Raw genomic sequence first — 288,358 nt, 5'->3', positions numbered from 1 at the left:
ATAATTCATTTTTATTAATTTGCTGGGACCCCAAACATAAAAAAACAGTAGTTTCAAGTTACAGAACATGAAGGTTAAGAAGTTGTCTGTCCTGAGGGGCCATGTTTCTGTCACTTCCTCTCATTCTGGCGTCAAAGAATTGAAATATTGGTGTTCTTTGACTGTAGAGGTTTCTGGGCATGTTTAGAAACAAAGAACACAGAGTTTTTCATGCCTTTTGATCTCCTCAGCACCTGTGGTCTCCCAACCACCTACACAAAACACACACAGTCCAAAGGAACCCGGCATGTTTCTCTGTTTGCCAACTCAGAAAAAAAAAAAAGGTTGATGAGCGCAACCTGCTTCTGTCTTAAAAGTACATGTTGCCCGTTAGTGCATGTCACAGTCGTGGCGAAGTATGCGTGAGTGATGCCCCCCCACCCATGTCTTTCATCTGCTGAGTCATGGAGCTTGTGTGTTTTTTGTTTGCTCAGGCTTTAGGGGCACAAGGAGGGAGGTACCCTTCCCTGTCATGCTGGACCTGTGTTTATCCACTGTGGCTTTTTCAAATCTGTAATGGCTTTTAAATTTATGTTTGGGAAAGGAAAAGTTACTGGAATATTGGAAAGAAAGAAAGAAAGAAAGAAAGAAAGAAAAAAAAGAAAGAAAGAAAGAAAGAAAGAAAGAAAGAAAGAATAAAAAAGAAAGAAAGAAAGAAAGAAAGAAAGAAAGAAAGAAAGAAAGAAAGAAAGAAAGAAAGAAAGAAAGAAAGAAAGAAAGAAAGAAACAAGTTTCAACAGTAATATAAGGGCAGGCCCATTACTTCTCACTACAGATAAACATTCACTGCAAAAGCAAGAGAAAGTTTGTCTGCCCTCACAGGCGATCCAGCAGATGTCAATGATAACTTTCAAGGCTTGCGTGAGTGTGTGTGTTCCTGCAGCAGGAAGCTAAACGATCCACCTCACAGACAAATTAAACTGAAAGGAACCTAGAGATTATAGGCCACCAGCACAGAAACCACAGTTTAAATGAAAAGACTACGGCGCACAGTTTTAACACGCTTAAACACGACAAGTAGTTATTCTTCAAATCACTTCCAGTAAAGTCTTACAGTGCTTTCACATGCAAAAGAATGTTCATGTAGTTTACCAATTATGTCATGCCAACAAGGTCAATTGCTAAGCCATTCGGATTGCTTATCTCAAGAGTTTTTTCACAGCTTCTCTCATTTTATAACCTTGTGCGTAGACTGATAGGTGCTACAGGATGCTGAGATATTGTGGCTGTACGTCTGTGGTTGTGGTTGTGCAGAGGTTTTATCATACCACCACATATCGCATCCCTGTTTTATCAGATAGTGGCTTCTGGTGCAGTCTTTGTCATCGGGCTGTTTGAATGTGCATGCTGTCCCTGCTCATGAGGCATTTCTATGAGTCAGATTGATATGAACATTCTTTGATATAGAATTTATATAAATGAAGATCTTAGCTTATCATCGGCCTCGTCCTGTTCTTGTTTTGAAAAGTTGATAAATAATACTGGTGTGGAGAATCAGGTACATCATGCACTGATCTTTTGAGTCAAGATAACATCTCAGTATTTCATTATTGATTGGCTATGTAAGATATTTTAATCTCGGGATAGAGTTTCAATTTGTGTGCAAGGGGACCTAGCTTCAAATCCTAATCTTGTATATAATATTCTTAATAAACCATGCAAAATTGCAACTGAACTGGAAAATAACATCTTTGACAAGTTTTTTTTTTTTTTACTAACTGTAAACATTTTTCCCACAATAAAAAAGCCAAATTGGTTTTGAGTGGTAGATGGCAAAATATTCAGTTTAATGTGAATTATATGCCAAAATGTGGCTTGATTTGCTTAGTCAAATTTAGAAATGAACATCTTTAAATACATAATCATAATCTAAATTATCATATTGAACAGCATAAAGACTTTGAACACTGACAGTGTGTTTATATATTTATTTATTTATTTTTATTGATGTCAATCTCTGCTTTAAGGTCCAGTTTCACAGACAGGACATAGACTAAGCCAGGATTAGGCACACTCAGATCAATAAGGCCATTTAAGTAGCTTTTATAAATGTGCCTTAGAAAAACTTACACATTACTGGTGTGCATCTTGAGAGACAAAACAATGACACTGACATATTTTAAGATATGTCAGTGCACGTTTCTTTCAGCAGCTCAAACATTAATTTTAATTTATGTTAAGTTAATGGGGTCCATCATCTGTCTGGTTACCATCATTTTTCAAAATATCTTCCTTGATCTTCTGTGAAACCAGTCCAACTACACATATAATACAAATGTTTCATCAAACACTTCTTTAACATAAAATTGTGTTAGTGTGTTTAGTGGGTATATTTCTTGTGATCATTACATAGATGATGCATGAATTAACTAAACAGTTGCAAAATGAGTTAATTCATGCCAGCGTTAAAGCAGACCATTCCCCCACAGACACGGCTTTCCTTCCTGTTCTCTTGTCATCAGACAAGGGAAGCTTTGGATCTGCCGGTGGTTGTCTCTCTGTGGTTGGATTTTCATACAGGCTTGTTGTGAAACAACCAGCATGTTCGTAAAGGTCAATGGGTACAGAGGCATTACTGCTAGTGCAGAGATTGTGGTGATCATCTCCATTAGCTTCATCTATAAGTCCTGAAGAGAGAGAAAGAGGAAAAATCCTGTTGTATTCCAGACGTGCTTTGTTCTCTGAGAGAAATATTGGTAACACTTTACAATATGCTTGTATATGTTAACATTAGTTAAATGCATTAGTTAACATAATAAGCAAAAAGAAGTGTACCATAAGAAGCTATATATTTCTAGTTGTATTTTGACCCTTTAAAGGGATAGTTCACTCAAAAATCCTCACCCATCACAGGATTAAATTACATTTTAAAATATATTATCATAGAAAACAGATCTTTTAAATTAAAATAATGTTTTGGAATATACCTGTTTTTACTTTAATTTTTATCAAATAAATGCAGCCTTGTTGAGCATTAGAGACTTTTTTTTTTACAAAATCCAAACTTTTGGCCATTATATTTGCAGAATATGCAGGAAAAAGAGAGACAGGGGGGGAGAGAGAGAGCATCCACCCCCCATCTGTGATATTTTCTCTCTGCTGGTCATGCCCTCTGCAGTTGCATTAACCACAAATGGTGATGTCAGCATGTCTCAGGTGTTATCAGAGACTCAGACAGACAGAGAGGAAGATGGGCAAGAGAGAAAGCCAAAGGATCAGAAGTCTGACTCTCACACCACAGCAGATCGTATCATTCGACACACACACGCGACGACGCTCAATCTACTCATATCGGTGAAATTTTTTTCATGATGTAGCAGACTTAGGTTTTACATTTTCAGTATCTACAAACTGACATTTCTGCAGATTTAAATGATCAAAGATAGATGTGAAAGCACTTGAGAAAAATACTCCAGCTTTAGGCCTGAGATCAGTACTTGATTCATCTCAAGCTAAAGCATTTGCTGTAGTTTATCAAAGCTAATTCCACACAAGGCATTAAATGCGCTTTATAAGACTGAAGCTCATCAACCTATGATGTTTTTAATCTGCGACTAGTCTGTGAAAAAAAGCAATCGTGCACTTGTAGGAACACTTTAAAGGTGCATTGCGTAACATTTCATGTTAAAAATACATGTTTTTATAACCTATGCTTAAACAATTGCCTGATGTGCTGAATGGGCCCTTTTCTGATCACTGCGATTGCCTCTATAATCCTGTACAGTAAAGTAAATAAGAGGGATTTGGGCTCGAATTTGAGACTGGGCGTGACGTCATACCTGGCTATGCCTGGCAGGTTTGTGTATTCGCCGCCATTCTCCATATCAGCGAAGACAACTCGAGCGACGAAACTTTAGTCAGCTTTCGTGTAAAGTAGATGATGGATTCAAAGAGGCCGGCTTGAAGTTCATTCCAAACCCCAACGCAAACTCCACGTAAGACAAAGAAAATAAAAATTTGTCTAGTGCAAGGCGTCGGAATAAGGCGATAGTCAACATCGGGAAGGCTTTCAACAAATGGAGAGATCTCCGGTCTGCTCTAAGGCTCAAACGGGATCCTATACAAAGCAATAACTCATATTGTTCATGAACGTGTTTCCATAATAATACAATCATAAGTGGATACAGTAAGCACATAAAACAGTTCAACGTGGAGATAGATGGAAACAAAAACACATAAGTGTGTCATTTACACAAATGCCTTTCCTTTCATATATTTAAAATGATTTATAACTTTATTATAAAGTTGCGTGTGGTCCATGAGCATGCACACCTCTGGTTGCAGTTTCGCTTGTCGCCAGAGGGGGCATAGTCCTGCAAAAACTCAGAGACTTGCGCAATGCACCTTTAACAGAACAAAGATACTTCCTTTACACAATAACAGCTGTGTTGGTTGCTTATTTCGATGCAGGTCAGGTCAAAGGGTGCATTCGTCTGCACCTAAAACATGATCAATAACAGCAGTTCGGTCAATAGAAACAGTGAGCAGAAAGGAAGGAAGATATCTCTGTGTTCAGGGAGTGCAGAAAGAGAGAAAGATAAAAGAAAGAGAAGCTCATTCGGTGCAATCAATATTGTAGTCAGAATCCCCTATAATGATCTGTATCTAGACACTTTTTTCACCTTGTGTTTGCATTCATCGCATATGTGTTCCTTTCTCTTTTTAGTAAATGTAGGTCTAATTTTCTCCTTCCTACCCACTATCAACAACTCTCTCTCTTTCTGTAGCATGACGTATGACCTCAGTGCACCATGGGAGGCTGTAACAAGTGAGAGGTTATTTTGCACTTAATTGCCGTGATGACAAGTGCTGCTGAAGGCTCGTCTTTAAGATTCTGCTGGAACATCATAGGTCAGTGACATGGCATTTATTGTCTCCTAAAGCTGTCATATTACCACTGCAGGCTGCTTAAGACTCCAAACCACAATTCCTACCCATCCTCAGGAGGGAAGACAGGATGGTTTGGTAGGATCAGATGCTTTACTGAGATATTCAAACATTATTTTGTGCTTTTTGGTTCACACATATTCAGTTCTGCTCTCTTTTATTGGAGCTAACAATTTGTTTGCTGTTAAGCTTAAAGCACTGGGGAATGTAGTTCTATTTAGCAAGGAACATTTATTTGCACTTTCAAAACAACCTCTAGATTATGATTTATAATGGTGTGTTATAATGAACACCACATACACCCCAAGAGTATTGTGTTACTTTTGCCTTGTTACGAGTTTGCCTTCTGACCACACACAGAATATGTGTTATGGAGGCTAACTGCTAGCAGACACATACACAAAAAGGTTTTACTCACCCAAAAAGCAGCCTTCACCCTTGTGTTGTTTCAAATATGACTTTCTTTCTTTTGTAAAACACAACCGCTTTTGACTGCCTTGTTTTAGGAGAACTGTTCATTTAATACAACAAAATAAAATCAAAACATCTATTCAGTTAAGTAAGATGTAGAAGTAGAGGCTTATACTTTCTGCTGTAAAAGCTTAAATTTCGATTCACCTTGAAATCCCAGGAATGACAACTCATTACAGAAAGGCTCAGACTCTCGGTAATGGTTCAGTTCAACTTCTGTGCTTTATTCAGTCGAAAAACAGCTGTTTTCACTGCTAGACTCTTGTATTAAAACTCAGATGAATTATGTGCATGCCTTAGAGCCAACTGATCCGTGCTGTGCCTCTAATTGGACTGAATTTCACTGAGAGGTTATCAATAGAGGTATTTCATGCACATTTGTTAGCAGCTCGGTGAGAGTCTGAGAATTAATGCTTTATACTTTGCAGGAAGTATGTCTGAAGTTGAAAGTTTATTTTATTTTTATTTTTGTAAAGTAATTGGTTTGTTATGATTTGATCCGACTCTAACATTATTATCACAAAATACTATCGCAGACAGATTTCATTTCTCTTAATGAATTGTTCTGGAATTTGTTAAAAATATGCTTATGCACAAAGTTTACAAGTCAAAAGGTTATAATTATATACAGGAAAATGCAGAACTTGTTGGCAGGTCTTCAGCGTTTGCAGGTTGAGATGGAGAGAGTTGATTATGTAAAGGAAACCTGATCTCATTAGGATTCATAATTGTTCACACATTCAATTTTGTATGTTTGGATTTACACTGAAACATGCAATATGGGCTTAACAACAGCATAGAAAGTGTGTATGTACATCTATATAGACTATTATAGACATCTTTAGAGATAAAAATATTTATGAATGCTTGTAGCCTATATTACAAATCTATTTGAATATTTTTGTATTATTATTAAAAATGAAATGATAAAATAATTCATTTTAACGCTCAAAGGTTTAGGTGAATACAGAAGTGAAAATTACACAGAACACAAGTAAACTGTTATAAAGTCAAATTAGGTAAGTGCATTAAATGAATGTGATGACATTGAACACATTGTATAGCCTAATTGTATTAAAATCATTGATTTGATGCATTACAATATCTATTAATTCAATAACTTCAATATTCAATAAGCCTAAAAGGATTTTGCATAATCATGCGTAAAATTCTTCCATTTTAGATCCTGTCAATGTTAATTTAAGTGTCAGTGTCTATGCAAGCATACAAACAAATGTGTGTACTATAAATGTTGTGACTCTAAGATATTTTTCAGTCCTTAAGGGAATTTAAACCCCGTCGAGTCGAACAGGTTTTAAAACGACATGATGGTAACTAAATGATGACAGATTTTTTTTGTGTGTGTGAACTGTCTCGTAATAGCCATTCCCTTTGTGACTATAAAATTCTTGACTAATGACTCTTCCCAGAAGTAAATCAGCTAATGTGATATATGCAAGTAGATCTCATGCACAGTTACTTCACAAGTACAACCTCAGATGTCACAGAGTAGAATAAAAGCACTCCAGACAAATGCTAAGAGAGAGACATTGGGAGAGAACTGTGGATTGAAGGAAATGGAAAGACATAAAGGCTAAAGGGAGGAAGTGGAAGAACTCTGGGTTTGATTCTGCTTCAGAGGGGAATGTGGTGCCACTGACTGGCAGGCTGGCGATTAATGAGAGTTTGATTTAAGGGCTGTTCTGAGAGCAGCCGTCCCCGGCGCAGACTCTGGCTTTGGTGTGGTTGCTCTTGCAGACATGTTAATCATGGCTACAGATGATTCTACCATACACTTCCAGCAGGGCTGCAGTCTGCACGTTGTTCGGCCCATTAATAACCTCAGAAGGCACGGCTGCCTAGCTCTATGCTGGCGCAGGAGTCGACTGATGCCCTGTGAGTGAGTGAAGTGAGTGAGTGAGCGAGCGGGCTGGGCGCCTCGCATGAACAGTTGCTGTTCCTGCCTCCACAGATGAGATTTTTAAATCAGATTTTCTCAAGGTTTCATTTCAGCAGCTGTTTTCATTTTGAATTTGGTTTTCAAGTATTTTAAAAGATGGGTTATTGTAATATACAGTACAGACAAAAGTGAAAATGCTTCTGCTTTGCTTTTTTTTTTAAATATAAATGTATTTTCATTTTAAATGATAACACCAGTTTAACAAACTGATTGAAAAGTTTAATTAAAAAAAACATAATGTAGTCTTAATGTCTCAGTATATTTGGTTTGACCCTCTTTTGCTTGAATTTTGAATTTTTGAAGTCCAAAATCTTTTACTTTTTATTTCCTGGTTTAAATTGATTTGAAATGTGCTCATTTTTGCAGCAATACTGAAGCTTTGGAAAATGACGCTGGCAGATATTTCTTTTTTGGTACAGTATCTCTCAACAAAGGTATTGTTAAACTATAAACACAATTTTGAAATAGATATATGCATCAAACAATATATTATGCTCTGAAAATTTCACCCTGAAGAAACATACTTTTGTGACTGAAACTCAATATAGAGTCAGTGAGTCACTCATTGAGATGAATGTTAGAAGGTGGTTGTCCAATCAGATGTTCCTCGATGTTCCAAGATCCAGGTTAAAAAATAAAGATGACCGGGCCTTCTCAGTGGCTGCTCCTAACCTCTGAAATAGTCCAACTGTTCTTAAAGAAGCTCGGATTGCTGACATTTTCAAGTCATTGCTTAAGACCCACTTGTATTCTTTAGTTTTTATTTTGAGGTGAGTTTTAATACTGTGGAGTTTGTTTTGTTTATTTGTTTGTGTATCCTGACACTGTTATGCACTTCAGTTTTAAAATGTGCTATATAAATAAATTTGAACTTTGAACTTTTATTTTGACGGTTTGCCATGAAGACCTTTGAGTTTCTGTGTATTTCTGATGTTTTTTTTTTTTTTTCTCAGATGAACTGGTAAAATACTAATGAAATAACTCTCAGAGCGGCTCTGGGGATGAAGTTCAGCAGTAGTATGACGGTGGAGGAGAGAGAACGAGTAAAAGAGAGATCTGAACTGAAGAAAGACTGCAGAAATAGAGATGAGACACAATACAAAAGAGAAAAGCTCAGAAGAAATCACTGGAAAATAAAGGGTTATGAGCTTTAGGACCCATGTTAATATTAGAAACGCTGCCCAGCGCTGGAGAGAGATAAGCTGTGAATTCTTTTTTCACGCTGCAACTGCATCATCTGAGCTCTCTCATCTCCTCCGTATTCTCACTCGATGGATTCAGAGGTAAGTGTTTAAATAGTTGAACTTTGTCAATTTGATGACTTTTTTATATGATTACACATTAGCATTGGTTGTAGGTTCTGTTGTCATGTTTTTGTAACTGGAGCAGACTCAAGTCCATGGGCCGGTTTCACAAAGATAGACTTTGACTATGGCTTGGATGTAGTAGATAGTCATACTTCACATTGACATCTAAATCAGATTGTTGCACAAAGCACTTAAGACTCTGACTGTCTTAAGTAGGACTACACTGCAATACATTCTGGGAAAAATAAGACATTTATCAAAACAAAAAAACATGGCGGATCGAGTAAGCGCATTCAACTACTCAGTGCAGTTTACCCCAGAGGAAAATGTGTGTTTGTTCGAGGACTATAACACGTACAAGGACATTTTAATTGGGAAATTTAGCAGAGAATGTAGTAACAAGAAGAAATGTTTAATTTGGAAAAAGATTGCTACGACAGTTAACAACGTAAATCTGATGTTGAGCGGAGCATTAGAGACCTACAGAAAAGACACAAATACATGGTTATTTAAGAGGAAATATCCAAAAACGGGAGGAGGAACCCAAGGGAAACTTAAAGACATCACTGAAATGGTGATGAATAGTTGACAGTCGCCTATGTTTTCTTTCGGCTGTTTGTAATGTAACTCATTGTTGCTGCTGGTTGCCAAGGTAACATTAATTTTACTGTATTAAGTTAGTAACTTTGAGACACTTAGCTTCTCTTTTCCCACAGCATTTTTTATGGTGTCCACAGGAAATAAAGTTATATGGTAAGCTGTGGCCTTAAAGTGATTGTTTAACCCAAAATGAAAATTCTATCAGTATTACTCACCCTCATATTGTTCCAACATCGTAAGACATTCATTCATCTTAAAAACACAAATTAAGATATTTTTGATTAAATCTGAGAACTGGATCATTCCTCCATAGGCTTCTAAAGGATTGACACTTGCCGGCTCAGAAATTTAAAAAGAAATAGTGGGTCAAGTTTATCAAGCAACAAGACTACTTTTTGTGCGGAAAAAATATACAAAAATAAAGAATTTATTCAACTATTCATTTCCTTCTCTGTGGGCCTTGAGATAGTTCACGTAGTTTAACTGTGCAGCGTTTCTAGGTGTTACACGCATTGCACACATGACCAGTGTTCGCCAATAGTGAGCCTACGAGTGACGTACAATCCATAAGTGCTGCGCAGTGTCACTACGTGATTAGAAAATGAGATAACTTAAGGCTACTGTAGGCCATCTTTCCCAAATAAGGCAGAGTAGCATAAAATTATTCCAAACAAAGAGGGCTCAGGCAGAACAACACGCATTATATCAGCTTAATAGGATGGGATCAAGTTACACTTAGGCATTCAATTTAGTAATTTGTTAGATAAGAGGTGATCTAGTGCTGAAATGTTTGGTCACATGACTTTGAACCTCTCTCATTGTACGCTGTAAGACCACTGTTTAGGAGCAATGGCAACAGAAATCACCATGATTGAACATCTTTCATCTGGGACAGCCCACAATCGTACAATGTGTACCAGGCATATGGTCTAAGATCAGTGCACAACGATTGACAGTCCAGCCCTCTCTATTTACTCGTACCTCAGTTTAAGGACAATAAATGTTTGGCAAGATCTTTTGAGTGCCTTGAGACACTCTATTTCCCAAAAGGCCAATGATATAATCTGCTGGGCTCTGTATACAGTTTGTGATATCCGTTTTAACCTGAGCCTTTATAAATTGCTCACTTACTTATTAGCAGGGGACACTCAGATGGCTTCCCTCCAGTGGAACAAATGAAATATACCTTGTGAAGGCTGTTGTGATCTGTCTGTCTGCACACCAGGCTAAGTATACCAGAAGGCCAGGCCTGAAAGCCTAGACTGCAACACCCACAGCTCTGTCATCATGAGAAAACATACATCGCCTTCTTTGGCTCGACTGTTTAAGTGTTCGCACAAACAACGTAAGACCCAAAAAGCAGTCTCAAGGGCATCGGGGGAGTCCTGCATTACCCTTTGCGTTTTCTTTAGCGAGAATGCAGGTCGTGTAACAGCTCATCAGCGCTGGCATGCAGTCCGAGAAAGAGAGTCTTAACAGAGCAAAACACACAGAGGGGAGAAATCAGCCAAGGTCAGACAGGGCCAAACGCCTGCTTCCTGAACGCCTCCCACCCCACCACCCGACACCCTTCCTCCCTGCTCGCCTGCCTAACATTACGATCAGCTCACTGATGGCTGACCTCATCAGAGAGAGCAAGGGTTCGGAGGGGTCATCCGCCCAGCCACAGACAGCCCAGTGTGAGTCCTTCAGCCCAGGGGTCCATGCTCTCTGGCCATAGTCGGCAACAGCACAAACAGCTCAGTGTTGTCACTTTTCAAATCACTTCCAAGCACATAATGTAGGGCACATTCACTGATGAATGCAGTGAGGTGGTATGGGTTCAGATGAGGCAGAGTCTGCTTGTCCGATGTGATCTACTGCTCTGTTCCCAGGGGAAATCTCTCCCCACAGGATGATCAGCACCCCATGCAAACCACCTTTCTCAAAACAAATGGGCTTGTTTGTTGAAGGAGAGTGGGGCGTCTCTCTCTGGCCCAAACATCCTGGAGTACTTCGCCCTCTAATCCCAGACTGTTTGAATGTTTTTTTATGAGCTGTTTATACTTGATTTATCATTATGCTTGGTAGTTCACTTAATTATTTATCAAATCCTTTCAGCTCACTGTAGAATAACAGTGTTTGTGCTGTTAAAATCAGCCCTGTGTTTTATTCAACCTAACTCCAAACATGTACCTATTATACACACACACTGCAGTTCCCAGCTAAAAATAATGAGTAATTAAGACATATTTTTGCTCAGTTCCACGCACAATACTATGTTATGAGCTCAAAACACTTTTACTATAGTGCATACATTTTGACTATATGTTTGGCTCGAAGTAAACATGTTCGATAGTTGACCTAAAGCATTGCAAGCATTGCAAGTGCTCGGGTACAAATCCTGTGAGTCATGATAAAAGAGCTTAAAGACTTGAAGAAGCAAGCTGAAATGGCATGGTTGCTTCAGCAAATGTATTTTTAAATCAAATTTGCTTTTGTTAACACTATCGGTTAGGTTTAGTTTTGGGTTTAGTGTAGGTGGTGCGTTATCTTTAAACGTGATAGAGCATTAATCTTTGAGTGGAAATTTCTTTTCTGAGCTGCTGCAATACATACAACCATCACAATAAAATGTTGTCAAAGTCACGTTCATGTGTTTATGAGAAAATTGAACACTCACTGGACATTTCACTTTTTAACTGCTGTGAAACATGTAAGAAGTAACATTGTAATTTGATTTTCCAATGAACCTGGGTTGGTTTTATTTCAAGGATTAAAAAACCTTTTAGTGAGAGAGATGCATGGTGTTAATGAATTTTCCCATGTCACGAACACGGATCACTTCGATTTTTGAGACGTTTTAGCAGGTTCTATGAAGCCCGTTTCTGGCAAGCGCTTAATGGGGAATTAATCCCCATTTTCTAGAGTCTCATTAATATAGTGCTGACAGCTGAGGGGAAGCCCAAACACACACTTTTTAGTGCGCATTATAAATGAGGATCTGAAAAGGAAGGTCTTCGTTTTTGAGTAAACACTGTTTTCTGCATTTAGAGTTTGCCATATTTCCTATCCTTTGAAAACTAGAGCCCATCTGCTACCCAGTGCAGAAAGATCTCGGTCATTAGCTGTACTTAAGCTTTTGGGGAGAGAGGGAAAAAAGGTCCGGCAGGAAAATTTAACATCTCCCATATGCTTTCTAAAATCAGCCATTTGCGCTCTGAGCCAAATGGTGGGTTGCAGTATTTGTTCATGTGCTTAGCCTCTGCTGCTGGAGTCATTTTTCCAATCTGTGTTGAGCGTCTCCTGCTGAACTTCTCTTCACACAATAATGTAGCAGTGCAGAGACTGCTGAAGTGAGCTGGAAAGCCCCACCCTAACCTCTGGAGCTAATGAAAGGGTAGAAAAAGCACTCTGTCAACCCCAAACTAGCATTAAGCTAACAACTGATGATATGAATGTTCATGTTTCCTGTTTATGACACAAAATTGTAAAAAGCAAAACACGTTTTGAATGGTATACTTAAAGAAGCCGTCTTCACCTCAGAGTAAAAAAAAAAATATTATAGTTCCAATTATGAGGAATAAAATAGCAATGACCAAAAAATAAATGTTTTTTATTTTAGATATTAAGTTGCAATTTTGAGATATAAAGCTGCACGTACCTTTTTGTTGTGCTTTATTGCCCAAATTTCAGTTCTATTTGAGAATTGGTACATAACAGCTTGTTTGGTCTGCAATGCACGCTGGTTTCTGAATTGCATTCATGTAGGAAGCACACAGTTAAAATAGACTTTTATTTGCTCAATCAAGCAGGGAAATTGAAATGGTTGACACGTTTTAACTGCGGGGCTGATTGCTGTATATTTTGATCTTCTTTTACAGTTTACTTTGTGAATTGCTCTCACCCTCCCTTCGCTCCTCGCTAATTGAAAGTGAGTGATTACCATGGACTGCTGGATGTGATGACATCCCCCTTTTCAGACTAGGAAAGTAGCCTTCTGCTTTGCATATGTTAAATTGATAAATTATTCAAATCTCAATGGCGAGGAACCAATCAGGAAGGAATTCTGAAAGCTCTTATTTCATCAGTGCACAAAACAAAACAAGATTAAATCAGAAGTACTCTGAATGATGCCCAGAGGCCTCTGAGCTCAACGTTACATTATATTTTGTGAGAACAACTCCGATAACTCATTTTTGTTGTAATTCTGGTGCTTGCAAATGTTGCCATTATTTACTCAGCCTCACATTATTCCAAATCCATATGACTTTACTTCTAGGATCAAACACAAAAGGTGATTTTATTATAGAACATCCTAAGACTTGAAGTATAGTACACAACTGAAAGCTTCAGTCCCCATTTATTGTAATTGCTCGGACAAGTAGGCTACATTAAAATTTCTGTATTTGTGTCGTTGTATATATATTTGTATAGTATTTTATTTCAGCTTTACAAAGTTAACAAAATGTAGTTTTAAGTACAGGCTGGCTTATACTAAAAGTATTTAGTTGTGAAGAGATGGGGAAAAAATAGTCAGTGGTGCAGACTGAAGGTGGACTTGAATAATTCATCAGTCTGGCTGTGTTCCTGCTCTTCCCTGTGTGATAATGAAAGGGACCCTCTGGGACCTCGGTATCTGCCGGTCAGTGATTCACATAACACCCGGCAGACAGATAACCTGCACACAGAGGCAGGCCTTTGATTGTTTCTACAGTTTTATATTTTCTGCACTCTATTAAATATTTATCGCAGGCAGTTGCTTGAAATTATCAGTTGTGCCCATTGCCGGCTCTCGCTTCTGCCCGTGGCATTCGGAAAAAGGTTACATTTGTAGCTTCTTGCTCCAAGAAAGTGTTGTTAAGGTTTTTTTCCCCCTCATTTTGCCGCAAGTCTGGTTTTGATGCTTGCGTTTTGATGTCGGCGTTGGCTCTGACTGTTAGGTGTCTCGTGTCAGAGCACTAGGTAATTCCTTCCTCTCATGCCCTGTGGCACTTCAATCACCAACATGGTGGTCAATCTGCACTCGAGAGATGAGTCTGCAACAGCTTCCAGATATGGAGTGCAGATTTTTCTCCTTCTCCTTTTCCCAATATAAATACTGTGAGCCTTGTATGAAGTGAACTTGAGGTATGTGGGGTTGTTTTGGTCGTTTTCCATGCTGACTTGTTTGGCAGTCTCGCCTTCTCTGTTAGTGGAGCTCAGTGGGCCTTTGCCCCCTCCTCTTCTTTTTCTGTGTGAATGTAAACGCCACACAGTCCTGTCTGTGGTAATTAAACCTCTTGGGCAGCAGGAGGTGAAGTAAGGCTCAAATCCACACAGTGTGTCCGCCAATGACCCCCTGCAATCTTCGGTAATTCAACCACCCCCTCTGGCTGTGAGAGTCCTGTTTGGTTACACACCACCGGTTGGATAAACAAAAGTGTGCATGAAGATGAGAAAAGAGGAGTGGTGGAAACATGAGGGATGCAGTCTTATTAAGAAGGCACCAAAATGTGGCTTCAGCAAACATGTTGTGAAATTCTTGTGCACATCAGTAAAACATCTAAAACGTGTGCATATCACTGTTTAATGTGGTTATCAGACAGTGCAAACAAACTCAGGAACTCTTAATTGAATGAAGGCAGTTGGTATGTTTGCCTTATGGCTCGACTGCTTGCTCACTTCCTGTGAGAGACCCAGGCTCACTTCAAACACCACAATGCTTAACTACAATAATTTCATTGATTATCCAAAAAGGTTTAATTTTATAGGCTCTTGGTTTTTTACGTTTAAATTTGAAAGGAAATATGTTTTACCCTTCAAGCATTTAGCAATGAATGGACTACACTGCCATTCAAAAGTTTGATGTTAGAAAGATTTATATCAGCAAGGATACATTAAATAGACATATGGTATTACAAACAAATTCTATTTTAAATATACTATTCTTTTAAACTTTCTTTTCATCAAAGAAATTATGAAAAAAATGTACCACTGATGTACCACAAAACAGATTTTGTGAGAATAAGAGACTACAATGTTGAAGAGAGTGTATCTAAGAATAAAATTTAGTTTTATCTCTCAAACTAAAGCTACTAAAGCTACAACAGGTTTTTGTGTAGTCGAGTGACAGTATACATGATTCACAAATAATCAAATATTTTATAGAATGAATAAATGTTATGACACTTCTGTCTTTCCGAGAAAGCAGACAGAGGCAAGTCCATTGAAGTCCTATTGACATACCACTACCACATAATAGGTGAGCATTATCTCTGTCTATTTGTCTGACTTTGCAAAATTGGATTTCAGTCAGACATTAGCATTTACATTTCAAAATTGTTTCTTTAGTGCGACTAAAATCAAACATTTAAAGTGGACTTAAATACAGGAGAGAGGAAGAGAAATGAAAGCGTAAGCTTAAGTTCTATCAGAAAGACTCCACTGCCATGTCATTAATTTATAATTTCGTGCAGCCAATCACAGCTTGACATCAAATATAAAAAGACTGATCTTACCTTCCTATTTTGTTGACTGTACATGTCGTAACGAAGTTCCCCTCCATCCTCCCCACCAACAACAGGATGGGTCCCGTCCACTCTTTCGGTGGCAGGCTCCGCTCCCACCTCTTTCATAGGGCAGAACCTACCAGTTAACTTCCAAACATGGACGGCGTATGGGGCCTACACCAAAGAACTTTGAGACGGAGCTCATTGAGGGTTTACTTTTATTTTTATTGTCTGTAAAATCATTTTTAAAAATAAAATCAATTTCATACAATAATCCGCCATAGTCTTTTTGGTAGAACAACACTGTCTCAACAATAGTGCTTGCCGTTAAGGCTTATGGCCAATTTTGTAGTGGACACACTCTGGAATCGTTCATCCTCACCATTCAACACTCCAACGTTCAAAAAAATGTCCTGTGCTGTAAATTTTTACGTATTGTATATCTTAAAAATTACTGTCTTGTTTTTAAACGTTGCTGTTCCTGTTTCCTCTCCACCTGCATTTGTCAGGGAAATGAATAGGTCACACTGGCTAACCCTACAATTGTCCCAGGATGTTAACAGTAAAACTTAACGGTTAACACACTCCACGTTGTCTTGTGTGTTACAGCCACAATCCTTTTTTAGAAGCATTTTTGTAAAAGCAGGCTGCTCCTAATCTCCATCATTTAACTATAACCCCTGTTATCTCTCTTTTTGTTTCAAACAAGCAACAAAATCTGTGAACTGCCTAATTTAAGCAGCTCTTTAATGGGTGCATTGTTTATGTCATGCTTGTGTGTTGTTATTTTCTATAACTATAAAGACTTGCATTACATTTTTCCTGAAGCAAGTTGACAAAAGATGTTTTGCAGGTTAAGCTAGATAGTTAATTTTTCATTTTTTCAGATCTTTTATGTTGCATTTTATTAGGATAGGACCGTGATTTATTAATCAAGGACCGTGACGTCATACGGTATGGTGCAGCTGGGGCCCCACCCTGGAGCCAGGCCCAGGGTTGGGGCTCGTATGTCTCTCAGCCCGAAAGAGCGACGTGGGGCTGCCTTCCCATGGGGGGAACCGTAACAGGAGGAACTGTAAGGGGTCAGTGCTGAGAGCACCAGGTGCCTCAAAAACCCGATCCCTAGACAGGAAAACTAGCTCTAGGGATGTGGAACGTCACCTCACTCACGGGGAAGGGGCCTGAGATTGTATGTGAGGTTGAGAGTTTCTGACTAGAGATAGTCGGGATCACCTCAACGCACAGCTTGGGCTCTGGAACCACATTTCTTGGGAGAGGATGGACTCTTCACCACTCTGGAGTTGCCCATGATGAGAAGCTGCGGTCTGGTGTGGGTTTGCTTAAAGCCCCCCAGCTCAGTTGCCATGTGTTGGAGTTTACCCTGGTGAACGAGAGGGTCATTTCCCTCTGCCTACGGGTCAAGGATAGGTCTCTCACCGTCGTGTGTGCCTACGGGCCAAACGGCAGTGCAGAGTGCACACCCTTCTTGGGGTCTCTGGGACCGGCGCTAGAAAGTGCTCTGACATTCTACTGGGGGACTGCAACGCACACGTGGGCAGTGAGACCTGGAGGGGCATGATTGGGAGGAACAGCCCCCCGACCTGAACCCGAGCGGTGTTCAGTTATTGGACTTCTGTTCTGGTTACAGTTTGTCCATAACGAAGACCATGTTTAAGCATAAGGGTGTCCATCAGTACACTAGGACACCCTAGGCCGTAGGTCGGTGATCGACTTTGTGGTCCACTGTTCTCCACCTACATTGTCGAAGTGGCCGCTCAGAGTTGTGGCCGTAAGGTCTCCGCTGTCTGTCGAGGCGGCAATCCCCTAACCTGGTGGTGTACACCGGAAGTAAAGGATGCCGTCAAGCTGAAGAAGGAGTCCTATCGGGCCTGGTTGGCTTGTGGGACTCCTGAGGCAGCTGATGGGTACCGGCAGGCCAAGCAGACTGCAGCCCGGATGGTTGTGGAGGGAAAAACTCAGGCCTGGGAGGAATTCGGTGAGGCCAAGGACTATCGGCAGGCCTCGAAGAGATTCTGGCAAACTGTCCAGCACCTCAGGAGAGGGAAACAGTGCCATACCAACGCAGTTTACAGGGGAGGTGGGCAGCTGTTGACCTCAACTGGGGATGTCTTTGGATGGTGGAAGCAATACTTCGAGGATCTCCTCAATCCCACCATCACGTCCCATTGGGAGGAGACCCCGGGGAAGACCTAGGACACGCTGGAGGGAGAGTGTCTCCCGGCTGGCCTGGGAACGCCTCGTCCCTGGAAGAGCTGGAGGAAGTGTCTTGACACAGGGAGAGGGAAGTCTGGGCATCTCTGCTTAGACTGCTGCCCCACGACCCTGCCCCGGATAAGCAGAAGATGATATGATGATGTTATTCCACTTTCCTGATGCCAAATTCCAATTGTTCCCACATGCCAGTCTTCTTCTTTCCTCCTGTGGGCATAGCTTCAAATATCACATGGATAAAAGATGCATGTTCAGTCTCTTCTCCAATAAAAGATTTAAATTGAGAATCCTCTATTCTTTATTTCTTGTTTTTTCCTTCTCACACTTCACTCATGCCCATAGATATAGCTCTCAAATTACAGGATGGAAACATTTGTGAAAGTCTCCGAGGGCCTCATCACATCTCTCTCTCTCTTTGTCTCCACACTGAATCTCAACTCTAATCAATATTCTGCTGCCATGGTCCTAGGGCTGGAATGAATACCCTGAGATCATTTCTTATGAGAGACCACAGGTGTCAGTTAAGCTAGTTCAGTCTCTTTCTCTGTTTTTCATATCTCAGCAGATGGCTTGTGCTATTTACCTGTAACTCCTTATTTGCACATGAACTGAAATTTTAAAGCAACAGGCTGTGGTCTGTTTGCTTCATATCTCATTGCATTTTAATCCCTTTCTTTGCGCCTCATATATCCCCTTCACTTCAGATCATATTTCTAAAGTAGTCCGCTTATTAAATGCTACTTTTAAAGTGGGATCCAAATCAACAAATGGAGATTTCTCTTTCTCATGAGCATTTTGATTCAGATCACATTGACTTGCTAATGTGGGCGTGAGGAACAGCATCAGGCACGGCACAGCAGATGGAAGACGGTGGCAGCAAGGGCCCCACTGGGCCACAGAAACACAGGCACAAGGGGCATGGGGCCATGGAGGACGGGATACAAGGGATGTAGGAGGACTCAGAGCGACCCCAGGTTCAGGGTTCCTGCTGGCAGTCACTGCTTAAGACCGCAGGGGGTTAAGGTGGGAGTAGGACTCTGCCCTATCCTGAAGATGAGTGTGATATTGCTACCACCAGATCAATAGAAACCATGTTGAGAGAGAGGGAGGGTGTCTGTCTACAGATGTGGCCTCAGGGTTTTGTTATTCAGGAGGGCCTATTGGAGTTGTATAATATAATTGAGAAAAAGGAATGGCGTTCTCACAGTCTGTTGAAAATGAATTAGTGGAAGGTGTCTGGAGCATTTTTTTTCTCTCTGAACATATACATTTATTATTTATGTACACTGAGCATACACATTTTTATTAAGCTCTGATAATTCAGCATTTTTGCTTCAGTAAGACCAAAATGCAAAAGTTAAAATATAGTAAATGGTTTCATTTGCTACAGAAAACATTCTGAGATAGTGAGATACTTCAAGGGATCAACAAATTGCGCTTGTAAACACACATCTTTTCTCCTGGAGGCCAGATTTGGAGGACAAGCAAATTCAGACAGCTTTACGGCTCAATTTGTGATAGGTTATTGCCTAATAAATATGTTTTACAGCATTGTTTGTGACTTTTATATGTTGTGTAGCTTATTAATCTGATACTTCTGATTCAAAGTGACAAGCCTTGTTGTAGTGGGATAATGATATTAAAACGACAACGCCTTCACATAAAAAGGCCACACATAAAACGTCTCTTATCCACTAACCATGCATACGACGTCAACCTGTGTGTAAATGTTTTCACAAATAAGTAGTGATTCATCAAGTAAATATTTCCAATCGTTTTATTTTATTTCAATGAGTTGAAATTACTTTCAACTGATCAAACTTCATAGTAAAGACTTTTAAATCATTGTAAAAATTGCTGTTCTTAAGAAAAAAAAAATCATAGTTTCCTAAAAAGTATTAAGTAGCACCGCTGTTTTTAACATTAAAGATAAGAATAAATATTTGTTTTTTAGCATCAAATTTGCATATTTGAATGATTTCTGAAAATGATTTTTGAAAATGTCTAGGGTTACTAACCCTCATTCCCTGAGTAGGGAATGAGACGCTGCGACGATACTCGACACTTTGGAGAATGCCCCCGGCATGACGCGTCTGAAGTCTGTAATGGGTACCTGTAATGGGTCTGTAATGGGAAGGCTACCTTAAAGATACAAATTTCTCAGACACCCTATCCAATGGTTCGAAGGGTGCCAGAGATAACCCTTTAAGGAACACAGCCAATATGCTCTCTACAGGCCTCCTTAGAGGCAGCGAATTATTATTAAACTAAATTATTTGCAGTGAAATTCAAACTAAAGCACATTTGAAAAGAATAAACTCACTAGGTAATCTGAAAGTATGGAGATGCTAAGAGAAGAAAGACATGGAAAGGGCCTGTTGAAATGAATTTGCTAGTCTTGAATGGAAAAGCTAAGGGAGCTTTTGTTTCAAATTGTCCATATTTTAGTCCCCCTTCCTCAATGTCTTGCCCAACTTTGATAAAATACAGGCCTTATTCACTAAACAATAGATGGAGAAAAATGGCTTGCTCTTAATTCCCCCTTCCACAATCTATCAACCCCTAGATGTAGTTTGATTCCTGTGCCTCCACCTGCAACCAACTCGCTGAACAAATACATTGCTGTGCATCAAAGCAAAACCTTAAATGCATCCCCTATGTCTCTGAAGACCCCAACCAAATTTTCTTCCCACCTGCCCTTTCTGCTTTGAACTGCTCCGCAGTCATATCAGCAGTTGTTCTCCTATTTTACAGTAGATTAGCCATCAATAAAGTCAGAGACCATATATTGTTTAATTGACCCTGTCTTTAATAGGCCTTGGCTATGGCTTTTATTGCTTTATAATGGAAAGTCTTGTAGCATTGTTATAATGGCTCTAGTGACCATAAGTCACACAGAAAACAGCACTATCATAAAGGCCACACAGGATAGAGGCTAAAACCTTGCAAATTGAACATCATTTTTCTCCAAACAAACCCTATTTTAAGTTGCAGGCTTGTCAATAATCTTGTGACAGCTATTAAAATTTGTTGACCTTCCGAATCGGTGAGCCAGCCATAATTTATTTGCATTACAGTGCTGGTGACTGTCGGGATGCCGCTCGTGTTTGATCTGGCTGCCACACTGTAAAGAATGGGTCATTCACATACAAGGCTGTTGTGATTCCTGTGGGCCATAAGGTAAAAAAAGGTGTGTGGGGGTGAAAAACCAGGGAAAGGCTATACATTGTCAGCACGACAGCTTAGTTTGTATGAACTTGGCATTGATTAATCAAAATCTCCTGAGGCTACACAATAACTCAGGGATCCAGTTGTGCAGAGAGGATAAAGCTGTTTCACGGACCATCGTGGTTCCTCGTCCTCCTCAACAGCTGCATCTTTGTCCAAAAATGCAACTCTGTAATGGCACTTCAGGCAGGATTTTGTGTTCATGGAAAACTGTGCAATGTTTTATAGATATTTATTTGGGGGTTTGGCTTTATGATCAAATAATTCATTTGAAAAACAACAAAGACTTGAATAAAACACAATTATATTTATACACATTAATAATATTACTAAAATTGTTTCTCAATGTCTGGACTGGATGAATAATCATTCCCTGTTTTGTTGCATTCATTATTAACCCATTAAAAAAACACATCTTTGACTGTTTAAAAATGAGCTGGCACCAACTGTTGAGGCTCATATAAAAATCCTTTCCACCCAAAAGGTGTCCTGCCTTACAGCAAAACAACCAAGGCTATTTTTGTTTGATTGTTTTGGGGAGGGGAACATCACAATATTTATCCAGCAGTACACATCTATCCACTTCAGGAAACTTATCCAGATAACTTAACAGTCAAGACTGATCTAGACCATAGGAATATTTGTCTCCATTGGCCTGGTGTGCATGGCTGATGAACAGGCCATCCTGTCTGTAATTAGAGTCACCCCATCCTGCTCCATTTCTGTCTGTCTGCTGGGTCAGAGGTCAGTGCTTATAATTATATAGTCTAGAGGTCAGGGGCCAATATAGGCCGAGGTTTTGACTAGATCCCTCTATATCTCCCAGCATTGTCTGTAATGTGTCACGGGCTTGGTTGAAGCAGGATCAGAGTCACAGCAGTGTTTATTAAATAAACTAGATATCCAAGAACAGGTAGAACAAGAACAACCACACATAAAGTAACAACAACAGACAAGGAACAGACTGAAACACATGACTTAAATACACAGGGAACAGATCAGGGAAACAAGACATAGCTGGGGCAAATGAACTGATAATGACAAAAAGACAGGTTAAAAAACTAAATGCTAATGAAGGTGGGAAAACTAGGACACAGTTCTAAACCGATTGCACAAAGAGGGGGAAACACAGGGCATAAATGTGACAGATGCCCATAATAGACATACATTCGTAAAATATTGTCAAAGTCGTGTTTAAACATTTTATAACAATAGAATCTGAATGTTCTTTATCAAATGCAGTCATTTTGATGCTATTGATTACATCTAATATGGGTCATGTTGTAATTGGAAGGTGAGAAGACGAGGCTGATTTGCCCCACATGTTTCTTATCATATCTCCCACAATAGAACTTGGCACTATGAAATAATAGAGATCCTGTTGCTGGTTCTACAAACAGCTTTCTTTGGTTGTTCTTTGTGTATGCAGCTGGGTCTTAACTGCCAGATCACTGTGATTATCATCATTAACCCTTATCCTCAACCCAGAACCATGTGCTTCACTATGACAGCATGTTCTTCAGATATCCTTATACCCAGACAAGTTGCTCCAGACATTTGGCCTTTGGATGTTCCTTTGGTAACAGTTATTTCTCTTTCAGATAAGCATGCAACATCGAGATTAAAGGGATACTCCACTTTTTTTTGGAAATAGGCTCATTTCACCACTCCCCAGAGTTGAACAGTTGGATTTTACCGTTTTCGAATCCATTCAGCCGATTTTTGGATATTTAGAAGAATATCAGTAACCAGACAGTTTCTGGTCTCATTGACTTCCATAGTATATTTTTTTCCTACTATGGAAGTCAATGAGACCAGAAACATATTTGTTTAATGATATTCTTCTAAATATCCGAAAATCGGCTGAATGGATTTGAAAACGGTAAAACCCAACTGTTTAACTCTGGGGGAGTGGTAAAATGAGCATATTTCCAAAAAAAAAGTGGAATATCCCTTTAAGAATGTTACTGCTAGCAGGTTAAATATCTATATCTAGTACCAATAAATATCCAGGGCACTCTGACATTGAGATTGACCTACTCATTTATGTGCAGTAATGTTTCCCGCTTTTCACGTCATGTGGTTTGCAATGTATAGAGTACATGTGATACTAATAGGAATAAAAAATGTTTCCTAGATACAGCTCAAAGCAAATGTATTTGATTACAATATCATTAACTGTAAACAATCTGTGAAATTTACAATAAAAGTTGGGGGATGTCTGCATTTTGTTAAAATTATGATTTTTTTTTTATCTTAAACCTAAAGCCAGAAATTTTCTGAGAAAAAAAAAAAACATTAAAATGTGCTCTGGACAGGCATAGGCTAATAAACCACCACCAGAGAATGATGCAAATTGCACTGATGGCATATACCTGTCTTGAAGGTACTGTATGACCCAAATTTACTGAAATGCTTTTAAGTGATTATCTGCTTATTTACGCTGGGCTATTTACATGTTTGCTGTTTTTCATACATTAAAAGGCTATTTACAGTGTGAATCTAGTCACATGTTTATACTTAGAATGTGGGTCACATGATGCAGGTCACATGACAATGGGCTCAAAATGTTTTGCAAAAGCCCATGTTATAGCTGTATGTGTGGAAACGATCACCATGAAGACTAAGGCCTAATGACAGAGAGAGAAAAAAAAACTAGTGATAGAACAAAACATAAACTGCTGTCTGAGAGTGAAATTAAGTGTGTGTCTGGTTCTATTTGTAACAGCATATAAATGAATCGCTCTCACTTACTGATGAGTATCCTGCATGGTTGTCTTTTCGTCATTCCCTACTACAATCAACGCTAAGGATCCTTGGCAGGCAGACTGACAACTTGACTGATTACAATACTTGGACAGCCAAGAGAACGCTGAAGGTAGGCAACATTTGTCTTTTCTGTTTTGCTTATAGACTACAAAAATTTGACCTTTCTTATTTTTTTCATGGAATATTGCAGTGCTTATTATAAATGATTATATCCATGCACAGTGTTCTTTTTTATTCATGTGCCCTCATAATCTCTAATCAAAATAACTTCCCCTACCCCTTGCAATCTCTTCCCTTCTTTGATGACTTGATTACCGGCGTAAAGGCATCTGACAACCTGTCACTCACATGAGATCCCAGCAATAATAAATGACAGCATTTTAGTGATTTCTTTTTGTTTTTTTGTTTTGTTTAAGAAGCCGCTTTACTCAGATATACAGTAGTTTACAATAGGGAAGAAAAAACTATCGTCACTTCTGTTTAATGCCGACTTTAAAGCATTTTTTTTTCTGTTTCTCTACCGACAACTACAACCAAGCCATTAGTATGATGAGTGTATACATTCTGGCTCTGTGGTGCTTCACATCCAGCTCCTCCTCTCTGGAAGTAATGGGTGGAGCTTGAAGGTCCAGCCACGCCCTATTTGGGCCATGTCCGAATCCACTTTTGCTAATTTATCAACGGGAAAAATTGTCAAAGCATCCGGCGCATGGTCTAAAAGGGTTGCTCCTAATCTCATAAAATGGGTGTGTTTTTGGCATACATTAAACCAATCAGTAAATCATCACTGAACTTGTGTGCATTAAACCAATCAGAGTTTCATTTCCTATACGCTTTAAAAGCCGGTTGCACTCACGCCATGGCATTTACATGGAGGAATTTGCAACAGTAGAGCAGACCATCTACGGGACAAAGTGTACACGCGTTGTCGACCCGCCTATAGGCACACATTACTAATGCGCTTTTTTTAATAACAAAAAAATATCGCACCATTGACTTTAAACCAGGTATCATTTGGTCAATGGTGCAGTCTATTTCAGTTGCCTCAAAACACCAAAGAATCAACAATGCGCCTGAACACAGCTCATTTTCAGACCAGCACGCCCATGGGTGCACTAATGGGTGTAAATGCATTTGCTATTTAAATAATGTGGCAGGGTGTGAAAATGATAACTGCATCGGGCTGAAATAAGCAAAAAATTTGCATCACGCCTTGATTTTTCTTGTCATTACCTCCACAGCAGTCACAGTTTTCCTCTCAATAATATTCACTTTTAAATCTTAACATTTAACACCCCTCTTCAGTCAAGTCACCTCTCATTTAGCATGGGTCTGTTATGAACTCTTAAAGTTTTTGTGATGTCATGAGAAATGAAAATGTCTTGATGGATGAGACCCTGGACTTGTTGCTAAGGAACAGCTAAGTCTTTGATTAGTAGAGCTCCTGCAAGTCTTTGGTGACAAGACCTTCCATTAATTGACAGCTTCCTGCCCTCTGGGTCTCAGTACATCACCCAGAACTCTCCTGGTAAAAGTAGCTGCCAGGTTAGGAAAGAATAAGAGGGCATGTGTGTGTGTGCTCTGTTAAGCTGGCTGTAAACTTATTTGTGACAGAAATATATGGTTTTAATATATATCTTATCGGTCTCCCCCTGTGGACCACCCCTATCACTGTTACCCACATCTAAACATCACTAGCCATCTAAACATCTTTCACCACCTAATAAGAGTGTTTGGACACTTTTGAATGTCATTGGAAGATGCAACTAGCAATCGGAATCATGAAAGAATTTAAAGATTCTGGTAGCTTAAAGGGTTCACATTTAAAAATGAAAATTCGGTCATTATTGAGTCACCCTCATATCGTTCCAAACACATAAGACATGTCAGTAACAGCTCTGATTTAAGACCCATAGCTTGCTGTAATCTGTAATCTGTGTTTGATTAACTCAAAATAACAGATTTATTTGAGTCTTTTGTTCAGGAATTGTACTACGGGTTGTGCTACTGTATATGTTATTGATTCACTAAAAAGAACAGCCTCATAAGAATCATTCTTTCAGGAACGTACTGCACTGGTTGCGCTGTGTGTTTTTTTTTATTAGTCAAGTCATGTCAAGTCACATTTATTTACTTAGCTTTTTACAATCTAGATTGTTTCAAAGCAGCTATACAGAGACAACAGGAAAATAATGTTTGCAGAAAAAAATAGCATCACAGTCCAGCTGGACTCAAGTTCAATGTAAGTTCAATAATGTTTCATTTTTGTTGTATAAAAAAGTTATTAATTTAGTTAATTTATACATGTAGCTGCTCTGGACAAAGCCGTGATGTCATCATTCAGCTCAGTTCAGTTCTCATATAATGGTGTCAATGCAGACAGATCAATATTATTGTTGAATATTAAATTAAATGTTAAATTTAATGTCCCCAACTAAGCAAGCCAAAAGCCAATGGCAACAAATGTATCAAATACAGCACTAAGATTGAGCAACACTAATAGAGAGATACAACCAAGATCGGATTATAAGAGCAAATCTTTTTTAACTCTAATGAGAGCAGTCTCAGTAGTACTATGGTACGGATTAGCAAAAAAGAACCATTCCTTTGGATAGACTACACTGGTCGTGCTGTTTATGTTTGATTCACTAAAAAGAACTGACTCATTATAGTTATTCGTTCAAGATTTAGACTGCACTGAATGTGCTGTGCTTCTGTACCGGCGTTGTGGCATTGCTGAATAAGCAAGAAGGAAGTAAAGGAAGCTCCATGCTCCATTAGTTGTTTTTTTTTTTTTATGCATTAATGGAAGAAAGCCCATTAACAGAACTGAACAGTCATTCAGTTTAATTTTTTTTTCTTTTTTTTCTTCTTTTTTTATGGAAATGGTTCAAAATAAAAACCCATCTTTGTGGTATGACCTATCAACTGCAAATCATTATGGGTAGATACAGGGGTTTCATTCAGTGAAGATCATTGTTAGAGGGCAGCCCAGTAGGACTACAGGAGTGAGATATGATATGGGCCTAGCAAGTGATTTCAAACAGGGCAGCAGGGCAAATGGTCCCTATGTCTGCTGCTTTTGAGGAGCAATTTTTCATTTGACCCACATAAGAAAGCAATTTGTTCCAATACTATCAAACGCATACAGCATTCTTTTGATGGCCTATATTAAATAACCTGTCCATCTGTGTTTGATATGTTGGTCTGTGCTTTGCTTCCTCTGTGGGATTGTGTGAAGTCATATCAAATCAATTTCATCCTCAAAGTAAGTAGCCTGTGTTTTATGCATATTCTGTGCTTGTTAATTGGGATAATGGGTGTGATTAAATAGCTTTTTCCAAAAATAAACAAACCATTTTATTGGAAATGTGTAGTAGATTATATTTTGAATAGACTCTGAAGGCTCACAAGAAGATGCAAGCATAGACCTTAACAAAAATGCTTTTGAAATGATTTGAGTGTAAGCGACCCCATTTAAAAATGTTGTCACATTTTGAGTCTGAATGAAATTACATTTCTGTGTATGGCTGCGATAAAACCATGACATTTCCAAGTAATTATCTCCACATTACAGCCGAATGTTTGCTAAAAGGATTATTTTCACCTTCTGAGCTGCCCTAAGCCGAAGCGTGTTCTCTCTCTCTCTCTCTCTCTCTCTCTCTCTCGGTTAGTCATTTCCAGTGTGTTGTCACCGAATTTGACATTGTCATGCACCTGGCACTTGTCCTGCATACAAATACATCCTGCTGCTCTCCCCATCGCAATAGCCTAGGTCATTTAAAATGGTAATGCTTCATTTCCTGTCAGTGAAGATTGGTTCTTGTTAAATGAGGAGGGTGTGATTGGAAGAAAACCATATACAGATGACTGCCTCCAACCCTCACCTCTCTTTTTCAAGCTCTAATTAGAATTGGAGAAGTGGCCACTTACTCCCATTGAATACTTTATCAGTGACATGATTCAAAATCAAGGACAACGGGTATAAAGGACTTTATAAAGGACTCATTTGCACTGTAATTAATTGGGCTAGTGGACACCCTGTGTGAAATTAAAAGCAATTAGGCTCTGACCGCCCTCAATAACCTATTTAAAAGCTTCTGTATCCACTTACTCAGCAGGTAGAAAATCAGTGTATCTCATTGTTCTTTTGCTTAGCATGCCCTTCTGTGAGATCTTCACTGGAAGATAACCACACACCTGCCTAAAACACAATCCGTTTTCGGATTTTTTTACGGGCAAAAAAAAAGAAAGAAAATGCTTGTCTGTGTGAATAATGATCATGCATGAAGTAGAAAGATAGACCACAAAACAGAATAGCCTAGCATTTCAGCTTATGAAAAGGGTTTTTTTTTTCATCTTTTGTCTTTTGTTTTAAGCTAAATTTCAATTGTCATAATGTAGCAAAAAAAAATAAAAAATACAACATATTATATTGTGTTTTATATATGGGCCCGTATGTTATTATTAGAATAATATAATCTAATAATAATAATTATTATTATATATATGTAGACTATTATTATTATTGCAAGATTATATTATTATAATATAAAATATGAATTTTTACGTGTACTAAATTTGTAAATTATTACTATTTTTTTTTTACTACACAGCTAAATGTTGTAGGATTATTGTCTTGTAATAAATTCAGTTAATTATTTAATAATAAATAAAATATATATATTTTAATTTCCACCCCCATAAGTACATTTTTGGCACTCCAACACACCCCAGACGTTCAAATTCAGTCGAGAATTCGGTCGCCCGATGGAGAAAATCACATTGGTCTGTTTCGAGGACTGGTCATCATTGGCTGCTTTTGTTGCACATACCTGACAACTCTGACACACACCCTTGACCAATATGATACAATATTTGTCTCTGTTATTTTTTTAAATCTTATAATAATATAATACTTAATAAAGAATTTAAGCCTCTGTATCATGCATATGTATGCTACTGTATATGTAAACCAGAAATAATAATAATAACAATAATAATATTTTAATAACTTGTATTTTTAAAGTTTCCATTTAGTATCAATACAGTATATTATAACTTTTTAACGCTATCAATATAACTCTTGGAAAATTTAGAGCAAAATCTTGGGCAATTTAGAGCAACAGAATGAACTGTTGTAGTCTGTACTGTATAATTATTAATGATTAAAATGAGCTGAAGGACATGAAAACGAATTGGTCACACTTTCCCTTTTTTATAAAAGTGAGAAAATGATAACCTATTTACCAGCAAAAAAAAAAAAAGTCTTTCCTTTCCTCCACAAATATGTTTGCCCCTACATTAGCAAGTCTGTGGACTGTGTGTGTCTCTTGGCTAAGATGAAATGACATGGAAGCAGTGCAGTCCTCATTCAGTGTGGAGGTGATTCATGGGCCTGGCGTCTAGGAGCAGCACATGTGATTTTCTGCCCAGGTGCACCAGATCTGTCTCATCCAAAGAAACTCTCTCTCCCCATCATCCATAACCCAGGTCTCCACCTCACTGATGCATTACTTGTTAGCGTTAGCTTGCTGTCTGATTAATTATCGTGCCATAGAGAGCTATCTGTATCTGCCTCTGTGTGAACATCTCTGCATTCTCCAAGCCCACACCACTCTCTCAATGCCCCGGAGAGGCTTCCTTCTCACTGGCCTGTTGCACTGTCTGTTTGTACTGAGAAGTTGCAGAAGGGTTCAGTTGTGATATGATACAATGGCTGTGGGTTAAACATTAAATCATGTCTAAAGAGAGCATAAATGAGGTATGTTTTATTGCAGCAGAAACAAACATAAGCTGGACAAAAGAGGATGTCTGTTCTTGAAAAGTTGAGCAGTACCATATGTTAAAAGCCTGTCAGACAGATAGCATTTTCCAATAATGTTATTATGAAGAAAATATTGCTTTACATCTGATAAACATCCATCATATTATGTTTGATGTTTTCCAGAACACATTTCTGGAGTGACATCGCTGTTCATCTTACTTTGCATCCATCTTTGAGCAGCCAGCATGAAGATCTGTGAAACTGCATTCAGGATCTATTGGGATGAATCCAGGAATCCAGGTAGGTCTATCCACGCTGATCTTAACGCACCAGCAGTTTGTTAGTTCAGCTTTCTGACAAGCAAGCACTGGTTTTCCCATTGCTTTGATCTTGAGAAGTGAATCTGCTTTAAGCTCATACCAGAAAGCAGATCTGTCTGGCTCAAGAGCATGGGCAAGGCCTGGGGTGGAAATGAACATCACACACACACACCCACACAGGAGAGAGTGCGAGAGGGAAAAAGAGAAGGAGAGCATGGCCGTAGGGGCTTTGATCTCAAGTGGCAAATGCTGATGGAAAGGCCCAATGCATCAGCTAACTTTCATTTCTTTTTTCTCTTTCTTTTTTTCATTTTTTATGCAGACCTCTTCACTGAAATGGTGCCTGGCTGAAAAGAGGGAGTGTTTGGTTGTGTACGTGGGAGGGGAAAAAGGGCACAGCAATAATCTGATATACCTACATACATATCTCTCTCCTACTCTTTTTCAGTTTCTTTCTTATTCCTCTTTTATTTCACTTGCTTTATTGGGATGACCATTTGTTTCAGTTTTTCCAAAGCATGTAGGCAAAAAGAACTGAAAATGTTATTTAACAGGAACAATCTTAAACTGGGGTTAATTGTTTTTTTTTTTATTATTATTATTTTTCATTAAATTATCTTTGCATTCAGAAATAACAATGAAGCAAAATTGGAAAGAAGGTACTTTTCCAGATATCAATTTTAGACGGAATATATATATATATATATATATATATATATATATATATATATTCGGTTGTTAAGTCTGACGTCACGCGTGACGTTTAGCCTCTTCCGGGTCCAAGCGCTCCGCTCGTCCATATCTAATTAACGTTACAACCCATAACGTTAGACTAAGCCCTTTTCTTAAAGGACTGGCTTCGCTTCAGCGCCAGTGGGTGTTAGGGATAAAGGAAAGAATTGTAACTTACCTTATCAACTGCAGCCATTTTCTCTTTTCTTTCTCCTCACAGGGAAAGCGGTAGAATGACAGTTGAATGTCACTTGTTTTTTTTAACTCCGATCTATTTAAACAACATGGGACACAGCACTGCGGCATGTTAAAACTCGGGCAAAAGCGGTAAGCAGATAGAGAGGACCCAGCATTTGGACCCGGAAACAGTATTATCAGAGCGTGATTACGTCACGACTTAACAACCGAATATATATATATATATATATATATATATATATATATATATATATATATATATATATATTCATTTTCATTTTTTTATTTGTATTATTTATTTATTATATTATATTATTATTCATTATTTATTTAAATAATAATCAAGTCGTGTTTATTTTAATAATCAAGTCATGTAATTTTAAATGAAGGCACAGACCAAGTATTAAGCAACGTGGATGGACAAATGATCTGAACAAAACACATGAGGGCTTAAATACACAGGGAAACAACAAAATGAATGACAGGTGCAATGACTCAAAAAATAAATGAAAAATCAACGAAACTGAAAACAAGGTAACACAACTAAAACACACGAAAAACCCAAAACTGAAACAAAAACATGATAACTCGTATCAGAAATATAGCACAAACAGACAATTCAAGAAAAAAAAAAAAAACGACAAATAAGCACATTGTAGGCTACTGTTGTTGTTGTTTTGTCTACCCTGTTCTTCAATATTTCAGACATTTTAACAGTGTTTGATGTTTCAATTTTTTTTTTTTTTTTAAATATATCAGTACCCGAATGAGATTGTCATTGACAGGCACACAAACATTTTCTGTTTATAGATACAATTTGGTGTTTGGCTTTTGCTGTTTTTAGATTAATACTGTAAAAGGGATCAGTTGACTTATGTTAAAAAAAAAAGTGAGGAAACCCATTGCTTTAAAACTATTAAGTATATAAACATCATGTAATTGAAAATGTGAACTTGACAATTCCACATAGCTTAAGTTTAGGCTATTTTACACAATAATTTTAAGGCAACGGGTTTCCTTACTTGTTTAAGTTAAGTCAAGTGATCCCTTTTTGATGGTCCTTGTCTTCATTTAAATTAGATGTCATGATGAACATGTTTAGATTTAGATGACCATATCTAGATCTACTCCATATTGTAATGTGTGGCAGTAATGGCTTTATTATCTGTATTTTTTGGATAGACATTGAAGGACAGCATTCCTAAACGCACGACTCCACTCAACACTTAACGCTTGTATAAAGTAAACTTATGAATTCCTGGTCAGAATTTTACGATCTGTCTCTGCTGTTCCACTTAACTCTGTCTGTTCACACAATCCAGAAGGATAAAGTTGTCTCTCCACACAGGCGTGCACCTGTCGTCTGGTGTAGAGGCTTTGCTGTTTCCGTCTCCTGTCTCACTTGGGACCGTTTAGTGCATCATAACATTTCATCCCTGTAGAATAAAGTACATGTAAAAGACTGCACCTGTCTTCCAGTGCTGAAGACTTTTGTACCATTACAGATCTAGTCTCAACATTAACAAGCTGCAGGTGCTCAGAGAGACCGAGTACAGGGAGCGAGGAGAGCTGCTAATATGGCATATAGAGTTACAGGGCCATCTGGGGAAGTGGCACCATTACATCAGCTTTGGGCACGGACCTGCCGTACTGCAAGTGTGTTCTCTGGCAGAGATGGGCAGCAGCTCATCACTGATTTTTGGCAGAAGCGTCTCTCTCCGGTTGAGATGGGCTGTTCGAGCAGCATCGGGTTTAGCGGCGGGAAGTTCTGTATGTCCCTGTTATTCAACCATCTTGGGGAAAAGCCTCGCCTAGGGCAATTGGTATCCACTCAGTTACATTTGCTCAGGATAAGTTAATATCACAGAAAGAAATGGCTTTAGGGGACGCAGACTTGCAGCAAATAATGTGGAAACTTTGTGTTATTGGAAAGGGGAAAAGATGTGATTTGTTTTTTTTAATTTGCACACAAAATAAATTTCATTAGAGAAAGTAAAAGAGCAAGTTTTTAATTGTTATAATTATTTTTTTAGGGGTCTCTAAAGCGCTTTCCCACAAATCGAAATTAAGAGACAATATTTTTAAAATTCATTAGTTCATTAGTAAAAGTACTTACATTTTTATGTGGAAAAACAAAACACAAACATAGAAATGAATTGATTGCAATAAAAAAATCTAATTTTTTTATATAAAAAAGTAAAGAGGTAGACCATTCCAAAGTGATGGGATGGTTTTAGATATATTAGTTAATAAAGTCTTCACTTTCTCTATCTTCTCTTAGCACCAGCTTTATTTCAGAGGGAGGATAGAGGGGTTTCCTCCTGAGACTGCAGAGGAACAGATTGTGGAATTACTATTGGGCTACAGGAGTACCGGACCTGCAGGCTTCTGGCACATGAAGAATCACTGGAGCATATGTCGCCAGCATGATTCATTCATTTAAATTTATGGAGTGGAAGTGGGCCAGGTAGTGCACTGTGGTGACTGTCAACAGCACCTCCATCTTCACACACTTCACATACACCCGTCCCACCATACCATATGTCCCGCGAAACACCATTTCTAATGGACAAGGACAGCTGTATCAGGTCAGTCCAGCTTTGTGCAGGCACACAATGGGAACCTTTGGTGTGGAAATTAATTAGGCAGGTGCAAACACCCACTAGCTTCGCTCTGATTGGCTGGGCCTCTCAGACAGACTTTCTGCTCTTTCATTTTCTGTTATGCCTGCTGGTTCTATTTATATTTAGGATTTAGCATCTTAAACTTCATTGTAAAGGTCTGAGCTATCGTATAACAAAGTCTGAAGGAAAAATCCTGGCATTTTAAATGACCTGTAAGTTGGCATGAGAGGGGAAAAGAACAGCTTTTGATGTAAGTTATATTTATTAATTTATCATTCTGTCGTTTTTAAAAGGACAAATTAACCGTCCTTGTTGTTTAATACAGTTCTTTTTTTATAGAACAACATTATCGTTCTGTCCTTTCTGCTTTTGACTATTTCAACATTTAAATGTAATGTCCATGTATTTTGAAAGTGACATGGTTTCCAAGCATGAGAGACTGTATAAAACAGTATATATTTTATAATAATTAAATTTAAAATAAACATTTTATGTTAAAATGTAGGAATCATTCCTACCGCTTGCCCCACTAAAGTTATGACCCTGCAGACACGATGGGTCAGAGTTTTATTTCAGCAGGTTGTCACTCAGGTATGTCTAGCACATTGAGCAGTGCCTGGGCATGTTTCCAGGAATAAGCCATTTGTGAGCACTATTTGATATTCCCTCACTGTTTGGGCTACAACCTCGACCCAACAGCAACACTTCAGCATAAATCCATTATTCTTTTATAACTTAATGGACCTGAACTTAACTATGGACAGCTCCTGAAATGAAATATTACACATTAACTTAAGAGGCTTTATTGATTACTCGGTCACAGATAAAACAGCTCAAGGCATAATACCACTGGGCAGTTGTTTGTTTGAAAACTTCTGTTGGTGGTGAATCATTTTAATTCTAAATTAATTTTAAACTCTTACCATACTTCATTATAAATTGTCTCTGATGGGCAGACCATATGTCTTATCTGTCTGGTGTAAGCTTTGGGCTTTTGGAGTGTTTTAGCTTAAAGGTCCCTTGACATGAAATATTCACTTTCGTTTTTTTAACATTAATATGGAGCGAATTATGTGCCAAAATTAAACAAACAAATCCAGAATTTTGCAAACGAACTCAATCTGCTTTGTAAAGGAAAACTCGCCTCGCAAAACAACAGTAAACAATTTGCAAAAAGCAGAACACATTTCTGTAGTAACCAATTTTGTGTTTTACACATGTAAATAAATGATCCTTGATAATTTCTACCATCTTTGGAATTCGAAAATGTCTGTTTTTAAATAATAAAAGTACTTTTAAATCATAAATTATAGGCTACGTTTACTGCAGACATATTGGGACGTCATGTTTCTACCTTAGCTGACAGCGAACAAACAGCGCTACAGAGCGCATTTCGTCACTACCTTGAAACCAACTTTTCCACTACCTTGAGTTGTGACACCCTTGTCAGTGGTGTAAAATATATAGTTGGATTGTTTCATGTAACTCGTGTAAACCGTAAAACAGCATGTTGTGCTCAAAATCAAACAATGCTTGCTTTCAGATCATACACACATGAGTCAATATAAACAATATTCACAACATACAGTAGAACAAAGAATCCAAAGCATGCAGTTACAGAATAGTAGTAATCACAACTTACAGTAGAAAGGGGAATAAATTGTATACTGTATGCACTGCAAGTATATTATTGTACTGAATATTGTATAGGCCTATTGAATGTCTGTACAGCACTTGCATACTGTAAAAATACAGTGACCCAACTCTAACTGCAAAAGTAAAAACACTAAATGACTCTAAACTCTAAATGAAAAGCCTATTACAGTACACTCAGAAGAGTTGTGCAACTGCAAAATCAAGGTCAATGAGAGATTCATTCTGCCTCAGCACATCTTCATACTGGGTCCTGCCTGAGGACTTTGTTCACATCACAGACAGTGTTGTCTCTTGCCAGGCAAAGGGGGAAAACCCTCTGGTGGGCCGGATCTAGCCTTGGCAACATTCTCCACACCTTGCTCTTTCTCGTCCTCATCCTCTTCCTCCTTGTTCACCACCTCTTACAAGTACTCTTCCTTCTCTTACACATACTCGTCCTCCTCTCCCTCTTAGATTGCTTACATCCATTGTTGGTATCAGTGTAACATTTTGAGTCAATTTTGGCACTCTAAACTGACTTGCATTATGTATTATGTCATTGCGTGTAAAGGATGAAAACTGTGTTGTAGTTGTGTTTAACGTTTGCCTGCCTGCATTTTAAAACATTAAAAGCATCACAGTGCAACATGTGTTTAGAGATTTGCAAAAAGAGTGCATGAGATTTGCAAACAGTGTCTTCTTGACTACCTGAACTTGTTTAATGTTTTACAGAAAGAGTGATATATTCAACAAATTGGTTAAGGATATTAAGATTTTGGTTCCAGGAATGGGATGTCAGTGACATTCATTTGAATTCATTTTCAACAAGTGACTTACAGCGTGAATAAGTCTTTTGAATCACTCACTCAACCAATAAGCGTCTCATTTGACGCTTATGTGCGTTGGATGTCTACACTTTGGCAAAAGTGTCGTATATGACGCCTTGGAATGAGAATGCTTTGGTCATTCACGACCGAAAAGTCTTTATTTACTAAAATATGCACAAAGCGAGATACACTGCAGTTGATCAAACGGATCTAGTAGTATTTCTTCACAATTCGTTCACTTAAAAGATTTGTTCTTAAAAGATGAGATGCAAACATGTTATCATGGCATATTTTACTTTACATTACTCTTAACACATTTGGATTTCTGATGCGCTCGCAGATTAAAAGAGATAATGTGAAATACGGATTTGAACTTCAAATTGATTCATTTGATCATCTTGGCTGCACAGACTCCCCTCTGCGTTGTAATTGTATATGTTTTATGTAAAAATGTTAAACTGCCACTTTATTCTTGTGTTTGTTGAATTCATAAAGAATGTTTTTTGGTGTTATCCGGTAGAATTCATAATTCTTTTTATTTGTGCCTTTCCGTAGGAGGATATTCGGTTTCTCTAATCAACTTCCACTGTGCACCATCCTTCCCCTGAGCATTACATCATTCTGAGGGACTGAAGAGCCAATCAGCAGACTGCCAGGATTACACAGCAGACTGTCATGGGAGGACTAAACATGGGTATGTTCAGAGGAAAAATGTGGCATTTATGTGTACATCAGAATGGTTAAAACACAGATCTGCTCCTTGAGATTTCTCCTGTGAGTGAGAGAAAAGTTGTTCACACCATAGCAGGCTGGATCACTGCCATGGAGAGGTGTTATTCTCAGTTGAGTTGACTTGGTAGGCTCTCGTTTAAGTCAGACCATATATCACGTTTGTGCTATGTTTCTTCAAACTCAAAGTTTCCACTGAATTTGTGACACGTAATCAACATTTGACTTGTACAGCACAAATGGTAATTTGATATGCGTATGTTGGAGATAGAGGGGCTATAGTTCTCACACTGGCAAGATATCACTGTTGTCACATGTTGTAATTTTATACAATTTAATCATTTCAAATTCTTTTAGCCAAAACGATATTATATACAAATTTAAAATGTTTGTTGTTTTATGATTTTGTGTGTGTGTTTTGTTTTACTGTTGCTGAAAAGGCTATTCAATGGCACAAAGCTTAAATAGGCTTTTCTGCAGCCAAAACTATATCTGTTTATATACACATAATATACCCTGAGACATATTTATATAACTGTGCGTTCACTGAGAAATATTAGCTGGAGTATGTATGACTACTAACCACAATCTCCCCTCTTTCATGGATTTTTATTTGATTAAATCCAGTGTATGTTGAAGAATGCCTTTAATAATAATGCAAACCTATCAAAATTTACCAGGGACCTTCTTATCAGACTTTTACTTGCCCTGCCAAAATAAAATAAAATAAAATAAAATAAAAACAATATTTAAAGAAAGACTCATGCAACCTTCTATTTTAATAATACAAATGTTGTGAAGGTTGATATTTCACAAAACTTGAATCTAATTTAAATACCACATGCAAAAACTACTATAACAAATTTAAAGTTCAAACATTATTAAAGACAAGTGAACCATAATAAATGTAACATAAGTGTTACAATGAGTAACATAATATTAACATTCTAGTAACAGTCACCACTATTACGTAACTAACAAGAAACTGATAAATTAATTAGTAAGAAATAGCGCTCAGTTAAATGAAGTAGTTCACGATTAGCTAATCAGCTTTTTTTTTCTCTCCCAGAGGACTACTAGCCGATTCATAATTAATGAGAATAATGCACACAATGTATAATTAATTCTAAACTAAAGATCAGGGTAACCCACTAGTAATGACTCAAATATTAGCCTACCAAATCCTTCAGAGGAATGATTAATTATTTGTAACAGCGAAATAATACTTATTTTAAAAGGAAAAAAAATACTTATTTTTATTAAATACTTATTTTTATTTCTAACTTTATTACTAGGATTACTACTGTAATTACTAATCTCCACTGAGTCCCGTTTGGCCAGTATTCGAAAGTGAAGATCATGTTAACCTACTAGTAATGACTCAAGTGTTACCAGCCTACTTCCTTCTAAAGGAATTACTAATTATTTGGATGAGTACTCTAAAATGAATCATGGTAACCCACTAGTAATGACTCAAGTGTTACTAAATCCATCAGAAGCCACTATCTCTAAAACCTTACAAAAGTATTTGCTCTGGCATGGATCCCTTTAGAAGGAAGCAGATACAAGAGTGATGCAGCGCACTGCTCTGAATCATTTGATTAGTTAGCAGAAAATGACGTCTGATCATCCCTGCAGTCCCCATCATCTATCCCACTCTGGCATGCAAACGGCTCTGATCCGCTGCGTTACCAGCCGGTGCCGTTTGGACAGAGATCACAGGACTCAGTGACGGTCTGCTCTGAAAACAGTGCACCAAAACTGAAATCTGTGGAAATGAGGCTTGCAAATAAAGCCCCGTTTATAATTTATAGGTAATTTTATTCTAGTAGAGCTTTAATGATAGGGTGCTCAACTCCTCTCCAGCCTGCAGCAATAAGAATCAGAGCAGATAGTGGTCTAATATTCAGCATACACTGTAATAGGGTGTTTTCGCAGCAATTCCATAGAACCATTTTGAGCTCCCCAAAGAACATTTCAGTGAACAGTTAAAAAGAACTGTGAATAATATTTTAATCTAAAGAACCTTTGCCTGCTATAAAGAATATTTTGCGGTGGAAAAGTTCCTTGGATGTTAAAGGTCATCCACAGATGCCAAAAAAGAAACTTTATTTTTGAGAGTGAATGTGCTATATAGACAGATTCAGTTCAAATCTAGATGGTGAACTGTGTGGCCATCAGAATATGCTTTGTTAGATTTCTCTAAAAGCTGTTTCTGGATTCCACAGCCTGTCAAGGTCCTCAAGGCAGACACCCACACACAATTTTGCATACAAATGCACCACAGACACACTGTTGAGAAAGCCAGACAGACTTTGTTCTCATAAAGTTTGATGGCAAATGGTGGTCACACCTGATACTGACTGGTTTATATGGCCAACCTGTGCAATAATCATGCTGTCTAATCAGCATCTTGATATGTCAGACCTATGAGGTGGATGGATTACCTCGGCAAAGGAGAAGTGCTCACTAACACAGATTTAGACAGATTTGTGAACAATATTTGAGAGAAATAGGCCTTTTGTGAACATAGAATAAGTCTTAGATCTTTGAGTTCAGCTCATTAAAAATGCGGGCAAAAACAAAAGTGTTGCGTTAATAATTTTGTTCAATGTATATATATATATATATATAGATGTAATGCTGTGTATGGTTTGTGTGTCACTGATTAACTCATTTTTTTATTTTTTTATTATTAATTTCTGTGAAGAGGTTCTCTCCCCTTTTCCCCCGTTTCATTAAGCACAATAATTATTTACAGACCCACATGCAGTCTCTTCAGGGTTTGTTCATCCAATAATTAACATTTTGTTTTTAATAACCTTCGTTGTTCCAAAATCTGCACTGACTTATTGAAAGAAAGAGAAAGAGAGCTATCAAGGTCCAAAAATGACCGAAAAAGCACCATAGAAGTCAAGTCAAGTCACCTTTATTTATATAGTGCTTTTTACAATACAGATTGTATCAAAGCAGCTTCACAGTGATAACATGATAGTAATACAACACAGATCAATACTATTGTTGAATATTAAATGTCCCCATGAAGTAATTCAAACAACTTTATATTTCAAGTGTTCCGAACTTGTATGATAAATTATTTATATATATATTTCTTTTTTTTTTTTTTTTAATTGAAATTGAAAAAGAAACAGCACGAGGGAGATTTGAAAATGATTTTCTTTTCTTTTTTTATAAAGTGAACTATCCCTCAAAAGTCTTATAAATGTTTCGGAGAGGCGTTATTCATCTATGCTACTTGTCTGTGCAATAATGTTAAAGTAAATTGGAACTTTTTCTGTCTGTGCATGCGCTTGTGCCCTCAAACCATCATGGAGAAAGTTATCAAACTGAGCTGAACTTGAAAGCTGTGGCAGAATTACATAATTGCAGACAAATGTGGTACAAGCAAGAAAGCTGGAGAGCAGAACGTGTTTAAATATTTAAGCCTCATCAGTGAGAGCCTAAAGGCTTTGATAGACTCTCCAGAGCTCTGAACTATGAGAAGAAAACAGCTTTTCTTGCTTTTCAAATGCAGTTTTGTGCCTTGTCAGATAGAGAAATGAGAACCACAGATCTCCTTTTAAACATCCTGAGACATTACATTACATTAAAGAGAACTGTAAAATATCAAAACGTGAAAGTGTTGAACAAATCTGTGAATTGTACGAGCTAATCACATTTGACAGTATTCCACACAATAATCCCTTCATGCTGATTCACTCAGCGGTTTGTCCTATTTCATCCTCCATCTTTCCTGTGGCGAGACATCGAGAGGGCCACAGGTATTTATAGCTTGTTAAGCTAACGGGGAGGAGAAATAGGTCAAAAGTAGCTCATTTAACTTGTTGTCACTAAACCTCTGGTGGCAGCATGACCCTGGGCCTCCTACGCATCATCACTCAGTGACAGCCGCCCACCATGCCCAGCCAGCTAGAAAATCAGAAGGAGCGAAATCTCTCCAGAGCGCGAGATATGACATCGTGCCTACCCACCCTCCCTTAGACAGAGCTAAATAATGAACAAGCTTAACACGTGCAAACCTGGTGGCCCAGGGTCCAAAGAAGTGCTATTACAGTGCCCTTGTTTAGTGCATTAAGCTTGCTTGCCATTTGCGAAATGGTTTTTGATTAGGTTATCACTCTCACGGACATATCCAGTCCTGCGCTGTTCTGCCAATTGACCCTTCTTCGCAGGGAGTTTGATTGACAGGCGATATGACCATGTGCTACTTCATTTTTGGAAGTTCTTTTCAATATAAAAATGAGGTGGTGCATACATGATGTTTCTGTGCTAATACTTCATGCTAAATCATCATGATGCATTTTAAATCAAACAAATGGACATGATGTCTTTTTTTCTCTCCATAGACATAATAAAATTGACATTTCTCTCTCTCTCTCTCTCTCTGGTCGGTTGCTTTAGCCCTCAGGATTGTCCATCTGAGTAATTCGATGAGAGCAGCCATTTAAAGCAGTTTGGGCTTCTTATGTAGCCTTTGCAGAAGCACCACAGGGACTATGAGTATCGATCCAGAGCCATAAGTAGGTCAGAGAAATAGCGACTAAGAAACATGGTTTCCTCTCAACCTCCGTCTCTGAGACTGTGAGCCCATTTGCGTTCATCCATCTCAATGATTCTTCACAGGCCATCGCAGTCAAGAAGGCACATTCTCTCGCCCCGAGTCGACTTAGGTACAGTACATCTTGTTTAGAGCATCGGGCATCAGTCTGCTCCCACTGGCAATTCCATGTTCCACTTCAGGAAACCCTGCAGTGAAAAGGTCAATGGGTTTACAGCATTTTTCTCCCTCTTTTTTTTTTTTTTTACATCCTTACAGAGGACACAGCATAAATTAGTCCTGTTTGTCTAACGGATCAAAGACATGATCATCTTTGCAACTCAACCTCCAAACCTCAGTGCAGCACACAAATGCTAATCATAAATATACTGACATTAAAGATCCAAGGACTTGACTGACCCCAGGTTAGTTTAAAAAAACCCACTGTGGTCATTTATGCTGACCTTAAGTCTTGGAAAATGAAAGAGTTCCAGCACTTTGAGTGATTAGAAATGACTAATCAGCCATCCCTAATGACAGGACTTTAATTATAGTGCTCTGTGAGTGCAAGCTTTGCTTTCGGCCCTTATCTGCCATCACAGGCAGTTTGCATATTTGCAGTGTACCTGAAAGAGTCCGGCAGGAGCTTTTCCTTATCGCGGACTGCCTGTGAAAGCAGCTCTCTGTTTGCAAAAGAGATGGGCTGGTGTTTGTGCTTGCGTGGATGTTTATGTGAATGCTATTCACATCATAATGTGCTGGTTGTCCATGATTCCATACGTGCAGAATACATCTCGAGTCATAATATTGACCTGTTTCAGGCCTCCAGCAAAGTTGAATAAAACCCAGTAACTTGTCATTAGATAATTACATTATAGACATACATTAACTCATTATATTCCTATTCAAACAAGCTCTGGAGGTGAGTTAATGTTTCACTAAATAAGCGAAACCTTCCCTGAACTGTAATGTGATACATTGAGTATCTTGCACATAAACTGTTGCCACAGTTATCATTAACCACCGTTACACTTATTATTTTTCATAAGTTACCATTGAAAAGCCCTAGGCCATTGGATCATTGGCGGACTGTGTCCGACCAATGGGCTGTGACTCATATAATTTATTCAGATCAAAATCAACCAGCATTATCTTCAGGGTAAAAAATGTTTTTGAGAAAGGCTGGGAATAATTACTTGAATATTAAATGTGCACTTTGATGAAAGATTTGTATATCTGATTTAGATATTCCTTATTTAAGGACTATGAAAACCATATTATGGGAAGGAACACTGTGATAGTTCCAGAGATTTCCTCTGATCTCTCAGATATGATTGTTCTTGCTCAGACAAACCTCTAGTGGAGGACAAAGTCAAAGAGATTTATCTATTTGCATTGGACATTCCTCCAATTGGTTCCTGCTGTATTAGTAGCCAATGAGCTCGCTGCTCAACCTTCAAATACTTGGTCAGCATTTGCTGTAGCAGTGCAGCTCGTTTACTTCAGGCAACCCCGTCTGTCCTCTTAAATTTTCCCAATTACTCTCTCTGTCTGCCATCACTTGTTGAAAACAAATAGCACCACCCCAAACTCGCACTATTGGTTTAGCCAATGTTTTGTTTAATTGATTTGTTTGTTGTTGGTTTTATATTATAGAAAATATAGCTCATTTTCAGAAACCCTCCACCTTCCCCAGTTGTACAAATCTGCTAAGCGTAATTCATGTATGCTATTTTGTACAGCCGCAGCATGTCTTACTTGCTTGTGTGGCATGTGCGTATTGGCAATGACAAGTCCAGTACTTGCAGTAGCAGCGTATAGCTAAACCAATATATCAACATATCAACACTTCGAGAGTTGTCATGACAGAAATTCTGTCATCATTTACTGATTCGTATGTCATTTCAATCTTCATTTTTTTCACATAAGGAGATGTTCACACTGTTTCCCATATGATAGCATTGGCAAATTACTGTCACATTCTTCTTAAGTCATACACGAGTTTTGTATGAGTAAATTTAAGTGATTGATCCCTAAAACATATCCCATTATCAAGATGGTCATCATGGTGCATGAAAAGACTGTTTGATGTCAATCATGTCATCTAAAATTGGTTCTTGTGCGTTTAGTAACCAGTTATGATGTGCCAAATCTGAAAATCCATATTATTAATTTGACAGGTTTAAAGGGATAGTTCACTTTGAAATTATTTTTTGATTTTTTCAATTTTGACATTTTTTGGTCAAACCGTTGTCATATACTGACATGTGCCATGTTCGTCACTCATTGTTTATACAGAGATTTCAGAAGTTTTACCTTTCACTAAACATATTTAGATATATCGAAAACATCTTCCATTGCGATTTCCTGTACATCTAAATATGTTTAGATCTTCACAGTGAAAGGTAAAACTTCCGAAATCTCTGTGTAAACAATGAGTGACGTACACACGCAAGCGATCACTTCCGGCGGAACGTTGGACATGGTTCAGTTGGACATTGGACAACTGATTCAGATCAGTTGGACATGGCTGTGGGTACACGAGGTAAAAACTATATAAATACTGTTCGTTTTCTCACACAAACCGCTCGTTTCGTGTCTTAGGCCATCAATGTGTACTTACATTTACGAGTCATTAAATCATGTTTAATTTTGTCTTGGATGCCCTTGAGGTAAGCTAAAACATATCAAAAATTAATTTCAAAGTGAACTATCCCTTTAACAATGTAAAAGTGTTTACTGTCATTTTTAATCCATTTAATGCATCATTAATAAACATAAATATACATTTTTGACCCCAAAAGATTTGAACGGTAAAATGAATATAAAGTGTCTGGATGCTTTATGACCAAGTGAATGAGGACATGTTGAATAGCAGTATGACGCACTGTACTGTACCATATGACAATGACACATACTTTATCAGAAGCTGACACATACAGTATTGAAAAATCAGGCCACTGATTGTGTTTGCATCCATGTAAGATGATTGACTCGTGTTTAAATGAGATTGCCTGCTAACTTGCTTAACAACCTTTTTTTATGATACTGTGTGACATCATTGTTTATGAATCCATTCTCCCACACTGCTCTTGTAGCAGTGGATGATGGTCAGCAAGATGCTCAGATGAAAGTGATGAAATGAGTGCAATACTGGGATCCTGAACAAGAACTCAGTCAGTACATTGATGACATCTCTGTCAATAGTACTGAGTACAAGCGCCCACCTTTGGGTACAGCTCTGTCTGTCTGCTCTAGCATGCTGTGAGAGTTAGTGTGAGTATAATCTGTTCTGTTCATCAGTACATCATCTCCTCTCCTCAGTACAACAGTCAATGGTGAAATGCTGTGTGGGTGTCTGAAGAAACAGTAATGGGTCAATCGCTCATAGAATAAGATTTTTTCTTCTGACTGAGCACTAAGGAGCCCTATTCTTATAAAGTTGTGAAGGTAATGATACACTCTGCTCTTCAATGATGGTACTGGGTTACATAATGATACAATAATGATGATGATGACTATTCAGAAGCTCAAAGAAACCAGGTTGAATAGAGAAACAGTAAACTTAAAAAGCCAGGGCTGAATGGAGACCTTATTTTAAAGGAAGGATGGTTATATCATAATAGCACACAGCTCTTTTCAGAAAAAAATAAGACTCTGGCACAAAAGGTGACTGTTGTTTCGGAGTAATCTTCCACCGATCAAGTTGTAAAAGGTGCAGACACAAACTTGCAATAATACAAGCTGTGTTATCATTGTTATATATCACTCTGTTGGCACGATTTTCTTGATTTATATAACATGCATACCACTTATGAGCTCTGTGATTCATACTTTTGTTGATTCAGAGTTTTTGCTATCCTCACAGAACATTATTTGGGGGCTGGTGTTTCACATGTTCAGAACAGTGTCTGTATTATGTTTATTTATTTATTTATTTTTTGGAGCTGACAGAGATAGAGCATGAATCATGTTCTGCCTACTCTCAGACAGCAGTGATAATATCGGCGTGCTGATGCAAAGTGACCGGCGAGCACATAGCACTTTCACACCATCAGTCATGTTCCCGTAGCAACATGATAACGCAGGAATAACATTGAACAAACAATGTTGGAAGTGTGTGTTGGTGTGGGAGGGCAGGGGCTAAAAAAGTCCCCACGAGAGAGCTGTTGATAATGCATGGAAATGCGTGGGAAATCAGTCAAGTCGTGTAATGACTGTACTGTAAATGAATATTAATTCGTTTATTTGAAATGTGCCATTGTTTCAGTTGCAGTGACCACATAATGTACCAGATTAGTACCTGTTTATCGTGGTCATATCATTACAGGCATCTTAGAAGTATTTACTATACAGTATACTTGGAGGTAATGCTTAAAATGAAAAGTGTGATGTCAGGAGAGGCAACATATATCTCAGCGGGACCGTTCAAGTAGTGCGAGGACACAAAGTTCAAATGTAAACAAGGATTTTTTTACAGTTCTTGGGAATGAGCATCATTCCAAACTCAAAAGTGTAACTAAGGATCAGGTTGATCTTCAACAGTCAAAACTTCGATGATGCTTCTTCTTGTGGCGAAATCATAATCCTGTTTCCCTCAGGAAAGTAAACAGTCTTTTTCAATCTTACTTCAATCTGTGCTGCAGCCACCTCTGGTACATTTAATGCCCCTCCAGAATATAGCCTCTCGTGACATCACTTTAGCTATTAAAATGATTATCATTGATGATGTATCATTTGTGATTTAATTTAATTAATATAATATATTGGTAGCCTTTACATACTGTTCAAAAGTTTGGGGTCAGAAAGATTTTTACTTTTTAAATTAATACCTTTATTGTTGGGCTATGCAAAGATTAATTGTGATTAATCGCATCCAAAATAAAAGTTACAAAAAAAAAAAAAACATTGAACAGTAGTGTATGTAAGTTTAACATGGGAACTTTAACTATATATTTTTTCAAAGTTTGCATAGTTTATTTTTTTGTAATGCAGATGCCTATTTAAGTTTTTTAGAACAAAAAATAATTGGCGGACCCCCTGCAGTACCACAGCAGACCCCCTGTTGAAGACCCCTGATGTAGTAGATATGAATATCGTAATCATTTTGCACCAACATATAAATCAAAGATCAAATACCACAGCAGTGCTATTGTAAAGGGTTATTTGTTTGTTTTAACCAATGTGATTTAGTCACAATAGCAGTGTCAGCTTGATCAATACAGTTTAGATAACTGAGTGTGTCTGTTTGGAGCCTGTGCTTGTGGGAGGTGGAAGTGAGCGCTGAATCAGGTCCTTGTGGCGCCTGTGGCTGGGGAAATAGGAGAAGTAGGTTACTCTCCAGACATTTGAACTTGAAACACTTGGCCCACTGCCTGTGGAGCATGTGATCCCTATGCACATGTACTGGATTACTTTACTGCCACCTGCTGGTTGTGACTATTTACAGATTACGTTGCATTTAATTGTTATGAAGCTCATTATGAAGCTCATCCTCGTTGATTAAGCTCATTCATGCAGTAGCAATCGCACACGGGGCCATTTACTGTAGTGTTCTGTTCTCTCATTGATATGCATGGCAAGATCCGTGGGCCGAAGGTGGTGTTGTTTGTGTTTTACTATAGGAAATTCCTTCTGCTTTGATGGTCTGCTTTATCATGGGCTGACAGAAGACAGCACCCTGGTGTTACTGCACACAGACTACCCACCGCCCCTCATTTCTCTCTTATTCATATTTTTTCCTTTAGTTAAAGGTGAAGTGTGTAATTTCTGGGCCACGTGCAGCGCTCTGACATATCGGGTAGTAGTACTTCAGGGAACCTATAGTCTCTCCTCAAAACTGTCCTGACTAAAAAAAAACATTAAAAAAGTCACAAAAATGCCTAAAGTGTTATTTTAAATAAAGTAACCTCTGTCGGCCATTATTTTTTGAAAACTGATAGCCCTGCCCTGCCCCAAACACCTTTTTTTCAGTGTTCACACTTTTCAAAGAAATCAAACTAGTATACAAAAGTCATAATATACATTTGTAAATATTAAATATAGTTTTAGAGGATGTACTTCTTAAGTTCTTGTTTCGCAGTAAAAAAAAATATTAAAACAAGACAAAATAACTAGAGAAGCAATACTCCACATGAGATATTAAGACTGTTTTTTACAGATTGCATCTTGACTATTTTGTCTTAAAAGGATACTTAAAAGGATGTTTCCCCCTCCCTCCCCCCCCCCAAAAAAGTGGAGTATCCATTTAAATATTTTTATATATAAAACAAGTGAGAAAATCTGCCAAATCAGCCAGTGCAGTAAGACAAGATATTGTCATATTAAAGATACATTGTCTGAAAAACAAGTCTCAATATCTGTTGCTGCTTCTAAAGTCTTGGATTTTTAAAAATTTAACTGAATAACCAAACTAAAGTACTCAAAAAATAAATATTTTCTTAACTTACAGTAGTTTTTTGTACAAAAAACAGTTTGTATTTTGTTTTCCAGTACAAATATCTAAACATTAAGAAAATTATTAATTTTAATTATTTCAGCCCGTTCTCATCCCAAGGCGTCATATAAGACGCTTTTGCCAAAGCGCAGACATCCAACGCACGTGGCACCCTTTAGCGTCAATATGAGATGCAGATATACATATGGGGCAGAAGGCGCCTCCTAGTGGTCTAACCCTAACCCCACCCCAGACCTAAACCTACCCATACTTTGTGCATGTTATATTGACACTAAAGTGTGCCATGTGCGTTGGATGTCTACGCTTTGGCAAAAGCATCATATATGACGCGTTGAGATGAGAATGCGTTATATATTTACATGGGAAGCAAAATTACTTCAGATATTATTTTATAAAAAAAAAATCTGCCAGTATGGTAAGAAAAATAAACTTAATTCAAAGGAAAAGCCCATTGGCAGATACTTTTTCTTGTTTAAAGCATTAAGTAGTTATTTTGATAATGTTTCAGACAACAAAACTTTATATCTCATGTCATTTTGCTTGTCAAATAAATGTATCTTAAAGAATATTTAAATACTCGAAAACAAGACAAAAATACTAATACTAAAACATTTTTTGCAGCTAAAGAATTTTAAAGTGGAATATAACTGAAAAGTTAATACTAGCTTGTACTGCGGCTAATAGCTTTATGTCACACTGAAATCATTATAGAGCTTTAGAATGAAATGATCTAGAAATGAAAACATTGATGATCTTGTATGTGTTTGTGTACTTTCTGTACAAGAGGTGCCATTCAATTCTTCTTGAAACTCTTCCCTGTTGTGTCTATCAGAGAGCTATATGGTGGTTTATCGCACTCCTACAGACCTCTGCTTTTTCCTCTCTAGCTGTCACTCTCTGCAGCCTCCCCTTGTAGTCGCACCCCTAGTCCAAACAGTAGTCCCTATTATCTGAGTGCCTGTGTTGCCTGGTACTGCAGGAGCTTGGATGCTCCTCCACCCTCTCTGAACAGAGCAGATCCCCAGTGTTTAGCCTCCTTTGGCTGGCTTATCTCCTTACCTTTTTGTCCCAAAAGACCCTTGCCTAATCTACATCCTCTCCTTCTGGTTCAGCAACATTGTCACTCTGGAAATGAAGCATGCAAAAAACATTCCCAGAACCGATATTTACAATTATTGAAGATACAGCCTCAGAGTCTGTTTATTCCCTAGTATATGATCTAGATAAAGCAAAGCACAAATCACTTGAATGAGATTTAAGTGATCAGTTGACTTAAAGAAAAATGAGGAAACCTGTTGCCTTAAAATTATTAAGGGAATAATAATAACAATAGTAATAATAATTCATTACATTTAAATAGTGCTTTTCTTACTCTTTCGAAAGACATCCTGGGAGTGGCCTCGGTTTACCGTCTTATTCGAAGGACGGGGATAAACTTCATGCTTAATCAAAACAATTAGGTAATGTGGAATTGTCAAGTTCACATAACTTAATTAGTTCAATTAAGCATAAAGTTTATTTAGGCTACTTAATAATTTTGACGCAACGGGTTTACTCTTTACCCTACACTTTTAGCAGAATGAAGTGCCTTCTCATCGCCCGACATATATTTAATATGAGAGAATGAGTGAGAGGTTTGAACATCCTTGGAGAGTAGATGAGGAAATGACCTCATGCAGCCTGTGCGGAGGCTCTCCCTAATCAGTGGCTCATTTCTGCTCTCTGCCCTCAGGCAGCTCCTCTTTAAACTGGATATTCTAAATATCTCTTCATGTTTGTGAAGGGCCAAGCGCTGAAGGGTCACAAAAGGTGCACAGCCCCTATTGTTTTTCTGTAAATGAAATGCTACCTCTGCTAGTCTATGCCAACCCAGTGGTGAAATATTTCCCAGTCAAACCCTCTAGCCATCATCTCAAAATAGGACATATTCTACTGATTATAACCTTTAAACTGTTTGGCGTAGAAAACCGTTCCTTCCTCGTCTGCTTTCACTAATAATCCTGAGTTGTTGTTTTCATTTGAAATTGCACTCCTCCAACTTCTTGTCCATATTTGACTTATATGATGTTCAGACCATGTCTCACAAAAGTTATTGAATTGATTTTTAAGTTTTGCCACGTTACTGAAATAACAGTCAAAGTGGGGGGAAAAAACGAAGTCAGGCTGTATCCCTGCAACGCTCTGTCCTAAGACAAACCTTCGCCATGATTGCAATTAAATATAATGTAATCTGCAACATCACTTATTGATCAGAAAATCTTAATATGTTTGTAATTTGCTATAGTTTGGATTTTTTTTAATTTAATGTAAATTGTCTTCCTATCACTTCAGTGTATCGCACTTACTGAGGTTAAATAACTATCAATTTAAAATGATTTAACCATTTAAAAAGTCATTCTGAAACTGTCAGAGATCCTTTCCACAAGAAATAATTAAAAGCACAGTACCAGTGTCTTTGTAATAGGCACGACCTGTGCATCAGCATTACACAATTTCAAATTAGCAGTGTGTTAATGGTTTGGTCCCAGCTGCAGATGCCTGTAAAATGCACTTAGATAATGGATCTGGGTCTGTAACCAAGCTATCATTAGCATGTCCAGCGCTCATTAAGACACATACATTAATGCAGATTGAATGAGGCCCTATGCGTTTCACAAATGACTAGACAGCTGTTCCATGAGACTGAGACATAACCTTTTAACACACTATGCCACTGTGTAACCTGTGCTGTGATTAAGGAGATGCTGCCCGAGAGCTGGACTGAAAAATTCACCTAATGCAATTCCCCTTCGGGGGACTTGGCCCCTTATTCCCAATGATTTCATGTGTGTAATCTATGAATACAAGGTCCACATTAACAGACATTGTCTTTTAGGTTTATGGGCTTTATAGGATTAATAAATAAGCTGTCTGCTCAGTGCTTCCATTCCCTCTGTCTTGACTCTGTGGTTTGTCTGAATTTGTGTCTGTGTGTGGTTCGGGTATGCCTTCCATTATGAGAACAAAATGTGTGTGTGTGTGAGACGTGTGTGCGTGCGCGCTAAATAAACTCATGGGAGTTGTCATCCAAGTTCTCGGCTAGTTTGGGTTTATTTAATGAAAACAAGAGGCATGGGTGAAAATCAGACTGGCTAAATATTTGGCTGTGTGCAATGCCCTACTGTCGCCTGTGTTAAAATGATCCCTCATGGTCTATCATCACTTTGTAAGTCATGTTCATTATTCTGCTATAAAAGTTTATTGCATTATGAATCATAAAACAAATTGGGCAATAACAAAAACAGCTCCCATCACATTGTGGCCTAAGTTACTCCATCATAACCATGCTGCTACTTTATGACTAATGCTCTGTGTGCCAGCATGTATTCTTTGCAATAAATAAATACATGAAAAATGAGTCTCGTTTTCTCATTGTAATTCCTATTTCCAGATCACTCAAAACATACAGCCTATGCTCTGAGTTAGCAGCTGAGCTTTTGCAGCTTCTCTACTTTTCCATTGTTTATCTATGTAAACATGCGCTAGCCGGACATCTTTAACTGTTGCACTCATGTCTTTTACGTTTCTAAAAACGCGGCACTCAAGTTAAAATAAGCACGTCTCAAGACCTTGCATTTTTTTCTAATTCTCTGGTCACGTTTTTAAATATCTAAATGCATTATTTGTGAAGTTTTGCATTCCAGTGTGCTGCTTTTGTATTGTTTTAATCTAAACATGATCCAGACATGTGTTTGAGCGTCTTTTGTACAATTGGTTGTTAAAATAAGTTGAACTTTTAAAATAACTGTTTTTCTAGATTTTTTTTTTTTAAAACAATGAGCGCCTGCTTCATGAAATATTCACATGCTTTTGACAGTCACAGAAACTTTCATCCATTGTATTTTGTTTCAGCGGGAGAATCACGTTAATTTGAAAGTCACTTCTATGAGCCAAACTGATGCGCAAGAGGGAGTCAAGCCATCATTTAAACAGATAACATACTGTGTTCATTCATTAAATTATATTGACATCGCAAAGATGCAAATAACGGTTTACGAATGTGAAACCTTGAAAACATTGAATGCAGGATTCATTTATGAGTTTAAATGTGTGATTCATTGTGTTACACTTTTGATAGTCACTATTTTTATTTTATGTCACAATTTATTTTGTTGTTTTGTCAAGGCAAGATTTAATACCCAATGGAACCTGCTTATTAAATGTTAAATCTGGTTGAGGATCATAATAAATAATAGCAACAAAAAATAGTCATCAGAAAGGTTTAGATTACTGTGAATGTTGGTTTTTATATAAAGAGGAAAAATCCATAATCTCATTAGTAGTATGACTGTGTATGTGGACACCAACACACTGCATTGAGGACATCTGCTGAACCAATTACTCGACATTAAATATTCCCACTCCAATGTATCACATATGTCAGCATGCTGGATGCCTTTTCCTCATTAACACAACTGTGCAGAAATAAGCAACCTTAAGATGGATGTGACCGCTCTCATTAATGCCTTTAAGCACATGGCACCCTCCCCTTGCATATCTTGGATTTCGGTGACAAATTGCTTCAAATTGTCTCTGCGCTGTATTAAATGAGTGGCTCAAAAAAGCACTTGGAGTGTCTGGTAGTGAGATGCGCATGAGCTGCAGGCCTCCCACTGCGAGATTATTAAAGTCAGTCTGTAGCTATTCATCACCCCCAATAGAGACCTGCAGGCATCAAATGAGTGTACAGTCGCCCAATGACTTATTGTAATATGCCAGCAGACCACTGGCCACACGTATTGCCCCCTAATGACTTTGCTCTGGGTCAGTCTTCAGTGAGATTATACAAAAAAACAATCCTGATATTTCTCATGAAGTAATTTTTTGAGTGTATGCGATGTGTTCATCTATTTAAATTCATGCCGTCAGAGGCGGAGGAGGAAGTAGAATGAGGTATCAGCTCATGTGAATTCTCCTCAGTATTATTTATTTGTGGGTATCAGACGTGTTCATTATGTCTGTGGATATGTATGAGTTCCTCACAGTCAGCAAGCACAGTCACTGTGATGCATGTCCTATGAATCTCTAGAGCACATCAGTTAAAGAATCAGTGAGAGAATAACAATGACAATGTATTCAAAATTCAGTTTTGCACATCTTGCTGTTTTTTATAGACCATTTTGCAAGATGTAAACAACACTGGTCCAGAAACACTTCCTGTTTCAGTTTGTAACTGTTTTCTTTATTTCACATGTAAAGAAAACATCGTAAAGATGTTTGTTTAACTTTTTGATTCAGATTTATATGTTCTGTCGGTTGTATTTTATCCCAGCTTTTATGTAGTGTTAAAAAACTGAAACAGGAAGTGCTTCTGGACCAGTGTTGTTTACATCTTGCAAAATGGTCTATAGAAAACAGCACTGTATCGTCGCTCTAATCAGCCGCCATGTACTGTATTAATGGCCATGCCAGTGTCATATATGTCATTATCGTATTATTACTAAAACAGTTGACATGCCTTTTGAGTTGTAACTGAGCTCAGTCTGTGCTTCTTTAAAGCCATGGCTGGTCTTTCTGTATGTGAAATTGTGAACTGTGTTCTCTGGTTTCTCTGATCAATATATAAGCACACAATTTCCCGAAACCAGGCCTCTACTTTCCTCTCAACATACAAAATGACTCAATAATCATGATTTTTTTATTGTGGGAGGTTGCTTGTAGTTGTTTTAGTTTCTTAGTTACTTTTTTCAATTATGTGCTGGATATAGTAACATTGTGAAATAATACTAACATTTTAAAATAACTTTTTAATTTTAATATATTTTAATATGTAATTTTCTCAAAACTGAATTTTCAGCAGCCATCACATGATCCCTCTGAAATCATTCTAATGATTTGGTGCTAATACTTTTCTCTTTTTTTTTTTTTCAAGATTCTGATCATGCACCCTTGGCAGATTAATATTTTATGCATCCTTGATAAATTCATTTCTTTAAAAAAAAAATCTGACTGACCACAAATATATATAAAATTTAAGAGCATGAAAAATGTAAGTGATTTTTGAAGCTCCATATGATGTTGATGTGTGCCAGCTACGAACATGAGACAGGCACATCCAAAAACATATTCAAACATATTCTAATGTATTCTCAGGTCCATAAATCTTACTGACCACAAATATATATAATATTTAAGAGCATGAAAAATGTAAGTGATTTTTGAAGCTCCATATGATGTTGATGTGTGCCAGCTACGAACATGAGACAGGCACATCCAAAAACATGTTCAAACATATTCTAATGTATTCCCAGGTCCATAGTTATGTTCCCAGAAATCCATCTTACCTTATGTTGTTTACATCAATTCCTCGAGTGTATCTAGAGCAGAAACCAAAGTGCACCTTAGTGAAGACATATAAATGTAGAACATGAATATTTAATCATGAAATGCATCTAATGGTATATAAGTTTGCATTACTGTACTCACTGTTTTTAGAACAGATATTATTTGACATGCTCTATATAAAGTTCTAGCAATTAAGCTAATGCACACCTAATGTCATCTGTCCATCTGATGAGTTCTGCATTAATGATTCTGCTCTGAGGCAAACATAGAATTTCATATGCAGGCCATAGGGCTCGTTTTTTTTTTACTGAACTCTAAAGTGTGGATGAGCCAATGTGGGGTAACGGGGACCACAGCTCCTCTTCAGGCACGCAGCGTCTGTCTCACTTGCTGTAGTAATCTTGTGCGACGTCGTGAAACCACTGGCCTGAATGACTGTAGTCATGAAGCGAGAGAGAATGTATGGGTACCGTGTGTGTGTGTGCACTAGCTTACCTGAGGGCATAGAGGAGGAGTGTGTGGTTCAGTGCTTAATGGCGCTTACCTCCGCTGTGGGCATGGACACGGGGGAACCACACTGACAGGGTCACGCAACAACCGTGCCCCAGGTCACATCTCTTACACGCAAGCCTCCGGTGGATAATGTAGGGTAACTGTCACATATGGTAACATAAAGCTTGATTCTCTCCTCTCTGACATTATAGGTGCAGGGATTTGTATGAGTGCATGTCAGCGAGGTCAGTTGCGGTTAATGTTAGTATGGGCTCGGTTTGGGGCTAAATCACTCTGATATTCCGATCAGTGGAAGAAGTCTTGCTGAAGAACCTGCAGTTTCATTTCTTGCCCCCTAGCCAACATACCAAAACAGCACTCTGGTCTGGCATTTTTTAAACTCATTTTCTATTATATTACTTTTCCTAAGGCTAAACTTTAAAATGTTTAAATGATTGAAGATGTTGTCATCATAGGATGCTCATTTATGTCACATAATAAAAAAATTAAATCATTTGGAAAATCATAATCAGCATGGCCTAATTTATGAGATACCAAGTCATAATATGCCAAGTGTAATCATGACAGTCTAAATTATGACATACTAAGTTATTATTATGAGATAAAGTCTAAACTGACATACTAAGTTATAATTATATGACGTAAAAAGTCGTAATTACGGTAAATGGTAATAATTTTCAACTTTGACTTTTTGACATAATTTCATTCTTTTAATGCTATAATTATGACTTATGTGTTTGTCAGTTTATGCTTTATCTCATAATGACTTAGTATGTCATTATTTTGACTTTTTATCCCGTAATTATGGCCAGTTTATTTCCTAAATGACATTTTATCTAATACTTATACCAAAATTGTGACTTGCAATCTCATTTAGATGTTTTTATAATTATGCATTCTTTTTTTCCTATGTGACAGAAATGAGCTTTCAAGCTTGTGTACTAATGTACTTTGCTCTATTTAGCGTTGTGGTATTGTACGTATTGCTGGATTTTGTTTGATAACTTGCTTGTGATGTTTTTCATTTGTGAGTTGATTATGACATTCAGGCTCCTAATGTAAAATACCTAATGTGAATTTAAATACAATTAACACTCAAAACTCACATTCACTTAAATATTCAAGGCAAGTTTGATAATGTTATTGTAAAATTATATTGGTTTTGATTAGACGGGTCAAAGTTTGGTTGGATCTTTCTGAATGAGATTGCCATGAAAGAGGGGAATAAGAGAATAACAATTTTACTTCTTTTTTCGCACTATCATGTGCTTTCAGAGCACTTTTTTGGTACCATTTTTAAATATATATTATTGTCAGGGTTCAGTCACTTCTGTCTGGGTTATATTCTGGTTGGTAACAGAGTTCTGACATTCCCAGTTTGTCCTTTGTTTAGTCTGGATCATTTTGAGCACATGGTTCGTCTTATATTCCTTGTGCCATGTGCTCTCCTGTCAATTGTCTAGCCCCTCCCATCTTGTTACCTGATAAATGATTAACCACCCCCCTCCCCCTCTTGCTTTGTTTCTTACCCTCTTTTATTTGCTCCCTATTTAGTCCTGTGCAGTGTTGTGTGTAACGCGTTTGATGTGACGTGACTTTGTCAGGTAAAAAAGTAGTGTAACGTGCTACTACTGAAAATTTGGTAACGAAACCTATCCTTTTTCAATTTGGCGCAACGTTACTTGTCCAGGGGTTGACGTGACGTGACTACTTTTTTGGGGTAAAAAAGTAGTTTAACGCACTACTACTGAAAATTTGGTAACGAAACGTAGTTCCTTTTTCAATTCGGCGCAACGTTACTTGTCCAGCAGGGGTTGACGTGACGTAACGTGACATGACGTGACTACTTTTTTGGGGTAAAAAAGTAGTGTAACGCGCTACTACTGAAAATTTGGTAATGAAACGTCGTTCCTTTTTTCAATTCGGCGCAACGTTACTTGTCCAGGGACATATTTGACAGCGATCTCCATCATTTACCAGCGTATTTTTGATCTAATAAATACAGTCTTCGTAAAGACTTCTTTAAAAAGCTTTACAAACTTTAGTGACCACAAACTTATGAATTGTGTTATACACTATTTAGGTTATGCAGGATTTGACTCAGCCTTCGGTTTAACCTTGCGTTTAATTTATGATTCGGAGCCCAAACCCCTATACACTGACTCAAATGCTGTTGATAGAGTACAGTATGCCATTTCTTTTTCAGTCCTTTTTGTCTCTTCCACATTTGTATCATGTTGCTGAGTTGAATGGGCCAAGCCCTGGAGTGACTACTTTGTATAGAGGGAGATCGAGCAAGACAGAGGAGGGAGTTGAAGGTGAGCTCCACTCCCTTCACACACTCCTCAGTCTCAGAAACAGGATCTCGCCCAGCCCCAGTGTAGCTTTGAAGAGATGACTGCCGTTGTAAATGGCAGCAGTGGCCAGGGGCTGTGCGTGAATAATTGAATAGAAGAAACTCCACAATGCCACATTTCCGTTTCTTAAGAGCTCAGTGGGGCTGTCTCAGTTACCGTTTATGCGCAGAGAAAATGGAGCTCCTTTGAGTCGATGCCTTGGTTTTTTTGCAGCGCTGAGGGCTACGGGTGAGGTGACAAAGACAGGGAGGCTGCCTCGAGATAAAGTTTGGCCAGCCATTATGTGTGTTTTTTCCAGGCTTTTAGCCTAAGCCTCGGGCTAGACTGTGCACAAGCCTTTGTGTGAGACTGATGACATCGATCTCAGAGACGTGTTTCAGCATTCCTCACTCTCCTTCTCATTACCTGACTCATCCGCTTCCTGATGCCTCTGACCATGAGCCAGACCGCAGACACACACACATACACACAAACACACGACTAGCCTGTCACTAGTCTTGATGACCTTCAAGATTTGTGATAATAGTAGGCATGAGGAGTAAAGATATAATGACCCATAGGAAGGGTTTTGTTTCATTAGGACCTCCTGAGACCACAATAAAAATCTGAGATTGGAAATCTTATTTATACCTTGAAATGAACAGGAAGCCAGTTTCTCCCTCCATGTTTATAAAATAAAAAGGTAATAGTGAAATCATTTATCAAAATAATGACTTTGTCTTATATTGCCAATTTATTTTTCACTATGGTGACGTTATAGCCTAGATGATTTTTTTTCTCTCTTTAATGATTAACTTTTTTACTTTCAACCACAACATGGATCATCAGGTTTTGTACAAACTTGTGGGATAATGTCAGCAAAAGTGGGACAAACCAAATACTAATAAATATTTGGTTAATTATGCTGGTTAATATACAGTATAAACATTGTTATAATTTTTATATACACTACATTTCAAAAAATGTGTTTTTCCAGCAGGATGCAGTGGTCAAAAGTGTCAGTAAAGACATTTATTATGACAAACAGAAGATTTCTATTTCAAATAAATTTATTTCAAATACTTCTTGTGAACGTCCTATCAAAGAATCCTGAAAAAAAAAAAACACTTTACAAAATTAATCAACAGCTCAACTGTTTTAAACTTTAAAATTGTAATAATATTTTACAATATTACAGTGTTTAAAAGTGTTTTATTAGATCATTAGAACAAGAAATGGAATGAAATGTGTTATAATTTCATGTGGCTTTCTTATAGTTTTTTTGTGTTATAGTATTATAGTTTCATGTGGCAGAGTCTTTTGAGTTTTAGAAGCTGTAGGTTTGTCAGAAATCTCCACGAAAGTGACGGATGCGTGCAATGAACTTGTCATATGCAGGAAGCTTATAACATTTTGACTGGCAGATCTTTCAAAGTCCTTGTAACAGTTCAGTGGTCATGTGGTCTTTATGTAATGTGGGAGAACAGAGACAAAAGCTCAGCTGTATCAACTCAGACACTAGAGAAGGATTAAGATCTATATGCAGAACGTTGATGGGGAAAGAAGACAATAGCAAAAATCCTAAATCAGGCTGTCAAAGTCTGTCTAAAACAGACAAAGCTGCAACTTATCCTAATAACAATCAGCTTGCCATTCATTTTAAAACTTGTTTAAAACTAAATAGGTTATATGTCATTTTCAAGATATGAGAAATCAGTAAGTAGCCTTAGTTATTTCTCTTTTGACTCTGCAGGGAAATGCAATTGTGTTACATTTACATTTAGAAGACGCTTTATCCAAAATCCCATATATTGCATTGAAGGTATGCATTCTATCATTACATGCATTCCCTGGGAATCAAACTGATGGCCTTGGCGTTGTTTGTGAAATGCTCTACTGGTTAAGCTTGTCTTCTTCCTTGGATGCTTTAAGATTTACACTGGATTGAATATCCTCAGCACGTCATTGTGTCTTGTTTAGAGTTTCATCAGGGTTGCCATGGCCTTCATTGACTTTTCGAAGAGCAATACACTGGTATTGCAAAAAAATGGGGGATAAGTCAATGAATTGTAAGTGTTTTTAATATTGTTTATTCTGTTTGTTTTATTTTGTGTATTATTTTTGGCTGCCGATCTCAATAATCAAAAATGAAATAGCCAACATAAAAAAATGTAGTGATGAAGGACTGAGCAGAAGGTTGTTGTGGGGAGGTGGTGCTGCAGTCCCAGATATTAGTAATCAGCAATTACGTAAGTTAAAGGAAAGCGCTTTAAGAGACCAATATTTTTCTACATTGATTAGTATTGTTTTGATATCTTTCATAAAGAATTAAAGGCATTCATATTCCTGCTACATATTTAATTAATTTATCTATCCATTCTCCCACTCAAAGCATACAGAAAGGATAGAGAGGCCCAACATGACCTGTTAGCATCCACATCCCCATCTATTCACAAAGTGGTCCGAGAGTCTGCGATGCGAAGCAAAGCGACAATGGGATCAGTCCGCATTTGCATTATGAGCACACAATGCATGACACAAGCTTGCCCAGAGAGATATTTCTGCTCAGAAAATATCTGGCTTCAGAAGGATCTGTCTGCAGTGCTCAGCGTCACTCCACTGACTCTGTCTTTTGCTTATTAACAAACCAGCCTGTCACTTTATAAACCCTGCTTCCTTCCTTCAAGTGTACACACACATACACACTGTGAAATACACTCTATGACAACATTACAGACAATGCAAACACACCTGATTGTCCATTCAGTTTATGGAGGTAAAAAATAGTTGAATTTGAGTAATATATTGATTATTTGATAGTGTCATTTAGAAATTGTGGGACTTTTATATTAGAAATTGTGGGACTTTTATTATATCAAACTAAATAAAAAAAGAAATTACAAATGTGCCATGAATAATTTAGGGCACCTAATCAACAGTAGGACAGTAATATTCACTGTAATGACAAAACATGAGAATGACACCTACTCTGAACATTACACATACAGTAAAATGAAATGATCTATGCAGGGATCTGGATTCAGCTCCATGAGTCGCCTAAACTGAAGTCTGAGCATTATTTAATTATTTATTTCACATAGACAGTATTTCTTCTTCCTCTGGGGACAATGATATCATTTTCCCAGTCTGATACTAAAGCCGTAAAGAGTACCTGAAGACCATACTTGAGTAAAAATACAGATACAGTGAAAATGAATCCATTACAATTTACAAGTCACCAATTCCAATACCACTTGATCTTTTATGGTGGCTGATGATTCAGCCTCAATTATCGCCCTTCAAGTACTGTTGAAGCCACTGTTCAACCTGAAGAGGGCAGCACTCAGATGTTTTTACGCCATATATTGTAGAATATACACTAATAATCCTAATAATATTATCACTTAATAATAGGTGAGTGTATATCGAATGTATACATGGCTACAGGTTCCCATGTTTTGTCTGCTTGAACCAGTCAAGTACTTTAAGTTATCTGGTCATCGTACTATACGCTTAGCTTGGCGAGTTTGGTATTTCGTTCCCACTGTGTCTTAGCACAGCTTTGAGTAAACCTATGAAAGAGAACATAGATTCGCGCGAACTCGACAATCGACTACTGTGGACTTCGACCGAAAACAGGAAGTAAATACAGGTATGTGAGCTAGCTGAATTAAAATCATTTTTATTAATATCTTTCACATCTACTGCAGTCAGATTGACCGTGGTCACTCTTAATAACACCACTCACATGGCTGTGCACTTGTAATGACAATTCAAGGATGTTAAGAGGCTAAAAGTGGGTTTAGAACATGCCCCATTGAAGTCAACAGGGTGCGAATTTTAAGAAGAGGATAAAACGGTGTAGGCAACACCGATTTTTGACGTTTTTGTCAGACTGACAGACAGACAAAAATGAACAAAAAAAATGAGCTCAATGTTAAAATTAACTCAGAGTTCTCCTTTAAGTACAGCAACTAATTCCCGTCAAATACTTTACATCGTTCAATACCTGAAACGAACCTGATTAATTGGGCCAGTATATATTTATATTCAAATAAATAAACTGAAACTAAAAACTCTGTAACACTTTACAATAAGCCTTATCATTATCCTTATCATATTCATTAACATTTAACGCATTAACTAACACAAACTAACAATGAGCAATAGATTTGTATAGCATTTAACTTTGTTAATGTTAAAAATGTTCATGCTTCACAAGTGCATTAAGAACAGATACAATGTTAGATCTTAAAAAATGTATTAGTAAATTTTGAGATTAACATAAGATTGATAAATGCAGCAGAAAAAAAATGTATTTAATGTTAACGAATGTAGTTCACTACTGTTAACATATGAAACCTTATTGTAAAGTGTTACCAAATCAAATACATTTCACCCTTTATTTCTTCAATTCATTTAATAGTCTCTGTGTGTATTGTGTAAACCACTCGTCTTCAAGTCTTGGACGTTTTCTGATAGGTCCAGATTCTGATATTTAAAAGGACCTCCTGGGCCCTCAGGAGCTAATGTAGGACTCTTACACAACCCCTCTAGTCTGCAGGGGGAACAAGGCATTAGCCTTACAGCTGCTAATGGAATCACTTCCACCTGAAGTGATGGACACAGTCCGGTTGGTTTCCGCTGGGAGAAGAACTGCAGCTGGGCCGTGGAAAGAAGCGTTACGGCTTGTAACAAATCCACACACACGGGCCTTCTAATTCTCTCCCCTGATGTCTGTCACCGGCCCTGTTCATCTAGTAAATAACAAGGTTGCTCCTGGTTATGTCATTAATTATTCCAGGAAATAGAGGTCTGGGGCTCTGGGTATACAATGGCAAGGAAAACCACAGCCAGCTGAGTGAAGTCATACAACTGCTTGAGTTCGAATGAAACAACAACAATGGTGAGGTAATGTCACCTAGTTTAATCAAAGTCCACCAGGACAGAAATAAGTAGGATGATAGGAGGGGAACTATAGTGGAATCATCTGGACGTTGTCGGACTGACAACAGTGCCCCTACTGTCACCCTTGACCCAAGGGGTTCATTAGTTCAGACCAGGTGGAGAAAGAAGGGAGGGAGAGATGTATGGTTATAGTGCAGGAAAGAGGAAAGGGACACTGGGATTGAATGGCCTGCAGTGGTCCGATGTCAGGCTGGGTGATGGATAGCAGATCCAAGCTGCTGGTCTCATGCAGTCCTGTAATCACGACTTTTAAGATGAAAAGAGACTCCTCGTGTTGAATTTGGCAGAGCGGTTCACCCTCAGGTCCTCTGCCTATTTGGATCAGTTGAAAAGTTTCACAAATACTGTATGTGTGATCAAAAATCAGTTCTTATCTTCTCTAATGACCGTAACATTAAGAGGTCACATGGCTTTGCACTCTTTCCAGTAATTCAATTAGTGTCAAAAGGGTTCATTGGACTGCACAGAGAATGGCCCTGTGCACACAACCCCAGAGGTTAAAGTAGGAGCAGAGAAGACAGCTAGATGGATCAGTGCCTCCGGTTAGCTCAAGCATGAAGATTTAATCAAGATTTTAAAAAGATGTATTGGCTGCATGTAATGAAATTGTAATGGGCATGGTGTGCCTAACAAAACAAAGGGGTCAGCAGGTAAATGACATGGATGTTCTGCATCCTTATCTAACCCTCTTCCATCTTCTTTGAGAGAACGATAGCAGAGCCAGGAGGACTAAGGAATCCAGCCAGTGATGAACATAGGTATGAATGTATGAGATATTTTACATCATATTTAGAAGGACAGATATATATGAGGGATATGTTTAGTCTGCCAGTAATTATTGCAAAATAAACCAAGACAGGGGGATCAGGTCCCACCTTATTACACCGCTACTCACCAAAAAAAAAAAAAAAAAAGTTGAAATATGGCATGAAATACATAAAGTTCTGTCGTGAAACTCTAGATGGCGCAGGCTGATAGGTTCTTACCTCAATCTGCTTGCGATCGCATCATTCTGTGTTGGGCAAAGCTGATTGGTTCCTGCTGTATCACTTGCCATTGAGCTCGCCGATCAACCTTTAAATACTTGGTCAGCATTTGCTGTATCGCATTTTCAGAAATCCTCCATCTCCCCCAGTTCCACCTGTACAGATCTTCTATGGGTAATTCTTGTATGCTATATTGTTCAGCAGAAGCATGCTAGCTCACAGCAGTCATGTATGTATTGGCTATTGCAAGTGCAGTACTTGTGTAGCAGATCTATTCCGCCAATATCAACATTGTCATATCCAATAGTTAGTGATGGCCAAATGAAACGTTTCGAAGCATTATTGCTTTCTGATACTTATTGTGTCAAAAATGGTTCATTACTCAAAGCTTTATTCAGATACAAATTGCAGCACCATCTCCTGGTGAAGTAAATGTAATCCCAGATAGCAAACTGACATTGAATCAACGTGGAAACGACGTCTCTCATGACATTGAAACAACGTTGATTTGCTCATCGAATTAACGTTGAACCAACGTCAGACGCGGCATTTTTCAAAGCTAAATGAAATCGAAAATTGGTTTGCTTTCATAACGTTGAAACAATGCGTTGATTTCAAGTTGATTTTCCGTTAGTTTTGAAAGAATGACGCATCTGACGTTGGTTCAACGTTAATTCGATGAGCAAAACAATGTCAGATCAACGTTGTTTCGATGTCATATTTCCACGTTGATTCAATGTCAGTTTGCTATCTGGGATGCAACAAAGCCGACAACTATAAAATGCTTAAATGTTAACGTCCCGTTTATTTTGTGTTTACCGAGGCGATCAAAGCTGAAACAGTGTTAGTCGTGAAACTCACAGACTGCATGGATGGGCAGGGAGTTCTCACCCAGAACGGAAAAATACCGCCAATACAAACTGTATGCTATTGTCAATCATATTTGAAGATAGTGGTCCTATTGCAATGACTGAAATTCTAGAACCACTTCAGTTCACCGTAGTCTTTCTCACTTGCTTTTTTTGTAAGGTGATTTCTGTTGTAAATAGCCTGTGCTTTTCATAGCTTTATCACACACTATAACATTTGCAGGCAGGATAAAAGCTGACAGATCAAAGTAGAGAATTTATCTCAAAGTCATACTGGAGCCAAAGAGGGAAAATGCAAATAGTTCTAAAAATATGACTTGGACTAACAATTTCAAACAAAATCCCATCGTCTTCTCATGACATAAAGCATGGCAGCTTTTGTTGTACTAAAGCCAATACTAAAGCAAATCCACAGATTTGCAACAAATGACCACAGAAACCCACTGCAGGAACCAGGTCGATATGTGACTGTTTTCTTTAGTCAGACAGATTGCAGTATCTGAATGAGCAGCACAAAACTGTCACCTTCAACAAGGCACACCATCCATTTGGAATTCCGAACTGCAATTATCCCCTTCCTGGTGCAAGGAAGTTGCCATAGTGACTTGCCCTGGGCTACATTGAGTGCAAAGGTAAACACCAAAACCAAAAGGCAATATCTGACCTGCTGTGCTCCTCGACATTTTTTCACCAAGAAAGCTGATGCTTGATATTTTCAGTCTCTCCTAGCAGCTCTTTTTTCTTCCACTGCTCAATATAAATGTACTTATACTAGCACTGAATTTGCCTTAGACATGGTGAGTGTTTTTCTATTATATATTGAATGAATGATATGTTAGGCTGTATACACATTTTTTACACATGTCCCTTGTATACACATGTGTAACAAATATGTTTTTCTACTGCTTTAAAGTGAACTAGATCTGTAGATCTTGTCTGTGTGATAGAAACAGAGCCATTATGCCATACGTATTTTTAGTATATCCAGTTGAACATTCTAACACGACATTATCAATTAGTTTGCATCAAAATGTAAGGAATTAATAAGTGTAGGCTAACAGTTTTCGGTCTTCTGCACAATGCTGTAACGTTAGGTTACATGCTTAGGACATCATTTCCAAACATCAGATTTCCATGTAGATTATTATGCAGAACTCCAAAACATAATACGTTGTAACATGTCCTGGCATGTTCTGCGGTCTAGACAAGTGCACTGTTTTCATGGCAGAATGAATTACATTTTTTGTGACGTTGCCACTGTGGAAGCTTGTAAGTCTCACACTGACATCTAGTGGGAGTCAATGGTAATAATGACACAACAAAATATGGAAATCTCTCAGATTGCATAGTTTTATTACGTACATATCCACACTGTAAATATTTAAATTGTTTGTTTTGGTTTGATCATCATTATAGCTTTAATCATGTATGAATTAAATTAAATGTATTTTATTTTTACATTCATAGTAAGATAATGTCTCACGACATTCTAGAATTTAGAGTCCATAGCTGAAGACAAATATACAGATACAACTATATGTTGTAGGCCTATTTACACATTGTATTTATTTTTATTAATACATAATTGTTATTATGTATTTATATATTTATTTCAGTTTACAATTAATTTATTTTTAAGTTCACAACAAATTTTGGGGTTGGTATAATAAGTGTGCACAAAAGAACGAGAAAAACATGTTGTTGTTGTTGTTTTATTCTAACACAAAATGATTTTGTCCCATAATTATATTCTGTCAAAGCGATTTCAATGTGACCCAAACTAGAACTTTAATTTACATTAACTGCATGAATTTTGCGTTTTGGTGCTGTTATAATGTGTCGTGCACAGGTCAAATTAGGATAGCTCTATGCACGATGATGCTCACGATGAAAACCAGCAGATGGCACTTTACGCGTGTCTGACGTACACCTACATCATTATTCGCGTCGAGTCAGCAGAGGGCGCCCGTGAGCACGGATCTTTCAACAACACATTGGTCGCGTCTCAGCCGCGCGCCTCTAGGCGCAGTCAAATGGCGCTTCTCCAGAGAGCCACGGCGCCCAGTCCGACCAGCTGATGGTAATTAGCGTGTAAACCGCTTTCCCCGACATATTACTGTCTTTATTTCTTATTATTCTGGAAGCTATTATTTCTTATATTATATGCGACAAATGTGGACGCATAGGAAGATATTGCGCTTGGTTGTGCGTGAAGCTGTTATTCCTATAACGGACTGACAACTGAAAGATCCATCCTAAGGTAAGCAATGCATGGGGACATGTAGTGGTAACGTTACTTTAAATCATTCTGTTTTTACAGCAGTGATTTGTTTTGCTTGCATGCAGCATTGTATGTTTTATTTAAAAATGTAGATGTTGTTCACGTTTGCAACATAACATGCTGCAGATATTTTGTAAGTTAGGCTACACAAGCGTTTGGGAAATCTCAGCATGCGGTCAGGCTGATCCGATTCACATAATCAAGGGAAACTCATTATTTCTTATACGAGCCGGTCTAAACAAGGCTTCCCTATAGGGCTTTCCCTTTAACTATGACCAGTAGCCTAGCATTAATGGTGGGATAAATAGTGACATCTAAATGTATGGGTTTAAATCACTTCAGAAATGTAGACTAGCTACTTTTAGGAAACAAAGTGTTGTTTACTAACGGCTAGACTACTCCGAAAACAGATGAGATCATGTGTTCCCTTTTCCCAGGACTAGCTCAGTCAAAACATGACCTTTCACTGTTTGTGGGAGTTGTTCTTAATAATTTGTTATATAATGCCGACAGTCTACTGTTGATTCATTGGGTGAATATTCTTCCCACATTTGTTGATGCAGGGTGTTTAATGAAAATCGGTTTGATAATAATAATAAACTTTATTACAGACTCACCGGTCCAGATAAAAACAAACAGACAGACAAGACAGTACACACAATATAATACAATATAATAAAAAAATAAATACAACTTCAAAGGAGACAACTTGGACTTATACCGTGTAGTGCTAAACTTGATATTGGTCAATGCCACAATTATACAATTACAAATCAATGTGAAATAACCATTTTTAACAAACCAGCTTTCAGTAAAATATGTGTTTTTAGAGAGAGTGTGACAGAGACAGTAATCAATTTAATAATGATTGTTATTTCTTGGTTTTCTGTTTAGGACATCAACTAAAAAGTCAAAATAGTGATCTGTGTAGGCTACCTGGTTGTAACCAGTGTTATTTTAGTAGCCTATTATTTATAGGCTATACGTTTATAAATATTTTAAATGAGATTTTAATTTTATAGGCTATGTTCAGTTTTCATTTTAATTTAGGTATGTATTTCAGTTATTTCAACAAAAAAGTTTAAAAAAAAATTCATCCAAGATATTTTATTAGTTTTAGTTCACGTTAATAACTGACTGTAACATTAGAGGGGCGAGGTTCACATCCAGCCAGAGCCGATATCAGCCCTATACGCACACTGCAAATTACTTGTCAAAGCGCGTCAATCAAAGTTTACAACATCAGTGAGATGTTGTAAGGACTCCTGCTCACGAAAAGAGAGAAAGAAAGTGAATTGCGGGAACCACAATCAGGTGTGTTCTCTCCTCTCCAAATTTGATGTCAGCAAAGATGATGTGTATCTCTTTCTAGTCTGTCTGTCTAACCCAGCTGGGCAGCTGCAGTGCATCTTTGGTCTTTCTGTGTCTGTTGCTAATTCCGGCACTTCCTGGGCTGTGTTCTGTGACTTTGTGCCTGACAAAAAAGTAAGAGTGATGAAATACAACTGTTTATTACGTTTGATAAACGACAAAGGGCAACGGTGTTTGTTTACAAACTGTATGGCCGCGTTGCGCGTTAACATGCGTTCATATCTCATGGTTCATATGCGCGCGCACTTTCCAGCAATAAGGGCGTGATGTCACTCCTATAGGCGCACATACTTTTAAAAAAAGACGATGTTTTCATTGTGTCTAGTGTACAAGTCAAGGTTTAGTTACAACTCTGCAATACTGCAATATGGAAAGCAATGTATATTGACTATTGATTTATAGGCTATATTGCATTTAAAATGTTAATTTGCTGGAGAGACAATCAATATGGATGCACATAAATAATAACCATCAGTACTGCTTTTATCATTTAAAACACAAAGACGTGCTATGGCAAGCCATTTTAGCTTTCATTCATTCACAGGATGCATTTTTAATATCAATAACTAAATTTGTACTAACCCTTCTTGATATTAAGAATGTGCTTTTTCCAGTAATAATGTATTTTTCTTAAATCAGGAATTGCATTTTCATTACTACCATCTAAGGGAGGGAGAATAGTAGTGGGAGCAGTCGGGTGTCATGTGTGACTGTGGCAATGGCAAATGTTTTGTTACATGGCTCAGGGGTCAGGTTGGAGGGTCCCTTAACAGAATTTTGCTTAAGGCCCCAGGGAGGTCTGGATCGGCGCTGCATCCAGCCAACACAAATACTTTTTTTTTTTTAAGATATTAAGAAATAAGTCGTATAAGTCTGACAATGGGTTATATTTTCTTCTGGTCATAGAAGAGTGGCCGAGCTGTGTATGTGCCCTATTTATGCATAGACTCCTTTAAAGCCTCTCTCAGTTTATTTAGACTCGACTAGCGGTCACAGCCATTGGTATTTGTTGCTGTGGCCAGTCTGGGGGTGACCCAGACATTAGTGTTTTAAGTATACTCTCGATGTAGAGTAGTGCCTGCCCTATTGCCAGCCAGTTAGGAGTTACTCCCCCAGCAACAAAGATGTCTAAGCCAGAAATAAATTTAAAAGAAATGTGGGAAATATTCAAATGTATTCAAAAGTTATAGAAGTTGCCTAGTGTGTAAAACTATCCCAAAGGAATTTTTGAGACCTGTTTTGAACTTCACCTTAAAGAAAAACTTGCACATTGGTTTGGTGGTTTATGTGAAGGTTTAAGCCTTTAACCTAAAGTGGAATGTTCAGGCATAAAGATAATGAGAGGGGAAGTTAATTGGGCCAAGTGTGACGTCACAGAAGTGGGCAGAGCATGAAAGAGGGGCATTAGTGTCTGCTGTAGTACAGCTGCGGTTGTAGCTCTGAATGTCCCTTTCATGAAATGCACAGGGACTTCCCATGTCCGGAACAAACTGTGAATGCCAGCTCTTAGTGTTCCTGCTCTATAGCCTAAGCACACACAGGCAATTTAAATATTACGTCAAGGTTTTGTTTGTCTCAGCACAGGTTGACGAATTGCTAATGAGGCCATATTAGCCTATTAATGTGTCCTTTATGAATGATTTTGTTTTCTATGATCAGGGAAATGTTTAGCATCTTTTCAGTCTAGTGAGGACAAGAGGCTGTGGTGACTAACTGCATGCTGATCACCAGTTTTACAGAAGGTGTATTTATGTTTGGTGGAGTATAATATCAGCCTACAGGGGTGTCAGACAACTTAAAGGAGAACTCCGGCGCAAAATGAACCTTTGTTCTAATAAAACATCGCCGGTGCCTAGTCAACCGTTTTGAGATTTGTTTTCATGATCATTGAATGTAAAGAGTTTTATCTCTAAAAACTGTTTAGCGTATAACGCTGGTAATGGGGGCATTAACTAAGTAAAAATAAATCGCTAGTTTATACCACTAACAAGGCTCAAAATAGCCCCACACTAACACCGTAACATAATGAGGGTTCATACATGCAAAACAAAGCATTGAGAACTTTGTATTGCAAGTGTACAGACCGTTTAATAAGAAGATACTTTATAAAGACAGTTCACTTTGTGTATACAGACAGGAGCCATCTCGGAAAACAGTCACGACAAGTCAAACCATGAACGTCGTGCTGAGTGAGCTGAACTGTATGAACGGCATTCGGTGATCGACTTATCGAAACTATTTAACAACACTCACATATTTGTGGTTCTCTGATTTACTGTTCCTACGTATTTGGTATCATAAGTTCACTGTGAGGTCATGTCAGAATTATGGCTTTTTTCTGTCAGCTAAACTGTAATAACAACTCCCGACATCAAAAGAACAATGAATGGCAATGGATCTGAACTGAAAAGATCAGTAGAAGGAATCGCAAACGAAGTAGGTTAATCTCCGTACTAATGAGGTCACAGGCTATTGACTTCAAAACGGAGATTAAATTCACCAATAAGTAAAACAGCGGCCTACTTTCAGAACCTTTGGATACATATCAAGTATTGATTTCTCAAACCTCAAATGCTTATGAGTACATGGACAACTCTCCTACATATTTCTCTGTATTCCTCAGTATTTGTTGAATGAAAGATGATGGGTGTGCGTTTTGAACTGCTACAAATCCTTTGATCCCAGCTATTCAAGTAATCTGTTAAATCTTCTTTAGATCATGTTGTCTACACTGACCTGGAACAAGCTCTCTAGACATTTATCTCCTGAGCTTTTCCTATTGCTTTCTGGTGCACACTGTGACGCGTCACTCAATTAAACACTTAGTAATGATCTCAAATCCTTGTTTGTGAGATGATATCTCACATGATCTTATTAATTGTTACTTAAATCTTCTTAAGTGATTAAATGATATTGTGGTATAAGCCAAAGTATAATTAATTAATTAAATTAGGCATAGCAGTTGGTGTCTGACATATTTTGTGTATTAGAACAACCATGACATTTCTTTACCTACAGTAAGGAATCGTATCATGAGGATTGATTTTCCTTAATCTTTTGTGAAAACATCAAAAACATCTCACTCTGAATTTCTGTACATGATGCAGATGAACCAAAAAAAAAATACTAAGTAATAATTTAAAAATGGGTAATTTTGCTTATTTGTGGTGTATAAAATCCTAACTTTTTTGTGTGTGTTATGTTACACCATTACAGTAGGTCTTGCAGAGCATAGGTCTGTGCTCCATAGTCATGCATATGCTGGCATGCGTATGGCAAAAACAGGAAGTGTTGCTGTTTCCTTGGGCAGAGCTCACATCCTGTGCTTGGCTGGAACACTCTCAGCTCCCTCAGACCTGCACAATGCCTTGCAGATATTATTTAAAACCACTCCGTTCTAAATGAGGAGACATGCTAGTTTTGTTTTTTGCCTTCATTGTTGTCCATTCCTATTTGTTCTGAAGGAGTCATTGGCGTTTGATTTGTCCGCATATATTAACATTGAATGTGTAGTTTACCAAAAGGGGTTCTATTATACCCTTTTATGAAGTCTTGATTTTGTTTTTTAATTGTGCTAGAATATGTTTTCATGGTTGGAAAAAAAAAACACATCGTTAGTTACTGTTTCGATGAAGCCCCTCCATCCGAAATTCAAAATGTGCTGTGATTGGTTGGCTGGCCCAGTGTGTTGTGATTGGCAGCTAAGGAGCGGTAAACCGTCTTACATAAACGAGAGCTTACAAAAGCAACAGAAAACAAGCTGTTCTCCATAAAATGTGCAGCACACAGATAAACGTTGGGGTTATAATGTTCAGCAACCGTGTTTAAAGTAAACACTCTGCCCCCCTTTTTTCCATATTCCATTGATGGGGATTATTTAAATGAGTGACATTGTGATTTCATAAGATCCGGAAAAAATCGCATTGTACAAACATGTTTGTTGTCTCCTGTCGATTGTGTCGGCTCCCATCTTGTTTCCTGATTATTAGTTATTTTGTCCCACCTGTCCTCCCTCGTTACCTGCTCCCTATTTATTCTCCTTGTCCTGTGCTGATTCGTAGATTTTGTTTGCATTTTTTTGATTTTATTATTAAAATAAAGCCCAACAGCTCTGCACCTGAGAGCTGAGCCCCCACTGAAAGCGACCGTTTATTTTTTAAAAGCCTCCTGGAGGACTTTAGGAAGCTGTCATTGAGGACCAGGCAGGACTTAAAATTCCAAATTCACAAACGAGTGTATGAAGCAAAATGTCTGGAGTTTGAACACAATGAATAATGCTTGTGGACCTCCTCAGGAAGTTGTGCAGGACAAAGGTAGCCACGTTGGTAGGGCAGATCTCAATGACTACAGTCTGTACATCCACTGAGCTCAGAGAATACGAGAAAACCAAAGGTATTCTCAACCATCAGCCTTGCCTGTGACGGCCTGCTGTTGAAAACTCTGTGCCTGCCGGAGAGATTGTGTCCTGGTAAAGGCTGCATGAGGTCTCGGAGTGGAAAGGCTTTATCTGCCAGAAACACATGTGGCTATGCAAGTTGAATGAATTAGAATATTACCAATATATTTTATTTTTGTCAGGAACTAGGTTCCATGTCCATAGTTCATGAAAGTTACTTTGAATGCAAAATATCTCTTTCTCTCTCTGTCTTTCTCTTAGCAACATTAAAAAAAAAAACACTCCACCCAAAAATGAAAATTTTCATCATTTACTCACCCTCAAGTTGTTGCAACCAGTGTTTCCCAACCCTGTTCCTGGCGGCACACCAACACTGCGTTTATTCTTTGTCTCCCTTATCAAACACACCTGATTCAACCCATCAGTTCATAATCAGGTGGGTTAATGAACTGATGGGTTGAATCGGGTGTGTTTGATTAGGGAGACAAAGAAAACACGCAGTGTTGGTGTGCCGCCAGGAACAGGGTTGGGAAACACTGGTTGCAACTCTGTATAAGTGTCTGTCTTCTGCTGAACGCAAAAGGAAGATCTTTTGAAAAACGATTTGAACCAGACAGTTGTAGCCAGGCACCAGGCACTCTGCCCACAACATTTTTTGGTCGGGAAGTTCAGTCTGGACTCGATCCATTGAGGAGTAATTATGATCAGGCAAAAGACGTTCGGGCCAATCAAATTTCCAGGGCGGGCTTTATACAATGATGGACAGGTGATCTGCAAGGACGTAATCGTCACATTATCAAAGAGCGCTTAACTGGTTTCCCTCAAAGATGACTGCAGCTGGAGAATTGAGATGTATAGATTCCGCTGTCGCGTCTGTTGTGAAATAAATCGACAGCGCATTAATTTTAATAGACAAACAGAAAACTGCAATCAAGGCATTTGTCGATCGGAAAGATATTTTTGCCGTCCTCCCTTCATGATTCGGCACAAGTGTAACTTATCAGGTGGCTCTGACGGTCGCTAAGAAGATGGGACATAATGAAAAGCATGTGGTCGTTGTAGTTTCTCCTTTGGTCGCGCTCATGGAGGAGTAAGTAAAAGAAGCAACACTCGTTATTTAACTTCTAAAATAAGTAAAGTTGGGCTACGTTCTGTAGTTGACAACTGTATGCAAAGTAGCTGACTTACTGCGTTGCTCTGATTGGTTGTAGGTTTACTGACTATCCAATTGAGTGCAGAGAATTTTTTTTCCTGGTTCGGTTAAGACACGCCTCATAATCAAAGCCCTACGGAGCAGTTTCAGACTCTTTCTGACAAGAATATGAGTATGACGAAGTCAGGCTAGCACCATTGACTTCCATAGTACAAAAAAATACCATGGAAGTCAATGGTGCCCCACAACTGTTTGGTTCCAAATTATCGTTCTTCAAAAGATCTTCCTTTTGTGTTCAGCAGAAGAAAGAAACTTATTCAGGTTTGCAACAACTTGAGGGTGAGTGAATGATGACAATTTAAATTTTTGGATGGAGTATCCCTTTAAGGTCTGACTAGCAGTTATATGCTTAGGCCTATGTATTCACATACTCCTCCTTTATGTAATCCAATTAAGCAATTAGGTTGTTCAGGGATTTTCATTGTTGCTGACACAAATCCGAAGACGTACCAAAGACATTTCTGTATGTTTGTTCTGAGCACATTTAGACTAATTTAAAATGCTGCTGTAAATGGTTTTGAACACTTTTTAAAAGTTTGCAAAAGCAGATATGAAGAGGGAACAGTGAGTTAGTGTAAAGATGTGCTTTTGAATACTAATACTTTGAATATGGAATATTGTTTCCACCAAAGGTCTTGAGTTGACAATAGCCAATAACTGTTTCTTGACCAGTCATAAGAGACAGTTAGAGCGACAATGGAGTGAACAGCTGAATTTGTCCTCAACCTAGAGATAGATTAAAAATGGATATTATGCAAGACCTTTATCAGTTATATAATTTTACTCGTACTTGCACTTGTTACAAGCATACAAGCTCAGTTGTTAAGTTGTCTTGGCTCGAATGCTTTTTGCAAAACTGAGCAAAGCCAGTTTTTTTTTAATATAGTGATCTGTGAGCACTTTGAAATGTGCATACACAACAAGAAAATGTGCTTTAGAGCTAGATATTAGTGCTATTTACCTTCATCAGCAGATGGAGAGAAGTTCAATTACATTGCCAGGCTGTTGGACACTCTCCATCTTCATCTTGGACCCTTTGAGGGATTCATTGTGCCAGACTGATGTGTGTGACCCAACTTTATAGGATATTTCCTTTCCTGGCCCATTTCCATAGAGGAAAAGCTTAAGATGTGGTTAGTTGTTGTCTAGTTGAATGAACAATGGAGAGCCTGCTTTCATGCCTGGGATTTCCCCTTTAATTTTGGAAAAACTCTGGGAGCGGTGGACATCTTTAGTAATTTATTCCTTTTCAAAATTACCTTGTTCTAGTTTTGTATTTGAGTCTATTTTTGAACTACAGTAGATGGCTTTCTCAGAGGCCTATTGTTTATTATATTATAGTATTTTATTATATATTTTTGCATTATTTGCAAAAATGACCCTTTTTAATCTGGTTGCATGGACAACTTGTCTACCATCGGTTCGAAAGACTAAATGAAAAAGAATAGGTGTACTATACTGACTCATTTTGGCAATTGATATTGTGTGGGATTCGTGGGAACAGGAAATTTTGACTGACTCTTCGTTATTGTGATGTGTATATATTCGATTCATCAAATTTGAAGAATAGAATCAAATGAAATTGTTTTGGTAAAACTGTTTTATATGAGTAACAGGTTGCTGGAGAAGAGGGATTGAAACTTGTCTGGCCATTGGAAACTTATATAATAGTGTTCCTGATGACATGTGATGTATTATGCCTATACTGTTTGACTGTGGCCATGATTTTAATGTTTGAGACAAATTTTTGTAATCTTGAATGATTTAGTTTGTTGTAGGCATACTCTGCAGGCTTTTATCACACCAACAGGGTTCGATGAATCAGAAATGTTGGGTTGCAGTCCTACAGAGTGATGAAGAACAACTTAACTGGTGATGTTTGATGATACAGTGTGTTTGTCAGAGTAAGAGAAGTCTTGAATTCCCTTCACATTCTCAATATTGCCTCCTTTGAACTAAAGAAAAAGCAGTCCATGATAGATTTCAGACACTGCACAACATTATTTTCTTCATTTGTACAGAACTATTTCAATTTGAGGATTTCATATTATGGTGTCATTGTTCTCATAAGATGTACATCATACAGTGTCACTGCCTTGACTTCTACTCAAGATCTCAAGGCAGGCGACCTGAAAAGCAATGATCATAAAGGACAGAATAATCACCGTGTACACGTGGCTTTACACATGAAATGACTGAGAGTTAGTGTCTGGTTAAGGCTGTGTGGGTGTGCTGACGGAGGTGAGAGGCCCAAACGGAGAGACGCACAGCCTGCTGAGAGCCGTTTGTTTGGGCTGTCGACTACTCCCGCCACCACGAACACAATGAGATCCTGCAGGCGTAAGCCCATGATTCTCCATCTGTCTCCACCTACACAGATATCTGCTGTAGGGAAGCGCACTAACTAGTCCATCTGAATGTTCTTCAGTTAATTATTTCAGCTCATGTTGGCATGTAGTGCTCAGTGAGGTACAGTGAACCTCATTACATAGTTTTTAGTAATTTCAGGTGCAAAATGTTTTGCTGTGCCATATTGGGAAGTAGCGTTTGAAAGTTTACACATACAGTAGCCTTATAAATATGTGTGTTATGCGGAGGTCTGTTTGTTTTTAGTAGCTACCGTGTTAGTCATACTCTCTGGGGGAGTCTGTTCTATAGGGATCTCCAGTGGAGACAGTCATTAGTTTTCTTTGGGTTGCCTGGTAGCAGTACTGAGGGATGTTGACATACTTGCCATTGACTGATTGGACAAGCTCTCAGCAAACAGCAGAAGCTCTCGGGAGGAAAACTCTGTGGCTGACAGACCAAGTATTTTAATGGATAATAATGAGATCCCCTAAATCTTTGATTCTATGGTCCAAGGTACCTTTTTACCCATTAAGTTTAAAATATCATCGGTAGGCCTATCAGTATCATATCACCTTTTGGCCTACATTTGAGAGCGATATTGTGTATTTAGTTGTGCCTGCTAATTTCCAATATTTATTTTTACATTTAGATTACCATTGTTGTCATCTGTTGCTCACTTACAGTTAATCTTTGAAAGCACTGCTACAAGTAATCTTTAGCTTATACATTTTTCTTACTGTACATTATAACGTTTTGATCATTGTTATTGTTAACTGAAACTAAAACCATTTTAATTGCCTTTGGTTAGTGAAATGAAGCTAAAATAAAATGTAATTGTTAAATGTTAACTTAATTAACTGAATTTTCTTGCTTTGGCAACTAGCTGAAGTAAGTTTAGGTGAAACTAAACTAAATAAATTAAATAGAAATAAAAATAGTAATATAAACAAACTAAAATATTAAAAATGCACATTAGTAACTCTAAAGTTAAAATATAAAAATAAAAGCTAATTCTATGAATAAATACTGTAATAGTATATAAATTTTACTAAAATCATATTATACTAGTTAAACTCACTAGTTAAAAAAATAACAATGGTTGTGATGCCTAAATTAACTTGTTGCATTTAAATCAATTATAATTTGTAGTTTTTTTTGGTTTTTAATCTTTAGATAAAATATGGCATTTATTAACTGCTTTATCTGTTTTTCAGACATGTTTTCTCTCTGTCTTTTAGTGTCCCAGGTTGGCGCACCATGAGCAGCTCTTGCTACGAACCCAGCTGGGACGTGGACCTGGCGCCACTTCTGTCCTGTAAACTGTGCCTGGGAGAGTTTCCCCTGGAACAGATGACCACCATTTCCCAGTGCCAGTGCATATTTTGCAGTCTGGTAAGGACTGTGGCTTCAGTGGCCACTCCTGTGTGTTTTTCAGCAATGTGCCAACTAGTGTTCCAAAACATACTGTATTGTAGTGCAGTCTCTTTACATGTGAGAATACAGCAGTAATGTAACTGCATTAAGCTGGTGCTGGAAACAAGTTGTTTTTTGCCATGCTAATAAAGATTTTTGAAGCTTGATATGTTCTCTTGAAGCAGCTCTTGAATGTTGTCTCAGCAGAATGCTGTGATGATGGTCTGATGTTGGCTTGACTTACAATGAACAGAGTGTTTGTGGGTGGAAACATAACTACAGGCAGCAGTTGTCTCATCATTTTTTTTTCAAATATGAAAAATAAAGAAATTTGTCTCTTACAGTGTTTGAAGCAATATGTTGAACTGCTCATTAAAGAGGGTCTCGAATCGGCTATTAGCTGTCCTGACTCTGCCTGCCCGAAACGGGGACATTTGCTAGAAAATGAGGTAAGCTCTCTTAATATTTGTCATTTTTGGCAGAGACTAGAAAGACTATTGAAGTTTTAAAGTATTAGACAGTCTCTCTTCCTCTGTCATTTCCTACCATTGCTTATATGCTCTGTTTCTCTGCTGTAGATTGAATGTATGGTGGCTGCAGAGGTCATGCAACGTTATAAGAGACTCCAGTTTGAGCGAGGTGAGTTTCCCGGACCCTGAGAGATGCATAATGAAATAAATAAATAAATTATTGACGTTGAGTCGATAATTCTAACTTACTTGTTTTCTTCGCAGCACAGCTTAAATGTCAGACAGCCTTGAGTAATTGTCCTTTAAATGCTGTTTATTGCGGCCGGGAGTTCTTGAGCAGTTCTCCAGAGAATCTCCCAAAAAGAATCAATAAGCATGGCCGGTGTATCTCAGACCAATCCCATTGAGAATCCCACCAACAGATACAACAGTTTTTATAGAAAAGGAGAATGGGCGAAAATGACATTTCCCTACAATTTGATTGGTTCTTTATTACTTCATGATCACAAGGTTTCAAACCTAGACTGTCTAGTTTAATTTCCCAAACTATGTTATTTATACACTTGACAGGGGTGTGGCAACATACATTAGGCCTACAACATTCAAAAACACAGAACCAATGATTTTAGTACATGGTGTTTCAAAGTGTTAAATAAGGTTAGATGTTAGAAACATGGTTGGTTTAATATACAGTCTAAAATTTCCACGACAAGCATTCTGTTTGTTTTTTCCTTACAGAGGTGCTTCTGGATCCTTGTCGGACCTGGTGCCCGTCGTCCTCATGCCAAACGGTGTGCCAGCTGAATGAAGCAGAGGTGCAGTTGCCGCAGCCGGTGCAATGCCCTCAGTGCAGCCTGCGTTTCTGCTCTGCCTGCAGGGCGGACTGCCACACCGGCCAGCCATGTCAGGAGAGCCTGCCGATTACCACCTTCCTGCCTGGGGAAAACGGGTAAAACCTCAGCATCAAATCATGTAGCATTCACAGCAGAGATATTGCATCTGTGGGTGTACCCCATCCCCATTATATACAGATAATAATAATTATCTTAGATTGCCCCTTATTTAAGTTTCTTGACCTGTCTCCTTTTGTTTTGCAACACTTCATCTGGTATTCATTTTAGCAACAATTCTGTTTTGACTTGATTAGAGTCCATTTGATTTCAACAAAAACACTGTAGAAACAATAATAAAAAAGATTTTTTATAAAATCAAAAGATGAGAACCAACTAAATGCATCAGAATTGGCTGTAAATACTAAATATTTATTTTTCAAATAATGCTGTTCTTTTGAACTTTCTACTCAAAGAACTCTCCAAGAACGAATCCTAAAAAAATGTAATGCTGCACAACTTTTTTCACAATTGATAAGAAGAAATGTCATTTGGACATCAAATCAGCATTTTAAAATGATTTCTGAAGGATCATGTGACACTGAAGATGCTTGGAATCATTCTTGGAATGATGACATGCTTGGAATGATGCTGACAATTCAGCTTTGCCATCACAGGAATAAATTATATTTTTATTTGTATTAAAATAATAAACACAGTCCCTTTTAATTGTAATAATATTTCACTATTACATTTTTTTTACTATTTCATATTTCTATCTACTTTTCACTATTACATATTATTTTTGACTTTATTTTGATCAAATAAATGCAGCCTTGGTGAGCATAAGAGACTGCTGTTGTATACTCCGAAAACTGTAGTGTTTATTTATAACCTTGAAGCATGTTAGCAAGTTTTTTTTTTATTTATTTATAATCAGACTTCATAACATTAGCAATATGTGTCTCTCCAGCCCTAAACAGAACATGACACTCAACATCTGTTCTGTTCCATGTTCATCTCCCCTCTTCAGTTTCAACATCAAGAGCTTGGAGGACGAGGCCCCGATCAAACGCTGTCCTAAATGTAAAGTGTACATTGAGAGAGATGAAGGCTGTGCCCAGATGATGTGTAAGAACTGCAAGCATGCCTTCTGCTGGTACTGCCTGGAGTCATTGGATGTAAGTTATGCATATGACATGTGTAACTTATTATTAGACAATTATTATTATTATTTAAAAGAGGCCAAAAAATGTCTAAACTGATTATGTACCATAAAGGTAGAACTCCCATAGGAATGTCTTATTAAATGTGTTCTTGCTCCACTAGAGTCATGCTTGGTTAGACCAATATATTGTGGGAGTTTTAAAATGCTGCTTCTCCATGTAACTCATATTTATCTTTGACACTAACATCTTTACTTTACTTCCTCAGGATGACTTCTTACTGATCCACTATGATAAAGGTCCGTGCCAGAACAAACTGGGACATTCCCGAGCCTCCGTCATCTGGCATCGGACGCAGGTATGTACCACATGAGTGCATCCCTCCAGACTGCAGATCTGAAGTGCTAAAGACAAGCTGGCTTACACAGTTCGCCTTAAATATCCCTCCAAGTTCGCCTTAAATATCCCTCCAAGTTCACCTTAAATATCCCTCCAAGTTCACCTTAAATAACCCTCCAATTTTGTAGTAATGGAGCATGATCTATCAGTCTGTAGTAGGATGTTATTTGTTAATTTTTTTTTAAAGAGTGGCTTATGTCTTTACTGTGCAAGGAGAGATTAGAGATGCTTTGTTGTATTTGAAATGGAGAGTGAGAGGTGGCCTGTCCTCAAAAGCACAACAGGAGGCAGCAATGCCTTTTTAAATCTGCCTACAGGTAAATGTGTGTATGCATATGATGCATCTCTTTTTCTAGCGTAGATATTTAAAAGGGACTCCCCTAATGCTGTATGTTAATATTTCAGACATTTGATGTAGAGGGAACCACATTGTCTCTTAATACTTTGTCAACTCAACAAATCATCAGTTTGATAATTCAGCACTTATCTCAAAACTAATGGGCTATTCCATGAATTAAAAATAGGTACAGTTTAGAATTAGGTCATTGTTTTATATATACATTGTATACTGATCAAATGTTTGGGGTCAGTTAGAATTGTTTTTTATGAAAGAAGTATTTATGCTCACTAAGACTTATTTATTTGATTAAAATACTGTACAAAATAATATTTTATTATTATTATTATTATTATTTAAAATAAGTTTTCAATTTAATACATTATATATTTTCAATGTAATTAATTCCTGTGATGGCAAAACTGAATTTTCAGCCTCATTTCTTCAGTCTTTAGTGTCACATGATCCTTCGCAAATCATTCTAATATGTTGATTTGGTTTCCTTAAGAAAAATGTATTATTATTATCAATATTAAAAACAGTTAAAATATTTTCACTTTTCAGGATTCTTTGATTGATAAAATGTATAGCAGTTTTTAAAAAAAAAAATAAAAGATATGAAAAGAGACTTATGATCATATTATTCACATTATTAATGCCCCATGGTCATTTCCAATCAATCATAAAACATCCTTGCTTTTTTTGTTGTTGTTTTGTTTGAGGACACAAAATCAATACTTTTTTGCATGTTTGCTTGTTGATATTACATTTTATTTAGACAATTTTTTTTAACATTTTCAGAACTGGAACGTTTTTACTTTCTTGATGCTCCCAAAATTGTATAGAAGCATTTTTCAGGAAAAAATTAGATTAGTACCAGTAGCATAGAATAAACCTAACCCTAACACCAAGATATGATTTCCAAGAGCCATTACTGCCCCCCCCCCCCCCCCCGCCTTCTGGTTTGACATGTAAGAGCATCACCAATATCTGTTTCAGTTTATAATCAACAGGGATGTATACACATTATTATTATTATTAATTATTAAATTATTATTATTTTTTTTATTTTATTTTTTCCTCTCTTTTATTTTTCATTGTGATCTTCTCTCTTCTCTGATCAGGTTGTTGGCATCTTTGCCGGCTTCGGTCTGCTCTTGCTAGTGGCCTCCCCTTTCCTTTTGCTGGCTACTCCCTTCGTCCTCTGCTGCAAATGCAAGTGTAAACGTGGCGACGACGACCCTCTTCCTACCTAGAGCTCAGTTTCGGCTTCAGGAGGCGACTTGTATCTCGTTTGGATCAGCTGTGATCCCATCTCACCTGATTCTCCTGAGCACACTTTGCAGGAGCATTGGTGAAAGACTCGTCTGTCCGTGAGACTGCACATCTCAGTTGCATTCAAATGCTGATTTGCATTGCAAGGTGTTATGGAGGAGCAGAGAAGGTGATCGAATAAGCCATCAGAGTTAAACACATCTGTAATGTTTGGAAGCAAGCACTTTTTTGTTGTGTTTGTCTTGTACTCTATCTTTTCTAATCTTCACTGTTTCTTCACTTTATGTTGTATTATGGTTAACTAAGCTTTTTTTATGATGTTGTTTAACCCAGGATATAACAAAAGACAAATTCTGTTGATTAGACTTGACAGTAATACACTTCTTAGCACTACTTTCATTCTTATAGCATAGTCACACAACCTCCATTTCTGCCAGTTTTCTGGTCTATTTGCAAATGCATGCTGGAGACAGAGGATGCTACTTCCTGCAGAAGCTCTAATGAGCCTGCCACTTGCTTCTGTCTACTTCCTGTACACCCTTTCTTAGGACAGCAAAACCTCGTTCTTCCATTTGAGTTTACTCTGATACTGCACACACACCCCAGACGTAGCAGACATGCCACCTGATGCCTTCTCAAAGCTTGTAGGCTTGGGTGTTGCTGAAATATTTCTTACCCTCCTGATATCGGAGAGTTGGTCACATATCAATCACTGTTTATAACCGAGTTATCACAACGTATCATTAAAGCAAGCCATTGTTATTATGTCATCTACATGAATTTTGTTGATTATAAACACACGTTTGCTTAACCCAGAAGGGTCTTGTCCACAACCTGTTGAAGATCCAAGTACAACCTGCATTACCATGTGCCTGCCAATTTAGGTCAAAATAATCAGGCCAGTGAGGCTTAACTTCTTACTTTTCAGGTCACTCTAGAGTTGCATATTTAATTAATTCATTTTCTGGAGTGATATTATTGGGAACAATTTGCCAAATGTGATGTGTAAGCCCATGTGTTCACTGTCTAGCACATTAATTGGTTGATTACTAGGGAACACCTACTGTAGTTTTTGTTCTTATTCAGTTAAATATGCCTTTAATTTTTTTCTCTGTTTTGTAAACTTTTTGTGTTAAAACATTTTTTGTAGCTAACTTGTATATATTGTGTTTTTCATGTTTAAATATATGCTGCATTGCACTTGGTTGGCTTTTCTTTCACAATAGAACAGTTAAACTTACATTTAGATAGAACAAAATAAAGTAGTTACATTTTCAATGATGTACTTAAAAAAAATCTCATTTAATACCCAACAAACTTGTAACTAATTTGTCACAAATTATGTTAAAGTCCCCCTGCTTTTTTTTAGTTCAATACATGAAGGTACCATAAACTGAATAGTTAAATATTCTGTCATAATTGTACATTATCTGCTACTAAAGCCATGTTAGACAGTTCTTTCTTCCAATTATGCGTGTAATTTAATTGTAATTTTTTCGCCCCTCTCCATACTGCAATATTAGTTAAGTGAGAACAATAGTAGTTAACCGATTCGTCAAACACATTTGTGGTGGTGGAATCCATATGTAGCACACTTTTTTCTTTTTTCTTTTTTTTTGTTTTTTTTTTTAGTTTGAGGAATGAGCATGGCTTTTCAAAGTTACATTTTTATGTTTTGAGAGCTTTTCAAAATTTTAAAAGCCCAAATAACACTGGGTTATTCTAAACCACAGCTAAAATGGAATCCTGTTATCTTGTTTCATATTTCTCACTGCTCATACTTTATATGGGGTTAACATTTAATTTGTATTTTTGCATTGTCATTGATTGGACAAATGCAAAAAGTGGACTAGAGTCTCTAGCATTACTCATTCTCGATTTATATTATATTGCCACTCTTTAAAACTACAAAAGTAATAAAATACAGTTCAGTCATAAGCAAGTTTTCCATCACCATTTGCAAAATTTCCCCCTTTTTTATTAAAATATTAATGTTAGCCTTACTGTTATCTATAAGCTAGTGTGCTCCAAAACAATGGCAGAATTCATATTTAATCTGTCACTTTTGCCAATATGGATCAATGAGTTTGATGTCTTGCTGCACGTCAGCTTCTGTCCAATCAAATGCTCTCTAGAATCTTCCTGCCCCTCAGTTCTTCACACATTTACTATTTTCTACATGGTGAATGGCACATAGTGCACGATATAGGGGATGGGGAATGATTCAGACAGTGTAAACATGCTTTCCATTGTTATGAATAAAGTCTGGTTTCACGCTAGTGTCACACAAACTGCAGCAGTGCACAGTGTCTGCTCCGGTCCAGAGACACGATAGACAGAGCAGATAATATGCGCAAGTCGGCGCAGACCATAAAACATGTCTGACCCATTTGAATTCTACACAAAATGCTATATTTTAAAGCGATATTAAAGAGATTAGTTGGAAACTGCGGCTTTACCGAGCTCAACGGTCCTGGCCGAGCTGTGATTTAACTAAACTATTTTTTTTTTTAAGGGGGAGGAGCTTTTCGATATGTCCCGCCCGGTCTTCTCGTTTTTTTAATAATATTGAAGTGTTATAATAATAATATTGAAGTGAAATTTTAACATAAATCCATGGTTTTACTTTTACATGATCTTAAATAATCTATTAAACATGTGGACGTCAATCTTTTGAAAAGCGTGAGAGGTTTAGCTGGGGTTCTTTTGCAGCATCTGGTGGGAAGCCGAAGGGCCGTGGCTGACCGGGCAGAGGGGCTCTCGCGGGGCCAGTGGGCATCTGCCTCGACCCGCTACACTTCACCCTCCAGCATCATATATTCATGCGCTGCTTCCCCCCACACCATCTGTGTCCATGCAAGCTTTGGTGACACGCAGAACGGGCAGAGCAGGGAAAGGGCATCGCCACGCTAGAGCAGACTGTGGTGCGCAACGCTGTGCCAACACGAATGAAAGAGAGAGACATGAGCACAGCTGTCTTCCTGTCACTACATGCACGTGGATGTTAAATTTGAGTTGCGTGCATGTGTTCGGTATGCTATAGTTTATAAGTTTCAAGTTAATCACGCTTCTTGTGCTTTTTTCAGCTGCACTACGTGTATTTAGCCACAAGATGGTGGGATTGACTCACATTTTTTTTTACCAGGTTCTTCCTGAAGTTTTCAGTCAAGAGCCACGGCACACACTTATAATAATGCAAAACAGCGTGCAAGTCTTGGTTTTCTGCATGTGACCCAGTGCTTTTACAATATCTGACCAGAGCTCGATTTCCTCCGTCGCGTGCCCCATCCGAGCAGATGAGGCCCAGCGGCCCGCTGGCAGGTGTTGGTCCTCCTGTCGGCCGCAGCTAAGGGAACTTCACTGGGCCTTTGTGCCCACTTCAGCCTGGCTCTACCGTCCCGCTGGCAGATGGCATCAAGCTGCGGGCGCCTCTCCCAACTATAATTACCAGCTTCAGCTACAGATGGAGACAAGCAGGCGCGATGGTCCCTGTATCCTCTATGGCCTTCACCAACCTCCGCAGTCTGCCCTGAAAAGCCTAAACAGGCCTGCTGCTAGGACAAACCACCATACACTTCACCAACTGCTAAAGTGTCTGTGAGCTTCCTGCGGATTAAAACTGTGTAGATTTAATAGTAGAATCCATAATAATATCAGCTGACAGGGCTCTCTGTAGCCTAGGTTTACAGCATTAGGTGAGATTTTCTTACTTGAGTCAAATCAACATCTACTGTACCTAATATGTATCCAAATTGTATCAATATCGGAATAAAACCACAAGACTTCAATTGAAATTGTACAATTTGTATCAAACAATAATACAAGCAGCCTATTAGGCTTTTTCACCATGCTACCAAATGTTTTGACAATCACAATGGCCTATACACTTATTGTCATGCAAGGTTGTTGTTGTTGTTTTTACATCCCAAAATGCAATTAGCTAATCAATACATGGCAGTTGCTTCAATGCATTTAGGGGTGTGTTTATGGGGACAATCTCCTGAACTCAGTCACTGGGATTTTCATGCACACCCATTTCTAAGGTTTACTTAGGATTACTATGTGTAGTTAAAGTTATCATTGTAATTAACCCTTTGCTGGGAGTTTGATTGTCAGGCGATCTGACAAATCATAATCCGCCATCCGTCAAATCTGCCATTTTTGTCTGACAAAGGAGTCAGGAGAGTTAGTAGATTAACGTCAGTAGATTTCTTCAAAAAATGACCAAAGTTGAGACTTTGTTTCATATCAAAAGTAACCAGGTCTGTCCTGTCTGTCAGTGTGTTGTTGTCAGTATCCTCTCTGCTCTGTGATGTTTTTCACTGAGAACATGGTGTGTGGATGAGAGCGGCGTGGCTTGTCAGGCCGGGTCTTTGCGAATGATTGTTCTTGGCTAACTGTTTTCTACATTTCACACGTGAATTGTTCACATACTTTTTCTTGGGGTCTCAGCTTCTGTTCTTGTTTCTGTTCAGAAATGGAGCCAATGAAAAGGCACCTACGAACTACATTCTACTAATTATTTACAAACCATGTACCAACCATACACCCCAGCTGGGCAACAGCGATCATCTAATCCTGGTAAGAGCAGCGTTTTCTTTCCTCCACATTAAAGACTATTAGTAGTCATGCTTGTTAACCAAATCTGAGGTTCTTTCTGATTATTTCCAACTAGAGCTAAGGACTTTTTTTTATATCATCAGCAGCAAAATTATCTAAACCCTTTTTAAGGTTGTTATGTTAGTAAAAGCTGTCCGAGATGCATCTGCTTGTATGTGAAAGTGTTTTAAAGTGTGCCTAGACTAGTGGGAGTTGGGTTAGTTCTCATGCCCAGCTGGTCCTTCTCTGAATCAGACATGGCTCTGCAGTAACAGATGGGTACTCTGGGGAGAATTAGAGAGAAACAAGCCTCACATATCAGACACTCTCTGCTCTAGATCCACACTACTCTCAAGATTGCCCTTCAGTCCTTGTGGGAAATGGCTATTCACCATTACTCCATTAACTCTTTTAATATATTAAGTATGACATTACTAACTGGAGAGTTGCATCAGCACTTTCGGGAGATTGCAGGGACAGTGACTGTTCTATTGGGTTGCTGAATGCGGTTGTGCATCCACAAACACAATCACTGAGTAGTGTTAATCTTGCCAACAGAATTACTAAAAAATGTTTGTTAATTAAGGTTTTTTTTATATTTCATCAACCATAATGACATAAAAAATGCAACAATAAAAAACATGACTATTTTAATTCAAACATTTTGTTGACGAAAGGGCCGAGGAAAATAACACAGCAAGATGTAGAGTAGACGGATTTCAGAAAAATGGCCTTCTAAGAAGTGAGGAGCATTTATGGGTACAAGTCAGGAACCGGCCTACCTTACATATTTCAAGGGTGCTGAGTCAAAAAAAAAAAAAAAAAATGGTTCCCAAGCGAAATTGAGTTTTTTACCTTCTAATTTGCAAATCAAAATGGCCACCAAATTGCATATCTTGCTCAGTCGTTGGACCATTTCCCCCTCGTTTTTTTGTAAGTAGGCAATCAAGATGAGGAAATTAAGTTTCTAGACAGATAGTCAAGGGTAAGAGCAAAGATATATTGGAGGCTCACTGCCTTTTTTATGTATATATATTTGCAAAATGGCAACTTTTAAGGCGAGACACTAGGTGAATAGGTTAAAATTTTCAATAATAGATATCACAATGAAACTTCCTCAGTTGATTACTTACACAAGTATATAAAAAATGTATTATAAGTTTTTGAAATTTGTATTTCGAAAAAATAATTTTTTAAGGGCATGGACCGTATATTTAGATTTACTAGGTAGTGAAAGCATATATCCTGAAATACCTCTGAACTGTGTGTTTAACAAAATGAAAATAAAAATTGCAAATGCCTTTATCATATGTTTAGATCTATCTATTGAAAATATATGCAAAATTGTGTATATTTAATGAGATGATGCCTAATTTGCATAATTAAACACAAATTTCAAAAACTTATAATACATTTTTTTATATACTTGTGTAAGTAATCAACTGAGGAAGTTTCATGGTGATATCTATTATTTAAAAATGTTACCCTATTCACCTAGTGTCTTGCCTTAAAAGTTGGTATTTTGCAAATATAGTTACATAAAAAGGCAGTGAGCCTCCAATATATCTTTGCTCTGACCGTTGACTATCTATCTAGAAACATAATTTCCGGATCTTGATTGCCTACTTACAAAAAAACTAGGAGAAAATGGTCCAGCGACTGAGCAAGATGGGCAATTTGGTGACCATTTTGATATGCAAATTAAAAGGTAAAAAAACTCAAAAGATTTTTTGGACTCAGCACCCTTGAAATACAATATGTATAGGCCGGTTCCTGACTTGTACCCATAAATGCTCCTCTCTTTCACTTTTTGGGTACATCCCATCTAAACTAATGCTCTAATGTTGTTTTTTTTGTTTTTAAATGGAAAATACATTTTAAACTATAATCACACTCTGGAATTGAGCTGCACAAGTGAATAAAGACCAGTAAAATGAAGCGCTTCACTAGCGGGTTAATTAACTCACCCAAGCACATCCTATACTGACTTTAGACATAAATAATCACAACATAGCTCAAGGGCACCTCACCTGGTAACACCTTTGTTCCTGACTCTGTAACCTAGGCCACGACTGCCCATTAGCAACGAATCTGTGAGTTTAATTACTTCAAAATAGCAATGTAACCCCTTCTTTGCTGAGAAATAAAATGTAGCGAATCAGTAGCGAAGCTATTTTAATACTAAAAGTCATGGGCCAGCGTTGATGATAAGTCTCTGTGCTCCTCAATGTTTCTGTGTGCGCAGCATGATCTCCCACTCTGTGTGAAAGTGATGCATGTGTGTTTATGTGCGCTTAAAAGAAAACAGCGCATTCATATAGAACAGTGATTAAACTGGCTTGGAACTAACTCTGCATTATTGCACACCTTCCAGCCAATCAGAATCAAGGATTCAGACAGACCATCGGTACAATAACAAACGCCCAACTCGTGTTTTTCAGCTGCACTTAAAGACAGAATGTGAGCCTCGTAAATATGGTCTTCCTGTAAGCGCTCTAAAACACTGAATGAATAACTAAAGCATTTACAAAATTCTATTATAATAATGTACTCAAATGTTATTTCAAGGACAGTTTTATACATTTAAAATCAAATATTGAATGGTTGATTTCATTTAGAATTTTTCCGTAAAAGTTAATCACAGTAGAAATGACTAGAAAATGAATGAATAGGAAAAATATTGACAAGACATTTTCATAGAAAGACAGAATCTATTACCAAATCAAAATAAAAACGGTGAAAAGCCATTTCAACAATGACCCTGAGGGAGTTTTCCCATCCATCCTGTCTGTCACACTTGCTGCTCGGTGAGGCAACAGTGCTGAGACGGCCATGGCTAATGGGCGCTGCAGCAGGTCAGGTCAGTTTGGAGAAGAGAACGGGGGGGGGGGGGGGAGAGGTAGAGGTGACCTTCTTACTGTACCATTTTAGCCTGTCCAGGCCAGTGCGGTAGAAGGGATGTGTCCGTGGGGAAAGTCAGACAGATGCTGTTTCTCTCACTCCCTCTCTTTTCCGCCCTGTGGGTGAGACAGAGTGCAGTCTGGCCCGTGCAGCTGCCACCCGCACCATCAGGAGCCTCTTCTGCATGCTTCTCCTCCATGACCTACACACTAAACTTCACTTTTGAAGGAACCACACCAGCTCAGGCGGGATAATCTTTAGGAATGTGTCCAGAAGTTCAAATAAGTTTGTTTATAAATGTATTGACCGACTGTGTATTGACATCCGTGTGTGGCGATGATGAGTGAATGAACGTGTGGGTGAAGGGGGTTGAGAGAAAGAGCCAAAAGCGAGGGGAGGCTTCATACCAGCTGCTAAACATGACATTTCCTGGCTGGGCCTTCGGTCCCCAGCAGGGGCGACATCTGTGTGCCTGCCTTTCATCCCCCTCTGCTCCTCAGGCAAGATGGCTGAACTACCTGCAACAGGGCACAGGCCCCCGAGACAGCCAGCACTCTCTACTCCAGCCAGCCAAAGCCTCTCCCAGCTGGGCTCCTGTTGCCTGGGGCCTGAAGCCTGAAGTCCAGGCACCCAGCTGCAGTGTCTACCCTTCCCTTGGCCCTGTTTGATCCTCCGCCCACAGTCCCTCTGTACACACACCAGTCACCTTCAGCCCTCGGAGGAAAGATCATGCTGGCTTCACACCTCTGAGCTGTTCTCGCTGGAATTAGAGTTTTTTTGGTCTCGAGGGAGCTATATTTGTACAGAGCATGGTTTCTTCATTGCTAAATAACTATAATGGCACTATATTTTCAGTAAGTTGCTCAAAAAGTTTGGTTCCTACCAACAAGCAGCTTTGTAGAGAGACTATATTATATCCCTTTGTAGCAGACTCCGTTATTAAATGCTATGATATGAAAAAAAGAACTCTTTACGCTGATAAATATAAAAGTCTGATTCATTTCAGTGAATTCAGAAATATAACATATCAAAAAGAGTTCAGCTTCTTGACTGTCTGAGTCCTTAATATTTTTTGTTTTTGAAATAAGACTCTTATGTTGCAATTATTTGATCAATAATACAGTTAAACAAACAGTAATATTGTGAAATATTATTATAATTTAAAATAACTGTTTTTTTTTTTATTTTATTATATTTTAGGATGTAATTCATTGATGTGATTGCAAAGCTGCATTATCAGCATCATTACTTTGTCTTCAGTGCCACATGATCCAGAATTCAGCATATGCTGATTGGATGCTCAAGAAACATGTCTTATTATTAAAGATATCAAAGATAAAGGGATACAGTTGTGATGCTTATTTTTTTTTGTGGAAACCAAACTTTTTTCAGGATTCTTTGATGAATTGTTATCTTGTAGTTAACTGTATAGCTACTGTATAGCTTAGCAAGCCACAATTTCCTAACAGTTTCCTAACTCAAAACTGGTTAAGGCACATTAAATATATCTCATATAATTCCAGAACTGTTTGACCACCTCCTGTGGAACACAAAAATATTTTTTGTCCAATGTTGTTTTGGACACCACTGACAATAACTTCAAAATAACGTTTGTGTTCCTCAGAAAAAAAAGAAAAAAAAAACTTATGCCGGTCAATATGAAGATGAATAAATTGAAACAGAATTTTCATTTTTGGGTGATCTATCCCTTTAAGTCAATGCCGAAGTTGCTGGTTACCGGAAAGTGCAGCATATCTTGTTCCTGTAACTGTGTACTTTCAAAGTCAGCTTGGTCTTGGTTTCATGAGGAGATTTGATTATTTGAAGCCCAGTTAAAAATTGGAAAAGTTTTTTCACCTCAGTTCATTGATTCTTAGTTTCTCACGTAAAATATTGGCCATGCAGAATTTCCTCACAGATCCCAAAACTCCAGTTTAGATTGCAAAACTCCAGGAGCCACAGACTTATCAAAGCCACATGTTGAGGCGAAGACTCTGGTTTGCCACAGTGAACGCCTGGACAGTGTGGTTTTGGACAGGTCTAGTTACAGTTCTAGTTACATGTATGCTGCAAAGTTTCTTCATGGAAAAAGAGGCAAATGTATTCCGAGAAGGATGGCAGTGTTGTATTGTACGTCTTTTTGTAAGCAGCATATACAGAGGGTGTATATATACATAAGTTAAGAGAATGTTAGTAATTGTTGAGTAAATCATAGCTGGCAATTTAAAAAGTCACCATAATAGTTATGATACTGTGAGCATATTTAACATAGTCAGCATTTTAAAACTCTAACTACAACACTCCCTTATGACTTTTAAATGATTCCCAAAATGATTTCAAACTATCAAAGAAGGAACTTTGAATCAAAGATAGCAGATTTATTTCTTGCCATTTGCATTTCTACTCATTAGCCAGTCCTATACTGTCACCATTTTCAGAGAAATATTCAAGCGCATCTGCTTTGAGTTCTTCAGCAACAGCCAAAATCTTCCTCTCTTCTACTTTATTGACTGTGTAAGTTATCAGCAAATTTCCTAATGGAGCTGTTCGGATGTCTTTTCCTTGGGTTAATGATTTCCTTTTTTTTTTACCAGGCCATTTATTCATAAGAGAATTTGGTCCTGCCCTTCACTAAGAGACAATCACTTCTCTGTGAAAGCGATGGGGCAGTTTGGCAAGCAATGGATTTCCTCATGTCATCTCTCAAGGAAAAAGTGTGCTTGGCTCAGAATAACAAAATATAACACTGTCACAACGTAAGGCAAATCCACAGCCTGTGAAGAGCAGGCACCTAGCCAAGCACTTTTATGAGAGTGGAGGACATATTTATGCAGTACTTACACTAATGGAAGCACATTTAAGAGGTAGAGGCAGGGAGGGACATGTATGCATTTTGTTTTCTCCTTAAAGTAGTCTCTAAGAAAAGTTGAAAAGTGCCCAAACTCTTATTTAAAAATGACAATTCCTCTTGAAATGGAGCACTTGGCCTTTAGCACCATGTTGTCAAAGAAAGCCTGTACAAATTATTGCAAATAATCCCCTTTGCAAGTAAACACACCTTGGCATAAAACAGTTAAATTCAGGTACACTCTATTGTTTCAACCCAAATTTGGGTCAAACATGGACAAACCCAATTGTTGGGTTAAAAATGTACAGTTCAAAGTGAAAGTTGATGTTGGGTTAAAACTTTAAATAAGATTTTTAACCTAACATTTGGGTTTGTCCATATCTGACCCAAATTTGGGGCAAAACAACCCAGCATTTTTTAGAGTGTATCAACAATGGATTTCCATTAAATGTGTATAAAATTCAAAAGGAAATAATTGAATTAATATTCTGTTGGGTAAATTCAAAAAAGTGATGCAGTTTTCCACCACTTACTCGGCTGGAGTGTGAAGTGCTGTGTGTGATAGGATAGTGTCTACCTCGATTTTACTGTTTTTAATGGCTAAACAAAAGTTTGGTTTTCACCAAAACTGAAAGAAACACTTAGCCGTGCAATAACACTTAGCCAGCCAAAATAACCAGCTATGCATGTTTAAACTCTTGGGTACTTTATTAAGTGTTAAAATGAGTCCTGATCTACCCAAATGGAAATTAAATTATCTCCTTTTGTGTTACAGAAAGAAAAAAAATCACAGAAAGATTTGATTCATTGTTTTATATAGCTATTTACTGATGAGTAAATTCCGAAAATGTTTCTGTTTTTCTCACCACCTTAAAATGAGCATTGTACCACACCATGCAGCTATAGGCAAAGAAGCTCAAACTTTTACCTGTGCTGCTCAACAATAGAAGCTCACAAATAATCCTGGGCGGTTTGCATGTTATCCTCTATCTGCCCTTTCAGCCAGCCTGCCGGGCTCACTCTATCGGCAGATTGCACGCTCACATGCAAAATACTATTGGGGGTTCATCGTGCAGCTGTACTGCTCTGGGCATTCGCGTACGCATATGCATACGAAGAAACACGCATGCTGTGAAATATTCAAATGCTGGGATTGGTGTGTTGTCTGTGGCACAGTGCATTACTGTTAAGTGCTACAAAGAGTTATTCTTATGTTTCAGACTCAACAGACACGTCCCACCCCACCCCACCTCGCTCAATAACAGGCTAGTGCATAACTGTTTGTCTTGCAAATGACATAAGCTCTATGGGCATCAACTTCATTGTAGAATTGGCTAAAGATTAGCTACTTAAAGTGGTAGTTCCCTCCGAAAAGAAAATTTGGTTGTTGTATAAACTTGTAATGAAACTTGTAAGAATTATACAGCCGTTGCTGTTGTTGTGTAAACGTACCCTGAAACTATCAAGCTTCAAAAATGACAAAAAGTAACATAAAAGTATCCAAAAGTAGTGCATAACATTTCAGCTCTATTCCAATTCTACTGCAGTCATGCAATTAAAGTCAGTGAAGTTTAATGTTTTGTTTCTAATTGATTGAGCAAATGATTCTGATTCATTCATTTTGTGAATTTGATCACCCAATCATACAATTCCTTGACAAATTGACTACTTCTCTCATGCACAGCAAAGACAGGTAGGTGTGAATAATGGCTTAAATTGCGATGACAATGTAATTGTGTGGAGCGTGCGCTACCTTTCATAGTGCTTTTGTGTCCTTTGTGAAGCCTGAAAGCCTCATTCTCTATTCATTTTAACTGTATGGAAAAGAGCAAGCATAATTCTGCTTTGTGTTTTACAGAATAAATCAGTGATATATGTTTGGAACAACATGAAGGTGAGTAAACGATGACAGAATTTTTATTTTTTGGCTAAAGGGTACCTTTAACCAGAATGTATCCGACTTAATACAGGCATGCACAGAGGAAACTCTGAGAGCTTTAAAGATACGTGTGGTCAGGCTTGTCAGGCCTCATTTCGACACTGTTGGAAAATCTGAGGCTGATTCCTGTGGTACACCACAATGAGCTGTAAACTTTCAGAGATGGATGATAACCAGAATCCTTGAGGGACAACAAGAGGCTGTCTATCGAGAGCTTCTGAAGCACAACACCCTGGCATTCAGCAGACAGTGAGTCTGAATTCTTTCAGTGTTCTCTTGTTATGTTGTTGTCAATTGTTTTGCCACATTTTCTGCAGGCTTGCCTTCCATAATTTGTGATAATTAGGGGAAGTATGCTTGACTTTTTTCCAAAACGTGACCCATAATACACTGGTAATTTGATACTACTAATGAGCATTTGTATGGCGTGCATTATCTGTAGAAATAACTGTGAAAGCAGTTCAAAAACATCTTGCGCATCAAAAGCATGTGTGCCGCCATAACTGAAATGTTTGTTGATAAATGTTTAAATGTGAATAAAAACCCTAAATCTGGTCTTCATATAAAGCAAAAATTGGACTAAACTGCTAAATTCATATGGATTTGTTGTTTAATCTCTTTATGAACTTTTTAAAAGCATCAAAGTGGTAGTTGCATAGACTGTCAATGGAGGGAGAGAAATCTCACAGATTTCATTAAAAGTATCTTCCTTTCCTTTCTGAAGATGAACAAAAGTCTTGAGTTTGGAATGACATGAGAGTGAGTAAATTACTGAATATTTATTTTTAGGTGAACTATCCCTTTAAACTACAGATTTCAACCAGATTAATTTTTCTGACAGTAAAATCCAAAAACACAGTGATAAATGGACTCTTATATTTTTCTCAGATCATTATTCATTGTGTAGATGCCAATGGAAACCTTTGTATCTCTTGCTTTTGTTAATTGGAACAGTTAGAAGGGGAAGTGAAAAGGCAATTTTCACTGTGATGGATCAGGGACCGTTAGGTGACCTGACTTCACTGGTGCTGGAGGTGGTCCATTACTTTTTGCCGAAATACAGAGCTGAAGCACCTCTTCTGCTCGGGATGAAACTGCTGATGGCAGCACTTGATGTGCCAGCTATCAGATTAGAAAACTGAAGCCACAAAATGCTTAGCAGCATAATGCAATTCAGATACGTGTATGTTTTACAAATGGTTTCAAACCAAATGCATCCCACAATAAAATTTTATTTCATACGTATAAACCGCTATAAGTAAGATATTTATAGATTGATTCCCACCAAATAAACATTGTGGCTCTGTGCTCTTAAATCATCATTCTGTTTGTTTGATTGATTGTTCTGTTTGTTGCATCCCAACCACTGTAACCAGCCTGAGACTGAGACACTGGTTAACCATTAGTGTGAGTTTGGGGTAGAACTATTTGTTTACCCAACTAAATGGTAGTGTTATTTTAATGTTATTACTATTATAGTATTTATTAACATTTTGCCATACTTGTATTTATTATATTTTCTCATTTTATAATATATATATATATATATATATATATATATATATATATATGTGTGTGTATATATACAGTATAGTATAGTACTTCAACTTAATTTATTTCAGTTAGTTGCTAGGACTACATTTCACATTCTGGGCTTAAGGCTAATTTTTTTCGTCTGATATTTATATTTTATTTTATTTCACATTTATTTCAATTCACAAAGTATTAGTTTTAGTTAACAAAAACAAATAAAGACATTGATGGCATATATATAACTTTTTACATCCAGGAAAAAAAATTATCTCAACAATAGTTGTTTCAGTTGCTGTGACAAGAATATTTATTCACAAACTATGACAATCAAAATTGCATGAACGAACAAATTAAAACAATTATTCCTGAGAAGAAATCAAAAAGAATTGTTGAGACAACTCAAAAGTCATACTGCATCAAGTTGGCTTATATTTTTACGTTTTCGCAACTATTTATTTTTTACATTATCTTGACAGAATATGCTAATCAATGACTAGAAGACAACTACACATTGCCTAAGCTACATAAATTCATCAACTAACCATTCGGAAATGGCCTGTTCTACACTTCTTCTTGATTCTCTCCATCATTGTCTGACTTCGGTTGGAAATTTTCATTGTGGTTTCGGACGCAGCCCATGTATGTTTTAAGGAGGTTATCGAAGCTCCGCCCTCTTTGCCGGGAGTAGCAGCTCATTTGCATTTAAAGGGACAGACACAAAAACGGTGTGTTTTTGCTCACCCTCAAAAAGTGACAATTTTAAAATCCTATAAAAAAATCTGTTGGTTTTTTTTTTGAGCTGAAACTTTACATACATACTCTGGGGACATCAAATAGTTATTTTACAGCTGATTGGCGCAAACTAAACTGAAACACACCTGTCAAGCCACCTACATAGACAGGGCCACATCTGACCCAAAAACAGTACCAAAACTATAACCTCAACAATTTGAAGAAGAACAATTTAAAGGCACCCTAAAACCTTAGCATTACAGGAAGACTAATCCTAACCAGCCATTTCCTCACTTTGTTCACTTCCCTTCAGCCACAGATAACAGCCACATGTACTCTAACACGTGCAGTTCATCGACATGCACCATAGTTGTGCTAAATCTCAGGAATGTGAGAGACAGTCTGTGGATAATAAGCAGACAGAAGATTACGAGGTCTGAGGGAGGAAAAATAGTGGACGGGGTCTGTTTTCAAGACCCCTGAGCAAACAGAGAAGTGAGAAGGTGCGATTGTTTTCTGTTAAAGGGATAGTTCACCCAAAAATGAAAATTCTGTCATCATTTACTCACACTACATCAGTTAAGAAGATATTTTTAAGAATGTCGGTAACCAAACTGTTGACAGGCACCATTCACTTGGGCTCCATTAACTTGGTTGGGTTACCCATATTATTCAAAATATCTTGTGTTAAGCGGAAGAAAGAAATTCATACAGGTTTGGTGCAATTTAAGGGTGAGTAAATGATGTGGGGAAAAAAAATCATTTTTGGGTGAACTATCCTAAAAAATAAATTCGAATATCTGTCACTTACATCATCCATGGTTTAAACACTGTAAAGCAAGAGTATGGCAGAACTATAACAACACCCTATGATGGGAACCTCCCTCCTTGCACTCGGTGGCAGATTAGATTATCTGTCTCAATGCCTTCTGCACACACATTAGCGGATGTCCTTACCCAGGGAAATGAACGCACCATTCCAGGGTGGAGACCAATCATCCTGGAAATAAAAACAGATCTGAGATAAGCACTCTGTCCATCTTTTGAGTCAGCTGGACTGTGTTACAGTAAGTACATGCTGAACTGCATTTTAAAATTACCTCACCCTAAAGACGGTTAATTAGAAGTGATTTTCATCAGGACCTAAGATATCTTAGATCCATGATGCCTCAAAATGATCATCTGCAGCGCATAGAGATGATTACTGCTTTGTCATGAACCTAACATTGAGGGCAACACAGAAATCTGAGCTGTTGTCTCATGATTCAGTGTCTCCCCTGCAAGGTCTCGCCCACAAATCTCGCTCCTTAAGTCCACAGTTTTTGAAGCAACCTCCGCTTTCTACCCTAGATATATCTTGCAACCACAATGTTTCATTTGTTAGACTTTTACGCAGACAAGGCTTAAGCTAGTCCCAGACAAAAATGCATGTTTGAGCTGTTTTGACTGAAAGCAACTTGCACTGATATATCTTACAATACTGTATGTCAGTGCCATTGTTTTGTCTCAAGATGAACACCAGTAATGTATTTTTTTTTCTTCTAATGAACATTTATAAAAGCTACTAAAATGCCCTAACTGAACTAAGGGCTAATCCTGGCTTAGTCTAAGTCCTGTCTGTAAAACTGGGCCTTTAATATTTTTAAACTTCACTTTAGATCCATATTTTTATTCCAGCTACTTAAAGGGTTAGTTCACCCAAAAATGAAAATTAAGTCATTAATTACTCACCCCCATGCTGTACCAACCCCGTAAGATCTTCGTTCGTCTTCGGAACACAAATGAAGATATTTTTGAGTAAATTTGAGAGCTGTATAACTACCACATTGGCTCCTAAGGGACTGCCTCTTGACGGCCCAGAAAGTCAATGAAGAAAATGTTTAAATATCCCAAGTGACTACCATGGCTCAACTATATGTTTATCAAGCGACGAGAATACTTTTTGTGCATTGACTTTCTGGGCCGTCAAGAGGCAGTGCCTTAGGAGCCTATGTGGTAGTTATACAGCTCTCAAATTTAATCAAAAATATCTTCATTTGTGTTCCGAAGACGAACGAAGGTCTTGCGGGGTTGGTACAGCATGGGGGTGAGTAATTAATGACTTAATTTTCATTTTTGGGTGAACCAACCCTTTAATGTGATTGTAAAGGTTTGAGATATAGGTAAAAAAACACACACACACAAACACCAATAATTTGAGTTAAAGCTCAATGAAATCGTTTTGCACCTCTAAATTTATAGATGTTTATAACTACCCCTTTTCAGCCATGATCATGTACGATGGCTTTTTGTAGTTTATATGTGGCACTTACATTTTTATTCTGTGTAAGCATAGCGCATTGCCTTTGATATCATCTGGCAGTGATGATGCTGTAGAAGTGGATTTCAGACAGTGCTATGTTTTTTGAAGAGCAATGACAGACGCTCAATGGCAGAGGAACCTCACAGATGGCTTCTAATGGCACTTACTCAGGAAGCGAGAAGCTTCTGCTTTCACCATCATCGCAAGACCATTAACAAATTATGACAATGGTGAATCACAGGTGCAGAATATGACCTCTTGTCAGTGTAAATCTCTAAAATGGCACTACACCAACCAAAAATGGTGGAAAATAATAGAAAATATAATGGCTGTATGAAGCTTTATAATAATGCTCAGAACAAAGCTTACTTTTTAGGGATGAGACTGTTGACTGCAACATTATAATTCTGTGTGTTTAATGACTTAAGTGATAGTGCAAAGACAAAGAAAATACTACAAAAAATATGCAGTGTATACCATTTAAGTTTGTTTTAATGGATTATGACATCCACAGAAATCATCTTTGTTTTGTTTTCCATCAGATGAACAGAGAGCTACAAACTGACTCATTCAGTGAGCCAAGTTGGTGCATGGTTGGACTGTGCGATTATTAGTTTTTCTTTCCAGCTGCATAAATGATGACTGCATGACGGAGAAACATATCTGGGAGAGTTTAACATTAACATCATCGCCCAGCAATCATCTCAGTTTATAAACTTTCAGCGGCCCATACAGCAACTCCTGCCATTTTTATTCATTAACACCCAGCTGAAGAGCTGTTGCTGTAGAATGAGTAATGCTGCTGCATTTCATTCCTCCTTGTTCATACACAACATTGTTAGATGTGAAATCTGGAACGTTGTATTGGAACTGAGTGCTGGTGTGTGAATAGAGCTTGTCCTGGAATAGTGTGACAGTGACATCAGTGAGAACGCTTCAGAATCATGCACACCGCAAGAGTTACAATTCAAGGTTGGTGCCCATCTGTTAGATGACCTCTACTGTAAATGCTGGAGGAGAATAAAGGTGTGTGTGTGTGTGTGTGTGTGTGTAAGAGGAGACGGTATAGTTGTGGCCCAGAGAACAATATATCGTTGCAGGCTCTAATGTCATATGTTTAGCCTGTAGTTGACCCTGTACTGTTATCAGGTGTGAGGACAGCAATAAAGTTGACCTTTATCTGCCAGCTCAATTCCACAGAAGCCACCTAGATCAAAACCAGCACTGTCTGACTTTCAAAGCCAGGTAATAAGTAATGTTCAGTGACATATTTAGAAAATCTTTTCTTAGTTCCTGTTGAATGTTTGAAATTAACTTTTGTGTTTTTGAATAGATAGCAGTCAGTTTCCAGAAGTACTTGCTTCATGGTTTTCCTCAGTAGCTATAACCATACAAAGTATACAGTCTTGTACATTTTGTGTTTTTATTTTTTGCTTTGAATCAAAGATTGTAATGTTATGATTCACCTCGTATCTGGTTGGTTTGGTTCATGGCGTATAACTTTTTATTTAAAAATCGCCATGGGAAAATGAATAGGAAAAATACTTCCAGAACCAAGGCCACTGAAACAGTGGGCAGACACTGTGCACTCTATTGGAATTCAGTAAATTCCAAAATTTCAATTCAAATTCAACTTCAACTTCCTGTGTGGTGTGGCTACATCAATTAAAATGCTATACCTTATACTTAAAGGGAGCAGATTTGTAAAATTTCCCCTAATCCTGTAACAGTATGTGTGGATTTAATGTCAGTTCTTCCATTAAAATGTTAAGCAATGTTCACCTCAACAAAGGACAAAGCAGGTGATCCTACAGTATGCAGAACTTAAGACTAATGAAAGGCATAGAGTCACAGTGGACATACTGGTGAGCTGAAGACAGGACAGATAAATTAGGTCAAGCCTTTGTGGTGAGCAGCCAGCAAGAGTGACAGCTCCATTACCCAGAGGTGGGCAGATGCCCGCAGCATGCAGCTGGGGCAGGTGGGGGAGGGGGCGAGAGCGGGGAAGGGTAAGCAGGTGTTCTCCCTGTGGGCAACACCCTCCCCATCCTCAACAACCACCAGCAGCCCCCCAGCTAGGCACACTTCCCATGACACCCACATATGGGCTCCCCACCTGGACACTCAACCTACCACACTCAGCTGAGCTTCACAACCAAGGCAAGCGCACCTAGAAAAAGACAAGCACTGTTTTAGGAGGTTGTGATATAACCATGGAGACAACTGGAAGGATGACAATTATGAGGCAGTTTCCTAAAGTTTTGTATTGTCTAGTTAAAAGTTGCTTCAGTTGGTTTTAGGGATGTTGTTGATGACATAAGTGGGGAAGCCCAAATAGCCTAAGGTGTAACTGGCACGTGATTTAAACACCTGCAGAGTTTGTTTGTGTGCTGGGAGTATCTAAGTGTTTTCTGTAGCACGATAGTAGCTGTTTTCAAAATAATGTCGTTTTTCCAGCTACGACCTAATTTTCAGAAGATTCACGTTGCCACATTGATTTTTTTTTTAAAGCGCTCTCCTAAACTGATTCTCTCTGAAGAGAATGTTGAAATTTGATGAAAAGTCTGATTCATTCTAGTGAGTGTGTTTGTATTAAAAGGATCTCCTTAGCATTGTACAGTCAGTTCATTCCAGTGAAATGGTTCGTTCTAAATCTGGTGAACTGGACAAAGTAACAGAGTTGAAAAGTCTGAATCATTCCAGAGAATCGGTTCATTTAGATGGTCTGTTCACTCTTGCATGTATTATTGGATTCATTCTTTTCCATTACAGAGAACTGCTTCATTCAGATGAGCAGATTACAAAAAGATTCACCAATTCAAGTGTCTGTACTGTTTCTGTAAAAAAAATATTTTAACATTTTTAACATTACATTTAACATTACACACATTTAAAAAAAAAATTCTTTTGTCAACTCAACTTTATTTTATGTAGTACAGATAACATAATATTTTGAGTTTCTGGTGATTAAATTAATCTTCTTCATTGTATTAACTCAATTTTTACATTTCAATGAACTTAAAATTTTAAGGCAAGCAGGTTACTTCTTTTTTTAAGTTAAACCAACAATATATTTTTACAGTGCAGTTCTTGTTGTTTTTTATTCAATATTTCAATTTGATACTATCCCACTGATTGATGGATTGTTCATTTGTTTAAAATCCCTAAATGTGCACAAAACTATGGATTTGATGACATGCATAATATCATTGCATAGTTGCATTTTTTTTTAGTTATAAAAAGACATTTCCCCCTTAAGTAAGTTCAATGTAGTTTACCATTGGTGTGTGTGTACACGTATTTATTCGCTGTCATTTGGAGGTCAGCACTAATTCCTGGTGTAGAAAGAGACTGTAGCCACAAGCTCGATCCATCATCTGTGATGAAAGCTACAACTACATTAGCTTCTTTTTGCATTCTTTACTAACAGTCAGGTGTGACCTCTCCCCTGAAGTGTGAAAGGGAAGGGTTTTCTCAAAAAGACTCATGTGGAAATACACTGTCTTTCTTCACATGGCATCTATGTGTTTTAAGCACATGGCTACCTGAAACAGGTCTGAGGTCAATTCAGATGTAGTATCTAAACCTCTTCTTCAACGATCCTTCTGATTCCCATCTTTGATGTTTCAGCACAGATCTGGGGCAGCAGGGCAAACAGCACCTGTCCTGTGAAGTCATGCCGAAGGCATCTATCTCTCAGGCTCAAACTATAAAAGAGCATGTAAACGACGACTGCACCTGAGGCCATCACCATTGGCTGGATCTGATGTGGTAAATGTAGAAACATGCAACTGCTGCTTTTAGAAGTCTCTGCTGTGGCACTTTATAAGCAAATGCATGTTGATATGGGTTCAGGCACAATACAAAGTAGCACATCCTGTTAAATTTATGTTAAAGGAATAGTTCACCCCAAAATTTTGTCATTTACTCAACCTCATTTTTCAAAACCTTATTATGGATGTCAATAGGTGCCGTTAACTGTCTGGCTATACCAACATTGTTCAAAATATCTTCTTTTGAGTTCAACAGAAGAGAGAAACTCATACAGGTTTAGAAAATAGACTGTAAAAAAACATAGAAGACACACCTTCACTCTCTTCCATTGTAGAAAAGTGAAGCCACCAATGTCCCAATATGGCGCTGACATACAGTTGAAAGGTTATGGGAATGGAAAATTTAAAGTTAAAGCTCCAATCTCCTCCCGAAAAAACTCAGAAATTTTGAGATTCTCTGATCTTCTTGAAACTCTGTATACTGATAAGAGGACCATGAGACTTAGACCTGAGTGCAAAAATTGAGACTCTAGACCCTTCCAGAGCTGAGATATTGAGATCCCACGTAGCATTTATCCCACTATTTTTATAATGGCATAAATGCTACATGAGATCTCAATATCTCAGCTCTGGAAAGGTCTAGAGCCTCCATTTTTGCACTCAGGTCTAAGTCTCGTGGCCCTCTATCAGAATCCAGAGTTTCAAGAAGATCGGAGCAACTCAAAATTTCGACCCGAAAAAAATTTCGACCCCTTTCGTTTTTTTTTTTTTTTTTGGCGAAAAAATTAGTTTCTCCAATCTTCTTGAAAGTCTGGATTCTGATAGAGGGCCATGGGACATAGACCTGAGTGCAAAAATGGAGGCTCTAGACCCTTCCACAGCTGATATATTGAGATATTTATAATGGCATAAATGCTACGTGGGATATCAATATCTCAGCTCTGGAAGTGTCTAGAGCCTCCATTTTTGCACTCAGGTCTAAATCCCATGGCCCTCTATCAGAATCCAGAGTTTCAAGAAGATCAGAGCATCTCAGAGCATTTTGTTTTTTTCGGGCAAAAAATTAAGTTTCTCCAATCTTCTCAAAACTCTGGATTCTAAAAGAGGGCCATGAGACTTAAACCTGAGTGCAAAAATGGAGGCTCTAGACCCTTCCAGAGCTGAGATATCGAAACTCAAAAATTCGACCCCAATAAAAAAACGACAGTGGTACCCCTTTCGTTTTTTTTTCGGTCGAAAAATTAAGTTTCTCCAATCTTCTCAAAACTCTGGATTCTGATAGAGTGCCATGAGACTTAGACTTGAGTGCAAAAATAGAGGCTTTAGACCATTCCAAAGCTGAGATATCAAATCTCAAAATTTCGACCCGAAAAAAAAAACGACAGTGGTACCCCTTTCGTTTTTTTGTTTTTTTTTTCGGGCGAAAAATGAAGTTTCTCCAATCTTCTCAAAACTCTGGATTCTGATAGAGGGCCATGAGACTTAAACCTGAGTGCAAAAATGGAGGCTCTAGACCCTTCCAGAGCTGAGATATCGAAACTCAAAAAATCGACCCCCCCAAAAAAACGACAGTGGTACCCCTTTCGTTTTTTTGTTTTTTTTTTCGGGCGAAAAATGAAGTTTCTCCAATCTTCTCAAAACTCTGGATTCTGATAGAGGGCCATGAGACTTAAACCTGAGTGCAAAAATGGAGGCTCTAGACCCTTCCAGAGCTGAGATATCGAAACTCAAAAATTCGACCCAAAAAAAAAAACCACAGCGGTACCCCTTTCGTTTTTTTTTTTCGGGCAAAAAATTACGTTTCTCCAATCTTTTCAAAACTCTGGATTATGATAGAGGGCTGTGAGACTTTGACCTGAGTGCAAAAATGGAGGCTCTAGACACTTCCAGAGCTGAGATATCAAAGTTCAAAATTTCGACCCGAAAAAAAAACGACAGTGTTACCCCTTTCGTTTTTTTTCATTTTCGGGTGAAAAATTACGTTTCTCCATTCTTCTCAAAACTCTGGATTATGATAGAGGGCTGTGAGACTTTGACCTGAGTGCAAAAATGGAGGCTCTAGACACTTCCAGAGCTGAGATATCAAAGTTCAAAATTTTGACCCGAAAAAAAAACGACAGTGTTACCCCTTTCGTTTTTTTTCATTTTCGGGCGAAAAATTAAGTTTCTCCAATCTTCTCAAAACTCTGGATTATGATAGAGGGCTGTGAGACTTTGACCTGAGTGCAAAAATGGAGGCTCTAGACACTTCCAGAGCTGAGATATCAAAGTTCAAAATTTCGACCCGAAAAAAAACGACAGTGTTACCCCTTTCGTTTTTTTCCGTTTTTGGGCGAAAAATTAAGTTTCTCCAATCTTCTCAAAACTCTGGATTATGATAGAGGGCTGTGAGACTTTGACCTGAGTGCAAAAATGGAGGCTCTAGACACTTCCAGAGCTGAGATATCAAAGTTCAAAATTTCGACCCGAAAAAAAAACGACAGTGTTACCCCTTTGGTTTTTTTCCGTTTTTGGGCGAAAAATTAAGTTTCTCCAATCTTCTCAAAACTCTGGATTATGACAGAGGGCTGTGAGACTTTGACCTGAGTGCAAAAATGGAGGCTCTAGACCCTTCCAGAGCTGAGATATCAAAGTTCAAAATTTCGACCCAAAAAAAAAAACGACAGTGTACCTTACCCCTTTCGTTTTTTTTTCATTTTCGGGCGAAAAATTAAGTTTCTCCAATCTTCTCAAAACTCTGGATTATGATAGAGGGCCACGAGACTTTGACCTGAGTGCAAAAATGGAGGCTCTAGACCCTTCCAGAGCTGAGATATCAAAATTAAAAATTTCGACCCGAAAAAAAACGACAGTGTGACCCCTTTTGTTTTTTTTCGGGCGAAAAATTAAGTTTCTCCAATCTTCTCAAAACTCTGGATTATGATAGAGGGCTGTGAGACTTTGACCTGAGTGCAAAAATGGAGGCTCTAGACCCTTCCAGAGCTGAGATATCAAAGTTCAAAATTTCGACCCGAAAAAAAAACGACAGTGTTACCCCTTTCGTTTTTTTCCGTTTTTGGGCGAAAAATTAAGTTTCTCCAATCTTCTCAAAACTCTGGATTATGATAGAGGGCTGTGAGACTTTCACCTGAGTGCAAAAATGGAGGCTCTAGACCCTTCCAGAGCTGAGATATCAAAATTCAAAATTTCGACCCGAAAAAAAAAAAACGACAGTGTTACCCCTTTCGTTTTTTTTCATTTTCGGGCGAAAAATTAAGTTTCTCCAATCTTCTCAAAACTCTGGATTATTATAGAGGGCCACGAGACTTTGACCTGAGTGCAAAAATGGAGGCTCTAGACCCTTCCAGAGCTGAGATATCAAAATTCAAAATTTCGACCCGAAAAAAAAACGACAGTGTTACCCCTTTCGTTTTTTTTCATTTTTGGGCGAAAAATTAAGTTTCTCCAATCTTCTCAAAACTCTGGATTATGATAGAGGGCTGTGAGACTTTGACCTGAGTGCAAAAATGGAGGCTCTAGACCCTTCCAGAGCTGAGATATCAAAGTTCAAAATTTCGACCCGAAAAAAAAAACGACAGTGTTACCCCTTTCGTTTTTTTCCGTTTTTGGGCGAAAAATTAAGTTTCTCCAATCTTCTCAAAACTCTGGATTATGATAGAGGGCTTTGAGACTTTGACCTGAGTGCAAAAATGGAGGCTCTAGACCCTTCCAGATCTGAGATATCAAAATTCAAAATTTCGACCCGAAAAAAAACGACAGTGTTACCCCTTTCGTTTATTTTCATTTTTGGGCGAAAAATTAAGTTTCTCCAATCTTCTCAAAACTCTGGATTATGATAGAGGGCCACGAGACTTTGACCTGAGTGCAAAAATGGAGGCTCTAGACCCTTCTAGAGCTGAGATATCAAAGTTCAAAATTTTGACCCGAAAAAAAAACGACAGTGTTACCCCTTTCGTTTTTTTTCATTTTCGGGCGAAAAATTAAGTTTCTCCAATCTTCTCAAAACTCTGGATTATGATAGAGGGCTGTGAGACTTTGACCTGAGTGCAAAAATGGAGGCTCTAGACACTTCCAGAGCTGAGATATCAAAGTTCAAAATTTCAACCCGAAAAAAAACGACAGTGTTACCCCTTTCGTTTTTTTCCGTTTTTGGGCGAAAAATTAAGTTTCTCCAATCTTCTCAAAACTCTGGATTATGATAGAGGGCTGTGAGACTTTGACCTGAGTGCAAAAATGGAGGCTCTAGACCCTTCCAGAGCTGAGATATCAAAGTTCAAAATTTCGACCCGAAAAAAAAAACGACAGTGTTACCCCTTTCGTTTTTTTCCATTTTTGGGCGAAAAATTAAGTTTCTCCAATCTTCTCAAAACTCTGGATTATGATAGAGGGCTGTGAGACTTTCACCTGAGTGCAAAAATGGAGGCTCTAGACCCTTCCAGATCTGAGATATCAAAATTCAAAATTTCGACCCGAAAAAAAACGACAGTGTTACCCCTTTAGTTTTTTTCCGTTTTTGGGCGAAAAATTAAGTTTCTCCATCTTCTCAAAACTCTGGATTATGACAGAGGGCTGTGAGACTTTGACCTGAGTGCAAAAATGGAGGCTCTAGACCCTTCCAGAGCTGAGATATCAAAATTCAAAATTTCGACCCGAAAAAAAAAACGACAGTGTTACCCCTTTCGTTTTTTTTCATTTTCGGGCGAAAAATTAAGTTTCTCCAATCTTCTCAAAACTCTGGATTATGATAGAGGGCCACGAGACTTTGACCTGAGTGCAAAAATGGAGGCTCTAGACCCTTTCAGAGCTGAGATATCAAAATTCAAAATTTCGACCCGAAAAAAAACGACAGTGTTACCCCTTTTGTTTTTTTTTCATTTTCGGGCGAAAAATTAAGTTTCTCCAATCTTCTCAAAACTCTGGATTATGATAGAGGGCTGTGAGACTTTGACCTGAGTGCAAAATCGGAGGCTCTAGACCCTTCCAGAGCTGAGATATCAAAGTTCAAAATTTCGACCCGAAAAAAAAACGACAGTGTTACCCCTTTCGTTTTTTTTCCGTTTTTGGGCGAAAAATTAAGTTTCTCCTATCTTCTCAAAACTCTGGATTATGATAGAGGGCTGTGAGACTTTCACCTGAGTGCAAAAATGGAGGCTCTAGACCCTTCCAGAGCTGAGATATCAAAATTCAAAATTTCGACCCGAAAAAAAAACGACAGTGTTACCCCTTTTTTCATTTTCGGGCGAAAAATTAAGTTTCTCCAATCTTCTCAAAACTCTGGATTATGATAGAGGGCCACGAAACTTTTACCTGAGTGCAAAAATGGAGGCTCTAGACCCTTCCAGAGCTGAGATATCAAAGTTCAAAATTTTGACCCGAAAAAAAAACGACAGTGTTACTTACCCCTTTCGTTTTTTTTCATTTTCGGGTGAAAAATTAAGTTTCTCCAATCTTCTCAAAACTCTGGATTATGATAGAGGGCTGTGAGACTTTGACCTGAGTGCAAAAATGGAGGCTCTAGACCCTTCCAGAGCTGAGATATCAAAATTCAAAATTTCGACCCGAAAAAAAAAACGACAGTGTTACCCCTTTCGTTTTTTTTCATTTTCGGGCGAAAAATTAAGTTTCTCCAATCTTCTCAAAACTCTGGATTATGATAGAGGGCTGTGAGACTTTGACCTGAGTGCAAAATGGAGGCTCTAGACCCTTCCAGAGCTGAGATATCAAAATTCAAAATTTCGACCCGAAAAAAAAAACGACAGTGTTACCCCTTTCGTTTTTTTTCATTTTCGGGCGAAAAATTAAGTTTCTCCAATCTTCTCAAAACTCTGGATTATGATAGAGGGCTGTGAGACTTTGACCTGAGTGCAAAAATGGAGGCTCTAGACCCTTCAAGAGCTGAGATATCAAAGTTCAAAATTTCGACCCGAAAAAAAAACGACAGTGTTACCCCTTTCGTTTTTTTTCCGTTTTTGGGCGAAAAATTAAGTTTCTCCTATCTTCTCAAAACTCTGGATTATGATAGAGGGCTGTGAGACTTTCACCTGAGTGCAAAAATGGAGGCTCTAGACCCTTCCAGAGCTGAGATATCAAAATTCAAAATTTCGACCCGAAAAAAAAAACGACAGTGTTACCCCTTTTTTCATTTTCGGGCGAAAAATTAAGTTTCTCCAATCTTCTCAAAACTCTGGATTATGATAGAGGGCTGTGAGACTTTGACCTGAGTGCAAAAATGGAGGCTCTAGACACTTCCAGAGCTGAGATATCAAAGTTCAAAATTTCGACCCGAAAAAAAAACGACAGTGTTACCCCTTTCGTTTTTTTCCGTTTTTGGGCGAAAAATTAAGTTTCTCCTATCTTCTCAAAACTCTGGATTATGATAGAGGGCTGTGAGACTTTCACCTGAGTGCAAAAATGGAGGCTCTAGACCCTTCCAGAGCTGAGATATCAAAATTCAAAATTTCGACCCGAAAAAAAAACGACAGTGTTACCCCTTTTTTCATTTTCGGGCGAAAAATTAAGTTTCTCCAATCTTCTCAAAACTCTGGATTATGATAGAGGGCTGTGAGACTTTGACCTGAGTGCAAAAATGGAGGCTCTAGACACTTCCAGAGCTGAGATATCAAAGTTCAAAATTTCAACCCGAAAAAAAACGACAGTGTTACCCCTTTCGTTTTTTTCCGTTTTTGGGCGAAAAATTAAGTTTCTCCAGTCTTCTCAAAACTCTGGATTATGATAGAGGGCTGTGAGACTTTGACCTGAGTGCAAAAATGGAGGCTCTAGACCCTTCCAGAGCTGAGATATCAAAATTCAAAATTTCGACCCGAAAAAAAAAACGACAGTGTTACCCCTTTCGTTTTTTTTTCATTTTTGGGCGAAAAATTTAGTTTCTCCAATCTTCTCAAAACTCTGGATTATGATAGAGGGCTGTGAGACTTTGACCTGAGTGCAAAAATGGAGGCTCTAGACGCTTCCAGAGCTGAGATATCAAAGTTCAAAATTTCGACCCGAAAAAAAAAACGACAGTGTTACCCCTTTCGTTTTTTTCCGTTTTTGGGCGAAAAATTAAGTTTCTCCAATCTTCTCAAAACTCTGGATTATGATAGAGGGCTGTGAGACTTTCACCTGAGTGCAAAAATGGAGGCTCTAGACCCTTCCAGATCTGAGATATCAAAATTCAAAATTTCGACCCGAAAAAAAACGACAGTGTTACCCCTTTCGTTTTTTTCCGTTTTTGGGCGAAAAATTAAGTTTCTCCAATCTTCTCAAAACTCTGGATTATGACAGAGGGCTGTGAGACTTTGACCTGAGTGCAAAAATGGAGGCTCTAGACCCTTCCAGAGCTGAGATATCAAAATTCAAAATTTCGACCCGAAAAAAAAAACGACAGTGTTACCCCTTTCGTTTTTTTTCATTTTCGGGCGAAAAATTAAGTTTCTCCAATCTTCTCAAAACTCTGGATTATGATAGAGGGCCACGAGACTTTGACCTGAGTGCAAAAATGGAGGCTCTAGACCCTTTCAGAGCTGAGATATCAAAATTCAAAATTTCGACCCGAAAAAAAACGACAGTGTTACCCCTTTTGTTTTTTTTTCATTTTCGGGCGAAAAATTAAGTTTCTCCAATCTTCTCAAAACTCTGGATTATGATAGAGGGCTGTGAGACTTTGACCTGAGTGCAAAATCGGAGGCTCTAGACCCTTCCAGAGCTGAGATATCAAAGTTCAAAATTTCGACCCGAAAAAAAAACGACAGTGTTACCCCTTTCGTTTTTTTCCGTTTTTGGGCGAAAAATTAAGTTTCTCCTATCTTCTCAAAACTCTGGATTATGATAGAGGGCTGTGAGACTTTCACCTGAGTGCAAAAATGGAGGCTCTAGACCCTTCCAGAGCTGAGATATCAAAATTCAAAATTTCGACCCGAAAAAAAAACGACAGTGTTACCCCTTTTTTCATTTTCGGGCGAAAAATTAAGTTTCTCCAATCTTCTCAAAACTCTGGATTATGATAGAGGGCCACGAAACTTTTACCTGAGTGCAAAAATGGAGGCTCTAGACCCTTCCAGAGCTGAGATATCAAAGTTCAAAATTTTGACCCGAAAAAAAAACGACAGTGTTACCCCTTTCGTTTTTTTTCATTTTCGGGTGAAAAATTAAGTTTCTCCAATCTTCTCAAAACTCTGGATTATGATAGAGGGCTGTGAGACTTTGACCTGAGTGCAAAAATGGAGGCTCTAGACCCTTCCAGAGCTGAGATATCAAAATTCAAAATTTCGACCCGAAAAAAAAAACGACAGTGTTACCCCTTTCGTTTTTTTTCATTTTCGGGCGAAAAATTAAGTTTCTCCAATCTTCTCAAAACTCTGGATTATGATAGAGGGCTGTGAGACTTTGACCTGAGTGCAAAATGGAGGCTCTAGACCCTTCCAGAGCTGAGATATCAAAATTCAAAATTTCGACCCGAAAAAAAAAACGACAGTGTTACCCCTTTCGTTTTTTTTCATTTTCGGGCGAAAAATTAAGTTTCTCCAATCTTCTCAAAACTCTGGATTATGATAGAGGGCTGTGAGACTTTGACCTGAGTGCAAAAATGGAGGCTCTAGACCCTTCCAGAGCTGAGATATCAAAGTTCAAAATTTCGACCCGAAAAAAAAACGACAGTGTTACCCCTTTCGTTTTTTTCCGTTTTTGGGCGAAAAATTAAGTTTCTCCTATCTTCTCAAAACTCTGGATTATGATAGAGGGCTGTGAGACTTTCACCTGAGTGCAAAAATGGAGGCTCTAGACCCTTCCAGAGCTGAGATATCAAAATTCAAAATTTCGACCCGAAAAAAAAAACGACAGTGTTACCCCTTTTTTCATTTTCGGGCGAAAAATTAAGTTTCTCCAATCTTCTCAAAACTCTGGATTATGATAGAGGGCCACGAAACTTTGACCTGAGTGCAAAAATGGAGGCTCTAGACCCTTCCAGAGCTGAGATATCAAAGTTCAAAATTTTGACCCGAAAAAAAAACGACAGTGTTACCCCTTTCGTTTTTTTTCATTTTCGGGTGAAAAATTAAGTTTCTCCAATCTTCTCAAAACTCTGGATTATGATAGAGGGCTGTGAGACTTTGACCTGAGTGCAAAAATGGAGGCTCTAGACCCTTCCAGAGCTGAGATATCAAAATTCAAAATTTCGACCCGAAAAAAAAAACGACAGTGTTACCCCTTTCGTTTTTTTTTCATTTTCGGGCGAAAAATTAAGTTTCTCCAATCTTCTCAAAACTCTGGATTATGATAGAGAGCTGTGAGACTTTGACCTGAGTGCAAAAATGGAGGCTCTAGACCCTTCCAGAGCTGAGATATCAAAGTTCAAAATTTCGACCCGAAAAAAAAAAACGACAGTGTTACCCCTTTCGTTTTTTTCCGTTTTTGGGCGAAAAATTAAGTTTCTCCTATCTTCTCAAAACTCTGGATTATGATAGAGGGCTGTGAGACTTTCACCTGAGTGCAAAAATGGAGGCTCTAGACCCTTCCAGAGCTGAGATATCAAAATTCAAAATTTCGACCCGAAAAAAAAACGACAGTGTTACCCCTTTTTTCATTTTCGGGCGAAAAATTAAGTTTCTCCAATCTTCTCAAAACTCTGGATTATGATAGAGGGCTGTGAGACTTTGACCGGAGTGCAAAAATGGAGGCTCTACACACTTCCAGAGCTGAGATATCAAAGTTCAAAATTTCGACCCGAAAAAAAAACGACAGTGTTACCCCTTTAGTTTTTTTCCGTTTTTGGGCGAAAAATTAAGTTTCTCCAATCTTCTCAAAACTCTGGATTATGATAGAGGGCCACGAGACTTTGACCTGAGTGCAAAAATGGAGGCTCTAGACCCTTCTAGAGCTGAGATATCAAAGTTCAAAATTTTGACCCGAAAAAAAAACGACAGTGTTACCCCTTTCGTTTTTTTCCGTTTTTGGGCGAAAAATTAAGTTTCTCCAATCTTCTCAAAACTCTGGATTATGATAGAGGGCTGTGAGACTTTGACCTGAGTGCAAAAATGGAGGCTCTAGACCCTTCCAGAGCTGAGATATCAAAATTCAAAATTTCGACCCGAAAAAAAAAACGACAGTGTTACCACTTTCGTTTTTTTTCATTTTTGGGCGAAAAATTAAGTTTCTCCAATCTTCTCAAAACTCTGGATTATGATAGAGGGCCACGAGACTTTGACCTGAGTGCAAAAATGGAGGCTCTAGACCCTTGCAGAGCTGAGATATCAAAATTTAAAATTTCGACCCGAAAAAAAAACGACAGTGTTACCCCTTTTGGTTTTTTTTCATTTTCGGGCGAAAAATTAAGTTTCTCCAATCTTCTCAAAACTCTGGATTATGATAGAGGGCTGTGAGACTTTGACCTGAGTGCAAAAATGGAGGCTCTAGACACTTCCAGAGCTGAGATATCAAAGTTCAAAATTTCGACCCGAAAAAAAAAACGACAGTGTTACCCCTTTCGTTTTTTTCCGTTTTTGGGCGAAAAATTAAGTTTCTCCAATTTTCTCAAAACTCTGGATTATGATAGAGGGCTGTGAGACTTTCACCTGAGTGCAAAAATGGAGGCTCTAGTCTAGACCCTTCCAGAGCTGAGATATCAAAATTCAAAATTTCGACCCGAAAAAAAAAAACGACAGTGTTACCCCTTTCGTTTTTTTTCATTTTCGGGCGAAAAATTAAGTTTCTCCAATCTTCTCAAAACTCTGGATTATGACAGAGGGCTGTGAGACTTTGACCTGAGTGCAAAAATGGAGGCTCTAGACCCTTCCAGAGCTGAGATATCAAAATTCAAAATTTCGACCTGAAAAAAAAACGACAGTGTTACCCCTTTCGTTTTTTTTCATTTTCGGGCGAAAAATTAAGTTTCTCCAATCTTCTCAAAACTCTGGATTATGATAGAGGGCCACGAGACTTTGACCTGAGTGCAAAAATGGAGGCTCTAGACCCTTCCAGAGCTGAGATATCAAAATTCAAAATTTCGACCCGAAAAAAAACGACAGTGTTACCCCTTTTGTTTTTTTTCATTTTCGGGCGAAAAATGAAGTTTCTCCAATCTTCTCAAAACTCTGGATTATGATAGAGGGCTGTGAGACTTTGACCTGAGTGCAAAAATGGAGGCTCTAGACACTTCCAGAGCTGAGATATCAAAGTTCAAAATTTCGACCCGAAAAAAAAAACGACAGTGTTACCCCTTTCGTTTTTTTTCCGTTTTTGGGCGAAAAATTAAGTTTCTCCAATCTTCTCAAAACTCTGGATTATGATAGAGGGCTGTGAGACTTTCACCTGAGTGCAAAAATGGAGGCTCTAGACCCTTTCAGAGCTGAGATATCAAAATTCAAAATTTCGACCCGAAAAAAAAAAAACGACAGTGTTACCCCTTTCGTTTTTTTTCATTTTCGGGCGAAAAATTAAGTTTCTCCAATCTTCTCAAAACTCTGGATTATGATAGAGGGCCTCGAGACTTTGACCTGAGTGCAAAAATGGAGGCTCTAGACCCTTCCAGAGCTGAGATATCAAAGTTCAAAATTTTGACCCGAAAAAAAAACGACAGTGTTACCTCTTTCGTTTTTTTTTCATTTTCGGGCGAAAAATTAAGTTTCTCCAATCTTCTCAAAACTCTGGATTATGATAGAGGGCTGTGAGACTTTGACCTGAGTGCAAAAATGGAGGCTCTAGACACTTCCAGAGCTGAGATATCAAAGTTCAAAATTTCGACCCGAAAAAAAAACGACAGTGTTACCCCTTTCGTTTTTTTCCGTTTTTGGGCGAAAAATTAAGTTTCTCCAATCTTCTCAAAACTCTGGATTATGATAGAGGGCTGTGAGACTTTGACCTGAGTGCAAAAATGGAGGCTCTAGACACTTCCAGAGCTGAGATATCAAAGTTTAAAATTTCGACCCGAAAAAAAAACGACAGTGTTACCCCTTTCGTTTTTTTCCGTTTTTGGGCGAAAAATTAAGTTTCTCCAATCTTCTCAAAACTCTGGATTATGATAGAGGGCTGTGAGACTTTGACCTGAGTGCAAAAATGGAGGCTCTAGACACTTCCAGAGCTGAGATATCAAAGTTCAAAATTTCGACCCGAAAAAAAAACGACAGTGTTACCCCTTTCGTTTTTTTCCGTTTTTGGGCGAAAAATTAAGTTTCTCCAATTTTCTCAAAACTCTGGATTATGATAGAGGGCTGTGAGACTTTCACCTGAGTGCAAAAATGGAGGCTCTAGTCTAGACCCTTCCAGAGCTGAGATATCAAAATTCAAAATTTCGACCCGAAAAAAAAAACGACAGTGTTACCCCTTTCGTTTTTTTTTCATTTTCGGGCGAAAAATTAAGTTTCTCCAATCTTTTCAAAACTCTGGATTATGATAGAGGGCCACGAGACTTTGACCTGAGTGCAAAAATGGAGGCTCTAGACCCTTCCAGAGCTGAGATATCAAAGTTCAAAATTTTGACCCGAAAAAAAAAACGACAGTGTTACCCCTTTCGTTTTTTTTCATTTTCGGGCGAAAAATTAAGTTTCTCCAATCTTCTCAAAACTCTGGATTATGACAGAGGGCTGTGAGACTTTGACCTGAGTGCAAAAATGGAGGCTCTAGACCCTTCCAGAGCTGAGATATCAAAATTCAAAATTTCGACCTGAAAAAAAAAACGACAGTGTTACCCCTTTCGTTTTTTTTTCATTTTCGGGCGAAAAATTAAGTTTCTCCAATCTTCTCAAAACTCTGGATTATGATAGAGGGCTGTGAGACTTTGACCTGAGTGCAAAAATGGAGGCTCTAGACCCTTCCAGAGCTGAGATATCAAAATTCAAAATTTCGACCCGAAAAAAAACGACAGTGTTACCCCTTTTGTTTTTTTTCATTTTCGGGCGAAAAATTAAGTTTCTCCAATCTTCTCAAAACTCTGGATTATGATAGAGGGCTGTGAGACTTTGACCTGAGTGCAAAAATGGAGGCTCTAGACACTTCCAGAGCTGATATATCAAAGTTCAAAATTTCGACCCGAAAAAAAAACGACAGTGTTACCCCTTTCGTTTTTTTCCGTTTTTGGGCGAAAAATTAAGTTTCTCCAATCTTCTCAAAACTCTGGATTATGATAGAGGGCTGTGAGACTTTCACCTGAGTGCAAAAATGGAGGCTCTAGACCCTTCCAGAGCTGAGATATCAAAATTCAAAATTTCGACCCGAAAAAAAAAAAAACGACAGTGTTACCCCTTTCGTTTTTTTTCATTTTCGGGCGAAAAATTAAGTTTCTCCAATCTTCTCAAAACTCTGGATTATGATAGAGGGCCACGAGACTTTGACCTGAGTGCAAAAATGGAGGCTCTAAACCCTTCCAGAGCCGAGATATCAAAATTCAAAATTTCGACCCGAAAAAAAACGACAGTGTTACCCCTTTCGTTTTTTTCCGTTTTTGGGCGAAAAATTAAGTTTCTCCAATCTTCTCAAAACTCTGGATTATGATAGAGGGCTGTGAGACTTTGACCTGAGTGCAAAAATGGAGGCTCTAGACCCTTCCAGAGCTGAGATATCAAAATTCAAAATTTCGACCCGAAAAAAAAACGACAGTGTTACCCCTTTCGTTTTTTTTTTTAATTTTTGGGCGAAAAATTAAGTTTCTCCAATCTTCTCAAAACTCTGGATTATGATAGAGGGCCACGAGACTTTGACCTGAGTGCAAAAATGGAGGCTCTAGACCCTTCTAGAGCTGAGATATCAAAGTTCAAAATTTTGACCCGAAAAAAAAACGACAGTGTTACCCCTTTCGTTTTTTTTCATTTTCGGGCGAAAAATTAAGTTTCTCCAATCTTCTCAAAACTCTGGATTATGATAGAGGGCTGTGAGACTTTGACCTGAGTGCAAAAATGGAGGCTCTAGACACTTCCAGAGCTGAGATATCAAAGTTCAAAATTTCGACCCGAAAAAAAAACGACAGTGTTACCCCTTTCGTTTTTTTCCGTTTTTGGGCGAAAAATTAAGTTTCTCCAATCTTCTCAAAACTCTGGATTATGACAGAGGGCTGTGAGACTTTGACCTGAGTGCAAAAATGGAGGCTCTAGACACTTCCAGAGCTGAGATATCAAAGTTCAAAATTTCGACCCGAAAAAAAAACGACAGTGTTACCCCTTTCGTTTTTTTCCGTTTTTGGGCGAAAAATTAAGTTTCTCCAATCTTCTCAAAACTCTGGATTATTATAGAGGGCCACGAGACTTTGACCTGAGTGCAAAAATGGAGGCTCTAGACCCTTCCAGAGCTGAGATATCAAAATTCAAAATTTCGACCCGAAAAAAAAACGACAGTGTTACCCCTTTCGTTTTTTTTCATTTTTGGGCGAAAAATTAAGTTTCTCCAATCTTCTCAAAACTCTGGATTATGATAGAGGGCTGTGAGACTTTCACCTGAGTGCAAAAATGGAGGCTCTAGACCCTTCCAGAGCTGAGATATCAAAGTTCAAAATTTCGACCCGAAAAAAAAAACGACAGTGTTACCCCTTTCGTTTTTTTCCGTTTTTGGGCGAAAAATTAAGTTTCTCCAATCTTCTCAAAACTCTGGATTATGATAGAGGGCTTTGAGACTTTGACCTGAGTGCAAAAATGGAGGCTCTAGACACTTCCAGAGCTGAGATATCAAAGTTCAAAATTTCAACCCGAAAAAAAACGACAGTGTTACCCCTTTCGTTTTTTTCCGTTTTTGGGCGAAAAATTAAGTTTCTCCAATCTTCTCAAAACTCTGGATTATGATAGAGGGCTGTGAGACTTTGACCTGAGTGCAAAAATGGAGGCTCTAGACCCTTCCAGAGCTGAGATATCAAAGTTCAAAATTTCGACCCGAAAAAAAAAACGACAGTGTTACCCCTTTCGTTTTTTTCCGTTTTTGGGCGAAAAATTAAGTTTCTCCAATCTTCTCAAAACTCTGGATTATGATAGAGGGCTGTGAGACTTTCACCTGAGTGCAAAAATGGAGGCTCTAGACCCTTCCAGATCTGAGATATCAAAATTCAAAATTTCGACCCGAAAAAAAACGACAGTGTTACCCCTTTCGTTTTTTTCCGTTTTTGGGCGAAAAATTAAGTTTCTCCATCTTCTCAAAACTCTGGATTATGACAGAGGGCTGTGAGACTTTGACCTGAGTGCAAAAATGGAGGCTCTAGACCCTTCCAGAGCTGAGATATCAAAATTCAAAATTTCGACCCGAAAAAAAAAATGACAGTGTTACCCCTTTCGTTTTTTTTCATTTTCGGGCGAAAAATTAAGTTTCTCCAATCTTCTCAAAACTCTGGATTATGATAGAGGGCCACGAGACTTTGACCTGAGTGCAAAAATGGAGGCTCTAGACCCTTTCAGAGCTGAGATATCAAAATTCAAAATTTCGACCCGAAAAAAAACGACAGTGTTACCCCTTTTGTTTTTTTTTTCATTTTCGGGCGAAAAATTAAGTTTCTCCAATCTTCTCAAAACTCTGGATTATGATAGAGGGCTGTGAGACTTTGACCTGAGTGCAAAATCGGAGGCTCTAGACCCTTCCAGAGCTGAGATATCAAAGTTCAAAATTTCGACCCGAAAAAAAAACGACAGTGTTACCCCTTTCGTTTTTTTTCCGTTTTTGGGCGAAAAATTAAGTTTCTCCTATCTTCTCAAAACTCTGGATTATGATAGAGGGCTGTGAGACTTTCACCTGAGTGCAAAAATGGAGGCTCTAGACCCTTCCAGAGCTGAGATATCAAAGTTCAAAATTTCGACCCGAAAAAAAAACGACAGTGTTACCCCTTTCGTTTTTTTTCCGTTTTTGGGCGAAAAATTAAGTTTCTCCAATCTTCTCAAAACTCTGGATTATGATAGAGGGCCACGAAACTTTTACCTGAGTGCAAAAATGGAGGCTCTAGACCCTTCCAGAGCTGAGATATCAAAGTTCAAAATTTTGACCCGAAAAAAAAACGACAGTGTTACTTACCCCTTTCGTTTTTTTTCATTTTCGGGTGAAAAATTAAGTTTCTCCAATCTTCTCAAAACTCTGGATTATGATAGAGGGCTGTGAGACTTTGACCTGAGTGCAAAAATGGAGGCTCTAGACCCTTCCAGAGCTGAGATATCAAAATTCAAAATTTCGACCCGAAAAAAAAAACGACAGTGTTACCCCTTTCGTTTTTTTTCATTTTCGGGCGAAAAATTAAGTTTCTCCAATCTTCTCAAAACTCTGGATTATGATAGAGGGCTGTGAGACTTTGACCTGAGTGCAAAATGGAGGCTCTAGACCCTTCCAGAGCTGAGATATCAAAATTCAAAATTTCGACCCGAAAAAAAAAACGACAGTGTTACCCCTTTCGTTTTTTTTCATTTTCGGGCGAAAAATTAAGTTTCTCCAATCTTCTCAAAACTCTGGATTATGATAGAGGGCTGTGAGACTTTGACCTGAGTGCAAAAATGGAGGCTCTAGACCCTTCAAGAGCTGAGATATCAAAGTTCAAAATTTCGACCCGAAAAAAAAACGACAGTGTTACCCCTTTCGTTTTTTTTCCGTTTTTGGGCGAAAAATTAAGTTTCTCCTATCTTCTCAAAACTCTGGATTATGATAGAGGGCTGTGAGACTTTCACCTGAGTGCAAAAATGGAGGCTCTAGACCCTTCCAGAGCTGAGATATCAAAATTCAAAATTTCGACCCGAAAAAAAAACGACAGTGTTACCCCTTTTTTCATTTTCGGGCGAAAAATTAAGTTTCTCCAATCTTCTCAAAACTCTGGATTATGATAGAGGGCTGTGAGACTTTGACCTGAGTGCAAAAATGGAGGCTCTAGACACTTCCAGAGCTGAGATATCAAAGTTCAAAATTTCGACCCGAAAAAAAACGACAGTGTTACCCCTTTCGTTTTTTTCCGTTTTTGGGCGAAAAATTAAGTTTCTCCTATCTTCTCAAAACTCTGGATTATGATAGAGGGCTGTGAGACTTTCACCTGAGTGCAAAAATGGAGGCTCTAGACCCTTCCAGAGCTGAGATATCAAAATTCAAAATTTCGACCCGAAAAAAAAACGACAGTGTTACCCCTTTTTTCATTTTCGGGCGAAAAATTAAGTTTCTCCAATCTTCTCAAAACTCTGGATTATGATAGAGGGCTGTGAGACTTTGACCTGAGTGCAAAAATGGAGGCTCTAGACACTTCCAGAGCTGAGATATCAAAGTTCAAAATTTCAACCCGAAAAAAAACGACAGTGTTACCCCTTTCGTTTTTTTCCGTTTTTGGGCGAAAAATTAAGTTTCTCCAGTCTTCTCAAAACTCTGGATTATGATAGAGGGCTGTGAGACTTTGACCTGAGTGCAAAAATGGAGGCTCTAGACCCTTCCAGAGCTGAGATATCAAAATTCAAAATTTCGACCCGAAAAAAAAAACGACAGTGTTACCCCTTTCGTTTTTTTTTCATTTTTGGGCGAAAAATTAAGTTTCTCCAATCTTCTCAAAACTCTGGATTATGATAGAGGGCTGTGAGACTTTGACCTGAGTGCAAAAATGGAGGCTCTAGACGCTTCCAGAGCTGAGATATCAAAGTTCAAAATTTCGACCCGAAAAAAAAAACGACAGTGTTACCCCTTTCGTTTTTTTCCGTTTTTGGGCGAAAAATTAAGTTTCTCCAATCTTCTCAAAACTCTGGATTATGATAGAGGGCTGTGAGACTTTCACCTGAGTGCAAAAATGGAGGCTCTAGACCCTTCCAGATCTGAGATATCAAAATTCAAAATTTCGACCCGAAAAAAAACGACAGTGTTACCCCTTTCGTTTTTTTCCGTTTTTGGGCGAAAAATTAAGTTTCTCCAATCTTCTCAAAACTCTGGATTATGACAGAGGGCTGTGAGACTTTGACCTGAGTGCAAAAATGGAGGCTCTAGACCCTTCCAGAGCTGAGATATCAAAATTCAAAATTTCGACCCGAAAAAAAAAACGACAGTGTTACCCCTTTCGTTTTTTTTCATTTTCGGGCGAAAAATTAAGTTTCTCCAATCTTCTCAAAACTCTGGATTATGATAGAGGGCCACGAGACTTTGACCTGAGTGCAAAAATGGAGGCTCTAGACCCTTTCAGAGCTGAGATATCAAAATTCAAAATTTCGACCCGAAAAAAAACGACAGTGTTACCCCTTTTGTTTTTTTTTCATTTTCGGGCGAAAAATTAAGTTTCTCCAATCTTCTCAAAACTCTGGATTATGATAGAGGGCTGTGAGACTTTGACCTGAGTGCAAAATCGGAGGCTCTAGACCCTTCCAGAGCTGAGATATCAAAGTTCAAAATTTCGACCCGAAAAAAAAACGACAGTGTTACCCCTTTCGTTTTTTTTCCGTTTTTGGGCGAAAAATTAAGTTTCTCCTATCTTCTCAAAACTCTGGATTATGATAGAGGGCTGTGAGACTTTCACCTGAGTGCAAAAATGGAGGCTCTAGACCCTTCCAGAGCTGAGATATCAAAATTCAAAATTTCGACCCGAAAAAAAAACGACAGTGTTACCCCTTTTTTCATTTTCGGGCGAAAAATTAAGTTTCTCCAATCTTCTCAAAACTCTGGATTATGATAGAGGGCCACGAAACTTTTACCTGAGTGCAAAAATGGAGGCTCTAGACCCTTCCAGAGCTGAGATATCAAAGTTCAAAATTTTGACCCGAAAAAAAAACGACAGTGTTACTTACCCCTTTCGTTTTTTTTCATTTTCGGGTGAAAAATTAAGTTTCTCCAATCTTCTCAAAACTCTGGATTATGATAGAGGGCTGTGAGACTTTGACCTGAGTGCAAAAATGGAGGCTCTAGACCCTTCCAGAGCTGAGATATCAAAATTCAAAATTTCGACCCGAAAAAAAAAACGACAGTGTTACCCCTTTCGTTTTTTTTCATTTTCGGGCGAAAAATTAAGTTTCTCCAATCTTCTCAAAACTCTGGATTATGATAGAGGGCTGTGAGACTTTGACCTGAGTGCAAAATGGAGGCTCTAGACCCTTCCAGAGCTGAGATATCAAAATTCAAAATTTCGACCCGAAAAAAAAAACAACAGTGTTACCCCTTTCGTTTTTTTTCATTTTCGGGCGAAAAATTAAGTTTCTCCAATCTTCTCAAAACTCTGGATTATGATAGAGGGCTGTGAGACTTTGACCTGAGTGCAAAAATGGAGGCTCTAGACCCTTCAAGAGCTGAGATATCAAAGTTCAAAATTTCGACCCGAAAAAAAAACGACAGTGTTACCCCTTTCGTTTTTTTTCCGTTTTTGGGCGAAAAATTAAGTTTCTCCTATCTTCTCAAAACTCTGGATTATGATAGAGGGCTGTGAGACTTTCACCTGAGTGCAAAAATGGAGGCTCTAGACCCTTCCAGAGCTGAGATATCAAAATTCAAAATTTCGACCCGAAAAAAAAACGACAGTGTTACCCCTTTTTTCATTTTCGGGCGAAAAATTAAGTTTCTCCAATCTTCTCAAAACTCTGGATTATGATAGAGGGCTGTGAGACTTTGACCTGAGTGCAAAAATGGAGGCTCTAGACACTTCCAGAGCTGAGATATCAAAGTTCAAAATTTCGACCCGAAAAAAAACGACAGTGTTACCCCTTTCGTTTTTTTCCGTTTTTGGGCGAAAAATTAAGTTTCTCCTATCTTCTCAAAACTCTGGATTATGATAGAGGGCTGTGAGACTTTCACCTGAGTGCAAAAATGGAGGCTCTAGACCCTTCCAGAGCTGAGATATCAAAATTCAAAATTTCGACCCGAAAAAAAAACGACAGTGTTACCCCTTTTTTCATTTTCGGGCAAAAAATTAAGTTTCTCCAATCTTCTCAAAACTCTGGATTATGATAGAGGGCTGTGAGACTTTGACCTGAGTGCAAAAATGGAGGCTCTAGACACTTCCAGAGCTGAGATATCAAAGTTCAAAATTTCAACCCGAAAAAAAACGACAGTGTTACCCCTTTCGTTTTTTTCCGTTTTTGGGCGAAAAATTAAGTTTCTCCAGTCTTCTCAAAACTCTGGATTATGATAGAGGGCTGTGAGACTTTGACCTGAGTGCAAAAATGGAGGCTCTAGACCCTTCCAGAGCTGAGATATCAAAATTCAAAATTTCGACCCGAAAAAAAAAACGACAGTGTTACCCCTTTCGTTTTTTTTTCATTTTTGGGCGAAAAATTAAGTTTCTCCAATCTTCTCAAAACTCTGGATTATGATAGAGGGCTGTGAGACTTTGACCTGAGTGCAAAAATGGAGGCTCTAGACGCTTCCAGAGCTGAGATATCAAAGTTCAAAATTTCGACCCGAAAAAAAAAACGACAGTGTTACCCCTTTCGTTTTTTTCCGTTTTTGGGCGAAAAATTAAGTTTCTCCAATCTTCTCAAAACTCTGGATTATGATAGAGGGCTGTGAGACTTTCACCTGAGTGCAAAAATGGAGGCTCTAGACCCTTCCAGATCTGAGATATCAAAATTCAAAATTTCGACCCGAAAAAAAACGACAGTGTTACCCCTTTCGTTTTTTTCCGTTTTTGGGCGAAAAATTAAGTTTCTCCAATCTTCTCAAAACTCTGGATTATGACAGAGGGCTGTGAGACTTTGACCTGAGTGCAAAAATGGAGGCTCTAGACCCTTCCAGAGCTGAGATATCAAAATTCAAAATTTCGACCCGAAAAAAAAAACGACAGTGTTACCCCTTTCGTTTTTTTTCATTTTCGGGCGAAAAATTAAGTTTCTCCAATCTTCTCAAAACTCTGGATTATGATAGAGGGCCACGAGACTTTGACCTGAGTGCAAAAATGGAGGCTCTAGACCCTTTCAGAGCTGAGATATCAAAATTCAAAATTTCGACCCGAAAAAAAACGACAGTGTTACCCCTTTTGTTTTTTTTTCATTTTCGGGCGAAAAATTAAGTTTCTCCAATCTTCTCAAAACTCTGGATTATGATAGAGGGCTGTGAGACTTTGACCTGAGTGCAAAATCGGAGGCTCTAGACCCTTCCAGAGCTGAGATATCAAAGTTCAAAATTTCGACCCGAAAAAAAAACGACAGTGTTACCCCTTTCGTTTTTTTCCGTTTTTGGGCGAAAAATTAAGTTTCTCCTATCTTCTCAAAACTCTGGATTATGATAGAGGGCTGTGAGACTTTCACCTGAGTGCAAAAATGGAGGCTCTAGACCCTTCCAGAGCTGAGATATCAAAATTCAAAATTTCGACCCGAAAAAAAAACGACAGTGTTACCCCTTTTTTCATTTTCGGGCGAAAAATTAAGTTTCTCCAATCTTCTCAAAACTCTGGATTATGATAGAGGGCCACGAAACTTTTACCTGAGTGCAAAAATGGAGGCTCTAGACCCTTCCAGAGCTGAGATATCAAAGTTCAAAATTTTGACCCGAAAAAAAAACGACAGTGTTACCCCTTTCGTTTTTTTTCATTTTCGGGTGAAAAATTAAGTTTCTCCAATCTTCTCAAAACTCTGGATTATGATAGAGGGCTGTGAGACTTTGACCTGAGTGCAAAAATGGAGGCTCTAGACCCTTCCAGAGCTGAGATATCAAAATTCAAAATTTCGACCCGAAAAAAAAAACGACAGTGTTACCCCTTTCGTTTTTTTTCATTTTCGGGCGAAAAATTAAGTTTCTCCAATCTTCTCAAAACTCTGGATTATGATAGAGGGCTGTGAGACTTTGACCTGAGTGCAAAATGGAGGCTCTAGACCCTTCCAGAGCTGAGATATCAAAATTCAAAATTTCGACCCGAAAAAAAAAACGACAGTGTTACCCCTTTCGTTTTTTTTCATTTTCGGGCGAAAAATTAAGTTTCTCCAATCTTCTCAAAACTCTGGATTATGATAGAGGGCTGTGAGACTTTGACCTGAGTGCAAAAATGGAGGCTCTAGACCCTTCCAGAGCTGAGATATCAAAGTTCAAAATTTCGACCCGAAAAAAAAACGACAGTGTTACCCCTTTCGTTTTTTTCCGTTTTTGGGCGAAAAATTAAGTTTCTCCTATCTTCTCAAAACTCTGGATTATGATAGAGGGCTGTGAGACTTTCACCTGAGTGCAAAAATGGAGGCTCTAGACCCTTCCAGAGCTGAGATATCAAAATTCAAAATTTCGACCCGAAAAAAAAAACGACAGTGTTACCCCTTTTTTCATTTTCGGGCGAAAAATTAAGTTTCTCCAATCTTCTCAAAACTCTGGATTATGATAGAGGGCTGTGAGACTTTGACCTGAGTGCAAAAATGGAGGCTCTAGACCCTTCCAGAGCTGAGATATCAAAATTCAAAATTTCGACCCGAAAAAAAAAACGACAGTGTTACCCCTTTCGTTTTTTTTTCATTTTCGGGCGAAAAATTAAGTTTCTCCAATCTTCTCAAAACTCTGGATTATGATAGAGAGCTGTGAGACTTTGACCTGAGTGCAAAAATGGAGGCTCTAGACCCTTCCAGAGCTGAGATATCAAAGTTCAAAATTTCGACCCGAAAAAAAAAACGACAGTGTTACCCCTTTCGTTTTTTTCCGTTTTTGGGCGAAAAATTAAGTTTCTCCTATCTTCTCAAAACTCTGGATTATGATAGAGGGCTGTGAGACTTTCACCTGAGTGCAAAAATGGAGGCTCTAGACCCTTCCAGAGCTGAGATATCAAAATTCAAAATTTCGACCCGAAAAAAAAACGACAGTGTTACCCCTTTTTTCATTTTCGGGCGAAAAATTAAGTTTCTCCAATCTTCTCAAAACTCTGGATTATGATAGAGGGCTGTGAGACTTTGACCGGAGTGCAAAAATGGAGGCTCTACACACTTCCAGAGCTGAGATATCAAAGTTCAAAATTTCGACCCGAAAAAAAAACGACAGTGTTACCCCTTTAGTTTTTTTCCGTTTTTGGGCGAAAAATTAAGTTTCTCCAATCTTCTCAAAACTCTGGATTATGATAGAGGGCCACGAGACTTTGACCTGAGTGCAAAAATGGAGGCTCTAGACCCTTCTAGAGCTGAGATATCAAAGTTCAAAATTTTGACCCGAAAAAAAAACGACAGTGTTACCCCTTTCGTTTTTTTCCGTTTTTGGGCGAAAAATTAAGTTTCTCCAATCTTCTCAAAACTCTGGATTATGATAGAGGGCTGTGAGACTTTGACCTGAGTGCAAAAATGGAGGCTCTAGACCCTTCCAGAGCTGAGATATCAAAATTCAAAATTTCGACCCGAAAAAAAAAACGACAGTGTTACCACTTTCGTTTTTTTTCATTTTTGGGCGAAAAATTAAGTTTCTCCAATCTTCTCAAAACTCTGGATTATGATAGAGGGCCACGAGACTTTGACCTGAGTGCAAAAATGGAGGCTCTAGACCCTTGCAGAGCTGAGATATCAAAATTTAAAATTTCGACCCGAAAAAAAAACGACAGTGTTACCCCTTTTGGTTTTTTTTCATTTTCGGGCGAAAAATTAAGTTTCTCCAATCTTCTCAAAACTCTGGATTATGATAGAGGGCTGTGAGACTTTGACCTGAGTGCAAAAATGGAGGCTCTAGACACTTCCAGAGCTGAGATATCAAAGTTCAAAATTTCGACCCGAAAAAAAAAACGACAGTGTTACCCCTTTCGTTTTTTTCCGTTTTTGGGCGAAAAATTAAGTTTCTCCAATTTTCTCAAAACTCTGGATTATGATAGAGGGCTGTGAGACTTTCACCTGAGTGCAAAAATGGAGGCTCTAGTCTAGACCCTTCCAGAGCTGAGATATCAAAATTCAAAATTTCGACCCGAAAAAAAAAACGACAGTGTTACCCCTTTCGTTTTTTTTCATTTTCGGGCGAAAAATTAAGTTTCTCCAATCTTTTCAAAACTCTGGATTATGATAGAGGGCCACGAGACTTTGACCTGAGTGCAAAAATGGAGGCTCTAGACCCTTCCAGAGCTGAGATATCAAAGTTCAAAATTTTGACCCGAAAAAAAAAACGACAGTGTTACCCCTTTCGTTTTTTTTCATTTTCGGGCGAAAAATTAAGTTTCTCCAATCTTCTCAAAACTCTGGATTATGACAGAGGGCTGTGAGACTTTGACCTGAGTGCAAAAATGGAGGCTCTAGACCCTTCCAGAGCTGAGATATCAAAATTCAAAATTTCGACCTGAAAAAAAAACGACAGTGTTACCCCTTTCGTTTTTTTTCATTTTCGGGCGAAAAATTAAGTTTCTCCAATCTTCTCAAAACTCTGGATTATGATAGAGGGCCACGAGACTTTGACCTGAGTGCAAAAATGGAGGCTCTAGACCCTTCCAGAGCTGAGATATCAAAATTCAAAATTTCGACCCGAAAAAAAACGACAGTGTTACCCCTTTTGTTTTTTTTCATTTTCGGGCGAAAAATGAAGTTTCTCCAATCTTCTCAAAACTCTGGATTATGATAGAGGGCTGTGAGACTTTGACCTGAGTGCAAAAATGGAGGCTCTAGACACTTCCAGAGCTGAGATATCAAAGTTCAAAATTTCGACCCGAAAAAAAAAACGACAGTGTTACCCCTTTCGTTTTTTTTCCGTTTTTGGGCGAAAAATTAAGTTTCTCCAATCTTCTCAAAACTCTGGATTATGATAGAGGGCTGTGAGACTTTCACCTGAGTGCAAAAATGGAGGCTCTAGACCCTTTCAGAGCTGAGATATCAAAATTCAAAATTTCGACCCGAAAAAAAAAAAACGACAGTGTTACCCCTTTCGTTTTTTTTCATTTTCGGGCGAAAAATTAAGTTTCTCCAATCTTCTCAAAACTCTGGATTATGATAGAGGGCCTCGAGACTTTGACCTGAGTGCAAAAATGGAGGCTCTAGACCCTTCCAGAGCTGAGATATCAAAGTTCAAAATTTTGACCCGAAAAAAAAACGACAGTGTTACCTCTTTCGTTTTTTTTTCATTTTCGGGCGAAAAATTAAGTTTCTCCAATCTTCTCAAAACTCTGGATTATGATAGAGGGCTGTGAGACTTTGACCTGAGTGCAAAAATGGAGGCTCTAGACACTTCCAGAGCTGAGATATCAAAGTTCAAAATTTCGACCCGAAAAAAAAACGACAGTGTTACCCCTTTCGTTTTTTTCCGTTTTTGGGCGAAAAATTAAGTTTCTCCAATCTTCTCAAAACTCTGGATTATGATAGAGGGCTGTGAGACTTTGACCTGAGTGCAAAAATGGAGGCTCTAGACACTTCCAGAGCTGAGATATCAAAGTTTAAAATTTCGACCCGAAAAAAAAACGACAGTGTTACCCCTTTCGTTTTTTTCCGTTTTTGGGCGAAAAATTAAGTTTCTCCAATCTTCTCAAAACTCTGGATTATGATAGAGGGCTGTGAGACTTTGACCTGAGTGCAAAAATGGAGGCTCTAGACACTTCCAGAGCTGAGATATCAAAGTTCAAAATTTCGACCCGAAAAAAAAACGACAGTGTTACCCCTTTCGTTTTTTTCCGTTTTTGGGCGAAAAATTAAGTTTCTCCAATTTTCTCAAAACTCTGGATTATGATAGAGGGCTGTGAGACTTTCACCTGAGTGCAAAAATGGAGGCTCTAGTCTAGACCCTTCCAGAGCTGAGATATCAAAATTCAAAATTTCGACCCGAAAAAAAAAACGACAGTGTTACCCCTTTCGTTTTTTTTTCATTTTCGGGCGAAAAATTAAGTTTCTCCAATCTTTTCAAAACTCTGGATTATGATAGAGGGCCACGAGACTTTGACCTGAGTGCAAAAATGGAGGCTCTAGACCCTTCCAGAGCTGAGATATCAAAGTTCAAAATTTTGACCCGAAAAAAAAAACGACAGTGTTACCCCTTTCGTTTTTTTTCATTTTCGGGCGAAAAATTAAGTTTCTCCAATCTTCTCAAAACTCTGGATTATGACAGAGGGCTGTGAGACTTTGACCTGAGTGCAAAAATGGAGGCTCTAGACCCTTCCAGAGCTGAGATATCAAAATTCAAAATTTCGACCTGAAAAAAAAAACGACAGTGTTACCCCTTTCGTTTTTTTTTCATTTTCGGGCGAAAAATTAAGTTTCTCCAATCTTCTCAAAACTCTGGATTATGATAGAGGGCTGTGAGACTTTGACCTGAGTGCAAAAATGGAGGCTCTAGACCCTTCCAGAGCTGAGATATCAAAATTCAAAATTTCGACCCGAAAAAAAACGACAGTGTTACCCCTTTTGTTTTTTTTCATTTTCGGGCGAAAAATTAAGTTTCTCCAATCTTCTCAAAACTCTGGATTATGATAGAGGGCTGTGAGACTTTGACCTGAGTGCAAAAATGGAGGCTCTAGACACTTCCAGAGCTGATATATCAAAGTTCAAAATTTCGACCCGAAAAAAAAACGACAGTGTTACCCCTTTCGTTTTTTTCCGTTTTTGGGCGAAAAATTAAGTTTCTCCAATCTTCTCAAAACTCTGGATTATGATAGAGGGCTGTGAGACTTTCACCTGAGTGCAAAAATGGAGGCTCTAGACCCTTCCAGAGCTGAGATATCAAAATTCAAAATTTCGACCCGAAAAAAAAAAAAACGACAGTGTTACCCCTTTCGTTTTTTTTCATTTTCGGGCGAAAAATTAAGTTTCTCCAATCTTCTCAAAACTCTGGATTATGATAGAGGGCCACGAGACTTTGACCTGAGTGCAAAAATGGAGGCTCTAAACCCTTCCAGAGCCGAGATATCAAAATTCAAAATTTCGACCCGAAAAAAAACGACAGTGTTACCCCTTTCGTTTTTTTCCGTTTTTGGGCGAAAAATTAAGTTTCTCCAATCTTCTCAAAACTCTGGATTATGATAGAGGGCTGTGAGACTTTGACCTGAGTGCAAAAATGGAGGCTCTAGACCCTTCCAGAGCTGAGATATCAAAATTCAAAATTTCGACCCGAAAAAAAAACGACAGTGTTACCCCTTTCGTTTTTTTTTTTAATTTTTGGGCGAAAAATTAAGTTTCTCCAATCTTCTCAAAACTCTGGATTATGATAGAGGGCCACGAGACTTTGACCTGAGTGCAAAAATGGAGGCTCTAGACCCTTCTAGAGCTGAGATATCAAAGTTCAAAATTTTGACCCGAAAAAAAAACGACAGTGTTACCCCTTTCGTTTTTTTTCATTTTCGGGCGAAAAATTAAGTTTCTCCAATCTTCTCAAAACTCTGGATTATGATAGAGGGCTGTGAGACTTTGACCTGAGTGCAAAAATGGAGGCTCTAGACACTTCCAGAGCTGAGATATCAAAGTTCAAAATTTCGACCCGAAAAAAAAACGACAGTGTTACCCCTTTCGTTTTTTTCCGTTTTTGGGCGAAAAATTAAGTTTCTCCAATCTTCTCAAAACTCTGGATTATGACAGAGGGCTGTGAGACTTTGACCTGAGTGCAAAAATGGAGGCTCTAGACACTTCCAGAGCTGAGATATCAAAGTTCAAAATTTCGACCCGAAAAAAAAACGACAGTGTTACCCCTTTCGTTTTTTTCCGTTTTTGGGCGAAAAATTAAGTTTCTCCAATCTTCTCAAAACTCTGGATTAAGATAGAGGGCCACGAGACTTTGACCTGAGTGCAAAAATGGAGGCTCTAGACCCTTCCAGAGCTGAGATATCAAAATTCAAAATTTCGACCCGAAAAAAAAACGACAGTGTTACCCCTTTCGTTTTTTTCCGTTTTTGGGCGAAAAATTAAGTTTCTCCAATCTTCTCAAAACTCTGGATTATGATAGAGGGCTGTGAGACTTTGACCTGAGTGCAAAAATGGAGGCTCTAGACCCTTCCAGAGCTGAGATATCAAAATTCAAAATTTCGACCCGAAAAAAAAACGACAGTGTTACCCCTTTCGTTTTTTTTCATTTTTGGGCGAAAAATTAAGTTTCTCCAATCTTCTCAAAACTCTGGATTATGATAGAGGGCCACGAGACTTTGACCTGAGTGCAAAAATGGAGGCTCTAGACCCTTCCAGAGCTGAGATATCAAAGTTCAAAATTTCGACCCGAAAAAAAAACGACAGTGTTACCCCTTTCCTTTTTTTACGTTTTTGGGTGAAAAATTAAGTTTCTCCAATCTTCTCAAAACTCTGGATTATGATAGAGGGCTGTGAGACTTTGACCTGAGTGCAAAAATGGAGGCTCTAGACCCTTCCAGAGCTGAGATATCAAAATTCAAAATTTCGACCCGAAAAAAAAAACGACAGTGTTACCCCTTTCGTTTTTTTTCATTTTTGGGCGAAAAATTAAGTTTCTCCAATCTTCTCAAAACTCTGGATTATGATAGAGGGCTGTGAGACTTTGACCTGAGTGCAAAAATGGAGGCTCTAGACCCTTCCAGAGCTGAGATATCAAAATTCAAAATTTCGACCCGAAAAAAAAACGACAGTGTTACCCCTTTCGTTTTTTTTTTCATTTTTGGGCGAAAAATTAAGTTTCTCCAATCTTCTCAAAACTCTGGATTATGATAGAGGGCAGCGAGACTTTGACCTGAGTGCAAAAATGGAGGCTCTAGACCCTTCTAGAGCTGAGATATCAAAGTTCAAAATTTTGACCCGAAAAAAAAACGACAGTGTTACCCCTTTCGTTTTTTTTCATTTTCGGGCGAAAAATTAAGTTTCTCCAATCTTCTCAAAACTCTGGATTATGATAGAGGGCTGTGAGACTTTGACCTGAGTGCAAAAATGGAGGCTCTAGACACTTCCAGAGCTGAGATATCAAAGTTCAAAATTTCGACCCGAAAAAAAAACGACAGTGTTACCCCTTTCGTTTTTTTCCGTTTTTGGGCGAAAAATTAAGTTTCTCCAATCTTCTCAAAACTCTGGATTATGACAGAGGGCTGTGAGACTTTGACCTGAGTGCAAAAATGGAGGCTCTAGACACTTCCAGAGCTGAGATATCAAAGTTCAAAATTTCGACCCGAAAAAAAAACGACAGTGTTACCCCTTTCGTTTTTTTCCGTTTTTGGGCGAAAAATTAAGTTTCTCCAATCTTCTCAAAACTCTGGATTATGATAGAGGGCCACGAGACTTTGACCTGAGTGCAAAAATGGAGGCTCTAGACCCTTCTAGAGCTGAGATATCAAAGTTCAAAATTTTGACCCGAAAAAAAAACGACAGTGTTACCCCTTTCGTTTTTTTCCGTTTTTGGGCGAAAAATTAAGTTTCTCCAATCTTCTCAAAACTCTGGATTATGATAGAGGGCTGTGAGACTTTGACCTGAGTGCAAAAATGGAGGCTCTAGACCCTTCCAGAGCTGAGATATCAAAATTCAAAATTTCGACCCGAAAAAAAAAAACGACAGTGTTACCACTTTCGTTTTTTTTCATTTTTGGGCGAAAAATTAAGTTTCTCCAATCTTCTCAAAACTCTGGATTATGATAGAGGGCCACGAGACTTTGACCTGAGTGCAAAAATGGAGGCTCTAGACCCTTGCAGAGCTGAGATATCAAAATTTAAAATTTCGACCCGAAAAAAAAACGACAGTGTTACCCCTTTTGGTTTTTTTCATTTTCGGGCGAAAAATTAAGTTTCTCCAATCTTCTCAAAACTCTGGATTATGATAGAGGGCTGTGAGACTTTGACCTGAGTGCAAAAATGGAGGCTCTAGACACTTCCAGAGCTGAGATATTAAAGTTCAAAATTTCGACCCGAAAAAAAAAACGACAGTGTTACCCCTTTCGTTTTTTTCCGTTTTTGGGCGAAAAATTAAGTTTCTCCAATTTTCTCAAAACTCTGGATTATGATAGAGGGCTGTGAGACTTTCACCTGAGTGCAAAAATGGAGGCTCTAGTCTAGACCCTTCCAGAGCTGAGATATCAAAATTCAAAATTTCGACCCGAAAAAAAAAAACGACAGTGTTACCCCTTTCGTTTTTTTTCATTTTCGGGCGAAAAATTAAGTTTCTCCAATCTTTTCAAAACTCTGGATTATGATAGAGGGCCACGAGACTTTGACCTGAGTGCAAAAATGGAGGCTCTAGACCCTTCCAGAGCTGAGATATCAAAGTTCAAAATTTTGACCCGAAAAAAAAAACGACAGTGTTACCCCTTTCGTTTTTTTTCATTTTCGGGCGAAAAATTAAGTTTCTCCAATCTTCTCAAAACTCTGGATTATGACAGAGGGCTGTGAGACTTTGACCTGAGTGCAAAAATGGAGGCTCTAGACACTTCCAGAGCTGAGATATCAAAGTTCAAAATTTCGACCCGAAAAAAAACGACAGTGTTACCCCTTTCGTTTTTTTCCGTTTTTGGGCGAAAAATTAAGTTTCTCCAATCTTCTCAAAACTCTGGATTATGACAGAGGGCTGTGAGACTTTGACCTGAGTGCAAAAATGGAGGCTCTAGACCCTTCCAGAGCTGAGATATCAAAATTCAAAATTTCGACCTGAAAAAAAAAACGACAGTGTTACCCCTTTCGTTTTTTTTCATTTTCGGGCGAAAAATTAAGTTTCTCCAATCTTCTCAAAACTCTGGATTATGATAGAGGGCCACGAGACTTTGACCTGAGTGCAAAAATGGAGGCTCTAGACCCTTCCAGAGCTGAGATATCAAAATTCAAAATTTCGACCCGAAAAAAAACGACAGTGTTACCCCTTTTGTTTTTTTTTCATTTTCGGGCGAAAAATGAAGTTTCTCCAATCTTCTCAAAACTCTGGATTATGATAGAGGGCTGTGAGACTTTGACCTGAGTGCAAAAATGGAGGCTCTAGACACTTCCAGAGCTGAGATATCAAAGTTCAAAATTTCGACCCGAAAAAAAAAAACGACAGCGTTACCCCTTTCGTTTTTTTCCGTTTTTGGGCGAAAAATTAAGTTTCTCCAATCTTCTCAAAACTCTGTATTATGATAGAGGGCTGTGAGACTTTCACCTGAGTGCAAAAATGGAGGCTCTAGACCCTTCCAGAGCTGAGATATCAAAATTCAAAATTTCGACCCGAAAAAAAAAAACGACAGTGTTACCCCTTTCGTTTTTTTTCATTTTCGGGCGAAAAATTAAGTTTCTCCAATCTTCTCAAAACTCTGGATTATGATAGAGGGCCTCGAGACTTTGACCTGAGTGCAAAAATGGAGGCTCTAGACCCTTCCAGAGCTGAGATATCAAAGTTCAAAATTTTGACCCGAAAAAAAAACGACAGTGTTACCCCTTTCGTTTTTTTTTCATTTTCGGGCGAAAAATTAAGTTTCTCCAATCTTATCAAAACTCTGGATTATGATAGAGGGCTGTGAGACTTTGACCTGAGTGCAAAAATGGAGGCTCTAGACACTTCCAGAGCTGAGATATCAAAGTTCAAAATTTCGACCCGAAAAAAAAACGACAGTGTTACCCCTTTCGTTTTTTTCCATTTTTGGGCGAAAAATTAAGTTTCTCCAATCTTCTCAAAACTCTGGATTATGATAGAGGGCTGTGAGACTTTCACCCGAGTGCAAAAATGGAGGCTCTAGACCCTTCCAGAGCTGAGATATCAAAATTCAAAATTTCGACCCGAAAAAAAAAAAACGACAGTGTTACCCCTTTCGTTTTTTTTCATTTTCGGGCGAAAAATTAAGTTTCTCCAATCTTCTCAAAACTCTGGATAATGATAGAGGGCCTCGAGACTTTGACCTGAGTGCAAAAATGGAGGCTCTAGACCCTTCCAGAGCTGAGATATCAAAGTTCAAAATTTTGACCCGAAAAAAAAAACGACAGTGTTACCCCTTTCGTTTTTTTTCATTTTCGGGCGAAAAATTAAGTTTCTCCAATCTTCTCAAAACTCTGGATTATGATAGAGGGCTGTGAGACTTTGACCTGAGTGCAAAAATGGAGGCTCTAGACACTTCCAGAGCTGAGATATCAAAGTTCAAAATTTCGACCCGAAAAAAAAACGACAGTGTTACCCCTTTCGTTTTTTTCTGTTTTTGGGCGAAAAATTAAGTTTCTCCAATCTTCTCAAAACTCTGGATTATGATAGAGGGCTGTGAGACTTTGACCTGAGTGCAAAAATGGAGGCTCTAGACACTTCCAGAGCTGAGATATCAAAGTTCAAAATTTCGACCCGAAAAAAAAACGACAGTGTTACCCCTTTCGTTTTTTTCCATTTTTGGGCGAAAAATTAAGTTTCTCCAATCTTCTCAAAACTCTGGATTATGACAGAGGGCTGTGAGACTTTGACCTGAGTGCAAAAATGGAGGCTCTAGACCCTTCCAGAGCTGAGATATCAAAATTCAAAATTTCGACCCGAAAAAAAAAACGACAGTGTTACCCCTTTTGTTTTTTTTCATTTTCGGGCGAAAAATTAAGTTTCTCCAATCTTCTCAAAACTCTGGATTATGATAGACGGCCACGAGACTTTGACCTGAGTGCAAAAATGGAGGCTCTAGACCCTTCCAGAGCTGAGATATCAAAATTCAAAATTTCGACCCGAAAAAAAACGACAGTGTTACCCCTTTTGTTTTTTTTCATTTTCGGGCGAAAAATTAAGTTTCTCCAATCTTCTCAAAACTCTGGATTATGATAGAGGGCTGTGAGACTTTGACCTGAGTGCAAAAATGGAGGCTCTAGACACTTCCAGAGCTGAGATATCAAAGTTCAAAATTTCGACCCGAAAAAAAAACGACAGTGTTACCCCTTTCGTTTTTTTCCGTTTTTGGGCGAAAAATTAAGTTTCTCCAATCTTCTCAAAACTCTGGATTATGATAGAGGGCTGTGAGACTTTGACCTGAGTGCAAAAATGGAGGCTCTAGACACTTTCAGAGCTGAGATATCAAAGTTCAAAATTTCGACCCGAAAAAAAAAACGACAGTGTTACCCCTTTCGTTTTTTTCCATTTTTGGGCGAAAAATTAAGTTTCTCCAATCTTCTCAAAACTCTGGATTATGATAGAGGGCTGTGAGACTTTCACCCGAGTGCAAAAATGGAGGCTCTAGACCCTTCCAGAGCTGAGATATCAAAATTCAAAATTTCGACCCGAAAAAAAAAAACGACAGTGTTACCCCTTTCGTTTTTTTTCATTTTCGGGCGAAAAATTAAGTTTCTCCAATCTTCTCAAAACTCTGGATAATGATAGAGGGCCTCGAGACTTTGACCTGAGTGCAAAAATGGAGGCTCTAGACCCTTCCAGAGCTGAGATATCAAAGTTCAAAATTTTGACCCGAAAAAAAAACGACAGTGTTACCCCTTTCGTTTTTTTTCATTTTCGGGCGAAAAATTAAGTTTCTCCAATCTTCTCAAAACTCTGGATTATGATAGAGGGCTGTGAGACTTTGACCTGAGTGCAAAAATGGAGGCTCTAGACACTTCCAGAGCTGAGATATCAAAGTTCAAAATTTCGACCCGAAAAAAAAACGACAGTGTTACCCCTTTCGTTTTTTTCCATTTTTGGGCGAAAAATTAAGTTTCTCCAATCTTCTCAAAACTCTGGATTATGACAGAGGGCTGTGAGACTTTGACCTGAGTGCAAAAATGGAGGCTCTAGACCCTTCCAGAGATGAGATATCAAAATTCAAAATTTCGACCCGAAAAAAAAAACGACAGTGTTACCCCTTTTGTTTTTTTTCATTTTCGGGCGAAAAATTAAGTTTCTCCAATCTTCTCAAAACTCTGGATTATGATAGACGGCCACGAGACTTTGACCTGAGTGCAAAAATGGAGGCTCTAGACCCTTCCAGAGCTAAGATATCAAAATTCAAAATTTCGACCCGAAAAAAAACGACAGTGTTACCCCTTTTGTTTTTTTTCATTTTCGGGCGAAAAATTAAGTTTCTCCAATCTTCTCAAAACTCTGGATTATGATAGAGGGCTGTGAGACTTTGACCTGAGTGCAAAAATGGAGGCTCTAGACACTTTCAGAGCTGAGATATCAAAGTTCAAAATTTCGACCCGAAAAAAAAAACGACAGTGTTACCCCTTTCGTTTTTTTCCATTTTTGGGCGAAAAATTAAGTTTCTCCAATCTTCTCAAAACTCTGGATTATGATAGAGGGCTGTGAGACTTTCACCCGAGTGCAAAAATGGAGGCTCTAGACCCTTCCAGAGCTGAGATATCAAAATTCAAAATTTCGACCCGAAAAAAAAAAACGACAGTGTTACCCCTTTCGTTTTTTTTCATTTTCGGGCGAAAAATTAAGTTTCTCCAATCTTCTCAAAACTCTGGATAATGATAGAGGGCCTCGAGACTTTGACCTGAGTGCAAAAATGGAGGCTCTAGACCCTTCCAGAGCTGAGATATCAAAGTTCAAAATTTTGACCCGAAAAAAAAACGACAGTGTTACCCCTTTCGTTTTTTTTCATTTTCGGGCGAAAAATTAAGTTTCTCCAATCTTCTCAAAACTCTGGATTATGATAGAGGGCTGTAAAACTTTGACCTGAGTGCAAAAATGGAGGCTCTAGACACTTCCAGAGCTGAGATATCAAAGTTCAAAATTTCGACCCGAAAAAAAAACGACAGTGTTACCCCTTTCGTTTTTTTCCATTTTTGGGCGAAAAATTAAGTTTCTCCAATCTTCTCAAAACTCTGGATTATGACAGAGGGCTGTGAGACTTTGACCTGAGTGCAAAAATGGAGGCTCTAGACCCTTCCAGAGATGAGATATCAAAATTCAAAATTTCGACCCGAAAAAAAAAAACGACAGTGTTACCCCTTTTGTTTTTTTTCATTTTCGGGCGAAAAATTAAGTTTCTCCAATCTTCTCAAAACTCTGGATTATGATAGACGGCCACGAGACTTTGACCTGAGTGCAAAAATGGAGGCTCTAGACCCTTCCAGAGCTAAGATATCAAAATTCAAAATTTCGACCCGAAAAAAAACGACAGTGTTACCCCTTTTGTTTTTTTTCATTTTCGGGCGAAAAATTAAGTTTCTCCAATCTTCTCAAAACTCTGGATTATGATAGAGGGCTGTGAGACTTTGACCTGAGTGCAAAAATGGAGGCTCTAGACACTTCCAGAGCTGAGATATCAAAGTTCAAAATTTCGACCCGAAAAAAAAACGACAGTGTTACCCCTTTCGTTTTTTTCCGTTTTTGGGCGAAAAATTAAGTTTCTCCAATCTTCTCAAAACTCTGGATTATGATAGAGGGCTGTGAGACTTTGACCTGAGTGCAAAAATGGAGGCTCTAGACACTTTCAGAGCTGAGATATCAAAGTTCAAAATTTCGACCCGAAAAAAAAAACGACAGTGTTACCCCTTTCGTTTTTTTCTGTTTTTGGGCGAAAAATTAAGTTTCTCCAATCTTCTCAAAACTCTGGATTATGATAGAGGGCTGTGAGACTTTGACCTGAGTGCAAAAATGGAGGCTCTAGACACTTCCAGAGCTGAGATATCAAAGTTCAAAATTTCGACCCGAAAAAAAAACGACAGTGTTACCCCTTTCGTTTTTTTCCATTTTTGGGCGAAAAATTAAGTTTCTCCAATCTTCTCAAAACTCTGGATTATGACAGAGGGCTGTGAGACTTTGACCTGAGTGCAAAAATGGAGGCTCTAGACCCTTCCAGAGATGAGATATCAAAATTCAAAATTTCGACCCGAAAAAAAAACGACAGTGTTACCCCTTTCGTTTTTTTTTTCATTTTTGGGCGAAAAATTAAGTTTCTCCAATCTTCTCAAAACTCTGGATTATGATAGAGGGCAGCGAGACTTTGACCTGAGTGCAAAAATGGAGGCTCTAGACCCTTCTAGAGCTGAGATATCAAAGTTCAAAATTTTGACCCGAAAAAAAAACGACAGTGTTACCCCTTTCGTTTTTTTTCATTTTCGGGCGAAAAATTAAGTTTCTCCAATCTTCTCAAAACTCTGGATTATGATAGAGGGCTGTGAGACTTTGACCTGAGTGCAAAAATGGAGGCTCTAGACACTTCCAGAGCTGAGATATCAAAGTTCAAAATTTCGACCCGAAAAAAAAACGACAGTGTTACCCCTTTCGTTTTTTTCCGTTTTTGGGCGAAAAATTAAGTTTCTCCAATCTTCTCAAAACTCTGGATTATGACAGAGGGCTGTGAGACTTTGACCTGAGTGCAAAAATGGAGGCTCTAGACACTTCCAGAGCTGAGATATCAAAGTTCAAAATTTCGACCCGAAAAAAAAACGACAGTGTTACCCCTTTCGTTTTTTTCCGTTTTTGGGCGAAAAATTAAGTTTCTCCAATCTTCTCAAAACTCTGGATTATGATAGAGGGCCACGAGACTTTGACCTGAGTGCAAAAATGGAGGCTCTAGACCCTTCTAGAGCTGAGATATCAAAGTTCAAAATTTTGACCCGAAAAAAAAACGACAGTGTTACCCCTTTCGTTTTTTTCCGTTTTTGGGCGAAAAATTAAGTTTCTCCAATCTTCTCAAAACTCTGGATTATGATAGAGGGCTGTGAGACTTTGACCTGAGTGCAAAAATGGAGGCTCTAGACCCTTCCAGAGCTGAGATATCAAAATTCAAAATTTCGACCCGAAAAAAAAAAACGACAGTGTTACCACTTTCGTTTTTTTTCATTTTTGGGCGAAAAATTAAGTTTCTCCAATCTTCTCAAAACTCTGGATTATGATAGAGGGCCACGAGACTTTGACCTGAGTGCAAAAATGGAGGCTCTAGACCCTTGCAGAGCTGAGATATCAAAATTTAAAATTTCGACCCGAAAAAAAAACGACAGTGTTACCCCTTTTGGTTTTTTTCATTTTCGGGCGAAAAATTAAGTTTCTCCAATCTTCTCAAAACTCTGGATTATGATAGAGGGCTGTGAGACTTTGACCTGAGTGCAAAAATGGAGGCTCTAGACACTTCCAGAGCTGAGATATTAAAGTTCAAAATTTCGACCCGAAAAAAAAAACGACAGTGTTACCCCTTTCGTTTTTTTCCGTTTTTGGGCGAAAAATTAAGTTTCTCCAATTTTCTCAAAACTCTGGATTATGATAGAGGGCTGTGAGACTTTCACCTGAGTGCAAAAATGGAGGCTCTAGTCTAGACCCTTCCAGAGCTGAGATATCAAAATTCAAAATTTCGACCCGAAAAAAAAAAACGACAGTGTTACCCCTTTCGTTTTTTTTCATTTTCGGGCGAAAAATTAAGTTTCTCCAATCTTTTCAAAACTCTGGATTATGATAGAGGGCCACGAGACTTTGACCTGAGTGCAAAAATGGAGGCTCTAGACCCTTCCAGAGCTGAGATATCAAAGTTCAAAATTTTGACCCGAAAAAAAAAACGACAGTGTTACCCCTTTCGTTTTTTTTCATTTTCGGGCGAAAAATTAAGTTTCTCCAATCTTCTCAAAACTCTGGATTATGACAGAGGGCTGTGAGACTTTGACCTGAGTGCAAAAATGGAGGCTCTAGACACTTCCAGAGCTGAGATATCAAAGTTCAAAATTTCGACCCGAAAAAAAACGACAGTGTTACCCCTTTCGTTTTTTTCCGTTTTTGGGCGAAAAATTAAGTTTCTCCAATCTTCTCAAAACTCTGGATTATGACAGAGGGCTGTGAGACTTTGACCTGAGTGCAAAAATGGAGGCTCTAGACCCTTCCAGAGCTGAGATATCAAAATTCAAAATTTCGACCCGAAAAAAAAAACGACAGTGTTACCCCTTTTGTTTTTTTTCATTTTCGGGCGAAAAATTAAGTTTCTCCAATCTTCTCAAAACTCTGGATTATGATAGACGGCCACGAGACTTTGACCTGAGTGCAAAAATGGAGGCTCTAGACCCTTCCAGAGCTGAGATATCAAAATTCAAAATTTCGACCCGAAAAAAAACGACAGTGTTACCCCTTTTGTTTTTTTTCATTTTCGGGCGAAAAATTAAGTTTCTCCAATCTTCTCAAAACTCTGGATTATGATAGAGGGCTGTGAGACTTTGACCTGAGTGCAAAAATGGAGGCTCTAGACACTTCCAGAGCTGAGATATCAAAGTTCAAAATTTCGACCCGAAAAAAAAAACGACAGTGTTACCCCTTTCGTTTTTTTTCATTTTCGGGCGAAAAATTAAGTTTCTCCAATCTTCTCAAAACTCTGGATTATGATAGAGGGCCACGAGACTTTGACCTGAGTGCAAAAATGGAGGCTCTAGACCCTTCCAGAGCTGAGATATCAAAATTCAAAATTTCGACCCGAAAAAAAACGACAGTGTTACCCCTTTTGTTTTTTTTTCATTTTCGGGCGAAAAATGAAGTTTCTCCAATCTTCTCAAAACTCTGGATTATGATAGAGGGCTGTGAGACTTTGACCTGAGTGCAAAAATGGAGGCTCTAGACACTTCCAGAGCTGAGATATCAAAGTTCAAAATTTCGACCCGAAAAAAAAAAACGACAGCGTTACCCCTTTCGTTTTTTTCCGTTTTTGGGCGAAAAATTAAGTTTCTCCAATCTTCTCAAAACTCTGTATTATGATAGAGGGCTGTGAGACTTTCACCTGAGTGCAAAAATGGAGGCTCTAGACCCTTCCAGAGCTGAGATATCAAAATTCAAAATTTCGACCCGAAAAAAAAAAACGACAGTGTTACCCCTTTCGTTTTTTTTCATTTTCGGGCGAAAAATTAAGTTTCTCCAATCTTCTCAAAACTCTGGATTATGATAGAGGGCCTCGAGACTTTGACCTGAGTGCAAAAATGGAGGCTCTAGACCCTTCCAGAGCTGAGATATCAAAGTTCAAAATTTTGACCCGAAAAAAAAACGACAGTGTTACCCCTTTCGTTTTTTTTTCATTTTCGGGCGAAAAATTAAGTTTCTCCAATCTTATCAAAACTCTGGATTATGATAGAGGGCTGTGAGACTTTGACCTGAGTGCAAAAATGGAGGCTCTAGACACTTCCAGAGCTGAGATATCAAAGTTCAAAATTTCGACCCGAAAAAAAAACGACAGTGTTACCCCTTTCGTTTTTTTCCATTTTTGGGCGAAAAATTAAGTTTCTCCAATCTTCTCAAAACTCTGGATTATGATAGAGGGCTGTGAGACTTTCACCCGAGTGCAAAAATGGAGGCTCTAGACCCTTCCAGAGCTGAGATATCAAAATTCAAAATTTCGACCCGAAAAAAAAAAAACGACAGTGTTACCCCTTTCGTTTTTTTTCATTTTCGGGCGAAAAATTAAGTTTCTCCAATCTTCTCAAAACTCTGGATAATGATAGAGGGCCTCGAGACTTTGACCTGAGTGCAAAAATGGAGGCTCTAGACCCTTCCAGAGCTGAGATATCAAAGTTCAAAATTTTGACCCGAAAAAAAAAACGACAGTGTTACCCCTTTCGTTTTTTTTCATTTTCGGGCGAAAAATTAAGTTTCTCCAATCTTCTCAAAACTCTGGATTATGATAGAGGGCTGTGAGACTTTGACCTGAGTGCAAAAATGGAGGCTCTAGACACTTCCAGAGCTGAGATATCAAAGTTCAAAATTTCGACCCGAAAAAAAAACGACAGTGTTACCCCTTTCGTTTTTTTCTGTTTTTGGGCGAAAAATTAAGTTTCTCCAATCTTCTCAAAACTCTGGATTATGATAGAGGGCTGTGAGACTTTGACCTGAGTGCAAAAATGGAGGCTCTAGACACTTCCAGAGCTGAGATATCAAAGTTCAAAATTTCGACCCGAAAAAAAAACGACAGTGTTACCCCTTTCGTTTTTTTCCATTTTTGGGCGAAAAATTAAGTTTCTCCAATCTTCTCAAAACTCTGGATTATGACAGAGGGCTGTGAGACTTTGACCTGAGTGCAAAAATGGAGGCTCTAGACCCTTCCAGAGCTGAGATATCAAAATTCAAAATTTCGACCCGAAAAAAAAAACGACAGTGTTACCCCTTTTGTTTTTTTTCATTTTCGGGCGAAAAATTAAGTTTCTCCAATCTTCTCAAAACTCTGGATTATGATAGACGGCCACGAGACTTTGACCTGAGTGCAAAAATGGAGGCTCTAGACCCTTCCAGAGCTGAGATATCAAAATTCAAAATTTCGACCCGAAAAAAAACGACAGTGTTACCCCTTTTGTTTTTTTTCATTTTCGGGCGAAAAATTAAGTTTCTCCAATCTTCTCAAAACTCTGGATTATGATAGAGGGCTGTGAGACTTTGACCTGAGTGCAAAAATGGAGGCTCTAGACACTTCCAGAGCTGAGATATCAAAGTTCAAAATTTCGACCCGAAAAAAAAACGACAGTGTTACCCCTTTCGTTTTTTTCCGTTTTTGGGCGAAAAATTAAGTTTCTCCAATCTTCTCAAAACTCTGGATTATGATAGAGGGCTGTGAGACTTTGACCTGAGTGCAAAAATGGAGGCTCTAGACACTTTCAGAGCTGAGATATCAAAGTTCAAAATTTCGACCCGAAAAAAAAAACGACAGTGTTACCCCTTTCGTTTTTTTCCATTTTTGGGCGAAAAATTAAGTTTCTCCAATCTTCTCAAAACTCTGGATTATGATAGAGGGCTGTGAGACTTTCACCCGAGTGCAAAAATGGAGGCTCTAGACCCTTCCAGAGCTGAGATATCAAAATTCAAAATTTCGACCCGAAAAAAAAAAACGACAGTGTTACCCCTTTCGTTTTTTTTCATTTTCGGGCGAAAAATTAAGTTTCTCCAATCTTCTCAAAACTCTGGATAATGATAGAGGGCCTCGAGACTTTGACCTGAGTGCAAAAATGGAGGCTCTAGACCCTTCCAGAGCTGAGATATCAAAGTTCAAAATTTTGACCCGAAAAAAAAACGACAGTGTTACCCCTTTCGTTTTTTTTCATTTTCGGGCGAAAAATTAAGTTTCTCCAATCTTCTCAAAACTCTGGATTATGATAGAGGGCTGTGAGACTTTGACCTGAGTGCAAAAATGGAGGCTCTAGACACTTCCAGAGCTGAGATATCAAAGTTCAAAATTTCGACCCGAAAAAAAAACGACAGTGTTACCCCTTTCGTTTTTTTCCATTTTTGGGCGAAAAATTAAGTTTCTCCAATCTTCTCAAAACTCTGGATTATGACAGAGGGCTGTGAGACTTTGACCTGAGTGCAAAAATGGAGGCTCTAGACCCTTCCAGAGATGAGATATCAAAATTCAAAATTTCGACCCGAAAAAAAAAAACGACAGTGTTACCCCTTTTGTTTTTTTTCATTTTCGGGCGAAAAATTAAGTTTCTCCAATCTTCTCAAAACTCTGGATTATGATAGACGGCCACGAGACTTTGACCTGAGTGCAAAAATGGAGGCTCTAGACCCTTCCAGAGCTAAGATATCAAAATTCAAAATTTCGACCCGAAAAAAAACGACAGTGTTACCCCTTTTGTTTTTTTTCATTTTCGGGCGAAAAATTAAGTTTCTCCAATCTTCTCAAAACTCTGGATTATGATAGAGGGCTGTGAGACTTTGACCTGAGTGCAAAAATGGAGGCTCTAGACACTTTCAGAGCTGAGATATCAAAGTTCAAAATTTCGACCCGAAAAAAAAAACGACAGTGTTACCCCTTTCGTTTTTTTCCATTTTTGGGCGAAAAATTAAGTTTCTCCAATCTTCTCAAAACTCTGGATTATGATAGAGGGCTGTGAGACTTTCACCCGAGTGCAAAAATGGAGGCTCTAGACCCTTCCAGAGCTGAGATATCAAAATTCAAAATTTCGACCCGAAAAAAAAAAACGACAGTGTTACCCCTTTCGTTTTTTTTCATTTTCGGGCGAAAAATTAAGTTTCTCCAATCTTCTCAAAACTCTGGATAATGATAGAGGGCCTCGAGACTTTGACCTGAGTGCAAAAATGGAGGCTCTAGACCCTTCCAGAGCTGAGATATCAAAGTTCAAAATTTTGACCCGAAAAAAAAACGACAGTGTTACCCCTTTCGTTTTTTTTCATTTTCGGGCGAAAAATTAAGTTTCTCCAATCTTCTCAAAACTCTGGATTATGATAGAGGGCTGTGAGACTTTGACCTGAGTGCAAAAATGGAGGCTCTAGACACTTCCAGAGCTGAGATATCAAAGTTCAAAATTTCGACCCGAAAAAAAAACGACAGTGTTACCCCTTTCGTTTTTTTCTGTTTTTGGGCGAAAAATTAAGTTTCTCCAATCTTCTCAAAACTCTGGATTATGATAGAGGGCTGTGAGACTTTGACCTGAGTGCAAAAATGGAGGCTCTAGACACTTCCAGAGCTGAGATATCAAAGTTCAAAATTTCGACCCGAAAAAAAAACGACAGTGTTACCCCTTTCGTTTTTTTCCATTTTTGGGCGAAAAATTAAGTTTCTCCAATCTTCTCAAAACTCTGGATTATGACAGAGGGCTGTGAGACTTTGACCTGAGTGCAAAAATGGAGGCTCTAGACCCTTCCAGAGCTGAGATATCAAAATTCAAAATTTCGACCCGAAAAAAAAAACGACAGTGTTACCCCTTTTGTTTTTTTTCATTTTCGGGCGAAAAATTAAGTTTCTCCAATCTTCTCAAAACTCTGGATTATGATAGACGGCCACGAGACTTTGACCTGAGTGCAAAAATGGAGGCTCTAGACCCTTCCAGAGCTGAGATATCAAAATTCAAAATTTCGACCCGAAAAAAAACGACAGTGTTACCCCTTTTGTTTTTTTTCATTTTCGGGCGAAAAATTAAGTTTCTCCAATCTTCTCAAAACTCTGGATTATGATAGAGGGCTGTGAGACTTTGACCTGAGTGCAAAAATGGAGGCTCTAGACACTTCCAGAGCTGAGATATCAAAGTTCAAAATTTCGACCCGAAAAAAAAACGACAGTGTTACCCCTTTCGTTTTTTTCCGTTTTTGGGCGAAAAATTAAGTTTCTCCAATCTTCTCAAAACTCTGGATTATGATAGAGGGCTGTGAGACTTTGACCTGAGTGCAAAAATGGAGGCTCTAGACACTTTCAGAGCTGAGATATCAAAGTTCAAAATTTCGACCCGAAAAAAAAAACGACAGTGTTACCCCTTTCGTTTTTTTCCATTTTTGGGCGAAAAATTAAGTTTCTCCAATCTTCTCAAAACTCTGGATTATGATAGAGGGCTGTGAGACTTTCACCCGAGTGCAAAAATGGAGGCTCTAGACCCTTCCAGAGCTGAGATATCAAAATTCAAAATTTCGACCCGAAAAAAAAAAACGACAGTGTTACCCCTTTCGTTTTTTTTCATTTTCGGGCGAAAAATTAAGTTTCTCCAATCTTCTCAAAACTCTGGATAATGATAGAGGGCCTCGAGACTTTGACCTGAGTGCAAAAATGGAGGCTCTAGACCCTTCCAGAGCTGAGATATCAAAGTTCAAAATTTTGACCCGAAAAAAAAACGACAGTGTTACCCCTTTCGTTTTTTTTCATTTTCGGGCGAAAAATTAAGTTTCTCCAATCTTCTCAAAACTCTGGATTATGATAGAGGGCTGTGAGACTTTGACCTGAGTGCAAAAATGGAGGCTCTAGACACTTCCAGAGCTGAGATATCAAAGTTCAAAATTTCGACCCGAAAAAAAAACGACAGTGTTACCCCTTTCGTTTTTTTCCATTTTTGGGCGAAAAATTAAGTTTCTCCAATCTTCTCAAAACTCTGGATTATGACAGAGGGCTGTGAGACTTTGACCTGAGTGCAAAAATGGAGGCTCTAGACCCTTCCAGAGATGAGATATCAAAATTCAAAATTTCGACCCGAAAAAAAAAAACGACAGTGTTACCCCTTTTGTTTTTTTTCATTTTCGGGCGAAAAATTAAGTTTCTCCAATCTTCTCAAAACTCTGGATTATGATAGACGGCCACGAGACTTTGACCTGAGTGCAAAAATGGAGGCTCTAGACCCTTCCAGAGCTAAGATATCAAAATTCAAAATTTCGACCCGAAAAAAAACGACAGTGTTACCCCTTTTGTTTTTTTTCATTTTCGGGCGAAAAATTAAGTTTCTCCAATCTTCTCAAAACTCTGGATTATGATAGAGGGCTGTGAGACTTTGACCTGAGTGCAAAAATGGAGGCTCTAGACACTTCCAGAGCTGAGATATCAAAGTTCAAAATTTCGACCCGAAAAAAAAACGACAGTGTTACCCCTTTCGTTTTTTTCCGTTTTTGGGCGAAAAATTAAGTTTCTCCAATCTTCTCAAAACTCTGGATTATGATAGAGGGCTGTGAGACTTTGACCTGAGTGCAAAAATGGAGGCTCTAGACACTTTCAGAGCTGAGATATCAAAGTTCAAAATTTCGACCCGAAAAAAAAAACGACAGTGTTACCCCTTTCGTTTTTTTCTGTTTTTGGGCGAAAAATTAAGTTTCTCCAATCTTCTCAAAACTCTGGATTATGATAGAGGGCTGTGAGACTTTGACCTGAGTGCAAAAATGGAGGCTCTAGACACTTCCAGAGCTGAGATATCAAAGTTCAAAATTTCGACCCGAAAAAAAAACGACAGTGTTACCCCTTTCGTTTTTTTCCATTTTTGGGCGAAAAATTAAGTTTCTCCAATCTTCTCAAAACTCTGGATTATGACAGAGGGCTGTGAGACTTTGACCTGAGTGCAAAAATGGAGGCTCTAGACCCTTCCAGAGATGAGATATCAAAATTCAAAATTTCGACCCGAAAAAAAAAAACGACAGTGTTACCCCTTTTGTTTTTTTTCATTTTCGGGCGAAAAATTAAGTTTCTCCAATCTTCTCAAAACTCTGGATTATGATAGACGGCCACGAGACTTTGACCTGAGTGCAAAAATGGAGGCTCTAGACCCTTCCAGAGCTGAGATATCAAAATTCAAAATTTCGACCCGAAAAAAAACGACAGTGTTACCCCTTTTGTTTTTTTTCATTTTCGGGCGAAAAATTAAGTTTCTCCAATCTTCTCAAAACTCTGGATTATGATAGAGGGCTGTGAGACTTTGACCTGAGTGCAAAAATGGAGGCTCTAGACCCTTCCAGAGCTGAGATATCAAAGTTCAAAATTTCGACCCGAAAAAAAAACGACAGTGTTACCCCTTTAGTTTTTTTCCGTTTTTGGGCGAAAAATTAAGTTTCTCCAATCTTCTCAAAACTCTTGATTATGATAGAGGGCTGTGAGACTTTGACCTGAGTGCAAAAATGGAGGCTCTAGACCCTTCCAGAGCTGAGATATCAAAGTTCAAAATTTTGACCCGAAAAAAAAACGACAGTGTTACCCCTTTCGTTTTTTTTTCATTTTCGGGCGAAAAATTAAGTTTCTCCAATCTTCTCAAAACTCTGGATTATGATAGAGGGCAATGAGACTTAAACCTGAGTGCAAAAATGGAGGCTCTAGACCCTTCCAGAGCTGAGATATCGAAACTCAAAATTTCGACCCAAAAAAAAAAACGACAGTGGTAGACCTGAGTGCAAAAATGGAGACTGTAGACCCTTCCATAGTTGACATATTGAGATCCCACGTAGCATTTATCCCACTGGCTGCGTTCGGAATCGCAGACTCAATGAGTAGGTACTTAATTTCAATAAGTACTTACTCAACGAGCGCTAAAAGAGGTACTTTATAGCCAAATCTCGTTGAGTATGCATGCGAACCGGACATCTGCCATGTTGACGTTATCATGTGACCTACGACGCGTTATCACAAGCGCAACGCCTTAAAATATATGAACGATACGTTTAATTCATCTATCTATAAATATCTTGATACTGATGAAACTTGCTCATTTTGTTGTGGTATTGTTGAAGAAACAGCCGCTCATTTATTTTGTGAATAGCCTACATTTAGGGTTGATTTAAGTTGTTATATTTTAAAATCTACTAATGTGTCCAACAGTGTTATTCTTTTAACAATTTTTTTTTTTATTAAGAAACCCCCCAAAATTTTCTCCATTAAGTTTTCCTCTTTTTCTTGATGAATTTACCTTGTTTCATCCCTCAGATGTAGCCTATAACAACAACAAAAAAACAAACATTTTTTATGTATTATGAACTATTATGAAGATATTTAGCCTTGTTATTGTTGTTTTTTCCTGTGTATAAATATAATTTTATGATGTCATATTATGATATACACAAACCAATGATCTTTATATGTTCTGTTTTGTCATGATTGTTACATGGTATCTTTCCATGATGTTGTATGTAATAAGTTTAAATGATATGATCAGAGCAACAGGTGCACTAACACTTCTTAACATCAGTAACTCGACAGCACAACCTAGAGCAGTTTTTCTCTGCGTTTCGCAATGCCTGTACAAAGGAGACGGGCAGCTGGTCGAAGACCTCTTTTGGAGAAAACTGTTGATTTTATACTCGAAATAATGTATCATTCCTTAAAAAAATTAATATTACCTTAGAATGAATTGCATTGTTAGCCCACCCCAAAACTTAAAGAAAATAATAATATTAAATACTGACCAATACTTAACTATCTAACTTTCATATACTAAAAATATAATTTAATAAAACAAACAAAATGGAATTTGGTTTGTCATATGACAGTTATGCATGAATACATTTATATTGCTAAATGCAGTGAAACATCTCAATTGTCGGTCAATCAATGAATTAATGCATACATTAGTTAAATAATTATATTTTATATACTGACAGCAATAAGAAACATGAATAAATGAGTAAAAGAACAAATAAAAGTAATCATCACAAAAAAATGCATATACAAGTCAACAACACATACTGTAAAACAAAGCTTTATTCAAACTACAAGCATGTATTTTCAGGCGCTGAACACCACATCCTGCTGCAAGCGCTTCACAATCTGAGGCAATAAGGGCAGATGGAGCGATAGAGGTTCTCGTAAGGGCAGGTGGAGAGATGGAGGGTCTCATCCATGGCACCACTTCCAGGATTCAGCTCTGGGCTCCTCATCCTCAGTGCTCACACCAGTCTGCAGACATTTCAGATCCTACAAAAATGGACAAACATTACACAAAAGCAGTCATTTTAATAGCACAATGTCATTTGATTTATGTATTAAAAATAACCTTACTTTATATTTGAGTAAAATCCCTAAAACCTTTTTTTCCCCCAACAAATGCTGCCATCATCTTTCCTTGCAGGTCCTGCTCCACCACAAAAGCTCTGCAGCAAATCCACAGAAATCAGGAATCAGAAAAGTGTTGTATTTTCTCCATTTGAAATTACAATCATTCAAATAAACTACTATTTAAGATTTAATAGATTGTGTTATCCATTTCTGTAGTACACTCACTCAAATCCTTTGATGACAGCATTCAGCATCATGAGCCTCTCTCCACCGAATAAACACACGTGTTGTCCTGTCCCTGTAACATACAGACAAGATTCACATTACGAGCTCAACACTGCATTTACATGCTGAGGTTGATATGTTAACTCACTTTTTATCCAACTTAAATGTTCCTTAATATATCAACACTAATAAGGGACACATTAAATATCATGTTTAGTTACTTTATAGATTTGTTTATTTGCCTTATTTATAGCACATTTGTCTAATGTAAACAGTGTTGACAACAGTGCATTATCCTACATAATAGCACAGCACACATAACCTTACACTCAAGATGAATTTTTCATGTTGTGATGTGCTCATCTCCAATACTTATACAATATGTTCCTTCCTGATGTAAAAGACATTTTAAATAAAGGTGTACTGTTATGTAAATCCACTTTAGAAACGTAACATTACGTGTACTTACTGGAGCTCCCCTGTTAACTAGCTATATAATAAAATGTGTTTACAGCAAAATCACAACTATATTGTCTAACTCCTTTACACATTCAACAGTTAGAATGTTTACTCTATATAGTAGTTTAACACATACGAGTTAAAAAGAAATGCAAAAAGAAAAAAGAAAGTTTCTCTGATCTTCTAGAAACTCTGGATTCTGATAGATGGTCATGAGACTTAGACCTGAGTGCAAAAATGGAGACTCTAGACCGTTCCAGAGACTCTAGACCCTTCCAGAGCTGAGATATCGAAACTCAAAAATTCGACCCCCAAAAAATCGACAGTGTTACCCCTTTCGTTTTTTTTTTTGGGAGAAAAATGAAGTTTCTCCAATCTTCTCAAAAATCTGGATTCTGATAGAGGGCCATGAGACTTAAACCTGAGTGCAAAAATGGAGGCTCTAGACCCTTCCAGAGCTGAGATATCGAAACTCAAAATTTCGACCCGAAAAAAAAAACGACAGTGGTACCCCTTTCGTTTTTTTTTTTCGGGCGAAAAATGAAGTTGCTCCAATCTTCTCAAAACTCTGGATTCTGATAGAGTGCCATAAGACTTAGACTTGAGTGCAAAAATGGAGGCTCTAGACCCTTCCAGAGCTGAGATATCGAAACTCAAAATTTCGACCCGAAAAAAAAAACGACACTGGTACCCCTTTCGTTTTTTTTTTTGGGGCGAAAAACTAAGTTTCTCCAATCTTCTCAAAACTCTGGATTCTGATAGAGGGCCATGAGACTTAAACCTGAGTGCAAAAATGGAGGCTCTAGACCCTTCCAGAGCTGAGATATCGAAACTCAAAAATTCGACCCAAAAAAAAAACGACAGTGGTACCCCTTTCGTTTTTTTGGGGGGGGGGCGAAAAATTAAGTTTCTCCAATCTTCTCAAAACTCTGGATTCTGATAGAGGGCCATGAGACTTAAACCTGAGTGCAAAAATGGAGGCTCTACACCCTTCCAGAGCTGAGATATCGAAACTCAAAAATTCGACCCCAAAAAAAAAAAACGACAGTGGTACCCCTTTCGTTTTTTTGGGGGGGCGAAAAATTAAGTTTCTCCAATCTTCTCAAAACTCTGGATTCTGATAGAGGGCCATGAGACTTAAACCTGAGTGCAAAAATGGAGGCTCTAGACCCTTCCAGAGCTGAGATATCGAAACTCAAAAATTCGACCCAAAAAAAAAACGACAGTGGTACCCCTTTCGTTTTTTTTTTGGGCGAAAAATTAAGTTTCTCCAATCTTCTCAAGACTCTTGATTCTGATAGAGGGCCATGAAACTTAAACCTGAGTGCAAAAATGGAGGCTCTAGACCCTTCCAGAGCTGAGATATCGAAACTCAAAATTTCGACCCGAAAAAAAAACCACAGTGGTACCCCTTTCGGTTTTTTTTTTCGGGCAAAAAATTAAGTTTCTCCAATCTTCTCAAAACTCTGGATTCTGATAGAGTGCCATGAGACTTAGACTTGAGTGCAAAAATGGAGGCTCTAGACCCTTCCAAAGCTGAGATATCAAATCTCAAAATTTCGACCCGAAAAAAAAACGACAGTGGTACCCCTTTCGTTTTTTTTTTGTTTTATTTCAGGCGAAAAATGAAGTTTCTCCAATCTTCTCAAAACTCTGGATTCTGATAGATGGCCATGAGACTTAAACCTGAGTGCAAAAATGGAGGCTCTAGACCCTTCCAGAGCTGAGATATCAAAACTCAAAAATTCAACCCAAAAAAAAAACGACAGTGATACCCCTTTCGTTTTTTTTTTTTTGGGCGAAAAATTAAGTTTCTCCAATCTTCTCAAAACTCTGGATTCTGATAGAGTGCCATGAGACTTAGACTTGAGTGCAAAAATGGAGGCTCTAGACCCTTCCAAAGCTGAGATATCGAATCTCAAAATTTCGACCTGAAAAAAAAACGACAGTGGTACCCCTTTCGTTTTTTTGTTTTTTTTTTCGGGCGAAAAATGAAGTTTCTCCAATCTTCTCAAAACTCTGGATTCTGATAGATGGCCATGAGACTTAAACCTGAGTGCAAAAATGGAGGCTCTAGACCCTTCCAGAGCTAAGATATCGAAACTCAAAATTTCGACCCAAAAAAAAAAACGACACTGGTACCCCTTTCGGGGTTTTTTTGGGGCGAAAAATTAAGTTTCTCCAATCTTCTCAAAACTCTGGATTCTTATAGAGGGCCATGAGACTTAAACCTGAGTGCAAAAATGGAGGCTCTAGACCCTTCCAGAGCTGAGATATCGAAACTCAAAAATTCGACCCAAAAAAAAAACGACAGTGGTACCCCTTTCGTTTTTTTGGGGGGGCGAAAAATTAAGTTTCTCCAATCTTCTCAAAACTCTGGATTCTGATAGATGGCCATGAGACTTAAACCTGAGTGCAAAAATCGAGGCTCTAGACCCTTCCAGAGCTGAGATATCGAAACTCAAAAATTCGACCCAAAAAAAAAAACGACAGTGGTACCCCTTTCGTTTTTTTGTTGTTGTTTTTTCGGGCGAAAAATGAAGTTTCTCCAATCTTCTCAAAACTCTGGATTCTGATAGATGGCCATGAGACTTAAACCTGAGTGCAAAAATGGAGGCTCTAGACCCTTCCAGAGCTGAGATATCAAAACTCAAAAATTCAACCCCAAAAAAAAACGACAGTGGTACCCCTTTCGTTTTTTTTTTTTGGGCGAAAAATTAAGTTTCTCCAATCTTCTCAAAACTCTGGATTCTGATAGAGTGCCATGAGACTTAGACTTGAGTGCAAAAATGGAGGCTCTAGACCCTTCCAAAGCTGAGATATCGAATCTCAAAATTTCGACCTGAAAAAAAAACGACAGTGGTACCCCTTTCGTTTTTTTGGGGTTTTTTTCGGGCGAAAAATGAAGTTTCTCCAATCTTCTCAAAACTCTGGATTCTGATAGATGGCCATGAGACTTAAACCTGAGTGCAAAAATGGAGGCTCTAGACCCTTCCAGAGCTAAGATATCGAAACTCAAAATTTCGACCCAAAAAAAAAAACGACACTGGTACCACTTTCGGGGTTTTTTTGGGGCGAAAAATTAAGTTTCTCCAATCTTCTCAAAACTCTGGATTCTGATAGAGGGCCATGAGACTTAAACCTGAGTGCAAAAATGGAGGCTCTAGACCCTTCCAGAGCTGAGATATCGAAACTCAAAAATTCGACCCAAAAAAAAAAACGACATTGGTACCCCTTTCGTTTTTTTGTTGTTGTTTTTTCGGGCGAAAAATGAAGTTTCTCCAATCTTCTCAAAACTCTGGATTCTGATAGATGGCCATGAGACTTAAACCTGAGTGCAAAAATGGAGGCTCTACACCCTTCCAGAGCTGAGATATCGAAACTCAAAAATTCGACCCCAAAAAAAAAAAACGACAAGTGGTACCCCTTTCGTTTTTTTGGGGGGGCGAAAAATTAAGTTTCTCCAATCTTCTCAAAACTCTGGATTCTGATAGAGGGCCATGAGACTTAAACCTGAGTGCAAAAATCGAGGCTCTAGACCCTTCCAGAGCTGAGATATCGAAACTCAAAAATTCGACCCAAAAAAAAAAACGACATTGGTACCCCTTTCGTTTTTTTGTTGTTGTTTTTTCGGGCGAAAAATGAAGTTTCTCCAATCTTCTCAAAACTCTGGATTCTGATAGATGGCCATGAGACTTAAACCTGAGTGCAAAAATGGAGGCTCTACACCCTTCCAGAGCTGAGATATCGAAACTCAAAAATTCGACCCCAAAAAAAAAAAACGACAAGTGGTACCCCTTTCGTTTTTTTGGGGGGGCGAAAAATTAAGTTTCTCCAATCTTCTCAAAACTCTGGATTCTGATAGAGGGCCATGAGACTTAAACCTGAGTGCAAAAATGGAGGCTCTAGACCCTTCCAGAGCTAAGATATCGAAACTCAAAAATTCGACCCAAAAAAAAAACGACAGTGGTACCCCTTTCGTTTTTTTTTTTGGGCGAAAAATTAAGTTTCTCCAATCTTCTCAAAACTCTGGATTCTGATAGAGTGCCATGAGACTTAGACTTGAGTGCAAAAATGGAGGCTCTAGACCCTTCCAAAGCTGAGATATCGAATCTCAAAATTTCGACCCGAAAAAAAAACGACAGTGGTACCCCTTTCGTTTTTTTTGTTTTTTTTTTCAGGCGAAAAATGAAGTTTCTCCAATCTTCTCAAAACTCTGGATTCTGATAGATGGCCATGAGACTTAAACCTGAGTGCAAAAATGGAGGCTCTAGACCCTTCCAGAGCTGAGATATCAAAACTCAAAAATTCAACCCAAAAAAAAAAACGACAGTGGTACCCCTTTCGTTTTTTTGTTTTTTTTTTCGGGCGAAAAATGAAGTTTCTCCAATCTTCTCAAAACTCTGGATTCTGATAGATGGCCATGAGACTTAAACCTGAGTGCAAAAATGGAGGCTCTAGACCCTTCCAGAGCTGAGATATCGAAACTCAAAATTTCGACCCAAAAAAAAAACGACACTGGTACCCCTTTCGGGGTTTTTTTGGGGCGAAAAATTAAGTTTCTCCAATCTTCTCAAAACTCTGGATTCTGATAGAGGGCCATGAGACTTAAACCTGAGTGCAAAAATGGAGGCTCTAGACCCTTCCAGAGCTGAGATATCGAAACTCAAAAATTCGACCCAAAAAAAAACGACAGTGGTACCCCTTTCGTTTTTTTGGGGGGGCGAAAAATTAAGTTTCTCCAATCTTCTCAAAACTCTGGATTCTGATAGAGGGCCATGAGACTTAAACCTGAGTGCAAAAATGGAGGCTCTAGACCCTTCCAGAGCTGAGATATCGAAACTCAAAAATTCGACCCAAAAAAAAACGACAGTGGTACCCCTTTCGTTTTTTTTGGGGGGGCGAAAAATTAAGTTTCTCCAATCTTCTCAAACTTCTGAATTTTGATAGAGGGCCATGAGACTTAAACCTGAGTGCAAAAATGGAGGCTCTAGACCCCTCCAGAGCTGAGATATCGAAACTCAAAAATTCGACCCAAAAAAAAAACCGACAGTGGTACCCCTTTCGTTTTTTTTTTTTGGGCGAAAAATTAAGTTTCTCCAATCTTATCAAAACTCTGGATTCTGATAGAGGGCCATGAGACTTAAACCTGAGTGCAAAAATGGAGGCTCTAGACCCTTCCAGAGCTGAGATATCGAAACTCAAAATTTCGACCCGAAAAAAAAAACGACAGTGGTACCCCTTTCGTTTTTTTTGGGGGGGCGAAAAATTAAGTTTCTCCAATCTTCTCAAACCTCTGGATTCTGATAGAGGGCCATGAGACTTAAACCTGAGTGCAAAAATGGAGGCTCTAGACCCTTCCAGAGCTGAGATATCGAAACTCAAAAATTCGACCCAAAAAAAAAAACGACAGTGGTACCCCTTTCGTTTTTTTTTTTTTTGGGCGAAAAATTAAGTTTCTCCAATCTTATCAAAACTCTGGATTCTGATAGAGGGCCATGAGACTTAAACCTGAGTGCAAAAATGGAGGCTCTAGACCCTTCCAGAGCTGAGATATCGAAACTCAAAATTTCGACCCGAAAAAAAAAAACGACAGTGGTACCCCTTTCGTTTTTTTGGGTTTTTTTTCGGGCGAAAAATGAAGTTTCTCCAATCTTCTCAAAACTCTGGATTCTGATAGATGGCCATGAGACTTAAACCTGAGTGCAAAAATGGAGGCTCTACACCCTTCCAGAGCTGAGATATCGAAACTCAAAAATTCGACCCAAAAAAAACGACAGTTGTACCCCTTTCGTTTTTTTTGGGGGCGAAAAATTAAGTTTCTCCAATCTTCTCAAAACTCTGGATTCTGATAGAGGGCCATGAGACTTAAACCTGAGTGCAAAAATGGAGGCTCTAGACCCTTCCAGAGCTGAGATATCGAAACTCAAAATTTCGACCCGAAAAAAAAAACGACAGTGGTACCCCTTTCGTTTTTTTGGGTTTTTTTTCGGGCGAAAAATGAAGTTTCTCCAATCTTCTCAAAACTCTGGATTCTGATAGATGGCCATGAGACTTAAACCTGAGTGCAAAAATGGAGGCTCTACACCCTTCCAGAGCTGAGATATCGAAACTCAAAAATTCGACCCAAAAAAAACGACAGTTGTACCCCTTTCGTTTTTTTTGGGGGCGAAAAATTAAGTTTCTCCAATCTTCTCAAAACTCTGGATTCTGATAGAGGGCCATGAGACTTAAACCTGAGTGCAAAAATGGAGGCTCTAGACCCTTCCAGAGCTGAGATATCGAAACTCAAAATTTCGACCCGAAAAAAAAAAACGACAGTGGTACCCCTTTCGTTTTTTTGGGTTTTTTTTCGGGCGAAAAATGAAGTTTCTCCAATCTTCTCAAAACTCTGGATTCTGATAGATGGCCATGAGACTTAAACCTGAGTGCAAAAATGGAGGCTCTACACCCTTCCAGAGCTGAGATATCGAAACTCAAAAATTCGACCAAAAAAAAACGACAGTTGTACCCCTTTCGTTTTTTTGGGGGGCGAAAAATTAAGTTTCTCCAATCTTCTCAAAACTCTGGATTCTGATAGAGGGCCATGAGACTTAAACCTGAGTGCAAAAATGGAGGCTCTAGACCCTTCCAGAGCTGAGATATCGAAACTCAAAAATTCGACCCAAAAAAACCCCGACAGTGGTACGTACCCCTTTCATTATTTTTTTTTTTCGGGAGAAAAATTAAGTTTCTCCAATCTTCTCAAAACTCAGGATTCTGATAGAGGGCCATGAGACTTAGACTTGAGTGCAAAAATGGAGGCTCTAGACCCTTCCAAAGCTGAGATATCGAATCTCAAAATTTCGACCCAAAAAAAAAAAACGACAGTGGTACCCCTTTCGGTTTTTTTGGGGCTAAAAATTAAGTTTCTCCAATCTTCTCAAAACTCTGGATTCTGATAGAGTGCCATGAGACTTAGACTTGAGTGCAAAAATGGAGGCTCTAGACCCTTCCAAAGCTGAGATATCGAATCTCAAAATTTCGACCCGAAAAAAAAAACGACAGTGGTACCCCTTTCGTTTTTTGGGGGGTTTTTTTCGGGCGAAAAATGAAGTTTCTCCAATCTTCTCAAAACTCTGGATTCTGATAGATGGCCATGAGACTTAAACCTGAGTGCAAAAATGGAGGCTCTAGACCCTTCCAGAGCTGAGATATTGAAACTCAAAAATTCGACCCAAAAAAAAAACGACAGTGGTACCCCTTTCGTTTTTTTTTTTGGGCGAAAAATTAAGTTTCTCCAATCTTCTCAAAACTCTGGATTCTGATAGAGGGCCATGAGACTTAAACCTGAGTGCAAAAATGGAGGCTCTAGACCCTTCCAGAGCTGAAATATCGAAACTCAAAATTTCGATCCGAAAAGAAAAAACGACAGTGGTACCCCTTTCGGGTTTTTTTTTCGGGCAAAAAATTAAAATTCTCCAATCTTCTCAAAACTCTGGATTCTGATAGAGTGCCATGAGACTTAGACTTGAGTGATAAAAATGGAGGCTCTAGACCCTTCCAAAGCTGAGATATCGAATCTCAAAATTTCGACCCGAAAAAAAAAACGACAGTGGTACCCCTTTCGTTTTTTGGTTTTTTTTTTCGGGCGAAAAATGAAGTTTCTCCAATCTTCTCAAAACTCTGGATTCTGATAGATGGCCATGAGACTTAAACCTGAGTGCAAAAATGGAGGCTCTAGACCCTTCCAGAGCTGAGATATTGAAACTCAAAAATTCGACCCAAAAAAAAAACGACAGTGGTACCCCTTTCGTTTTTTTTTTTGGGCGAAAAATTAAGTTTCTCCAATCTTCTCAAAACTCTGGATTCTGATAGAGGGCCATGAGATTTAAACCTGAGTGCAAAAATGGAGGCTCTAGACCCTTCCAAAGCTGAGATATCGAAACTCAAAAATTCGACCCCCAAAAAAAAATGACAGTGGTACCCCTTTCGTTTTTTTTTTTTGGGCGAAAAATTAAGTTTCTCCAATCTTCTCAAAACTCTGGATTCTGATAGAGTGCCATGAGACTTAGACTTGAGTGCAAAAATGGAGGCTCTAGACCCTTCCAAAGCTGAGATATCGAATCTCAAAATTTCGACCCAAAAAAAAAACGACAGTGGTACCCCTTTCGTTTTTTTTGGGGCTAAAAATTAAGTTTCTCCAATCTTCTCAAAACTCTGGATTCTGATAGAGTGCCATGAGACTTAGACTTGAGTGCAAAAATAGAGGCTCTAGACCCTTCCAAAGCTGAGATATCGAATCTCAAAATTTCGACCCGAAAAAAAAATGACAGTGGTACCCCTTTCGTTTTTTTGTTTTTTTTCGGGCGAAAAATGAAGTTTCTCCAATCTTCTAAAAACTCTGGATTCTGATAGAGTGCCATGAGACTTAGACTTGAGTGCAAAAATGGAGGCTCTAGACCCTTCCAAAGCTGAGATATCGAATCTCAAAATTTCGACCCGAAAAAAAAAACGACAGTGGTACCCCTTTCGTTTTTTGGGGTTTTTTTTCGGGCGAAAAATGAAGTTTCTCCAATCTTCTCAAAACTCTGGATTCTGATAGATGGCCATGAGACTTAAACCTGAGTGCAAAAATGGAGGCTCTAGACCCTTCCAGAGCTGAGATATTGAAACTCAAAAATTCGACCCAAAAAAAAAACGACAGTGGTACCCCTTTCGTTTTTTTTTTTGGGCGAAAAATTAAGTTTCTCCAATCTTCTCAAAACTCTGGATTCTGATAGAGGGCCATGAGATTTAAACCTGAGTGCAAAAATGGAGGCTCTAGACCCTTCCAAAGCTGAGATATCGAAACTCAAAAATTCGACCCCCCAAAAAAAATGACAGTGGTACCCCTTTCGTTTTTTTTTTTTGGGCGAAAAATTAAGTTTCTCCAATCTTCTCAAAACTCTGGATTCTGATAGAGTGCCATGAGACTTAGACTTGAGTGCAAAAATGGAGGCTCTAGACCCTTCCAAAGCTGAGATATCGAATCTCAAAATTTCGACCCAAAAAAAAAACGACAGTGGTACCCCTTTCGTTTTTTTTGGGGCTAAAAATTAAGTTTCTCCAATCTTCTCAAAACTCTGGATTCTGATAGAGTGCCATGAGACTTAGACTTTAGTGCAAAAATGGAGGCTCTAGACCCTTCCAGAGCTGAGATATCGAAACTCAAAAATTCGACCCAAAAAAAAAAACGACATTGGTACCCCTTTCGTTTTTTTGTTGTTGTTTTTTCGGGCGAAAAATGAAGTTTCTCCAATCTTCTCAAAACTCTGGATTCTGATAGATGGCCATGAGACTTAAACCTGAGTGCAAAAATGGAGGCTCTACACCCTTCCAGAGCTGAGATATCGAAACTCAAAAATTCGACCCCAAAAAAAAAAACGACAAGTGGTACCCCTTTCGTTTTTTTGGGGGGGCGAAAAATTAAGTTTCTCCAATCTTCTCAAAACTCTGGATTCTGATAGAGGGCCATGAGACTTAAACCTGAGTGCAAAAATGGAGGCTCTAGACCCTTCCAGAGCTAAGATATCGAAACTCAAAAATTCGACCCGAAAAAAAAAACGACAGTGGTACCCCTTTCGTTTTTTTTTTCGGGCAAAAAATTAAGTTTCTCCAATCTTCTCAAAACTCTGGATTCTGATAGAGTGCCATGAGACTTAGACTTGAGTGCAAAAATTGAGGCTCTAGACCCTTCCAAAGCTGAGATATCGAATCTCAAAATTTCGACCCGAAAAAAAAACGACAGTGGTACCCCTTTCGTTTTTTTTTTTCGGGCGAAAAATGAAGTTTCTCCAATCTTCTCAAAACTCTGGATTCTGATAGAGGGCCATGAGACTTAAACCTGAGTGCAAAAATGGAGGCTCTAGACCCTTCCAGAGCTGAGATATCGAAACTCAAAAATTCGACCCAAAAAAAAAAAACGACAGTGGTACCCCTTTCGTTTTTTTTTTTTTGGGCGAAAAATTAAGTTTCTCCAATCTTCTCAAAACTCTGGATTCTGATAGAGGGCCATGAGACTTAAACCTGAGTGCAAAAATGGAGGCTCTAGACCCTTCCAGAGCTGAGATATCGAAACTCAAAATTTTGACCCGAAAAAAAAACGACAGTGGTACCCCTTTCGTTTTTTTTTTTTGGGCGAAAAATTAAGTTTCTCCAATCTTCTCAAAACTCTGGATTCTGATAGAGGGCCATGAGACTTAAACCTGAGTGCAAAAATGGAGGCTCTAGACCTTTCCAGAGCTGAGATATCGAAACTCAAAAATTCGACCCAAAAAAAAAACGACAGTGGTACCCCTTTCGTTTTTTTTTTTTTGGGCGAAAAATTAAGTTTCTCCAATCTTCTCAAAACTCTGGATTCTGATAGAGGGCCATGAGACTTAAACCTGAGTGCAAAAATGGAGGCTCTAGACCCTTCCAGAGCTGAGATATCGAAACTCAAAATTTCGACCCGAAAAAAAAAAACGACAGTGGTACCCCTTTCGTATTTTTTTTTGGGGCGAAAAAATAAGTTTCTCCAATCTTCTTGAAACTCTGAGTTCTGATAGAGGGCAATTGGACTTAGACCTGAGTGCAAAAATGGAGGCTCTAGACCCTTCCAGAGCTATTGGAGAAATTAAGTTTCTCCAATCTTCTCAAAACTCTGGATTCTGATAGAGGGCCATGAGACTTAAACCTGAGTGCAAAAATGGAGGCTCTAGACCCTTCCAGAGCTGAGATATCGAAACTCAAAATTTTGACCCGAAAAAAAAACGACAGTGGTACCCCTTTCCTTTTTTTTGGGGGGGCGAAAAATTAAGTTTCTCCAATCTTCTCAAAACTCTGGATTCTGATAGAGGGCCATGAGACTTAAACCTGAGTGCAAAAACGGAGGCTCTAGACCTTTCCAGAGCTGAGATATCGAAACTCAAAAATTCGACCCAAAAAAAAAACGACAGTGGTACCCCTTTCGTTTTTTTTTTTTTTGGGCGAAAAATTAAGTTTCTCCAATCTTCTCAAAACTCTGGATTCTGATAGAGGGCCATGAGACTTAAACCTGAGTGCAAAAATGGAGGCTCTAGACCCTTCCAGAGCTGAGATATCGAAACTCAAAATTTTGACCCGAAAAAAAAACGACAGTGGTACCCCTTTCGTTTTTTTTTTTGGGCGAAAAATTAAGTTTCTCCAATGTTCTCAAAACTCTGGATTCTGATAGAGGGCCATGAGACTTAAACCTGAGTGCAAAAATGGAGGCTCTAGACCTTTCCAGAGCTGAGATATCGAAACTCAAAAATTCGACCCAAAAAAAACGACAGTGGTACCCCTTTCGTATTTTTTTGGGGGGCGAAAAAATAAGTTTCTCCAATCTTCTTGAAACTCTGAGTTCTGATAGAGGGCAATTGGACTTAGACCTGAGTGCAAAAATGGAGGCTCTAGACCCTTCCAGAGCTATTGGAGAAATTAAGTTTCTCCAATCTTCTCAAAACTCTGGATTCTGATAGAGGGCCATGAGACTTAAACCTGAGTGCAAAAATGGAGGCTCTAGACCCTTCCAGAGCTGAGATATCGAAACTCAAAATTTTGACCCGAAAAAAAAAACGACAGTGGTACCCCTTTCGTTTTTTTTTTTTTTTTGGGCGAAAAATTAAGTTTCTCCAATCTTCTCAAAACTCTGGATTCTGATAGAGGGCCATGAGACTTAAACCTGAGTGCAAAAATGGAGGCTCTAGACCCTTCCAGAGCTGAGATATCGAAACTCAAAATTTCGACCCGAAAAAAAAAAACGACAGTGGTACCCCTTTCGTATTTTTTTTTTGGGCGAAAAAATAAGTTTCTCCAATCTTCTTGAAACTCTGAGTTCTGATAGAGGGCAATTGGACTTAGACCTGAGTGCAAAAATGGAGGCTCTAGACCCTTCCAGAGCTAAGATATTGAGATCCTATGTAGCATATATGCCATTATAAATATCTCAATATGTCAGCTCTGGAAGGGTCTAGATGCTCCATTTTTGCACTCAGGTCTAAGTCCAATGGCCCTCTATCAGAATCCAGAGTTTCAAGAAGGTCGGAGCAACTCAAAATTTCGACCCGAAAAAAACGACAGTGGTACAACTTTCGGTTTTTTTTTTATGCGAAAAAATAAGTTTATCCAATCTTCTTGAAACTCTGGTATCTGATAGATGGCCATGGGACTTAGACCTGAGTGCAAAAAGGGAGGCTCTAGACCCTTCCACAGCTGAGATATTGAGATCCCACGTAGCATTTATCCCACTATTTTTATAATGGGATAAATGCTATGTGGGATGTCCATATCTCAGCTCTGGAAGGGTCTAGAGCCTCCATTTTGTACTCAGGTCTAAGTCTCATGGCCCTCTATCAGTATCCAGAGTTTCGAGAAAATTGGAGAAACTCACAATTTCGCCTCGAAAAAATCTGTGCAATCGGTGACTTTTTCGGTGCAAAAAAAAGTTTCTCTGATCTTCTCGAAACTCTTGATTCTGATAGAGGGCCATGAGACTTAGACCTGAGTGCACAAATGGAGACTCGAGATTCAAGAAGATCAGAGAAACTCAAAATTTCGACCTGAGAAAACCGACAGGGATAGGGTACAGAGCCAAAATGTGGGGCCATAAATTGATACTGGAAATGACTGTTTCTCAGAACACACACTCTGAAAATTGGCATGACTTCAGGAGCACTCTGGATTGAGAAAACATGTTCTTCTGCTCACATTTCCCTGAAACAGCTGAGAAAAGAACATTATCCTGAAACTCTATTCTTTTTGGCTTGTTCAGTAATGGGCACAGGGAGAGCCAGAAAGGCTAGCTCTTAGTTCTGTGTGATGCTCCAAGGGATGCCATTCATTCATGTAAAGTTAGACACATTCCTTTGTGTTTGCACCACTGATAGTCTCTGGAGGAAAAGGTCAAAAAACACTCACCGCTGTGTAATTGTACATCATGATGGCTCACAGACTCTTCCTTTGCATAAAATCAGAAAACATTTCCCATTCTACTACTACAGGAATATTTTACATTTTTAAACATTTGCCAGTTAGGTCACTCTGACGTAAGGAAATATTCTATCATATGAATAACATGAAATGTATCAAGTCAGATTGGTTTTAAATGAACCATGCTCAGAATGGTTATGAAATATGTAAGCTTAATGAAACATGTTATGCTAAAACTGCTTAGGTTCACTCTCAGGTAGGGGTGACCCAGACTAAGCAACTGTTGATCGACCTGCTTTATTAGGGGCCAAGCACCGAAGGTGCGGAGGCACCTATTGTATCTGTGCCGGTTCTTATTATTAGGGGCCAAGCACCGAAGGTGCGGAGGCACCTATTGTATCTGTTCCGTTTCTTTTTATTATTATTCTTCTTCCGTTTCCGACTTGGCGTCTATGGCAGCCCATAGACCGGTTTGCGGGAAAGTTGTTTTGGTTTGACATTCTGATAGAGGACAGTCCCAACTTTAAATACACCAATTTTGGTGTCTCTAACGCATTCCCTCTAGCGCCACCAACTGTCCAAAGTTTCACTTTTATTATGCTAATAACTTTTGAACCGTAAGGCCTATCAACAAAATTCTTTTTTCCTCTTGTTCCTGAGCTCATGCCGATTCGATCGCACCCTATGACGTCATTTTCCGTCATAAAAAAACGGCCGCCATTTTGAATTTTCCAAAAAACCTACTTTTGCGAACTCGTCCTAGACGGTTTGTCCGATTTTCACCAAAATCGCACCGGATCATCTCCAGGCAGTGCTGACAAAAAGTTATGGAATTCAAGATTATTCGAATAACCGTTTTCGATAAGCGCGCAAACTAATTTTACGTAGCGCTTGCAAAAACAGACGTGAGGTTGTATCTCCGCAACGCTTCATCCTATTCAGACCAAACTTGGTACATGTCATCACAAGCATGACCTGAGGCTACATGCAGCGTTTCGGCGCAGCGCCACCTAGTGGTCCGGAGATATGAAAAATGGCTATTTTTGCTCGTAACTTCTGAACGGTTTGTCCAAAAATCATAAACTTCATCTCGTTAGATTCAGGGCATCATGCCGAGTCGACTGATATCCAATTTTCCCAGATCGGCCATTTTGGCTGTCGGCCATTTTGAATTATGTGCTAAAATGCTGTATTTTTTGAACGCATGAACGAATTGTTACGAAACTCGGTATGGGTCATCAGTACGATGCCCTGAAGAAGCCTGAGAAGTTTCGAAACAGCGCCACCTAGTGGTGAATTTTTTTTTTCAAACGCTTATAACTTTGGGTGTGGTACACTTATTTTCACGGGAGTCATTTTTTGAGTTCCTGAATCGTTGCCGAGTCCAACGATACTAAACATGCTGGGTTTCGTGTTACGGTTGGTGTAGCGTAGCGATTTAGCGCGAAAAAAACACTTGGCGATATCTTCAAAACCGCTGTTCCGATCGAGACGAAACCACCGCCAGAAACACGGAATCATAGCTTGTTAACTATATGCTAATGCCCAAATGCGAAAATATTGATAGTAAGGGGTAGTAAAATTCAAACAAAGTCATGTGTCAGTCATTTTTTACGTGTTTTTTCATATAAATGTTTATAACTCGGAAGTGAATTGAGATATTTGCACCAAAATTGACACACATATGTATGGGGTCACTCTGAGGACACATAAAAAAAAATTGTGGGACTGAGCCTCTTGGTGGCGCTATAATAGAACAAAACGTGAATTTCCCATTGACTTCAATACAGTTTTGTGAAATCCAATGCTATACTAAACAAATGCTTTGGTCTAACATAACGAAACTCAGTGTGTGCCATAAGCAGCATGCCCTGAAGGTACTCAAAAGATTTTGAGACAGCGCCACCTGTTGGTCAAAAGTTATAATTAATTTCTGAGAACGCTAATAACTTTTGAACAAATTTGCCTATTGCAATGAAACTGATCTTAATAGATTCCTTGGGTTATGCCGAAAACATAGATGTCAGGTTTTGCATAATCAGCTAAACTTCCTGTCCACCATCTTTATTTCTTTGAGAAACCTTCTTTTTCGAACTCCTCCTAGACCGTTTGTCCGATTTTCACGAAAATTGAATCGTATCATCTCCAGACGGTGCCGAATAAAAGATATGGATTGCGTGACGATAGACAAAACCGTTTTCGTATACCACAGCATCAAATTTGAGGCATGCTGCCAAAATGACTATTTAGGCTTTATCTCTGCAATGCCTTCACATTTTGACACCAAACTTTGTATGTGTCATTGTCACCTCACTCTGACCACATCACATCTATTTCGTAACTGCGCCACCTATTGTTCGAAAGTGATAACCCATTAAATCATATTATAAGTTAATGTTTATGTGATTTTCTTAGCCATTTGCCCAAAGTTCTCTCAAAATGCCCTTAATTGCTCCTTGCTGCAGTTGGTCTGCCACTCCTTGCCATTTTGGCATATGTTGCCGCTTCTTGCGCTTGGCCCCGGTAATGGCTGCTTGCAGCTATATTTAGGGGCCAAGCACCGAAGGTGCGGAGGCACCTATTGTATCTGTTCCGTTTCTTTTTATTATTATTCTTCTTCCGTTTCCGACTTGGCGTCTATGGCAGCCCATAGACCGGTTTGCGGGAAAGTTGTTTTGGTTTGACATTCTGATAGAGGACAGTCCCAACTTTAAATACACCAATTTTGGTGTCTCTAACGCATTCCCTCTAGCGCCACCAACTGTCCAAAATTTCACTTTTATTATGCTAATAACTTTTGAACCGTAAGGCCTATCAACACAATTCTTTTTTCCTCTTGTTCCTGAGCTCATGCCGATTCGATCGCACCCTATGACGTCATTTTCCGTCATAAAAAAACGGCCGCCATTTTGAATTTTCCAAAAAACCTACTTTTGCGAACTCGTCCTAGACGGTTTGTCCGATTTTCACCAAAATCGCACCGGATCATCTTCAGGCAGTGCTGACAAAAAGTTATGGAATTCAAGATGATTCGAATAACCGTTTTCGATAAACGCGTAAACAAAATTTACGTAGCGCTTGCGAAAACAGACGTGAGGTTGTATCTCCGCAACGCTTCGTCCTATTCAGACCAAACTTGGTACGTGTCATTACAAGCATGACCTGAGGCTACATGCAGCGTTTCGGCGCAGCGCCACCTAGTGGTCCGGAGATATGAAAAATGGCTATTTTTGCTCGTAACTTCTGAACGGTTTGTCCAAAAATCATAACCTTCATCTCGTTAGATTCAGGGCGTCATGCCGAGTCGACTGATATCCAATTTTACCAGATCGGCCATTTTGGCTGTCGGCCATTTTGAATTATGTGCTAAAATGCTGTATTTTTTGAACGCATGAACGAATTGTTACGAAACTCAGTATGGGTCATCAGTACGATGCCCTGAAGGAGCCTGAGAAGTTTCGAAACAGCGCCTCCTAGTGGTGAATTTTTTTTTTCAAATGCTTATAACTTTGGGTGTGGTACACTTATTTTCACGGGAGTCATCTTTTTGAGTTCCTGAATCGTTGCCCAGTCCAACGATACTAAACATGCTGGGTTTCGTGTTACGGTTGGTGTAGCGTAGCGATTTAGTGCGAAAAAAACACTTGGCGATATCTTCAAAACCGCTGTTCCGATCGAGACGAAACCACCGCCAGAAACACGGAATCATAGCTTGTTAACTATATGCTAATGCCCAAATGCGAAAATATTGATAGTAAGGGGTAGTAAAATTCAAACAAAGTCATGTGTCAGTCATTTTTTACGTGTTTTTTCATATAAATGTTTATAACTCGGAAGTGAATTGAGATATTTGCACCAAAATTGACACACATATGTATGGGGTCACTCTGAGCACACATACAAAAAATTGTGGGACTGAGCCTCTTGGTGGCGCTATAATAGAACAAAACGTGAAATTCCCATTGACTTCAATAGAGTTTTGTGAAATAAAATGCTATACTAAATAAATGCATTGGTGTAATATTACAAAACTCAGTGTGTGCCATAAGCAGCATGCCCTGAAGGTACTCAAAAGATTTTGAGACAGCGCCACCTGTTGGTCAAATGTTATAATTAATTTCTGAGAACGCTAATAACTTTTGAATAAATTTGCCTATTGCAATGAAACTGATCTTAATATATTACATCGGTTATGCCGAAAACATAGATATCAGGTTTTCCATAATCAGACAAACGTCCTGTTCGCCATCTTTATTTCTTTGAAAAACCTTCTTTTTCGAACTCCTCCTAGACCGTTTGTCCGATTTTCACGAAAATTGAATCGTATCATCTCCAGACCGTGCCGACTAAAAGTTATGAATTGCACGATGATAGACAAAACCCTTTTTGTATACCACAGCATCAAAATTTAGGCATGCTACCAAAATTACTATTTAGGCTTTATCTCTGCAATGCCTTCACATTTTGACACCAAACTGTGCATGTGTCATTGTCACCTCACTCTGACCACATCACATCTATTTCGTAACTGCGCCACCTATTGTTCGAAAGTGATAACCCATTAAATCATCTTATAAGTTAATGTTTATGTGATTTTCTTAGCCATTTGCCCAAAGTTCTCTCAAAATGCCCTTAATTGCTCCTTGCTGCAGTTGGTCTGCCACTCCTTGCCATTTTGGCATATGTTGCCGCTTCTTGCGCTTGGCCCCGGTAATGGCTGCTTGCAGCTATATTTATTATTATTATTCTTCTTCCGACTGGGCGTCTATGGCAGCCCATAGACCGGTTTGCGGGAAAGTTGTTTTGGTTTGACATTCTGATAGAGGACAGTCCCAACTTTAAATACACCAATTTTGGTGTCTCTAACTCATTCCCTCTAGCGCCACCAACTGTCCAAAGTTTCACTTTTATTATGCTAATAACTTTTGAACCGTAAGGCCTATCAACAAAATTCTTTTTTCCTCTTGTTCCTGAGCTCATGCCGATTCGATCTCACCCTATGACGTCATTTTCCGTCATAAAAAAACGGCCGCCATTTTGAATTTTCCAAAAAACCTACTTTTGCGAACTCGTCCTAGACGGTTTGTCCGATTTTCACCAAAATCGCACCGGATCATCTCCAGGCAGTGCTGACAAAAAGTTATGGAATTCAAGATGATTCGAATAACCGTTTTCGATAAACGCGTAAACAAAATTTACGTAGCGCTTGCGAAAACAGACGTGAGGTTGTATCTCCGCAACGCTTACTCGTTTTCACACCAAACTTGGTACGTGTTATCACAAGCATGACCTGAGGCTACGTGCTGAGTTTCGGCGCAGCGCCACCTAGTGGTCCGGAGATATGAAAAATGGCTATTTTTGCTCGTAACTTCTGAACGGTTTGTCCAAAAATCATAAATTTGGTCTCGTTAGATTCAGGGCGTCATGCCAAGTCCACCGATATCCAATTTTCCCAGAACGGCCATTTTGGCGGTCGGCCATTTTGAATTATGTGCTAAAATGCTGTATTTTTTGAACGCATGAACGAATTGTTACGAAACTCGGTATGGGTCATCAGTACAATGCCCTGAAGGAGCCTGAGAAGTTTCGAAACAGCGCCACCTAGTGGTAAATTTTTTTTTTCAAACGCTTATAACTTTGGGTGTGGTACACTTATTTTCACGGGAGTCATCTTTTTGAGTTCCTGAATCGTTGCCGAGTCCAACGATACTAAACATGCTGGGTTTCGTGTTACGGTTGGTGTAGCGTAGCGATTTAGCGCGAAAAAAACACTTGGCGATATCTTCAAAACCGCTGTTCCGATCGAGACGAAACCACCGCCAAAAACACGGAATCATAGCTCGTTAACTACACGCTAATGCCCAAATGCGAAAATATTGATAGTAAGGGGTAGTAAAATTCAAACAAAGTCATGTGTCAGTCATTTTTTAAGTGTTTTTTCATATAAATGTTTATAACTCGGAAACGAATTGAGATATTTTCACCAAAATTGACACACATATGTATGGGCTCACTCTGAAGACACAGGAAAAAAATTGTGGGACTGAGGCTCTTGGTAGCGCTATAAAAGAAGAAAACGTGAAATTCCCATTGACTTCAATAGAGTTTTGTGAAATAAAATGCTATACTAAACAAATGCATTGGTGTAATATTACAAAACTCCGTGTGTGCCATAAGCAGCATGCCCTGAAGGTACTCAAAAGATTTTGAGACAGCGCCACCTGTTGGTCAAAAGTCATAATTAATTTCTGAAAACGCTAATAACGTTTGAATAAATGTGCCTATTGCAATGAAACTGATCTTAATAGATTCCTTGGGTTATGCCGAAAACATAGATATCAGGATTTCCATAATCAGACAAACTTCCTGTCCGTCATCTTTATTTTTTTGAAAAACCTTCTTTTTCGAACTCCTCCTAGACTGTTTGTCCAATTTTCACGAAAATTTAATCGTATCATCTCCAGACTGTGCCGACTAAAAGTTATGAATTGCACGATGATAGACAAAACCGTTTTGGTATAACACAGCATCAAAGTTTAGGCATGCTGCCAAAATTACTATTTAGGCTTTATCTCTGCAATGCCTTCACATTTTGACACCAAACTTTGCATGTGTCATTGTCACCTCACTCTGACCACATCACATCTATTTCGGAACTGCGCTACCTATTGTTCGAAAGTGATAACCCATTAAATCATCTTATAAGGTAATGTTTGTGTGATTTTTTTAGCCATTTGCCCAAAGTTCTCTCAAAATGCCCGTAATTGCTCCTTGCTGCAGTTGGTCTGCCACTCCTAGCCATTTTGGCATATGTTGCCGCTTCTTGCGCTTGGCCCCGGTAATGGCTGCTTGCAGCTATATTTAGGGGCCAAGCACCGAAGGTGCGGAGGCACCTATTGTATCTGTTCCGTTTCTTTTTATTATTATTCTTCTTCCGTTTCCGACTTGGCGTCTATGGCAGCCCATAGACCGGTTTGCGGGAAAGTTGTTTTGGTTTGACATTCTGATAGAGGACAGTCCCAACTTTAAATACACCAATTTTGGTGTCTCTAACGCATTCCCTCTAGCGCCACCAACTGTCCAAAGTTTCACTTTTATTATGCTAATAACTTTTGAACCGTAAGGCCTATCAACAAAATTCTTTTTTCCTCTTGTTCCTGAGCTCATGCCGATTCGATCGCACCCTATGACGTCATTTTCCGTCATAAAAAAACGGCCGCCATTTTGAATTTTCCAAAAAACCTACTTTTGCGAACTCGTCCTAGACGGTTTGTCCGATTTTCACCAAAATCGCACCGGATCATCTCCAGGCAGTGCTGACAAAAAGTTATGGAATTCAAGATGATTCGAATAACCGTTTTCGATAAGCGCGCAAACTAATTTTACGTAGCGCTTGCAAAAACAGACGTGAGGTTGTATCTCCGCAACGCTTCATCCTATTCAGACCAAACTTGGTACATGTCATCACAAGCATGACCTGAGGCTACATGCAGCGTTTCGGCGCAGCGCCACCTAGTGGTCCGGAGATATGAAAAATGGCTATTTTTGCTCGTAACTTCTGAACGGTTTGTCCAAAAATCATAAACTTCATCTCGTTAGATTCAGGGCATCATGCCGAGTCGACTGATATCCAATTTTCCCAGATCGGCCATTTTGGCTGTCGGCCATTTTGAATTATGTGCTAAAATGCTGTATTTTTTGAACGCATGAACGAATTGTTACGAAACTCGGTATGGGTCATCAGTACGATGCCCTGAAGAAGCCTGAGAAGTTTCGAAACAGCGCCACCTAGTGGTGAATTTTTTTTTTCAAACGCTTATAACTTTGGGTGTGGTACACTTATTTTCACGGGAGTCATTTTTTGAGTTCCTGAATCGTTGCCGAGTCCAACGATACTAAACATGCTGGGTTTCGTGTTACGGTTGGTGTAGCGTAGCGATTTAGCGCGAAAAAAACACTTGGCGATATCTTCAAAACCGCTGTTCCGATCGAGACGAAACCACCGCCAGAAACACGGAATCATAGCTTGTTAACTATACGCTAATGCCCAAATGCGAAAATATTGATAGTAAGGGGTAGTAAAATTCAAACAAAGTCATGTGTCAGTCATTTTTTACGTGTTTTTTCATATAAATGTTTATAACTCGGAAGTGAATTGAGATATTTGCACCAAAATTGACACACATATGTATGGGGTCACTCTGAGGACACATAAAAAAAAATTGTGGGACTGAGCCTCTTGGTGGCGCTATAATAGAACAAAACGTGAATTTCCCATTGACTTCAATACAGTTTTGTGAAATCCAATGCTATACTAAACAAATGCTTTGGTCTAACATAACGAAACTCAGTGTGTGCCATAAGCAGCATGCCCTGAAGGTACTCAAAAGATTTTGAGACAGCGCCACCTGTTGGTCAAAAGTTATAATTAATTTCTGAGAACGCTAATAACTTTTGAACAAATTTGCCTATTGCAATGAAACTGATCTTAATAGATTCCTTGGGTTATGCCGAAAACATAGATGTCAGGTTTTGCATAATCAGCTAAACTTCCTGTCCACCATCTTTATTTCTTTGAGAAACCTTCTTTTTCGAACTCCTCCTAGACCGTTTGTCCGATTTTCACGAAAATTGAATCGTATCATCTCCAGACGGTGCCGAATAAAAGATATGGATTGCGTGACGATAGACAAAACCGTTTTCGTATACCACAGCATCAAATTTGAGGCATGCTGCCAAAATGACTATTTAGGCTTTATCTCTGCAATGCCTTCACATTTTGACACCAAACTTTGTATGTGTCATTGTCACCTCACTCTGACCACATCACATCTATTTCGTAACTGCGCCACCTATTGTTCGAAAGTGATAACCCATTAAATCATATTATAAGTTAATGTTTATGTGATTTTCTTAGCCATTTGCCCAAAGTTCTCTCAAAATGCCCTTAATTGCTCCTTGCTGCAGTTGGTCTGCCACTCCTTGCCATTTTGGCATATGTTGCCGCTTCTTGCGCTTGGCCCCGGTAATGGCTGCTTGCAGCTATATTTATTATTATTATTATTCGTCTTCCGACTGGGCGTCTATGGCAGCCCATAGACCGGTTTGCGGGAAAGTTGTTTTGGTTTGACATTCTGATAGAGGACAGTCCCAACTTTAAATACACCAATTTTGGTGTCTCTAACTCATTCCCTCTAGCGCCACCAACTGTCCAAAGTTTCACTTTTATTATGCTAATAACTTTTGAACCGTAAGACCTATCAACAAAATTCTTTTTTCCTCTTATTCCTGAGCTCATGCCGATTCGATCGCACCCTATGACGTCATTTTCCGTCATAAAAACATGGCCGCCATTTTGAATTTTCCAAAAAACGTACTTTTGCGAACTCGTCCTAGACCGTTTGTCCGATTTTCACCAAAATCGCACCGGATCATCTCCAGGCAGTGTTGACAAAAAGTTATGGAATTCAAGATGATTCGAATAACCGTTTTCGATAAACGCACAAACTAATTTTACGTAACGCTTGCGAAAACAGACGTAAGGCTTTATCTCCGCAACGCTTCATCCTATTCAGACCAAACTTGGTACATGTAATCACAAGCATGACCTGAGGCTACATGCAGCGTTTCGGCGCAGCGCCACCTAGTGGTCCGGAGATATGAAAAATGGCTATTTTCGCTCATAACTTCTGAACGGTTTCTCCAAAAATCAAAAACTTGGTCTCGTTAGATTCAGGGCGTCATGCCGAGTCGACCGATATACAATTTTCCCATATCGGCCATTTTGGCTGTCGGCCATTTTGAATTATGTGCTAAAATGCTGTATTTTTTGAACGCATGAACGAATTGTTACGAAACTCGGTATGGGTCATCAGTACGATGCCCTGAAGGAGCCTGAGAAGTTTCGAAACAGCGCCACCTAGTGGTAAATTTTTTTTTTCAAACGCTTATAACTTTGGGTGTGGTACACTTATTTTCACGGGAGTCATATTTTTGAGGTCCTGAATCGTTGCCGAGTCCAACGATACAAAATATGTCGGGTTTCGTCTCACGGATGGCGTAGCGTAGCGATTTAGCGCGAAAAAAACACTTGGCGATATCTTCAAAACCGCTGTTCCGATCGAGACGAAACCACTGTCAGAAACACGGAATCATAGCTTGTTAACTATACGCTAATGCCCAAATGCGAAAATATTGATAGTAAGGGGAAGTAAAATTCAAACAAAGTCATGTGTCAGTCATTTTTTACGTGTTTTTTCATATAAATGTTTATAACTCGGAAGCGAATTGAGATATTTTCACCAAAATTGACACACATATGTATGGGGTCACTCTAAGGACACATAAAAAAAATTGTGGGACTGAGCCTCTTGGTGGCGCTATAATAGAACAAAACGTGAAATTCCCATTGACTTCAATACAGTTTTGTGAAATACAATGCTATACTAAACAAATGCTTTGGTCTAACATTACGAAACTCAGTGTGTGCCATAAGCAGCATGCCCTGAAGGTACTCAAAAGATTTTGAGACAGCGCCACCTGTTGGTCAAAACTTATAATTAATTTCTGAGAACGCTAATAACTTTTGAACAAATTTGCCTATTGCAATGAAACTGATCTTAATAGATTCCTTGGGTTATGCCGAAAACATAGATTTCAGGTTTTGCATAATCAGCTAAACTTCCTGTCCGCCATTTTTATTTCTTTGAAAAACCTTCTTTTTCGAACTCCTCCTAGACCGTTTGTCCGATTTTCACGAAAATTGAATCGTATCATCTCCAGACAGTGCCAAATAAAAGTTATGGATTGCGTGACGATAGACATAACCGTTTTCGTATACCACAGCATCAAATTTGAGGCATGCTGCCAAAATGACTATTTAGGCTTTATCTCTGCAATGCCTTCACATTTTGACACCAAACTTTGTATGTGTCATTGTCACCTCACTCTGACCACATCACATCTATTTTGTAACTGCGCCACCTATTGTTCGAAAGTGATAACCCATTAAATCATATTATCAGTTAATGTTTATGTGATTTTCTTAGCCATTTGCCCAAAGTTCTCTCAAAATGCCCTTAATTGCTCCTTGCTGCAGTTGGTCTGCCACTCCTTGCCATTTTGGCATATGTTGCCGCTTCTTGCGCTTGGCCCCGGTAATGGCTGCTTGCAGCTATATTTAGAATTGTGTCTCTTAGCATTGAACTTGACCTGCAAATAGGCTAGTGCTGTCAATTACTGTGTATGAAAATGTATCTGCGTAATGCCAAGAAACCATTGTTTATTTGATTGTGCATGAGATCGCAATTATCAAAGGCTTAAAAAAAGAGACCGAGACGAAGATGAGGAAAAATAGAGGAGTTTCAATCAATGTCCTGCAGGTGCGCACAGGCAGGAGCTCGAGAGCGACAAGAGTACGCGCGTTCACGCAGCTCTGACGCTTGTTTGAAAGTCAAAGAGGCAGCCGAGAGTACAAGCTTGGCACCAGAGAGTCGCGAGCTCAGGAGAGAGCGTTCACGAGTGATGGGCAAGGGCACTTCGGTTCACGACTTGAAAAAGACGAACAATTTGTTTCTTAAAGGGATAATTCACTTTGAAATTAATTTTTGATATGTTTTAGCTTACCTCATGGGCATCCACGATGTAGCTAGGTGCCTTTGTTTCCACAGCATTTTCAATTTTGACAATTTTTGGTCAAACCGTTGTTGTCTGTCAGTCCTATAATGCAGTTTTAGGGGGTCCACCTCAAAGAGCATGCACAGACCCAGATAGCAAACTGACATTGAATCAACGTGGAAATATGACATAGAAACAACGTTGATCTGAATAGTTTTGCTCATCGAATTAACGTTGAACCAACGTCAGACGCGTCATTCTTTCAAAACTAACAGAAAATCAACTTAAAATCAACGTGTTGTTTCAACGTTATGAAAGCAAACCAATTTTCGATTTTCATTTAGCTTTGAAGAATGCCGCGTCTGACGTTGGTTCAACCAACGATGAGCAAAATCAACGTTGTTTCAATGTCATGAGAGACGTCGTTTCCACGTTGATTCAATGTCAGTTTGCTGTCTGGGGAGAAGTCAAAATTAAACATGATTTAATGACTCGTGAATGTTTAATCACTTGTGAAAACTAAACATTAGATATATCGAAATCGTCTTCCATTGCGATTTCCCGTTGAAGGTAAAACTTCCGAAATCTCCGTGTAAACAATGCGTGACGCGAGAGATCACTTCCGGAGTAAAGTCTGGAGACGGTTCAGTTCGGTTCAGTTGGACATCTGATTCATTTCAGTTCGACGGCTGTTAACAAGAGGTAAAAACTATATAAATACTGTTCGTTTTATCACACAAACCACCCGTTTCGTGTCTTAGGCCAGCAATACATTTACGAGTCATTAAATCATGTGTAATTTGGACTTCTCTGTCTTTGAGGTGGACCCCCTAAAACTGCAAATGACTGACAGACGACACCGGTTTGACCGAAAAATGTCAAAATTGAAAATACTGTGGAAACAAATACACCTATGGATGCCCTTGAGGTAAGCTAAAACATATCAAAAATTAATTTCAAAGTAAACTAAGTGAAGTTAGTGAACTATCCCTTTAAAGAATCGGCTCTCAGCAATTAGCCTGCCTACGTCACATGTAATTGCGTCATTAAGTGTTCCCTGACATCCAATTCGGTTAATTAATACATTTAATTGATTAAAGGTTTATTTATTATCATTAGGTAAATTAATTAAGTAAGTAGAGATCTGACTCGTTCACGAATCCAAAATAGTTATGTTACATTAAGCTCATAAATATTTTACGCTTGGTTTGTTGAATCATTTAAACTGCATTAACTCATTTGCCAGTCTTTAAAAGTCCATGCAATAGCTGGATAAGAGTGACAGCAAAACTGACATCTGGTTAATGCGTGTCGTGTGTATCTCTGGCAAAATCAGTAGCCTATGTTCCAATATAAACATGTTATGATATTTGTCTGCTCTGCGCACGCAGTTGCACAGATCCACTTCAGCAGGTTTAGCACGAGTAAAGAATGCAGAGGATGGAGGAGGTGCTCACGTGCTGCAAATTTGGCCAATGTTGATGCCCCGGTTCACAGAGTGACGTCGTCTCTCATCGACCAATCCGCTTAATTCTTTATGCCTTAACAAACCCAGTTCGGTTGCTATATAAACACATTGACAACAAGCTTCCAGCACAGATCTGTGGGAAAATCGAATGCCCTGAAATTAATCTTAACATCGGTATCCAATATGAAGGCAGTCAGTCCGGTGAGGTCCATAAGGAAACCCGCCTTGTATTTTTCGGAGCATAATCTCGGGATCTCACGGAGCAAGAGCTCCTCGGACGACCCGCTCAGTCTACTGTACAACATGAATGACTGCTACAGCAGGTTGAAGGAGCTCGTGCCGAGTTTACCGCAGAACAAGAGCGTAAGTAAGATGGAGATCTTGCAGCATGTCATAGACTACATTCTGGATCTTCAGATCGCACTGGACCAGAACCCGCAACAGCAGGTCCACGGACAGAACCCTCCAAAAATGAGCGTCAGATCACTCGGAGCTGATATCAGCATCATCACCTTCCAGGTAACGTTAAAGCAAGTTTGTATTAAACATTTCCTGGAGGTAAATATCAAAGTGATTCATGTTGGCGATTAAATAACCGATTTAAGAAAAAGAAATACATACAAATAACATCTGAATGACAATTGAAATGTATGCTGCAATGGGATTCCCGCATTAATGTTGCTCATTAAAAAGCATATGCTATAACACAGCTTGAAATGTAGCTGGCAGCTCCACTGAAAATCATTTACTTCTGTTAATTAACAGCCCAGTAACCCTCCAACAGATGACCTCTTAAACCTGTCTCGTTGAAATGGTAAGTTGAATGCTCTCACTGTGCTTGTGTGTCTGTAACAGAGTTAAACTTTTGCACGTGGGGCTGTTTGTCAGTGCTGCAGCCCACCTGTACATATTTATTATGCCAGTTACACTTTACTTCAAGGTGTCATTGTTAGTGTAATTATATATTTAAGTAGCCTACTGAGGAATATTAACTAACACCTTGTACTTACTAGGGTTAGGGGAGGATTAGGGTTTGATGCATGTAATTATGCATACTGTTATTACTACGGTAAGTAGGCTACATTATGCAACAAAGACACTGTAAATACCATAATGCCTTATGCACTATTTTATATATTTATTAAGCATGTCATGATAGCCTATAATGCTTAGAACAGCTTCTTTCATTACAATATTTATTTTTAAACTTTGATAGCTAGAATGTACAGGATTAGCTAATCTGTTAAAGTTATTGGTTTGCTTAAAAAATTAAATTTTCATCTTTACTCTCTTTTACTTTCCTAAACCTGATTCTTTGAAGCACACAACTGTTGTAAAAGTATATTTTCTTTAATAATATACAATGTTTGCTAATAGCTAAGTTACGTTATTTTAACGTGCATGTCAGATGCTAGTGTTTGGTCAAAGTCCGAGAAAAAAAAAACTTGAACCTTCCTGTGGCTTCCTCCCTGGCGCCAGTCTGTCCGGATCTCTGTCCTTTTGCCTTCTCTAAACACACCCCCCCCATTCTCTCTCTCTCTCTCTCTCTCTCTCTCTCTCTCTCAAACACAATCTTTTGCAGGTGTTTCGGGCATGGAGCAAAAACAGGGGCTTTTTGTGTTTTTTGTCCCGTGTCATTCGCCTGGATTTCGTCTTGAATGACAAAGGACTTCCCTCAAACGGACATAAAAAGTTTCTGGGTTAGTTATATACGGACTTTCATATTCTTTCTTCCAAAGGAAGATTAAAAAAAGACTGGAGATATTTTAAAGGAAACCCGCAATTAAGCAAACAATCTCAAAAAGCAGGTTTTTTGTTGTTGTTGCTTCTATGTTATCACGATGAAGCGCGAAACGAGCGCGCATTTTAACAGCTCCAATCCAGTTCGTCAAACGACTCTGTAAAAATGTACTTTTTGTTCCCTCTTTCTGCTGAAAATGTGATGTTTATAATATTACAGAATTTTTTATAATAACAACGTAAATGGCACTTTTCTACTGTATATAGTTAAATCAGAAGTAAGAATTCAGTCTCCTTGTCTCGGTTATTGATGTATTGTTTTTGTTGTTTATCATTTTTGCAAATGCATAAAGCGTATTAACTTATTACCGTTCACTGGCTGTGTGTGACGCTCCTCTCTTGTCATTAAGTTTGTAATGTAAAGACTACACGGTTCAAATTATAAGGGTTTTGGGAGGGTGGGAGGTGCATCAATAAATAAATAACTATACTGTCATTAATGATCAATGTACTGTATAACACTTCTATAACACTTATGTTATTCAAAATGTTTGTCTAACAGCTCTAGGGGCACATGAAACAATTAGATTGTGTAAGACGAATCTTACCTCGAAAATTGATGCAAATTCCTTCAAAAAGTCAACCTCTGAGTCATCACAAAGGCCACTTGCTAGTGTTGTTCAGGGTGTGGGATATAATTGTAATGCGTGAACTACTGGTGCCACCCATCTGTAATTCAGAGTACTAAAATAAGTTTGCTCTTAGCAAATCATCTCGTGGGAACACAATTCTGCACTGTAGAATCTTTATTTCAGTACTTTCAAACAAAATCTCAAGAAACATGGTTGCCGTCAATGCAGGTTTATTTAATTTCACGTTGAAGGCAATCACAAAACACATTTTAGTTTTCAAGATGCCTGCCAATTGTACATTTAACCGCTAAGTCTAACATCACGTCATGCAGTTTCTACTGGCTAACTGTATTACTGCAGTCTGTCTGACACATGCTTGTCATTGCTTACTACTGTAACTACTGCAGTCTGACACATGCTTGTCACTGCTTATATACTACTGTAACTACAGCACAATCACAGCGTGCAGGACAACTCAATACAACACATTTTCAAGCCAGACCCGATGCTCATATACATACTTTTAATGGATTTTGCACTAAGTTAAGGTAGCTTTCTTATGACAAGGTACTACAGTATTTTCCATTACTGATTATTTTCCAACAGCTGTGATTCCAAAATGCGTTATAGTCATTCAACTGGATACATCAATACGTGATTAAGCTAATAATACTGTTTGGAAACTACAGGTATACAGAACAATACAGAATATATAAACAATACTGAACTATAACAAGGTAGATGATGAGTGGGTGATGGTCTGATGTGAATAAAATCCACTTCAACTATCCTTCACATTAAAAAAAGGTCACAATAACCACTGTGACACATATTTAAGCACTACACCAAACATGCGTGGACACCACAAAACATCAACCAGATAAGACCAGACAGCAATAGATCCAGACGTCACCTACAGGATACTTTCTCGCTCTTCTCCGAAGGTGACTGTTTCAGAGGACACTTTAAGGATCTCAGGAGGATCTCCAGGGTTAAGTCCCCTCTTCAGATGCACCACACGGATGTTTTCATTTTGGGTAGTGGTGGAGGTGGTGCTGGATCCCGGAGTTATGATGACATCACTTCCAGTGGTCATGGAGGTGGTGTTGGAGCTATCTCTGGGCTGGTGAACATTGTTTCCTTGTTGGGCGTTTGTGTTGTTGTTGAGGGTGGTGTTGCTGGGTGTACGGTTGAGGTTATAACTTTTGGAGGAAGGCCAGCTCTCTTCGGGGCTGCTGGCCAGAAGACTGCACTGGTCCTCTGAGCAGATGGACATGCGGGCGATTGCTGGGTCTTGCAGGCCACTCAGACAACTCGGCAGCCCTCGCTTTGGGGTCGAGTTCTCCTCGTCTAGCTCAATCAGATTAGCCCTCTCAGACTGTGACAGATCGGCCTCTTCGTCTTGCAGGGAATGGTTGGGCGAGCTTTCATTGGAGCGGACGCCCGAGTCAGAAGAATCCTTCTTATCTGAAAGGTAATCCTTACCTTTGGATAGAGATCGATCTTCAGCACTGGAGGCATTAGGCTCAGGTTTCTTTCCATCCTTGAGCAGAGGGGCATTGTCTGACTCTTCAGACTCTTCGTCATCGCTAGTAAGTTTCTGGTAGCGTAAACCACCGCCAGCCTTCAGCTTCAGATCAGCACCCTGGAAGAGGCTCACCTTCTCTCCAGATGTCTTGCGTCCCAGAAGGGACTTTGATGACCCATGGTCAACCTTCTCATCCTCTTCTGTTATGGGATCTAAAGTGGCCGTATCTGGCGAGGCGTAGTCGGTACTATCGGTCGTGGACTTGCTGCTCCCTCGTTTTGAAATGGATTTGCGCGAATCCTGGTCACCTCCATCCTTCTTCTTGTCCTCAGAGATGGAATGCATTAGCTGGGTAACAAAAGGTGGCACGGGCTTCTCCATTCCTACCTCAATCTGAGCCATGGAGGCAATGTATTCCTCGTAGGCATTGCGATACTCTGCCTGCTGCTTGTCTGTTAGCTTGCAAATTTCATTGGAGGACTCCTGAGAGTTGAGGCTGGACATGCTAGGAGTACGATGAGTTGTGGCCTACAGAAGACAAGAGATGTCTTTTAGACAAATATCTAAAATGTAATGGCTTGAAAAAAGGATCGCGAGAACCTGATAAGAAACGCTTACCATCCATGTAGGGTTGGCTTGTCTAGGAGGCTCCTCTAAACCCACATTACTGAGCTCCTCAAAGCTGAGGTTAAAGTTGTACATGGGTGAGGTGTCCGTGTTACCAGTTCCTCCGAGAGCGGATGCTCCAGTGTGCCTGCAAGGTTCCACATGGCCAACAGTGCTGCTGCCTTGCTCACTTGGAGCCTCCTCATGCAGGATCTGGCTCTCCACAAGACGGAGCTCCAACACCTGCAAAACATCAACTTCATTACACCTGTATCTAGGGCCAGTGTGAGAGTGTATGAGGCTAATTAACTGTACTGTACTATATCTTACATTTCTTGATCATGTACACCTCGCAAGCTTAAAAGTTTAGTTTTGTCTGAGATTTACTTGTGAATTCTGCTAGGCAAAATAACTGAACTGAATAACATGGATGAGGTTTTGTTAAAATCCCAAGAATGATGTGTGATTGTCTAAGGAGCATTAGTAAGAATGGTTTCAAAATGGCAAGCCAATCTATAATGGTCAACCATGGGTGCCAAATAGTTCATGAACTTTAGCTAACGTTTAGCTATCCCGTTTCAAGCTATTGCATTTTTTTGTAGAAGAAAACCTTTGGTGAAAAAAATGTAAGTTATGTGTGTTACAAATGTATAATAATAAATACATATAAAAATAACTAAATATTATACAATTAAAATGATACATTTTGCATTTATAATAAGCAATTAAAATGTTGCCAAGGCATATAGAAATTTGATGTACTGTTTATATACATCAGAGAAAACTACTCACTGTTGTCCTGAAAAGCTGCCAATCTCCAAAATTCATGTTCATCTCTTTCTTCAGCTCATCAATGTTACATTGAGACAGAACTCGGCCATTTATGTTAGCCTGAAAAATCACAAAATCAGAATGTAAAGCAAAACAAGATATTTTCTTCTCAATGTCCACTTTTTCTTCTTCACAAATACACACCTTCTTAATAGTGGCTGTATACTGAGGAAGCAGGTTCTGGTCGATGCCGTCGATAAGTCTGACACGCTCACAGACAACATCTGTGTTCATTGAGCTGAGCAGCATTGATGGGGTGCCTGAGACCACCGAGGCAGAGCCCTGATACACACGACAGAACTATTAGTACCACTCAACTACATCACAACAGTGTGCATATGAAAGATCTCTGAAGCCTTCAGTCTGCTAAACCATGCAGATTTTTAGAAAGGGGTTGCAAAAGGTCTTGAATTAAAATTCAAAGAAGAGAGGGATCAAAAAAAGGTACTGCAGAGGAAATTATGCAATGCATTTCGTATGTATTGCTGCCAGCAGGATTTCAAAGACGCTAGTGGAAATCTAGAGTGATAAGATGGTGAGGAAAAGTTAGGGATACAAATAGTTGTATTCAGAGTTTGTTAGAGCTGGAGTGTCATATCCAGCACCACACTTAGCATTATGTGTTATGTAGCTTTCAAATAGCTATGTCTAATTATAACAAAACCAAACATTGTGACCTACACTACATGGGCTATAAATACAGATCTCTGAAAGTCAGAGTGGCACCTGGGTTCTATACTTTTAAAGTTTTCTGACAGAATACTTAAAAAGTTTAGCATTCAGGCCACGTGTGAGATGATTATTTCAATGGCTTTTGTGTAAATAGACATCATTGAAACAGCATCATCACAACGGAGAGGGTAAAGAGACACAGATTGGTGTACTTTCATTTTTTTATGAGGACAGAAGCTTGGAAAATCCAGGGGGAAAAGTGAGAATTCTGGGGAAGGAGAAGATCTCAAGTTTAAACTGTACATGTTAGCATGTCACATGAGTAAATGAGCACTATGTAATGACAGTACTTTTTAAATACAGTTAATTGGAATATTGTACTTTTACTTTGACTTTATATTAGGCATCTAATCTCAACTTAATTCCTCCTTCCCCACTGTGAGTGTTTAAAGAAATTTGTCCCATAGTGCATGCCAGGGTGTGAGTGTTTAGAGCTCTGGAGAGTGTTAGCATGTGTTTGCGAAAACGTGTGAGGAGGGGCAGCATTAGCAGAGCAGCAGAACTTAAGCCGAATCTAAAAGGATTCAGTACCTGCTTCTTTTTCAAAGACGGTACCTTACCCTGCTTGAGGAGAGAGAGAGGAGAGGAGGGAAGAGACAAAGGAGGTGGAAATCGTGAGGGAACCACATTCATGTTGATGAAAGAAAGATGGAGAGAGCGTTTATAACTGGGAGCAAATGAGTCTCTTTTTTTCTACAGCATGTGGGAACTGGTGGACTGCGAAAGACTCCAGTGAACATTAAGGCAGCTGGTGCTTGACGTCACTAGTGAAGTGTATATTTAAACACTGGCACATTGCTTCTTTTCTCACACAAAATAAAGTATAAATGGACTTGATGCCAAACACTAGGTATGAAGCACTTTCTACAAAAAGGGTACAAAATAGGGCCTAAAACTTGTTGTTAGGGTTATAAAACATAAGAATTTAATAGAGAAAAATGTATGAAATAAATACATTTAACCCTAAAACCGTATTCTGGACAAATCTGGGCAAAATAGTTTTGATTTATTTAAAAAAGAGCGGTACAAGACTTGGCTACTTTTCCCAAGTTTGCCTCCTGAACACACAATTTTTTTGACTCAATTCTACAATGTTAAGTGGGTGAAAAAAACCCTCCTTAATCTTGTATTTGGGTCAAATATGGGCACCCATAGAAATGAATGGAAAAAACTGCAATTTAGAGCATTCTAAAATAAGCCAAAATAAGACACCAGGTGACAGCAAAGTCATTACATCTTTAGGTTTTAGCTCTAAGAACTTATTGGAATGATATTTTAATGTAGTTAAAAAAAATAAATAAAACAAAAATAAGCATAATTTACATAGAAAATATGGTACTTTTTGAAGTAAATAAATTCAAAAATACCCCCAAAATAAAAAAACACCTTAAATGGATAGATAAAACTTTATCGAAGACACAGTGATATAAGATTTATAATAAATAAAAATTAGGATCACACCCGAGTCCTCGGTGTCCACATTTGTCCACAATTACAGGATTAAGGGCTATAAAGTGAATACGGTTTGAGGGCTACAAAATAAGCTGCCATTCTGTGAGGACTAGCTAGTAGGATCAAAAACATTTCATTATTGATAAACTAAAAATAAAAAAACGAATCTTACAATAACTTGGCAACAGTGTTGGAACAGTTGAACTTGTAGTCAACAATTTGTAAGATAACTGCCTAAATTAAATATGGGAACAATATTTTTATTTATTTATATATATTTTTTTAAATAAAATTATTTAATTAAAAATGCTTTGTATTTCAAATAATTCAATAACAATTAATTAGATGTAGCCATGTTGAATTATTTAAATACACTTTTTCAGGTTTATCCCAGAATCACCAAGATGGCTCCTCAGCCAAAACAAGAGAACCGAAGCTGTCAAAAATATGACATTGTTTGGGACAGGCAAAAATCTGTATTTGAAGGGGGCAGACAAACATCTGATCTATTTAAAACATTTGAAAAAAATATTTTAATGCTAATTTTAAGTGACAGTTCTCACAAAAAAAAAAAAAAAAACAGGGTTTGCACCATTTGTGCCTACACTGTACGAAAAAGCATCAAGTATATCTGGAACATGAAAAGAGTAAAAATAAAACGATAATGATATATAATAATAATAATGTATTTTATTTGTAACACACTTTTCATTCCGAAGAATCTCAAAGTGCTACACATAAGAGGGAAGAAGAAACTTTAAATTCATGTTTATAAAAGGAAACACGTGCAGAGCAAAGTCCACCATTAAACATTAGATGAGATAAAAAAAAAGTATGTCAGCAAGTGAAACCATACCAAGAATATCTAACACTAGTGCTTTGCCGTCTAAAACACCAAGTCTAGCAACTTTTGATCATGACTAGTACTTACAGGTCCAATGCTAGGGTCCTTGGGATAGCCAGTTTTAATGAATTGACGTGGAAGAATATGAGGAGGGAAGGAGCTGCCAGCGTATTGCCGAGGCAGCTGGTAAAGATGTTGAGGGAAATATGGCTGGGTGACCAAATGTGGAGGAAACAAAAGTTAGGGAATGAAAATATAACAGAAAAATAAATCATAAATAAATACTTGCAGGAATGTTCCAAGTTCAATACAAGGTAAATCAATAAACAACATTTATTGATAATTTCAACTTGCCCTTCCATTTTGAGAACCATATTGTATGACAATTTTTTTTCATTTTCTTTAAGAAAATGTTTTCTATGGTATTTAACATTATGCCACAAATGCTGTCAATAGAGCTTAGCTTGTATTGAATCTGAAAGATTCATTTACATGCAAACATGAGAAATAATGAGGTGTCTAACACTCAATCTCTCACAAAAAGACACACAACATTCAGGTACAAATGCTTACAAAAATAAAGTTCATTAGGTGGAAATGTGCACAAACGTGTAGCCTCATAAACAGTTGGGTTTTGGGCTGAACTTAAGAAAACAAGGCTGAACCCAAAACCCAAAAAAATATAATGAAGCTAAAATGAAATAAAACAATAAACCGAAACACGAAGACAGTCAGGGAGATGATGACTGAAAAATTGTCTGGGTGGGCATGTGGAAATGTTTGGCACTGAGGCTGGAATACTTTGAGAGGTGTGTGCTCATCCAAGGGACTTCCCTCATCTATTAAATGAGCCGATGTGCCTGGTAGAGCTCAGCTCCCTGAGGAAAGTTACGTCTAAAACACAGCTGAGTCATCAATCTCCACTTGACACGATTTATCCGTTTTAACTGAACCCAATTCAACACAAATGTCCCCCCAAAGAGATGACAATAATCTAATGATATATTAAAACAAAAACACAGTTTCTGATTCAGGTTAACCTATTAGAATTTTCTTTTGTGCGTTATTTGTGCAATTACACTCACCCTGTTGTAGAACGGGTGTTGTGGCCCAGCCATGCCGCTGAAATAGGCGCTGTGGGGCTGAGGAGACACACCCGGTGGGTTATACGGGCCGTTGTAGGAGGCCGTAGGGGAACAGGCGGAAGACTGCTGGCTGTAGACTGATATAGGACGGACCTCCTGCAAAGGTAGCGTGGGATAGGTGTTGTTCACCTGCTCCCGTGCAGCACGCACATCTGACAAGAGAATATGGAGATAGAAACTGTGAAATACAACATAGAATGACAGTGGAAAATATAAATATTATACGATCTTTTATTCATTTTCTAAGAGGTTTTCCATCTTCACAAACCCGTTACCAAATTTGGGATGTGATCATTTCAATTAAGTTTTTTTTTTTTAATTACTCATTTAAAAAAAAAATAACTTTATTAAATAAACTAAAATACATATTTTATTAAAATTAAATAAATTCAAATGAAGCCAGAATGATTAACAAACCGAGTTGTCAAATTTAGACTAAAATATTATATTAAATACTGCATGAGTACATGGTTTTACCTACATTAAGGTAGTAATAGTATCAATAGGGGCCAGCTAATGTAGTTTGGAATCAAATGTGGTTAGTTTTAAAGAAAGATATTTACCTGCAATAATCTCTCTGAGTTTGGGATCTAAATTAACGGTGCAGGGGAGAAAGGTGCGGATGTCTCGAACCGCAAGCACTGGAGTACGGGAAGAAAGGAAAACCTCAAAGCTACGGACATCCCCATCTATCTCCAACAATGGCTCCACGTCTTTAGTTGTTGGAATATTCTTGGAGATCCTGTCAGGCAGTACATGAAAGATACAACTTGAGAAACGTGAGACAATACTAATATTTTAAGGTTTGTAAAAGTTACTTTAGCATGTGTGGAGCATCCATCACGTTTTCACTAAAACAATGCAGGCCTTGTGTGAATGACTGTTTTCTCTGGCAAGGCTCAATGTCATTTATGCCAGGGTATGTTAAAACCAAAGACATGATGGTTTTACTGAAAATGAAAATAATGCTGATATAACTCAGCATTAGCAGCACAATATCTTCATTTCATTTAGTATTTCTGGGGCACAAACTGCTTTAAGAGTGGAAGGAGTGTGCAGACAGCCAGTATCAACACAAAACAGCAATATTACTAAAGGTTTGGAAGCCAAACCTCTTCATAAAACCACAAACTTCATATGTTTTCACTTAAACAGACCTAAGGGTTTTCAAAAATGCTCTATAAACCCCTCAAAATGTCGGAATAGACCCATGCCGCAAATGTATTTACTTCTCCCTTTTTATTTGGGCACAACAAGAACTGCACAGTGATGGCACGCTGTGTGTAAAGTAAACATGAGTGCAGTCATTACATTCCATAATCGTTTCATTTCCGACAACGGCACAAGTCTTACATGAATAGCATCATCTGACTAATCACCATAGGGAAGCCTATCTAATGATCTGGGCCTGCTTTCCTTGGCTTCATCTGATATTCTGTGGCCTCCCATTATTTGTTTCCAGGAAGCTTCCCAAAGGAGACATTTTTCTCTAGGACCCTAATCGGCTAACGAACAAACTACATGCAAAAAAAATAAAAATAAATTCATACATGACAAAACAAGCATTACATAAGAGTACTCTGACAAAACTTTTTTGTACAGATTAGCAACAATCTCAAATAAAAAAAGGCATGTGTGATGTTTCTGACAATCCGATGGCATTTTGAAAGGGCTTCAAAACTACTGTGATAAAGCCTGTGTTAAAATGAGCATAGCATCATGTGATAATTAAAATATTTCTTTAAAGGCCCTACCTTTCATTGATGCTTTTCAGAGTGTTCTGATCTGGGATGCCGTCTGTCTCTTCTAGGTACAGTATGAGCCATGATGTACGATATGGCCACTGCTCAGTCAGGTTGATCCAGGACGCAAGCCGGTCCCAGCTAAAACTTATCTGATTGGCCCTCAGCAAGCGGCCTAAACAAGAGGAGAGCATTTCATGAGTACTCAATGTTCAGATTTGATGATTTCCGATCTAAAAAAGTTCTTATTCCATTACAGTGACAACTTTACACTATTGTTCAAAAGTTTGGGGTCGGTAAGATTTTAAAAATGTTTTTGAAATAAGTCTTTTATTCTAACCAAGACTGGATTTATTTGATCAAAAAAATATTATTACATTTGAAAATAACGGTTTTATATTTAAATACATTTTAATAATAAAAAATATACAATAATAACTAGTTTTGCTTTCTTTAAATTGACATATTTCAGAGTAAAACAGATATTCAAAAAGAAGGGTCAAAATTCATTTGGATTGTGAAAGGTGGCCATTATTAACCAGACTAAACAGACTAAAACAAGACCTAAATCGCCGTTTGGCTAACAGCTCGAGTGATGTCTGCAGAATTGGAAAGTTATTTCAGAGTTACTACATTTTTATTAAAGATTATCTTTGTAATAAAATGCAATGATAAATAATTTTATAAACATGATCAAATCTGATTTCATGTTGACCTTAAAGTGTGAATGCTGACCTGTGACTGAAACGATGTTGAGCAGTCTCCTCATAGTCTGAGGGCTGATGTCACTGAACCAGTCCTCAGTGACGAGCAGTTTTGTGAGGTCAAAGGACATCTGACGCGTAACTGACCTCTGCATCTGTCGGCGACGATAAGTATCCTGAGGAGAGATTAGCTAGATTTAAATCAATAGCATCAATGAATACAGGGAAGGAAATGTCAAGGGAAAAATTTGGAAACATTTTGTGATATGACCACATCATATGGTGGAACATTACTCTCACTGGATTAGTCAAGACAAACTGCACAAGCGCAGACCATGGGATTGCCAGATAGGATGAACAGTTTAATTTGTCTTTCAAAATCATACTCAGTTCAAATCATCATGCTATTGTAAACATCAGATAAAATCTATAACTTTTAATCATATTCATAATCCAGTAGAGACCCTAATTATTATCATATAAGTAGCTCTCTGAAAAAAACAAAAAACAAACAAAAAACATCATATTTATCAGCTTACCCTGCGGTTAAGTGTCGTTTTACTGCCAAACTTGGTCTGGTCGCCCAGGCTGTTCTGGGACAACTTTCTGTCCAACTCCTCATGCCAACCTATATCATTAGAAAATGTTAAGAAAATGGCTTTGCAAGCACCACCAAATTTGCTGTTTGGTTGTGATTTTTGTCATGCAGCATTTTACAACTTTAAAAGTACATGTTAGTCAGAACAGGGTTAGGGCAACCCATATTGGTTAGACAATATGTTAATATAAAACACATGATATATTTGGCAACATTTTGTACACTACCATTCAAAGGTTTTGGGAGCAGTAATTTGAATAAAAAAAATAAAAAAAGAATCAGCAAGGATGCATTACATTGATAAAAAGTGAAAGTAAAGACATTTATAATGTATTTTAAAAAATACTGTTCTTTTGAACTTTCTATTCATGAAAAATATACTTATAATATACATATATATATATATACACAAATATACATATACTAATAATATATCATGGGTTCCACATTTCCAAATATTATGCAAATGTCACAATCACAATTGTTTTCAACATCGATAACAAGAAATGTTTCTTAAGCACCAAATCTTCACATTAGAATGATTTTTGAAGGATCATGTGAAGACTGAAATGAAAACTCAGCTTTGCCATCACTGAGATAAATTACATTTTAAAATATATTAAAATAGAAAACAGTTATAGTAAATGATAAAAGAAATCTCAATATTACTGTTTGTACTGTATTTTTGATCAAATGTATGCAGCCTTGATGAGTCATCTTAAAAAAAGAAAATTAAAAAAACCTTATTGACCCCCAACTTTTGAACAGTAGTGTATATCAAAACACTGGGAAGACACTATTTGAAACGATAGTCGTTGTATTTGCCCCCCCTTATCCAACGGTAATACAAACCCTCAGAGTTCCCAGTCTCTCCATTAGCAGGAGCTGGCGCACACATCTTCTTTGCACTGCTGAGGCCGCGACTGTTGAGGAAGACGGGCAGGTGGACAATGTTGCGCATGTAGTCATGGCCGTTGATGTTGGAGTCACGCAGCACGCTATTTAGATTCTGGTTAATGGCTTTAATGATGATGTGAGGATCACTGGCGAAGACAGAGATGAAAGGACCCTTGGAGAACAGCACTCTCACCTGATCAGAAGGACAGGTTTTATTTTTGTTCATAAATAATATTATATTATTTATATTATTCATATTGTGAATATTTTAAAATATTTTATTTTATTAAATTTATAAAAATGACAGATAGATTTCCGAGGAAGATTCGAGCATGTCTTTTGCGCACAACTGTTGGTGCTTACCGTGTCTAGCATCTGTAGCACTTTGTCCTGTTCACAAGAGTCCAGACCATCAATGATGACCACTAGACGTGTCTGGTTCTGGGTAAAGCCGTCTATAGTCTTGGCCATCTTAGCCATGAGCTCCACTTCATTCTTCAAGACCTAAGAAAAAAGTATTAGAAAGACTAAAATGTCAGAAAGAGATTAACAAATTCACCCTTCTGTGACACACCACTATGTAGCTCTGTGTATAGGATACCCAGAAACCTGTCAACTAACCTTCATAAAGCCCTCACTTTTCAGCTTGTGCATCTTGTTGGCAGCACTGTGCAGCCTCTTCCTCTGAGAGTTCAGCACTGAGTCTGTCACCTGCCACCAGGTGCGACAGTTAAGCAACAGCGCCAATCCAACAACACTTGCCATGGAAACCAGCACTGCGTTCACTGTCTGGTTTAGCCCATCCACCTTGAAGATAGCCAGCAGGGCCATCCCCACGATCAAGCAGCCCAGGATGAAGAGGAAGATGACAAAGGATGGGATGCAACATGTCTTCTTCCACTTCTTTTTACCTGCAGGTAGATATGGTCACAACAATAAATGAATGTAAACATAGATATATCCGTTGCCCTATAGATCCAGAATAGTTGTGAATTGTCCAGTGGCCTTTACCTTGAGTGTCCTCAGTTTTGAAGACTCTAAAAAGTCTGGTGGCCAAGAAGCCAAACTCTCTCTCACAAGCATCCGAGAGAGTAGCAATCATTTCAGCCATGGACGTCTCCCCACCCACACTGGATAACCTGTTATAGTCTGTGAACAGAAACCTGACAAAAAAAGTGTTAATTAAAAACACGTATATATGTATATTTATATATTGTGACAGGACTGCTGCCTCCCCCTTATTATCACGCCAACCCGTCATTTAAATCGCCAATGTGTCTGTCGTTTGCTTAATAAATCACCTGTTCACCGACAGGCAATTCAAATTTTAGAATCCTGAGTGTGATGCAGCTTAATTTCACCGAACATATCATTGAGTGATAATGTAAAACTCTACACAAGAAAACCCTGGCCCACCAGAAACTGAGACCCCTACCCTCTAGTGGAAATCATGGACACACCACATCCACCATTTAGGACAGGTCACAGGACCTCATTTTAATGGTTTTTCGGGTTCATGCAGAATATTGGCAATTACCTGACAGGCAGTGCACGGGTGGTCTGTTCTGGCAGCTCTGGTGGGTTGACGAACATGAGCTTGAGCAGAAGCTCCAGGTATCCAATGTGTCTGGCCAGACGGGTGCTAATGACCCATGCCCAGTTCCAACTCTCGCCCTCACGCCTGCTCCCAAAGTACACAACCACTGTGTAGAGATACAAAATACACACATATTCACTATACCTTTCAAGGGTTATTAATTGAATTTTGTTTCATTTGATATCATTCATAACTCAATTATGACCACAAGTACAGATTTTTTAAGAACACTGAATAATTGACCAGTTTTTCTTACCAAAGAACACATAAAGTAGTGCTAAGATGCTGAGAGAGATGGAGATAGCCAGCTTGGGATCCACGGTGAAGCCGAGCACAAGGGCTACCGAGCCGCACAGCAGGACAGATAATAACACAACCAGCCAGGAAAACTGGAACAACGGCTCCACCTGCTGACCTGCAAATGTCTTCATCTCATCTGAGAAAGAAATATGAAGATTTATCCACCAATAAATATACACCAGATGCAGCGAACTGAACTCTTATTAAACATTCCAAGCTCAGAAATAGCTAAAAAGCTATGTGGGTACGAGCTGCACATGACTAAACTTCGATTTAAAATATCCTTTTCAGGTCACTTTCCTTGTTTAAGTCGAGTGATTTTAAATAATGCTCACCCTCTAGTTTCTTGAGCAGGAAGGACTTGCCGCTTCCCCACTGGGCGTACAGACCCACACAGATGGGCGGCTGCATGGTGGGCTCACTCAGGATGTCTGCCAAAGCACTGCTGTACAGGTCATAGCCCAGCATGTCCCCATCTGACTCTGTGGGGGACAGATGTCCTAAAGGGGACAACATAGAGAGGGCAAAAATACACACAGGTCATTCATAACATAACACAGTAAATGTAGTATAATTGAATGCTGACATGCAACTTAAGAAATTCAAAACATATGTGTACTTATTAAGGTTCAGAACTACAGAGAGGAAGTCTCTGGAAATTGTAGATCAATAAGACCGAGGACCACATACTAAACGATAAAGAAATAAACATACAATGCAACCTGTTTGGTCAGATTCATGAACAAATTACTCGAAGTGAACTAAAAAAAAGAACCACATTTATTGCCAAAATTAATTACTCCTAGTCGGTTCTTTAAATGAACCGTTTAAAAAGAGTTAATGATTTGAAACAGCCTGGAAAACTGCCCTGTATTTGCAGAGAGAGAAAGAATTTATACTGTATGTAAGCAAAATAAACATAATAACTGAAATAAACCCAAATGAATGAGAATTTAATCAAACACAGAATAAATTCAAATGAATCAAAATGGAATGAAATAGAATCTGAATGTAATTGAATCAGGAAATCTGTATTGATATCCAATACCCATTCCCAATGATGAGAGTATTAATCAAAAGTTGAGCTCGTGATGGAGATCTAGCCTAGACTTACGGGCTCCAAAAATCTGGGTGAGGATGCTCTTCTGGTGACTGCAGTCGATGTTGTAGGGTGTCTCTCCAGCCTTGTTGGGCCTGTAGAGGAGGCGGCCATCTTTAGGGTTACGGAGGAGGAGCTCAGCCAGCCTGCGGCTCCGTCCACGTATGGCGATATGAAGAGGGGTGTCTCCTTTCTGTAGCCAAAGAGAGATGAGACTTAAAAGTGCAATATAGTCCCATCATGTGTACATGAAATTGTGACTGATATTTTACCTTGTCCACTGCAGAGACTTTGGCCCCTTTGTCCAGCAACAGCTCCACTATTTCTATGTTTCTCATCTTGGTGGCTTTAATTAGTGGTGTCTCAGAATCCTAAATACACAAAAATACAGACTCAAAACTACCCCATGACAGTAAAACAATCCCTTGAACATGAGTCTTGATGTTCTTTACTTTAGTGGTGGTCTCTGTGTCTGGATTGCACTGCAGTATGTCTCTAACCATGGTTGCATTGCCTTTCTCTACTGCCCAATAGAGAGCAGTCTTATTTTCCTGTAAAAAAAAACCAACAACAACAGTACAGTCATTTCAATTTCCCATAACTTTTATACATCTCTCAGTTGTTGTTTATAATAGGGCTGCATGATTAATCATTTTAATCCTGATCACAATTTCTGCTTTTCTCGATTAATCAAGCATAATCATTTGTGATACTGAACCGCTGATACTGAGCATTTCACTTATCTTGCACTGGAACCAAGCCTACAAGCCCTTAAACATGGGGTTGCCAGATGTCAAATGTCTGAATCCCCCATTAGAGCTTTTAACTTAAATGGATTGAACATTTTCCAAACGGTCTTTGATTATCTGAAACATTAGCAAACATTGTTTACTGATCTCCACAGCGATAAACACGAGATCGGCAACCTGACATTTTTTTTTTACCGATCTGTGTTCCGAACTGCATTGCAATCATTTCCCAAAATGTAATTTGTGTGGAAATATTACTAAGTTTGTAAACAGAACGTTAATACAGGCCAGAGACTGGACAAGTTGAAGATGCAAAGAGAACACAGACGGGCTGGCAGAGCTAGGCACGACAAGCTCACTGTGCGCAATGCTCGAAATGTAAGAGAAAAATATAAATATTGAATTGAGCAGTTGTTTGCAAAAACAATTGCTCCTGCTACATGTATGGAACATCTTTGTTTGGATTGTGTTGGTGTATGTAAATGATGACAATTTTCATTTTTTGGGGAAATATCCCTTTAATGTTAATAAAACAACAAAAACAAAGAGAATAACACTCACTGCTCCTCTGAGAAGTTTAATAGTAGCTTTAATAAGATTCTATGTAGTGTTTAATTTTTACATTTGTTCATTTAATTTCTTTCTTGAATGCTGTTAAATACACAAACTGTGTATGAAAAAATAAAGCACTGTTTATTTCATTTGTATATTATATGTTGTGTATATGTAATGTCTTTTTCTTATCTTTTAACAACAAAGAAAATAATGACAAAGATTTTTATCTTTGCCACTTTGGCCTAAATGTCTAAATATGGACTATGTTTAAATAGGGACATAAGTTTGGCTGTAATGCTCAGTCACTTGCAAATTAGTAAAACCAACATGAAAAAAAATTGTGATAAAATCATGAATTTCATGAAAAAATGCGTGATTTAATATTTTTGCCATATCGCCCACCCCTAGTTGATGTTCTCTTGTTTTGTACAATAAAGTGCAATAATTCTGATGACATGTAAAAAGAACATTCTCAATAATCATGATTTCTCATTTTTTTTTAGCAAAATAATCATGATTATCTGTTTAACCATACAGCCCTAGTTTAAAGGGTTAGTTCACCCAAAAATGAAAATTATTTCATTAATGACTTACTGTCATGTCGTTTCCTTTTTGGGTGAACTAACCCTTTAAAATATTATAACGTATATGATGTAACAGGCAAGTTACCTGGCCTCTAATGTCAATGTCTGCATACTTATGCAGTAGTGCCCTCACGATCTCAACATGCCCACCTCTCACAGCTCCAATCAGCACAGTGTCTCCACCCTAGAGGTTTAAAACACAACACACAATGAAAATATGTTCTCATCCAGTTTATCCGTTAGTAAGGTTTATTGTGAGGTTCAACCCACCCTGTCTGGGATGTTGACATATGTGCCGGCATCGAGCAGGTCCTGCACAATCTCAGTGTAGCCCTCTTTAGCTGCAATCATGAGAGCTGTGTTTCCATCCTTATCAGTCATGTTTACATTGGGATTCCTCTTCAGAAGCTCTTTAACCACCTCTGTGTATCCTCCCTTCACAGCAACAATCAGTGCCGTCATGGAGTTCTGAGTGGGAAAGATTAACAAAATAAGACAAACAGTCCCTCTGGCTACAGATGTAATGCTTCTGAATCATCTGTACATCAGTTTTTCTAATTAAAACAAAAGCTCTAAAAGATTTTATACGGTAGAAATTAAGGGTAAAAAATATTTATTTATCCTTATCCAGTATAATCACAAATTGTAAAAGTCATAAGGTCTTTGAAAAATGTTGTGGAGCCTTAGAGACAAAAAGGCTGAGTGAGAACCACTGTGATAAATGATAAATACATACTGCCCCCTCCTGGTCAACATCAGCTCCGTTCTCCAACAGGTGCATCACACAGTCGTAGTGGCCCTTTCTAGCAGCCCAGATCAGTGGGGTGGTGCCATACTAAAAGTAGAAAAAGTAAAAATGCTTGTTTAAAGTTAAATATGCTGGTCTTTACCTTTAATATTTTACCAGTAAAATTATTAAATTAATATTTCCAGTTTAACACATGTGGCATGCTATGGCAGTAACAGCAACTGGGACATGCGGTCGATTACCAGAGAAAGTAATACTGACTCCAGTTTGTAAAAACAGAACAATGGAAGCTTGTTTTCAACCCGGAATATTCATTTAATCGCAGTTAGTCAGGATTGGTTTAGCTCACCTTATCAGAGCAGTTGACTTTAGCTCCATGCTCCAGCAAGAGTTTCACGATCTCTGAATGGCCTCTACCGGCTGCCCAGATAATGGGGTAGACGCTGTATTGCTAAGGTAACCACATTAAAAGTATGATCAATTTGAATCAATAATTGCATACATTACATTTGGATTCATTATATCATTTGTGTGTCTGTGCTTGTCTCATATGTGGAAAGACAATTGATAAGTTTTTGCATCTTTACCAGTCCAGTGGTGATCGGGTTTGCCCCATTTTCTAGCAGGACCGTGGCCACCTCAACTCTATTTTTATATGACGCCCAAGTAAGGGCAGTCCAACCACCCTGCACGACACAAACCCATCTCATTAAGTTTGTGTTATTTTTTCAAATGTGATTATGGTACTAAATAAAGCATTTAAAGCATTGAGTTTCTCACCGAGTCTCTGTGCTCAATATATGCACTGTTTTCCAGTAGCTCTTTCACCACCTCCACATGCCCCTCTTTAGCTGCAGAGATCAGAGCGGACCAGCAGTCCTATCAGGGAGAGGCACAAAGACGGGTTGCTATGGAAACTATTGAACCACTGGCAATGTCGCCATGGGAACAGTGATGGAGCTATACTACAAAGAACAGCCTTACAGCATTGTTATAATGGGCACTTTACCTTATACAGATTATAAATATATAACAAAAACAAGTCTGAAAATAAAATAAGGATATAAACAGGCTTCAGGATATTTTAGGATATTGAATAAATAATAAAAGGAAATGCTATGAAGAAGACTGCTGTTGTAAAAGGACACATTGTACCAAATACTATGAAAATCAGAAATTCAGAAGACTAGATTTCTATAATAAACATAGAAACAATACTAATATATAGTATTACAATATATATATATATATATATATATATATATATATATTAGTATTGTTGCTCCTGATATATGACTATCCATAATATGAATATCGATATAGCATAATACTGTTAAGGTAAGGGTGGCGGATGAACCCAGAAGCAGACGGTGTGCAATCACAGATAGTTTATTGTAGACAAAAAAGGGGAAAACAAACCCCACGAGGGGGCAAAACAAGACTCTGACAAGGTGACTGACTAGACAAGGTACTGACAAAATTCTACTAGGTAAACGACTGACACGAGCAATGGATAAACAGGACAAATACTCTTGACAGGTACTCACAAACTTGGCACGGATAACATTTGGCAACATATGGCAATGAACCGACACAGGACAGCAAACACAAGGGGATTAAATAGGGAGCACTAATGACGAGGACAGGTGAGACTGACTAGACAATAATGACAAAACGAGGATAACAAGGGGACGGAGTAAAGAAACGAGACAACACAAGCACATGGCCCAAACAGGCCATGCGCTTGCACACAAAACATGATTCTGTCATGATCCTGCCTCACGACTAGAGAAAATCAAAGACAAGAAGGCAGAATCATGACAAATACCATAATGTGTAACTTCATTCCCACTTTAGTTTAGGGTCCAATTCTCATTATTTACTAACTATAAACTATGACTTTTCCCTCAATAAACTTCTAATTACTCATTAATAGTTGGTAAGGTAGTTGGTAAGTTTAGGCATTGGGTAGGATTAAGTCAAGTCAAGTCAAGTCACATTTATTTATATAGCGCTTTTCACAATACAGATTGTATCAAAGCAGCTTCACAGTGATAACATGTAAGTAGCACAACACAGATCAACAACATTGCTAAACACTAAATAAATAACCCCAACTGAGCAAGCTCAAAGCAAGCCAAAAGCAAGGCGACAGTGGCAAGGAACCAAACTCCATCAGATTGGATGGAGAAAAAACCTTGGGAGAACCCAGGCTCAGTCGGGGGCCAGTTCTCCTCTGGCTTACATTCATATTGTTTAAATATAAATATTAAATATAAATATTGTTTATTGTTTATTGATTAAGAGATATAGAATAAGGTCATGTAGAATAAGGCATTATTATGTGCTTTATACTGTAAGTACCAATAAACAGCCAATATCCTAGTAATATGCATGCTAATAAGCAACTAGTTAATAGTGAGAAGTGGACCCTAAACTAAAGTGTTACTGTAACTTTCTAACAACTCTTATTGTAAAGCAATTATGTGGGCATTTTCTCACCACATCATCCAAGTTGACGTTTGCTCCCCTTCGGATGAGCTCTTGAACAATCTCAAGACTGCCCTGCTCCGAGGCCAACATCAGAGGAGTCTGTCCATTCTGTCAAAGACACAATGAGAAAGACAGATAAATGATATCTGAACAATTTAGATGAACATCTTAAATCATGTGTGACTTTCTTCAAAGCAACTTACATCGCTACGACCATCCACCTCTTTGAACTTATCTAGATGGGCTTTTACAGCAGCCAGATTTTCTTCCTCCACGTAGCTGAAGAGGTTCTGGATGGCCAGAGTGGTCATCTTGATGGAGGTTGTGGTGTCCATGATTGCCAGTACCTAGGACAGCCTGGGTAGAAACTCATTTAGTCACTTTCAGTACATAAATTGCGAACAGAGACCTAAACTGCATATCACAATAGGTTGTTGGAGGATGAAAGAAAATAACAAAATAAGTAACTGATATGAAACTCTTTGAGATTAAGTGCTAGAGATGTTAAATTGAGTTTGAATTCAAGTGACAGGTGATACCAGAGCATTTGTTCACAGTGCAGGCCAAGAACAGACAGGCCATGGCCTTTAAATGTCATGAGAAAGGAGGCTGGCACAGATAAGCATAACACAGAATAACATTAATTTTGTCCAAACATCTCCACAGAAACACTCTCACTAATATTTTTTCCCATTTCCCAGAGTTATGTTGAAAATCTGGGAATGCCTTTTGTGTTGTGGGACAAATTCACCCAAAATCAATGCTACCAAAAAATAATAATAATAATAATAAATTAATATTCAAGAAAAAAACTGAAAACCTCAATTGTAGCATATATATATATATATATATATATATATATATATATATAATGAACTTTTATGTAATGCCAACTTGTAGGTTATTTGCACATTGAGGTGCAAATAACTACAACTAAGAATAAATATCATGTACTTTGTATGAGTAGCCTAGTATTTATTGCTATTTGTACTTGGTGTGTAACTAGCCTCTACCTTTGTGTCTGGATCTCTAATCTTTGACTTTGAGATGGTAAATTTATATTAGTCTTTAACAAGCTACAATAAAGGCTTTTTGTTTTTGTTGTTTGTTTATTTTTACCTAACTCTTTGCTGTTTTTCAAAGTGCTAAATTGCATGAAAATTTGGTGAATTGCACAGAAATCAATGGGGGGGGGGGGGGCATTGTAATCGATGTAAAAAAATGATCTATGAAAATTTGCAGCTTTTCAAAAACACATCTACACTGTTTGCATGCGCATTTATTAAAAAAATAATAATTGTTAAACTTTGACCAGTATTTCAAGCAGTTTCGAGTGTAGCTCAAACTGACCTGCAACACCATAGGAGGACTACTGCAAATAATTGTCTAGCGAAAAGACAGCATACTCCAATCGATTGCTCAATACAGACCACAAACCAATGCAAATATTTTTATAGATGTTTTACAGCATTTGATCTTTATTTGATGTGTGCCAGTATGTGACCCTCAATTTAACCTTCAACACAGGCTATATAAAAGAGGGGTGGGGGAACAGACGGGCAGCAACAAACAAACGGACAACAACAAAGAGAATATGCCAGCAGAGTCAGGAATCTATGAAACATGACACCAAAGTTATTCTTATAAACCACCATGTGACACTATACACCCAGCACAGTTTCACACACACTGTCCTCTGCTTTTGTCTGAATGCCTGCAGATTGCTGGCTGTGACTTCTGTCTGTCTGCTCTGGAATGGCATCATGCATTATTTATGGCAACCAAGAGTGGCTCACACCTAGTCTACACAGCAAGATGCTGAGATGATTGACAGCCCTGCAGTTATAAATTATAATGTACTATACACTTTATTACACATTAACCTAGACAGACAGACCGACAGACCGACAGACCGATAGACAAATAGATAGATAGATAGATAGATAGATAGATAGATAGATAGATAGATAGATAGATAGATAGATAGATAGATAGATAGATAGATAGATAGATAGATAGATAGATAGATAGATAGATAGATAGATAGATAGGGCTAAAAATAAATAAATATATAGTGAGATGGGACCTGGGTGAATAAGAGTCCAAAAACAGTACGTTATATCTGCATGGTAATGACTATATATTCTGGTACATTTGACTGTCTAAATATTGTACTTTGATATTAAAGAATGCTAGCACTACGTTATTTCTATAAATAAATAGGAAGGGCAGTGTCTTGTCGACATGTCTGCATGAGACAAGCCAATTAATCACCATCAAAACAACCCTAAACAAATTAACCTTATCTGTATTACACAAGCATTACTAACTACATATTATTCGCTGTAAATAATATCAAATACGCTAAATTCTACAGCTTGATGCTCGTTACTATACAGATTATGAACTGTCAATCATACGCGGCATCAAAGCACAATAGCGATTTAAACCTTGCGTCTGCCTTCATCTAAGAGACGTACCTCACAGAAAAGAAACGTTGAAATGTCCTGTTGTCAGAAGGTCCGTTTAGAGATGCGTATTTCTCTCTAGTTTTTCGGTCTACGGAGCTTCTTTCTTCCTATTCACCATCTCTAACAACAGCCATTTTGAAGAAGCGAAGCGCTGTGCTGTTTAAGCTTCTTCCTCCCGGGCGAGTCCCTGACAACATACTGTGTGACGTCACCGCTCAGCACATGAACGCATGTGATAATTTAAAATTGTAAATAAAATATGTATATATTTGTGTGTGTGTGTGTGTAATAGTTTAGTGTATAGACTAGTTATATATAAACATACTGTTTTATATAATGTTAAATTTAATGTCAGTTATCTAATTTACTAAAGCTAAGGGTTATGTTACATTAGATTACACAGGAGTTAGCCTAGTCATTGTTATATAATCAACCAGCTGTGACCTTTCAGAAAACAACAACAACAACAACAACACAAAAATATGGGTTACTTATAACTTTCACTAGTTTAATGTCCAACAGTGTCATTTGCAAACCAAAACATGTCATTTCCACCTAATGATGTGTTGATGTCATTCTGTGATGGGAATGGCCAACCTCTTTGTTTTGCTATTGCTAAGGCTTATTTCTTAGCTGACTAAATACAGAAAAAGGCATAATTTGACAAAAACAGATATTGTTTGTCAAGATTCTGTTCAAAGTGTGATATTTTTGCATACATAGTTATGTTTGCCTGTAAAGTGCTTTGAGAAAGCAACTTTTAAAGGTGCTATTTAAAATAAATGTATTATTATTATTATTATATTTAACTTGATTTTCCTTTTCCTTCACACATCACATATCATTACATCTCTTCCCTGATATGCCTGTCTCCTATATATATATATATATATATATATATATATATATATATATATATATATATATATATATATATATATATATCTTATGAAGAAACTTTATTATATTTTTAATACATTTTTAATTTTGAATAGTTCTTATACATTCTTTCTCATACGTTATGAAGGGTAAAACAAATCTATTCTAATTAAAAAGTAGCCGAAAACAAATCTATCCTAACTGAAATGTAACATAAATAATAATAAATAAATAAAAACATTTTAAAAAATCCAAGACAACAACAAAAAGAAAGATAAAAGTCTTCCCCGGGACATAAAAAGTGATTGTAGTGTAAGTAATATCCCTATATCAGGTCAGCAAGATCAAATAACTTATTGTTATCTGTAGTGCACGAAGTACATGGTGCATGTCTGCAGAGCAAAGAGCAGATGTCAAGGACTGCTCAGGCTGATGCATTTGAGAATGCTGAAGGTTAAATTATTAATTTGTTTCAAATATTTTACTACAGATTAATTAATGTGTAACTACAGCATGCACATTATCTTCGCAAATTAGTTAATCAGAAAACAAATACACCACAAAATAGTAGAAAAAAAGAACTCTTTTAATCACATAATTTGCAAAAAAAAAAAAAAAAAAAAAAATTTACCAGATCCACACAGCGAACATAATATGGTTCAAACAAATCCAGTGGACATTCTCTATCATTTTATCAAACTTTAACACGAACATCAGCTTCATTTCCAACCTTAAGCAGGCCAAACTTTGAAGCTGACTGATGCCATACAAAATGTGCATTAATGTGCATACAGAATCACTGCCTGCCTGACTCAGAAAAAGTCATGCAATGAACAGTACTATCTTTTTTTTCTTTTTCTTTTTTTTTTTTACTCTAACATCCCAAAATTCCCAGTTTAGACTGAGAAATACTTTCATTTATGAGAAAAGAATCTCTGGTCTTTAGAGTGGAATGTATTATGTGTAACTTTCAGAGTTTATGTGAAGACTAAATGGACAAGACATTACAACAGACCATAACAAACATAACATTGACAAAGAGCAAAGAGCCCATTTTTAATGATTCAGCCATGGAATTAAATCTCAATTCAGACTTTCTGACTAGGAAAAAGAACCAATTTTTCTTAAAATTTGTGGACATTATTTAAACGTTTTTTTTTTTTTTTTTTTTGTTGCACAGACATCCTGCATTCTTTAAACTTCCTTTTCCCAATAAATCCATTATTATTTTTCCTGTTAGCTTAGTTGGTCATATTTATATTTACCCCTGCGATGTGAAAACTTCAAAAATAATATTGCCTGCTTTTTCCAACTGATAAAGGCCTTGTCCATTGCAAGAAAATCCAATTTACAACCTGATACAAGACCACCAGGTTAGGACACTAATACTTGCTGTGACAAGTAGGATTATAAAGGCAAGGTCACATGATTCTATACAAGTGTTTTCTTGGCAATAAAACTCTTCTTATAGCAGTCAGACTCAGGTTTGATTCCATCATCTCAAATCTCTGTCGAATCCCAGTACCACTATACTGAGTCAAGAGATGACTTACTCTATCAGTCCAGATAAAGGCTGGTTTGTTGGTTTATTTGTGAGCTTTAGTTTATCTGACTCTCTTCATGTGTGGCTGGAGAATAGGTACATTTGCCCAGTCTGTGTGTGTAGAGAAGTTTGGTAAGGTGTACCAGGACTCATGTGGCTTTTGGTTTCTGGTTGCTGTTGCTGTCTGTGCTCTCCAGGCTCGGTTGTACAGCAGACTGTTGCTCTTTCAGCCGCAGGTGGCGTGGTTTCACAGGCAGAGCAATGGCCAGCAGTATACAGCCTATGTGGATGCAGAAGTACCGGGACCTACAGAGTGATGGAAACAGCAGAATGTCATGAATGAAGACAAAAAAAGTGCTGCATTTTTAGTTTCGGTCCTTGTTTGTCCTGCCAACCTGTAGAACTTGAGCGAGGGGCCCACAGAAAGCAGCACAAAGGGAACCACTGTGTAACAAATGGCAATCTGTGTGGCAGCCCATGTGATGACATCATACACAAACTTGAGAGTTGGCGAACCCAAGAAGTACGGTCTTACATTGTGCCTCACCTGAAGGAGAAAAGGGAACACAAGATTAAGAAAGGAGGAATAAAAAGTAAACCCTCAGAGACCCTGATATTCATGATGAGTTATTTTTTTTCACCCTTTAAATTTTCTTTAGGAAGAAATTGAAGTTAGAACATTTTGTTCTAAAAAAAAAAAAAAAAAAAAAACAGCAGTTATAAAGTCATAAAAAGTTAACAAATTTCACAATTTGACCATTTAAAAAATGTAATGAATACTTTTGTTGGTAGATTAGCACCTGTGTCAAATTTTGTTGAAAGCCCAGATAAAAGTAAAAAGCTACTATTTTGTGTTGATCCATGGCAGTTCGACTTCACAAGTGCATTTTTACACACACTCACATTCATTCACACTGAGGAAATATTTACTTTTCAATGTCATTTGGTTTCATCAGTCATAACAAAAGTTAATCGGCCCACTGGGAAAAGTCCCAGTGCTCTTCATGGCAAAACAAATGGCAACATCTGATGTAAGTGAGAGGAATGTTCCCTATCTGAAGAGTATTTCATGTTTGGTGTGTGAGTGTGATGTCACTCACAGCTCTGGCTGCAAGAGTGATGACGATGCCAGTGAGGAAGGTGAGGTAGTAGCCCGGGTAAGCTCCATGCCACATGGCTGACAGCAGGAAGGTGGCAGCAGTGGGATTGTAAGGACAACGTTCATAACACACCCTACAAGACAAACACAGTGTCACACATAATAAAACACTATGCAATAATAATTTTAGCATTCAAATGAAAGGAGGAAGGAAATGATTCTTCCTCTTTTCAACTAATGCTGTGAATCTTAGTTTCCATTGTTTCCATGTTAATATTGATCATAAATAATATTTTATGGAGCACGTTCAGATAATTAACACGGGTGGAGGAGAGCACTAAGCAATCAATGAGAGGTGTACACTCCCCTAAAGGATTATTAGGAACACCATACTAATGCTGTGTTTGACCCCCTTTCAACTTCAGAACTGCCTTAATTCCATGTGGGATTGATTCAACAAGGTGCTGAAAGCATTCTTTAGAAATGTTGGCCCATATTGATAGGATAGCATCTTGCAGTTGATGGAGATTTGAGTGATGCACATCCAGGGCACGAAGCTCCCGTTCCTCCACATCACAAAGATGCTCTATTGGGTTGAGATCTGCTGTCTGTGGGGGCCATTTTAGTACAGTGAACTCATTGTCATGTTCAAGAAACCAATTTGAAATAATTCAAGCTTTGTGACATGGTGCATTATCCTGCTGAAAGTAGCCATCAGAGGATGGGTACATGGTGGCCATAAAGGGATGAACATGGTCAAAAACAATGCTCAGGTAGGCCGTGGCATTTAAACGATTCCCAATTGGCACTAAGGGGCCTAAAGTGTGACAAAAAACATTCCTCACACCATTACACCATGACCACCAGCCTGCACAGTGGTAACAAGGCATGATGGATCCATGTTCTCATTCTGTTTACGCCAAATTCTGACTCTACCATCTGAATATCTCAACAGAAAACGAGACTTGTCAGTCCAGGCAACATTTTTCCAGTCTCCAACTGTCCAATTTTGATGAGCTCTTGCAAATTGTAGTCTCTTATTCCCATTTGTAGTGGAGATGAGTGGTACCTGATGGGGTCTTCTGCTGTTGTAGCCCAAGGTAGTGCGTGCATCAGCAAGGCATTTTCACCCACAGGACTGCCGCATACTGGATGTTTTTCCCTTTTCACACCATTCTTTGTAAACCCTAGAAATGGTTGTGTGTGAAAATCCCAGTAATTGAGCAGATTGTGAAATACTCAGACCGGCCCGTCTGGCACCAACAACCATGCCACACTCAAAATTGCTTAAATCACCTTTCTTTCCCATTCTGACATTCAGGTTGGAGTTCAGGAGATTGTCTTGACCAGGACCAAACCCCTAAATGCATTGAAGCAACTGCCATGTGATTGGTTGATTTGATAATTGCATTAATGAGAAATTGAACAGGTGTTCCTAATAATCCTGTAGGTAAGTGTATCTAGGTTCAGCAGTCTTACCTCATTCCATTGACAGTTTAGCAGCAGCCCTCCACCACCCCTTCTCCACTCTTCTAGTCCTAACCATTTACATACGGGGGGAGGAGTACTCTGGGTTCGGACCGATTTCCGAGCTCAGAGACCTCCCCCAGAACAGCACTCCAAATACGAATTAAACTTCACTCCCTTTAATTGTATGCAAGTGTGAACTTGTGAACTGGGTAATTATGAAAAATCCACAGTAGATGGATCTGTGGTGATATTCCTCATTCAATCTTGGTCACCCATTATTTTAAACAAGCACAAAATTTGTGTAGTTATGAAGGTACATGTAATTAAAATATCGTTCAAAAGTAAGAGGCCAGTAAGATATTTTTAAAAGATATTAATAATTTTTTATTAAACTGATAAAAAGGGACAGTGACTTTATATTAATGTTACAAAAGAATACTGAAAAAAAAAAATGTATCACGGTTTCCACAAAAATACTAAGCAGCACAGCTGTTTCCAACATATTTCTTGAGCACCAAATCAGCATATTAGAATATTTCTGAAGGATCATGTGATCCTGAAGACTGGAGTAATTATCCTGAAAATTCAGCTTTGCCATCACAAGAATAGAGTATATTACATTTTAAAATATATAAAATTAGAAAACAGTTGTATTAAATTATTATCACATTTCCTTATTACAGGTTAAAAGTGGTTTTGGCAAAAAAAAATACAGCCTCAAATGTATTTATTTCTTATCAACCCCAAAACATTTTAACATTACTGTACAATAGCACAATGTGCTCTTCATGTTCTCACCTCTTTAGCCAATGTGCTGTTTGGATGTTCCAGTTATCCAGGAATACCTTAAAGCTTGTGGCAAGCTGAAAAAAAATAAAGAGTTGACTTGATTGATTACGACACTTCTGATTCATTCAGGGTCAGGGGGGAAAACAACACAAAACAGTAGCTCAACTGACCTCTATATTCATGATCCTGAGGTTGGAAATGAGATCCCACCGAGGCACACCATCACTGTCGTAGCCATTAAAGCCAAATCCTGCTGCGTTGTTGATGGCATCAGCTATTTGGAAATACAGCATTTGAAATACAGCATGAGTGTCAAGATACTCTCATAATAAATGTTATGACACCCAAAATTTCTTGTTTATCCGTTTATATAGAGTTATATTTGAGCAAGTATGTAATTGTCAAATTAGGCATTTAGTGAAATCTGGATATGTTTGACGTAGTGTTTCAAATTCCAAAGACGTGTGTAATGCAAGCACTATAAATAATGGTAAAATCTTGTTCTTACTATTTCATGAATCATTATTTACAACATACAATGAATTGTTGCACATGAATATGAATTTCAGTTCCATCTTTTGTCTGAAGGGGGCATTAAAACACAAGCCATTAGGACCAAGTCTGTGTTGTGTAAGATGTTGATCCCAATTCAAATGGGTCACACAACCAGTCCTCACAAGAGATGATGGATGAAGCATCCTAATGTGTAATTAATCATGTCCGAGGTACAGCATAAATGATAATGATGGAACGTGAAAGACATATTGCTCGTGCTTGATTATTCTTTCCAGTATGGTTCAACAGATATAAGTAAAACACATTAGGAGGATAGAAAGGACAACTTGGAAATAGGAAAACAGACCAACAAACAGAAGCTTCATGCCCATTCAAAATGAGGGGTCACGCGACATTAATATGCCAAATAGATTCCAATACATACATACACTGATCACCCACATTAAAACTACCTTCCTAATATTGGGTAGGACCCCCTTGTGCTGTCAAAACAGCTCTGTTGCATTGAGGCATGAACCTCTGAACATGTCCTGTGGTATCTGGCACCTAGCATACACATAACACACTATAGACTTCCTAAATTCAAAATTAGGCAGCATAGCTTAGATCAGCCAGAACCGGGAACACGTCTCGTAAATCCTGATGTACTTGATACATCAAAAGAAGGATGGCGTCTACGCTAATATTAGTTTCTCTGTTTATCCCGAGGGACCCTCTATGGTGAACCTGGGCCTGGACCCATCCCGACTCATCTTAAGTGCCGGCCTCATCCACACGACAGCCAAACCGGCGTGATTACTTCGACCTACAAACGGATGAAAATGGACAAATTCTCTTAAAGTTTCGATCCAATTTTTTTTGTAATTACAGAGGAGAACTGGCCCCCAATGAGCCTGGGTTCTCCCAAGGTTTTTTTTCTCCATTCAATCACCTGATGGAGCTTTGGTTCCTTGCCACTGTTGCCTTGCTTTTGGCTTGCTTAGTTGACGACATTTAATATTCAAAAATATTATTGATCTGTGTCGTATTGTTTTCATGTTATCACTGTGAAGCTGCTTTAATACAAAAAAGCATGTAAAAAGCGCTACATAAATAAATGTAACTTGACTTGACCAAGACATTAAGAGCAGACCCTTTAAGTCGTGCAACTGCGAGGGGGTCCAGCATATCCCATAGTGCTCAATAGCATTGAGATCTGGGGTCTTTGGAGGTCAAGGCTTCCTCAATAAAATGTTGCAGTGTGGCTGGGTGCATTATCTATTATACAGTAACTCAAATAACCACTCATTACAACTGAGGTATCACTCCTGTCAGCTACGAACAGAAAACTGAGGCAACAAATCGCACGGCTCACCAAATTTGGACAATAGAAGATTGGAAAAACGTTGCCTGATCTGATGAGTCTTGATTTCCGCTGCAACATTCAGATGTTACGGGCAGAATTTGGTGTAAACAACATGGATGCATGGCTCCATCCTGCCTTGAATGAACAATTCATGCTGGTGGTGGTGTAAAGGTGTGGGGGGATTTTCTTGTCACACTTTTGGTCCCTTAGTACAAATTGAGCATTGTTTAAGCGCCACTGCCTACCTGAGTATTGTTGCTTGCCATGTCCATCCCTTTATAACCACTGTGAACCCATCTTCTGATACTTCCGGCAAGAATAAGGCCATGTAACAAAGCTCAAATAATCTCAAACTGGTTTCTTGAACATGACAATGAGTCTACTATACTCAAATGGCCTCCACAGTCACCAGATCTCAATGGAAGTGGTGGAACAGGAGGTTTGCATCATGGATGTGCAGCCAACAAATCTGCAGCAACCGCGTGATGGTATCATGTAAATATAGACCGACTATATAGCAATGTTTCCGCCACCTTGTTGAATCTATGCCACAAAGACCTCAGGCAGATCTGAAGGCAAAAGGGGGTTCAACCCGGTACTAGCAAGGTGTACCTAATAAAATGGCTGGTGAGTGCATTTGTGTGTGTCTATATATATATATATATATACCGCCTAAACGGTCTTTTTGCAGATTGATCATATCTTATTCCCCCTCAGAATACTAGATGCATGAGGCTCCTGCTAATAATCAAAACACAATAATAGAAGAAAAGAGAAGATCAACTTAGACAAATTATTATCTTTCAAAATAGATCAAAACAAGAAAAGGAGAGAGAAAGCTAGACAGACGGGAAGAGAAGGAGAGGCAGGAAATCCACGCACCCAGAGTCCAAACAAAGTAGTATTTAGGCCGGGTGGTCAGCATGGACAAATACAGGTAGACCACCTGAGCATAGAAGGGTGTGGTGGCAATAAAATCATCATCAACGTTACGCTCCACAGGACAGACTTTGCAGACGGAGAGGAAGACCAGCAACGAGATGAAGCAGGTGGCCAGTTTTCGGATGACCTCTGTCTGTTAAGAAACAGAAATGCACAAACTGATATGAATTTGAAATAAGACAATCATATACATTTTAAGAATAGTTTTATATAACATATTGATAACACAAAATACCATTTAAAAGTTTGGGGTGAGTATGTTTTTTGAAGAAATTAATACATTATTCAACAAGGATGCAATATATCAAAAATGAGAGTTGGAATGTTTGCATTATTACCCACGATTTCTATTTCAAATAAATACTGTTCTTTTGAACTTTGTTTATCAAAGTCTCCTGAGAAAAAAAATCCACAAACATATTAAGCAACATAACTGTTTTTTTAACATTGACAATAATAATAAATGTTCCTTGAGCAGAAAATTAGTATATTAAAATAATTTCTGAAAGATCATGTGACTGAAGACTGGAATAATGATACTGAAAATTCATCTTGCAATCATAGGAATAAATTACATTTTAAAATATATACAAATAGAAAACAGTGATTTTAAATCATCCTTGGTGAGCATAAGAAAACCCATACCGAGCCCACACTTTTGAAGATTTTTCCAGCCTTTATGCTATTTGTGATGTGACTTTGTGTACAAACTGAAATTATTAAAAAGAAAAATACAAACGACTAAATAAAACGAACATTTGGTGATGGGTCATTCAGTCTGCTCTTCCCATTGACTTTTCCCTTGGTCTCAAGCTCTCTGTGCCGATAGGGGGTGCCCTCAATGAAGGCAATGTAATCGTTATAGGAGCAGGTGGGACCAGCCAATATGCCCATGAAATTACAGTTATAACTGAAGTACTCCAATAAACTGGGCATCCGTCTGCACGAAACACAAACATGGAAGAAAAGAGGATGATTTTAGAACTGCATTTCATCATATCTAGTAGACTTGAGCTTGCAGGTATAAATATAAAGGGCAAAACAACTATTTTTCTAGACCACAACCATACACATTCAGTTTAATTTTGTCTTTGTATAGTAAAAATAGTTTAATTTAAAGCTTCTTTTAAATCTACATACCTTATAGCCAACAGTTTTTGACCCTGGTTGAGCTGATCTTCCTTCCTTGCCATTCCTGTTAACATAAAATAATAATAATTTTATGTATATATAAATAAGTTCCAGATGGTAGATTTCTTTATTTTGTCTGAGGAACTTTGATATGTGATTCAGACTTCATGGAAAAGATGAACCAGAATATTATTTGAAAAGATCTCCTTTTTCTGTTTTCCACAGAAGAAACAATGTCACAAGGTTGAGTAAATGATGACAGACTTTTTGGCAGAAATATTTCTTTAAACAAAATTTTGCTGGAAATCTTGACATCTGAATCTGAGCACAGAGCAAGTATTGTACCTGCTCAGCTTCTGAGCTTGTAAGAAGTGGTTTCATCTAACAATGCCTGGCCCCTCTCTGATTTACAGAGGGAATTAGAGAAGGAAGAAATGTGCTGTAAATTGACTTGGCTCAGAGTTCATGTGGTCGACTCATGAGTCTCCTCTGCCTCAGTTGTTGGTCTTACTGCACACACACGATAAGACAAGGCAAGGCGACCCATCGTAAGTGGATTCTTTCTTCTTATTGTATTGCATTTGCAAGCCTTATGAACATTACAAGAAGAGCCACTTAAAAAGTTTTCATTAAGGTTTATGAGCTACCCAGCGAGCAGCAGCAGTGCAAAGACAGAGCTTCACTTACAATAGGCCCCAAAATGTACAAGAGGTAGTGATGGAGTTTAGCAAGGCCTTCTATTGGGGACTTTGTCCTATTAGTGTCCAAAGGGAAATATCAATGACAGGTTATTCAGGGCAACAGGCGAGTGAAACCCCTTTATAAGAGTCCTGGGCCTGTCCAGATAGCTTACATACAATTTATATCACCCAATGAGTAATTTTATTTCAAGCTAACAGAATATACCACAATATAGGTTTTTGTTCTGGAAAATGATGAAAAATAACTAACGTGGTAATACCCATTTCTGGATAATCCAGTGAAAATTCTGTCATCATTTGCTCACCCTCAAGTTGTAGAAAACCTATACGAGTTTCTTTCTTCGATTGGAATCAAACAGTTGTTTGGCATCATTGACTTCCATAGTAGAAAAAACAAGTAATACTATGTAAGTTAATGGTGCCCCACAACTGTTTGAGAGATCACTCTTCAAAATATCTTCCTTTGTGTTCAGCAGAAAAAAGAAACTCTTGCAACAACTTGAGGGTGAGTAAATGATGACAGAATTTTCTTTTTTGGGTGGAGTACCCCTTTAAACACTTTCAAAATGAAATGTACTTCATCACAGTAACAGACATTAACTAAATTATTATTCATAACAAATGAACACATGATATGTCTGGCATCAGTGCAAAAATAGCTTCATGTTGTGTAACAAACTAAAAGCAGACTCCGAAAGCATGAATTTAAAAACGCATAGCTGGCACATCTGTGACACCACATCAACCTAATTCTATATTAATGCGAGATATTGCGAACACCAACAGTGTGGAGTTATTATTGTTAAAAAAAACTCAAAAAGGAAAAATCCTTTCTGTTAATTGACAAAAAAAACAAACATGTAAGATTTAAACTAAACTGTATTTTACTTCAACTATATTTTACTTAAATTACATATTAAATTTGAATGACTCCACAAATTAATTATTTCAATTTAGTTGATGGTACATTAAAAAACATGAAAACAAAAAACTAAAACAATACCTATATGAAAAATAAAATAAACTAAGAATTCTGAATTTTATCCGTGCAGCATAAATAGTATAGAAAAAATGTGACACGATATTAGCCATAGTATCAGCCAGTCCTACACTTGCACTAGACATCCAGTGAGGTTACAGCAGAGAGGACAAATCTTAAGGGAATCTGCTCCGTTCAAAAGCTACTCCATGACAAAGGCTTGCAGGCCAGCAGATGAACTCAGCAGAGGACAAAGAAACTAATTTATGATAACGGTAATAATGCAAAAGCAAGTGCAAGATGGTGAGCACTCATCATAAGGGTAATATGTCACCATGTGGAACAATAGAGGGGGGTGAAGAGAAGGAGGGAGGTTTGTTTTCATTTGCTTTCATTTCATCCCACTGCCTTCCATTTCTTTAATTAGTTTCTCTGGCCCTTTGGCAGCACATTTGACAATCACAACAGCAGCCTGGAACAGCATTCAGAAAGTTTTGGATTTAAGCAAACAAACACTCACCATCATGGATCTCAAATGCCACACTGGTTATCTTCTGTGTGATGACCATCATCGGCCTGTCAGGGAGAGAGAAAGAACAAAAATGGGTACACAACAATGACAATAAAGCTCAGAAACCTACCATAGAAAGGCATATTCTTACCCTGTGAAATCGGCAGAGTACATGCCGTAATCAAAGACGTAAACCCGGGTGATTTGGCAGAAGCTAAGATAACCCAGGGCGACCACCAAACAGTATCTGCAATGTGAACCAAAGAGCATGTTTCACATCCAAGCCATTTCAGATGCATTCATGTACTTTAGGAAATGCAAATAAATTGTAGTTTTATAAGAGCTTTGATATCATGCAATCCATTAAAAGCCAGAAACAAGTACAAACATTATTTAAAAAAAAGAAGAAAAACTAACAAAGTGCTCAGTGTTGTTTCCAGAAATGAACTCTCAAATGGCAGTGTGTGTGTGTGTGTGTGTGTGTGTGTGTGTGTGTGTGTGTGTGTGTGTGTGTGTGTGTGTGTGTGTGTGTGTGTAGATAGGCCATTATTCTCTACCCAAATTAATTACATTATTGCTCCCTATTCTTGTACAATGGAGAAAAAAGGATGTGTAAATTAAAATGGATGTAGAATATGTGGAAGATGAGAAAAGGCACACACACACACACACACGCAGGTGAAAATGTTAGTGCCATAGAGGCGTTTCATTATCACTGTCACTGTCAGATACACTGCATGTGTTTGTTAAGTCTGTTTGGTATTTTTACACGGCACTCTGGCAAACTGGATTCTGATTGGCCAATTGTTTGCATAATTTTGCTAACTGCATTACCAATCACTGACTCACGCAATACATTTTCTACAAAGCTGAGCTAGTTTTATATCTCTTTTATCATTTTATGGCAGAATGGGGGTCAGGGCCAACTCTGGGGTCTCAGCAAACTTCCAAAAGGCATCAATAGGATATAATTAAAAAAAAAAAATCTTTGAAGAACCGTAATTGTATTAAAAAATCTGGATATAGGAATCCTAATTTTAGAAGTGTGATTTCTAGACCTTTAAAGGAGTAGTTCACTTTTAAAAAAGCTTTTGCTGATCATTTACTCACCCACATGTCTTCCAAGATGTCCTCATCTTTCTTTCTTCAGTCGAAAAGAAATTAAGGTTTTTGATGAAAACATTCCAGGATTTTCTCCATATAATGGACTTCAATGGGAACCAAACGGTTTAAGGTCCAAATGAGAGTTTCAGTGCAGCTTCAAAGGGCTTTAAACGACACCAGACGATGAATAAGGGTCTTATCTAGTGAAACGATCAGTCGTTTCAAAAATAAATAGAAAGGTTTAAGTTTTATAAGCACAAATGCTCGCCTTGCTCTGTTCTGTGATGAGCGTTCGTGACTCTCCTATTAAAACTTGTTCATCAAAATGAACAAATCTTTTTGAGTCATGACTCGAAGGGTCCTAGATAAGACCCTTATTCATCGTCTGGTGTCGTTTAAAGCCCATAGAAGCTTTGAACCGTTTGGTTCCCAAAATCCTGGAATCTCCTGGAAGGTTTCATCAAAAACCTTAATTTCTTTTCGACTAAAGAAAGAAAGACGTGGACATCTTGGATGACATGGGGGTTAGTAAATTATCAGCAAAAGTTTGTTTTTTTTTAAAGTGAACTACTCCTTTAATAGCCATGTAAATTATTAAAATAAAACTGCACGTGCATTTTTATAATGAATATAAATGTTTCTAGTATATTAAACTTTTTTTGTTTGTTTTACAAGCAATCCAGCAAATCACAAACAACTGTAAAAGTAACAGGACCTTTGAATATTGTTTCTTCTCATTTTATGGACATCAAATAATTGCATGTCCATTTATTTATGCACTGTATGTATGCTACTTATCCAAATAACTGTATAAGCACGATAAATGTCCAGTACTTTAACAAATCTCTACTTTTTCTGATCATTCAGTCTGCCAGGTTAGTTTTGTTTGATGCATTTAGTAGCAAGTAGCATATTTTGCTTTGTTTCCTGAGTCATGACTAAGTCAGGGAAAAAGCAGTGAGGACAAGATGCAAACGTGAATGTTGATATCTCGCAATAAGTGGTTTTCTATTGTGCATGTAAACGTACTGATTGAGAGCTGTGTAAGACATCAGCCACAGCTTCTTTTTTTTAAAGCAAATCACATTAAGTCCCAAACTATTTAGCTTCTGATGTGTTCAGTTACATGACAACAGGGGGTTATTAGTCAACTAATCACATGGTTTTAAAATGTAAGATCTGTTTTATCTCACAGACAAAGTTAGGGAAAATCAGCACAACAGAAGCTCTCAGTATTTCTCATTATTTCTTATACATACACGCACACACTCAAGCTTTAGTGATGACACATTCAGCTCAGGTCCCCAGACACTGCAGGTGTGAGTACAAAGATAGACTCGGTGTGCGTGTTGTGCGTGTTGTGCGTGTGCTTTCCATTCAACAACGCAAGTGTGTTTTGCAGGTCTGCAAAACTGTTTGCCCTCCTGAAGGCATACAAAAATAGAATGGTCTCAACCGCTGTATGTTTCCCAAAACGACACAACCATTCACGTCAATCGCCTTTCCTAAAAACTCACCAATAGAAAACTGAAAAAGGAGTTGAAAAAGAAAAAGAATTGTCTACCTTAAAAACTGCTCCTGAATGTTCCGAAGACGGTAATATCACTTCATTTGAAACAAAATGTCCCTAAAGGGCCATTTAGCAAAAGTCTGACATTGAGGCAGTTTTATATTTACCACCTAGTAAGAAGGTTCTGGCAGCTGGCAGGAGACAGCAGCAGGGAAATAATGGAAGATTTTATTACACCCATGAGGAGGACAGTGACTGATGGTCAGCCAGTGAAGGGAATGATGTCTCATTATAATTATCTTTGGGTCAGTTTTCAACTCTTTCATCAGAAGAAAGGGCACAATTTCAATCTGCAATCTGCATAGACCTTACTTCACCTTTTGAATGAAATGGGGGCTATGAAGGATTCACACATGTCTGCTCAATGGGTTCTATTGAATTTGAAGTAAAAAGTTTTTAATGTAATAGTGTTCACAGTTGTACTTCTGTATTGTGACATATGAAAAATGACATGTAATAAAAAATGGACTGTACTTTATTTTAATCAACAGGAATTGATTGGCTTGACTAATGTACTCTTGCTGATGTCAACAAAAAAGAAAAATACTTTCAGAGGCAGAGCCACAATAAGTAAACACTTTTTAAAACACTTTTTTTAAAACACTTTTTTTTAAAAGAATTGAATACTATTTTTCAGCAAATATATTTATAATGTTACAAAAGATTCCTCTTTCAAATAAATGCTTTTTTAAAAAACTTACTATTAACCCAAGATCCTGAAAAAGAATGTCTCACAAAAACATTAAGCTCACAATATTAATGATAAGAAATTATTAATTATTAAAAAAATGTTTGTTTTTTTTAACCAAATCAGCATTTGTGACCTGTGCTGGCAAAATAAGTCACAATGAGCACATTTTCAAAAATGATTTTATTAGAAATTAATATTATTTTCACATTCTCTATTAAAAAATCTTCAAAATTAAGATTTGTTGGAATCAGACAAAAAATTACAGAGCAATACCTTTTTGAGGTCGCTTAGGGAAGCAAAGTCAATTTTGTGACCAAAACAAAATCATCAAGCAACCATACCTTAAAATCACTGGTAATACCACCAAATTTGGCACACACCAAGTAAAAACTAAATTTCTATAGGGAAAATATATGTTCAACTTTTTTCCCCCCATGATACTACAATTGTTAGATTAACATTAATGAACAGAAATAAACAGACAGCCAATATTATTAAGACCTATGTACCGCACAGATCTAATATAATGATACACATCAGATGTTTCTCCCCAATAGGTAACCAGATAAATGGCAACTAAAGAGTTGGCAGTTGGATTTAGAACTGTAGGGTCAGTAATGTGAAAACAAACTGATTACAGAAAATGCTGTACTTGCCCAGCCATTTCATAGGGTCTTCAATAAAGTAAAAAAAACATTAATTCAATGTTGCCTGTTGATTCTAAAGATGTAAAAATATGGACTCACTTGTGCATGTGCTCGACTCCGGTCAGAATCATTATGCCGTAGGTAATGCCGCTCTGGAGAAGGAAATGAAGCGCATACCTGTAGAATAGAGAGAAAATGCAGTTTCTAAAAGCAATATATGTTTTCTTAATTTTATAATGCTTAATATGGCAGCAGTAGGAATATAGTTCTACTTTGTGGTTAAAAGAGCCAATGAACTTTTTCATACAGGAAAGGTCTGGTACTTTTTTTTTTTTTTTTTTTTACTGTAAATGCAAATTACCTGGATCAGCATGAAAAATCTTTTCTTTCTTTTTTTTGTGAAGTGTGTGTGTGTGTGTGTGTATATATATATATAAAATACACACTGTGGGTGCATTTATATATATATTTTTTTTATTACTTTTCTTTTGCTGATTCGACATGTTATTGAAACAATCTTGGCAAAGTTTTTGCTCTGTCTTCACTGAAGAGCCAAATTTGTATGCCCATTACCCAGACTCACCAAAGGGAACGGTCTAAGCTTATCTAAGTCAGAACCACTTAAACGCACACAAATACAAACAGAGACACTTTAATAAGGGTTTGAAAAGATGCGACTAATTAGCAAGCAGAAGTCTCTCTATCTTTCAATGTGGACTATTGATCTGTTTGTCTTATTAAATGAGATGTTAATGAGTTCCAGATCTGAGTCGCCACTGACTCATCAATACAACCTTGAGCATGCCTGATAGTGATCTCACAACACAGACACTAATGTATCTGAAATGATGTTAGTATCGGCAGGAATTCTCTAAAGGTTTTTAGCTAAAAATACTGGAAATTAAAAAATGTTCTTTAAAAATATGAGCTGGATATATTATTAATATTATTATTAATAAATGTCATTAAATTTAACTGTAGGAAATTATATGATCGGACACAAAAATGTAAGAGGATCACATGCCACAAGAGTCATGCCAACCTTCTGATGTTTTTTCTGGAATACTGATAAATCATTTGTTGTGAGTTAGCCATGATATTTTTTTCTGAATATTGATTTTTCTAAAAGATAATGTTTCCAAAAAACAAATGAATAAATGAAACCCTTTTAGGCCTAATTGCAAATTGTACATTTAAATGATTATACTATAAATATAAAAGCAAGTTTTTGTATAATGAAACAAATGAAACAAAAATTCTTCACTTGTATTTCTGTTTTCCACTGTTCAAATCCATCTTTGATATGAATCAAATGGTGTAATGAGATTCATTTTGCAGCTTTTAAAAAAATTCCGGCCTTGAGTCATATAGGTGCATTTACAACTGAAATATTCCACATAATTTGATACTTGACGTCAGCTTCAGCTCCCTTTATTGCTTTCAAGCTGTTTGTTTATTCTGTATCAAATGTCTGTAGTTTCACAGACCGCTACATTTCGTATTGATTGGCATTTGTTGTATCTTTCTGGAACGTCACACCACCACATATCCTGCAGTCCAGCAGCAGGGAGTACAAGCAAAAGCTGGTTTCAATTTCCTTGTGGACACACAGAGGGATGCGTCAGTATGGAAATACTCACCAGCCAAAGCAGAAGAGGGCAAAGTAGATGCCCAGCAGTGTGGCCACCACATGCCGCACAAAAGGACTTGTCTTGCTGGGGTGCAGATAGAGCCTGAACCACACGGCCGTGAGCAGGGCACAGAGCTGACATACTACGAAGTTCACCTGGAAGAAAAGAAAAATAGAAAAATAACTAATTAACTGAACTCATGGTTAAAAGGCTGATATTTTAATCAAATATATTTAATTTAGACATTTTCAGATTTGATTGTATGTCAGCTCTGAGAGTAATTCTTTTTAATTAAATGCATAATTATTTTAATTTATTTGAAGGATATTTTTTATTCATAAATTAAAAAAATAATAATTATTGATTCATTTTATTAATGCATATGGTTAATTTAAATTCTTGACAAAAAAAATGTTGAAATTAGCTCATTTAAAACCATTATATTTGTAATAGAGCTTTTAGAATAAAACAAAATACAACAATTTCACAATTCACTTACATACATACTAGTTTTACATTTTAAGTGATGGATTACTCATTTTTTAGGACATAACAGAACACATTAATAGTACAACTAGTCTTATAGTATATTACATTCGTTCCCATCAAAGTGACAAGCATCAAGTGTCATTTGGTTTCCATAACCATTTGGTCATGCTAGGTAGCCCCACCCACAGTGAAACATTCCCATTGGTCCGAATATCGCTCCACATTGCTGTACATTCAACATCAAGTATTTTCTGATAGGCTGTAATTACAGTGTGTATAGAAACACCATGATATGTGATGCTGGAAACAGGTGTGAAGATTGTGTAATGTGTAGACAGACAATGGAATTTAGAAGTAATAATAAGCAAGAAAAAATATAATTCCTAAATCACAACAAACAATGACAGACACGGTCAGAAAACACTGATTTAACAGTGTTTTTCAGAAGAACATCAGAAAGTTGGCAGGATTCTCAGTGAGGTTCCTACAGTATTTCAGGACCCTGCAAGCCTTGTGACCTACTTAAAAGATAATGCCTTGGGCTTCACACTGACATGCTTCTTGTAAAAGCCAAAGACATCAACAGCATGAGTCTGGGAGTTGTTTCTTGACTGGACACAGCTGTGAAATTTCAGCTGTAAGTCATTTGAAGACAGACATATACACACCATCTTCAACCAAACGTCTGCAAATAACATTTATTGCACATAAAATTCATCACAAGTCTGCAGAATAGCTGAGTATATATTTCAGTTTTGATTTCTGTCTAGTAATTCAAGAATTTACACACCAAATGTAAGGATGCTAGAAAAAAAACTCTGTCGTAATCATCAACATCTGTATTCAACAGCTGTAGAACAGCACTTAATAAATCCACCAAAATAAGGAAGGAGAAAACTTGTTTTTGAAACATCCAATACATGTCAGGCGACCCAGTGTGATCTGTGCAGACCAAACCAAAGGGATTATGGGAGATTCTTGGCAGCATGCAGTAACTTATACACAGCACTAGCAGTGCTGTAATTGTAAAAATGTCAAAAGAAATCTCAAACTCTTTTTTTTTTTACAAAGCATGCTTAAATGCAGGCTGCACAGCAAAAATATAAGTGAGCCACACATCTTCGAAATGACCTGAGCTCGGAAATTACAACATCTGATTTCAAAGAATATGCCTTTGTAAACGCCCCTAAAAATTTCATGAATTGAAAGTAGTAAAACTAATTCAGTGACAGCAAAAAACTGTCCATTATGAACCACACAATCCTTGCATGCGGTTACACATAATTATGGATGGATCACATAATGTTTTAGACACAACATACATATTCCAAGACAGATGAAGGATCATCAATCAGTTTTGACAGACTCGTTTGCCAGCTTCTGTTGCTTTCTTTGCAGACTTCCTGTTGCTCTCTCACTCAGTTCCATCTGTCCACCTGTTATACTTGCAACAAACATGAAGCACACACAAAACCTGCAGTAAATCACACAGCTAAATGGTTAAAATTTGTAACAAATGTGCCATAAAAACTGAAATGGCCTTACAATTTCATCTTCTTAATGTTGGACTAAATATTACTGAAATTCCCACCAAAATATCAACCAGCACAACTGTGTTCAACATTGATGATAATAAAATGTTTCTTTAGCAGCAAATGATTCCTGATCATACTAATAATTCCTACTTAATGCAACTTAATGTAATTCCAAAAGAAAGCTTAATATTTCACTTTACAGCAGCACATTGTGATATGCGCCCATTACGGATTTACTTATTTTACCACAGTGTTTCGGTTCTCAGCACCAAGTAAACAGAAGGCACATCCTGCTTAGATTCAGACTTAGAGAAAAGGTGCCATGAAAAATGACACTAACTCAATATATCAATACAGATTATAAAGCATGCTTTCATGCCCTCTTGAAGTTAAGGGCAGCCAAGGAGAGACAAGAGTAGCCTCGAGCGAACATTACAGCTCATTAACAAGCTCTCCCTTAACAGCCATGTAAATGAAAGCAGCGGGAAAAAAAAAAAAGGAAAAACAAACCAAGTTACTGAACTCGACAAGCCTTTTAAACACCCATCTAAACCAAAGCAGATGAATATTTAAACTTTTGAATGTTCTAAATGATTCAGCATGACAAAACCTACTAATAAGCCCATTTCTGTGGTAATTATTTTGCCAGATAAAAGCACTTTTAGTGAAACTATTAAAATCGCCCTGTAGTCAATAATTTCATCCCTTAAAATTCATCTTTGATCATTCAACATAACATATTTAAATGTTTTTTCCTTGAAAAAAAATGCTCATGCCTTAAAATAGCTTGAATATAACTCTACACCCTTGCCTCATTTACTAGTATACGGTTAAATGTATACCAAATGATTGGATACAGAATGATGCACTTAAGATGTTTTCAGAATGTATTTACAGTGCAGAGGGAGACAGAACGGTTCCTGATGTGTTCTCAACCCAGATAGTGTTGCCTAGACGAGCACGAAAACACCTCAAAAACACTGCCACATAAAGTTTGTGACACCTACTCTGGCGGAGTTTGTTCGCTCGTCTATAGGCAACGCCATGGTAATACTTGTTGGTAAATTAGCACTTGTGTGGAATATCAAAATTTGTAAAATTTAGTAAAAAGCTACCATTTTGTTGATCCATGGAAGCTCGACTTCACAAGTGCATTTATTTGCACACACAAACGCGTGCTCTGAGCCAGTGGATGCGCACTGTTATGAATGCACACACTTCTATGGAAGACATATCGTAACGTTTCGACTTTAATCTCGAATCGTTTCAACTTTATAACCTCATAACCTACATGTTGTGCATCGCTAGTCAATACTCATTCACTTCTGACCTCTTTAATATAGTTGCTCTTGGCTTGAAATTATGGGTATAATACGGCAGATGAGCATATATCCAATATACAAGTGGCATGAGGAACTCAAATAACAGCCTTGAACCTGCTCACCTCCATCAATAACTTAGCAGCTCTGAGTCTGCACTGCGGTGCTCCATGTTGACATGTTGCTGTTATAAGGCAAGCTGGCCAGAAAAGTTGGACTTCTCTTTCTTTCTGTCTCTCACTATCTTCTTTAATTAATGATCCTTGATGTGTCTCATTACAGTCCTAGTCTCCTTTATGTCCAGGTTACCTGGTGCCTTGTCTCCTGTGTCAGTGTAGACGAACCCATCACCCCAGAGCTCATGCAGAAGCTGGCTACATCAGAGAATTTGCCAAACCAACAGATTCTGATAAGCAGCAGATAAATCTGATTTCATTCTGTATGCGAGACTCAGAGGCAAGACAACTGTTCTGGGGCTTGGCTGGAAATATCCTGAAGATTCATCATTTCAGCTGATGCGGAGAAAGAGAAAAAAGGCTTTCTCACTTCATCAGGTGAATGTCACTGCTGAGATGCTAAATTTCCAAAGTAAATAAAGGTGGAAATGCATCATCACACTGTGTGAAAAGAGTACATTGTCAGAACAAATCAGATGGACTGAATAAAGAGAACGAATAATAGAATAAGGGATGTCAAAAGTACTTTGTGATATCAGCCATTAAGTCTTTTCTAAGTTCTTTTTTTTTTGTCATTTGTGACAGTCAATGTTGGAAAAAACATGCAACGACGAATGAAATAAGTCCAGAGGGATGTAGTCAAGGCTTGACGTCAACTTTTTTAGCTCACCAGCCACTGTGGCTAGTGGTTTTCAAAAGTTACTAGCCACTTAGCGTTTTCACTGGCCACAATTTGGATACGGGTACCATAGGGGACTAATTACAGTACCATATAAATATTTTTAATAGCATCTCATAATTTGGCAGCTGGTATATTTGGCTACTGTCACTTTAAGAACTGACGCACGGACCCATTATACTGTTTTATATAGCCAATATACTTTATGTGCACGCACTTTGGGTGTGAGCACAAATCTAACAGTCTAAATATCCATTTATAATCATTCTAGTAGCACAGCTGAAATAAAAAGTCACATGTAGCCAACCATGTCAATCGGACTGAAGTGGCCAAATTCGATTGTAATTTAATTTGGATTGGAAAGGGTGGTTTGAACAGTTTCTAATCAGTTCTATAAGACATTGCATGTGCAGTGATGTAGAAATGGTGGAATGACGTAATTAGGCACGGAATAAGATGTAGTTGTTGAATATAAGGTGTCCCAATGTCAGAGGCTGCATCCTTCGAAGGTCAAACCGATCGTTGTTTAATAGGACAGTCTAGCCTACATAGGAATGTTATTGTCGCCAAACTGACAAAGAACTGTGACAACTGCCATTGATGAGTGACAGTAACATTTGCACTAGACTTTTTTTTTTTAATTATATTAAACTTATATTTAAAAAAACATCTAACAGTCTAAATATGTTCACCATGGACATTTGAACAGCTTAATGATTTTTTACATTAATTGTATCAAAAATATTTGAGTGAAAAAGTTGAGCTGAAACCTAACAATGCGTTCAATTTCTCACAACAAAATCCTGGCGTCAATTGAGCGCAATGAACACTAGGCAAGGCTGTGAAGGATTCATTGAAACGAAGGACACATTTTGAAGGAGCCTTCGAATTGAGACAGTCCGCGCCTGGCCGCTGTAACGCAATCAGCCTTTGAAGGATGCAGCCTCTGAATTGGGACACAGCTATAGTGTCATTCTAAAATTTTCATCCTACTTATTGTGTGTCACGTGCAGGACAATGTTGATCCCTTGCATTGGACTCTCATCCACAGATGACTTGTTTTGGGCGCGGAAGGGGCGTTTTTACTGCTTGATAAATATAAGCAGCACGGCACAAAACTTTATTTGCTCGTTGTCTCCTAATCAGGACCCGAAATAGATAAATATGAGGGATTTAAAACAAAGAAAAGAAGCATTGGCAAGATTATGGCTAGTATGTGTCAACAGTGTGCTGAACTACATTCAGCCAAACTTCACATATCATGATGTATTTATGCGTTTTTTGTTATATGTCCTGTATGATAAGAAAAAAAATCAAAGTTGATTATGGTGATGAATAACCAATTCTTCAGTTAAGGCCATTTATGCCTTGCTTGGCCTACCAATATCAGACAAGGAAAGTATTTGGGAAATCTAGCAATCACTATTTTGCTGTTCCATTTAATGTCACTACTAGAGGTGCAGACATGACACACTTCAGCTTCAACTGCGTCGGCTTTTTGTGGCAGTTCTTGAGAAGCCTGTTGCTAGGACACAGTCCTCCTAAAAATAAAAAAGGACACTAAGGTACAGAATGAAAGCTGCCCGCTTCAGTCATCAGTCTTTTCAGCTGTCAAAAGCCACACAATTTGGATGATTGATCTGCTTTCCACACCAGGCACTTCTATGGAGATCAATGCAAAGGATCATTTTTCATATCTCTGCAATGAGAATGCAACTGAACTCCAATTCTATTTGTTTTATTCTACATGGACATTTTGGGCAGAATAATGTATATAGAGCAAGAATCCCTCTCGAAATCTCCTCTCAAACCAGCTCCATATCCACGAAGGTCCATCATTACAACATCTAAGCAAGAACCATCTGTGGCAGGGTGAGCTCTACAAAACTTAACCCATTAATCTCCCTAATCAAACACCTGACCTTGGCTATAGCATTGGAATTACATGGCGAGAAGTTATACGATGATTAAATAGCTCTTGAGCAATAAGTGCTTCCTCCAAACAGTGCATTAGATACTCAATTATTTATTGGTGCTGCTAATGCACATGGTGCACTCATGCTCCTGTCAATTGAGCAGGTAAGGATAACCATTACATAATAATAAGTCCTTGAAGCTACGGTGAAATCTGGAGGAGATGGACCGTTCCAAGAGCTTCCAAAACAACGCATCAGGGATATGAATGTCGAATGAGGTACAAATGCAAAAGTTGGTTAATTCATCTTGGAAATGGATTGGAATTGGAGAGAAATGGATATCACTTATCCTTGCTTGCACTTAGCATCACTTATAGATCAGATGATCTTATTATTACATTTAACAGAAATTTACAGAGCTCTTCATGAGAGGATTGGCCATAAAAATTTATTTCATAATAAAAAATAATTTACAAAATACTTCAATACTTCCTGCTTTGAGATGAAATGGCATTTCTTAGCTAACAAAAGGACCAAAAGAAGAAACAATTATGCATGAGTCATAACGGTTGACTAGTCATCCAACAAATCAATAAAATACAAAATAATACATGTTATTTAATTAACTTTAAATGGGCGTTATTAAATAATGATGTAAATATGGTATGAATATGTCAAAACCTTTGGTATAATCAGTCTCTATAAAAGTTATTATTGGATTAAAAGTTTTTGACTTTTTAAAGGGTAACTGAAGTGTTTTGTAGTGTGTCTTGCATTTCTCAGGCCAACCTTTGTTTGCACACATAATTCTTGGATGGCCCTCATTTGTTATGTAATCCAGAAAATAGCAATGTGGCAACGTGAGGAAGGATTTTTTTGCCTCCAGCACATGAGCGAAAATGCTGAGTAACGGGGTAAACTGCAGTCTCTAAAAAGCACTCACACTAGGATTCTTATGCCCGGGAGACCTGCTAAATTAATCTGCATCTTCTTGTGAGATACTCGGCCTACAGAGAGCCCACTGCTCCACATTACTCAATGAAGACAAATGATCAAGCGTTTTCCAAATCAAATGAGCACCATGCCAATTTAGGATCCAAAGAAACACATGACTCACACTGAACAGCCTTAGGGGTGTAACGATACACAAAACTGACGGTTCGGTTTTCCCACGGTTTTGACATCTCGGTTCAGTTTAGAAAGCTAAAATTGCTTTTTTTTTTTTAAACAGTGGTTTAATGAAAAATTGTCTTTGTCTTAACATTAATTAAATTACAATTAAACGTTTCACAAGGATTTAAAAAAATCTGCAAATGCTGTTAACTGAATTCGTTGTGTACTGTACACATACGACATGAGGTCCATTGAGCCAGGCTGGGCGGGGCCAGGATAGCAGGGGGCGGGGCGGGACGTGTTTGGTACGCAATGAGAGTATCGCGATTCGAATCGTGAGCTCTGTATCGCGTTTTTTTGGCTCGGTTCAAATATCGTTACACCCTACTAAACATCCAGGATGAGTTTGATAATTTGAGAGTGTAAATAGTTTTTTGTGTAAATTGAAATTGAGTGTAAATTGACATTTTTGTTTCCTCAAAAACATGTAAATAACCAATCAAATCTGCCTCTAAATCAGCTCACTGATTTAAATCAATTATTGGACTCAGCATTGTTTCCATCAGGACACCCATGGGAATAATGTTCTCTCCTTGAGTAATTAGCAAAGAGCATAGAGGCTTTCTCCTCCTGTGGGAGACCTTGTTCTATTGTTCAGAAAGAGTCTCGTCAAAAAAACGTTAAAAATCAGATCCAACTCAAAACTACCAGTTCTATTTAAAGGGATAGTTAACCCAAAAACAAAACAAAACTGACCTAAAGGCAAGTAAATTAATAGCAAATTGTTATTTTTTGGTAAACTATCCCTTTAAGTTGTTAGTTGCCATACAGATCCACATGTTGAGCAAATGCTCTGAGATCAGCACTTCATATGATTTATTACTGTAAGCCCTGAACTCAATCAAACAGGCAAAGGCACCACAGATCAGGTAGTGCACAACAGCTGACTAATGAATTTAGAGCCCCACACAATAACACACACACACACACACAGAGGTGTCATTTGCATTAATGAGGCATAGGGGTCTTTGTTAAGCAAAAGTCAGGTATTGTGGCATTGTTTGATGAGAACACTGCCTTCGACTTCACCCATTCATTCAGCTCAAGAAACCGAAACCTCTCACAGTCAAATGGTTAAGCAGACCATAAAATGTTAACATGCATTGTGATCCTTGATCATTGAACACACCAGGGATGCACCAATATGCAAATTTTGTCTAATATATCAATCACTTTTTAATGCTATGTCAAATAATCAATAATTGGCATACAGGCTTATTACAAAACAAAACAAAAAAGCGAATGATCATATTAAAGGTCCAGATTTTTGCGTAAATTTTGTGGAAAACTGCATGATACTAAAATATATTTTAACAAATTTAGGCCAACTTTTTTTTTAAATAAAAGTTTATTTTATAAATATAGCATATAACTTTCACAAATATAACAAAAAATAAAAGAAACAGACCAAAAAGCCTACATGTTTCAAATTTCATTTTTATTTATGTTTAACAAAAAGTGGGATGAATTAAATATTGAGTCCTATCCTATGAACATTCTGTTAAAATAACTTCAGACCGATACCACTAACAATATAAACAAGTCATATTTATCGACCGATATACAGATATGACCACGATATTGTAAAAACCCGGAATACACTTACAATTATAATTACATAAAAAACAGGTTTCCCATCTGGATTTGGTCAAACAAATATATACTCCTGGATGAGTCAATAATAATAAAAAATGCAAGGTGAATTCCTAAGTCAAACTGATCACAAAACTCTGAGGACGTTTTTTTTTATTTATTTATTTAGGCTTTGACCTTTTGACCCAACAATCCACGACTGTGAAAGGGCATGTTCTTGATGTGAACGTTAAAACACTGATGCTGATGACCTGCTGTGACCTGACAACAACACTGATGAAATGCACTATCATTTGATGAATGCAGCAGCTAATGCGTCCAAAACAAAAATTACAGAATTAACTACCGGTACATTCTGTTGCAGAAGGAAACTGTCTGATTCAAACCAACCACAAACTGCACAAGAGGCAAAATGCATTAGAGACTTTCTCCCTTTTAGGCCCAAGTGTAACAGGAGTCCAGTGTCTGGCAGTGGTAGTGCAACATTAGCCAATTTCTGCTCACATTACAGTCTGTTCTCACTTCGGAGTTATTCTCCATCAACAAGACACCTTAGAGGAGTTGACTTTTCAAACAAACCTACATATAAAGTGTCTACACTACCGTTCAAAAAGATTGGGATCAGGGTGACAACTGTTTTCAATACTGATAATAATAAGAAAAGTTTACTGATCACCAAATCAGCATAGAATGATTTCTGAATGATCATGTGAGTGACACCGAAGACTGGAGTAATGGCTGCTGAAAATTCAGTTTAGCCATCACGGGAATAAATTAAAATATATTAAATACAGTTAAGTAACTTTAAAGGAGCATTTCACCCATTTCAACATTAATCTTTATTTTAAGTGGATCATATATATCATATGTAGTCGAAATGTAAAAGAATTTTTGAATTTGGTGCCCTCTTGACGAAGAAAATACAGAAAATAACCAAGGGGTGCATTTGTATGTAAGACAACAACTCCCACAATGCACCACTTTCCACAGCTCCGCAAGCCACACCCACTAATCTGAAACTGCGCACACGTCAGAGAATTCACTCTTCCGTCTACAAGGCTAACGTTAGCCGTCACCAGAGTTGTCAGCTGTCACAAAATTTCTAGTTAGTTGGCTGTGGCGAGCAGGACGACCGAGGGCGAGGGACGCAAGAGGACGGCGTGAGGCCGGTGGCGTGAGTGATAATGAAAGACACCGCGCCGGTCTCACGTCTCTCACGGAAGAGCGAACGCATAAAATGAGCGACGACGGCAGATCGAGAGAGGCCTGATTTTATGATGTTTTGTTTCTGTTGTGAGTAACATTAAAGCAGTCGTCAATGAGGGGCTGCTGGCTTATACTTTCGTTTTGTATTTGTTCATTTTACTATTAAAATGTTTAAATGTTTGCCGGTTCCCGCCTCCTTCTTCCTACAACAACAAACCCCGTTAATGTTACATTAGCAAACTCATTAGTGAATTACTCCTCGTTTGTATTTATTCCTATATGGTGAATTACTGCATGATACCTGGATGTTCAGTCAGGCGAAACTAGGATGGTTCACATCACAACACAAACGTCTGTGTGCTCGTCTGATTCAGAGATTTCGTTCAGGAGAAATAGCCATTGTTGAGATTCTCTGCAGCAGACGGACTCTATCTGTGTTCGTAGTTCACAGTGAGAGCACATGGACAGCAGTCCGCGTCAGCTCGAGCCAGTCCGGGCTCTTTGACCGCGACAGGCAGCCGCCTCCTGTTCCTCCATCAGCCTCAGCTGCTCTTCACTATACTGCGACTCGTAAAGACAGCCACGCCCACGAACATCAGATTTGAGCAGCAGACTCTCAAAATCCTCTTCTTCCATTTCATGTTTAGTTTCTTCCATCATTATCATACTTCCTATCTCCACAGTGTTTATTAGCTTAGCTTCCAAAAACAAGATGGCTGATATATAGATTCAGTATCTGCCGGTGCAAGTCCTGCAATAGGCCTGTAGGGTGACTGGGTCCCACACCCTTGAATAATAATGCACTAATGTTTGTATTCACTACACATTTTAATGAAATATGACTTCCTGCTTATTAAAACACAAGATGACAATTTTTACTTCATAATAAGCAGGAAGTAAAACACTCCTCTCATCTCATCTCAGGGGAAAATAAGGGAATAAACCATGACCATTCAGAAATATGACTGGGTTTCTAAAGAGCTACAAACTCTACAAAGCTTAATGCAAATGGGTGAAGTGTCCCTTTAAATTGTAATAATACATCACAATATGGCTGTTTTAACGGCATTGATCAAATAAATGCAGCTTTGGAGAGCATAAGAAAAATTTAAATATTTGAAAAATTTCACCCAACTCCAAACTTTTGAACGTTAGTACTGTGTATGCCTTTTGTTTGCTATAAAAATATGAGCACAGACAACGCCATATCTTCAAACATCTTTACTAAGCTCCAACTGTCTGTACTAAATCAATATAGCAGCCTATATATATAATTAAATAGCCTATAATGTAATAAATCACTAGTCCTGCCCATTCGGATTTAGAAAAATTACAAAGATTTAGATATTATATATATCTATGGGATTTGGTTTCAACTTAGTACAAATTATTTACTCATGGCTGAAATGCTTTTAAACAAAAAGCCCCATTCGGTCTGTTACCATTGTCAAACATTTTTAGTGAAAAAGATCATTAGCACCATCCTCCTATTTTCATAATATGGCATACCCTCCATGACAAGCATTTGTGCTTGACCTTGGGTCATGTATTTATTTTTATAATTTAACTTTTTTTGCATCTACTGATACAGGCTAATTTACAAAGCAATAAAGGTAGACCATTTAAGGTGTAAATGCGTGTTACGTAGGCCTAATAGATTTTCCTGTCTCGAACACTTCAAAAAAATTCATTGCTCCAATATTTCCTGGGAGGAAAAGACCATGTAATGTCATTTCACCAGTTATTCTACTTTGTTTGTCATGTATTTTAGAGAACACGGATTCAAAACACGACTTTCACACAAGCTGCAATTCTCTGTGGAACATACAGTGACATAGCCGTTTCAAAATCGAGTGCGCTGCATAATTAGACAGGATTTTTGGCCATCTATATGAGCAGCAAAATTTCATATATAAATATATTTCATATATTTTTGTCCAAGCCAAAAAATGGCAAACTATTTAGTAGTCTTAACCACTTAAATCACATTTTACTGGTCAGGAAATTAGCTAGAACTGCACAAAGGAACTTAGTATGTTCCCAACTTGCAGACAGCTTTTTACAAGAAGAAGAGTCACAAGAAGAAGAGTCAGTTCATGAGTAGTTGAAAAATGTCTCCCAATTCATTTGAGCTTAATGTGAGACGAGATATTATTCACTATAGGGTTCAAATTTGGACTTTGACTAGGCCAAAACATGATCCTCATGGACTTGTTTTAAAGCCAATATTTGTTTGTCTTTGCAATTTGGGCAGGAGCATTGTCTTATTGAAAAATAACCTTTCCTCTTTAGAGAATATTTTTTTCATTTGTGGGAAGCAAGCCATACTGCAATATTATCCAGTACTTTAATGCATTAAATGACGTTTCACAATAAAGTAGATTACCAAAAGCCTCCCCACAAAATGACACCTCTTCCTCCATGCTTCACTGTGGCAGAGATGCATTTATTATTATATTTCGCACCAGGTTTTTAAAGACATAGCTCTGTAGCATCACCCCTCACACGACTTCCCATATTCTCCCAAAAACTGCTTTTCTGAAACAACAACGGCTTTTTAAAGTAGTGCATTCGCTTAAAGTCCTCCAATTTCCTGACCAATAATTTGTAGTTAAAAAAAATGAAAAGCTTAGTGTCTGTTTAGCCATTTTTGGTGTATGTTTGTGTGGAGACAGATATATATATAAAAAGGGCCAAGCCCAAAATTTGTGAGTGAGTATAACGTTATATGGCCCCGTGCAAACAGAGATAACCACAAAGAAACATCTTTAAAAGACTGCCTTGGGTAGCAACATCATGACGTTTCTTTAAAAGTGCCGACACAGACTACTGTTTTTTTCTCCCCTGTATCTTATGTATGCCTACATTCATTTAGGTTATATATGAATTAAATTCCACATTTTCAAATCCTCGAGTAGTTCATCATCCATTTCATCACCGCGGCAAATGACACATTTCATGAGCACACCATCAACTCAATCCGACGGAAATATGCGATTGCTCAGTCAGACGTCATAAATTTCGAGAGGAAATATTAAAAATGCAACGTTTTCATTGTCCTGACCAAATGTTTTCGTGCACAGCCTGTTAAGGATTTGTAGAAGGACCTGGATGCCAATGAAAGCTGCTGTATTGAGGGTTTTGTGCCTCCAGTATTCATTTGATAAAATACAAACAAATAGCAGAAATGTACCTGATCTAACGGAAGGTTGGTTATCTCGCTTATTGGCTGTAGTAAGCTGGATCCTGTGCAGGCTGATATCGTCTCAGTAGCCATGTTTCGCTATTGTATTAGTTCTGTGCGGTTCTCTATGACAGTGGCTGCCCAGTTCGCCCTGATTCAATCCCACACATCCACCTCTGGAGAGACTGTTGCTGCTTGCTGCTGTCCACTGCTGGTAAAAAACGGCAGTACAACACCCCATACGGATTTACAAATCCTACTACTGCGAAGGCTTGGCTCATGAATATTATTTACGTAACGTGACGTACGGCCGAACTGATTGGCTGAAAAGCAGACGTTTTCTCTTTTTTTCTTTCTCTTTTAGCAGACGTTTGTCGTTTTCACTTTAGTGATGGGAGGTTTTGAGCTCTTTATTGAGAGCCTGCGCAACGTTACTCGGCAAAGTTACTCCTTCATCTCATTTTTTTTCTTCATCATGTCCCTTTTGGGGCTCCGTAGAAGGCCGACCGACTCATTTCCGCGAAACGGATTTTTTTTTTCTTAAAATTGCATAAATAAAACAGTACAAAAAAGGCATAGCAGAGAGACGGGCTCTGGGCATGCATAGTAAGAACAAGGAACACGAACATGTGTGGATATAGATTAGACAAATTACAATTTTCTTAAAAAATAGTTATGATACGTTTTCAAAGCCCTTTTTCGATTAACTTTTTTGTTTGTTTTGTTTAATAATTTGCTTTTACAATGCAGCCTATACCTCTTAAGGCTGAAAAGTTTTTGTTTGTTTTTAAATAATAAAATGGTTTTTAATAAAACAAACCTTGCTTCGTACATACGTTGATAAAACTGTCATATTATATATACGATATCCATTGTGTTATCTATAACATTTCACCCTTCTTGTAAACGGTTCAAATGTAAATGAGTCGGTGACACTTTCACCTCCAGAACAGATTCAGTTCTTTTTCCACGAATCAATCAGCACACGCATACATGTTTATTATTAAAAAAAATTATTATCATTGTTTATTATTATTTTTTTATTATTGAATGACTTATTATTTAATGCTGAATTCTCATGGCATATGAAAAACTAGCACACACTTATATCAAATACCCGTACATCTCTGTAAACTTGAACAAATCAGACATAAAAAAAATGTGCTTTATTACTTCCATTCCACTAGATGTCACTTAGTGCGATTAGACAATGGAGGGTTAGAACCTGAAGTAGAAAACAAATCATTTGATTGGTCAGACGTGATCACGTGGCACAGCGTTTGCTTTTCCTGTTGTGGTGTGTGTAAACATTGCACGTTTATCTGGTTGAATGTAGCGATATAATCTGACTGCGTGTTACGACGATGGTGAAGTGTGCAGTCCAAGGATGCATAAACAATAGTGATCTCAGACCGGGAGAGCAATCGAGTCGGTCGCGCAAGAGATTTTTTAGGTTCCCCAAAGACAAGGCCCGAGTGAAAGTGTGGCTGGCCGCTTTACGGGAGACTGAGCGCGAAATCACCGATCAGCATCAGATATGCGAGGATCATTTCCTGAGCCATCACATCACGCCGAACGGCATCAGTCCAGACGCGATTCCTGTAATGCCCCCATTAGATGGACCAGTCTGCGGGTGGAGCTCGTGTGATGAGCAGGACGAGCACCTGGACACAGTTGGGGAGGTGAGAAGGGTGGGATGCATCTTCTGACAATCAGCTATTGATTTATAAAAGTCATTCAGTATTTTATTATTATTATTATTATTATTATTACAGCTTGACTTCATGGTGGAAATTATTTATTTTAAGTATTAGAGAATTTATCTCATTTAATTTTAATGGTAACAATTATGATAATGTATCAACGTACTTTTGAGATTGATGGGTCAAGAGTTGACTATTTACACTAGCCAAAAATACTTTGATGATTTATTGGTCAAAGCTCCATAAAGCATGGCAATACAAATAGAACTTCCACATTGTGAAAATATTATAATTAAATGGTTGAATGTTAATTCTCATATAAATCATGATCAAATGTCAGTGATCATCATATTTATGAACCACCAGTTCCATTCTGAACAGATAACAAATGTATTCATTACAGTGTAAGTGAAACCAAGTAAAAAATAAATAAATTAAAATCTGCATTTACTCTTGGATTTTTCCTTTTCATCCCAAGTTTAAACCCAAGTTATCTCTAGTAGAGATATTATTTTATTTTATTATTAAACTATATTACTTTGTTTAAAGCTTTTAGTTGGGTCTTATTAGTCTTTACTATACATATTAATCGTATTAAGTATCCAATGTTATTAAATCGAAATTTTATCTTGTCTTAAAAGAGCGGAGTTACTGCAGATGATTATTATGATGATGATTCTGATGATGAAGAGTTTGAAGATGACGATGATGACGAAGAAGAAGATGATGACGAAGATCACAGTGGTGCACATGATCCCCAAGGACAAAAGGACAAGGATAAAACCCAAGGACAGTGTTTCACTGGAAGGTAAATCTACATTAAAAGACTGCTACTGAAAGGAATGGAACAGTATTTGTTATTTTGCTCATTCAATATATCATGTGTTTTCTTTTAGTTTAATTAGCAATCCCAACATGTATTTCGCATTCCCAACATTTAACATGAATCAACCAAACAGTGGACAAGGTATGTTTTGATATGTTTTTAATTCATTCACTTTCTGATGCTGAATAGAATTTAAATATACTTGGACTAAAGTTAAAAAAAGCTTCCCTCAATAGTCCCATTTTTTTCATTCCAGTCCAGAATCGCTCTGATGTCGCTCTTGGACAACTGACCAAACGTTTCATGCAGCTAATTCACACAGCTCCAAATGGAGTCCTTGATCTCAATGAGGTTACTCAAAAACTGGGCGCACGAAAGAGGCGGGTGTATGACATCACCAATGTGCTAACTGGTATCCATTTAATCAAAAAGACATCCAAAAACAAGATCCAGTGGATGTAAGTTTAGACCGAACATTCTTTCACAATTCCACATTTATTTCCACATTGTGGGATTAGATAAACAAGGCTTTATAGTTTAAGTTGGAACCAAGTCTAGAGTTTTGATTCTCTTAATACATCAGGAAACGATTCACGCATCTGTCTCTATGTCCAAGGGGTCCAGGAGCAGTCGGCAGCATTGGGAACCAGTGGAGCCCCAAGACAAAAGCTGACCTACTTAATCTGAAGTCAACTGAGGAGGCCCTTGACTGGCTCATCAAAGACTGCGCCCAACAGCTCTTTGCTCTGACCGACCTCAAAGACAATGCTGAATATCCTCTCACATTTTCTGACAACCTGTGATATTTTACTGCATGTCTAACAGTCCTTAATAGTACTTGTTTCAGTTGTTTGGTCTTAACTGCAGTTGTACCTCAGCTTATGTGACATACGAGGACATCTGTAAGATTGGCGTTTTCAAGGACCAGACTATAATAGCCGTCAGGGCCCCTGAAGAGACCAAACTAGAGGTGCCCACTCCCACTGAAGTAAGCTGGAGGCCCTGAGCATTTTTTGAAGTCTTAATAAAAAAAAAAAGTGTATATTATATAAAAAAAATATATATATATATTTGATCCGAGCAAGTTGTAGCAGCATAATATACCTGCTGCTGTACTCACATTCATTTTAATCAGACAACACAAGAAAGAGAAAACCAATCACTCACTGATCTTGACTTAATAACTTAAGTATCCTAAATAACAGTAAATGTCTTATTAATTCGTAGATTAAAGACAGTTTTATTTCCACATTTGATTATTCAAATTCTGTAGTATTTCTTACTTGAATGCTAGCGTTAAATAGACCTATTGTACATGACCAGCTTAAAACATGTTTTATTTTTTTATTTTGTATTTGTTCTGTTGATTGTTATTTGGAATATTTTTTGAATATTGATTGTTATTTTTGTTCTTTTATTTAATAACACAAAAAGTAACTATATGGTTGTGTGTGTGTGTATATATTATATATATATATATATAAAAACTTGTTTGAGACATGTTTATGTCTCTCTAGGAATCTATCCAGATCCACTTGAAAGGCTCCCGGGGCCCCATCCATATACTGACCTGTGAGACTGAGGGCCCGAATGATGCTGTGGATCCAGCTAACACAGAATCGCAGCTTGTCAAACCAGCCTACTTTCTAACGCTAGAGGAGAGCCGGATACACACACAACCACTTATATCAGGTTAACTGTATAGCCTTGTTTTCTACACTCAGAATCTCAGTGCTGATCACTCCGATCACTTACACTACAGTTCAAAAGTTTTGGGTCAGTAAGAATTTTTTTTAAAGAAATAATACTTTTTTTAAGAAAAAAAAAGGATGCACAAATGTGACAGTAAAACATTTATATTATAATGTTACTTAAGATTTCTGTGTCAAATTAATCCTGTGAAAAAATATCATGGTTTTCAAATATTTCATTTTACATAACATTGATATTAATAAGAAATATTTCTTATGCACCAAATCAGCAATTCAGATTTCTGAAGGATCTTGTGACACTGAAGACTAAAAATTAAGCTTTGCCATTACAGGACTGAATTACATTTTAAAATACAATAAATAGAAAACAGTTGTTTTGCAAATTGTTGTGACATTTCACAATATTACTGCTTTTACTGTATTTTTTTTTTATTAAATAAATGCAGACTTGGTGAGCATAAGAAGCATCTCTCCAAAACATAAAACAAAATCTTACGAACCTAAACTTTTGAGTGCTAGTGTAGATGTTGAAGAATAAAATTGTCTTTATCTAATTTTTTAGATTGTGTGAGTTCGGTCCACAAACATCAATATATTAAACAATATTTGCCGCAGTAAATCATTTAAGCTCAATGTGTGTAGATTGTTATTTTGTAAAGATTAACATTTAAGACCTGATTATGCAATTGATATATATTAGACGCAGTATATATATGATATCTCATTGTAGTAAAGGCATCCAGAAAGTTTAAATATCAACGGCGGGGAGACAGTTCAGTGGCCGAATATTGTTGTGTCCCGTTGTGTTCGGCTTCCGCAAAGTTCAACTCTGTGCTGAGCTTTCACACTTTCCCTGTGGATGAAGAAAGACGGAAAAAGTGGATACGCAACATTCGCCGTGAGGATCTTAGCCACAATTCCCATACAAGAGTCTGCAGTCGCCATTTTAAGAGCGATGATATGATCGAGCCATCGACTCCTAAAGGGCGTCGTAGGCTGAAGAAAGATGCTGTACCCACCTTATTCCAGTGGAACAACTTCTCCGCTTCAGAACCACTGCAAAATTGAACGCTTTGAGGATCCTGCACCTGTGGACCTCTTGGGACATAATTATTGTTTAGTTCCTGAACCTGCAGCAGTTGCTGTTGCATTGAATCAGGCTGTAGATTCATTGACTGAAAACATTGTTTTATTTATTTTTTTTATTTTACAGATGTTTCAAGTACTATAGCAGCTGTACAGAGTGCATAAGGACCTCAAAGAAGAGCCTTTGCTTCTATCCCCTTATAATAGACTTTGTTGGCCTTTTTGGAGAGACCACTGTGCATATATTCAGTCTCCTTGGGTTTAAGATGTCTATTGTGAAGACTTTTGGTTTGTAAATATATGGATGAGTATTTTGAACATTTGAAAGTATTTTGTTTTTCTAAAACTATGAGGAAACTTGAAGGTTGTATTTTGAAAATGGTAAATTGTTTCTTGGACCATTTGATAATGCTGTAAATTAATAAATTCTTTGATGGACCTTGGACCCTTTGTTTCCTTGTTTTTTGAGAAATAGTGGTTTGTAAATGTACACTATGATTCATAAGTTTGAGGGCAAGAATTTCTTTGTAAAGAAACACGTTTTTTTAAAGGACACATTACAGAGGATGTTTTAGTGAGTGAGAATGTTTTTAGAGTTTTGACAAAAGAGTGCATGAGATTTGCAAACAGTGTTTTAACTACCTGAACGTGTTTAATGTTTTACAGAAAAAGTGATTTATAAGAGTGATTGAGAATTTGGTTCAGAGAATGGGATTTAGTGTTTAGCGATTCAGAAAAACAGTAAGATAGTAATTGCTATCAGGATATGAACCAGCATAAAAAATTCTGTAGAGAATCACCAATTGCACCTTTAAATTGATCAAAAGTCACAGAAAGGATATTTATAATGCTGCAAAATATTTCTAATTTAAAAACAAAACAAAATTATGTTCTTTTGAAAAAAGGTGATGCTGAAAATTCAGTTTTGCCATCACAGGAATAAATTAACATTTTAAAATGGATGAAATTAGAAAACAGTTTCAACTTTTCAATGGTAGTGTAACTATTCAATTGTATAACATTACAGGGAGCTGTTTCAAAGCCACTACTTTGCCATTTTTGTCAGTTATTTTTGTAAAAATATATCTCAAGTGCTGACAATAAAACCAGTCTTTTAAATGTACAGAGTAAAAGGTTTAATGGCTTGTTTGGTAACAGAACAAACTTGTATACAAGCAACATGGTTTAACATGTCACTTAATTATGCAAAATAAGAGTTGCTCTGCAACTGATATCTTATATAGACAAAAAGCTCAATAAAGATAAGATTAGGGATTGGAACATATAATACCTTATAAAAACATACGGTTCCCTTAATATCCATAGTACTCATTCATACGATATTTCTGCATTAAAGTTAGAGGTAATTACACTTGTAATCAGAATAATTGCTAAAAAACAAAAAAGAATCCTTTTCTGAGGTCTTTTGTTTTTAAATGTCCTGTACACCACCATTCAGCCAGAAAGAACTGGCGAATCCATTGTTAAATAATCAGTGGTTTCTGTTATGAAAAGTCTGAGCATGTGATCTTACTAAGACACCAGTGTATGACATCATTCAGTGATGAAGTGAACAAACGCGACAGGAAAAGCGCCCTTCCTGGTCGGCTCCCCATCAATGTGGCCCACCTGCCGGAAACGAGGAAGAGCCCATCAAGATCACACATGATTCAGTCAGTTGATCTGTGCATGTACTGTGTAAGTATGACTTTATACTCACCCACCACTCCTTGTCCTCCTCTCCATCTACTATTATCACCTCTCCTTCTGAGAAGGTCAGTTCATCTACGTTATCAGCCTGGCAGTTATATATGGCCTTTACCCTCTTAGGTCTCGGTTTCTGAAACAAATACAAAGCAAATGTTTTAGTTTTGACACTTACATCACAGCTAAAATGAATTTTAACAAAATATCAAGTAACATAAATTTTATTTTAAAGAAAGATAGAACAAACACTTTTCATGTTTTCAGATGCCGCTTGGTTTGATATTTTGTAATGCAATGAAATTCCGTTTAATGTGGCTTAAATGTACAAATATTTTTGGGGATTATTATTATTTTAAATATTTTTTTATAATAATAATTTAAACCTTAATATAAATTTGGGTAGGATTTTTTTTCAAAGAAATTAATTGAGCAAGAATACATTCAATTGATCAGAAGTGACAGTAAAGAGATTTATAATGTTACCAAAGCTTTCTATTTCTAATAAATGCTGTTTATTAGATATAGAACTTCCTATTCCTAGAGTTTTCAACTATTTTCAATTTAATAATAAGAAATGTTTCTTGAGCACCAAATCAGCAAAATAGAAAACAAGATAGAGACATTTTAAAGGTAAAATGGGGGGTCATTTCAATACTTAAACGGTCACTTACTGGTGGGGCCGTTCTGGGTTTGGGAGCAGGAACAGGAGCTGGTGCAGAGTTTGGAGGAAACCGTTCTATTGGAAATCACCATTTAGACTTATTTCCATCTAACATATCATTATTTTATTTTGGCTATTTTGGGTATTTATCATTTATAATAATATTATTATATTAACCTGTTTTGTCACTTGGTCGGGGGACACTGGGTGAAGGTTTATTTACATTTACGTCTTTACTAAATGGACCAACAGGATCCCTGAGAAAAACACAAAACAGTGCAGCTGACATCATTCAGACAATGCTAACAAATCTCTTTAAAGATACACAGAATCTGATGAATGTTACTTACCGAGCAGGGGATTTCACTGTTTTAGGGGCAGGGGCTTTTGGCTGTGAGGGTATAGGTGGAGGTGGGGGTTTATTTGAAAATGAAGTGGGCAACACTGGAGCAGGTGGCACTATGGAAGCTGGTCTAACTGGGGGTGCGGAGGGTGCAGGTGGAACCGGAGGCCCTTGGAGAAGAGTTGCCTTTGGATCTGGAGGCGGTGGTCTCTTGGCTGCAGGAGGAGGTGGCGGAGCAGGGGGGAGAACTACAGGAGAGACAAGACCTGTTATGGTAATGACTTATGCTTCTGCCTGGTTTTGGATCATTGTAGCTGGTTTCTAGTTGGTCTAAGGTGGTTTTAATTAGTTGACAAGCCAGTAGATCTGGTGGAGCATTATGGAGCAACAAACTAGCTACCATGTAAAAAAAAAACAGTCACACTTTACAATAAGGTCTCATTTGTTAACATTCGTTTGTGCATAAATTAACAAATATATTTTTACAGCAATTTACTACCCTTTGTCAGATACAACTTTTGTTTTTTAAAAATGTAGTAATGTTGAGATTAACATTAACAATTGTTAATAAATGAAGAAGTATTGTTATTTTTTTAAGTTTATCTTAATGTAAATCTTACCTTACATTTTTTTTAAAGTGTTACCAAAAAAAAAACATTTGAAGTCATTAAGATTTTCTTAAAGAAAAGAATACTTTTTATTCAGCAAGAACACATTAAATTGATCAAACTGACAGTAAAGACACTTACAAAAGATTTCTATTTTAAATAAATGCTTTCTATTCATCAAAGGCTCCTGACATTTTTTTTATTAGGGTTTCCACAAAAATATTAAACAGCACCTGTTTTCAACAATGATAATAATAAGAAATCAGCATATTAAAATGATTTCTGAAGGATCATGTGACACTGAGGACTGGATAAATGATGCTGAAATGTTGCAATCACAGGAATAAATTACATTAAAAAAATATTAACATATAAAAATGTTATTCAAAATTGTAATAATATCTTACCAATGTTTATATTTTATTGTATCTTTGATCAGATAAATGTAGCCTTGGCGAACATAAGAGTTTTGTATAGTTTTGTATAGAGGTCAGACTCACCATATACTGAGTTGTTATTTTCTGGATTCTGAGGGTTTGAAGGGTCTGAACATGATCTCTGCCTCCCGGCCGTCTCCATGGGAGGATTCCACCCTGACATCACAAACACACATAATATATGCAATTGTTTACTTAATCTACATTTGTAGGCAAGGCACAAGTATTAAAACTTACTAAAGTACTAAATCAGAATTTACTAGCAGAAAATAACTGGGTCTAAATTCTACTCACCTCTTCCTAAGGTACGAGGGGGTAGAAGAGGAATACCAGGTAAACCCAATGGCGATGGGCTAATATCAAGCATGGTGCCGTAAGTCTCGTTGCAAATCATGCTAGGAATAAAAGACCTCTGCTTGCTATTAACCACGTTAGCCACGTCCCGTGCCAGAGCGCTCATGTTGGGCATCATGGGGCCACTGCCTGGGACAATACAGCTTACTGGACGCTCCTCACGCCTGTTGGGAATGGGCTAAAACCCACAATCAAAAACATAAGGATGAGCCAGACCGTACCAATATTCACATTAACATCTGTGAATTGAATTATGATTCAACTATGAATTGACTATGTCTCACTTAATAATGGTCACATCAAATTTAATTTTTTTAAATCATCAACGTGTCAAAAATGTCACAGAAAGTGCTCAATATTCCAATACATTTTAAAAATTCATACATAAATTCATAGAGGTTTGGAACAACTTGAGGGTGAATAAATGATGAGAACTTTTAGGGTGAATTATCCCTTTAAAGATAGTATAACTGAATTAAAAGTGATCTTTTGAGTACACGATTAAATAGCATGTTAACCTTGTCTTCCATCTCATCCTCGCTCTCGTCTAGGTCGTCATTATGCAGTCGCCAGTCAGACTCCACATGCACGTGGACATTGAACTTCCCTGTCTCCGCCTGGGTCAGCTGTAAATCACACAACACAGAAGAACACGTTGGAAAGGAATTTGCTTGAACACAATCTCAGGCAAGGCCAGGAACTTGCTCTCAAGAAAGAGAGCAAAATGAATTTCTGCTGGCATTGCAAGCTGCACGCAAGATAACAAATATACACACCAGCTCCTCGCATTTTGAGTGTCTGAGACGCTGCGCCAGATCCAGAGGAGTCTCTCCTGCATCATTAGCTGCAAGAAAAACACATTTATTTTTTCCCCAAAGTTTTTTTTTTTTCCATTTTCAGACATGACCAAAGAAAAAATATTTGAACCACTTTTTAAAATAATTTTTTCATTACAAGTGATTTAGATTTTTTCAAATGCATTTTGTGTAATTTGAATTCCTGAGGTTAAAGGTACAATATGTAGGATGTTTCACCACCAGAGGTCGCTAACCACTTACAATAACAAAGGCGTATTTCAATGACGCAAAGCATTAAGCTGAATTATGGATCTTGTCGTCAAGCTGATGGATCTTTTATGGTTGAGTCAATACAGTGATGTTTTTAACATGACTGTGGTGTGAAGCAGGGCACGATTGCTAGACGTATACCAGCGCCACACACAACGCGGGTCCCGTGGATAAAAAGTAATAAGGACATTTCATTTCCGAACTAAACGCAAGTGCTGACTTAAACTCACACAGGACAGTTTATTAGACGAATTAAACTTACAGTAACAGCGCTGTTTCACTTGCTCTAACAGTTTCACTATCGCACTAAACACCATTTGAGTTGAATGTTGTTAGTTAGGTTGTTAGTTGGCTGTATGAGACTAGTAAGCTAGATCAACATTAGAATAACATACAGATCATATTCTAACATTTCATCATGTTGAGTCGAAGTTAGTCGCGGACGTGGAGCTTTGTTTTAGTCCTCCTTTTGTCTCAAAGTCTGCTTACCATGTCCATAATGTTTGAACAAAACAACAACAGCGTGAGCGTCCTCTAGCCATAACCCAATTGTCCATGTCTGTCGTCATGGTTACTATGGCAGTACGAGCGGAAACCGAGGGTAACGTGGATATGACGCCATTGACTGGCGACTCTCTCACCCCTGCTCACACGCCCTGTTTCCTTGGTTAAAATGGCAATTTTCTCACGATTTACAAATAGTTTGAAACATTTGGGATATCGTCAGTAATCAACTAAACTAAATATATAACATTGGCTTAGTGGTTTTTGGATATTTTACAGCAAAAATCCTACATATTGTACCTTTAAAGCAGCATATTATATGAACTCTTACTAATGTTGCTAGATGCTTTCCCCCGCAGTAGCAGCTTCATACATTCACTATTGTCAGTCAAGCAGCAGTAGTGCAGCGCTGTGCTTCCTTTGGCAGTCTGCTTATCTAAATTCCCACTGCATTCACAAACACAGTCACACACTTATTGGATGTAAAATATCTTCATAATATGCAAAAAACATATGTTAATAGTATTAATATTTTAGCTGCAGTATAGAGCATCAGCTGAGCACCTGTTTTGTACAAGGAAATCCACGATATGGAGTGAGTTCCGGTCCACCATTCGTACTGCTAGATGTAGCGCTGTCTCACCTGGTTCCTGTAAGTGAAAGGCAGAATTCTAAATACATTTATTGAAAAATGATACTGACAGAACACTGCCTGTATTTATTTAGCTAAAACGAACCAATCATTTGTTCTTTGTGAACTGGACTACACGTGTGGTGTTAGATGCTGTTTTTGTGTGCAGCCCATCAGGAGAGCTCAATAAAAAGACAAAGCACAATGACTCTACGACTCACATGTTGGTTAGTCTGTTGAATGGTCTCCATCAGGTCCAATCCTTCAGCGTATACCTGGATCAAAGAGAAGATGTCCCGGGACTTTACCGCGTCACATAGTGCGTGCAATCGGGCTGCGTTATCTGCATACTTCCGCTGAGCAAAGCGCTTCTCTGTGTATTTGGCTGTGATGAAGTCTTTTCGCACCTGCCTGAAGGACGATTGAGATAGAAAAATTAAAGTAATTTATGATGTGTAGACTAAATTTCCTTTTTTTTTAAATAGTGATTTTTTTATTTACAGCTTAAAATAAAGAGAATTTTTTGAATATGTAAATAATGTTATTTTAAACATGCATAATAAATTTAATAAATTCACAAAGAAAATAACTGTCCATGAAATCTCACATGTCACTAGAAGGGTTGGGTTTGGGAATCTCCTCCGCTGACAGGTTTGCCTCCATGATTTCATTAAATCCAGCATTGCCTATGCTGTTAGCAAGCTGGAAAACATTTAATACCGTCACAACAACCTATATGTTTGCAATTTCTGCCAAACAAGTACCAAGTTGTAACAAGAATTTACCAAGAGTTCAGACGTGCCCAAGACATCCAGTGTCAGAGACTGTATTCTGGAGTAGTGGACCCCCATTTCCCTATGGATCCCAGAGCATTCTATGCAAATCAACACACCCAGATTCGTGGAGAGCCATGTTGGATCTACAGTGACAAGAAGTGAAAAGCCGCAGACGTATCATCAAAACTTTGATCTAAATAACAATAAAACAAGTTCTACAGGGATGACTAAGTTTCATACAATGTTCAAAGAGAAGTTGAAAGGCCAGATGCAAAACAGGAAACACAGGGTACAGATTTTTTAAGCAGTACAAGATGAGGCAATAATCACGGCCTGCTAAAATATCTATTTGAATTTGCGCAAATCAATCGTAAAACAACAAAAACAATAACTTATTTGATTTAAAGGGTTAGTTCACCCAAAAATGAAAATTAAGTCATTAATTACTCACCCCCATGCTATACCAACCCCGTAAGACCTTCGTTCATCTTCGGAACACAAATAAAGATATTTTTGATTGAATCTGAGGGCTGGATCACTTTTCCATAGACAGCCTGAGGGACTGTCTCTTTACGGCCCAGAAAGTCATTAAAAGAAAAGGTTTAAATATTCCATGCGCCTACAGTGGCTCAACTATAACTTTATCAAGCGACGAGACTACTTTTTGTGCGAAAAAAAAACGTAAATAACGACTTTATTCGACTTTCCATTACTTCCTTATGGGCGCATGCGCGAGAACTGAGACGAGACCGTTCTTCTTCGACTACTTTTTGTTACCGGCTGCTCACCGCTTAGGAGTTTTACCGCCCCCTACCGTATAAGATGACGTACTGATATAGCCGGAGGCGCAAAACGTTCTGTTTACAAGCAGTACGTCATCTTATACGGTAGGGGGCGGTAAAACTCCTAAGCGGTGAGCAGCCGGTAACAAAAAGTAGTCGAAGAAGAACGGTCTCGTCTCAGTTCTCGCGCATGCGCCCATAAGGAAGTAATGGAAAGTCGAATAAAGTCGTTATTTACGGGGTTTTTTTCGCACAAAAAGTAGTCTCGTCGCTTGATAAAGTTATAGTTGAGCCACTGTAGGCACATGGAATATTTAAACCTTTTCTTTTAATGACTTTCTGGGCCGTCAAGAGGCAGTCCCTCAGGCTGTCTATGGAAAAGTGATCCAGCCCTCAGATTCAATCAAAAATATCTTTATTTGTGTTCCGAAGATGAACGAAGGTCTTACGGGGTTGGTATAGCATGGGGGTGAGTAATTAATGACTTAATTTTCATTTTTTGGTGAACTAACCCTTTAACCATCATTTACATTCTTACATGTTTTGTAGCGAAAATGTTAAATTATGCTGTTTGTGAATAAATCATTTATAGTTGTATTATTTTAGCATTTAGTTTAAATCTTTCTGTTAATCCTGCAACCCTAATAAAAGGCATCATTGTTTTGTTTTGTTTTGTGCATGATGAATATTACTGCAAAAATAAGTGAGTGATATCAAGAAGTTATATACACTACTGTTCAAAAGTTTTTGAAAAAAGTCACATATGCTTAAAGCTGCAAGGCTGCAATGTTGAAAATAATTGTGCTGCTCAATATTTTTGTGGAAACAGACCCCAAACTGGTAATGTATATATTTATATTCTGAAAAAAAAATTTAAAAAGTGAGAGAGGTCAGAGGTCACTCTTCCACTGGAACTAGACTCACATACGGCCGTTATCAGAAGCCAGATATTATGGTTTATAAAGTTTATATAGCTTTTGTTTTTTTTTCTAGCAAAAATGCATTGCAATGCTTCATAAGGCCTTTATTATGATATTTTTTTTAAATAACTTGATTGTGTTTGGCTGAAAGAAGAAAGTCATATACACCTAGGATGCCTTGAGGGTGAGTAAATGGGATCATTTTCAATTTTGGGTGAACTATTCCTTTAACCACTGGGTTACATCACTTCTATATTGCTTACCGGAAGCTCCACAGTCACAGCACACATCATTGCCACTCATCGTCTTCACCTCTCCCACAATAGCCTTAGTCAGCTCCCGTACAATGTTGTTCTCACACTCGTTCTGATCATCATTAAAGGCGTTGTTCAGGGCCTCCTCTTTACTATTCTGGAGCACAGACACCCATCTGAAATAGAGAGATGCAGATGTAAAGATAGAGGTGATAGACATAGTAATATTCACAATGCATATAATGTGATTGTATTGTGTATATATATATATATACAAATCATGATATTAAATCATCATATGAGCACACACACACTCACATTTGACACTCTGCCTCGTCCTCTGCCTGGAAGTGATACGTTCTGTCATCTAGAAGATGGAAGAGAACAGTAAGCGAATAAAGATGATCAACCAACCATATGAGCCATGACAGACTCTGAGAATACTGGAATTTATGACTGTGTTGTGCTTTGACTGTGCTAGTATATTACGGGATATAAGATCAAAGCATTTTTTCTCATCTGGGTTACGCTTCACTTGGCAGGTTAAGAGGTTCAGGTTTGCTGGCGGTGTGTTGGCCTGCAAGAAAACGAGAGATAGAGCAAGAGGGAAAGAGAAAATACAGGATTTATTACCCACTAAAATTACATACATTTTAATAAACTGATATTATATAATACATTTAAGAAATATATTTAATACAAATTTTTTTTTTTGTATTCTTGACAAATTCTATTCAAAATTAAAATATATTCTTATAATAGATATATTCAAATTATAGCGGCAAGCTTGTAAAACTAAAACGTAATTCTGAAAGGAGAAACGAGTGCCTGTTTCTTTCCCCTACCGTTCCATGAAAAATAGTCAATAGTCCATTTTTCACAGAGCACTTCCTTTTCTGCCAAACCTTCCTCAGTCTGTAATATCGAGAAAAAGCCTTTATCACACAAACTTTCCAGAAAATTCACTGGCCTGGCCTAAAAAAAGTTCTCAATGTTTGTTAATATCTTTAAAGCACCAGACGAACTCACCCCTCGCTGCGTTTGAGAAGCATCCCAGAGCGCTCAGTGCCGTGAGCTTTATTGCCCTGCAGTTGGTGAAGACTATAGCCAGCACTCTGCTTTGCCTGAATGTCCTTTCACCATACAAACAAACAAAACAACAAGAGTTACCACGGAAATTAAGCAATCTTCCTATCAATCATAGTTTACAGTCATTTGGAGATGGCTCACCTCTTTACACTCTGACTGGAGGGCAGATTTAAGAATATCTTTCAGTTGCATCAGCTGTTTCCTTTCTGCATCTTGTGTCTGCTTGTTCTGCAATTCACACACAAATAATAACAAAAATAAATTGTTTTTGTCTTAAACAAAAAAAAATACACCTTCAAAAGATTAGACAGTAATATCAAATAACACACTGCGGTCAAGTCCGTGGCAAGTTTTTCCATGAAAGGTTTTAGATTGTCCACAACTTTTATCCCATCCTGAAAGAAACTGTGAAGAAAAATCAAATATGATGTCAAAATACGCATTTAAATATGAAACATATTGTTACTGGGATATATAGCCCTGGTTTCACAGACAGATTAGGCCAAAATCAATATAAGTAGCCGTTTAAGCAGCTTTTATAAACGTGCCTGAAAAAAAAAAAAACATTACTGGTGTGCATCTTGAGACAAAACAGTAGCTTTTAGTTTTAGTTCTTGTCTGTGAAACCAGGCCATAATATTAAACAATATTATAAATAAACATACTTGCACTGAGCATGAAAGTATTTGATGAGGTTTTGGAGCAGGTCAACCCCCTTCTTGACTTTAATTTCATTCACTTTAATGAGATACTGCAAAACAAAGCAAATAACAATCATTTCAATTGCTTTCTATCAGACCATAAGCTATAAAATAATTTCATGAAAAGATATGATGATATTGTCTGACAAGTTTAGTCAGAGCTTGTATGGATTGCAATATTTTATGTACAGCTATACTATTTCTGTGCTCATCTTCACACTTTGCTCTTGCTGATGGAAGGTAAAATCACTGAAGATTGGTCCCTGTATTGGCTAGTATTGGCCAGGACCACCACTGCTGCCCAATTTAAACAAATAAAGGAAAGTCCCTGCTGATGTTGGCTGTATATGAACCACATTCCTTACTTCACACATCTGAAGCTGAAAAAGGCGTCTCTCTTTCTCCATCTCTTCTGCAATCTCCCCTCCGCTGATCTCTGTTCTGATCAGACCGTGCTGCTTGGCATGTTCCCGTTTTTCTTTCTCAATCTTGTTCCTGTGAACAAGTTTAGTGCATTTGCCAAAAAAACATTAGTCTTTCATCAATGCCTCATAATGCTCAGAATGTACAAATAAACCATAAATGCTGGTGTTGATGTTTATGATGGTATGGCCCCAAATTGCGATGAGCTCTTCAGCTATGCTACAGGCTCATGAATTACGTTCAAACATCTGAAATGAATAAACCTCCCCTTCCTCTGCATAGTGGATCAAAATAAACTCATCTACAATCGTTAAAACTCAGCAGGAATGTGATTACTTTCATGCATCATGTTGTAAGAAGGTACTGGAATATCTAAAAGCATAACGCCCCACATATTGTCTAACACTCAAGTTTAAATTTCACTGATTTGTACTTGTTAATATTTTTAAGGGGGAGATATTAAGGGGTTAATGGGTGCTTACAGTTTAGTTTCATAATCCTTCCATGCTTTATCAAAAGGCTTTTTCAAATCCTGCAAAAACAAACGAGAACACAGTTAACATGATAATCAAGTCTTAAAGGGTTAGTTCACCCAAAAATGAAAATTCTGTCAGTTTTTACTCACCCTCATGTTGTTCCAACCCCGTAAGACATTCGTTCATCTTCAGAATACAAATTAAGATATTTTTGATTAAATCGGAGACCTGGATCGCTCCTCCATTGGCTTCTAAGGGATTGAAACTGGCCGGCCCCGAAAAGTTATTAAAGACATCATTAAAATAGTCCAAGTGACTACAGTGGCTCAATCTTAACTTTATCAAGCGACGAGAATACTTTTTGAGCGCAAAAACGAACAAAAATAACGACTTTATTTCAACTATTCATTTCCTTCTCTGTGGGCCTCTAGTCAGTTAACGTAGTGTGATAGCGTAGAGCTACGTCACACGTAGGCTCACTATTGGCCGACGCTGGTCATGTGTGATGAGTGTGACGTACTGTACAAAAACAGAAGCTTACCCTGTTACACTTGTGAACTCACTCGAGGCCCACAAAGAAGGAAATTAATAGTTGAATAAAGCCGTTTCTTTTTTTGCGAACAAAAAGTATTCTAGTTGCTTGATAAAACTAGGATTGAGTCACTGTAGTCACTTGGACAATTTAAACAATGTCTTTAATAACTTTTTGGGAAACAAGTTTCAATCCCTTAAAGGGATACTCCACTTTTTTGGAATTAGGCTCATTTTACCACTCCCCCAGAGTTAAACAGTTGGGTTTTACCGTTTTCGAATGTATTCAGCCGATTTTTTGATATTTAGAAGAATATCAGTAACCAGACAGTTTCTGGTCTCATTGACTTCCATAGTATATATTTTTTTCCTACTATGGAAGTCAATGAGACCAGAAACTGTCTGGTTACTGATATTCTTCAAAATATCAGAAAATCGGCTGAATGGTTTTGAAAACGGTAAAACCCAACTGTTTAACTCTGGGGAGTGGTAAAATTAGCCTATTTGCAAAAAAAAAGTGGAGTATCCCTTTAAGAAGCCTATGCAGGAGTGATCCAGGTCTCAGATTTCATCAAAAATATCTTAATTTGTGTTCCGAAGATGAACGAAGGTCTTACGGGGTTGAAACAACATGAGGGTGAATAAAAGCTGACAGAATTTCCATTTTTGGGTGAACTAACCCTTTAAAGGTCAAACATTTCAATACACACTTAAGCAGACCACCATGATCACTGTATTTATATGAAAGATGTTATGAAAGTTTGGTTCATTACAGTTTTTGCTAAGACACAAAACCCCATTCTTTGAATCAAATTCTCAATAGCCTAAACCAATTTGTCGAATTTGCACTCTTTCTGCCAAATTTTAAACAAGTTCAGGCACATAGACACTGTTTGAAAGTTTCATGCACTCTTTATGCATTTTGTGTTGCAAAGTTCCAAACACAGGCACACAATAGATGGAAACAATCTGAGAGGGAGAGGAGGAAGAGGAGGAAGAGGATGAGGAATAGGAGGAAGAGCAAGGAGCGGAGAGTGTTGTCAAGACTGGATCTGGCAGACTAGGGTTTTTTTTGTGCCTGGCAAGAGACAACATTGCCTGTGATATGCAAAAATTCCTCAAAAGTTTTTTTTTTTAATTGCTAAAACACTAAACCCCATTCTCTGAACCAAATTCTCAATAGCTTAAACCAATTTGTCAGACACTGTTTGCATATCTTGTGCACTCTTTAACACATTCTCACTCACTAAAACATATTTCACACTGTGGTGCACTTGGTGTTGCAAAACTTGGCTAACTATGCTAACATGCTTTTCATTTAGAGTGTTTTTACTGTAAGCTTTTTGACTTTTGCAGTTGGTTCACGTGTGTCTTTTCAGTATGCAAGTGCTGAATACAGACATTCAATACTATACAATAGTCAGTGTAATACTTGCAGTGCATACAGTGTATAATTTATTGACCTTACTACTGTACATTGCGATTACAAAACATTTTTAGGTAATTGTAAAATTAGTTTACTTTTTCACAATATACTTTTTCTGTAACTGCATGCTTTGGATTCTGTGTTCTCCATTTTTTGATGTAGTGTCTAATGAATGATCTGTAGTGTTTATACTGTACATATACTGTATATATATATATTTCCACATCATTGCATACCCCTTTTACTCCTTTGAGGTCTCCCTTCAGCAGACTGTCAAGTGGGAATGTGATGATGTTATTCATGTTCTGCAGCTGTGAGCAACAAAAAACGATTCAAAATGAAGTGTATCGTCTGTTTATAATAACAAGTGTTAAAACACTGAGTGTGTGAAAACACTCTGCATGTAAACCCACAGTGTTTAATGAAATGATCTACAGTATATGGATGTCAGAGACTAGCTCACCAAGTTCTTCAAGAGACCGGTGAGCTCTTTGGTGAAACTAGCAAATTTGAGGAAGTGATTGGACATCTCAGGATCGTCTTTGTACACAGAGTTATCTGTAAACCTCTCCAGTGCCTGGATGTACTGCTCCTCATTCTCTACGTGAGCTGAAGACACATAAAAACAGTCAGTTCATTTACCGTCCACATTTATTTATTATATACAAATGCTTGTTTGATGATCAAGGATACTTTGATTGTTGCCTTATGAAGCTCATTTGTTTGTAACACACTTTGCTTGACCTTATCACAGTGACTGTTTCATTCGGGCATGAGAAAACTCTTGTCACGTGGGCCTTTTCCATTCCTACCGCTTGCAAAAGAACATACTTCCTAGTTTATGACCAGAGTGCTGTAGAAAATAGCGTAGTAGTAACCACTCCCAGGCACTGTGCTGTACAGCAAAAGACCAACAGGCTGTTTAAGATCTGGTTTAATATAAAGAATAAAGAATAAACAGTGTGCAAACAAACTCTATTCATTCACTAGAGGCATTTCACTAAGAAGTAATTACAGCTGATTTCATATTTATTCTTGAATGATTTTATAAATGAGTTTTGTGTGTCTTTCTCTTTATCCTGGTCATGTAAACACTTTGAAATGTCACTGTGTATAAAATGGGCTGTTAACTTGCACTGCCTTGTTTAGCATCTGATTAATAACGTAATATTTTGCAAATTTGGTAAAGCTGCAAATGTGTCCAAATGTACTATAAAAAAAGGAGAGTTTGTATTAAAAAGTATGATATTGTTTTTAACTGGACTGCAAGTGGATAGCGAATAAGCACGTGCTGAAAGACAAGCTCTTTTCATAATTTGACCCATTTTACACCACGTCACAGGGCCCTAATTTTGATATCCTAGTATTATTTATATACTGTATGTGTATTACATTTGAATTAGCCTTTTTTTTTTTTACTTTTCATCTTATTTTAGTTCAAGTTTTAGAAATTGTTTTATCATTTGTATTAGTTTATATATTCTAGATATATATACATAGAACTTTAGCCACTGATCACTCATACTTAAATCACATTTTACAGATTTTGCACAAAAAAAGAGCCAGATGAAGTTGACAGACTTGTGGCCTAAAATCTGTGATTTTCGTGCTTAATTTATTTTTATTTCTTTTTCAGTCATTTTAGTACTTCAACTAAAAAAACTTTTCAGTTAGTTGCAAATGTAACATTTTAAGTTGATATTTTTTCAGTTTTTTTTTTTTAAGTTTTTCATCTAATATTTTTATTTTATTTTTATTTCAGCTTTACTTAAATGAACAAAAAGTCCTTTTTTAATCATTTTAGTTTCGTTTTCTGATAGTTGGACAGAAACGACTGAAAGATGTTCTGCCCAAACTGTCAAACTGATGTCATTTTTATAATTCAAAATTTTTAGATTTGAATTATAATGACAAACAAAAAACAATCTGTGGATTAACTTGTTCGGATTAATTCTTCACCACAAGATAAGTAACGTGCGCTAACAAAGTGAATAGGAAAAGAGAGAGAGAGAGAGGGGAAATGAGCAGGTTCCTGCTAGAACAGGTATCGGTGTTCCTGGTAAGAATGACAGGAATGTGTGAGGTAGAGCACAAAACCTTCCTCACTACTAGAGTAACAATGACCTTTTTTTCAGTGTAAACTCTAAAAATAGATCAATCCAAAAAACAAACAAGATTAGCCGATGAGCTGTCGACTCATTAAATGAAAAGCAGTTTATTCAGCGTAGTGACACCTCTCATTACATTAAAAACATGACCTCTGGTCTCCTTCCTGCATACTGCAGCGTTTAGCAGGCATTACGCTTTTTTGTGCTAACCTTGCAGGATTGCCTTGAAGAGGCTTTGTTCGTAATACTCACTCAGACCAGAGTTGTTTATGGCCTTGACTGACTTCTTCATTTTTTGCAGTACACTGCGGTCCAAATCCAACGCCTGCAAAACAACATGAAACATGCTAAAAGGGATTTTCTTATGCTGAATGGAGAGGTTCTGAATACAAACAGAATGATAATTATGTGAAGAAAAAAAATGTATAAGACAAATTGGTTTATTTCCACAATAAGGAATAAACTGCATCAATAAGGACCTGCATGCATCTTTACTTAAAGGCCCTAAAATGTATTACAACACTTTAAAATTGTGCATATTAATATTGCCTATAAGCACAACCAATAACTTGTTCTGCATAAAGTAGGTCAAACTATAAAAACAAAAAAATTGTAACCCAGTTTTGTACTGTGTGGTTTATACTTCCCTCACACATACACACGACACAAAGCTTTTACATCCAGACATACTCAGATAGCCTGTAATTTAGCCAACCACCATCACTCATGCTGAATCACACGCTGGGAATTTTGCACAAAAAGAGACGAGTGAAGGAGACAGACTGTGGCCTAAAATCTGTGTTTATGCAGGAGTCATGTCTGGAAAGACACCAAGACAAAACCTTCTGATGAGGGACTGCCAAAGCTGACAACACTCATTTCCCACTATCACTTAAAGAGCATCAATGACATATAATACCATTCAAAAATTTGGGATCAGTACAAGATATTTTTTATAGAAATAATGAATACACATTAAAATTGATCAAAAGTGGCAGTGAATACAATTTTAACGTAACAAAAGATTTCTATCTCAAATAAATTGTGTTCTTTTGAACTATTTATTAATCAAATCTTGAAAAAAATCCCATGTATCATGGTTTCCATAAAAAGCACAACTGATTTCAACATTGATAATAAGAAACATTTGGCTGCTGAAAATGTTGCTATTCCATCATAGGAATAAATCTCATTTTAAAATATATTAAAATATAAAACAGTTATTTTAAATAGTAATAATATTTCACATTACTGAATTTTTTTATCAAATAAGTACAGTCTTGGTGAACATAAACCATAAAACATTTAAAAATGTTTTACCCACCCCCAAACTTTTTGGCAGTAGTTCCAAAAAGTAATTACTAATAAGTTAGTATTTTTTTTCAAAATGGGAACATTTTATCTAAAATACAGAGAAAATATGGAGACTGTCTATAAATTGTTTACTCAATTAAAAACGTATCAATCTTATAACATACTCCAGTCCAATCAAAATAAAAAGTGTTTCCATATTTAATTAGACTTTTTTAAAGTAAAATTTCTAAGTTTTAGAAGAAATCAACAGTCCATGTATTGTGTAAGCTCAGTAAAATGGACAGAAATAGGAAAGACTGTCAAGATGACCTGCAAAAAATGCATTTGGTACTTTTAAAGATACATGAAATAATAATAAATTAAAAAAATCCTTGGGAATGTAACTAAAAAACTGCGTTTCAAAAATACTAAATAAAGTACGAAATCCTCCTACAAATATTTAAGTATAACAATGAAGAATAAAAATTACAATAGAATACAATAAGAAGAATGGTAGCCTACTACTATACACCCCTATTTACATAGGTTATGATGTCTGTTCAGGTGCGACGCTTTGCAGGAATTGGCCTTGAGTATCAGAACAGTTCAATCTGAGCTCACTGGTTCACAAAAGACAGACAGTGACCAGCAGGGCTGCATACACAAAAACGGTGAGTAGACGTGTATGTGCGAGAAAGAGTCTAGGCGGGACAAGCTGGGACAAGAAGTGGGGCAGCCATCCCGCCTTAGCCTTAAGGAATGAGAAAAGATGAAGGGAAAGAAAGAGAGAACAGAAAAGGCGAGAAGGAGATGGGAGAAATTAGCTGCACTGGGGTTTTCATCAAAGGCAAGTCTCAGCAGGACGCCACGCACAGAGATGGAAAAACCGGAAACAACCAGAAAAAGTATACTAACTGCCATTTTTATGGCATCTGTGGGTGTATGCAGCCCTCATGCTACAAAGAAAAAGCATATCCAAATATGTGAAGGGTTTGACTAAATAACCCAAGGATGTGACAGCACTGTATGTCTAAACAAGTGGTGGCTGTTTTGTATGGATGAGCAAACTTATACATAAAGACATTTGCACAAGATCCAGGTCCAGAGTTTACATAAACCATGAACACGTGTTTACCTCAGTTACTTCCTCCACTGAGGCTAAATGCGAATGGGGTAGTGTCAAAGGGCAACTCATAAAGAGAGTCCCTGTATGAATCCCAGTCACATGAAGACGCCAGAACCTCTAAGAGCCCAGGGCAGTAAATTTTACTCATGCCTGCTTTTAAAAAATCACATTCAAAAAGAAGAATCTCCTTTATGAAGAGGTTTATTTGAGAGGAGTCAGAATCAACATGCTGATTCTTTGTCATCAGTTATGACTGACACGTTCCGGTTCCCCCTTCATCAGAGGTCAATCTCCTAAGTTCAAGTTTGGAGTCAGAATGCAGTATCTCAATAAAAGAAGAAGAGCTGTGGAGTTTCTTTAGATTAATATTAGACATCAGTAAAGTTCAGCTGGATCTTTTCAACCGTTAAAACAGGCTGACAGAGTTTTAAAACGATTCTCACAATGTAAGCTCTTTTATATTTCCGTTGAAGAGTCTTCAAACTATAATGGAAAAACTTTACAGGAACTGTTTTAGTAAGTACATAACACATACATAGTTACTTCCATTCGTAGAAATAAATATACAAAGTGAATACACAAGGTTTTTTTTTATTCTAATTCTACCTGATCTAACTGTTAATATGTATGTGAATCAGTTACTGATGTAAAAAAAACCACATAGGTAGGTTATGACATGGTGTTATTACAGTGTAAGTTCAACACCTTCTAGTTATATAAAAAATATGATTTACAGTAGCCATCATGTGGACTATTACTAATAAATATCATGCAGGTCAAGCCTTGCACGCTACAAAACAAATCCAGCTTCCAAATCAATTTAAAAGATTGAACTATGAAATGTCAACATTACATAAAAGTCCATTAGAGCCAATTTAGCTCAAGCTACTTAAAATATTACACAACAATAACAAACAATGTCAAGTTTGGTGATGATGGTCCAATTAAAAAGCTGCTGTTTGATCACTTATCACTTGACTAATTGTTTTTAGTCAAAGGATGCGGACTTATGATAACATAAATATTTGTTTTTGCTCTGTTTTGTGTTTTTGATTGTATTCTGTTAATCACCGTTTGAGTGATTAATGTTCTCTTCAGTAAAATTCCTTCCATTTCAAGGAGTATGAACTTGTTTTGGTGAATAAGTAACTCCACATAGCTTCTTCGGTTAGCTCAACAAACCAATGCACAAGTAAGACAAAGAATAAAAAGTTATACATCTCTAATCTGTAAAGTGAATGCTCAGCTTGATGTAATATCTAAGCTTAGTGAAACTGGATCAACTAGTAAAAAACAGTGTGTTTAAAAAAAGGTTTTATGTTTGATGAAAGCCCAGACAATGGTTTAGTTGATGCAGGCACTAATTTTCCTGTTAAGTTGAGTATCCTCAAAGTACACCTTAAGTTGTTGAGTTTTCTCAACTTCATTATTTATTTTACTTTTTATAACATTGTTTTATGGCACAATCATGCTACTTACAGTATTTATATGGAACTCCAAGGAACTATTTTTAGGTATGTGTCCAAACCAATGCCAATGACACTTTCTTTATTAGTATTAATGGGACCTTGTGAATATTTAGTCTTATAAATTATTCCACAGCACCATAGTTTTATATTTGTCTCATTTTTGTAATATCTGTAGGCCTAGCCTATTTGTTAATGACAGCTCTGTTACCTCAGTCAGGCACAGGCCTTTTTAAATGGATGCATACAATCTCCCACATGCATTCATTAATAACAAATCACTAGTATGCTAAATGTATGATCATGGACCATTATGTGAACACTGTATTACTGACTTTGAGACTTAAATAAGTTAAGAGTGGTGTCAACATAACAGACTAGTCCATTTATTTCATAACACTGCGATAAGAAGCTACATGAGAAAGCTGAACATGGGCGAGGTTCACTTCCAACAGGGATACGTGCTTTAGTGCTACAAGGAAGTCATTTTCCAGGTTCCTTTTGTAAAATTGGTTATTTTATAGTACATAGCTACTACAGAAAACCTGTAATCCGGGGTTAGACCGCAGAATGTCTATAATAGAGGCAGTTTAGAATTGTGTATTGTGCACTTCGCGTTAGTCAGTCAATTGTACGGTCACTCGCATAAACTGACAACTGTAAAAGGTGTCTTACCTCTTCCAAAGTGGCAACTGTATTCCTACAGCTGACCATGCGTGAGAAGAACACTGATGTTGTTGGCGCTTTATAGTCCTCATTGGTAATGTCCATAAACTCCGGAACTGTCAGTTGATCAGGCATGATTAGCTATTCCCTTTAAATCAACACTAGATCCAAGACAAGAAACATAAAGTTTGTTTAAAGTCCCACTTTTCTAAAAGACCGCACAAAACCCGAATCAAACTCAGTCCGTATCAGTCATTTCTTAAAGTACTATTCAATTTAAAAAGTTTCGCTTTAAGTCCACAATGATTATTAAGAAAAAGAGTCGATGAGAAGTAAATTCGTCTTTGAACAGAAGAGTTGAACAGCTCCATCACACGCGCAGCTGACCAGATCAACACTTCTGGCTTTCTTCACCCATCCTACCTGTACAGTAGAAGTTTAAATTACACGATTTGTAGGCGGAACCGCATACCCCCCCGAACGTATAACCGCTGAAAACCTGAAGAGCCAAGCCAAGCCAAGCCGAAAAGTTTAAATAATGTTAACAAAAATACACGTTTTTAACTGACACTTTTTTCTTTTTCAGTTTAATGCGTTGAAAATATCAATAGTGTCATTATAAATCTATAGTGTGTGTTACTTCGAAAGGAATAACGTTACTTCGGTTAAATTCGTTTTCCTTTATTATTATTTTTGCTATAGAAAATTAAGTATACATTTCAGTATAATTTGATAAATGATTATGACTATCTGATTTATATAAGCTTTATTATGTTTCTTTATTGTCACAGAAGACTTTTATTTTGACTCGTGACTACACCGGAAATACTTCTCTCATGTCCACAACAGGTTTACACGCAGTGCTGCTGCGTATGATCGTTGTCTTTTATTATTGGAAGTGTCGATGATTATGGAATAAGTCATTTTAATTAAGTGTGAGAAAAAGAAAAAAAACGTCACAAGCATGGCTACAAAACGTAAAGCGGATGTAACAGTGCCTGCAGAAGAAAGCGACCAGCTTCTCATTAGACCACTGTGAGTTCACTTCATTCATCCAGACTGTTCTGAACTTCTATTCCGCGCCAAATGTTTTGTTGAATGTTTTATTTACAGTTTTAAAATGATAAACATCATACCTAACAGGACCAAAGTGTGATTGATTTTACCTTTTCAGAAAGTTTGGCCTACTGTAACTATTCATCTTTTTTACTGTGATTTCTTTTAAACAGAGGAGCTGGTCAAGAGGTGGGCAGGTCTTGTATCATCCTAGAGTTCAAGGGCCGTAAAATCATGGTAAGCACAGTTTTGTTGTTTATCCTACTTTTGATGGATTTGACAGATGTTTTCTGACATGCCATGTCTTTGCAGCTGGACTGTGGCATCCACCCTGGATTGGAGGGCATGGATGCATTGCCTTACATTGATTTGATAGACCCAGCTGAGATTGACCTGCTCCTCATCAGCCAGTGAGTCCCATCCTTTGAACAAAAGACATCAAGTCAGTGATATTCAAAATTCTGCTGACCTCTTTTTCTCTGCCAGTTTTCACTTGGATCATTGTGGAGCCTTGCCATGGTTTCTACAGAAGACAAGTTTCAAAGGGAGGACTTTCATGACTCATGCCACCAAAGCCATTTACCGCTGGTTGCTTTCAGACTATGTGAAAGTCAGGTACACTAAATCTCCTGAAAATGTTTTATAAACCTTTGCTCTTTGAAAGTTTTATAAAGATCCAGTTCTCTAACATATCCTCTTGTTTCCTTGTGTCTGTAGCAACATCTCAGCGGATGACATGCTGTACACCGAGACCGATTTAGAAGAAAGCATGGATAAGATCGAGACCATCAACTTCCATGAAGTGAAAGAGGTGGCGGGCATCAAGTTTTGGTGCTACCATGCAGGTCATGTTTTGGGAGCAGCCATGTTCATGATTGAGATTGCAGGAGTGAAGGTAGGTGTAGTTTATTCATTCAGACCTGATCTCTTACCTTCACACAGTTTCTGCTAATGATCACGATCATTCTCTTCAGCTACTGTACACAGGAGATTTCTCCCGTCAAGAAGACAGACATCTCATGGCAGCTGAGATCCCCAGCGTAAAACCAGACATTCTCATCACAGTATGTACTATAGTTTATAAATATAATTTCTTTCTCTGGGGCTCAACAATGTGGATTTCTGTATAAAGAAATGTGGATGTTTGTTGTAAAATTATTCACAACAAATAATTTTTATAATATATAAATGTGTGTGTGTACATAATAAATATATATATATATATATATATATATATTATATATATCTATTAGTGCTATGCAATTAATTGCATCTAGCGCAAAAGAGTTTGTGTGTGTATACAGTATGTATGTGTGTATATATATATATATTTAATTCATATATATGTATATATATACACACACAGACATGCATATGATATATATACATATATAAATTAAATAAGATATATATACATATTACAAAAATATACATATATTTTACATTATAAAATAATCATAATAATTTAATGTTTTTACTATTTGTGCAATAATAGTTGAAAATTATACAATATTTATCCTGTTAACACTAATGTAATGTTAATTCATAATTACACTTTTGAAAAAAAAAGAAGGCGTAGCCCTACAGTGTAAAATATTTTAAAAACAGCAAAAAATTGCAAAAACAATACTCAATCCATTTAATACACAGAAAAACTAAACACTTAAGTTTGCAAACCCATAAAAGCACCTGTATATAATATTCAAACAAAAAACCACAGCACTTCCCATCCTTCTTGTGCTTGTAGGAGTCTACATATGGCACACACATCCATGAGAAGAGAGAGGAGAGAGAGGCTCGTTTCTGTAACACAGTCCATGACATAGTGAACCGCGAGGGCCGCTGTCTCATCCCTGTGTTTGCTTTGGGTCGGGCCCAGGAACTGCTGCTCATTCTAGGTAAACCTCAGCAGTTTAGCGTAGACTCTCAGCCGCATCATCAACAATGCCTCACTGACGTTCAGCGCGTCCTCTATTTCAGATGAATACTGGCAGAATCACCCTGAACTCCATGACATTCCTATCTACTATGCCTCCTCCCTGGCTAAGAAGTGCATGGCTGTCTACCAAACCTACGTGAACGCCATGAACGACAAGATCCGCAAGGCCATCAACATTAACAACCCTTTTGTCTTCAAGCACATCAGCAATCTCAAGGTAAGCATCTTCAAAACCGTTGCTTTTGTCCATTTTTATTATATGAAAGTTTCATAATTTGCTGTCCTCCAGAGCATGGACCACTTCGACGACATCGGCCCTAGTGTGGTGATGGCATCCCCTGGTATGATGCAGAGCGGTCTCTCCAGGGAGCTTTTCGAGAGTTGGTGCACTGACAAGAGAAACGGCGTCATCATCGCCGGTTATTGCGTGGAAGGAACTCTCGCCAAGGTGAATCTCCGCTCTTCAGCGCCAGCTTTCTTTGGCCATGATCGAACTCTCCTCACACTGTTTTCTGTGCAGCATATCATGTCTGAGCCGGAGGAGATCGCCACCATGTCAGGACAGAAGCTTCCCCTGAAGATGTCCGTGGACTACATCTCGTTCTCTGCTCATACGGATTACCAGCAGACCAGCGAGTTCATCCGAGCTCTGAAACCTCCTCATGTGGTGAGTGGTTGCGTCCTGAGATGGTCGTCAGGTTGAAGATCAGGAGTCATGTTGTTACTGTGGGTTTCAGATCCTGGTTCACGGAGAGCAGAATGAGATGGCTCGATTGAAAGCCGCCCTGATTCGAGAGTACGAGGACAACGATGAGGTTCACATCGAGGTGCACAACCCTCGTAACACTGAGGCCGTCACGCTGAACTTCAGAGGAGAGAAACTGGCTAAGGTGAGACTGCAGCTCTCATTGGTCAATGTTCTTCCTCACAGTTCGAGACCGTTGCTGTAGTGGTGTGTCCAAGAGGGCAATGGCTGTCTTTCTCACCAATGGTCAATAAATCATTCAAATTATTAATAATTTGCCAAGTAAAGTCCTTCTTTTGATCCATCCAGATGATGACTAAAAGAGTTTTTCTTTCTTTCTTTCTTTCTTTCTTTTTTTCTTTTTTTGTTATTTTTCTTTCTGTCTTTTTTTTCTTTCTGTCTGTCTTTTTGTTCTTTGTCTAATATCTTTATTTTTGTTCCTTTTCTTTGTCTTTCTGTTTTTCTTTCTTTTGTTTTTTACTTTTTTTCTGTCTTTGTTCTCAAACTCACAAGATTAGTTTGAACTGAACTAAGAAAAATTAAACCCAGAACAGATTACACTTTCTTTCTTTTTTTCTTTCTTTCTTTCTTTCTTGTCTTTTCTCCTTTTTTGTCTTTTTGTTATTTTTCTTTCTGTCTTTGGGTTCTTTGTCTTTCTGTTTTTTTCTTTTCTTTTTCTTTCTTTCTCTCTTTTGTTCTTTGACTTTTTTCTGTCTTTGCTCTCTTTCTTTTCTTTCTGTCTTTTTGTTATTTTTCTTTGCCTGTCTTTCTGTCTTTTATTCTTTTACTTTTTTCTGTCATTCTTTCTCTTTCTTTTGTTTGTCATTTTCTTTCTATCTGTGTCTTTTTTTGTTCTTTCTTTTGTCTTTTACAATAGAACTTGTTATAATGGTTTACACACTGCACAGTGAAGTATTATTATGAATCTTTCATTTCTATGATGAATCATTAACGGTTTGAACTGTCCTTTTATAATTTTGTTACTGAATGTTTTTGTCTGTGGTATTTGAAGGTGATGGGCTCTCTTGCGGATAAGAAGTGTGCACAAGGTCAGAGGGTCTCTGGCATCCTGGTGAAAAAGAACTTCAGTTATCACATCCTCTCCCCCTCTGACCTCTCCAGTGAGTTGGTGTTTGTGATCGGTTCAGATGTTTCAGTTGTGTGTTTGTTTGTGTGTGTTTGCTTCTCACACTTTTTCTTTGTTCTTAATGACGCAGATTACACTGAGCTGGCCATGAGCACAGTGAAACAGACTCAAGCCATTCCATTCACTGGCCCCTTTCCCCTGCTTTTGAATCAGCTACGCCACCTGACAGGTGTGTGTGTGTGTGGGTGGGTGTGTATTGTGTGTGTGGGTTGTTTAAATGTGGTGCTCATTGTGTGTGTGTGTGTTACAGGGGATGTAGAGGAGATTGAGACGTCAGAGAAGAGCACACTAAGAGTGTTTAACAGCATCACAGTGGTTCATGATCAAAACTTGGTCGTGTTGGAGGTAGGGCGGCAGAGCAGTCATTGATGCACCAGCGTAACTATGGCAACAGAAGTGACTCGTATTGTTAATTGTGTGTCTGTGGTGTTCTTCCACCAGTGGTTTGCCAACCCTCTGAATGACATGTACGCTGATGCCGTGACCACAGTGGTGCTGGAGGTGCAGTCAAACCCTAAAGCTCAGAAAGGTGAACAGCCCAAAGAGTAATAGAGAGAAATAGTTCTTCTATTTCTTGCTTTCTTCACTTCCTTATTATTTTTATCTTCCTGCATTTCTCACTTTATCTGTATTCCTTCCTTCTTTCTGTCTATTATTCCCTTTTCATTATTATTGTTTTTACCTTGCTTCCTTTCTTTCTTGCTTTTAGCTTGCTTACTTTTCCTTCCTTCCTTAATTCTAGTTTCTTTATTACTTTTCTCGTTTTTTCTTGCTTGCTTTTTTCTTTTTCTTCTTTTATTTCCCACATTATATTTATTCCTTCCTTTTTTTCTTCTTTCTTTACTTTCGTTCTATTTATTACAGCTTATTGCTTGTTTTCTTTCTTTCTTCCTTTGTTTTTTCATCTTTGCTTCTCTTGTTCACTTTTTGCTTGCAAATTTTAATAAACTGGTCTGATTTACTCCAATATCTTTTGTTTTCCTCTTTATTTCTTTATCTTAGTTGTTCAGCCCCAAGAAAAGAAGATGGATGTGGATGTTTACCAGAGCAGATTACTGAAAATGTTCCAGTAAGTTCGTCTTCACAGCACTCAGCTAACCGTCAGTGATATTTATGATGAACTAAATTCTTTTTCTGCCACGATCTGCAGAGACATGTTTGGAGAGGAGTGTGTCGACTTTAAAGACAAGAACTGTCTCGCTGTAAGTGTAGATGAGAAGACTGCCTACATCAACCTGGAAACCCGAGTAAGTATCAGACTTTTACTTTTATGGAGACTGAAATATTGGGATTCTAATGTTTTCGTTATGTTTGTGTTCAGACCGTGGAGTATGAAGAAGCTGATTCTGAAGATGATTCTCTCAGAGAAATGGTGGAGCTCGCTGTGCAGAGGCTGTATGAAGCCATGAACCCTGTCATGTGAGATCGCCAATTCCCATCTGCCTTCAATTTCCCTCAAGAACTTTTGTTATTACAGTCCATCTCACTTGAACAACTTAAACCAGACTGAAGACAGTACACCAGATTTTGGACTGGCCAAAGCACTTCAAAGGATTGAATTGCTATTAAAATTGAATGGATACCAGTTAAAGATGGATGTTGATACGTGCATTCAGGAGTCACTGTTCTGTAATTCCACTAGTTAAATATACATTATTGTTTAAAATTGTTTTTGTCGTCTTTTTTTCTTATCTGACATTTTATTTTCAACTAAGCCTATAATTTGTTTAAGATCAGTGTATTGATTTAATAAAAGAGGTTTTTGAGTGAAGTTGAGCTTTAATTTCAATACACACCTTACATTAAGGGTGATGTTTCATTTAAAAATGAAAACTTGCAAAACACCAAGTCAAAAAGTATTAAGTTATTTAAATCTAACACAGATACAAAACACATAACATTCAATACTTTCTTTCTTGACCCATCACAACAAAGTGGGGAGCCATGCAAATTATTATGGGCACATTTCTTAACATGAAAAAAATACTTGATACCCAAAAATAAAAATAAACCATGTTTAAAGGGATAAGATCTACTTAAAAATGACACTTGTATGCTTTGTATTCTACAAGATCAACACGAATACATTCCCAGAAGATGATTACAGTTATGAGTAAAATTCAGAAAAAGATGACTGTTTAGCCACCAATAAATGACATCATCACACTCCCTTTTTGAGTTTTCCTGTAGATTGCATTGCAAAACACATGGGAGTAAAATACGAATAAAAAAAACAAATACAAGGCACTTTGGATACTGATCTCAGAGCAGTGTTCAACATCAGTACATTCTTATGGGAGCAGCTGCAAGATACATATTCTTGCATACAGTTACAGTCATGAACATGGTTTCGCAGAAAAGTATAATAACGTGGAGAGATAAAACTGATTGCCTGTCTTTTCATTTAACTTTTGACTTATTATTTCATAAAACACCAAAGAGCCAAAATTGTTCTCATAAACCAAACAAGTACATTTTGAGATAAGTCAGTGCAAGTTGCTTTCAGTTAAAACAGCTTAAACATGCTTTTTAGTCTGGGACTAGGCTTAAAGGGATACCTGAAATGAATTTGTTTCCTCAGTATTTTTATATTTTAGGTCAAACCGTTCATGTCTATCAGGAGGTCTATGGTCACCACCTGAAGCATGCACAGAGAAATCCAAATTAAACATGATCAATGTGTACTTACATTTACGAGTCATTAAATCATGTTTAATTTGGACTTCTCTGTGCATGCTCTTTGAGGTGGTGACCATAGACCTCCATTATATGACTGACAGACAAGAACAGTTTGACCTAAAAATATCAAAATTGAAACTACTGCGGAAACAAAGACACCTACATCTTGGATGCCCTTGAGGTAAGCTAAAACATACTAAAAATTAATTTCAAAGTGAACTATCCCTTTAAGCCTTATCTGGGAAACCAGGGGATAATGTCAGCTGGTACAACTGTTTAAATTACTTACTGTAACATTTTGTTACATTCAAGAACAGTACACAATGCCTGAAAATATCAAATTCCTCTAAAAGATCCGATTGTCTTTTGCAAACAATAAAAAGCAAGAACGATTGTGCTCAGTAGAGGTTACAAAACGTGATTTGCTGGTGTGTCAGAACACATACAAGTAAAATATCAACTAAAATGGTTAATGGTTATCAAGATCTGTTAGCATCTACTCAATCCCTAAGACAAAAACAGACCTGTAAACATCTTGGCATGGGGTAGTTAAGCTTTAACAATGAAGCTGGTCACGTGTAGATTACTCTGTTGAGAGTGTGTGCGTAAATATGAATGCATATTGCAGAATCCTAACAGGATTAACAACACTGAATTCCCATGTAATGCCTAGACACTGAATGATTTGTGCCATGTGTTGCTTTATAAAAGACCGGTGCTCTTAAAACATTCTGTCCTCGTTTACTCACACTCATGTCTTTCCAAACATGTATGACTTACTTTCTACTGAATCTGCACCTTAAAAGCATGAAAGTGGTGGACATGGACCCAACATGTGTGCCACTTCAGTAGCTTTGTGGAGGAACAGAGTCATTTTCCTCTGATAATCTTTTTCTTCACTCTGGCACATTTTATAAGAATTGTTTTCATGAAAGAAGTAACAATCTCCAGTTAGTGAACAAACTAACCTTTAGAATCGGATATTGAATTAATTGGTTCTTCTGGTGGACAAAATCAGTCTCAATAATCTGTTCAGGAATCGGACTGAAGTTTAACTCGACAATTAAAACTATCCGGTTGCAGCAGATGTAACAGATATTTTATTCAGTACTGTACCATGCAGAGTAAAAATTTACAATCTTATCGAGGTTTAAAAAGACTTGAAATATTGGGCACAAGTCATATGAATCACTTTTAAGGTACTTTGTGCTTTTGTGTGCTCTTCTAATTCCTCGGAAAAGAGACAAACACATCCTCACGATTTTCTCCTCCTGAGCTCCACAGAAGTCAGCCAGTCATACAGGTTTGGAACGACATGAGGGTGAATTTTCTGTGAACTATGCCTTTAAAACATACTGCATTCTGTTTTAGTTTTTTCCAATACTTGAGCGGCAAGCACATTGCATTTCAGCGCATATGTAATGCTTGTTCTGTTCAGCTTTGAGCATTACCACCGAGCATATTCCCTTACAATTCCTATCCAATCATACTCTTAACATTCAGTCTCCTTGCTGTTAATGTGTGCATGTCTCTTTACCCTGAAGGACATAGCATTCTCTCGGTTCTCCGTCAGATCATCAAAGGAGCGTGACACTGTGCCAGAGGTCGGGAAGTCCTCTCCCAGGGCTTGTTCATCCAGGTGGGAATCATAGCTGAGATCTTCTTGGATGGTGGCCATGCGTTGGTGCTCCATGGTGGGGTAAGGACACGGTGTTGGTGTTGGGCTTATGGCTGGAGCCACCTGGGAGATGGAGACAGGTGGTGTGCTGGTCTGCAAGGGTTCTGATGCCTGAAAGCGTGGCACCGCAGAGGAGCCTGAGGATGATGGCGGTTTGATGATCCGCACCGAGGCTGATTCTAGACTGCTCAGCAGCTCTGCATTCTGGGACAGCACATAAACACAGTCAGGCATTTGTTACGCTTCCTATTATCAAAAGAAAAATGACTTTTTCTGTGTTCTGATGTGTACTTACACTGGGGTAGAAGAGTGGCTTTGTGTTAAATTCATATTGCTGGTCAAGTTTTTTATCCTAATGAAGAGACAGAAATCTTCTCAGAAATTTCTTGGATGGGGCCTTTGTCATTATTGATAATTATCTTTTCCATCATCAAAAGGATTGTCTTCTAAGAACCCTGAATGACTCTACTAAGAGTGTCGTTATAAACCATTAAATACTTTAAATATATTAAAAATACCTAAAATATAAATAAACTTTTGGCCTGTAATTTTTTTCCCTTTGCTCTTGGTGTCAAAATACATTTAGTCTATGATTATATATATAAATATATTATATATATATATTAGGGCTGTCAAATGATTAATTGCGATTAATCGCATCCAAAATTGAATAATATATGGGTGCACTGTGTATAATTTTTATATATATATATATATATATATATATACACACATTATACACACACATGCATGTATATTAAGAAAAAAATATTATTTATATATAAAATATTTATAAATAAATCTATATACAGTATATACATGAAAATATTTCTTAAATGTATACAAGCATGTGTGTGTACTGTATTTATATATATATAAAATAATTATACACAGTGCATCCATCCACATATATTATGTAAACACAAGCTTTTATTTTGGATGCGATTAATCGTTTGACAGCCCTAATATATATATATATATATATATATATATATATATATATATATATATATATAACAACTACATATTCATTTCACTTTTTGTTTTGCTCTCACCGTAAACAGTTCTTTAGACCTTAATACAACTCAAGGTCAGTCCATTATAGTTCCAGACATTTCCTCAAACCTACAACAAACTGTGAGATGTTAGTGGAGATGACTCACCACACAATGGACCAGAATGCTGAGCGGGATCCAGAAAAGAAGTGAGAACACCACCACTGAGCCAACAATGTTGTCTGCCAGGAACTTCCCTGAGGACACATACGCAGATCTCCTATCCTCCATTGGTTTCAAGTAAGATGACATCACAGCGTTCACAGATAACTTACCAAAAGTATTGATATCCAACTTCTCAATGAAATCCCACAATCTCTCAATAACATCCTGGACCTGTTTCATGCATTTACCCTGAAAGGAATAAGAACGTATTTTTGAATAACTGAACCTAAACCATTTACTTTACAATTGTCTTGTGAACTACTGCAATGTAGCTGCAAATAATCAACAGCTTCTGTAAAAAATCTGTAAAAGCTTCTGTAAAAGTGTATGTTGTGAACACTGCCACTCACCGCTCCATCACAAAAGCCCACAGTGCAGGGTTTGCCTTTCCGCAGAAAGATGGGGTTGCCCTTGTCATCAATATAAGGAGTGCACACCGCATTCTTATCCTTGCAGCACACCTTACAAGAGTTGTTCGTCTCTGAAAATGACATGCAGGAAGGAGAGTAAAAAGGGAAAGTCTCCTCAAAACAGACTTTAAAAACTGTTGCCATATACAAACATAAATAGCTTTATCAGAAGCTCAGTTTACCATTGCAAGCACACGACTGCAGGCTCTTCACAGCTTCACAGAATGGGATGCAATCCCCGTTCAGACACCGCCCATTGTCCACGCAGATGGTCTTATTAGGGACGTTCTCTGGAGGAGGGCATGCACTGCTGAGTCCTGTAAGAAACACAGAAGAATAGAGTTTGAGTGCGGACAAAGGGCTATGCAGTTAACTAGTATCTCATCCGCATAGAATTTTCCAGAAAGAAAATGAAGTCTATTTTTAACAGATTTTTAGCCTTTCAGCATTGTTTCCCGTGACATTTAAGCAAAATTTCTTATTACTATAATCCATATGGATATTTTACTTCCAAAATCTTTAGTAATTTCTATTTACCTCAGTAGTGATTCTCATTATATCATACAATCTCAGATGACAACCATAAACCAATAAAGCGTAATTTCTTTGAATTTCAGTAATGTTTTTTTTGTTTTGTTTGTTTGTTTTTTGCATTGTGTCACAAAGCAAAATATTATAAAAATCTGTAAAAAATTAAAGTGCTTTTTAAAATAATAAAACATAATTGCACAAGCCGTGTTGTTATTGTATACTAATGCCAAATTGAAGACAAAACTAATGTTGATCGAATTGTTGTAATTGAAATAAACTAAAAAATAATAATAATAAAATAAACTTGAACAATTTTGCTAAAACTAATAAAAATGACAAATGCACATAACAAAAGTACTAAAACTTAATCAAAAATGAAAATGAAGACTTAAAATATAAAAATAAATACCACTGATGCCTCACCTGTACAGTAAGACCTTCCCTTGCAAGTGGCATTCATCGGCTCCTGACACACCTTGCCCTTCCTCTCAAACATGCAGTCTTTGCAGCACGCACTGTTCCTGTCACTAGAGTCAAGGAAAAAAGACAGAAACTGACATATAAACTGCCCTGAGATCATTTTTGGGTGAACCGTCCCTTTAATACACCATATCTGCATCAACATTTTTTGCATGAGGCCACATGGAGGAGCTGTACCTGCACTCCACATTGGGCCGAAGTTTGCAGTCTGACGTGCAGCAGCGGTCGCTGTTGAGGTGGAGCAGTCCAGGATCACACTCCTCGCCTACCTCCACCCGTGAGTTTCCGCACACATTGCTGTTCCTCTCTCTGAAGCAGGCGGGGGCCTTGAGGGTCAGACTCTTTACTATGGATCTCTTGCTGCAGTTTGAAAACAACTATAGCGGAGCACAAAAACAAAACACTTACAAACTGATCACGTGATGTTGTGAACAATGACAGTTGAATTCATATCGGCGAAGGACGTACTTTATTGTTAGAGTGGTCCCCACTCACTGCAATGGGGTACATTACGTATTTGCCCCCCTGATCCTCTCTGGGCGTGCAGTCCGGTGAAGTATCTGGATCATGAATAGCACCAAAGTTGTGGCCAAGCTCATGAGTGGTAACCAAATCAGCTTCCTGTTGGTATATCGTCAGAAAATTAGCTTACTAAAATAAAAGCGACAAGAACATTTGTTTGGACTTCACTTGCCTTGGTGAGAATGGTTTTTCCATAATTTTTGGTGCTGGTTAGTCCAGTGTTGAGGTATATAGCACGATTGTCATTTCCTGAAGAAGGACACTCTTAAGGAAGACAGATAACAACAATAAACGAAATGGCTAAGCATGAGGAATATGTAAGACCAAATTGATTTATCCATGATGTGGTATTTACACTCACTTTCAGAGCAAAGACCTCCAGGAAAGCCTGCTTTGGAGGGAGCCACGTAAGCCAAGCCGAGTGTCCCTTCATCAAAATCCTGATATGTGAACAGATGAGCCAAGCACACTTGGGATGCATTATCTGCGATGTCAATGCTAAATTGCTGCAGGACGGAGACAAAATTACCATTTTTACTACAATTATCGACAGCTGTTTATTCACAGCCAATAAGGTACCCCAAGTGCACTTGTGAATTTCTAAAGCATTTTGTTTGTTTTTGGCTTGCTTTCCTATTTATGACGAAATAGAATATCATTGTAACTTATGTAGCAACGACTTTTATTCAGCAAGGATGCATTAAAATGATCAAACATGACAGTAAAGACACCAATAGTGTTTTCTGTTTCAAATAAATGATGTTCTTTTCATCCTAAAATGTATCCACAAAAATATTAAGCAGCACAACTGTTTTAAACTTTGAAAATAATAAGAAATGTTTCTTGAGCACCAAATTGGCTTTATGCACTGGATTAATATATTGGCTATATTAATCCAGGTGTGTCTGATCATTGTTGTTCTAACAACTGAGGTCAGGCACACCTGGATTAATCAGTTTGTCCAATAATGGGAGACAGGAAGCAAAGGAGCTGGCTGAGGTTCAGGAAGTAATGCAGCTTTGCATAAAGTCCATTAGCATATTCAAATGATTTCAGAAGGATCATGTGACATTGAATACTGCAGTAATGAGGCTGAAAATTCAGTGTTGCCATCAAAGGAATAAATTAACCTGTATTAAATATTAAAATAAAGGATATTAAAACCGGTATTTTAAATTGTAAGTATATTTATTTTGGGGAAAAAGCAGCCTTGGTGAGCATAAGAGACTTCTTTCAAAATCATAACATTTTACCAACAGTAGAGTATCTTTTCAAATCACTCAACAGTTCAAAATTCACATTAGAGGTATGACTATGGGTAATTTGTGTTGTAGGACAAAACCTAGTAGTCTCTTTAAAACAAAAAGTAAAATGGCTGGAAGATGCTAATTCTCCTCCATAGTTTTAGAACTACAAATTGAACTGCACTAATAATGTTTCCATGGCTTGTTCTTTCTCTTTGTTGGTTCTCTGCCAAACAGAGTTGGATAATGAAACAATACACAAGTCCTCAATATTTTTCACATTCAAATAGAGACGTCACTCATCGTTTCAAATCTGCACAGCTCAGAATACAGAAAGGACGCTCTCATTAATTCAGTCATTTGCGAGACTCCCACAGTTCCAGCTCGCTCACCTCCAGGAGCTTCTTGACGTCCCAGACATGCTTGTTCTTCACAGGAGTCCCTTTCATGTTGAAGTGGGCACCTCCCAGCGATACTTTAGTGGGTGTCTTGTTAATTATGATCTGAAAAGAGATAAATGCTTGTTGCTGGCTCCAAAATAGCATTTCATTGGAATTCTTCATCTTGATCTCCTCACAGAACCATGCTTACCTGCTGAATCTGAACTCCATAACCTTTATACTCCTCATTCCAAGACGTATTACGGTAAATGTCATCCACACGATCAATCAGCTCAATCTAAACACATCCAGGGCATATTTGTTAGACACATGCTGCCAACAACTTAATACAACCTTCTTCTCAGATGACAAAAAAATTGTGTAAAAAACAAATTTGGGCCTCAGCAAACATACAGGAGGGCAACAAAATGACTTAAACTCATTTTGAAATTTTCATTTCAATAATGATCAAAAGTTTGGGGTCAATAAGACTTTTTAAATTAACTGTTTTCTATTTGAATATATATTTTTTTAAAAATTGAAAAATAAAAATGTAATTTATTCCTGTGATCGCAAAGCTGAATTTTCAGCCTCATTACTGCAGTATTCAGTGTCACATGATCCTTCAGAAATCATTCTATTATGTTGATTTGGTGCTCAAAAAAAAATGTCAATGTTGAAAACCCTGGTATTTTTTTGTTGTTGTTGTTTATTTAGGATTCTTTTGTGAATAGAAAGTTTAAAAAGAAAAGCATTTATTTGTCTTTCCTGTCACTTTTGACCAATTTAATGCCTCCTTGCTAAATAAAAGTATTCATTTAAAAAAATCTTATAAACCCCCAAACTTTTGACTGGAAGTATACAGTATGTAAAGCACAAAAACATTATATCTTAAAAAATTATAAATTGTCAAAATGGTTGAGTCAAAATGGTTGAGAAACACTGATCTAATAAGCACTGTCCTATTGAAATGAATGTGACTGTTTGCATCAGAATGATTTTATGCTCAATTTATGCAGAAATGTGTTTGTGTGTTTCCTGAAAAGGGCAAATGACAATATCAAAACTGAAGACTTCTTATAGAGTGCCGAAGTGATGACGTCATTTTGTAGGACAACTCAAAATGTTAGCGGCACATGGGTTCCCTCGATCGAAAAGCTATGCATTTTCCCCATAGACTTTTGGAAAATCGCAAAAAATAAGATCTGTGTTAGACAAAACGTGTAAGAGTCACAACTCTTTGTTAATCAAGATAATCTTTACAAGTTAATTCCAAAAATTTATCCATTTTGAAGCCTATATAAAGTTTTTAAAAAATACAAGCCGACACAATAAAGTTTAAAAAACCACAAGCAGGTTATAACTGTGTGTTTTATGTCATAGATCAAAACGTGAAAATATTTAGTGGCTTTGTTCACCACAGACCTTATTTCAGGCGATTTAGCAAAAAAAAAACATTCAAAAATCTCATAGACTTTAGAGTGAGGGAACCGGGAGTGCTAAAATGCTAACTCACTTCCACGTTTTGGCCTACAAAGTGACATCGTAACTTCGGCACTCTATTTACCAGGTAGTTGAGGGTGGTGCTCTCCTCCTCACGGCCCATGTGCCTGAAAAAACGATAGTCGGCCACAAGCAGCAGAGGGCAGGTGTTCTTACTGTGGTCTGGGGTCTGTCTTCTCTCTCTCAGGTGCCCTGTGTGGAACAGATGCAATGGAGTGAAAAAGATGGCAAAAATAGACAAAGGGTTGAGAATGTGAGAGACATAATACATGGGTGACAAACTATATAAAGTGGCATCTCACATTACACTCTCTAGATCTATCTCAGATGAGCAGGAGAAGTCTCATTTAAACCAGTTGTGTTGTGACAGAGAGCCATAGAATGAGTTTTCAGGATTTAATAACCAGTTTTGACATGTTAAACATATACAAATGAACTCAAAGTCTTACCATTCTCCTCCCTTTCCCCTTTATCTAGTGCTCTGGCAGCCCGCACACTCTCTGGCAGCATCTCCATGGCATCTGTGCTGATGTAGCCGCACACTTTTGAAGCCGCCAACCGGCTCACGTTCCTGATGTCTTCAGAGCGATATACGAGCAGCCGATCATCATGCGAGTCTTCGATAAACCTCCACAGGGGCTGCAGAAACCAGATGAATGGGAAAACAATCACCGTATTCTCTTTGCTGAGTGGCATCATCATTAGATTGGTGGTGTTATAATACCTCAATATTGTATTCGGCTTCATCAGTAAGAATATGAGCAGTGAAGTCATTGACACCGATATGCGCTTGTACGCGGGAATTCTCCTCTCCTAGAAATGAAGGGAAAAAAACAATGTTAGCTGCAAATTAAATTTGCTAGAACCTAATTTTTAAGACTTAGAGTTGCAGTTACCAATGACATGACCGATGAAGAAGTTTTCTCTCTGGACCTCATACGTCTTTTGAGCGCCATCCTCTCCTACTACCACAGCCTTAAAGTCATGAGTGAAGAGCTCTGTGTTGGTTGCCAGGTACAATTTGAAATGCCTGGGAAATATTTAGGAGAGCTTATGAATTGACCGAGACCTAATCTTGGCGGTGACCGTGTGTCATGGTAGCTACATGGGTGATGAGTATTCACCTCTGTAACGCAGTGAAACCGAGAAACCTCTCTGCGTGTGTTTGTGACTGGACATCTCTCTTGCGAACCGAATGCTGTTGAAGACTGGACTGCTGAAGAACATCAAAGTCTGACAGCAATGAGCTGAGCTGGTCTGAAAAAGTCACAGTGAACAACTTTATACATATTACTGAATTAGGACCAATTCATTTTAAAGTGAAATTACAGGTGTCAAGGAGGACTTGGAGAGTCTGTGTTTTCTTTTTCCGTAATCACTAAAAATGGGTTTCTCTCAACTGTGGAAAAAACTTTTATCTGGCAATTCCGTTTTTATTTCTCACAATTTGTGATTTTCTCAGAATTGCAAGTTTATAATATACAATTCTTTATTTATCATAATTCTGGGTTTATATACCACAATCTTGAGTTAACATCTTACAATTCTGAGTTTTTATCTCAGAATTGCAAGCTTAGAGATGTAAATTCAGAATTCAGAGGGGGAAAGTCAGAATTGTGAGAAATTCTGAATTGTGTCATACGATCACAATTCTGAGAAAGTGTGGATTGTGATCTTATGACTCAATTCAGACTATCTTTCTATATCTCCTTTTTTCCTCAGTACATCTCGCAATTCTTACTTTTCTATAAGAAATCTTAGGAAACAAACTCTCAATCCGTTCCACTCCCTCAGAACTCCAGTCCATGTCTTGTTTCGTAATGGGAAACAATTGCAACGATTTTAGTTAACAAAGAAAGAAAAAAAGGCTAATTAAATGGACTTTTTTTTTCTGCAGAGTAAGATACATTCGATTTTAACTTTTTGTTTATATTTTTGTTTAGTAGTCAGTTTTTACAACCACTACCTATACCACTAAAAAAGGATGGAATTTTAGTGAAAAGGCTGGAGCCATTATACACTCTTCTTTGCAATTGAGCTTCTTCACAAAATGTTTGGTCAAAATCATTAAATTCAATGGCAAAGAGTAGATATGAGACCTGAAAATACAGTAAGGTATTTGAAAAAGAAAAAAAAAACACTATTATGATAGTGTAATCAAAAAGCACACTCTATCGATTTAAATGTATCCATAATGTTTTCAAAGTATTCCTATTCGTATTATAACTCACCGTACTCGTCGTCTAGGACATCCCGAATGGGTCTCCTTGAACACTCCGTCAGGAATAAAGACGCCAGAAAGAAAACGATGTGTTTCATGGCGAGCACGTTAATGCAGCATACAGTTCTTCACATAGAAACAGCATTTAATCCCATGGATTACCAATCTGCCTGAGATCAACATCTGGACATGGCCAAACGTACACGCTCACATCTGGCTGGATAAAACAAAGCCACAAAGTATCAAATAAGAACAAAAACACGCTCACTTCAAAACGCTCTCGTCCATGTCGCTTGATGTTATAAAGAAAAAGATTCACTCAAAACGAAATCATGCCAACATCTGAGAGTAGTGAAATACCCGGAAGTATTTAATTTGGGATGGATGGTGCGGTTCACATTCACTCGCGCCAGGAAATCACTCTTAACTTTATCTACAGCTCGTGTTGAAGGCGTTATCAAAACACTGATTTGAAGGGCGGTTGGTTTTAAATTCACGCGTGACAGTACGCAGAGTATTTTAAATGGGTTTTAGAGAGTGTATCCGCGTTACGTAAGTGGATAAACTCTCGGGCTGTGCTCAAAAACTAGTGAGCTGTCTACCTAGACCGTATTTAGTGGGCGACGCATACGGGTGAACGTGCGTCTAGATAGACAGCTCACTAGGTTTTGAGAACAGTCTCGCCCAGACTCTATTTTTAAATAGTTACCTCAAACCTCATGGAATTCAGCCTAGCGTCTATAGGCTCATTTGGAGGACAGTAGGTTATACAAGCAGCTGAAAATCTTTTATTTAGGGGAGCCATTATCACATACTCAAAGCATTTAATTAATTTGTACAAGTAATTATTTTCAAAGAGCTGTAAAACCATCTATAATTGAACGTGTGAAGGAGAAACTCGCAGAATTGTCCTGTAATATTTATAGTTAACCATCATGTATCGTTCCCTTTTCTGGAAAATTGACCAAAACAAACTGATAACATCCTGCACTCAGTCATTTTAACCAATCATTTGTATTCTAGAATTAAACTATTTTGATTATCATTAGACATGTGGTCACAAAATAAGGGAAACACATACACTTCCCATTTCAAAAGTCAAAGAAATTGCATTTCTTTTCATATCGCCAGAAAAGACTGAGATAAAACAAATTTCAAGACAAAACTGTATGGTTTATAAAATGGTCATTTTAATTCAGGTTACATAGCTGTTATGTAGGGCTTGTACATTTTCACAAGGCTTTGGGGGACTACAGTCAATGATAAGCAAAAACACAACGGTGGTCCAAATAACTATTGACATCACTTGACAAATTAAACATCCTCTCAACATGTGCATAAACCTGCAATGAAAAGTACTTAACCAAACTGTGGAACATGTATGCAGTATTGGTTCCCATTCCAGTGTATATTGAAAAATGGGCATGCCATGCATGATATCTTTTTTTTGTTGTCGTTTTGTTTTTTTATCATCACAAGCCATTGCAAGGTAACACATTAAAGTGAAAACCATAACCAGGCAGGAGTGTTTCGTGACCTTCGAGATGAAGACATGATTCAAATGGTCAATGAAAAGTGCATACTTGGCTGAGCAATGCTAGCTGACTTGGTACATCAGAAAACAGCCTTCTTGCTATCAATACTAAAGTACAGGCCCCTTTTAAGCCAACACTATGACAGTCAACAACACATTTATCTCATTCAAGTGTATGTTGATTTCCCTAGAGACGTACAAATGGAAAGTGATATAGCAGGACAGGAACTAGCCATGCTTGAGGCAAAACGCTCTGCATTTTGTGACCGACGCTTCCAATATTTCAGTTTACCAGAATATACACACTAGTCGCTGTCACAATTAAAGGACGATTGTTTTTATGTGAGGCTAATACTTTTCTACAGCAGACACTGCACATAAAGAAGGCCAAAGGACGAAAACACAAAATTGAGGAATGGAGATGTTACTTTAACTCAATATTTACTTTCAGTACAACCACAAGCCAGGTGGTGGAAAATGGGAGAGAGAGAGAAAAAAACAAAAAACAGACGGATTGGAATTCCCACACTCACAGCTCATTGGTAAAGATCATGGGCTTTAACATGGCTAGAATAATCATAAATGAAACAATAAGGAATGAAGAAGTGTAAAAAGTTGTCTTTATCCAGGGATGTGCGTTTAGTTCTCTCCGTCTCCTCCTTCACCCTCATCTGCAGCGTTGTCAGAGGTCCATAACTGATAAAAAAAAAGGACAAATGTGTGCTTGAATACTGCATATCTATATTTTGCACAGTAAATATAAATGATTGTAATAACTTGTGTAATATAATCTACATTCCACAGTCTCAGAGAAGACTATTTTGTAGGTCAGTATGACTTTGTTTGTAACTCACTGTGAGGTTGTCTCGAAGCAGCTGCATGATAAGGGTGCTGTCTTTGTACGAGTCTTCGTTCAGTGTATCCAGCTCTGCAATGGCTTCATCAAATGCCTGCAAGCACAAGGCCACACTAATTTGAGGAATGTGAACGAACAGTCAAGTCATACCCCTGGTATTTGAACCACGTGCCTGATGAAATTCAAAGCTTGAGGTAAGTGTAAAAATCTAGAAGGACAAGTGGGTAGATTTTCAATAGGAATTTCCCCTTCACTGAGTTAAAGGTTTAATTAAAGGTGAATAACTACCACCACCTAAAAAAAAAAAAGTTTAAAATAAATTGCCCACAATCTCTTCTGACATTGTTTATTAAAAATTTCCTGCTAAACAGCATATTACAGGTAGTCCAACCCCAAACTCGTATTATTGATCAAGCTAGAAGCTGATATGTTGGGGGGGGGGGGGGGGGGGTTATTATTTATCCACAAATAAAAACTTTTAAACATTTTTAATGAAGCCTGAGATACTTCTTTTGCTTGAATTTATGACATTATTTACACATCACACTAAAACACACCATTGTTTTTCACACATCATGCTCGCATATTTTACCTTCTGTATTTACCAAATGCAATGAGCTATGTATGTCAATCATGGTTTAGATGTAAATAAAAGCCTAAATTAAATCAGCTTATCCAATAAAGTGATTGCATCTTTGGATTGATCCAGTCAATTGGATTCTTTATGGAGCGTTATAACCTTTTTAGATCTTCCCAATTTTAAATACCTGGACTTTCAATTGAGCGACAGAAACCTCTCAAATATAATATAACTGCCTCATGAATCAATTTAGTGAAAAAAAAAAAAGAAAAAAAAGGTGCCATCAACTAAAAATCCTACTTGTTTGGCCAGAGCGCAGGCCTGCTCAGGAGAGTTGAGGATCTCATAGAAGAAGACAGAGAAGTTGAGAGCCAGTCCCAGGCGGATGGGGTGTGTGGGCTGCATCTCCTTCTTACTGATGTCAAACGCATCCTGGTAGGCACCCTGAGAGTTGGTTATCGTGTCTGTAGGGACACAAAATAAATATATGAAAAATAGTTACTTATAACAAATTTAACTAGTTCATAGTAATATAATAATAAAGAAAAACCAAACTAGTGGAAATGAGTCCATGGTTCTGGACAGGATACATTTCTCAAAAACCAAGCTCTCGGAATGTGGACCTTTAAACCCTTTCATTGGTTGACTTTAGTTTAGTAGTTCTTAACCATTATGACTCCTTTTTCCCTTTGTCCAAGACAATATTCAAAAGGTTCTACTACCCCTTCTGAGATGTATAAGCTCAAACCTATGATGTCAGTTTAATGTCGTACATCTTTATATTGAGTATTTTTTTGTGTTTTAGTAATATATTGTACTTATTGGGCACCCCTGGAAGTTTGCAGAGACCCCGTAATGAGCCCTGGATCCCTATTTGAAAATCACTGCTTTAAACAGATAGTTCACCAAAAAAATGAAAATTCTGTCATCGACCTTAATGTTGTTCTAAACCCATAAGACTTTCAACCATCTTCAGAACACAAATGAAGATAATGTTAATGAAATATGAGGGATTTCAGTCCCTCCATTGACATTAAATCACTCAATTCATAATGAATTTATTTTACAATCTCATTATGAACTTTTTGAATCATCAAAGTGGTAGTTGTGTAGACCGTCAGTGGAGGGACAGAAATCTCTCAAGTGAATAGTCAGTAAAAAAATAAATTAAATAAGATTAAATGCACTAATTACAAGCAAAGATAAATACAGCATAACAAAGTTGCAAATAATGTTTAACTGTAGTGTATTCAGGTAAAGACGTAATAATTAGGCCTAAACGTAAAATGACACCTAGTGTTCACAATATAAATTAAATATAGATTAATCTTTGTTAAAGAAGTGCTCTGTTGTTAGATTAACATTAAATGACAGAAAGCAGCAGGTATTTATAGGTTGCTGTCACTTTAAGACCGAATGCCCGGATCCAATATAAAGATTTTTTAAATATAAAGAAATTTAAACACATTAAATTTCTTTAAAAACACTTAAGACATGCATGGAGATGAGAAAGAGAAATCTATTCGCTGTACGTGCGCCATCTGAAACGCAAGTACCAAATTGACGGTGAAACTTATGAAGACAAAACAGGCATTCATTTCAAATTAGAGAGCATAAATTGAGCAAAACAAAAATCTTAAGGTATTTTATTAAAGGTCAAGATGATGAAATATCCTTCTCCAAATGTAAGATGCTTGGAAACATTAGCAAAGCCATATTCTAAACTGGATCTTGATGACTGCTCCTGTTCTGTAGCCTGCCAAAAGGGAAGTAAAACCCTCAGAAGATGTCTTCCAGAAGGACAAGCAGCTGACTCAAGGTGGGTGGTAGAAACAGCCCAAGGCAGCTAAATACTCAGCAATGAACCCAAACTCATTCATCCTGAATTTGAAGCCCACAGACCCAATTTAGCCTAAAGCAAAGCACAAGATGCAGCACTGACATGGTCTCCTAAATCCAGACTGAATTTAATTCACATCTGAGATGGAAACATTTGTGCTTAAATATGAGGCATCCCAGGTCCTAGAGGAGTCTATTAAACCTTTGACAAGTACATTCACAGTGAACATTCAAATATGCACTGGCTCTGACGTGGACCCAGAGAGAGCAGTTGTCAAGTATAGCCGTATGAAACAGCATCATTATCATCATGGTTTCTGCAGGTTTCTGTTAAAAACATGATGTAATGTTGCTAATGCTCCACCCACGACCACTGACGGACTGTCCCGTATTAGCATATTTCCACCCTCAGCCATTTGAATATGGTCCAATAAGGCAGCACTTTACGTCTTGGGTCGACACTCCCCATGGAAGAGAGGGGTGAGGTGAGCAGTTGCTCATTATCATTTACAGCGACATGTACCGAAACATCATTACTTTAATAAATACATAATTAAGAAAATAACAGCATATACTCCCTTCCCTTATAGCAGAAATGCATTAAGACACTTACCCTTCCTGTTATCTCCAGAGGCAACCTCTGCAAGATATCTGAAGTAGTCACCCTTCATCTTTAAATAGAAGACTTTGCTCTCGGGATTTGTCGAGTTCTCGATCAAATATTTGCTCAGCAGTCCCTGAGGGTTGGGGAGAGAGAAACGAGGTGTAAGGAAAGACAGATAGAGAGCTTGTTTTGTCTACTTTAAACAAAACAGATACAATTGCAATTAATTAATGAAGGTGAAAATAGCTGCAGTTTTATAGGGTTGTAAATGTGAAATATCCATTCTCCATTGCAAAAGTAGGCACAAAGTCTGTTGTTTTTTTATAACCCAAATTCTTCTCCACTCCAGTTAGAGGCAAGTACACTGACATTCTGCATCCCCGGTTTACCACATTCTAGGCGTTGGTGGTTCAGTGGGGCTGTTAGACAAGCAATGCAAACACACACACAACTAAATACCACAGAATAGTGCAGACTTCCTGTGTGACAGCCATCCCTGCTCAGCCTGCCATTTTAGATCTGTTGATCAACTGTATACAGTACATGTCCCAATGTAAAAAAAAAGAAACTAAAAAAAAGAAGGAAAAAGCAAAGAAATAAAGGACAAATGGAGAAATAAAAAAGTACTAGACTGACAGTGCATTTAGTCTAAAGAGGGCAGTCATGGCACTCTGGCCTCACATGACCCTATGATTGCACAGTCAGAGCAGGAGCCACATCACACGTGCTTCCTAATGCCTGATTTAAGCACTGCAACACACACCCCACGTAATCAGAGCGTCCCTGCCAAGTATAAACCATCTAAATATGAGCCCAGAACAGTAACTCAATGTTGATGGAATAAAGGTAACTTTGGGTGTTACCCAAAGTGAAACCACAAACAGGAAGTCTTCTGTAAACCAAAAACTAATTTGGAACATTTTATATTTTATTCATTTAGCTTACAATTGCTATACATGTCAGAGGTCGCACGCCTCTGGAGCACACAGGGGTTAAGTGTCTTGCTCAGGGACACATTGGTGTCTCACATACCCCTTTTCCACCCAAAAAGAACGGATTCGGAACTGGTGCTGGTTCCAAGTTGGTTCGGAGTTGGTTCAACTTGCGAACCCGTTCAGAACCCGTTTGTTTTTCCACTGACTGGAACGCCCAGGGAACGATGTCATTACATCACTGTGTACGTCGCTAGAAATGCTTGCAAGTACATTGCTTTGGGATTATCTCAAACTTGTGTACCAAGAAAACTTTAAAAACAATTGAAATATGCTTAATAAGTCTTTTAATCTTTTCATTTGATATGTAATCTTTTCTGATAAGTTATGTACCCCTGTCTTGTGTCTTTTTTCTTTCCACTTATTTGTTCTATATCGCGACTGTTTTCATCTTTGCTTATGTTTCAAATAAAAAATAAAAAATAAATAAAAACGCTTGGGCCAACTTCAAGCATAACAATTACAAAGGCGGACTCCATCGTGTTTCTGCAGTTTCTCCTGGCTTTGCGATGGTCAGAAAAGATGTTTAGAACATAGATATAGACATCTATGGTTTAGAACACATCTAAACCCGCCCCAGCCCTCAGTTTCGCTTTTCAATCCGATCAAGTGTTTACATATTCTCTCAATCGGATTACGAATGGAAAAAAAACGACCGAAATTCCAATCTGATCGAGCTCAATCAGATCAATTAAGCTGTTTAAAGAAGGTTTTTAGTCAGACTGAGCCATCAATCCGATTATAAGAGTACATGTAAACGTATCTTGTGATACATTTTTTCCAGGATTATTTGAAGAACAGAAAGGTCAAATGTTTTTACTAGCTCCTTTGATCAATTTAATGCGTCCATGTTTAATTAAAGTAAATATTTCTTTAAAACTAAATAACAAAAAACACTTTGGAACAGAAGTCTGTTTTATGCAAACTACCACATTCAGATATGCCATCAGTTTATTCCAGCAATCAGATATCAATGGGACAGTCCTACAGGAACCCAACAAAAATTATGTAACATTGGTAAGAATAAAACAAGAAATTAATGCACTTAAATTTTCAATCTCCTAATGCAAGTTTAAGTTGTTTAAAAGTCAGTGTTTACTGCCAGCTGTTAACAGCAAATAAATTAAAACGTTAAGCAAGCATGACTACACATTCATCAGTCTAACAGACGATCAGATTCAGCACATATCTAATGTCTATGAAGCCTGGGATTACTTTCCTGTTTACCATCCAGTAATCCAGCTGGTACCACCTTAAGAAAATGGAACTGGAACAGGATTTGATTAGAGCAGTGACTTTATGCAGCCATGATCACTGATCCCGACTCCCCTGCAAAGTGTAGCGACAGATACACTAAATTGCTAACAGCAAAACAGGAAACAAACAGGCAGTCATTTGCCCTGTAGGAAACTGAGGTTAAGTGCCTTCAAGGGCAAAATGGTGAAAGGTCATGGCTTGTTATTGTATTGCTTCAACAAGCAGCATTCAGCGTTTTAGCCACTATGCCACACATTCACATTAAAACAGCGAAATAAAAATTAGTCCCTGTGTTTTGATTTAAAAGTTGTTTGAGAGAGATTATTTGTATGGTATTATAGTTGCTAATTTTTAGATTTTCAGTTTTTATTTTAATTTCAGTTTTAGTAATTTAGTTTTGGTATGCACATGATGTCACAGTAGGTGGGAATCACTGTGTTCACACCCTGAAGAGTTACATACTGAGCGGCAGCATTGGTGTTGAGCTTGAATGACGCGCAAAAAACAAAAATAACATCTAAAACGGGAAAGAGCTTTGTGATTTATTAAAAACATCAATTACAATGAGCCTTGTGTTCTACAAGGGTGGATGGTAAATGTTAGACAAATCCAGTATTACTTACAAAGCAAAACTCTATATCATCTGCCTGATGGTAACAGTTGAGTTATCAAGATATATTTAAAAAGTTTCATCAAAATATATTGAAACAACCAGAATATCCATTGATGTCCTCGTCACTTTTATCCCATCTGTCATTGGATAAGTCAAATTTAATTAGTGCTTTGCAATACACAGTTTCCAAGCAGCTTTACAGAAAGTCATAATGTTATGTCTGTAATGCCTTAGTGCTTTAACAAGTTTGAGTACTGGGCGATGACAATATATCAATGATATAAGTGTTCATCTGGATTTAGATGTACCTACATTGTATTTATAGTATTGTCTAGCATTAACAGGGTTTGCTTTATGTATTTCCCCATCATTGAAATCCATGGACCAACAATTCTTTGGTAAGTCGTAAAAAACACTGTTGCATCCAATTACCTTAAATTTAAGATAATTGTTTTTCTTACTCTAGATTTTGTTTCTCCTATTAAATGAAATCCAGTCATGCTGCAGGATGTTGTGCCCCTCAATCTGGCGGAGGGGGCATGTCAATGCATTCTTTCAGACAGACAGACAGATAATATGCCCATTGCCCTTTAATATCTCTACACTGCTTTAATTTTTGTAAAAATTCCATTTGAGTTTTAGTAACCTCTTTAGTATTTCAACTTCTTTTATTTCAGCTAGTGGCATTTCTCATTTTCGTTTATCTAGTAATTATATTTTATTTAGCTTTATTTTTATTATTGATGATAATTAACAAAAACAGTGATTTACAAACATACTAGCTACTTTTAAATTGCACACAATGGACAGACAAAGACCCATTTGCAGTCACTAGGTGTAGTTACAGAATCTACCAGCAGGGGCAAACTGGGCCATGCTAAAGAGCCAAACCTTGACCCCACAATAGCAACCCTTTAGACAATGAGAGATTTCATTGAGTCATGCCCTTTACCTCCCTGTGTGTCAGTGGCCCCTGACCTTCCTGTCTTCATGCACTCTCCTTTCTTTGTTTGACAGGAAACCAGCTCTTTTAATGCCCTTCCTCCCCTTCAGCATAAAGAGATGGCTGACATGATGTGCATGTACATTTCCTGCCAGATTTTGCGGCATGTAACCTACAGTACTATGCATACACACACACAATCGCTCCCCATTACAGGATGGGCGCCCTCATGTTATGGATGAATTAGCAAGACACAATCCTGAAATGAACCTATTAAAAATGAACCTATTAACGCTATTAAAAAACAGAGCTCACTACAACAGTCAACTGCAAGGGCAATGCATCGCCACGGAAATGGTCTTAAAGGCTACTTTTAGCAGCTGAGGTCATTTGTTTCTAACCACAAATATTTTCTATCACGCAGCATGTGACAACTGCAAAAGACTTGTGAGAGAAAGATGAAGATAATGTAAGCTGGAGGCCCATCAGCAAAACTCTCATGATCAACAAAAAGCTGCTGGTTTAACAGACAAAACCTTTATAATATACAGTCCAGCTTGAATTTTAGTTAAAAAGTAAGAGGTTGCACAAGTAAATGATCATTTCCCACCACTATGATGGTCTGGGTTGAACATTTTCAATCACGCCCTAACCCAATCCTGTTTATCCATCAGTAAATTAAGGCAACATTTGCTTTTTCTAATGAACAAGAACTTCTGATCTTTTGGTCTTGTCAAATACTCTGTTGCAGGCTCTTTTTTTATTCTGCTCTCACAATATAAAAGACAACACTTTCACTCTGATCTGGTCACCTGATTTAATTAACAATAACCCATTAATTTTTGCATAGGAATCTTTAGCTTTCCTCAAGAAATCCATACTCAAAGTAAGGAAAGTAAGTAAGGAAATGCAAAAGACCAGGATATATTTCATCTCACAAAATGACAAAGCATTTTATAGAGTTTGGTCACCACCGTAAAACAGAATATTTTTCATTATTTTCTTCATTCTACATATTCATGACTGGCTTTATTCTGTGGAAAACAAAAGCAATTTTGACTACGTCTGCACTTACTTTCAGTGTATGGATAAAAAAAATCTTTTTTTGTGTACCACAGAAGAAGAAAAAAGTCAGAAAAGGTTCAGAATAACATGAGGGTGTACAAAAAATTCAAACAAAATTATTTTAAGGTGAACTCTCGCTTTAAATTATCTGTCGGTCTGTCAGTGTCATCACATGACATGAATAGCCTTGTCTGTGCTGCAGCAGAATTTCAACAAGTTTGATTAGATGACTGGGCAACCAGGGGAGTGACAGTGGGAATCCAATAGTGATGACACAGAACCTCCCTGTCAAACCCTGTGGGAGAAGAGGAAGAAAGATGCTGTACTTCTACCTGCAATACATATCGATTGTGAGAAGCTGAAGGCTTGGTTCTTGCTCTCTGCACCACTGTTCGGAGGAATCAATTCTCTAATAGTTCCATGAGAGCCTCTTACAACAAGAGCATCATGACGAGGTGCTAAGCTACATACTGGAACAATGTATGCAGCTGTTTACCCCTCTAAATGTGCCATGGCTCGACACAGCACTCTTCTTAATTCATTGAGGTTGGGGGGTACATAATAACCACTGGGTTCAATGCTCGTCTGTCATGTACTGCCAGCAATGACACTGCTAACAGAGACAGATCCTTGCTGGTTCTCAAAACCAGTTCCATATCCTCACTATCACTAAACCTTAAAGGCTCCATTTGCATATGCATATATAATGATGGTCCATATGTGATACTGATGCATAGAGGTCAGCAACAACAAAAAATTATATATATATATATATATATATATATATATATATATATTAAAAATGAATATATAATAATAGCATTAGCATATATAAAATAATACAATGAAATAATAATTTACTGTTCTTGTGGAATAGTGCACTGTGCAGTATTTATTATGGATAATGTATTCATTCAATTCATGTGATCTTGCAATGACATCCCTTCTCTTCTTTGATGATGTGTTTGCTGGCACCAGGATGGGACAACAACCTCTTTCTTCCAGCAACCTGCTTAAAACTTACTCTTAAACTTGTTTTAAACCAACTTTAAATTCCCCATAAAACGAATACAATAATCTTTTCTTCCTTATTGTGATTTCCTAATAAACCAGCTTAAATATGAAAAATAAAGGCCAGGACGTGAATTTGCCCATCATAAATTGATTGGATCATTGTCATTTGCTATTTCTGAGGTCTCATGATGCAAGTGACAGGTTGTCCCACCCTAGCACAGAAAAACGTCATCAGAGAAGAGATGTCATTGGAAGGTGGGGAAGTTAAATTTATTTCACTTATTAGAAAATGATGATGTGTGCAACTGTGCATATAAATAATTTATAATAAACACTCCAATATTCCATAAAAATGGTGACTTTAAGTATAATAGAGTGTAAAAAATTTTAGTATACTTAGTATTTAGTCAGCATTGAGTGTTTACAGCATTTTATGTAGACAGATAAGCAAATATAGAGGCAGTATGAATTAAAGATGTGTTCAGCCTGTATAAATATCTAGTCAATACAGTCAGTATTGAGTAGTATAGGTTAGATATTGTCACTACCCAGATAGCACACGTACATCTGCAAGATGTCTGTTAAAGATCACTTAATCTGGAAAGCATCTGATGTTTACTAATATCTGATACATTTCAGGTAGTTTAACATGCATTCTAAATCATTCCATCTTAAAGACATCTTCTAAACGTCTATTTGACATCTGACAGGAAACGTCCTATAGATGTATTGCAGATGAGCAAACACTCTAAAAAAATAGTAAACACACACATCAAATAGACGTCTCTGTGATGTACGTGTGGTATTAGTATAGTGACCATAGATTATAGCCGATATTTATCTATCATAGAGATTCAGTAGTTAGGACATAGCCAATATGGTGTACAGTATAGTAGCCTATGTAAGCATTAAAGGGTACAGCCTTACCAACACCTCGTTGCAAATGTCGCGTAATTCGCCCTCCACCTTCTCCCTGTACTCCTTCACCATCTGAAGCTTCTTGTCGTTGCCCTCGGTTTTCTGTTCAATACTGGAGATAACCCTCCAGGCCGACCTCCGGGCCCCGACCACGTTCTTATAGGCGACGGAGAGCAGGTTCCTCTCCTCGTTGGTGAGCTCGGCTCCTTGCTCCGTCACCTGCTTCATGCACGCCGCCATGTCATCATAACGCTCCGCCTGCTCTGCCAGCTTGGCTTTCTGAATCAGCTCCGTCTTATCCATGGTTTAATCGCACGATGCGGCCGTTTAAACTCCGGGAAATGACGAGTCCGGCAAAGTGGGGAGGGAGAGAAAAACAGTGTGTAAAGGGGGAAAGGATAAGCTGGCTGGCCGAAGCAGTAAGGGTGAAGTGATCCAGCAGCACCTGAGGATAAAATATGACAGTTTTAATCAATCACATGTTCAGAACGGACATAGATTTATAGATGACGTATTATGAAATAGTTCACCGCTTTCAGTCTGACAAGAATAAGTGTAATATACAACACATATTTTGTTTAACATGTCAATTTAAATCGCATGAAGAGGATTAGAGGAAAACTGTCCTGTTAACCTCTTTATTTAACGTTAATACACAAAATAAATAGCATATTTAAAAACAGGTTTAATATGAAATAAATTTCGCCTGCTCGGGTTACTCACGCTTGTCTAATCTAATACTGTCCATTAACCAGCCGATGGCTAACTAACCTTAACCTACTACTAATGGACCACGACGAGCGTCACGAATCCATGTCACTTCCAGCAAACCTGCCCGCTGTTCGAAAAGATGTTTTAAACAACGTTCAAGATAACTCACGTCTATACTTATAAAATATTTGCATTGGCTTTTAATAAAGCCCAGTTCACCTGATAGCGCGTGTAATTGATTTGGCTAGCTTGTGACAGCTAACGACTGCACTCTGACTGACAGGGCTTTTGAGTTTTACAAAATAACGCCTGGCAACAAACGCTAAGGTCAAACATGATCAAATTAATTCTATAACTGGAGTAAGGAATGATGTGCGACAAGGTAAAAAAGGATAAGAAATGTTTCCCACCTTGAAGAACGGTACCAATCAGCTACTCCGCGAAAGGTATATCCGCTTTGGGAGAAAAGATTCGCCTTCCCCTCAACCAAACTGAAAGGGGCGTGGCTTTTAAGGCGCAAGTCCAATCAGGTCTTTAGATATATCATGCATTTATCGTTGGTCAAGCTGAATTGACCAATGGTCGATAAAACATTGAAATAAAGGCGGGAATAAAGGAGGTTCCCCTGAGACCCATGGAGTTTACGTGCGACGAAGTCATCATCACGACCCCCTAGCCTAGTGCACTCAGCGGTTGTGCACTCAGCGGGCGTGGTAGTAGGATTATCATTTCGGAAAATTAATGATGTGCGAATGTTTCACACAACACTGTAAATATATTATATCCACTTTTACGTAGTATTTTTGTCTAAACATTCAGCATGTAACGCTGTTTGCATTAGTGTTTACATAGGAGGCCTACTCTTATTAGCACATCTAACAATCTGCTTAGGTAACTGTCATAAACAATATTATTGGCTACATGGAAGATCCGTGTATGCATTGCTCGATAAGGTGTCTGCAAAAAAAATATGTAGGCTACACCACATTTAGGCTGCCTATAAATGTAGGCTACATATTTATGGATCATGATCAGACGTTTGGGATATAGGCCTATATTATCTGACTGAAGCAAAATTTGAATGTTAATGGACCCATATGCATCTAATAATCTCCTATATAATAAAAGGTGGTAGTTTAGGATGTGCATAATTTTTAAATGACATGCAGAGAGCCCAACTGTCCATTACTTTAATAGCAGATCCATGCATTATAAATGTTTTCAGTAATGTTGTGCCAATTTACAGAGACATACATTATGTTGTACTTAATATGTACAATGACTGAATCAACCAGAGTCTGAAAATGGCAGCAAAGTGGTTGTAAATTACCATTTACTTTATGTTCACGCCAATGAACCTTTTGGCTGGCTTAAGATTTTGAGTTCTGATCAGTTTTTTCCCTAAGACATTAAATGCTTAAAGAAAAGAAGTCCTCAAACTTAAAATGAAGTACCCATAACTGGTCCAGCAAAGGGATTAAAATGGGGACTGAAAAATAGAGGACCTTTTGCTTCAGGTCACACTTGGCTCCAGTCTGACTCCATAATAGGTCACGTGGCTGCTCTAAAACAGGAAAAACTGCAGATCGGTTACCGGGAATGATCTCCTGCCCTGTAATCCCATCCGATTGTTATGCCTCATGGACTGGAAAGGGTGAATGGTGTTTTAAAAACTGAATGGGGCCTTTCTGATTCATGACATGGCATTCCTAAACTACATGATGCAATGTT

The 288,358-nt window shown here is 37.9% G+C and overlaps 9 protein-coding genes and 1 long non-coding RNA gene across 24 annotated transcripts; 4 read left to right on the top strand and 6 right to left on the bottom strand.

The window, feature by feature from the left end:
- Positions 1–8,515: 8,515 nt before the first annotated feature.
- On the top strand, positions 8,516–82,506 carry rnf144ab (ring finger protein 144ab). 8 transcript variants are annotated; one of them, XM_089118660.1, is made up of 12 exons: positions 8,516–8,640; positions 23,923–24,072; positions 29,914–30,030; positions 33,262–33,447; positions 36,622–36,760; positions 76,655–76,808; positions 77,174–77,278; positions 77,408–77,468; positions 78,038–78,248; positions 79,163–79,310; positions 79,564–79,653; positions 81,156–82,506. In XM_089118660.1, exons 6-12 carry the CDS (start codon positions 76,674–76,676, stop codon positions 81,285–81,287), a joined length of 882 nt encoding a protein of 293 aa, XP_088974786.1. In that variant the 5' UTR covers positions 8,516–8,640; positions 23,923–24,072; positions 29,914–30,030; positions 33,262–33,447; positions 36,622–36,760; positions 76,655–76,673; the 3' UTR covers positions 81,288–82,506. The 8 variants fall into 8 exon arrangements, with proteins under 8 accessions (XP_088974786.1, XP_088974787.1, XP_088974788.1 ...); XM_089118662.1 differs by having other exon boundaries at positions 8,585–8,640; positions 24,006–24,072; XM_089118661.1 differs by lacking the exon at positions 33,262–33,447.
- A 65,868-nt stretch (positions 82,507–148,374) lies between these two features.
- On the bottom strand, positions 148,375–177,578 carry LOC120493326 (uncharacterized). Of its 3 annotated transcripts, none has more exons than XR_005625695.2 (4): positions 177,515–177,578; positions 148,912–148,984; positions 148,690–148,781; positions 148,375–148,605 (listed from the first exon to the last, which is right to left on the bottom strand). It is a non-coding gene; the product is annotated as an uncharacterized LOC120493326 (long non-coding RNA). The 3 variants fall into 3 exon arrangements; XR_016146038.1 differs by lacking the exon at positions 177,515–177,578 and adding an exon at positions 175,395–175,485; XR_016146039.1 differs by lacking the exon at positions 177,515–177,578 and adding an exon at positions 173,947–174,085.
- id2b (inhibitor of DNA binding 2b) lies at positions 175,589–177,520 on the top strand. The gene is made up of 3 exons (XM_039691854.2): positions 175,589–175,924; positions 176,171–176,219; positions 176,988–177,520. Exons 1-2 carry the CDS (start codon positions 175,589–175,591, stop codon positions 176,213–176,215), a joined length of 381 nt encoding a protein of 126 aa, XP_039547788.1. The 3' UTR covers positions 176,216–176,219; positions 176,988–177,520.
- Positions 177,579–177,990: 412 nt separating the features above from the next.
- On the bottom strand, positions 177,991–199,652 carry kidins220b (kinase D-interacting substrate 220b). 5 transcript variants are annotated; one of them, XM_039691848.2, is made up of 30 exons: positions 199,462–199,652; positions 197,185–197,338; positions 196,991–197,089; positions 195,269–195,367; positions 195,076–195,174; positions 194,838–194,939; positions 194,477–194,575; positions 194,011–194,208; positions 193,826–193,924; positions 192,305–192,403; positions 192,125–192,223; positions 191,868–192,045; positions 191,089–191,253; positions 190,710–190,889; positions 190,394–190,559; positions 189,868–190,019; positions 189,478–189,767; positions 189,220–189,360; positions 188,812–189,049; positions 187,901–187,989; positions 187,393–187,537; positions 186,670–186,832; positions 185,479–185,657; positions 184,856–185,067; positions 183,858–183,980; positions 182,006–182,038; positions 180,887–181,024; positions 180,704–180,802; positions 179,924–180,154; positions 177,991–179,833 (listed from the first exon to the last, which is right to left on the bottom strand). In XM_039691848.2, the coding sequence occupies exons 2-30, from the start codon at positions 197,314–197,316 to the stop codon at positions 178,691–178,693; spliced, it is 5,190 nt and encodes a 1,729-aa protein (XP_039547782.1). In that variant the 5' UTR covers positions 197,317–197,338; positions 199,462–199,652; the 3' UTR covers positions 177,991–178,690. The 5 variants fall into 5 exon arrangements, with proteins under 5 accessions (XP_039547782.1, XP_039547783.1, XP_039547784.1 ...); XM_039691849.2 differs by having other exon boundaries at positions 182,006–182,035; XM_039691850.2 differs by lacking the exon at positions 182,006–182,038.
- A 1,244-nt stretch (positions 199,653–200,896) lies between these two features.
- Positions 200,897–230,541, bottom strand: mboat2b (membrane bound O-acyltransferase domain containing 2b). The gene is made up of 13 exons (XM_039693179.2): positions 230,280–230,541; positions 217,010–217,155; positions 215,469–215,546; positions 211,509–211,604; positions 211,367–211,422; positions 209,176–209,230; positions 208,792–208,975; positions 207,976–208,168; positions 205,403–205,506; positions 205,242–205,306; positions 202,975–203,107; positions 202,270–202,421; positions 200,897–202,180 (listed from the first exon to the last, which is right to left on the bottom strand). The coding sequence occupies exons 1-13, from the start codon at positions 230,361–230,363 to the stop codon at positions 202,024–202,026; spliced, it is 1,503 nt and encodes a 500-aa protein (XP_039549113.1). The 5' UTR covers positions 230,364–230,541; the 3' UTR covers positions 200,897–202,023.
- A 939-nt stretch (positions 230,542–231,480) lies between these two features.
- On the top strand, positions 231,481–236,042 carry e2f6 (E2F transcription factor 6). Of its 2 annotated transcripts, none has more exons than XM_039692202.2 (8): positions 231,481–231,952; positions 232,615–232,781; positions 232,870–232,940; positions 233,056–233,257; positions 233,416–233,571; positions 233,673–233,787; positions 234,317–234,491; positions 235,242–236,042. In XM_039692202.2, exons 1-8 carry the CDS (start codon positions 231,635–231,637, stop codon positions 235,577–235,579), a joined length of 1,542 nt encoding a protein of 513 aa, XP_039548136.2. In that variant the 5' UTR covers positions 231,481–231,634; the 3' UTR covers positions 235,580–236,042. The 2 variants fall into 2 exon arrangements, with proteins under 2 accessions (XP_039548136.2, XP_039548137.1); XM_039692203.2 differs by having other exon boundaries at positions 231,495–231,952; positions 235,725–236,042.
- Positions 236,043–236,709: 667 nt separating this feature from the next.
- Positions 236,710–256,400, bottom strand: asap2b (ArfGAP with SH3 domain, ankyrin repeat and PH domain 2b). The gene is made up of 28 exons (XM_039692201.2): positions 255,956–256,400; positions 251,648–251,720; positions 249,751–249,896; positions 249,524–249,598; positions 247,337–247,386; positions 246,797–246,926; positions 246,396–246,481; positions 246,060–246,135; positions 245,872–245,958; positions 245,671–245,774; positions 245,487–245,556; positions 245,131–245,218; positions 244,960–245,008; positions 244,651–244,817; positions 242,695–242,828; positions 242,517–242,611; positions 242,131–242,320; positions 241,843–241,928; positions 241,610–241,725; positions 240,484–240,551; positions 240,226–240,333; positions 239,648–239,885; positions 239,417–239,509; positions 238,316–238,556; positions 238,143–238,222; positions 237,976–238,040; positions 237,318–237,437; positions 236,710–237,226 (listed from the first exon to the last, which is right to left on the bottom strand). Exons 1-28 carry the CDS (start codon positions 256,079–256,081, stop codon positions 237,152–237,154), a joined length of 3,036 nt encoding a protein of 1,011 aa, XP_039548135.2. The 5' UTR covers positions 256,082–256,400; the 3' UTR covers positions 236,710–237,151.
- A 362-nt stretch (positions 256,401–256,762) lies between these two features.
- On the top strand, positions 256,763–262,604 carry cpsf3 (cleavage and polyadenylation specific factor 3). The gene is made up of 18 exons (XM_039692984.2): positions 256,763–256,981; positions 257,176–257,239; positions 257,315–257,412; positions 257,489–257,617; positions 257,720–257,897; positions 257,977–258,066; positions 258,750–258,900; positions 258,983–259,158; positions 259,231–259,389; positions 259,462–259,608; positions 259,679–259,831; positions 260,699–260,807; positions 260,904–261,002; positions 261,084–261,178; positions 261,275–261,362; positions 261,836–261,902; positions 261,984–262,080; positions 262,155–262,604. Exons 1-18 carry the CDS (start codon positions 256,911–256,913, stop codon positions 262,254–262,256), a joined length of 2,073 nt encoding a protein of 690 aa, XP_039548918.1. The 5' UTR covers positions 256,763–256,910; the 3' UTR covers positions 262,257–262,604.
- A 262-nt stretch (positions 262,605–262,866) lies between these two features.
- On the bottom strand, positions 262,867–274,310 carry adam17b (ADAM metallopeptidase domain 17b). The gene is made up of 19 exons (XM_089118658.1): positions 273,712–274,310; positions 272,605–272,737; positions 272,377–272,510; positions 272,205–272,293; positions 271,930–272,119; positions 271,545–271,672; positions 270,189–270,275; positions 269,990–270,100; positions 268,715–268,859; positions 268,522–268,617; positions 268,300–268,448; positions 268,009–268,208; positions 267,775–267,878; positions 267,003–267,137; positions 266,761–266,891; positions 266,521–266,599; positions 266,354–266,442; positions 265,486–265,542; positions 262,867–265,394 (listed from the first exon to the last, which is right to left on the bottom strand). The coding sequence occupies exons 1-19, from the start codon at positions 273,797–273,799 to the stop codon at positions 265,005–265,007; spliced, it is 2,535 nt and encodes an 844-aa protein (XP_088974784.1). The 5' UTR covers positions 273,800–274,310; the 3' UTR covers positions 262,867–265,004.
- A 559-nt stretch (positions 274,311–274,869) lies between these two features.
- ywhaqa (tyrosine 3-monooxygenase/tryptophan 5-monooxygenase activation protein, theta polypeptide a) lies at positions 274,870–287,182 on the bottom strand. The gene is made up of 6 exons (XM_039692646.2): positions 287,038–287,182; positions 285,926–286,361; positions 279,124–279,247; positions 276,972–277,135; positions 276,090–276,185; positions 274,870–275,931 (listed from the first exon to the last, which is right to left on the bottom strand). The coding sequence occupies exons 2-6, from the start codon at positions 286,217–286,219 to the stop codon at positions 275,875–275,877; spliced, it is 735 nt and encodes a 244-aa protein (XP_039548580.1). The 5' UTR covers positions 286,220–286,361; positions 287,038–287,182; the 3' UTR covers positions 274,870–275,874.
- Positions 287,183–288,358: the final 1,176 nt, after the last annotated feature.

Source organism: Pimephales promelas, chromosome 13, assembly GCF_988280905.1.
Source record: "Pimephales promelas chromosome 13, fPimPro1.hap1.1, whole genome shotgun sequence".
NCBI lineage: Eukaryota > Metazoa > Chordata > Actinopteri > Cypriniformes > Leuciscidae > Pimephales > Pimephales promelas.
The sequence above is the reverse complement of the archived record's forward strand: the minus strand, read 5'-3'. Positions and strand labels throughout refer to the sequence as shown.

Bases quoted from the DNA above. Each gene is read 5' to 3' on its own strand.
- rnf144ab (XM_089118661.1), top strand. From the start codon at position 76,674: ATGAGCAGCTCTTGCTACGAACCCAGCTGGGACGTGGACCTGGCGCCA. The intron at 77,279-77,407 runs GTAAGCTCTCTT...TCTCTGCTGTAG, and splicing joins GACATTTGCTAGAAAATGAG to ATTGAATGTATGGTGGCTGC. The intron at 78,249-79,162 runs GTAAAACCTCAG...TCCCCTCTTCAG, and splicing joins TTCCTGCCTGGGGAAAACGG to TTTCAACATCAAGAGCTTGG.
- id2b (XM_039691854.2), top strand. From the start codon at position 175,589: ATGAAGGCAGTCAGTCCGGTGAGGTCCATAAGGAAACCCGCCTTGTAT. The intron at 175,925-176,170 runs GTAACGTTAAAG...GTTAATTAACAG, and splicing joins TCAGCATCATCACCTTCCAG to CCCAGTAACCCTCCAACAGA.
- kidins220b (XM_039691848.2), bottom strand. From the start codon at position 197,316: ATGGACACCACAACCTCCATCAAGATGACCACTCTGGCCATCCAGAAC. The intron at 197,090-197,184 runs GTAAGTTGCTTT...TGTCTTTGACAG, and splicing joins AGGTGGATGGTCGTAGCGAT to AATGGACAGACTCCTCTGAT. The intron at 194,209-194,476 runs GTATGTATTTAT...TTTCCCACTCAG, and splicing joins ATGTTGACCAGGAGGGGGCA to AACTCCATGACGGCACTGAT.
- mboat2b (XM_039693179.2), bottom strand. From the start codon at position 230,363: ATGGCTACTGAGACGATATCAGCCTGCACAGGATCCAGCTTACTACAG. The intron at 205,507-207,975 runs GTGCGTGGATTT...ATTTCCAAATAG, and splicing joins CTACTTTGTTTGGACTCTGG to CTGATGCCATCAACAACGCA. The intron at 202,181-202,269 runs GTTGGCAGGACA...ATCACTCTGTAG, and splicing joins CCCTCGCTCAAGTTCTACAG to GTCCCGGTACTTCTGCATCC.
- e2f6 (XM_039692202.2), top strand. From the start codon at position 231,635: ATGGTGAAGTGTGCAGTCCAAGGATGCATAAACAATAGTGATCTCAGA. The intron at 231,953-232,614 runs GTGAGAAGGGTG...TTGTCTTAAAAG, and splicing joins ACCTGGACACAGTTGGGGAG to AGCGGAGTTACTGCAGATGA. The intron at 233,788-234,316 runs GTAAGCTGGAGG...ATGTCTCTCTAG, and splicing joins AGGTGCCCACTCCCACTGAA to GAATCTATCCAGATCCACTT.
- asap2b (XM_039692201.2), bottom strand. From the start codon at position 256,081: ATGCCTGATCAACTGACAGTTCCGGAGTTTATGGACATTACCAATGAG. The intron at 246,136-246,395 runs GTATGTTTATTT...TTTTCTTCACAG, and splicing joins TACTTTCATGCTCAGTGCAA to TTTCTTTCAGGATGGGATAA. The intron at 245,959-246,059 runs GTGTGTTATTTG...TGTGAATTGCAG, and splicing joins TTGCCACGGACTTGACCGCA to AACAAGCAGACACAAGATGC.
- cpsf3 (XM_039692984.2), top strand. From the start codon at position 256,911: ATGGCTACAAAACGTAAAGCGGATGTAACAGTGCCTGCAGAAGAAAGC. The intron at 257,618-257,719 runs GTACACTAAATC...TTGTGTCTGTAG, and splicing joins TCAGACTATGTGAAAGTCAG to CAACATCTCAGCGGATGACA. The intron at 257,898-257,976 runs GTAGGTGTAGTT...CATTCTCTTCAG, and splicing joins TTGAGATTGCAGGAGTGAAG to CTACTGTACACAGGAGATTT.
- adam17b (XM_089118658.1), bottom strand. From the start codon at position 273,799: ATGAAACACATCGTTTTCTTTCTGGCGTCTTTATTCCTGACGGAGTGT. The intron at 272,511-272,604 runs GTGAATACTCAT...AATATTTCCCAG, and splicing joins GGTTTCACTGCGTTACAGAG to GCATTTCAAATTGTACCTGG. The intron at 266,600-266,760 runs GTGAGTGGCAGT...TATTCCTTTCAG, and splicing joins TGGGCTTTTGTGATGGAGCG to GGTAAATGCATGAAACAGGT.
- ywhaqa (XM_039692646.2), bottom strand. From the start codon at position 286,219: ATGGATAAGACGGAGCTGATTCAGAAAGCCAAGCTGGCAGAGCAGGCG. The intron at 279,248-285,925 runs GTAAGGCTGTAC...CCCAACCCTCAG, and splicing joins ACATTTGCAACGAGGTGTTG to GGACTGCTGAGCAAATATTT. The intron at 276,186-276,971 runs GTAGGATTTTTA...TTGTGCTTGCAG, and splicing joins CCTGCGCTCTGGCCAAACAA to GCATTTGATGAAGCCATTGC.